General features: G+C 39.4%; 2 protein-coding genes across 4 annotated transcripts; one reads left to right on the forward strand and one right to left on the reverse strand.

Moving 5' to 3' along the window:
• The first annotated feature begins 21,333 nt into the window (after positions 1-21,333).
• Positions 21,334-134,049, forward strand: LAMA1 (laminin subunit alpha 1). The gene is made up of 63 exons (XM_075023034.1): positions 21,334-21,429; positions 43,718-43,888; positions 44,229-44,341; positions 56,548-56,790; positions 60,519-60,698; positions 63,546-63,635; positions 64,110-64,227; positions 65,338-65,516; positions 66,997-67,102; positions 67,604-67,764; positions 71,265-71,405; positions 72,387-72,560; positions 74,134-74,235; positions 74,947-75,158; positions 76,458-76,569; positions 77,475-77,585; positions 78,372-78,499; positions 79,118-79,204; positions 79,439-79,650; positions 80,164-80,270; positions 81,268-81,448; positions 82,776-82,912; positions 85,569-85,805; positions 88,295-88,438; positions 88,818-88,997; positions 89,617-89,802; positions 90,660-90,787; positions 91,818-91,938; positions 92,080-92,217; positions 93,927-94,048; positions 94,957-95,043; positions 95,310-95,503; positions 96,450-96,592; positions 99,491-99,589; positions 100,559-100,670; positions 100,838-101,000; positions 103,340-103,550; positions 103,792-103,908; positions 103,998-104,161; positions 105,291-105,429; positions 106,691-106,784; positions 108,081-108,197; positions 110,163-110,345; positions 110,660-110,814; positions 112,569-112,712; positions 113,533-113,666; positions 113,911-114,061; positions 114,613-114,737; positions 116,307-116,457; positions 118,163-118,307; positions 118,923-119,064; positions 120,196-120,310; positions 120,510-120,680; positions 121,390-121,541; positions 122,053-122,238; positions 122,705-122,867; positions 123,999-124,111; positions 125,185-125,374; positions 127,346-127,504; positions 128,511-128,664; positions 129,281-129,414; positions 131,643-131,865; positions 133,549-134,049. Exons 1-63 carry the CDS (start codon positions 21,336-21,338, stop codon positions 133,707-133,709), a joined length of 9,306 nt encoding a protein of 3,101 aa, XP_074879135.1. The 5' UTR covers positions 21,334-21,335; the 3' UTR covers positions 133,710-134,049.
• Positions 134,050-135,352: 1,303 nt separating this feature from the next.
• Positions 135,353-211,513, reverse strand: ARHGAP28 (Rho GTPase activating protein 28). Of its 3 annotated transcripts, XM_075023032.1 has the most exons (17): positions 211,250-211,384; positions 198,277-198,459; positions 198,097-198,147; positions 169,387-169,589; positions 164,893-165,110; positions 159,309-159,396; positions 157,206-157,363; positions 153,384-153,549; positions 153,178-153,269; positions 151,814-151,891; positions 148,534-148,696; positions 146,952-147,034; positions 144,919-145,116; positions 144,064-144,207; positions 141,805-141,959; positions 141,093-141,157; positions 135,353-139,230 (listed from the first exon to the last, which is right to left on the reverse strand). In XM_075023032.1, exons 4-17 carry the CDS (start codon positions 169,553-169,555, stop codon positions 139,139-139,141), a joined length of 1,869 nt encoding a protein of 622 aa, XP_074879133.1. In that variant the 5' UTR covers positions 169,556-169,589; positions 198,097-198,147; positions 198,277-198,459; positions 211,250-211,384; the 3' UTR covers positions 135,353-139,138. The 3 variants fall into 3 exon arrangements, with proteins under 3 accessions (XP_074879133.1, XP_074879132.1, XP_074879134.1); XM_075023031.1 differs by lacking the exons at positions 198,097-198,147; positions 198,277-198,459 and having other exon boundaries at positions 211,250-211,513; XM_075023033.1 differs by lacking the exons at positions 198,097-198,147; positions 198,277-198,459; positions 211,250-211,384 and adding an exon at positions 185,062-185,301.
• Positions 211,514-288,358: the final 76,845 nt, after the last annotated feature.

The raw sequence follows: 288,358 nt of genomic DNA on the forward strand, positions 1-288,358 counted from the left end.
CACCTATTATCAGACAGCCTAAATGGATTTGAACAAGGCATTCCCTTCTGCAGCAGCAAACATGAAGGGAAGAAAAAACCCTTTTAGAGAGCATTTACAAAGTTAGGCATTTTCCTTCTTTTAATCACACTGCTGGAACGAGGAATCTGTTGCAGCTCTGCCCAGCGGCCCTCCCCGTGGCTGGCCTCACACGCATGCCCACGTCCCCGTGGTCGCTTCAGAGCTCTTCTTTCTGGAGGTCACTTCTAGTAACAAACAAAAACAAAACACAAAGGAAGCACAGTCTCCCTGTAGCCACAGTCTCCCCCCTGGGCTGGCCAGATATTTTTGGATGAGAACATCGTCCCCCTCTCCAAAACGTGTTAGAGTTCACTGCCTGGGCTGGCCTCTCACCACAGAAATCCCCATTTCCTAACAGTGTGAGTCAGCCAAAGTGCTCTGTACCCTTCTCTGGTTTTGCATCACGCCACCGATTTGAAACTAAGCCTGTGATACAGCGCAGTACAGTCTGGAAAGCTTTACTGTCAGAAAGCTTCACCCAGGGCTCTTTATCAAACAAAAATGCTTGCTCTGCTTCAGTCTCGCAGCATCTCCTGCTATTGCACTGCTGTATCTCTATTGCCTGTCAGGCAGCAGCACCAAAGGGGATTTAAAAAAGAAATTCCACATCTGCAGCTTCCATTGTCCAGTTCCCTTCCTGCTTCAGCGAGTACCGTAACCGCTGCAGGAAGAAAAAAAATAACTATTTCCTTTTCTTTGTTCTCCAACAGAAAAACAGGCTATTGAGCACGCTTGCAGTTATGGAGACGGAAACTCTGAGGTAACCAAATCAAATACCTTTCTTGAAATCGGGATAATAAAAGCACAGTGGCCTCATCTGGACATCTCAGGAACTAAATTTCTGAACAAAAATAGTCCTTTATCTGTTGGTGTCCTGGACTGGTTTTGTTCAAACACTTTTCAGTTCCATTTTCTCTGAGTTGCCTGCTGCCCTATCCTGCCCTGTGCTGTGCTGAGAGGACGGAACAATTCCTTTGGGCCGCTCTTAGGTAGACGGTCCAGTGAAACACTGACCTTTGTCGACAGGGCCTGGCAGAAAGCAGAAATGAATTTCATGTATGCAAGTTTGGCAGGGAAAAAAAAACCCAAACAAATCGGTGGGATTTACATGATGCAGTGTAGCTGATAATTGCTTTGTGGATTGAACAAAAATGTTAGTGTGCGGGGGAAAAAAATGACCCCAAATTTGCTGAAGAACTTTTTATACTAACTAATATAATAAGAGAAACTGCACTATTAGCAATGATAAAAAACTGGTACACTGACAAAAATGACAAGCTATATTTTTTGATTTTTTTTGACAATGCAAATGATTAGATGTCTTTTTTTTTTTTTTTTTTTTTTTTGAAAGAAGCAGGATTGTCAGCCCTGAAAAAAACTGTAAAATGCATTCACAAAGACCTGGAATTTAAAAGTCTATTATCTATGGGCTCTTTTATTTGCCTGCAGGTTTGGAGTCTCTAGAAGGCACTTGGGAAACATTTTCAAGCTTTTCTCTGCAGCTGGGCAGGGGGGATGGAAAATTACATTGTTTTTAAATAAAAGTCGAGATCGCCACATAATGACTCTTCCATAGGATTTTAGCTTTTAGTGAAATACCCAATAGCATCAAGCTTTTAATGAAGCCATAGCCATCTTAACCCACTGAATTTAAATTTTTTCTTGCAAAACCAAATTCTGTCATTGTCTTTGAAATCCTTGAGCATACAATAGATACCTATAGTTTCATCAGCATATATCTATAGATTTGTAATTGATTTTGAAGCAAATTTCATGTTCTCTGTGGAGTCAAAATCTTACATAGTTCCTCTGGCTCAGCTTTATTAAAAAATGTATCAATATAACAAGGAATCATTTAAATCTTTAAGAATAGCCTTTTCTAGAATGCTGGGAAGTTCAACCCATACACTTTTGGAAGAAATTTTCATTTTCATTCATTATCTAGGTGCTATAATAACCACCTGGCTAAATGAGGATGCAGAAAATACCTAACCCTTCCTATGACAGGAAGGATGCTTTGGCTAAAAAGGGTTAACTTGTTTCAAGTTCAGCAGAAAGCAACAATCATGCTGGAGAAATGTTCACTACAAATACAACTGCAGCTACTGAACCATCTTCTCTTGTGCTGTTCCTTTCCTCTGAAGTAAATAAAAGGTTTTTAAAGTAGTCAGTGCCATGCAGACTGTCAAAGATATCCTCTGGTCTTAGTGCTAAGGAAGCAAATTCTGTAGGTTTTTAACTACTTTGTAGCGGTTTGTTGATCTTGAGCTATTCTGAAATACTAAGTCAAATTTCAAAGGTAATTTGAGATTTATGAGATGTGACAAGAGACAGGAACAATTCTTAAGGCGATTTCAGATTTCCTGTTAATTTGTTTTTAATTATGGTGCTGTTAACAGCTTTTAATGCCTGTGTGTCTCTGGAGCTTTTCTGGAATGTTTTATTAAGGTCCCATGTGGAGCTGCTGGATCGCCTGACCCATGAAGAATTGGACCCGGAGGTGAATGACTGCCTGTGCAGGGGCTCATTTGACAAGAGTTTTGGCAAAGTTTTTCTGCAGACCTCTTGACAGAAGATAAGCTCAAACTATCCATAGTATGGAAGAAAAAGAAAGAGGTTTGGTTTCATGTGTCTATGTAGACTAGAAATGACAGGCTCGATTCCTCCCCATGACCAGTGGCCAGCAGCAACTCTCAAGTTACATGGAATTACAGGAAGTTTTATTTCTTTTATGCAAACTTGCAGTAGTATTTTGAAATTCCAGAAAATGCATAAATGACTGGTTGGTCAGCTCCTACTTCTGGACAATTTCCCTGTGTATACACAAGCCAAATAGCTGGTCTGTCTGGCTATATCAAATAGACGCAACCCACGATCCTGCACTGTGGTATCACCTGTGTCCTCTGGGGAACTGGTTCATCCTGTGCCCATGATAGTTCTCCCAGGCACCACTAGAAATGGCTTGCCTTAGGTGCTTGCCCACTCCTCTGCAGGGAAAGGAGAGTTTAGCACATGGACATGCCGTAGGGCAAACCACCGTCCTGCAGGAGTACACCAAGGGCCCTGTCCTGTTTTATTTAGTCATATGCACACAGTCTCTGTGTCTCAGCCTTCTCTTCCCCTTATGGCCAGTGTGGTGACAGATTTCACACCATTTATAAACATATTTGAAGTCATTACTTGGAGGATACCATTGCAGTATAGAAAGCATTCACTGTTCTATTATTCATCACTACATTAATGAACAGTCACATCTACATTCATAAACACCCATAAAATAGCCTGTACCTGCCTGTTAGCAATATGGATGTTTGCTAAATGCTACTCGTGTTCTGTGGCTTTCCGAATCAAATTGAAAAAAAAGTTGGAACATTCTCCAAACTGGATGAAGTAGCTCTTAGTGTAACTGCTGCCACATCACCTCTGCCACAGGTACTCTTTTTCACAGAGCTCTTGAAGGTGATTTTGTTACATTTTCAATGCATCATAAGAAAGAAAACAGCAGTTCTTGGAAAGTAGAAGACAGAGCCTGAATTCTCCTTGCCTAAGTCTAATCTGGTCTAAAAAGAGGTGTTTCTTGGCCTGTTTCATAGAAGGAGTCAGATCATCTAAGTGTCCATCACATGTCTACTCGGTTGGCCTTCATGCAGAATGCATCAATACTTCCTTTCTTTCTGTTTTTCTTTTGGACTGCAACTCCTCCCAGACTCATTTCAGTGCCCGGAGCAGATTCAGTTCAGCTGCCTGTGGTGTACAGCCCCCAGCTCTCTGAAGCATCCTGTGACCTCATCCCAGAGGGACTATCCCCACCTCTCCTAAAGCTGTTGCTCAAATTAGCAGGGTTTTCTTAAACATCCGTGGGTGAGAGAGAGTCCAAAAATAAGCATGAATAATATCGTCTGCTGGCAGAACTCCCAGTCCCTCCTCCAAAGACTGTTTAAGCATTTTACATTTAATGGGTCACTGTAGTTACTTTTCTGGAATCTGAAAATCCATGCTCTGTTCTGGAAATAAAAGGCAGAGATGACCCTGAGAGTCCTGAGCAGAGAGAAGCATTTCCATGGGGTCCTAAGTGTAGTACCTGTAGTTTAGAGACAGATGGGATTTAAGCTAGACCATTAATTCAGCATTATCTAGTAAGAGTCTTACAGACTCTCGCTGCTCAATCTGCCAATATGCTGATTTTGATAGAGTGTTTTTAAAATAAGTAATTCTCTCCAGGCATTGTTAATGTCATTGTGTCTGTGTCCTGGCTCCATGGGGTTCTGCATGCCACAGCATAAAGACCAGGCAACTGAACGTTATGTATTACAAAGTTCATTGCTGCTGTGCAAATACCCGTTTCTTTATTCTAATTGTTTAAGTGTGTTTGAAAATGCTGTCACATCATAAAGTCTTAAGGGACAAAGCCAGAGGGAAGTTATAAACTTATTTTAGAAATAAAATCAAACACCAAATGATCCAGTTTTTCATGCCTGATTCTGTGTTTAAAATAAATGCATGCTTCTCCAATTGAAAGCACAAGCCCTTTTTATCTTAGCCCTCATGAAATTTGGCAAATCAGTACTGCAAATCAATGCGACCCAGTGTGAAGGGGTTTAGGTATTTCCATCTAGAGACCATTACAATAATGATTGCAAAAAAGAACTTAGGAAGTAATTCAATCAAAGCTGCTGTGGAGCCTTAATCCAAGATCCATGACTCTTACACAAATTTTACTGATACAAGAAGAAACTCTGCATTTACCTTCATATGCCTGATAAATGATAAAACAGAATCTAATTAAAACTCTCTAAAACACATACCAGTGTCTCAGTTTGGGATTTATCAGAGACATTATCAGAAGAAAGGGCAGACATCCCTCTAGACATTTGAAGACTCAATGCTGACAATTAATAGCTTGACTTTTACATTTCCAAGCTCTAACTTATGGAAACGTATCAAATGCTTAGCTTCAAAGAGCTTGAATGAACAAATAAAACTTCTCAAGCGATGCATCTAGTATTATTAGTATGACAACGATTTTTGAAATCCTATGAAATAATACGAGTCACTGTATGGTCAAACAAAGGCTTGTGAGATTTGAGTCAAGTTGCGGTTAAGGGGAGCTAAAGGTAATTGCACAGATCACAGCCCGGAGGCAGAAGATATAGCCCAGTAGGTGAAAAAAGCACATGAAAAACAACTTGCATTAAAAAATTACCTTAAAAATAATAAAATAGAGAAAATCAAATGGAAAACAAGATCTTTGAGCTCAAGTGCAGGCAAAAGAAAAAAGAAAGGAGAAGAAAGACCCACCCATAATCGTCATCTCTCTTATTTTACAACCTTCTAATGAGCAACTTCCCAATAGAGAGAATCAAACGTGAATCTGTTCTGTACCTGAACATCATAGCACTTATTGGGCTGTGGGAAGACAGGATATTGTAGTTAATGATTCCACCTGAGGTGGAACAACAGCACATTCAGCAGTTGTGGAAGTAAGGGGAAGGTGAGCACTGATGCTCTCGTGTGTGGCCAGGTCAGCTAACAAGATGACAAGCTTTTTTGAAAAAGCGAAAAATGATATGTGGCTCGAAAGTAACGCAAATGGCAATACAGAAATTTAAGAATGACATTAAAAGAGGAGGTTGGATTGGGGTGAGCAGGGCAAGGGTTTGGAGTATTTTATTTTTAATCTTATCTTTCTGGACCAGGGAAGATGACAAGCGATATTTGCAGAGAATTTGAAACAACAGTGCCAGCCTGTGCATTTGTCATGAAAATTTATTACACACAGAGCTCAATAAACTGATGAAAGGCATCCTATGATATGGTTGCCTGTGAGATCTGGAGACTAGACCTGGTGACCCATATTGTCTCTTCCCATGCTGTGGTCTTAAATCTGACCTCCTGTCCTGCTGTCTTAACTCCCCTAAATGTGCAAAATTCAGGAGCCTCGGTTCACAGGCCACTGCATTCACATTATCTTTGGTGCTGATCCACACATTTTCTGCCTCACTGCATTTCACTTTTAGTTTATTGGATTTGAACAAATGTAGGCAATCAGAGGAAAACGCAATTATAACAGAGTTGCAGCCAGTTGTTTTCCAAGTGATAAGAAATCTTATCTGTAGCCAGGACTGGGTGAAGACATAAACTGGGCTGGTGGGCTCAAAGCAACGTGCTGGCAGATGCTAGCAGAGGGTTATAGTCTGTTTCCCTCCCTTATCCATGGAAATGGATTCAAGTTTTCCAAGGCTAATGAACTTTTCTAAGCCATTTCATGAGTCCAGGCTATTTGCATTACAAATGTCTTAATTGAGTCAGTCTGGTAATCGAAAAATGAATAAACATGCACAATCTTCATGAGGTATATTTAACTAGCAGCCTGGAAAACACCAGTGCTCTATGGGTTTAGACAACTAACATTTAAGGAATATAAATTTTGGCAGCTTCACTTTAAAATCCACTGGTGGAATGGAGCAGCAGGAAAAATATTTCTTAGTATGCTGTTTTTACCTTCCCCTCAGATGATGGTGTCACGATACTGGAGTAATACTGGAGTAATATATGGTGACAAAGGACTAGTGATATTCCCCCACTGATAAGGCAGAGCGAACATTTGTCTGCAGCCACCTGTTCTTGAACTTCTCTAACTGCACTTTTTCACTGTCTCACTCTGGAGCAAACTATGTGCAATACAAGCGGAAAAGAGCTAAGTGCTCTTCCTTGGGTGGAAACCAATATGGAAATACCAAACATTGTCTGCTACCTGACATAAATATACCATCTAAAAATATACCATCTTCCCCCCAAACCCTCACTTTACATCATAAATGAAGCATAAGCAGACCCTAGAAAGATTGAAACAGAATGTCTACTGAATTTATGATTAATAAGCATGTCAAGTTTTATAACAGCATCCTTACGTGGACACAGCTAATGGCCTTAACATTGCTTCCAGAATCAAAATTGAATGGTTGAGCAGATTTAGCCTCAGGAAGGCCCACGGTGATAAGGGAACCATCAGAGAAAATAGGTGTACGCATTTTTCAACCTGTCAAGTGAAAAAAATTGCAGATGATGATAAGTCAAGGATATGCCCTCTCATATGTGAGTTGTGCGAATGTTTGTGCTGAACAAGGCTGCCTCCTAAACAAGAGGTGAATGCTAGTAACAGAAAGCTGCATGATTATCCCGTAAATTACACTCACCCAAGAGCAATAATTACTCTGAATCAGCATTTTAACAGGGAGGGAGCTGTTTTGTGCTGCTCAGAGCTGTTGTAAATTGCTAGCCCTGTAAGAAGATCAGGAAGAAAGAAGCACATGGGTAGGCACGGCAAAAAGGGCCCACAAATTTGGATAGACCAACACATAGATTTAAGAATTATGTAGATTTTTTTGGGAGGGTTTCACCCGCCAGTGTTATCAGAGGCTCTAGAAAGGCTCTCAGGCCCCAGGGACTGAGCCAGGCTGTAGGTGCTGAGTATTAGGAAACTGTAAACTGAAAGACAGCCTAAGGACCTGCCAATCTGATGTAAATTTGCCTTCCTCTGAGGCTCCTACTGCTACCCTGCTGCTGAAGACAGGACTGAAGGGAGTGTGCACCAGCCAGGTCTCATACAGAAAGACCCAGATGCCAAACATTTTTTTTTTTGGTCTTTCTAATTAGCAAAACCATGTGTACAAATATGGGTAAAATAGAAAGCACTGGACATGGCATGTTGTCTTTTATAATTGATAACTGCTGATGTTCTCCTGGATCTGTCTTCTGGTAAGGACAATAATCAACTAGTTAGAGATATTACTTATGTCAGCCCAAACTCTCCCCAGTAAACCTCATAAACAAATCTTAGCTATTACTATAATGCTTACATGCTTTATTAGTTTTCAGATAAATGCTTTGAATAAAAAAAAATGCTATAAAGGTAGAAGTAATAAATTAAGGGGAATTCTCCATTAGCAGCGGTATACAACCATAACATGTCCTTGCAGAAGTGGTATCCAGATAACTTATTGAACTATCCGGGCAATCATTGCCTTGATAGCATTGGAAGAGGGACTGTCATTTGAGTTGTCTGTGTGCAGCATAAAACATCTGCTGCAAAAATGATAACTAATTTTGTAAGAGATTCGGTTGCTATGTAGTAAGCACAGCTCTGCACCACTGATTTGTGAGAATATCAGCTGTGATAGACTAACAGTCTCTCTCTCATTTCACAGCCCAGCAAACTTTTTTTCCACTTTGCTCTTGTTAGGAAAGTCTTGCCGGTTCCCTCTGTGTTTTTAACACAGGACCGACCAGAGGCATCCAACAGCGCTACAGAGGCAGTTCTTTCCTAACTAGCTTCTCAAGGGTGGTTGTACTCTTTCATGCAAGCAGGTCTATATTTCTTCCATTATGGTATGTACAGCTTGTAGGAAGTATTAATTTTTACTATTACAGCTAAAAAAAGGAAATGGGATTAGGCAAGACACTGCAGCAATAATCCCCAGGCTCCTCCTGATGTGCTCCACGGTGAGTCCTTCTCAAGCCACCCATGACCATAATTTCCACTGCACAGCTTAGCTGAGGCATAAGCTTTGGAGCACCACATTTGCAATGGCAGACCTCCCGTTCCTGCTCTGTGCTGACTTGAAGGCAAGGGTGGCCCCTGATGAAGACTTACTTCCTGAGGCATCTAGGCAATTTGGGAGGGCTTCCGATACAAGTGCAGACAGATGAGCTTTGTTTCAGACATGAAGGATACAGTGATAGAGTGAAAAAAGTTTTTTTAAAAAATAAATGTAGTGCTAAGTATTACTATGACCTCTGGTTATATTTCTTTGTAGGTGGCCACTATTTTCATAAGGTATAGAGCTACACTGTATATTTCCAGCATGATTATTAAAATTCTTATGTTCTAGAATTAAATAACATTTTTATGCCAACCATTGCATTTAGATAATTTGAGAACACCTGTGACTGTGTGAAGGTATTTCGTATTCAGGGGCATTAACCAGACAAAAATATTTTCTAAACAACTGGCCAAATTCAGAATCAATGTCAGTCAATGTTCTTTATTTTGGAAGTCACACCTGTTAATTCTCACCTAGAATGTGACCCTCTGGCTTTGCATCTTAAACATTCAGACCTATCTCAATGTCAAAAATGGGGGAACTTTCTTACAGACTCTTACATCATTGCATCCCTTCCATACTTCTGACACTAGAAAGACCTCTGTCTACTGATTAATAGAAAACTATGGCTGAACAGCTAATTTCTTTTTATTTTAACTCTGTTGACATTTTAGCAGGAAATAACTGTACAACATCCATTGAATTTGTTCAGTTGTTGTGGCAGTGAAGACAGAAATGTGTGAGTCTACATCTTCATTGAATAGAGATTTGCACACACTGCTGAAGTTATTAAATGTACATGATGTAATTTATTAACTGAAAGCCCATTAGTTCCTGACAAAAGCTAGGAAAAGGAGTCACAGTATAAAAATTTAAAGTATTAATTCAAAGACTTTTAAGGAACATGGAGATGACACTGGAGTATAGGAACCAGGCTTTGTGTAAGGCTTGGCATTGCAAAGTTTATTAGTGAGTTTTCTCCTCTCTAAACCACTGACCATCCTAGTAGAGCATTGTCGTGGCTTAACCCCAGCCAGCCAGCAACTAAGCACCGCACAGCTGCTCGCTTACTTCCCCCCTCAGCAGGATGGGGCAGAGACTCGGAAAAAAAAGTAAAACTCATGGGTTGAGATAAAAACAGTTTAATAGGACAGAAAAGGGAGAATATAATAATAATGGTAATAATAATAGTAGTAATAATAATAAATAAAAGAATTAGAATATACAAAACAAGTGATACACAATGCAATTGCTCACCACTTGCTGACCAATGCCCAGTTAGTTCCCGAGCAGTGATCCCCTCCCAGGCCAATTCCCCCCGGTTTATATACTGGGCATGATGTCACATGGTATGGAATACCTCGCTGGCCAGTTTGGGTCAGCTGTCCTGGCTGTGTCCCCTCCCAACTTCTTGTGCCCTTCCAGGCTTCTTGCTGGCTGGGCATGAGAAGCTGAAAAGTCCTTGACTTAGTCTAAATACTACTTAGCAACAACTAAAAACATCAGTGTGTTATCAACATTCTTCTCATACTAAATCCAAAACATAACACTATACCAGCTACTAGAAAGAAAATTAACTCCACCCCAGCCAAAACCAGGACAAGCATAAGGGAACCATTGAAATACATCATCAATTATATAAGAATAGGTACTTAAATACACCAAAACATATGTACTGTTCAGTAGTTGTGATTTTTTTGATTGCCTCAAATGATGATGTGATTAAAATATGCCAGTGATATTTCAGGAAATATTCAAATTCTGCTTGCATTCAGATTAGAAAAAATAAGACTTGAAGCCAGTTACAATACTGTGGCATGTTGTCACAATCTCTTTTTCTTCAGAGAGCTGTTGAAACTGGGATCTTTAACATCACTAAGTGGCTTACAGCATTGCCCACCATTGGCTTTTAGTGTGTTCTTTGCTCTTCCAGCTGGACTGGGACTGCCTAAGAAGCATGGCCACATGCCTATTTTTGAAAAGCTAAAAAGCCACGATCTGTGCTTACTTTCCTGTTTGCAAAACAGGTGATGCCATTCAGAAACATATGCAGAAATAAAACGTTCATCTCTCTGCAAATGAAAGGTGTTGAGCAGGTGTGCTCTGGCCAGAGAGGGGCATTCAGCTCCACAAGCAGCATCTCACCTGCCTTTAAATCATGTCTCGATTACAGCCACCTCTTCCTCCTCTGCCTCTGGAGGTGAAGAAGGCAAAACCTGGGCAGAGACACAGCAGGCTGCGGAGACGTGCTCTGCCCAGTGGCACAGATGTGGTTGGGAGCCTGGTAGCTGGGAGCAGAGCCATTGGGTATTTGTGACCTAGAGCCTTTATTTCGGAGGCGTTACTTCTGGTTTACTGTGCAGCTCTTGGTTTACATGCCTTGTATCCATGTCACACTGGTGGATCCCATTTTGGTTTTAAACCAGGTGCATTTCTGCATCTCCAGCCTTTCTGCATGAGGAGTTTACTTGGTGTATGGCTACCACTACCCGGTACACTAATCTGCTTATCAAGTCACTGGCCGTTTTCTACCTCTGCCCTGAGAAATTTCGTTCATACAGTAGAAATTTGGGACATTCGCTCTTCAGAGAACAGGGGGAACCATGACAGCAGAAATATAAGTGTTTCGAACCCATTGCCTCACAGTGCCTCAGTCCTGATTCAGAAAGATCACTTTTAGAGATAAAAGGATAATTCAATCATCATTTAGTTTCTCTTCCTCTGAGACTCCCAGCTAGGAATGATTTATTGAAAATTGTCATGATAGCTGTTATGTTTCAGACACTCTTGGAAAGGCTCTTTTATAACATGTAGCCAATTCGCATGGGCACAAAAATGAACTTTATTTTAAAGACAGGTGTTTTAAAATATGTATTCGAGAAAAAAAAGACATCTGCATTTAAACTGAATAGCTATTAGATTCCCTAGTTAGTCTTTTTTAGTAACAATTCCTTATTAATTATTTACTGCTTTGATCTCAAGCAAATTCTTTGGATTTTGTTGGCTTCGCTGCTGCAAAGCCTGGCACATGGTAATTCCAAATTCCAGGCTCAGTTATTCACTTTTTTTCCTGTGGTAAACTTAAAACTGACTTCAGTGAGAGATTTGCTTCAGGAAGGGATGTTGAATTTATTATTTTTTCACTATTACACAATATTACACAAAATATATAAAAGTAAAACCTGTTACCTTGGCAATGCAATTAAACCCATGAACTTTCAAGGCATCCTACTCGTCAAATGCAAATAAGCTAGTTCAATATGGTGCCAGGATGAACTCAATATCAGAAATTTTGAGGGAATAAAAGGCTCCACGAAAGTTGTTTTTTTTTCATTTTTCAAACAGATGAGGCTAATGTGGCATTTTGATGAAGCAAAGATAGATACTCTTTCCTTAAATGCAGTGAAATTCTGTAGCCGAGAAGTACCCATTGTACCCGCATTCATTTTCAATCTTGCCTGTGAGCTCCTGCACCCACCCGCACCTCTGCAACCTTCTCTGGACTATGCTTCTTACAGAAATGCCATCAGGGGAACAGTGTGTGGAATAAGCCTGATGATACTGTCAATCTTCAGGCACTATACGCATGATGAGGACATTCATGCAGACAATAAACATAAGGCAGGTGAAAAATAAGGCATAATACTCATGCTTTATGAAATCAGCTAATTAATGCTAAACTGTTCAGGAGCAGGAAAACTCCCCTACAGACAGCCTGTCTCATCATTTTTTCCATCAGAGTGACTGTTTTGTCTGCCTGAAGCATCCAGAGCTGGCCAGCCTCCCACCGGGTACCGTCAGCCCCAAGCCCCAGTCTGCAGCGACCAGGAGCGGGGTCGATGTACAACTGAACCTGGGTTTTCTGATTTGTTTTGTGAAAGGTGTGAAAAATGCAAAAAGTTACCAGCAAAGAGGAAGCTGGTGGGCTCTGCTTTGAGAATACAGGTTGCATTGATTTCATTAGCACGTTAAAGTGAGTGTTGCTAGGAAAGGAGTTAAACGTTTTGACTTGCAGGTTTACAGTGCCATCAAGTGGCTGTTCTAAATGACTGCAGAATAAAATCAGGAAAACTTGGAGCTTACTGAAGATTTCTAGCAAGGTTTTCAGATTTGAATGGAACAGAACATAGGTCTTAAAAGTGAAATTACATTAAATTGATTAACTGTAGTTTATATTTGTTGTTTTTAATAATTAACTTTTTATTACAAGTATTTACTTTTCAATATGTTTTAAGTACTTCTCTACTTTTAAAACAAATGTATTATTTGTATTAGTATTAAAAAATTGATTAAAAACACGATTAAATATCCTGTAAGAACACAATCCACCAAGGCACAGCTTCATCACAAATAACTTAGCAGTGTCTGGAAATTGAACTGGTGCTAAAGAAAAATCTCATTAGGAAAGTCTTAACCTACACGTTAGCGATCTGGTTTGGGATTTAAGGTTTATTTTTTTCCTGTAGGGTCTTGTGTTTGTGGCTTCACTGTCATGCCAATTAATTGAATTTTATCTGTTGTTTGTGTCATCAGCTTACAGACTTTATAGAGTACTTTGGAAATGTTATAATATAAAGTATTCACCAAAAAAATCACTGCAAACTCTGTGTGCTGACTTGTTTATAATTGGCTTGTTTTCAGTTGCTCTTTGACAAAGCAACTTTCAATCTTCTGTAGTTCCTGATATTTTTATCAAAAATCCTACAGCAATCATAGCTATTTTTCTTGTTCCTTGATAGCATTTATAAAAGAGTCCTTAGGAAAAAAAAAAAAAAAAAAAATTGCTTGCCTGTATTGCACATGTAATCCCAGTCAGGATTTTTTTTTCCCCTACTTTTACAAATGAGAAAAACTGAAAAAAATAGAGAAACCAATGGCTTCGTGGGCAGCTCAATATGAGATACAAACGTTATCTTCAGGCTGATGGTGCCTCTTACCAGAGATGTGCCTATTCCTGGGAGTTTTTGCAGATGGGAAAGAATTTTAATTGCTGCTCGCAGGATAGCACCCCTGCCTGCTCCCTGCAGACGACCAGAAATGTGCAGGGAGGCATCCAGGAATGGTAAATACAGCGCTGCAGTGTCGCTGCAGATAACCATTGACTAAAGCTTGATAATTTCATTTGTTTAAACACAGGCATTTCTTGATTGAAGTCAAAGACGAGCTAGAGAGCTCACCTCCTAAGCTCTCCCCTCATCAAACTGATTGGCTTTCTGTTTCCTTCTCCAAAACAAACCTCTAATTAGCAATGGAGTTCACACAGAAACACTATCTTAGTAAATACAGCCTGACGGTCCATCCATCACATGTATATTTACGTAGACACAGTTGTCTCTTCTTGCTATGCAAGTCAGATTCTAAACATTTCCAGTATCTCATGAATTTTTAATTATAATTCTTTTTAAAGTGGAGCTGATACCTCGCTGGATATTAAAAAATGTTAGACTGCTTCTTCACCTTCAAGATGAACATTTGTTTACATAGCACAAAAGAGACAGCAAATGCTACTGTCAGGCTCAGTAGCGTTTAACACTGACAATGCACTGTGGATAGCTACGTCAGTAGAAACGGAATCAGAAAATAAGTTTTAGTCAGTGCAATTTAACTTGACAGTAATTAAAATAAGTTTGCCCCATAAACTTTGTTCTTTTGCCCATATTTATTTATTTCTGAATTAATAGGGCATCTGATTTCCCCTATTTTCGAAGTCAGGCTATACTTCCAACACAACTTAAAGACTGATTCCATAACTACCGTAGTTAGTTCAATGTTCGTGTATTTAATTCAAAAATCATACACTTCAGATAATGCAGAGCTAATTTTAAAGATAAAATGTAAGTGCAAACTCGGTTTCCATTCTATATATTAATGGTAATGTTTGAGTAGCAGAGGATCTCTCTAAATAGCATGAGAAAGGTGAAGCACATAGATTTCCAGACTACATTGTCATTTTTTTATCCACTTGTGAAAATTCAGTTGAAATATATGTAAAGGTACCCATCAGGTAGTAGGAAGGCACATTCACCTGCTTTTATAGACAGGAAGAGTTAGTGCTGGTTTTGAAATGATGCTCCCTGAACCTCACATTAGGACCCTCCTACTGTTCCTCAAATTAGGAACATGACACAGTTTTTTAGATTATTATTTTTTAAATGGCTTCTGGTTTCAGTCTTAGGCCGGGCTAATTTCTTGAAAATTGGAAGTGATAAATTATTCAGTTTGCTGATAACGGCTTTCCAGATACGTGTAAGGCTCTTTCTTGCAATAGCAGGAATGGCAGTTAAGATTAAAAAATAGCTCGCATTATGCATATATTTCCTCCCACATTAATAAAGTTAAATTGCCTCTTGAATTAGATTCTATGGCAAATTTCTATAACAGAAGCTTAAATCTGACATCAAATTCATGTTTAAATGTATAAATAAATGACTTCATTTTAAAAGCTACAGAAGACAACTGGGACTAAGGTCACATATTTAAGCTCTTGGCTTTCATCTTCTGCTTTCTTGAAGTCTTGTTCCTTGCATTATCTCTAGATAGTTACAAAAAAAAAGGTGATGAAACATTGCTAATCTCACATCAAGATGCCTTCTTTTAACACAGATTTTTGCATACACAGGTATATGTCTCTGGGCAGCAAAATCTCAGCACTTGCTGTTAAAAACTCAACCACAAGAACAACACTGACATCCTATGGATCTTTTCCCAACTACATATCGGACTACATTTGAGAAGAAATGCAAATTCACTGAAGAAAAGATCAGAGGGTATGATTAACTGATTAACTCCTATTTAACATTTTTTGCAAAATAATAAGGAAGCAAAAATTAGTCACAAACTTTAATCTACTCTCACAAATCAATTGTGGTTTAAAAGTATGAGCTAAATTATTTTATAAATTCTCTATCCATTCAGAACTATCTGAGATGTTAGGAGCACAAATTAAATGCCATTCAGGTTGCACATCTCTGTGAGGGCCAAGTTATATTCTCTCCTCTTCCTAATACAAATTTGGAAGCGATGGTTTTGGATCCTTCAAGTCTCACAAATCCTTCCCACAGGTCCAAGATCAGTTTGGACATAATCAGTAAGATCTTTCCTGCTGTTAACACTTGTTCTTCATGTTATAGATGTCTGTCATGAACTTAATTGTGGCTGTTCTTTTGCCTGCATGGGTTGCTGGAACCTTCAAGCTCTTGCAAACAGTTTAATCAAAATGTAAGGAAGACTCCCATGCCCAGACTGGGAACAGCATTATGGAAGGGTTGTTGCTGATTACCAGCAGTGATGGTATTGTATTCCCCATTGCTTATGGGTTCCATTTTTTCAACAAAAGAAAACTTATGTGAGTTCATTGCGATTTTTGGGGAGGAATATATTCACCATAATACCATACACCATCCAATCATTCCTGTTGGACAATAATTGCAATTTCCAGCCTGTGAGCTGTTCACAGAAAACACGCTGAGTCTTGCCTTCAACACCATTGATGCCAATGAGTCAATTCTCATAGGAAAACAGCAGAAACCACTCAACAGAAAAACATCACCACTTATTTTGCAATGTGGAACCAGTGCAGCTCTATTAACCTATTTCCAAACCATGCCACCCTTTGCAGGCATGTCTTCCTGCTGCCAAGTATGTCTTGCTACCTGCATCTCCTGCTTTGGTAGCTATGAAAAGGCAAGAGTTACAATAAGTGTCTTCACAGTCAGGTGCCTAGGCACAGTCCAGGCATGTGATATATTTACCACAATATAATGAGATAGTTCCATATTTAATTTCAAAACAGGGGGTCTGGGGCCACTATGCTGTTTGCATGGGGGCCTATCCAATGCTGCATTTTCAAAGCAGGGTTCCCAGGACGAAGAGACCTAAGAATTACTCACTATCTATATTCCTCTTCTTCTTAGTATCTTATTATTAAAGCACTTTTATTACACTATTTGATGTTGTGCCTTTCTTACTGAGATCGGGGAAGGACCCTGCACATTCCCCATGCAAGAACAGCCAGTGATGATGCTTCTGTGCTCTCCTAACTCCTGTGCACATCTCCTCCTTGGCAGGGTTTTCAGCCTCTTTGCTGCAGCTGCCCAGTGCCTTGTTCCCAGCAGCCTGGCAGGAGGCGGCTGGACCTGCTGCCTTTAGCACTGGGGCTAGATTATGGCTGGTAATAGAAGGTGGTGACTGGGTGTTCACAGTCCCTTGAAAGCCTGGAGGGAAGGGTACAACTAAACCTAGGTGCTGTCAGTGTGAGGGACGTGGAGGTGCATGAAGGTAGGGGCGTGCACCAGGCATAGGTGATAGCCTGAGCATTAAAACCCTCTGCATTATGGGACTTACTGTTCTGGGAGCAGAGTAGGAATTTACACAGTTTCCGGTTTTCTTTTTTCTGCTCCCTCTTTTTTGCATCTGGACTGTTTGCATCTGCTTCTCTCCGAAGCCAGCCCTCCTCTCTGGTGAGCACTTAAATCTGGGCAACTCCTGAGGTCAGTGAAGCTCATACCATGAAGCAGGCAAGCCCTTGAAGGACCTTGCTCACATGGTGCCTTTTCTGGCCGGCCGGGAGGCATTCAATCCACCCATGCCTTTTCCACTGGCCTCTGACAGCTCTGTGTGGCCTCCTGGAGCAGCTGTTTCCCAGGTTTCTCTGAAACAGCAGATTTTCTTTCTTTAATCCTCATGGAAGCCTTTGTCATCTCAGAGCCAAATTATCGTAACATATATTTCAAGTTACAAGAAAGGGCAAAGATTTGTGCTGCCAAAACAGAGTGTCAGGCTACTAGCCAAGGAACAGCAGGAGGAACCTGGGAGATGCCCTGGCCTGAACTTCTGTCCTTGGGTTGCACTTTCAGACCATCAAGCTGCAGAGGTGGTGTCTCTGTTGAGAGGAAGTTGTGGGCAGGCTGTGCTGTGAAGGGCCTTTCGCTTTGAATTTATTCCTCTCTTTGGTCTGTCGCAGGTCAGATTTATTAACCTCTGGATGTACTTCCCCGAGGGAGGGAGAAAAACACTTGAAGGGTTCTGGGGAACAACTGAAGAGTTATCTAAACCAGCTTTTAGTAGTGGCTGAATGCATATTAGAGGCAGACAGGCAGTTTACTGCATTGGTTTTTTTCCTCTGATTATGAGTGATTATTATTTCCAGAATGCTTTTTTAGAACACTTGCGTGGTGCTTATAACAAGGCAGAGAGGCAGAATGGATAACAAGCGTGTGCAAAAAAGCTCAACAATAACCAGCCCGAAATTAGAGACCATTTGTTGTGCAGTACAGCTATTGACAAAAACCTTATTTAGCCATTAAATGTAGTTCTGGGTGGAATTATCGACTGGTTATATCAGTGTACCTCCTTCTGGAAACTATTCCAAATTCCCTACCCCAATTCCAGCAGATACTGCTTCAATGTTGTTCATGGTATAGAAATGCCTTGATAGGTGGTGAGCAGAAAGGATCATTGAGAGCGGGACGGGTGGTGAGGTAGGATGGTGAGACACGCAAGTTATTAAATGCTATGGATGAGGAAAAGCACAGCACAGCTGAGAGCTATGAGTGCCCCCGCTGCCCTCCAGGGTCAGGAGGTGACCATGCTCCTGAGGGGCCTGAAGGGAACCTGCCATTAACACAATAGCTCTGCCTTAAGCACAGCAACACAGACAAAAGCTGAAAAAACATATTTGGTGTTCACTTGGAGTTTACTTAGGTGCAGGATTGCAGAGCGGCTCCATTCAGACTCTGTGTATTTGGGCTTTCTCCAGTTTGAATTCTCCCAAACCTCTGTTTTTGCCAAAGGCAATGTTTTCATCCATAGGTTGTTATCCACAGATGGATAGATTAACATATTCACTTTGTGCTACATCATCCTAAATATTAGGATTTTTCATTCCTTTGCAACTGAAACAGTAGTCCTTAAGGCAATTTTAATTCATGAAAATTGGTGAGAGAGAAAACAAGTTTTTAAGAAGTTTCCTATAACCACATCTCTGAGTATTTTCTGGGTACTTACAGATAACTTTTTTCTTGTCTTACTTAGCAAACTCTTTTTTTGTTTTATTTTGTAGTAAATTTTAATTAGCAAAACAAGTAAGTGTGAGGCATTCAGAAATTACCCTTTCTAAAGTTTGTGCCATCTCTGTCTTTCTTTCAAGTGAAGTTGGAGCAGTAGCAAATTAATTGTTTTACAATATAAAAGTGTCCTGTGCTATTTTAATTTGCAGTGCTACTATGTTAAACATAGATATAGTAGCGCTCAGAGTTTCAGTTTATGCAGATGGTTTTCAGGGACTGCATAAACATGCACAAAAGTGCAGTGCCCTAAAATGCTTTCATTCTCACACGTTTCTTGACTCATTCAAGATCTTACCTGTACCTCAGCATTCCATTTTCTCATCAGATTAGTTTGTCAAAGACTAAGAAATTTCTAATCTTCAACTTGTAATACTTGATGCACTTGCTTGGTGTAAACGTGCAGCAGAGTTACACTTGCTTAAGAAGCTGAGATTCTCATCTAACGTCATAATCATTCAGAGCTCATTAGAAACCAAGGTTAGGAAAGAATTATATTCATAGTGCCATGTCTTGAACTGGGGATCATTCTGATTTCCTGGTCCTTTGTAATACCAGCAATGACCTGTGGAAAAAGGAATGATAGAAAACACAGTAATCCTCTTCTCCAAGAAGGTACTTACTCAAATGAAATTTGAGAAGAGTCAATTTTCCTAGGGAATGATTATAATGGACACTGAACAACGGTGATGTAGTCCTGCAGACTAATTCAATGTATATATTTCAGTTACAAGTCGTATAAAGATGTTCAGTTAAACTATAATAATTGAGTCAGATGATAAATTCCAGAGCTGGATCTCAATATACATTCTTTAGTTCTTGTGGAATATTCTGATGAGGATAAACGCATGTAATAAGAAATTGGCACATATCATTGCCTGGATGTAAGAGAGTACTCTTCAGCTTGCTGTAATTTGAAGAAATGGTTAAACTGATTATAAAGCTGTAAACTGGCAGGATTTTATGTTGCACAGATGCTCCCTCTTTCCCTTTCCTTTGTACTTGGCTCCCAACTGGTACTTGCGATGCTGCACAGAGGATTCCTTAACCCGACCTCTATGGTTTTAGAACAAATGACACTTTGGCTCTTGAAATTTGTTGACTTTTCTCTCCACAGATGTTTTGCTTTCCTCCTCCTCGCCTGTCCTGAAATTTAAGAAGTTCCTGGCGTGAGCAAAGGATGGATCTGTTGGAAGGGACAGATGTGGAGTGTTATTTATTTGCAGGCTTTAAGGCCTTTGATAAGGTTTTATGGCAGAAATTTTCATTTTTTATCTCCTTGACCCACAGATTTTTCCTGTTTATGTTTTGAATATAAACATTGCTATGCCTTCTCAAGTATAACTCATAACTCTGAGTTATATGATAAGAAATAGCTTTATTTTATATAAAATATTTAAATTACTATTCTTTTCCTGAATTTCTTTACCCTTATGAATAAAAACAACCAGCCAACCATGCTGAAGTCTGAACTCCATGAGCAGCTGCCCCCCATTTGAAGAACGCACTTGCAGTCTAGCTCCGCTTATGCCACTCATACACATTATTGTACTTTGAAATATGGTTTTAAATGCAATACCATACAGAGCAGCACAATGTTCTCCTAAAAAATAAGCAGCGTGTGTTGTCAGTGGGGATTCGCATTTGAGAGACAGCATCTTTTGACTGAAATTCCCACACCTCAACCAACTTATTTTGGGCATATGGTTCTTTTCCCAGGTAAATGTCTTTCCTTGCTGCGACTTACTTGAAATATTCATTAAGGAGTACTGTAGCTCTGCGACCTGACAAACATTAAATAGGAAAGCCTAATGTGAATGAACTTTCCTGAAGTACTAACAAAAAGTCTCTGTCTTGAGGAATTTCTACAACCAGTTTGTTGCATTTTATGCTAGTTTCAAGACACAGCTGATCATAAAAAAGTTGCAAAGACTTCCTACGGGACGAAAGTAGTCAAACTCTTAGTTTGCCAACTGAGGAGGGAACTCGTTTCATTTACAAAAATGGCTGATTTGCTGTGTTCACGTGGAGCAGAGGCCCGAAAAATACCAGCAAGGGCATGAAGTTTCAAAGTTGGGGATGACAGATTTACAAGAAAAGCCTCAGCAGCTGAATTATTTTTTTAAACACATGAAAATACCTGCCGGATAGGAAAGCTGCATGTTGAATTAGCTTAGCAAGGCTTTCTCCCCCCTCCCCCCCCGGCACTTCTACCTTGTTATTTCGCATACTCACCTTTCCCTTCCCCCCCCCCCCCCCCTTGCAAAAAGTCCCAGTTGAGTTATTGCAGCTTTCCAGAACTTTTTAGGCACCGGGGCCGGGCTCGCGGCACCCCGCGCGCATCACCCGCACCGCGCGCCCGCGGCTGCAAGTGCTTCGGCGGCGGTTTCGCGGGGACGGACCCGCGGGGCGCGGGGTCCCGGCGCCTGTCAGGGTGAGCGCGTGCGCGTGAAGCGGTGGGTGTCACGGGTGGGTGTGGGTGTGTGTGCGCGAGACCCCGGCGGTGCGGGCGCGGGCGCGGGGCGGGGCGGGCCGGGGACGGCGGGGGAGCATATAAGGCGGGCGCGCACGGCGGGGCGGGTTAGCGTCCCTCCCGGCGGCGGCAGCGATGGGCAGCGGCGGGCAGCGGCGGCTGCTGCTGGTGCTGCTGTTGGCGGCGGCGGCTTCGCCGCTCTGGGTAGCGGGGCAGGGCCAGCCCCGAGGTGAGCGCGGCGGGGGGTGCGCGGCTCTCGGGGCGCGGGGGTGCGCGCTGCGTGCGGGGCAGGGCCATACCGGGCAGGGCAACGCCTGCAGAGTTTGTTTGCAGGAGCCGGCGGCGTCCCGGGGCAGGCTTTGGCTCCCGCGGCGCTCGGGGAGCCTTGGCGGCGTGCCCCCAGGCCCCGCCGGGCAGAGCCGGTGCGGGGGGCCGTGCTGGGCTGCAAGGAGAACCCGCGGAAGCGGGGGGGGGGCGGGCGCGCCGCGGTCCGGCAGTGCTGTCCGCCTCGCTGCCACGCTCTTCCCCGCGCCCCCCCTCCTCTATCTCTCCTCTCCCCCCATCTTCGCGCTTTGCAGCCGCCCTCCCCCCCTTTCCTGGAGCCCTTTCTTCTCCCTCGGCGGCGGGGGCCACTCCGCCCGGCCGCCTCCGGGGCCGCCCACTCCCTTTGTGGGAGCCGAGAGACGCTGCGGAGCGGCAGAAACCCGGGGGAGGGGGCGGCCCCGGCGGCACGGCCGCTGCCCCGCTCCCTGGGGCGGGGGGGGGGAGGGCTGGCGGGCGGCCCGGGCCGTCACGGCGGAGCCCCCAGTGCAGCCCCTGCCCCGGCGGGAGACGGGGCCGGAGCCGGGCAGGGGCCGCAGCCCTGGGGGTCCCGCTCCGTGGGAGGGAGGGGAGCAGGCGGACCCGAGGGATGCCTCACGCTGTCCCTAACGTGAACCGGATGAAGCTCTGTTAGACGGGGCGAGAGGGAAGCAACACCGCTTCCCGGGAGCGAGGCAGAGGTAGCGTGAGGGTGCCGTAGAGATAATGTACGAAAGTTTTCTTCTCTCTTTTTGCACGTGGGGCTGGCCGGTGCATTGCAGCAGGGATGCCGGAACGCCCTGCAGCGAGTTCTTGCTTTGCGAGTAACTTCATCACACGCATCCTCTTTGTTCAAAGTGCAGTAACTTGTGCTTTCCTAGTGAGCCTGAAGTTTGTGAGCGACAGCAGGGCACTCTCTGTTACTGGGTCAACAGCAGTTGACTCTGTGGCATGCTGGGTTATGAGGGAAAGCACTGGTAGACCCCAGATGCGCTCACCTTTGGCTTGATTCAGCTCCTGGTGGCATCAACAGCAGCATTTCTACTGATCCCTACTCCCTGGACATTAGTCCCCAGCCACATTAGGTATCTATTAAGAAACAAAAAATGAGTATGGAAAATGGTTGGAAGGCATATGTTGTGCAGATGCACGACTTAGTTTTCTTTACGGTGAAGTGTGGTGTTCAAGATGGATATAGTGTGGGAGATGAGCATCTGGATGTTTTACATGCTGTAGTAAAAGCAAGTGTGTTTATTAACATCATCATGTATACAAAACTTCATCCTCTAGGTCAGGACAAAATCAAGCCCAAGTAAACTTCTGAGTCCGTATGTTTGTAAATAAATATGCTTCACCTTGGTTATGAAGATACAGTCTTAGAAACAAATGAAAAGCCAGACAAAATGATGCAAAATTTACTTTTCACAATGTTTTTTGTAAGGTACTGTCTTATGCACACCAAATAACTTTAATTCGCTAATAACTCCTATTTGAATGTGTATGTTAGCACAGAGTTTAAAAAGGTAGGAATTTTCATAAAGCTGGTCAAGTACAGGTTGCAAGAGTCCATACTCTTTTTTAATAGAAAATTGCAGTGGTCACAGTGCAGTAATCTGCTGCAGCTTTTACAAATAGTTTAGTGCTGATATTTCAGCTTTTATATAGCAGCTCATGTTGTTAGAGGCATCTTGGTAAAACACATATTTTTGTATCAGTGATCGAAGATACCAGTGTATTTGATTGCTCCTAAGCCACCACATTCTGGGGCTATTTAAATTCAAAATTATATTTTTCTAGTTGAAAGATCAGGTCAGGAGACCATTCTTCCTATTAGATTAAGTTGATAGAATTTTTGTTTCTCAGCATGAGAGCACACATCATCCAAGGAAGCAGTGAGTATCAAACCCCCCTGGTGGATAACTGCCTTGCAAAAACCGGAATTCAAGATAACTGATCCTAAAACAATGTGAAGAATGCAATGGAGATTAGAATAGCCATGTTGCTTTTGCAGAAAGTAAACAAGCTCAAACTTGTAAGCATCATGATGGTGTAAAAATACAGTTTGTGGCAAGGCTAGAAAGATTTCTTGGAGCCATTGCAAGAGCATTGGAGAAGTTTGGGGGAAAAGTATCTTGGCATGCCCATGGAGAGTACCTTAGTAGAATTCTCGGCATTTCTTGGTTTTCTGCTTTTGTCCTGTCAGCAGATGAGGAAACTGTAGCATATGATGGTTGCAAGGGTCTGTCAGAAAGTGCTGAAGTCCAATATAAGAAAAAGCAACACGGAGTAGTAAAGTCATTGTGCTGAACAACTTTGAAGGTTAATGATTGGTTCTTTCAGCCTAAAGATTAATAACTACATACCTATAAATCTAATTGGTATTTTAATTGCAGGTGTTTTGTTAAAGTGTCCCCATCATGTTATAAAGTGGGGTTTGTATTTTCAGTTGAGTCTTTTGTGTCCAATAATGGAGTAACTCTTCATGAAGCACATATCACTAGTGTCTGGATCCACATGAGAGTTGTTTTACAACCTGAGAAGCAAATAGCCATTTTGGAGGCTTGTGTAGCAGCTTTGCTCTGCTGGAATGCATTCTTAAATAATACTGGAGGTAACAGAGATACAGGTCTACAAAGTAGAAAGGGAAATCAGTTAATGGTTTTGCACAGTATTGCCTATATTTCATAAATTTGATTCTGCCAATGTCAGGTGATTTTTCTATAATTAAAAAATAATCCTGCTATTGTAAATGTGCAGTAATGGTAACTTGCAAGGCTGTAGTTGTAAACTAAATGTGTTTTCAAGTGCTGATGCTCAGGGGATTGAATGGCCCCAGGAAGGTGCCTGGGGTGCTTCATCTGGGCAGAGCTGAACACAGGTATTTCTCATGCTTATCATCATTTGGGTTTCAAACCTACCTTGCCTCAAGAATCTGGTTTAGTAAGTATGCTTAGGCTGTGACTAATACACAACTTATTATGGTCAGCAACCACACTTTTTGCTGAAATGTAAATGATATGGTTTGCTTATAAATCAGATTGTTAGAGTGCTTGCCCAGGAAGTGAGAGATTTATGTTAATCTCCTTAGTTTGAGAGGGTTTGAACCCGCATCTCCAATTTCTGAATAGAGTGCCGTATTGCCAAGTTGCTGTGACAGGTAATGCAGGGGAGGGGGAGGCGTGTATGAAATCTCTCCAAACCTCTGTTTGAAACTGAGCTACTGTGCAGCCAAGAATTCAGTTTAATGGGTGCGGAAGGAGAATGGGCAACAAAAAAAGCCGATGCTGTAGTTGGATCATTAGGGCATTCAAAGATGGAAGAAGAATCAAATCGCAAGCCCTTCTCTTTTTATTTACTTGTTGCAAGCAGCAATCGGGCATCCAAATTCAGGAGAAAAACTTTTTTTTATTGTACTTCTGTCTGCTGTTTTGTTTTTTTTAACTGGAGCAGTCAAGCCTGGCACCACTCAGTGGGATGACTGCATCCCACTTAATGGATAAGAACCTTTTGGTGTCTAATTCAGGATGGTGAGTTCTACCTCAGAGGTGACATGCTTTAATTGTAGGTGTGACAGCATTTGGCAGGAAGATACTTCAGTCCCTTTGGTTTTTTTTTTTTAGATCTGGCCTTTAGTCTACAGCCTAGATGGGTAGATGTTAACTCTTAGTTGCCTTGCTACAGCCTCATGCATTCAAAGGTGTTTTGTGCATTGGTATAGTTTCATGTGACACTTTTGAAACTGAGAGCCAGACTTCCAGAATGTACTTGAATGACCATAAAACTTTGAAGAAAGTCTTATACTTTCAAGATGAGCCGGATATTGCATTCCCAAATGCTTTCTGTTGGAGATGAAAAAAAATGTCATAGGTAATTTGCCATATTACATCATAGGTTGGTGATGCTAATGGCTTGAACAGAGCTCATTTCCATCAGTCTTAAATACCAGATTTTTCATGTAATCTGCAACAGAGTTAAGTGATATGGGAAATGGGAAGGTTTCTATCCCCTGCAAAGTTTGTCTTTATTTTTAAATATTTTCCTTTAACATTTTTGCTGTGCTTCCACTGGTATGACTATTGTTTCCTGATAAGAGAACACTAAAAGAAACCTAAAGTCCCTTGAGACTTGTGGAAAACTTAGAGGTGGTGCTGTTTGCAACTTGCAGTGTGAGGCAGGAGACTGATGAGCTAAGAAAATGATAGGAGTCTGAGGCATAATCACTTAACGTTGTGGTAAGCTGAAAACTTTAATTTTTGGCAAAATTGGGCAGAATGGTATACTTGGCTTAAGTTCTCCTTTTTTCCCTGGGTTGGAAACCTCAGTTACAGTGTACCTATACACCCCTTGTGTCTTCATGCAGGTTAGGTAGCAGGGCCACAAGATACTTATTAACTGTCCACGCCCTATTTAACTTGTTAGATTATGTGATAAGTCTCATGTCCACACACAAAGAAGCACAGAGGAACAAGATGGGGCAACCCCAATAACAAGCCCAGAGAAAGGAGCCCCTGCCAGGGCTGTCCCGTGACAGCCATCACTGAGTTATGGGAGCAGATCTCCAGAGCTTATGGGGGGGGGGGGGAGGGAGTGGGTGGGTGGCTGTGTGTGGGTTGTGTGTGTGGGGTTGGTGGTGGCTGTCTACAGGGGTATGGGACTCGTTATGGGATGCAGGAGAAGAACATTCTGGGATTGCACAAGACTTATTTTGTGATGAGCAGAGGAAGGGCCAAAGATGGGGGGGTGGTCAAGGTGGTTCAGGAATGAACAAGTATGGGGGGGCAGGGCTGAGAGGGGTAAGATGTTAAAGGAGGCCAGTTGGCTGTAAGCAGGTTGTAGGCCAGTATGCTCATCCTGTAATGATGTACCTCATGTCCTGACTTTCTGTTAAGCTGTTTCTACCTGTTCTCCTGGGTGAGGGAGTCTGTGCTGTGTGCATGGAGATAAAAGTGCCAGTCAATGGAGAGGGGACCGTGAGTCACAGGGGCCTGCATGTCTCAGGTGCCCATGGCTGGAGAGACCAGAGTGTGTGTGTATTGTGTGTGTCAGTGTGATCGCCAGCAAACGTCAAGCCAGACCAGCCAGCCAGTGGGATGGGAGGTTTGGGAGCCAGGTATCAAATCAGCTGTAATTTTGGGATGGATACTGGAGACACCAGAGGGTCTGCAAGTTGGCTAATGAAGGGAGCAGGAGATCCAAGGCAACTACTGGGTAGACTGTGGGGTCTAGGGGCCAGCCAAGAGACCTGTCTGCATGCATGTGTGTCTGTGTCAGGCAGCTGGTGACGAGAAGATCCAAGGCCAGCTAGGAGGTAAGCTGAGCATCTTGGCCAGTAACTGGAGGGATCCATAGTGGGTGTGTGTTGGGTGTGATGGGGGGTGGTGGTGTGTGTGCAATGCAGTCTGTGGACCAGTGGCTGGAGTGGGGCTTTGGGCCTCAGGGGCTCACGTGCCCAGGTGCCAGCAACGGGGGAGACCTGGGGCCCCGGGGGAAGGGGGTGGTGGCAGTTACTGGATAGACCAAGTGTCAAAGACCAGCTACTGCAGGAATCCACATTGTGTATGTATCTGTATATGAATATGTAGTTTCTACTTAAGGTCTTTCTCCCTGATCAGCTGGAGCAGGGAACAGGATGAGACTATTGGTGGTTGTTGCATTTGTGTGTTTCTGTCTTTGTTGATCTATGTGGCTGGCTGCATATATATGCATATATGTGTTGCATTGTGTGTGTGGCTATGTATGTGCCTGTTGGGAATGTATGCTCAGCTTTACTACTGACTGGACCTGGGAACATGGAGCTGCGGCAGCTGCCTCTTTGTTGGGCTGCAGGACTTGGCACACCCCAGCAAAACTGTAGAAGAGCAGATGTAATTCTGGAGTTCTGGGCTTTTTTTTTCTCTGACGCAGTTTGGCTGTTGTGGCCTTAGTGTAATGGATTTTGTTCTATATAGTACTCTAAAAAAGTCAATTTTAGATGACCTGTCTATGAAGTCATCTCAAACATAGGCCACATTGCATGTCCCCAGGAATGCTGACTTTGTGGGTACTGTTGCGTTAAAATGATAAGGTTCCCTAAATTCATAATAAGCAGCACAAATATATTTTGAAACCTTTATTAAATAGAAATGGGGCTTGGTCATATTAAAAGGAATTTGTAGTGTAAAAGAGTAATGTAAAAGGTAATGGTTCTCAACTAGGTGCAAATTTTGCTGATTGAGGTCTGACTTGAGGATGGGAGAGAGGAAGAAAGAACCATGAGAAATTTCAGTTTTTCTCATGGTCTGCAAAAAACACCTTGGACATTCTGTGGGGAAAACGTTGCGCTTGACCTTGATTAGAAAGTCCTAAATTTAAAATCTGCTTTGTGTTTTTCCCTCACTTATTTTAAAAGAAAGCCAGTACCAACAAGCCACAGGCTATTTCTTATTTTCTCAGAGTACAAAGGTGACAGCAAAATCCCATGAAAGCATTCGAAGTAGACTGAAGATTAAGATAAAAAAATATTTGTCTGTCATAAATATTTTCTCCATTCCCTGAGGGCTTAGAAAATGCATCTCTGGAAATCCAGGACTATCAGTGTGTGTTGATCAGTTGTTGGTATTTACAGCAGTCTCACACAGGATCTTTAGGTGAGGTTTGCTGCTTTCTCCTATGACTATTTTTTTTTGTCCTCCAGGCAACCCTTCCTGACCAAACAGAGGAATAGCGTGTTGAAGTTTTGCAAGATGAAATTGGTTAGCTTGGCTTGCAGGAATTGTGATTTGTTAGTTGGCATAAACTGTAGATGCAGATCAATCAAACTTCCCATTTATATATGTTTTTAGGTACTTAAGTGATATCTCAGAGGCTGTGTACAGTGCCTCTGGGCACTAGGATATGGGTACAGCAGCTCTCTGGCTTTGAGGTTTGAGGTGAGTGCTTCATTTGCTTGTGGGTCAGAGCAAAACAAGGTTAGGTATATCTGTGTTCATTCTTTTTTAGTTACTTCTGCTATTTAGGGACTTTAATGATTTCTCAATCATTCTGTGTTTTTTTTTTTTTTTTTTTTTTGGGGGGGGGAACTGCTTTTGCCCTGAGATGTGATTATTTTATACCCATTTTTGGGTATTAAAAGCTGTATACATCACAATTTTACAGGAAAACTGGAAGATTTAGTTTGTATTTACAGTGGATATAAATAACACTCTAAAAATCAGAAAGCATAGAAGTATAAGACTATAAAAATACTATTGAAGTATAAGCCTTCAATATTGTTATTACAAAGATATATAGATGTGCATAATTTAGACTTCCCCTCCTGATGTGAAACAGCAGTTACGATTCCCAAGAAGTTTTCCCTTGTGTTCCTGGCAGAGCAAAACAAACTTGTAGGATGCTTTGGTTTTACCCAAAACCCTGATTTTTTTAAAGTCTCCCTGGAAAATGACTACTGCTCTGATGGCCATGTGAGCTCAGAGGGCTATTGGAAGGGAGGGGCGATGCGTGGCAGGCAGTCTCACCCACTGCCCTTTCCACAAGTGGTCCAACCTTGCAGGCTGTGTAAAGCAGCTGCTAATGTGGGTTGAAGGACTGAGTTGGTTTGTCTTGTCTTTTCTGGGCTTTTCCTATCAGGCAAGGCTGTGAAGATCCCACTGCTGCTTTGTGTAGGCAGAGTAGATTTCAGCCTTTAGCAATTCCTTCTGTTTTATCATCTTTAACTTGTTAGCTTTTGATTTTTTTTAACTGTCACTTAATACAGTAACGACTCTGTCAGAGATATTCCCTAACCAATTCTTTTCAAGTTTCAGATTGAAAGTTGTTGTGCAAGCATAATATAATTCCTTTCTGTGAGCCTATTTATTGTGCTGTGAGATCCGGCCCTCCTCTTGATTCCCACATGAGAATAAAGGTTAAAAAGCTGTTTAAGAAATGGTTGTCTTGAAGTGGAAACTTTATTTTCGCCTTGGCTCTACCTGCATTTTTACTGCTGTTTTGCTCCAGAATGACCTTGAGGATAGGCCTATGTCCACTGCCTGCTTTATTGTATTTGTATAAGCTTTTATTTGCTGAAAGGCTGAGAGGACAGTGCAGAACCTGTATAGATAATTTGAAACAACTTCTACAGTCTTGATTTGATTATTGGATTAGTATTTTTTTCTTGTGGACTTGATGAAGCAAGAAGCTTTTAACAGCAAAATCCTAGCTCTTTACAAATCAGTGGCATAAGTCATGCTGACTATAATAAACCTTGGAATTCAACCATTGAGCATAAATGCAAACTGGAGCTAGCACTGATGCTTGCTTAGATTAGTATTAATAGTTTTTATTCAGTTTTCTGGAAGCACAACTAGCATTTTGCCTTCTGTCACAAAACTCATCTGATCAAAGTAGTGCATGAAGAAATGTTTGTGTGGGAAGGAGAGGAAAAAACCCAGTAGCGACTGGTACTTCCAGTGCAGTTTGTTTGTGGCCGAATGCCACCCTTCCAGGGAGGACTGGAGCTGGGGTCCAAGTTGTCCCTCATTTTGTTTACATGGGTGCCAGCAGAATGAGCTTTGCAGCCATGGCACAAGGTTGTAGGCAAGCTAGGTGCCTGGGATGATGGCAGACTGGGGACCTTGGCTGCACCTGGTGTTCCTCCACCACTCCCGACCCAGGGCAGAGCTGCTGCCAGGCTGGACGGAGCCTGGCCAGTCTCCACTGACTTCTCAGGGTTATTCCAGATGCATCCAGGAGCATCTAGACAGTGAGTGAACTGATGAGAGTCTAACACAATCAGTAGGCCTGTTTTTGAAAAAACAATCATAGAATGGTTTGGGTTGGAAGGGACCTTAAAGATGATATAGTTCCAACCCCTCTCCTATGGGCAGGGACACCTTCCACCAGATCAGGTTGCTCAAAGCCCCATCTAACCTGGTCTTGAATGCTTCCAGGGAGGGGGCATCCACAACTTCTCTGGGCAACCTGTTCCAGTGTCTCCCCTCCCTCAAATTATGCCTTCCCTGTTTCTGGCTATTGCTTTACAGAAGTGAGAAAACCCAGCTCCTGAAGGTGCTTCACTGTGGAAGAGAGTCCACTGTTTTTTCTATTCTAGTTTTCCCTTACAAACATTTCTCATTCAAATGCATGAATAGCTAATGTGTGTTTTGTTATTCTCCATGCCACACCATTCATATATTTTACTTGCCTTTAGAGTGCTGCCTTTTGTGCTTATCTTGCACTGTTATAAGAGGGGAGTACAAAAAAGGCTTGTAACTGTGTGCCAGTGCCTCTGATTAGGTTGTTTCTACTTTATTGGTTGAGAAGGGCTAGATAACAGAAGTTTGAAGTGAAGGTTCTCTGAATTGTCAGGATCTGTGGAAACCCTGGTTTAAATTAAGGTTGTGAAATATATGCTGTTGAAATTTCTAGGATTCCTTTTATTTGCTTTAGCATGTAGAGTCTCTAAAATGTTTACTCAATGACTTCTACTAGAAAACACCCTTTAAAATATGTTGAAGAGATAAAAATTTTGATGGGAAAACAAAGGATCAAATGAACTCCACTGTCTTGTGGAGAATTGCTGTGAATTTACAGACAATTGTTCGTTTATTCCTTCAATAGTTGCTAACTAATGTGTTAGTTTGGTAAGGCTCTTTTTTAGTTGCTCAAGTAGTCCAATTTGCTTTTATGGGGTAATATATCTCATTTACAGGATTAAGAAAAACATTTTTACAAATAGAAGGCGAATTTGCCACGTATCTAGAACTCCATGATTTGTTAATAAAACTGGGTATTTTTAAGGGTTATTTTTTGTTATTAACAATAAATCTCAATAAAAGTTGTTCAGAATTTTAGAAACCATAAATTTTTTTTGCTAATGCAAAAATCTGAGCTTGTTACTGAAACGGACTTTAGAAGTAAACATGAATTTTAAGCTAAAACTTACAGGAATAAGTCCTTTCAAGCCCTATCCCAATTTATCTTCCTTGAAGTAGGTTTACAGTGTGTCTGCCAATGTCCTCCAGAGCAAGTTTATCATTGGTAAAGGCATGCAGCAAATGCAAATACTAGAGTGAAATGGATGACCACTCTTTACCTGAGAGTGGTTACACAAGGGGCAGCTTAGTTTCTTGCATATTTGATAGTATTGTAATGGAGACATTTCTAAGTGAAGAAATGATTCTGCAAAGTACGGTGCAGGTTTTCTGTGAGGTAGAGGAGGCTGCTCTTTGCAAGTAATGAGAAGTAAGTGGCTGGGCAGGGAACTTCAGGATGAATTGCCCCATGACTAAAGGTGAACAGATCTTTCCATAGTGGTGAGTGATAGTATATGATCTGAAGGCAGCAGTAGGTACAAATCATGACTGCTGGTGGACAGCTGTATTCAGTGTGTATCTTGGCATTTGTTAGAGGTTGCCACACTGATGTTTAGCTCCAGTGATATGTCGGTTGCTCAGAAACCTTTTGCTGTGGGTACTTGGTGTAAGGATGTGCTATTGCTGTGCTGGCGTGGCTAATAGTGGTAATGGACAAATCCAAGTTTAGCTGTCTGGTAGGCTGAAAATCCTGCTGTAGTGTTAGGAAAAGAGGGTAAGAAGGGGCTTCTCAGTGGTGCAGTGGCAGTGATGAGGTCAGGATATTTGCCCCAAAGAAGAAAAACCCTTCTGTATACCACATAGTACTGACTGATGATACAGTCTGTCTCTAAAACTTGAGCAGCCCTCCTCATCTTTTCTGCTCTTAAGGACAATGAGAAATAAGCTGCCCAGTCTGCAGCTCTACCTATAATTGCTGCATTTCCCACAATAATCGGCAAAAACGTTTGGGGTATTTCAGGGTAGGATCCAAAATGTGCCTTGCATTTTTTTTAGTGTCACTGTAGCATTGCTGAATTTTAAATTGAATTACTTGAACTCTCAGTCCTGGTCTTCACGCTGTTAGAATTTTCTTTAAAAATTGCCCTTTGGGCTGCAATACATCATTCTTGTTTTCAGGCCAAAGGCAAAATACTTTCAGGACACTTGATTAAAATTCCATGCAGCTGGCTGAGTTATTGAGCATTGATGGCAATACAGAAGAGAACTTTCTTAAAAGTTTGCAATATTGGTTGGTTTTTTTCCCTCTTTATTTTTGTGTCCTTAAAATTACACTTTTTCAGGAATTTATCCTGTGTAACACAAATGCCTTTGCTTTTTCATGAAGGCATTTACTGTAAAATAATAATGTGAGTGTTTGAAACATAGAAAATATGCAACAGGTGACTTGCTATCAATATTTTTAAAATAGTGGCAATATGTGCCCTGTACATTTGTTAACCTGTGTGCCAGGAGACCAGCACATGTAAGTAAACAAGCATGGTGATTTGCAATTTTACTTTGTTGCCTAGATTAAAATGCCTAGAAGAACAAGTAGCAGCATGTATTTTACTTTTTGCAAAGAGCAGAAAGCCACCTCTATAGCACCTTGAACAATTGGTTACAACTGAAAAAAACCTACAGAGGTTATTTCCCAATTAACCATTTACATCACAACTTGCAAAAATCTTGTCAGTAAGGGAATGATCAAGTTTTGCATGTCTTCAGTGTTACACAGTTGCAAATCCTTTCAGCTTCATTCAAGCTGGAGGAAATGCGCTCCCTTCTCTACCCAGGAAGATCTGGCAGTGATACAGGGCTGTCTGTGCCCTGATAATGGCTTTGTGCCTGCTGGAACGAAACCATTTTTCTTTGTCTGAAAAAAACACATCGTTGTAAAACAGGAAAGTTGGTTGTTCTGAGGTGCCAAAACCTCTTCAACTTGAAATAGCTTTTGTTCATTAATGGAAAAATTCCACTTATTTTAAATAGAAATTTAACTTCATCCAAGGCAGCTGCAATTTGTAAAATTAAGGTAGTACATTCATATTAGGAAAGTGAAATAAATTTTGGTTTTATATATGGCTAGTGAATAACAAACTTAAATGAGCTAAGTGAAAAATACATTTCAGGGTTCCTTTGTAGTGCAGCTATGTGCTGTAAGACTTCATTTATGATCACAAGGAGATGCCAGCTGCCTCAAGGGGTCCTTCTTTATGTTTACATGGGAAAAGAAGTAGTAAAATTTTGTTTGGTTATGATATTGAGTCACAGTACAGAAGTGACTGGGACCACTAAACCTTTAAAATTCTTCTCAAGCTCAGGTCTTTTAGACTTTGCAAGTGATAAATATAAATTTAGAACCAGGAGAGAGCGAATGGATACTTGGGTCATAACTTCCTATTTATTATAATAAATGATTCAGTGCCAAGCCTAAAGCGGCACAGTTATGCATGCAAATTTAATTAGGATTAAACCCAGACAGGATTTTCATTTACAAAGAAGACTGTTGCCTCAGGTTGAAAATTGGTGATAGGAAAGGAGTGTGGGGTGAGCCATTATCTATGGAGGCAGTCATAGTAAAAGGTGTGTGTGTGGAAGGCTAATTTAGATCCAACATCAGTAAGAACAAAAATGTTCTGCCTTGTTGATATTAGGACACATCATAAGTGAAGAATGACTGAGGTCCTAGTCTTTGACATGCCAATCACACTGCCAGTACTACTGTCATACTGATCTAAGCTAATATTGTGTCTTAGGCTGCATATAAGCGAAACTGACAAGAAACTGAATTATAGCTGTGGCTTGTATTTACTTCAGGTTTGAGTGAAAATTGTTCCCAAGATTAAGGTCATTTCAGGAAAAAAAGCTAGTGTAATGATAAAAGAAAGAACAGCCCTCAAACCAACAAACACAATGATGTAGGTTCCTCAACATGTGGAAAAAGCTTTGGGTGAACAAGAAAGAACTAATTTCATGGTCTAGCAGGTTTGTTGTTCCTTGGCAGCCTGCCCATCTGTCAACTTTTGGCTGTCTTGCTTTGGTGTAAATGCTGTGACAACAATTTCTAGGCAGATTTTTGAACAGGCCAATACCATACAAAAAAATCAATACTTGCAAGACATGACTTGATGGAAGAAATATTGATTATACTTTGAAAATAAATGATATAAATAGAGAGTACTCACAAATTACCCACCTTTTATATCAAGTTGTACTGTCTGATGCTGAAAACTAGCATGAAAGCTGGTTTTCTTCTTTTCTTCCTACTGCCCCTTAGCTTGTTCTGATTGAAAGAAAGCAGCAAGTTACTGCCAATATTGAAGGTATTTGAAATTTCTGTGATAAAACTTTTTGCTGCTTTTTTTTTTGTCCCCAAGAACTCGAACTGAAATGTTTTTGCCTCAGATCCCTGAAATTTTTGAAGGACCAAGCCACAATACTAGAAGCCACATTTAGGGCTGTGATACAAGCTATTAAATCTATTGTAGGTACCAGTGTTTTCTGTTATCTCAAAACATTCAGCTGAAGGCTATCAAGGGTGATGTGCACTCCTATGAGAAACAAGGTTGCTCATTTGTAGAAATCTCCGGATGGGACTGAAAATCAGTTGCGCAAACTCCTTCAGTGTTAAGAATTTGCACATTGACCCTTGTGTTTGCATCCTTACCCTCTCTACTTCCAGTCTGAGTACATGTGTTGTGACACTGTAAAGTTTGCATTACCTAACTTGTTAACACTTGGCTTCATAATCTAAAGGATATTGTTTTAGTGTTAGTATTCAGTCTAAACTAGTGTCCAACCCATCTGTGTTGTTAAAAACCTCAATACCTTGTGTAAGAAAATGTTAGTTGCTGTGTAACTAACAGAGGTGACAAGCTTCAGTTTCTTGTGCAGATGTATTAGTACTGCTTGGCCTTCTTTTTTCTAAACATTTAATCTGGAAGTCTGGGCTTTCTTTGTTATAGATGTTTTTCAGTGAGTTTGGTAATTCCCTAATTTTAACTCTCTATCCTTCCAATATGGCATATTGGGAAATTTAACATCTTGCAATTAAGATTTAATTGCAATGCTTTCCTCCCTCTTTCTTTACCTTACTTACTTTTCCACTGCCTTTTATATTTAGCATGCTTTTTACACTTTGAAATCTGAAATTTTATTAGGGTTCAGGTTTTCTGCCCTTTTTTTGGAAAAAAAAAAAATTTTCCTTTTTCCAAATTCTCTGCTACATTCTGGCCATCAGCCTGGCTGTATACTGGTGTTTGAGAATTTTAAGGAAGATGTGGAAGTTATGCCAGACTCATGCTCTTTAATCTTCACAAACTATATGGAGGAAACCAGTGGGGGGAGAATAGTACAGTTGATGTTCATTCTTGAGTGAGCAAACTTTTGCCTTACATGTTTGCAGTCTGAATTTGACAGAATGCATCTTTGTTAATTTTCAGTGTTATACTTCTTTCCAATATATTTCTGAGCACTGAATGCTAATTAGCACATCATCTAGCCCAAGGCAGACCACAGTAGGTAAATGCCTGTTGCTGCAGTATCCTGTCTCCATTAAGGCTCTCATCGATGCTGAATGCCCGTAAGCAACAGCAGAAAATGTTTGGCAGAGAAGCCCTTTGCCATTTGGCCAGAGGAAGGGGCAAGGTTTGGTCTTCTGTAGCTTGTTTGTGCTCTAACAGCTTGCAGGGTTCAAGCTGAATGTTTCTGGTCACAGTAACTGCTGTGATGGATTTTTCCTTGTTCTTTCTTCTGGTGCTCCAGTTGGATTGTTTTAAGTGTGATTTGTAAAAGCTTGACAGAATCGGAGCTGTAAAATAATCAGCAGATTGTTCTGAAAGCAAGTGTTTGAGTGTTCAGCAAATGGCTGCGAAGTAATTTGTTTTACAGATAACCTGATCTCATCCCAGGGCCTGATGTGGAGTATGCATACTTCTTTCATGACTGACCAGGCTGCAGTACAACATAAAAGGATCTTTTATTTACCTTAGACTGCAATGCAAACCAAACTGTAGTGCCTTGAAAAGAAAGCAAAACTTATTCTTGCATGTGTTAATAAAACTGTCAAGAATTTAAGAAATTATTCTACTCCAGTTGGTGATGAGGTCTGAGGAGCCCCACTGTTGGAGAGGTGCAAACTACCAAGAATTCAGGAGGATAACAGGTTTAGAAAATTGACTGTGGGAAGATTGAAAGGATTTTTTATGTAGTCTGGAAAAGAGAAAAGGGGGTGTGGTAACAGCCTTTCAGGTAAGCAAAAGCTGTAATCAAGATCATGAAAGATAATGAATGCAGCAAAGAGGACTAAAGATTTGTAACTTTTAAAGTGATAAAGCGCTAGAGTAGACTTGTCAGAGATGTTGAGGAGTATCCCTCATTGGAAGCTCTTGAACAGACAAACTTGGTATGTTCTTATATTGAAAACTGATTGAATTAAATAAATGTAATCTTCCCCAGCTAGTATTTCTGATTGACACATCAGTCAGCTTTGCTCTACAGTATGAGAAGAAATAGAGAACAGGTTTTAGGAGAAGATAGTGGTCTATTATGGTGGTGAGGTTTTGTTTTAATCTGAAATAGTTTAATCTAAACATTGCAAATTAAATTTTGCAGAGGTTCTGCTAATAAAGCCATACCCCTTCGTTAGCTCCTCTAAACTTTGTGTTGTGCTAGGAGAAATTCTTCTCTCTAGGGCAACAGAAAAATGATCAGTTTTCAGAATAATTTCTTACTAGTGGCTTGCTACCTAAGCCTATTGGGTAACTTGTAGTGAAGCTTTCAGCTTTTCAAATGGGTCGAGGTTGCAGCTAATGCATATTTTTAGGCAACGTCTCCACAAAATGGATTATAAGGCAGGTTGAGTGTTATACCCCAGATTTCTTGCTGACTTTAAGAACAGGGAATTAGTGCCTTAATTCCTGCTGTTAGAAGATAGTGATTTCAGCCTATTTATTTTGGGGAAATCAGCCTGGATTTTCATTGTGATTACAGGATAGGGTTCTGATGAAAGTGTACAGAAAAGGTTAAGCTAGGAACGTTTGCTGGTAAAATATAAAGAGGATAAATCTGAGTGGGCAAGGAATCTGAACCCAAGCCCGATAGTTCCAGGGCTTTTATTTAGTAAACTCATTTAATCCAAAACTTGAATAAGACAGAACAACTAAAACAAATCTGTGCTATTGAAAACTGTCTGAGAATGTTATGAAGAATGTGACCTCAACTTCTGCAATGTAATACTATTACATATTTTATACATTCTAATACTCTGTGACATTTTATTACATTTTGTCTTTAGCCCTTTGTGTTTTCCTGAAGTGCATCAAACTATTATGAACAACTGTCACTGTGTCCTCTGTAAATGTTTTCAGTAAATGGAGAATCTATTGCTTGTGAGCAAACTTCAGCATTGCCTGCTTTTATGAACCGCTGACTGCCTTAACATTTTAAAAAATGCAACTTGCAAATGAGATTAGACCCCTTCAAGTATTTGTGTTCTGAGAAATGACACAGTAAGAAGCTCATTGTTACTGCACACATCAGGTCTTTATGTTTAAGTTGCATCTACTTTGTTCACTTGCGAATTACTGCTGTATTACGCTCAGCACAAAAAAGCCAAAATACTGGGGAAAAATCAGGCTGTTGCTTCACTGAATGCCTCAGTAGAAGTGCTTACTGAAGTCTTAGTTGGGAGTCTTCATTGTATACACTGATGAACAACCCAGAAAACATTGTTACCTTCTGGACTCAGTTCTTAAAACCACCCCCTCTCCCCTCAAACCCCAAACAAAACAGCCCCCCGCCCCAAACCCAACCCAACAGACACATCCCTAATTTATCCAGCTTTCAGGTGATATCAGACAGATTAATGAATCTGGGTTCACAGGGAAGCTGTCTTAAATGTGGCCTTCCTGTAAGAAGTTTTGCCATCCTCACTGTGATGATCAGGATACCAAAAAATGTTACCATACTTATTGTGCTTATTGAACACACTTGCTGACATAGTGAAGCCTATGTAAAGCAGAACTCTGTATCCTTCTGTTTGTACAACTGTGTTTGTAAAAGAAATTAACTCAATCATCAATGCCCCTGCTAGGAAGATTGGTATTCTGGGGAGCGTCTCCTGTTTTCCACTTGCCATCTGTAAAAGGTGAAGAAGTAGTTTCACGCTGTCAGTCACGTTGTGAGAATCCATACAGTCAAACATGGTCTAAACCACAGACAATACATGGATTTTGCCAAAATGCACAAATCTACTTTCCTTCCACCTGAAATAGAACAGTGATGAAATACTATTAATTTTCTGAGTGAAAAAGTAATTAATTGGGAATGGAATTGGGGTTACATTTAGGTCTAGCTGTACAGAATGCAGCCAAGTGTCCTAAACTGAGAATACTTTTTAAAGATAAGGAAGGGAATAAATATGTCTAAAAAGCCTTTGATAAGTGGCACATAACTGCATGTGGGTTCCATATTTCCATTAGTGATGTGTATGCGCTGTGTGGTCTGAGCATGTAGAGTAAGTGTAATGTCTTTGGAGTGCACTGATGCTTCTGTACATGGACAGGCTATCTAAGCTAGACAAAATGTTCAACTAGTCCAGGATATGTCAGATCTACTGTGCAAATGCTATGGAATTGATCATGTGCAATAAATCAGGTGTATTCAGAATGTATCAACAGATGTGCATTGGTCAAAGTTGGAGTTGCCCCAGAACCCTGGAAATATCCCAAATCCTTGGAATTCTTCTTGGTGAAAACTTCAGGGGTGTTTATTAGTCAAAAATCAAAACTTACAAAACCACAAAGAATTAAATTGAGCCTCTAGGGAAGATGATGGTACTTGTATCTCCAAGAAGGAGCTTGTGAAGACTTCTCTAGACCCTGGTTTCAGGTGGAATAATTCCCAAAGAAGTGTAGGCCATACGATCAGCCATAAACTTTACAATAGAGGGATGGCTCTCCTGGTTGCAGACATCTTTTACTTATGCAATGATGTATCTCAATCTGTGATGACTTTGTGTGAATTCTCAGCACTTTGAATCTGCCCCAATAAGCTGCATGCTCCAACTGTCTGCATTCATTCTGAAGGATTAGAGTTGATAGGCACATTGAAGCACATAAAATAGAAGTTGACTGCCTCATCTACCTAAAAGCTCTTTGCCTGTCTTTCTTTTGCCTGGCATACTGCATGCTGACCACCTGTTCATCATTCAAATACATTACAACTGGCTTCATTATGAATGAGCCTTTTCCCTGACTTTTTGGTAAAACATTAATGCTATGTCCTTCACCACAAGGTCTGCCTGCTGAGCTATACATACACCAAATCCATCTAACCTTTGAATTCTTCCTTCTTGTGATTTCTTCAGGAATTGAACACTGTAGAGTGTGAATGTGACAAATTCTGCCATATCCACATTGCAGATCACCTTATTAGGGATTTGATTCCCTCTGCTTTTTGTGAGCTTGGAGCATTTTGCCCCTTAGGAAAGGACTGAATGACATAATTCTGACAGTACCCACTCAGGTTTTCATTTTTCCTGTAGTGAGTTTGTCATGCATCTGGCTAAAACCAAGTCCTTACAAATGAGAGCAACTTGCTTGAACATCTAATGAAAACATTGTGCTCCACTTTTGGGCTGAGCTGTAGTGAATCGGTTGTTATTCTTTTTTAAGGTCAAATTTGCATGTATACACTATTCATTTACTGGTATTGGGTGGTGTGTGAATCTCTGGTTTGGGGCAAATGGGCAGCTGAGTAGCTGGAAAAAATCAAGTTAGAGTTTACCTTACCATGAAAAGAGCTGGCCAGCAGTTAGAAAAATGAGTTAAATTTAAAAATTCTGCTAGCTTTTCTCAGGACCACCACAGTCTCTTGCAAAACACTGAACAGTAGTTCCCAAACAGAGGTGGGTTCAATGGTGGAAAGATGAAGTAGCAAGTACTTATGTGCAAAGTTGGCTGCAAGGTATTTTAACAAACAGAATATAGTCAACCAAACTAGATTAGCGAGCTGAGAAGTCTACTACTGAACTCTGTACAGAGTCATATGGAGATCTCTCAAGCCTCGTTCAAAGCTATGATTGTCTAATGCGATAATGGAACCTGACAGCTGAGCAGTGAAACAGTGAGGATTTTGTATGTAGCACTTGCCTTCCTTTCTAGTGGGAATAAGTATGATAAATCCAATTTAATCGATCATTTGTGCTGGACTTTAGATAGCAAACTGTAAAAGTTACATCAATGTCTTTAAGAATGCAAGTATCATTTGCTAAAACTTCAGTTTAATGATATGTGGTATCTTCTGCCAGAGTTTTATGTCTGTTATGGCCACTTGGATTTTATAGCAGGATATGATGACAGTCACATATTTGTCTGTAAATGGCTCATTTAAGTGATGATTCTGTGGTTGCTAATCTTTGTCATACCTCTTCCTAAGAGAGATAAAAATATATTTTACCAGATGGATTTTATTCTTACCTTTGCAGTTTTTTTGTGTATGTTTTTTTTTGTTGTTTTGGGTTTTTTTTTTGATCAGAGGAGCATCTAAGGGCTCTTGAACTCACAATTCTGAGTACCTAGATTTTCTTAGGAAAAGTTTTTTCTTAAGAACATGCTGAATGACTGAAGAGGAACAATGTTCTGTAAAGATGCAGCTCATTAAATTTACCTCTTTTCTTCCATTTTGTTTATTGCAGATACTTATTGTTTCTTAAAAATCAGCTCCTACACTAATATCAGTCTCCACTGAAATCAGTGGCCACATCTCTGCAGGTTGCCTTAAAATTTGATTGTGTTAGAGAAGTGGAGGCAAATGTAGTCACCTAGGATTTGAAGAGATGCAGTACCTTGCAGGATGACGCTAACAACTTCTTGCTTTTTATTTGGATCCTGGGGCAAAACTCCGGTGCAACTCTGTGGGACCCAGCAAACTCATCATGAGACCTTTATGTTATCATATCATTATTCATTTCATTATCAATCAGCAAATTTACTAGAAATCAGTGAGATGCTCAATGATGAGCAGACAAAAGGGTTGAGTCCAGGGTGAATGCTATGGTGACTTGAGCTTGGGGTTTTGGAACAAAGCTTGGCCAGCACAGCATTTGCCATCCGCACTTTTTCTTCAGACCTTTGCTATTCCTTTGGCACAAGTCTGTTGACTGTATTGTAGGCAAATTATGTCACTAACAACCCTGGAAAGAAATGGTATGACTAGTGTGTAACTTGAGTGAAGGTAACGAATGACCTGGGAAGCTTTTGAAGACCGGCTGACAGATGCCTATGTGAACAGTGATGAATACTGAATACAGAAGACTTTATATCATTGGAGAGGAATGGAAACGAGGATACCCTCTTCCACCACTGAGCTTTCATGTCCAGTAGGAAAATGGAGGGCAGCATTTCTGCTTTGCCTTCAACTTTAGGTCTGGAGTAATACTGCACCCATACTGCATGAGGTGAGAGAAGACTGCAGAAAGCATGTTACTTGCAGAATAGCCTCACCAAAGTGGTCAATAGGATGTCTTCAGCATCCTTGTTGGCATTAGATTTAGTTATAATGAGAACAAGGTGTCTGACCTAGTCTGGATTTAACTTAAATGAAGTCAGGATTGAAAAAAATAAAAAGCTCTGTCTCCTTCCTGTTAAGTTTTGAGTACAGCACAATTGAAAACACAGTTTATTCATACTGTGGTGCAGAGGGTTAGTATTTAGTCACATTTTCAATAGCTGAACTCAAGGTTTAAATAGCACTAGAACTTTTCTTGAGGCTTTCCAGGGTAATGCAATTACTGGACAGACAAAGACACTTTAAAGAATATTTAATGTTGCCTTGTTGAGATGGAGAGCTAAGAAAATATTAATATTATATTAATATTGTAATATTAATATTACAATCCTTCTGATGTATGTTATAGATTAATGAAGTAAAAGGAATTCATATAACTTTACTAGTGAAAAAGGCATGTATTTTCACAAATATGACTGGATTTTTTTGTTGTTTTCAGAATTCCTTATAACAGAAGAAAAATGCGATTTTAATACCTCACTATGGCAGCAGTAGCAATTCTTGAGGCACTGTTAATATGCTATACTAAGGCTCTATCTTAGATTTCAGCCCATTGTGTTTAATCTCTAAAGACAGGATTCTTTCTTCCGAAACGGTTTTTCTTTTTCAGAGTTGTTTCTGAGTGGAAATGGAGTATATCTGTTATACTATAACCATGCAAGAAATAAAAGCTTTATAGCTCAGGAGGGAAGGCTGCAAACTGGTAACAAGGCTCCTGAGGAGCTGTGCCTAACTTCTTTCTGTCCCATGCAGTATTTAAATTTTATTAGTAGCTTTCAAGCCAAAGTAAAACTTTACTCCTTTTAGAAAATACTAAGGATTCCTGGTTCAGTAGCAGTAATCTTGAAATGCTTAGTCTGTTGTTTCATTATTCTAGTGCACAAGAACACCACCATTTAAAAGTACGGTAAAGTGTTTGTGTAAAGATTAATAAGTGGCAAGCAAAATATCCCTTAGACTTTACACAGACTGCAGAAAAGCTTGGAGCAAAGGTCTGAAGTCCTTGAAAGCAGTCCTTAAAACTTGTGAGCTTGGAACATGTTGTCAGGGTGGTGGCATTGCTGCTGCAGGGAGCTCCTGTTAAACGCCATTTTCCACACCAGCCGAGTGCGTGCAGTACAGTTCCTCTTCTCTTTTGGCAGTGGGCCAGTTGTCCTCCTGGTTTTGATCAATTCACAATGTGAAGAGAAGGTTTAGAATCTGGAAGAGTTAGTTTACTAACTCTTGTGTTCCTCAGCAATAAAGCTTCCAAAGGTGGAGCGAAATGACTGGGTTATCGTGGTCAGGGTGCCACAAGGGCCAGGGGCTCCTTGAGGGCCATGGGGGCTCCCTGTGGGGTCTGTCAGGGCAGGTCCTGGCAGCCAGGCCCTGTCCCACTGCCCCAGCCAGGGCCACTGGGGCAGCCCCAGCCCTGGGTATTGGGCACCTCCCTGGGGACAGGCTGAGGTTGGGCCAGGACATGGACCTGTGGGTGGGCCCAGCTTGATGGGCCTCATGGCTGGGTAGGGCAGGGCTGTGGCGAGCTGGAGACTGGCCCTGCTGCGGTGTTGCTTGGGCAGGGGCTGATGGCCCTGTGGGGGCTGAAATGGGGCTGTGGGTAGGGTTGGGGGAGCCCTAGGCAGTGGGCAGGGACAGGCAGGGCTGCGGTGCCCCAGGGCTATGTGCTACTGTCAGTGTGGTATGACAATCTTTTCACAAAATAAATTGTTTTCATTGTATTTTCCTGTATCTTTGACTCTAAGCTAGAAGCTTGTAATGAAACCTTGTATGTTTAGAGACTTGTCTTATACCCACATCTGTGTTTTTCTTGCCTTATGATGTGTTTCTTTCAAGGCCTGTTCCCTGCCATTTTGAACCTGGCTAGCAATGCTCACATCTCCACCAATGCCACCTGTGGGGAGAAGGGACCAGAGATGTTCTGCAAACTGGTGGAGCACGTCCCAGGACGGCCCCTGCGCAATGCCCAATGCCGTGTCTGCGACCACCACAGTGCTAATCCCAAAGGCATGTTTCATGTCGTTTTTTTTGTTTGTTTGTTTCATGGGTTTGCATCATTCTTTTTGACCCTTCCCCATGAATACAGGGTGTATTGGGGTCAAATACTTTTTACTTTTAGTTTCTCGACTACATAAGCGAAACTATCTTTGAGCAAAGGGCTGACACCTTAAATCACCATTAAGCACCACAAAGTCCACTGACAGCCTTTTTGACTGGGGTCAGATTTCAGCTTTTACTTCTTTATGACAGGAAGAAATTGTGCTCAGTGTGAAATAAATGTGCTGGGTCAGAGAAAATGCAAAGCAATATATTTTCAAGAGATATTTAATTTTTTGCTTTAAAACAGAGCAGCACCCAATTTCCAGTGCAATTGATGGTACCAATAACTGGTGGCAAAGTCCCAGCATTCAGAATGGAAGGCAATACCACTGGGTCACCATCACCTTGGATTTAAGGCAGGTGAGTAACATTTAGGCGAGTCATTTATTGTATGTAGGATATAAGCCAATGCAACTGATTTCAGTTCTTCTGTGTTTAGATGGTAGGATATTTAGCAGTTAACTGTTTAGTAGTGCATAGTTAAACATGGATAGTTAAAGCTAATATGAACTGATTTTAAACAGATGTGTTTTTCAATTATTTTTCTAGAGCATCTTGGAGACTTCATTTCTATCAGACTGGAGTGGAAGTGACTTTGTTTGTAAGCATATAGGTCACAGGTTGTTGTAATTCATGGCACAGAAACGATTGTATATGTGTGGATGAGAGTGTTTACACAGGCAGTCCTTCTGTCTTGGTAACCTTCTTCTGCCTGACCCTGCTGTCTTTTCCCCAGCAGTCCTCTGATATTGTTTTCTTCCACCTTTGGTTTCATGCAAGTTACTTGAAGTCTGGGTTATGAAAGACTTATTTTCAAGCAGCAAACAGTGTTTTCAGGGTATTGTCAAAAGTGCAGATTTTATGTGAGGATGCATCTGTTTCTTTTTATTAACTATAGCTATCAGCCTGTCACTTGATCATTGTACAGTTTCTTAGTAAAGGAGTAAATGATTTGGAGTAGGACATGGTAGAAATATTTGACATTTACTGTAAGAAAACAGAGCACAATATACTGCCAAATATGAACTCTTTTGATCCATAGGTATTGTAATTCAGATACTGAGTTTCAGAGGAGGAGAGAAAGGTAAGTGACTGGAGGGTTACTGTATTCACATCAATTATCTCACAGTAGATCTCAAGTTAAACTCTTCTGTTTAAATTTCTCAGTATTTTTGCATATTCACATTAAATATGTAAACCTGTTAATGCAACATAATGGTCAGATTGAAGTGTAAAATGTCAGAAAGTTCACTTGCAGGATCTACAGAATCCTGGAAAAACAGACTTTCCTCAGTTGAGGGATATCCTTCAGGACTAGAAAGCAAAACATGCATAAAATTGGGCAAAGTTAGTGTTGCTGACAGAAAAGTTGATTTGCCACTTTCCATGCTTATCTTCTGACTGATTCTGATCACCATCTTGTTGGAAGGAGCACTGGGAAGAAATATTCTGTATTATATCTTGTATGAACTTTTGCTGTCAGCTGTTCTGAAGAGTTAGGGATTGTATCTCTAAAACAGTGATTTCTGACCCTGGGGAGGCTGGAACTGTCTGGGCAGAAGTTGGTTCCTCTGTTTTGGCACTTTACAGCAAAGCTTGGAGGGATTCATCCTTCTTAGACAGGAGCCTGCTGAACTGTACAGAGCATTTGCTGATTTTTGTCTGCTAGACATGGAAGAATCAGAAATCTCCTACCCTGCTCCAAAAAAAGACAAAATCATTTCTGAAGAAAATCTATTTTTCTTGGCTTTTTCTTGTTGTTTTGCTTTGAACAGATCTATGCGTTGGCCTGTTTAATTGTTTGAAAATCATAGCTCAACAATCCATTACTAATATGGGGATACTTCCAAATTCTGGAAGAAGCTTTGTTGCTAACTAAGAAATGCATAATTGAGGTGTACAGTTGGTAATAAGCTTTTGCAAGATCTCTAGACCCTGCTTGAAAGTTATTTTAAAGATTAAACCAGAAGGTTTAACTTTGGTATTTTAAAATGAAGCATAGGTTAAACAAGTGCCTAGTTTGCTCTTTAATTAGAAAGCAGAACTGTTAGGAACATAATCACAGGGTATCTTTTGTCAGTGACAGAAGGTTTGGATAGGACTTTCTTGTTGTTTGAAGAGTTGACTTTGTGTTTGGTTTGTAAATGGACAAACAGGAAGGAAAAATGGAGGAGGGAATGCTGTAGTTTCTATCATCCTAGAACACTTTCACTTTGGAAACAGACCAGTTGAGCTGCACTCTAAATCTTTTATTCTCCAGCCTTAGTGCTGCTGATGCTTCACCAAATACGTATCTTTCCTCTCCTGACCCACGCTCAGTTTCACTAATTCAATTTGAAGTTTCCCCCAAGGGGCCTTTCTTCTGTGTTTTCCTTAGAGAGTTTGAGAGAAAGAAGGCATCTAGGGCTATGCAAACTGAATGTAAATTACTGCTCTGTGAGAAAGGATTTGGTTAATAGAGATTGCTTGAAGTCAATGACTTATTAGAGCTGACTTGGTGTGCTTACTTCAAGGGAGTCAGCACAAGTGAAGAAAACACAAAAGAAAGCCATATGAAGGACCTTAGTGATTTTAGTAACTGTTTACTTCATAAGTTTCCTTGAGAATGGGTTAAAATACTCTTCAAAGAGTACCTTTAAAAAGTAAACCTTTAAATAAGTAAATAAATAAACCTTTAAAAGTATTCCTGAAAGTAGTTATCTGCAACTGTATGTGTTGCAGTGTATCTCTAGCATTGGTACTTTTTTTCTACATTTCAAGCTTTGTGCATTAAATCTGTCAAGTAGTGTATTAAAGTAAGTATGTCCTTAAACTTTCCTTGCCAGAATATGGAATATATTCACACCCTTTTGTGATGTAAAAAATAACCACCCGGTCATTATTATGTTTTTTGAGTAATTACCAGAACTTCTAGCACTAAGAGGAATGGGTTGTTTCTTGGGATTGTTAGCAATGTACAGTTTAGAGATACAATCCAGCAGTCAGGTTGGTGAGTGCTGGGACATAGCCTTGGTTGGCAAATGTGGGGAAGATTCCTTTAGCTGATGAAAATTGCCTCTACTCCAATTTACCCTAGGTGAATTTCTGGCCACAGTCTTTGTCCTGTGTCCTGTATTTGGCTGTATTCATCTCTTGGCTCAAAGTTAAAGGGAGCAGAGGATATTCTTTCAGCTAATATTCTACCTTGTGCTTAGGTTTACTTAAAGACAGCTGAACCAAAGAGCAGCTTGATGGAATCTCATTAAGGAAAGAGGGCAGGCTAGTAAAATTAGTACTGAAATTGCTGGTTTGATCTTTCTCCTTTGCAGAGTCTGTGCTATTTTTAACTAATGCTAAGCATTTTGTAAGGGTAGCTAGTGGGTACATCACGATTTTTTTTTAGCTCACATGGATCATAACAACTAGGTACATGTATTCTGGTGTGCCTTTCAGCCTTTCTGGGACCCAGATGTATGATAGTCTTCCCCCTCCCTGCCCCTAAATGTATGGCAAAGATTTAGAACTGGGGAAAGAGTAGTTTAGCAACGAGGTGTAGTATTGATGTACAAGATACCAAGATTTGATTTATGACCTTGCACTTCCTACACTGGCAATTCTACAGAAACAAAAAGTGCAGCAGCAGTTTTGGATAAAACCAACATTTTTACCTGAGTTTGACTCCTCTGGACAGCTACTTTGTGAAATTATAATGAATTAAAATAAATGCTGACTATTATAAATGTCAGCAGTGTGCTCAGGCCAACTGTAAAATATTTCTCTGTCACACCATTAAATGAAGAATACTTTTCTCAGTTTTATTACCATGCTTCAATGCTTCAGGCTTTTAAAGGTATTTGAGGGTACTTTGTACTAGGTATAGCAGAAAGGCACGAGTTTGTATATCACAAAGTTCTTGATTTGTAAATGTCGTGGTTTTAGCCCAGCCGGTAACAAAGAACCACGCGGCCGCTCGCTCACTCCTCCCGCCCCCCTCCGGTGGGATGGGGGGAAGACGGAGGAGAGAAAAGAAAAAAAACCTGGAACCTCGAGGGTTGAGATAAAGGCAGTTTACTGGGACAACACAAAGGAATTACAACAACAACAACGGTACTAATGAACGAGTATACAAAAAAGAGTGATGCATAGTGCAACTGCTCACCACCCGGGACCCGACACTCCACCACTTCCCCCACCGAAAGAAGGATCCACCCCCCGGCCAGCTCCCTATATATATACTGAGCATGATGTCACATGGTATGGAATAGCTCCTTGGCTAGTTCAGGTCAGCTGCCCCGGCTATGCCCCCCACCTCCCAGGTTCCTGTAAAAATTAACTCTATCCCAGCTGAACCCAGGACATTATCCACCCCTTATTCTATACCATCTACATCATGCCCAGATCTTACATTTTCCAATCAACCACTACCACTTTCCTTGTCTTATATATATATATAAGTATATGAACTTGTTCTTCTCCCCCCTGCACACACACACACACAAATGGTATTCCTTTAGCCTATGGGCTATTCCTCTAATGTGTCCATCGGTTTATTTAGTCCATGACTTTGGGACTCCATCTGTTGTAACAGTTCTTCAGGATAAGAGAGATGGTGTGAGATGTTGGGTTGTTGCATGGTGCTTCTGGAACTTGTGGCTAGTACATTTGGTGCAACTCATGCCCTTGGTCTGCAGGTCGAAGATGTTGATCTTGAGGAAATTGTTGGGTGCCAGTTCAAGTTCTATTGCTGTTGTACTTGACTCAGTTTCAAAGTCCATGCTGCAGTCATTTGGGTAATTCTTACAGTAATACCCTTGATATGGCATATAGACATTATAGTTACAATGACATGTATTGGCAGGTTATTTAGCAGTTAAATATTATACAGCCCAATTCACTGGCTATTCTCTCCCAAAATCAAATCTCCCTGAGGTACACATCGAACTTCTCCATCCTTCTGCATCACCCACCAGGTGTACCCAGGTCCCTGAGCAAAAACAACTCCTTGAATGGGTTTGCCTCTGCTTGAGGGAGGACTAACCCAGACTGTCTTTCCTAACATACTCCTCATGCGCACTACAGGGACTTTATCCCCTTCTATAGTATGTGGAAGTCTTGGTTGGGCGGGGCCAGCCCGATTGGCGGATCCTCTAGTATTAACTAACCAGGTGGCTTTTGTTAAATGTGTATCCCAATGTTTGAAAGTTCCACCCCCCATCGCTTTCAATGTAGTTTTCAGCAGTCCATTGTATTGTTCAATTTTTCCGGAGGCCGGTGCGTGATAAGGGATGTGATATACCCACTCAATGCCATGTTCTTTGGCCCAGGTGTCTACGAGGTTGTTTCGGAAATGAGTCCCACTGTCCGACTCGATTCTTTCTGGGGTGCCGTGTTGCCATAAAATTTTCTCTTCAAGGCCCAGGATAGTGTTCTGGGCAGTGGCATGGGACACAGGGTATGTTTCCAGCCATCCAGTGGTTGCTTCCACCACTGTAAGCACATGGCACTTGCCTTGGCGTGTTCGTGGGAGTGTGATATAGTCAATCTGCCAGGCCTCCCACTGTTTATATTTAAGCCATTGCCCCCCATGCGACAGAGGTTTTTGTCGCTTGGCTTCCTTACCCTCTAATTCCACACTACTAGCCCCACTATCCCAGCACCGGAGCAGCCAGGTAACAATGTGCTCACCTGGGTGGCGGCTAAAATCTTTTCGCATGTCACGCAACTCACTCATGGATAGAGATCGGGTAATTATTTCAGGTTCTACCTCTTCCTCCTGTTCTCGCGATGACCCTGGTTCACTTTCATCTCTCACTAAGCGAACTGATTTCTTTGTGTTTCTTTTTCTGTACAGGGGCGACTGATACTGGCACAGGTTGGTTTTCTGGTTTAGCCGCAGTATCTGTCACCAGGATAGGGGTAGCCACGGTGCTTGTCGTCGGGGTTGGGGTAGCCACGGTGCTTGTCGTCGGGGTTGGGGTAGCCACGGTGCCTGTTGTCGTATTCTCCATCTTTTCCCCCTTTTCCCCCTGAGGATGCTGCCTAATATCAAGCAGTGTTTGGTAGATACCGGCCAGGGCCCAGCACAGTGTAGTGAGTTGTGTGTCTCTGGGATAGCCACAGCATTTTTCTTTCAAAAATTCTATCACTTCATCAGGGTTCTGTAGTTGTTCGGGAGTGAACTTCCAAGTCACTGGAGGTGAGAAGTTCTCTGGATACCTTCCCACATTCTCTCTCCCACATGCCGTGCCACCCATGCATATCAAGCTTTGGGACAGATCTCTGGGTGGTACTCTTAAAGAGCCTTTTTGTAGCCCTAAACAAGACCTGGAACATAGTCAGGAGGCATAGCACTAACAGCACACTGGCTTGCGCATCCCAAGGATATTCAAAATTCTCGAAAACTGTTGTAATTAGTCGGAAGGAGAAAAGGGAGGGGAATGGACGGAGGGAAGTATCCCCCCCAACTTCCCCATGGATTGGGTGTAATCACCAGTAAAATCCGACAGAAGGTGCCCAAGGTATGGAAATGATATTACTGCCTCATACAGATAGCAGCTTAACCTCATGACCAGTGATGTAATCATTTCACAAGTCGACATTGCCCAGTACAGCAAAATGATAATCCCAATTACTCTCCCAGAGATGAGATACGCAACTACAGGCAATACATAGAGCATATAAGAACTTAAAAAACGCCACCATGTAAACAAATGAATCAACATTGTGACTAACATCTATTTATCTAGTATAAGAAATGCGTATGACAAATTTGTTTCAAACACGCTCTGGCCAGATCTGTCGTTATCTCAACCCTTCGGGCCCCACGTTGGGCGCCAAAAAGGACTGTCGTGGTTTTAGCCCAGCCGGTAACAAAGAACCACGCGGCCGCTCGCTCACTCCTCCCGCCCCCCTCCGGTGGAATGGGGGGAAGACGGAGGAGAGAAAAGAAGAAAAAAACCTGGAACCTCGAGGGTTGAGATAAAGGCAGTTTACTGGGACAACACAAAGGAATTACAACAACAACAACGGTACTAATGAACGAGTATACAAAAAAGAGTGATGCACAGTGCAACTGCTCACCACCCGGGACCCGACACTCCACCACTTCCCCCACCGAAAGAAGGATCCACCCCCCGGCCAGCTCCCTATATATATACTGAGCATGATGTCACATGGTATGGAATAGCTCCTTGGCTAGTTCAGGTCAGCTGCCCCGGCTATGCCCCCCACCTCCCAGGTTCCTGTAAAAATTAACTCTATCCCAGCTGAACCCAGGACAGTAAAGCAAGACCAGTTGTTATTTGAAGACCCATAGCATCAAGTTGAGAAAACATCTCCACTTCTGATTAAGTTGTAGCTCATGAATATTTCATGAGTACTGGCTTAGCACTCAGAGGCTGATGTAAGAGTAATTTGTAATTTCTGCTGTTAGAAAGTAAAAAAGAATGTAAATATTATAGTATGATTTGTACAGAGCTTTTATTTTGAAATCATTTGGCAAGAAGAGATTTCTGTGTGGACAAATGCTTTACTGATGTAAAAGGATGTTATTCTGTTGATTTCACTGGACCAATGCTAATTTATTGTATGTGGCAAGCTTCCTTTAACAGCCTTTTGTAGCTTTGTAGAAGTGATGATGCAAGATTCAGGGTGTTCATCTGTACATTCTTGCAATACACTTCTTGAGTAAAATGAATTTTTCTTCTATTCCACAACAATGGTAGCACATAATGAATCAAAATCTTAAAGAAAAGATAATTCAGGAGACTAGAAATTCTACTGGATTTAGTTTGTTTTGCACTTCTAACAACACAGACTCCTCAAAGCAAAATGTCAGGAGAAATTGCTAGGCCTCACAGTCTAAGAGCCTGAAGCCATCTTTATTCCTTAAAAAGACATTTCTGTGAACAATACAGGCTGATACTCAGAATATCTGTTCATGTAGTCTTCTACTCTTTGAAAGTTTGCACAGATTAATTTTAGACTTTTTGGACAGTAAAACAAAATCTGAGATGCTTTTCTGGTAACCAGGTTTATATGTGTTGACAGCATTGAACAGAGAATGGATTCTGCAGTTTCATTTAAAATGCGGAGTAATGTGAGTTGTAATAAACATTTTCACCACAGAACTTGTCATGCTATTTTGAAAAACATACTTAGCCGTTTTTTTAGATTTCCCCCTCTGTACTCATCCTGAGGGAAAGATATAGCTGAATTTATAAAACTAGGAGGAACCAGTCTACCAAGAGCCTTGCATTCCTCCAGGCTTGTTCATTTTGCTTATATGGTTTACATTATGCCAGTGTGATTTCAGTAAGGTATGCAATAGGACACCAAAAGTGATCCTGAGGTCCTAAAATTATATCTTTCTTTCAGGTATTTTCAAGGTCAGGTAGAGTTTGCATTTGAATTGGGGTGTAGATTTTGAAGTAGGAGTTGGTACGTCTATTCTTAATACGCTAAACATTTCTGAAATTTAGGGGGGAAAAAATGTGTTGGGCCTCATCTTTCCCTTTAATTTTTCACTTTTGGAGCCTGGGGCTTAAATATTCATACATATGAAAAGATAGAATCTTCCCTTATTGTTGTCTCCATTTGTGTAAATTGAAAAGTATAACTGGGAGTCTTTATCCAAAAAGACTACCAGGAAACCTGTGCTTGCCAGGGCATGTATCTGTGTGGGCTGTAGAGCACTGACTATGCCCTTGGAAATGGGGACTTTTGGCTAGCATCTGCTGCGTGGCCACTGCTGGCTGAGTTTATAGTCTTGAGGGGGAAAAAAAAATAAAAAATTCCTGATGAATGGGGAGAAGGGTTCATTTTTATAAATCTGTTTCAGGAATAATGCACTTGGTGTTGCTGGATCTGCATTCAGGGAAACAAGGTTGTTAGGCTAAATAAAGCAAAAGGGACTTGTTACGTTGGTATTGCTGCTGTGAAGATGTTCTTCAGTACAAGTTTATTTCGCTGGTCTTTACAATTGGGATTGAAATGCCTGTAAAATGACACTTTTAATCTATGTCTGCTTGGGAATTGCTAACTTGCTTTGGCTTGCCCTTTTTACCCTTGTAGCTCAATATGGAAATGAGTTCTGGGAAAGCTATACAGTCAAATTACAGTGTACAAATCATTAGCTCTTGCCACACAGCTCAAGTTTATCACGTGGCTGGTTGGGGGACACTGAATGGATGTGGAAAGTGGTAAGAAACTGCCTTCAGTGATGTTCAAACCTGAAGAACTTAAAAAAGTAAAACATCTGTAAAGAAGTGTTCTAAGGATGTTGGAAAATCAGCTTGCATTACATGGAGTTCCTGGTTCAGACCCATTTTGGGTTGCAGAGACTGTGGGATATGAGGTATGCGAAAACCCTACCTGCTGATATTCCTTAAAACATCTTCATCTGCATATGCTGGGAACACCTTTATCCCTTCCTCCAGCCTGATTCCCTTGCTTGGGAACATAATTCCTGAGAATGTAACTCCTACTGATAGCTTGTCTTGTGGCTTCTTAACTGCAGGTACATTTATACAAAATCCTTTCATTTCTGTATTTAACATATATTTCAGGGACTGACAAATTTTCCTGGTGGTGCTGATATTCATTATCGTGTGAATTTATCTATGAAGTATTTTTGGGTTCCTACTGTCTATGTGTGTAAATGGAAGAGAATTGAGAGGATCCAGGGGAAAAGAAGGCAATGGTTTTTTACACTGTGCATACTTAAATGTTTACAGAACCATTCACTGATTTTTTTTTTTTTGAATGCCACTTTTGGGTTCATAGTATCAAATACCTTCACTGCAGCTGTTGGTGAACTGTAGGCATGCAGGAAAAATCAATCTCTAGATGTCTTGAGTACCAAACTTGGCTGCTGTTTTTCTGGAAAAACATTGACTTGGAAAGATTTAATTTATTGAATTGTGCATTGGATATGTGCACAGTTTCTGTGAAAATTTTCTTTTCTTTAACTGGCTTTTCCCTTCACTCCTCCCTCACCCAGAAACTTAATATTTAAAATAAATTTAACTTGCATACTCTTGTGAATATCTTTTATTTCTGCAGCAGTGGCTGCAGTTAGTTTGTGATGAAGGATAGCTCATTGTTACTAGTTGGAACCGGGTTTAAAACTAGCTACATCAGCTGCAGACTATAATGGTTCTTAAAGAATCTTAGTGTAATCAAAAGTAGATCATTTGTTGTTCGGCCAACTGTGTAATAAGTAGGGAAGTAGTTTAGTTGATGGCAGCAAGCAGAGAGGAAAAATAAATAAATAAAAGACATATAATAGTTTTTAAGGAAAATTTTCTACCATGGCATTGCAAAAAAAATTAGGGTTCCAGTCTTGCATCTTTTATGCATTTGAGAGAGATGATTGACTTCAAAGGAACTTGGAGGTGTGTAGCAGTTCCTAAGGTCAGTCAATAAAGCTTCCCTAGTTTTAATAGTTTTCTGCAGTTCTCTTCTGTGGTGGAAAAAATACCCATACAAATGACTCTTGTCACATACAAGTGTCTTCAGGTTAGGGGTACCAAAATGATGATACTCAGATTCTGCTTGTGCATAATCCAGCATGAAACAGGTATATAACTCAACTACTGCTAACTGAATCAATGAAATCCAGGCTGTATGGAGGGAATACAGTTGCTTGACTTGGAGTCTGCCTGAATTCTGTTCTTTTCCCTTTAAAAGCATGTATTTTAGCATTTTTTTTTCAGTTGGAGCTTGTTGGCATGATGTAAATTTTATTTAAAAGGGGCTTTTCTCTTCATGGAAGCCAGATTTATAATTCTTGGTATTCACTTAACTTTGATCAAATCTTAAGGTTGTGCTGAACAACAGAGGATTCACAGACCCCAGAGAAATTTTGTTTCTAAGATGGTAAGCCTGTGACTAAACAGTGAGCTGGCTTCTCTTTTTGTTTACTTCTGCTTGCTGAAATTACTATAAGTCAGTAGGCAAAATACTCTGTGTAAATTTTCATATTTATTGAAACAACTGGAAATATTCTGTTTGTATGTGCTTAATGTTTCAAAGGATAAAACTGGGATGCCTGAAAAGAAAATCAGATCAAGTGAATATCATGGTTTTATGTTATATCTGATTTTAGTCACAACTGAGATTGTTTGACTTTTTTTAAGGTATTAAATCCAGTAAGTCATTTGAAGATAAGTATCACCAATTTTTTTCCTTCTCATGTCTGCAAGATCTCCTAAGCAAAGCTCTGTTCACTTGAATGTTTTGTTTCAAAAGTAGTTTCCTGAATTGCACATGCAATGCCATTACTATTTATCTCTGTGTTTATTTTCCCATTTGACAAAATAAAAATCTACTTCTGTGGCAAGTGCTATTCTTGCTCTGGCTTTAATCTGTATTGCAAAAAACCTGAAAAAAAATTAAATTTAAAATATCTGAAAGAACTGATTGTGACTGAAGTGGAGCTCAACACAGTATTAATACCGCACATTCAGACAGGAATTATGATGATTATACCAGCTGACCAGGCAGTCTGCTCAAGTAAGAATACATACCTCTGAGATGGCTTAATAATACGGCATTTTTCTTTCATATAAATGTGGCTTGATACTATAGTGCATGTAAAACATTAAACTGCTATATAGAAGTCTTACCAATTTGCAAAGACAGCCTTTTTAAGTGAAGTGATGTAATGGGTATTAGGTAAGGAAGAAGATAGTAGCTTTGCAGTAAGTGCACTTCAGTGTTAGCATCTAATGCTGTAGTTGGGGGCCAGTGCAGGTTATCTAGCTGCCATGACAAGGTCAGTTAAAAGGTGATATAAACTTAGTTACTGCCCTGCCTACTCAGAGAAGTGCTGTACAGTGCTGTTGTGTGGATGGGGATTTCACTTTGGACCCAGGATTGTTAAAAAAAATAGTTGATATCTGCATAGTTTAGAGAGTACACATCTTAATAAGTTTATCATGCTTATATTAGTCACATTCATCTTATTTGTCTTTGTGTGTTCTCAGCAGTGTCTGTAAACAGTCTTCTGCTTAAATAAGTTTAACACAGAATGAAAATGGAATGCAGAGATTTTTAATATAGGGTATAAAAAGCTTATCAGAAATGCTATTACTGAGAGGATTAAACTCCCAGCTAAAATGTGAAACAAAGAGTTGTTTGGGCTGCACCTGTTTTGAAAAAAAACCAACCAACCCACTTCTTTGAAACCCTCAGTGGTTCAGAAAAGCTAAATAGCACGTTTCCTATAGAAAGAATGTTATACCCAAGTAATCCTGAAATGTACAGTTTAGATAGAGATTTCAGCTATTACATTAACACAGAATGATGCACTAAATATATTTAGTCTTTTTTTAGTCACATAAGCAAATGTTTTGTTGTAATGTTCAGAGTTTTGACAGAAAAATGATACATATATCTTAGTAAAAGATTAGACTGGCCTTTTGTCAAAAGTTTGTGCAAAAATTGTATCCAGAGTCACTGTACCAAATTTTATCCCCTCCCCAGGCAAACCATATACTGATTTTAAAATTTGAATTGCCCATTTGGCTTCTAGTGGTCTTTTACAGCATAATGAAGTGTTAAAATTTTCTTCTTGCATTTTTTAGGTCTTTCAAGTTGCATATGTCATCATCAAAGCTGCTAATGCTCCACGACCTGGAAACTGGATTTTGGAACGTTCCATAGATGGCACAGAGTTCAGACCATGGCAGTACTATGCAATTAGTGATACCGAATGTTTAACTCGTTATAATATTACGCCAAGAATTGGGCCGCCAACTTACAAGAGAGATGATGAAGTGATCTGCACCTCCTATTATTCCAGACTAGTTCCCCTGGAACATGGAGAGGTATGTTTGGTTTTGCACTTGTGTTTTGTGACTAAGAATATGGACCGATAGCAATTTGAAAACATTTGGATTACAGTTACAGAGTTGGTCTTGCTCAGCACTACCAGATGATCTGTTGTTATTCTTTAGCGATACTATCTTTACATCATGTACCAGTATAGCAAACTTTTAAATGTTGGGATGAAACATGTCTTTGGCTCCATGTATTCCTATTACTAAACTCTTTATTCTCTCTCTCACCACATAATTTGCTGGTAGCTATTAGCTGTGAATTATTAGTTGTTTTATCCTGAAAGACACTAAAGAGTCTCTGTTTTGCCAGGTTTTTCATTTAATAAAGAAAACCCCTGTGTTAGGAACACCTGGTTGTGTGAGATAAAGCTGCAAACACTGTTGAAGTGCTCAGCACAGCTGGAACTCCTAAACAAGCCTTGGCATTGTTTCAGGGATGTAGCATAATTAAAAGAGCTATGAGTTGTACAGACTCACTGTTGATTGTTCTTTCTTTTAACAAACTCTATTCATGGTACTTGTGTAATTTATTACATGGAGGCAGCCACATAATGAAATGATACATTAAAACCAGCGGTTATTCTATTGTGAATGCTATAATGTAAGAGCATGATAATAAATGCAGCATTATTCCATGGAGAATGCTAGTAACTCTTAGCTTAATAGAAGCCAATATGTTTTTATTTCTTGGTTAAAAAAAGACTGAAGTGTATGCAGCTAAGGGCTGAAGTGTGTCAAACTTTCACATAAACTTAAAACTATGTTTCAGCAAGAAGAAAAAAATTCAGTAACATCAAGTCCCATTCACTTTAATCAAATGTTTATTGCAGTGATGTAAGCATAATGGAACAGACAAAGAAAATTAACATGTCTCTACACTATTAACCAGAAGACCCTTAGGTTGACTCTGTACAAACAGTGCCCCTTGTGATGTATATCTGATATCTGATGGGCCATACAACTCCAATCCCAGGAATGCCAGAAATTCAGTTTAGTGATTTTTTTCTCATTTATTTTTCCTGATCTACATGGAATTAATTGGGTGACACTATCCAGAACATTGCTTTTTTTCTGAGTGTAGTAACATAGAAACATAAAAAATGACAGAATTAAATTGCTGTGTACTACATAGAATTATAGAATCACTTAGGTTGGAAAAGACCTTTAAGATCATTGAGTCCAACTGTAAACCTAACACTGCCCCATCCACCACTAAACCATGTCCCTAAGCACCACATCTACATGTTTTTCTAACACCTCCAGGGACGGTGACTCAACCACTTCCCTGGGCAGCCTGTTCCAATGCTTGATAACCCTTTTGGTGAAGAATTTTTTCCTAACATCCAATCTAAACCTTCCCCTGCTGCAACTTGAGGCCATTTCCTCTCATCCTATCACCAGCCACCTGACAGAAGAGACCAGCACCCACCTCACTACAGCCCCCCTCCAGGTAGTTGTAGAGAGCGATAAGGTCTCCCCTCAGCCTCCTCTTCTACAGAGGAAACAACCCCAGTTCCCTCAGCCGCTCCTCATAAGACTTGCGCTCCAGGCCCCTCACCAACCTGGTTGCCCTTCTCTGGACACACTACAGCACCTCCATGTCTTTCCTGTAGTGAGGGGCCCAAAACTGAACACAGGACTTGAGGTGCGGCCTCACCAGTGCTGAGTACAGGGGAACAACCACCTCCCTGCTCCTGCTGGCCACACTATTTCTGATGCAGGCCAGGATGCTGTTGGCCTTCTTGCCCACCTGGGCACAGTGCTGGCTCATATTCAGCCGCCTGTCAGCCACCACCCCCAGGTCCTTTTCTGCCGGCGGGCAGCTTTCCAGCCACTCTTCCCCAAGCCTGTAGTGCTGCATGGGGTTGCTGTGACCCAAGTGCAGGACCCAGCACATGGCCTTGTTGAACCTCATACAATTGGCCTCAGCCCATCGATCCAGCCTGTCCAGATCCCTCTGTAGAGCCTTCCTACCCTCAAGCAGATCAACATTCCCGCATAAAAGCTGTCATTAGTAAAGGACAGGCTGCTCCTTCATAACTGGAATGGCAGGCAGACAGGAATATTCCTTGCACAGAATATTTCACGGCCTGTACTAGTGAATCTTGGCACCCTTTTGAAAATACTTGTATTTAGTGCTTTGAAATTGGTTCTGGCCAACATATTGAACTTAAGTATGGGGCTATAGGAAGTCCTGGAGAACAGCTGATCTCTACAAGCACCTGCCTTGTATCCAGTGTTTATTAGCATCCCAAAGTTCTGCAGTCAGCTTGTAGTGCCCTGATGTGAAAGAACTGATAAGGTAAAAAGACCATGTGTCTAAATGAGGATGTTACTTAATAATAACAATTTTGCCCAATCACACATTTTGCCAATTTGGCTGCTAGATTTTTCACAAGTTTGAAGAGGTATAGCTGCTCTACTGTAAGCTCTGTTTTTTACTTAATATATGCTGTTTGAAGATTTGCTTCCAGAAATTTACGTAATGAAGTCAAGGCTCATGATGAATTCCAAGGCTTAAACTACAGTTGTTTGGAAATGGTCTTGAATTATGGAGGACAAAAATATATAATACAAATATATCAGTGTATGTAAGCCATATATAAGCAATATATTAGCCAAATATAGCAGTGTATATGGAGAATCATTCTTTGATTTTTTTTTTTTTTTTAAATTTTTGTTTAATCTTTGAAATAACACAGTTACTGCCTAGGAAACCCCTAGCTCTACTACAGAATTATTATTTTTTTAATAATAATAAATAATCTTTAATATTTAGAACTATTTTCAGAGGAACAATTTGACAGTACTGGACAAAGTTGAAACTATAAATTCAAGAGTAGTATATGAGACAAAATTACTCTTCATAAATGAGGATATGTCATACACTCTAAAATGTAGCTGACAAGCTGAAAGCATGACCTCTTATTTGTTGTAGACACCAAGTGAAGTGTTTAATATTTGTTTGTGGCCTCCAGGCTCTCATTTTTCAGTTTCTTCCATAAAACAGGGCAGGAACTGCATGGTCATATAAGACTAAATCCTTGCATGTTCCTAAATTGCTTTGGAAAGAAGGAAGAGGCTGTTGCCAGAATAAGTCCTGCAGCTCAATACCAAAAGCCATCTCAGTGGGGCCAACTGGGATTGTGTGAGAGAGATGGAGGCCAGATAGGTTGGTTTGTGGTGGCAGCCCCTTGCTTTCAATTGTCATCTGTTGTGGCTTCCTGCTGTGCTCTCATATCACTGAGTACTCCTGCTGATTGTGCAGCCCTGTCCCAGCAAGGTATAGGATTAATGACCCCAGATTGAGCATGTGCACCATATTATGTTTTGCAATAAGATATTTACAAATTGTGGAGGAGAAAAATGTAAGGACAAAACTGTGCTTATGGTCAGAGTTACATGTTCCATGGGAACTAAGGACTAGCTTGTGGTACTGTTTTTCTCTTTATGCTATCTCCACAAAAGTCCAGGAGACTTGAGACTATGATGATCTGAGAGTGCTGGTTTCAGAACTGCATGAGTCAGGAAGCAGGAACTCTACCTGCAGGTAGAGGATGGGGAAGAAAAAAGAAACCCAGGTAGTTTAGTATCACACCATCCTGAGTTGTTGGAAAACAAGCTTAAGTTCTATGTTTTTAATTCTTACACTAAGATGTTTGTTGTTACAAATGAATCACAGTTATGTTTATGATTAAGCCAGTCCCTCTTTCTAGATTCACACATCACTGATCAACGGTAGGCCTAGTGCTGATGATCCTTCACAAAAGCTTTTGGAATTTACTTCTGCACGATACATTCGCCTACGACTGCAGCGTATTAGAACTCTTAATGCTGACCTTATGACTCTCAGCCATAATGATCCTAAAGAACTAGACCCCATTGTTACCAGAAGGGTAAGCTGATTATTCATAAACAGTATTCAGTATGACTTGATGGGAGAGCCTTTTCTGATCTGTTTGAGGAGGCAGTACTTGATCCTTGCCATTCAGAGTTGTTTTGATAGGTTGTTAAATAATTCTTGCCTTCCCTTTGACATTATTAACAACAATATCTTCTCAGAAACAACTTTGAAAAAACGTTTCTTACAGATTGTTTTTTATTTGTTTGGGTTTTTTTTAATTTGTTTGTGTAAATGATTTATGCTAGGAACAGTGTTTATAATGCTTTATCATCAAAATAAAAAATATGGTTTGGCTGATGGAAATGTCACTTGAGGCTGCTCTTGATGCAACTGCAGTACTTTTTCTGGCGTATCAAGGACTTCAGGACCGAGTGTTCTTGTTCATAATTATTTGGAAACCTTGCCATTGTGAATTTTGTTATCCGATGAGAGTTTTTTCATTTTTTAAAGCTGTTCTGAGAGTATTAACTGATCTTTACACATTTGATATTGAAACTGGGGAAACTGCGGCACCAAGCACTTCAGGCTCCCACAGAAATTCAGTATTGGAGCCCCTAATAACAGTATCTACCATGGCTACTGTTCTGCAGTATTTCTGCTTTGTATTTTGTCATTTTGAGCCTTTTCTTAATTTACCTGAGAACCACAGTTTAGGACATCAGTGGGTTCATTTTTCTATGAAGGTAGGCTTTCTGATGAGGACAGAAAAATATGAAAAGTGTTTCCTCTTCCCCTTCCTTTGTAACTCTTTGCCTTGAAGAACATCTGCAGGCAACTCCTCCTTGCACAGCAACAGGACTTTTGCAATTTGTGGCTTCTCTGATACTGGCAATCCTTGTGCATTGACACTGCTTCTATGAGGTCTGGCTAGATAGCTGGGTACAGAAGGGAGAAAGGAACTTGGATTTGGTCAGGATTTGGTGGGTACTTTCAAGGCAGCCCAACTCTTACCTCGGTCATAGAGATAAGCTGTAGCATTTTTAAAGTGTAAAATCTGGATGTTCTGCTTGTTCTGTCTGCCCCATATAGGAAATATTAGCATGGAGACTGCAAGTGCAGAATATTGGACAGCTGCTCCAGCTGTGGCTTGCTGGCCATAGGGAAATGGTTAATACACAGCCTGAGCAAGTGAGATGTTTCTGTGGAGCAGGCTGATGGACCTTTAGGTCTGTTGATAGTATTGTAATATCAGGAAATACACCCCAAAAAGAAAGGCTTGACAGAGAAGCATACAAACATACAGCTGGGAAACAAGGGTGTTGAGGACAAGCATTCCCATTGCTTTTGTAACACACAGAGTTCTGCAATCCAGGGCTTAGTACTACCCCACCTAGCACTACTTAGTGCAGTTTTGCATGGGAAGCTACACATCTTCATCTTCACAAGATGTGGGTTTTATTGGGCAGGTTTCCCAAATCCTGATGTCTCGCCTTTTGTCTCACTGTGCAACCAGCTACAACCAAGGTAATCACTTCCAGCCTTCTGGATTGTGTTTCTATTGTTTTTGAAGACTTTACATCCAGTTGTTGATACCAATTGTGTTTAGTTTCTTGTACATAGTGTTGTAAAACAACCAATGCAGAACTTTTCTAAGTGTTCAACAGCACCTTTCTGTATCTATTTATTAATTCATTTCTGTCTGTAGCATTTGATTAGCATTGGTTTCTAGCTCAACTTCAGGCTGTACATAGCTGCTATAAGCCATACACTATGAGTTTTCAGAAAACAAGACAAAGGAGATGAAGCAGGCAATGCAGTGAGAAATACAGCTCTGCTTTTGTCCCCCTACTTTTCTCAGTCTGGACCTCCTTCTCTGTAGTTAAGGACTTACTGTTCATTATAAGTCCCTGAGTGTTGTCTGTAATTCAAGCCCATAACATTAAAAAAATACTAAACATAATAAAAAATTTTAGAACATAAAAAATTAAGTATGAAATCAAAGAGGCTAGTTTGCTCCAGCTCCAAGATCCTTCAAAGAAATAACAGTCCAGAAGTCAGCATATCTGACCACCCAGGGCCACCTCTTCTTCCTGAACCAGATGGCTGTAGAGTTGTTAGGTCTGAGAGTCTTGAACTCTTCCCTTAGAAGTATCCTCAAAAAGTGTTTCTTTTTTCATTTCCCTGTAGCACATACTTCCCAGGATTCAAACAGGCCAACTGTGTTGATACTGCAGCTGTAACTGAACCCAGATGGTCATTTCCTGCCTCTTCCTTGCCTTGAAAATTAAATCCTTTCCTTATGTATGTTGCTTTTGCTCACCACCTGGCAGTATTAATGGATTTTACTCTGCTGTATCACCAATTTTTAAGCTAAGAATTTGATTAGAATAATGTACTGCTTACATACTAGTAGCAAAGAGCTAGTCTGGAAGCGAGTGCACAAACTGGTTTTAAGGGAGGACAAAGTTCCTGGTTTAAGAAAACATACTCTTACTCCCCGGACTAAAACTAAAATAGAACGATTTGTTAAGTTTCATGGCTTCTTAAAGGATGAAAAAAGGATTTTGATTTTTATTTTTACAAGTAAATTTTGGCTGAGGTCACATTTTGTGGTCTTTCCTGAAGCTGAGGAATTGTGCATACTTATTTAAAGTTAAAAGTCAGTTATTGTTTTGTACCAGTGAGGAAAAATATGCGGAACAACAACAACAAAAATCACAAAATAGAAGGTTTCCCCAAGTGGCAAAAATTCAAAGCTGCTTTTATTTTCAAGTATATCTTTTATTTTTTCAAGTCATAGAGTAGTTGAATGCTGGTATTTTATTTTCCAGAGTAGAAGGGAGGATGTAAATACACGTAAATGTCTTATTCATCCCTTTTTCAACTTTGTGTTTTGTAGTACTACTACTCAATAAAGGATATCTCTGTTGGTGGCATGTGTATTTGTTATGGCCATGCTCGCAGCTGCCCTCTGGATGAAATCACAAAGGTATTCTTTAATCTCATTAATTTATTTTCACAAAACAACTTTTCTGATTTAAAAAAAAAAAAAAGACTTTGCCTAAGGAGAATGAGAGAGAGGAGGCTGAAAGAGGTCTTACAATATGGTGCACACAAATTATTTTCTATAATTTTCTTCCTTGTCTGTGCAAACATATCTGGGTCTCTGGTAACGTAGCTGTCTTGAAGTAAACTCTTTTTCTTTGGCATTAAATTTAAACAATTCAAGGGGCACAACAAGAAATAGTCTCTCTTGCTACACAGGAGATTTGTCCCTCCTGTTCTAGAAAGGCTATTCCCCAATAGTTGATATAGCATGGTTGAGCAGTCTAATGCTAATTGTGGGGTATTTTGGGGTCTTGACATTTTTTGGAGTAAGTCTGCTATTAGGTAGACTTTTGGCAACATTGATTAAATTATCCATTAAAAATATTTTTAAAAAGTGAATTTTTTTAATTCTTAGAAATTGCAGTGCCAGTGTGAACACAACACATGTGGAGAGAGCTGTAACAAGTGCTGTCCGGGTTACCACCAGAAACCGTGGAGACCAGGAACCATTTCTGCTGGGAACAAATGTGAGAGTAAGTGTGCACAGAGGTTTAGATAGTTTCATAAAGGCTTATTATTTTCTTGTTTGAGGTTGCTTTTCATACATATCTATACTAATTCCCAAGAAAAATCCACAAACTTAACTGTCTTCATGGGATTGTTTAAAGGTAGAGGACCTACTTCTAATCATAACTGTTAAGATCGTTTTAAATGTTCTATCCAATATGACTTCTTGGCTAGTGGAGTTGTCACATAGTGAAGCTTTCAGAATCTCTTTTTCAAAGAGACTTGGGAATTTATCATACTCCTGTAAAAACTAGCAGATTTGCATCAATCATTTTGTTAACTACTTGAAATGTAAATTTCCTACGTTGATCATAAATTTTGTCAGATAAACAACTTTGTTCTGATAACAAATGTTTTGAGAGAAACTCCTTATTGGCCAATTACATTTCAGATTGTCTGATAGATTGACTTAAGCTGTGCCAGTATGGCTGGATGTGTTGTTAGGGCGAGTTAGTGCATTTTCTCTCTTCACAGAGCTAATGCATAGCACAAGCTGCAGACAATTAAGAACCTATTAGATAAAATCTACAGTTGCAAATGGAAAACTAGTCTTTTTAGTTGAAGTCTTTACACAAGTCTTAATGTCACTCTTTGGAAAGTAGATGTTTGTGGCTGTTTGGACTCTTTGGTATCCTCTAACCTAAATCAAATTTATACTTGTGTACTGGCATTGCTGACTTCACAGGCTTTTGTCTATAATATAAATAAGAGAAGAATTAGGCAGATTTTCTTCTGTAATGCAGAGCACAGAAAAATGAAAGAACAGTTATAGCTAATAGCACACATCAGTATCAACATCAGTCCTAACAGGATTGTTTTAGTGGGATCTACAGAATACTGTTAAAACCAGTGCTATTAAAATGGTGACAGTGGTTTTGAAATGTGCTTACTTGCTAAGAAATATAGTTTATCAAGACTGCTGAAGCATATAGCATGGTTAAAGGGAAAAAAGTACACTTTTGAGATGAATTGATATGCTCTTCTACTTACGTTTTCCACTTCGAAAAATGTCAGTGTTATAGGAACTGTTATACAACGTAAATAAAAAAATTGATGTCTCTTCCATTCCTTCTCAGAGTGTAACTGTCATAACAAAGCAGAAGATTGTTATTATAATCAGAGTATTGCAGATCAGAAAAGGAGCATGGATATTCATGGCCAGTACATAGGAGGTGGCGTGTGTTTAAACTGTACTCAACATACTACTGGGATCAACTGTGAAATGTGTGCTGATGGATATTTTAGACCACACAAAGTAAGACTTGGAAAATAACATTCTAATATTTTGGTGAATTACAGCATGATGCAATGATGTGTATTTCAGCTGATTGTAATTAATATATATATTTTTATCAGTTGCACAATAGATAAGAACTATAGAGGTGGGGTTTTTTTGTATAGATGACATACCACCAAAACTTTCAGAGAAAAACAAAATGCTTGTCCAGCTGTGTGGGAGGGCAGGTCAAGCTGTTGGAGAAGAAAAGAATAAGTGAAGATGAAACTTGAAGCCCTAGTGTGGGAATGTAGATGTTCTGATAGGAAACCCATTTCTCCTGTGGTTAAAGCTCTAAAAAGGGCCAGTATTGAAATTTCAACGTCTTCAGAAGTGCCAAAATTGTGTACTGTCGTATATCAGCCCATTTCAACCAGTGTTAAAAGGACCATTACATGGTTCTAGGATCAGATTCTTTGTCTCATGAGATGTTGCAACAAATATTCCTCTTCTTGACATGATTATTGTAGAACATGCGCTCTCTGAGCCTGTGTAATTCCAGTTTATTGACAAGTGCCACTCTTTGGAAAAATGACCTAAACTCCACAAAAGACACTTCTTAAGATGTGACTAACAGAGTTGTATGAACTTCCTGTAATGTTAGAGGTCTCCGTATAATGAGACATACTGAACGAAATTTCTGCTCCACAAGGTCTTGCTTTGGCAGGTTGATGCATATTTTGGAAAACCTATGCTTTAGAAATCCAGTGTAAATTGTTGCAGAGAGGAAGGGTGAGTCTGTAGGAGTATGGTTAGACAGCAGGTACAGCTCTTCCAAAAAAGTAAGCCGGAGTTGGAGATTGTCCGATTCAATTGCTGTAAGAAGCATTCAAGAAAAGTCTTCAATCAGCTCATAGCCAATAAACATGTATCTAGAGGTCATTACTGATTTGCTTTACAACTGAGGCACCTCAAAGGAAAGTTGTCCCTGAAAGAAAATAAAATCCTTGCCATATGAATTGCATTGCCTTATATTTCAAAGATGTATAGATCATGAAGTCAGAACGAATCTTCATGAATAGATAATCTGTCCTCCCATTGAACACAGAGCCAAGGATTTATTTCATTTCCTTCCTCTTTGAACCAGAGTCTTTGCAAAAAGCATCCATTCTTGTCTTAAACATTTTCATAGTCTTTGGCAAACTATCACAGTGGTTAATTGCTGTTACATTAAAAATAAAGTCTATTTATGCTGAATGTGTCAGGCTTCAGCTTCCAGCCACTAGCAGTTACTATACCTTTGTCTGTGCTATTGAAGACCAAATTTTGTTCCTATGTTGAAGTTTTTTCTAGGCTGCAATCCCCTTATCTTCTGTTTGCTAAAATTAAACTAGTCCCTTGATGTATTGCTCCACATTAGCTTTTCCAGTCTTCATTTGTGTTAGTTCTGGTGATCCCAGACAAGTAACTTTTCTCAGTTAATAATTTGAGAATTTGACAGAGAACGTTTGTTTTGTAGGTTTCTCCCTATGATGATCACCCCTGCTATCCCTGTGGCTGTGACCCGTTCGGCTCTCTGAGTTCTGACTGTGTTAAAGATGAGCACCATTCTGACTCACAGCTTGGTAAGGGAGCGAGAAGCACCTTTTCTCTAAACTTCAAATCTGGCTGTATTTCTGGATATTGAAGTTTGAGGGAACACTACCTACTTGTGAATGGCTGCCAGTTAGGTGACACTTCAAAAAAATGGTAAATATTTAGGAAGGAGAGGTGAGGCATAACATACTCTTAAGATTGTAAGGTATGTCAGGTCCCTGAATGTGTTCTTGTGTTGGAATGATGGGCTCTGACTATGTAAACAATGTGAAAGATTGAGATCTAATGCTGTTGTTTATGAATGCGGTTACAGCTGTCGCAAAATCCATTTTGCTGCAATTTCTGTGCCTCTGGTACTCTAAACATGAAAAATAGATGGTGATACTGACATTATGCCAAGTATCTCTGTGGAATATAACATGGAATGTAATAAAGAAGGAATGCCAAAGTACTTGCACTCTCTGAGACATCTTGAATCCAGGCTACTGCTTGCTCTTATTTAATTTTTTTCTCTATTTTTGCTTTCCAAGGGACTTGGCCAGGTCAGTGTCAATGCAGAGAAGGTTACACAGGAAAAAAATGTGATCGTTGTGCATTTGGGTATAGGGGCTATCCAAACTGCCTGCGTTGTAACTGTAGCCTGATTGGTAGCATTAATGAAGATCCATGCACAGAATCTTGTCTTTGCAAAGTGAGTATTAAACTATCATTTTTGTTTAAAATCGAATCTGTGGATTGATTTGTAAACTCCTTTTTAATAAGGGAAATTACTTTATTAACTGGAGAGATGACTTCTTTTATAGGAAGTAACCTGGTGTAACTGTACACCTGACAACCTAAAACTTAAAATTACTAACTATTCTCTGTATGGAAATATATGCTAATTTATGTTGAATAGTTCTGTATGTTACTGATACACCATTTTCTAAAATAATGGGCCAGACTGACATTAAAATCAAATAATAACTACTCATGTGAGTGCTAAGGAGAATCACAGAGAGAATGACAGTATGCCTAACTGGGTTTGGTTTCAGGGATGAGCTGATGTTTCTCCTCAAAGTCACTGATTTCTTGTAAAGAAAGGATGTGTTTATAACATCTGCTTTGTGTGAAGAAACAGCATGCATTTGGAAAGAACTATTGGAAAAATTACATTAGATGTATGTATGAAATATGATTTAATTATTTGATTGCAAAATATAAACCATAAAAACGTTAATAAAGAGAGAAGTTTTGCAGCCTTCTTTTATTTTTTGGTAAATATCCAAACGCCTTGAAATATCTTGCAGCTGTAGATTCTACTGAACTTTATAACAAAGCTGTGTGTTCAATATTTAAAGAAGTTACACTTAATTTTCTGAACCAAATGTTAGCTAGTAGTTTATGTATTTGTTGCCAAGTATGACAGTGAACAGGACCCAAAAAAAAAAGTGGTTTGTTTGACAATTTTTCTGAAACTTCTTAGTCCTTTTGCATAATTTATCTGATCCAAAATATCAAACATACAAATAACTGAAGTCTGAGAGAAAGAAGTAGCTCCAATGGACAATTTAAATATGAAAAAGGAGGTACAACTGTTTTGCCTGCTTTTGAGCTAGAGTAACACTATATCAGCCAATGCAGCTAACTGGTGAAAATTTTGTTATAAACCGGATGAGAAACTGTCCCCTTTCAGTGCTGTTGTAGGCATGAGCGTGGCATACAGAATTTTTGGGTTAGATCACTGAGAGTGTCACCAGTCAGCAGCCCACCTATAGAGGTGGAAGGAAGGAAGAAGAAAAGTTGTGTGCTCCAAATATCAAAGGAAGGAGACAGGATTTCTAAGCCTATGCAGTCTCTCTGAACACAGTAGTGCAAACTATTCCTTTTTATACTCTGAATTTCATAATATTTGATCTTAGTGAAACACAGCTCTTGAGGTCTAGTCATTGGGTAAGATTTTTATTTTTCAATAAGAAATAAGTAATAATAAATGATAAAGTCTAATAATGTTACAGAGATAAAGTGAAATGTTTCATCCAAGTGCACCCTGAAGACTGAGAAATAAAAAAAGCTGAAAAGAGCATACAAATACTATTTCTCTAAAAATCCAAGATTTTAAAATCTCATTATCTGAGGAGGCCCTTTGCCCAAGTTTGGATATTAACAAGTAGAAAGCGGTCATCCTCAGCTTTTGAATCAGAGCTGGGGACCATAAATTTTTCATATGGTTTGTGAAAACAGTTTGTACTTTGCTTCCAAAAGCACATAACCTAGCTGTTTAGAGAGGCCTTATGTAAGCTTGACATGCCGAACACTGGTCCAGAAGAATAGTCAGTTGGTAGTGTTGCCACCAAAGGTCTCAGATTTCTCTCTGGTAGCTTGAAATTTGCTCCATGGGACCAAATCTGATGTAAGTCTGGAATCTGGAGTGATTCTTCTGGCTGAAGTGAAGTTACCCTGGTAACTGCTTCTGAAAGCAGAACTTGGTCCACAGGCTTTGCATTTCAAATTGCAATGCAGAGCTCATACAGGCCTCCTCAAAGTATTGACAGGTATGCCTCGCTGTATGCCCTGGAGTCCTTGTGTCCTAACCATAAGTATTAGGGAACTTTGCGGGGTGCTTCATCAAGTTCCTTTTGCCTTTGTAATGGAGTTTTCCCATAGGGGAAACCAAAGGTTGAAATGGTGGAGTGTTGTGTGATCGGGTCTTGTCCTGATATGAAGCTAGGACACAATCAGAATCTTGTTCCTGGCAGTGGTAAATGTTCTTTATCTTACTGTGTAGAAATACTCATGGAGATCTCCTATTTACACAGCTTTGTGGGTATTTACCAAATATTTTCTCTACTGGTTTGCTTGTCAGCAGCAATTGTCTAAACTTTCTGAATAAATAACAACATATTGTTTGTACAAATTTTACAAGACAAAAATTTGGTGCACTGTTTTGGATTCCCCCACCCCTCAAATTCTACATTGAAAGAGGTATGTAGCAGTATGCTCTGAACTACCCAGTTTGGATGGTAAGGAGGCAGGCAGCAGGCCAGTGAAAGGAGCTAAAGGAGGGGAGCACCTCTTCTTTTGGACTAGGAGTTTCTGGACCTTAGCCCAGAGCATATTAGAATCATAGAATTGTTTAGTTGGAAAAGACCTTTAAGATCATCAGGTCCAACCATCAACCATGCCCACTAAACTATGTCCCTAAGCACCACATCTACATGCCTTTTAAATACCTCCGGGGATGGTGACTCCACCACTTCCCTGGGCAGCCTGTTCCAATGCTTGATAACCCTTTTGGTGATGAATTTTTTCCTAATATCCAATCTAAACCTTCCCCTGCCACAACTTGAGGCCATTTCCTCTCATCCTATCTCCAGCCACCTGACAAGAAGAGACCACCCCCCACCTCACTACAACCCCCCTCCAGGTAGTTGTAGAGAGTGATAACGTCTCCCCTCAGCCTCCTCTTCTCCAGACCAAACAACCCCAGTCCCCTCAGCTGTTTCTCATAAGACTTGTGCTCTGGACTCTTCACCAGCTTTGTTGCCCTTCTCTGGACATGTTCCAGCACCTCAGTGACTTTCTTGTAGTGAGGGGCCCAAAACTGAACACAGTACTTGAGGTGCGGCCTCACCAGTGCTGAGTACAGGGGGACAATCGCTGCCCTGGTCCTGCAGGAGGAAGAGCTGCCAGCTAGCCTAAGTGTATGTGGTGTTCCTCCAGGAAGAGGTGGAAGCAGTGGTAGGGATCACAGTGTAAGTATTAATAGATGGCTGAGGAACTGTTGTCTTGAAGCTGGGTGTGGTAGCTCCAGGAGCCTGGCCTTAAAGGTGAGCTATGCTGTTTATTTATAGACCGTGTGGATTCAGTAAACATTGGATCTTTTCTCCAGAGCAATCTACAAATTCAAGCTATGAGAGAAGTAGACTGGCAAGCTGGCAGAAGCTTTTCAAACCCTGCCTGTGTGCTGAAATTTTACTGCAACAGAGCCCTTGCCAGGGCATGTTTAGCTTTTGATGGACTGGCAAATTCTGCCGAATTTTTCCAATTGGTTTCAGTTTTAAGCTTTGAGTCTTATTCAATAATCCTGCTGTGCTGAAATCTGTTTTCTTTTATAACCTTCTGAATGCTGTTATGCCTAAATCTCATCTAATCCACTGTATTTGTTACCATAATAATGCTGATGTGAAATGTATTATATGCCATTGACAGGAAAATGTAGAAGGTGAAAACTGTGACCTCTGTAAACCAGGATTCTACAATTTGCAAGAAAGAAATCCTCAGGGCTGCACAGAGTGTTTCTGCTTTGGGGTTTCTGATGTCTGTGACAGCCTAACATGGCCTCTAAGTCAGGTATTTATACATTATGTCCATGACCTAATATTCTTTTCTCAGGCAGCTGCAAAACGTACTGTATTTCTTTGGCATGTGCCCAAGTTAACTCCAAATTCTGGCGTGTGTCTTCTTACAGAGGAATGGATTTTCAGTGTCATTCAGCAGCTCTGAGGTATTCAGAATATCATCCCCGTGCAGGCTTTGGCCCCGCTGGCTTGCAGTAATACCAGAAGCATTGGGTAGTGGAGGCTGCAATAATGCTCTGGAAAAATGCATTATTTCTGACCTTGTGCTGTTAAAGTTTTTTTTGCATATTGAAGACATGAGCCCAAATCTGTTTCCTTGCTCTCATACCTAATGGGCAAGGCTAGAGTGACCTCTGGCAATATTGCTAATACTCTTTCTTGGAGAACAGAGTGATTATAAATACCACTGTCTTCTGAATAGACATTTTTTGAGTTAGGGGGCTTTGGAGACACTATCTTTCCACCAAATTCCTTCTGTATCTTTGCAGAGCTAGTCACACTTTAGTCCCCTGTTTTGTGCACCAATAAAAAGACAGGAAAACACATCAAATTAACTGAAATTCTAAGATGCTTGCATAAAACTCTTTCAGTGAGACAAAGTTCTCTCATCTTGCTCCCTCTTCTGGGATTCTGGATTTAACTTTCCTCCAGCTCGGTCTTATTTATAAATGGGGACAATAGACCTCAAAGCCCTTGAAGTTCTGTAATTCTATCTCAGTGAAGTTCATAGGTATAATGATAACTTTATTGGAAGGGTGAAAATCACACTAATTTTTGTTCCTATCTAATAGAGAGGTGGAGACAATCCTAGTATGAAGTGGCATATTTGCATGTATTGGATGTCAGACTGGGGTAATGAAAGTGCTACAGATCCATCAGTTCAAATTAATATCTAGGGAGGGCTTAAGTTTAGTGACTGCTTTCTCAGTGACACAAAGCCTGACTCCATTAACATTACTATTCTTTCTTACAGATATCAGACATGACTGGATGGCTTGTTACTGATCTCTATAATGCAAGGAGCGTGCAACCTCAGCGAAGCCAGTTTGATGGACCCCGTCAAATAAGTATTAACAACACTGAGGCTGTGAAAATACTGAAACATACTTACTACTGGTCAGCACCTGAGACGTATCTAGGAAATAAAGTAAGTTCCCAGCTACAGTCAAAACTCCTTCATAGTTTCTCTATTCTAATCATAACCTATTGCTCTAAATATATAGTTTCTGTAATTAAAAATTACACATAAACCCAAATATTACCAGACTTCTCAATCTATCTCCGCTCTTGAAAACATAGTGTGCCTGGCCAGACATTCCCAGTACCCTCTTCATGCTCTTTAAGCTCATTCATCTCCCCACTTCTTTCTTTGCCTGTCCTTGACACAATATAATCTCTTTTTTTTTCTCGACTTTTACTGACTTACATGTTCACGTTTCTCATACTCTTGGCTTCTATCTCAAAGCTTACACCCTTCACACCTTGTCCAATACAGTAGACAGGACCATTAAATTCCTCTTACCTGCCTCTTGGCCATCTCCCATTTCACATTTATTAGTTTCCAGCCAGCTAGTCTTTAATTTTTGCCCTGGTTACTACCTAAAGCTCTAGGTCTTCCATTTTTTCCAGCAGAATCACAGATTAGTTGAGGTTGGAAGGAACCTCCTGGAGGTCATCTTGCCCAACCTCACTGCTCAAGCAGGGTCACCTGGAGCAGGTTGCCTAGCACCATGTCCAGATAGTTTCTTCCAAGTATCCCAAAGGATGGAGGCTCTACAACCTCCCTGGGCAACCTGTGCCAGTGCTTGGTCATCCTCACAATAAAAAAGTGTTTCCAGATGTTCAGAGGTAACCTCCTGTGTTTGTGCCCATTGCCTCTTGTCCTGTCACTGGGCACCACTGGAAAGAGCCTGGCTCCATCCTCTTTGTACCCTTCCTTCAGGTGTTTGTATACATTGATGAGATCTTCTTGAGCCTTCTCTAGGCTGGACAGTCTCAGTACTCAGTCTTTCCTTATATGAAAGATGCTCCAGGCTCTTAATCATCTTTGTGGCCCTTTTTTGGGCTCTTTCCAGGATGTCCATCTCTCTCTTGTACTGGGAAGCCCAGAGCTGGACTCAGAACTCTAGCTGTGGGCTCGCCAGTGCTGAGTAGAAGGGACCTTGCAACCTCATCTTTAATTATTTTCAGTCCCTTCTCTTTGCCCATGCAGCCCCATTTCTTAGTATGGTGACAAAGTAAATGAAAACAAGTCTCAGAAGTGTAACATTAAGGAGTAGTTTTGCACTCAAATTCTGATCTCTTATTTAATATAGGTCTAACTGTTGGTACCACTCTTTAACTTACTTTGAAGTAGTCAGCAGCAGCTGTGGGGCTAAGGAGCCTGAAAGGTGGAATATGGAATGTGAATAACTCCAACATGCTGTGCTCCTTGGCTAGGATAGTAGCGTAAACCTCTGCTGTTTGTTGAAAGTCTTGTAGGTGATTTAACTGAATGAGGGCATTTACCTGAATCACCTGTAGAGCCTTCAGCGAGCTTTCCCCACCTGTACAACAAGCCAGCACTTGTCCCTGTGCTGATACACACTGCGAGTTAAATTTTCCCTGGAAAGTGGTATTTGTAAGCCATGTAGTCCTATAATTTGGACATTGTACAGTCCCATGTCACTTCTTTGGTTGGAGATACCGTGTTGTTAAGACTTTTCTTTTTGTTATTTCAGCTCACAGCTTTTGGTGGAGACTTGAAGTATACGGTATCTTATGACGTTCCAATGGAGAGTGTGGACAGTGATATAGTATCTAGTGTGGATGTCATCATTCAGGTGGGGTTTATTTCAGCTTGTTACTATTCAGACATTTTTAGATATCTATGAAGGGGTTAAAAAAAGGAATATAAAATAGGATTTCTATAGTAGTTTTGTCAATTTTAAGTCCCTTTTTAAAAGTCACTACCAAGATTTTGTTACTACTCATTTCTCTGATTTTCTGATCCATTTGTCTGAAATTGTAGGTATACAATACTAGTTTTAAATGTGTAAACAGGTGAAGTGTTCATTAGCAAATGTACAAAGCTATGTTTACGAAAGAAACTACAATAAGCTGGAAGGACTTTATGAAACAGATGAGTGTTCTTTTACTTACTTTTCTAGATTTATGTTGCAGTTAAAAAGTAAGGCTCTACATTGAATCCAGGTACCTCCAAAAAACCATTATTTTGTAATACATGCTTAACAATAGAACAAGGGAGAAAAGAGATTCTGTTTTGTAGAGGAGTTTGGTTTTTGAAATTTAATTCTTTTTCCAAAAGAAAAGAAAGTATTTCTGAAGTCTCTGAACCAAAAGAGAATGGGGTGGTAGTATTCCTGAAGCCATAGAAAATACATGCCTTTTACTTACTGTTTTTCTAGTGCAAGAAATCTAATTTGATTGCCTCTTTTCTGTGTTATCTGGATGTATTTCTGACTCCAAATCTAATTGATAAATAAAATTTGCATGCAGATATGGAAAATATTTTCTCTGTCTTTGAATTTCAGGGTAATGGGCAGATTTTGAGTACAAGGGCAGCAGGCTTGTCATTACAGCCATATGAGGAGTACTCTAATGCAGTGAGATTTGTATCGGAGAATTTCATAGACTTCAATACAAAAAAAGCTATAGACCGGGAAAGGTTGATGACTGTTCTGGTAAACGTGACCCATCTTCTGATCAGGGCCAACTACAACATTGCCAAAAAAGCTGTGTACAGGTGAGGGAGAGAAAATATTCAAGTTAGCCTATATACTTATATTATTTTTGTGCATATGAAACACTGTTCATAGTGGCAGTATTCCTAAAGTTTTACATTGATAATTTCTAGGAAAAAACCCCCATTTTTTATTGAATCTTCTCCAGGCTGATCTTGTCCCCAAAACACATTCATGTGAAATGGGTGGAAAAGGCACATTTGGTTGTTTTGAAGATATCTGATAGCAGAAACATTGTTTTCTGCTTTAAAGAAATACTGCATAAAAGCCTTATTACAATGGCTGCTTTGTTAGAGGGAAATACCTCTGAAACTCTCAACAGTATGCTTATTTTGGTATGTGGCAAGTAAATCCATCACTGACTATTGAAAACCTGCCAGTAAAGACATTGGCTGTAATTTCTTTTAATGTCTGTTTGTAGATGTTATGGATGCTCATCTCTAAGGGAGTGCTTAATAGGAAAATTGGGCTGGAATGGATTAACTGGTCATTCCGTAGTCTCCAGTCAGCGTTAGCAGTATCTGTATCAGACCTTACAGGTCTCTGTTTTACCTGTTCTCCAAGATACACATGAATAAAGTCTTGCCACTCTCAAGGGAATCGGTTCCAGTGCTTCATCATTTATTTACTTAATTCCCTTAGCCTCACCAATAGCCTTTCTTCCTCATTCGCTAATTTTGTAGCATTTCCTGTTGATAACATTGGAGTGGATACCAGATTTGCTTTGTGCCCTTGAAGGTGGTGATATTTATGTCTATTTAGGGATAGTGTGTTCCTCTTTCTGGAATGTTTGTAAAGATTTATGTAAATCATTTTACTTCTGACTGAGAAGATTGCTGCAAAATGCATTGTTTGTAGTAAGAGGTTTTGCTTTATCCTGTTGTGTGCAGCATCAATGAACTGGTGCTGTTTCTTACTACTTACCCACCTGTGATATGTGTCTATTTTAGACATGGTGCAGTAATGCTATCTTATTTCAGGGCAGCAGTAGAAGGCTGCCCCACTGATGTACCTCTAATACCATGACAGAAGGGGAAGGTTTTGTTTAAACATCTCCACAGGAGAAGAGATAATGGTAGTAACTAATGATAACAGGAGGAGGGCACATCTACTCCCAGAATTGCAAAAGCAGTGATAAGACTATGATTGTAGTCTTTTTACAGCAGACACTTGTGCCTGTTCCTCAGCTGTCACTGCTAGGGAGCAGCACTCAGCAGTGTTACTCCCCTGGAAGCAAGCTATCCTGTTCAAAATCAAGTTTGGGGAAACAAGTGATGTGATGTTTTCATGCTTGATTTTAGGCTGGACTCTGTGACCCTGGATACTGCAAGTGCAAATGTTATAGATCTTTCTTCAGCACCAGATGTGGAATTCTGTGAATGTCCTCAAGGTTACACAGGAATATCCTGTGAGGTAACATCTTAGTGTTTTATGTATGCAAAATTATCTCCTATATGAAAGGATCTAGGTTTTAAAAGCAGGCTGCCTTTAATTATACTGCCATAAAAGTGTATGTTCTGTGGTGAAATGCTGTCTATTATACTGTACACAATGCTGTAGATATCTTCTTCCAGGTACACTAAATGGGATTTTAAACTTATTTCTTGAATTCTGTTTGGTGGCACAAAAAGATGATGAAACACTTTAGAACATCAGTGTTGCAGAGGGAGCAGCTGTAAAAGCTCTGTGAAGCTCTTTTGAGCTTACCTTACTAATTTTTACGTTTTACAGCACCCTTTCTGGATCTGAATCTTACAGTTTATTTCTGGTTTATGTCATTAAGTTTATGGAGGTAATAAGGAATCTTAGCAGGGAGGAATGCTAGCCTTTGGAAGATCCCACAAGAGTCAAATGTGTCATGCAAGGTGGCGTCTTATATATCTGTGAAAAGATTAGGGAGGCAGAGCACCATCTGCAGAATAGCAGGAATTATTTTGACAAATAATTTCAGTATGAAACCTTGTGCCATAGCTTTGTTAATGATTCTGCAGAGGAGGTAGAACATCTGTTTTTTATTGTCCCATAATAAAGAACTTCACATATTCAACTGCACAAAACGTAACTTATGTGCCTCCAGGGGACAGAGGGCTGAATCAAAGTTTTATGGAGTTAATTCTTATCCCCTTTATCCAGTCCAAATAAAAAACAACCACCAGAAAAGAGCTGCAGTGACATCAATAGAGTTGAAAGAACATTCAGTTACCACAATGTGAATGAGTCAGATGGTGGGTGCTCAGAAGTGGGCTCTTTGAAAATGTTTTGATGTGTACTTTTAACACATGTAATGCTACTGCTTTTTTCCCCTTGTTTCTTTTCAGTCCTGTCTACCTGGGTACTACCGTGTGGATGGAATCCTCTTTGGAGGTATTTGTCAACCCTGCAAATGCAATGGGCATGCAACTGAGTGTGATATTCATGGTGTTTGCTTTGTAAGTCATCCTTCAAAGTGTTTGTGTTTTAAGCATCTATTTAGGAATTAGAGCATTTTGGCTGTGGGAGACAAATTTACAGTGCATGTAAATTTCAAGCTATGGGTACCAAGTGCTTGTTGTTCTTGCTTTTCATTGTTCACTTCAGAATATATTCAGGTGGCTGGCTCCATTAAAGTGTTCTCCAATAAAGGGTTTGTTTCAGTTTGTCATTTCAAGTGGGGAATAATCACAACTAAAATAAAAATGTCACCATATACTGGCTGATAAAAATCTTAACTTTGCTTGCTGCAGGTGACAATAAAACTTTTTCTGAAAGGAACAAAATTAAGCAGTATTTTGGGTGAATGTCTGTTTTTGGATATATGTGCATCTTCCATGACTGACATCAGTGGAAATTACACATTACTTTCTGAAGAGAGAATTTAGCTCTCAGATCTCTTCTGAAATTTAAAGGTCACAGAAATAAAATGGCTAAACACCAGTAAGAAATATACAAGAAGTTTGTTACTGCAAACGTGTGCAATATGCAAAATATGTTTTAAGTTTGTGTGTAAGTAATGTGGCTGGTTTCATGGTGTAAAGCATATCCGAAAATGTAGGAAAGAAACAATTAAGATTTGTTGTTACAACTCAGAAACCCCCCCACTTATTTTCAAAGTTCTACTCTGTTCTTCATGGCTGTCTCCTTGAATGTTATACTGCATGCAGACTCCTGCAGGGATCCCTCAGGGGCTGAAAAACCATCAAGAGTAAATACGAAAAGATTTTTTCTGTGTTTCACAGGCTTGTCAACACAACACAACAGGACCTTTCTGTGATCGGTGCTTGCCTGGCTTCTATGGAACTCCATCCCAAGGAACTTCTGAAGACTGCCAGCCTTGTGCATGTCCTCTGAGTTCTGCTGCAAACAAGTAAGCTGCTTATGTGAGATTTTCTTTTGCGTCTTCAGCAAAATCAGAAAGTGGGATAAAGAAAAAAATGTCATGAAACCTGAAGGAGGGAGAGATAGATTATTTTTTTTCTTCTTCCTCTTCATTTGAGCATATCTCATGGAAACATTGTTTCTCTGGGTAGGCAAATGTATAGACTAAGGTAAGACAGGCTGAGTGAACTGGTGGAATTTGTACTGAAGGCTGAAAGTAGTACTTTGACCTATCCTTGACCTTGGCAGCAAGATCACTGTTATCTTTCATGTTGTTTCAGAAAACAACAGAAGGACAGAAGTGTTGCATGTGAAAGAGGAGCTCGGTACAGAAATTGGACAGATTTGCTAGAAAGAGGGCCGGGTTTTTAGGAAGTTTTAAAATCTTCCTTTCCTTTAAAGGAAAAAAAAACCTCGAGAAGAGTTTTTGAAAATTAACTCTATTTTGACATATTGTAATTTTTAAAGCATTGATGTTAATCTAGAAAAATTTGCAATTACATGGTTATATAGATAGGTGCATGGACCTGAAGGGTGAATATTGAATGTTTGTACAAGTCTTGCGATTCTCTGTATTGATACTGAATGCCATAAATATTGTTGATAGTTTCAGTCCTACTTGCCAGCTGAGTGAAGGAGGTGGAATTGTCTGTGACAAATGTCTTCCAGGCTATACTGGTTCTCAGTGTGAAAGGTAGGTACACTAGCTTTGGGTAAAATACATATCATTGCCATCACTAACTGTTCATCTTCCTACCCGCCTTGAATTGTACAGAACATTTCTATAAAATTTTCCTTCCCATTTTGTCTTTGCTTGTAACACAGAGACACTTTAGATAACAAATTTAATGGGAAATACTCCCTTGGGTGGGGAGAGTGTTTGATGTGACTGCATTCCAGCTGATAAAGTTTTTAATCTCTGGTGCAGGTGTGCTAATGGTTACTATGGAAATCCACTCATGCCTGGACAGTCATGTGCTCCTTGTGAATGCAATGGCAATGTAAACCCTCAAGAGGATGGCCACTGTGATGCCGTCACAGGACAATGCCTGAAATGTCTGGGGAACACAGCAGGTCACCACTGTGAAAAGTGTGCTGATGGGTATTATGGGGATGCAGTGACTGAGAAAAGCTGTCATGGTAAGCTGTTATTACTCTCAAAATTTAAAGAACACAAAAATGTGGTGTACGTGTAGCATAATGGATGAGGAGATACGCACCTTTGCTGAAAGAGTTAACCTTCAAGTTGTGAGTTGGCAAGTGCAGGTTGAAAACTATGGAGTTGGGCTAGCCTGCTGAAGGAATGTATTATGCTAGGGTCTGACACTTTGTTTTCCTGAACTGGCTTGCTTAACACTGACCCTCCACTGACCTGCTGTAGACATTTCCTACTTCTGAATGTTAGACATAGGGCTGGAAAAAACAAACTTCTCAAGTGTATCTATTTGCAGAGGTTTGTTGTTTTGTTTTTTTTTTTTTTTTTAACTTTTAGCCCAAATGTGTAGTACAGGTATTACTGTAGTATATTAACATCTATGGCATATAAACAGGTGAAACACATTATATACCAGATTTGGAATTCTGTATAATAATGAATGCATATAGATAGACATTAATTTTTTTCAATTTGGTTTCTTTTTGTCTAAACGTAAGCCTGTGCGTGCCATGTGAATGGTTCCCTTTCGAGTACTTGTCATCATGAGACAGGCTTCTGTCACTGCAAATTAAATGTGATTGGAGAAAGATGTGATAAGTGCTTGGTAAGCAAATATTTACCTGTTCTTAATACCTACATTTTCTTGAATCTTGGTCTTCCTGTTTATCTATAGATACAGATTAGAGCAGATACAGAGACTAGCAGCAAATATATTCAGGGGAGAGGGGACCTGTTGCTGGAGCGGAGACCAAAGGTTTGTCTGCACAGGCTTTTGCAGTTGCAGATTGCTCTGCCTGTGCTCTTTGCAGATGTGAAGCTATGTAGTTGACTCAGCACCCTTCTGAATAGAGCTGTTCAGGCTAGTGCTGTGCTCACTGACAGCTTGCAGTCATGTTGGCTTACCAAAAAACCAAACCAAACACTGCTAACAGACCTGAAGGGATCTTAGCTTCTGTGCTTCTGCAAAATGAAGTCTGAGTGGGAATATCTGAAGAATGTGGTTGATGATAATAAATACATGATGGCTCAATGCCAAAAAAGGATTCGGCTAAAAGACAGGCCTGTTATAAGAACAAGCAGATATTCACTGGTGATACAAAACAGCAGTTTCCAGCCTTTGCTATGTTTAGAACTGCCTCAGAGACCAGAGCAGGAAATCTGTGCCAGTTACTGCCCTTGTGCCAGCCCAGCTGAATGCCTTTCAATCCACATGTACCATAGGTCGCTGACCTGCTCTGTTCTGGTCTTTCATTCACATTCACAGAAATCTGTGCCTGATCAGCATAGCCTACCCTCACCTCATGGAAGCCTTTAAATTAAAATAAACTCAGACTTTAAAACATAAAGTCTTACTGATGAGATTAGAGGACCACAAAGGCATTTCAGTGGTTACTTTTCCACCCAAATGCATGCTTGCCTATAGCTGGGAACAATGAATAGATAAGGCCAGGGAGCCCTCCCACAGCAGTCACACAGTGCTGACAGTATTTGTGCAGGTCAGACAGAAGGGAAAGTAAAGAAGAGAAAATAAGAGTATACATTGTATTGTTTTCAAAAATTTATGAAAGGTAGCTCAAATGTATTTACTTCCTGTCCAACAGAATGGTTATTATGGCCTGCATACTGGCCTTGGCTGCGTTCCCTGCAACTGCAGTCAATTTGGCTCAGTCTCCAAGGACTGCAATCATCAGGGGCATTGTCACTGTGTACCAGGAGTGGCTGGAGAAAAGTGTGATCGTTGTGCTCATGGCTTCCATGCATTCCAGGATGGTGGCTGCACACGTAAGCTCTAATGCATGATCCTTTCAGGGTTTGTCTGGAATTTCTTTCAGCAATATATTTTATGTTAAACTCTGGCAAAGGTCAGTTGTTTTGATGACTATATGGAAAAATCTGTAGAATGGTCTCCTAATACTTTGATTAAGCAAGGGAACAAAACATTTCTTTGATTGCTTATTATGTGGTTCCTTGTAAAAGGTGGTGATTATGAAATAGTAACTCATAACAACTCATAAAGGTTGCATGAGAGAAATACTACATCCTCAATAGCTCCTTTGTGTGTCTCTTTTTTATTTTTTTTTTTAACAAAACCCTTCAGTCCTTTGGAGAGAATAGAAAATTCTTTTTTTCTGCAATTGTAAAAGAGCTACTACTCTTACAGATTTTTACCTTGATTTTTCATTTAATTCTTAAAAACATGTTTTATACTTTGATAAGGTGTCATTGACTATTTTCCCATCATCACCCGGGTGTGTACAATTTTAAGTCATGATACAGAGAAAATGTTAATCCAAATAAGAAAGTGCTGTCAAAAAACCTAATTTATGTTAATAAGATGCACTTCTCAACACAGTATAGCTAAAGGAATGCCTACCTTTTCTCCAACCTAAAAAACCTGGTTTTTTTCATGCCTCAAATAGTATAGTCGTATGAAATCTGTAGTGAGATTATGTGATAGGATTGTGTTTTGAAACATATATACTGTGTTTTTACTAAGAATCAAAGATCCCTTAGGTACCTTTAACCATTTCAGTCTAGAAAATTTTGTAAGTCTTATTAAAAAAATTAATAAAACCACTTTTCTGAGCTTCTGCGCTTTAGCAAGAATAGTATTGCACTTCTTAAATAGCCAAGTGCTTCTTGCAGCAGTTAGTTATTATAAAAATAGTTATGCATCCCTATTATTCACTAAGCAATTCTTGAAAAGTACTAATTCCTGAGATCAATCCTTTCACCTGCTTGAGAACATTATCATATGTCCTGATGCATTTTGTATCCTCTATAATAGATTTTTTTTTTCCTGCAAATTTACTCTTCTCCACAATAATTTTGTTTGGCTTTGTTGATTCCCCTGTGGAAATACAGCTCTGCTTTTTAAGCCACCAAACAGGCTATGTCAAGAAGCAATTATGGGCTTTCAATAAAAAGATGAAATGTCACTGTGGTCATAATTTGTTTCTCAGTGATTAGGGATGGCAAGGAGTTCCTAGTGGAATGTGTAAACTGTACTGCATAATTAAGAAAAGTAAGACTATCAGTGGTCTTGCGGTTTCTTCTCTGTAGCTAAAGCAAGGTTAAAGTTAATCATTCAGTCCTACTTCTCTTGCAGCCTGTGACTGTGCTCATACTCAGAACAACTGTAATGCTGATTCTGGCCAATGCATTTGTCCCCCTCACACTTGGGGTCCAAAATGTGAACTCTGTGAAGAAAATCACTGGGGACTGTCTCCTAAACTTGGCTGCAAGGTATGGTAGGCTGGCTGAAAAGCCATGGCTGTTAAAAGCAATTCACCTTATACTAATGTCAGAACTGGACTCTTGTTTTGAGAATTTCAATCTTTATTTTCTGTCTCAAAGTGTTAGTCTAACTTGCTCACATTAAAAAAGAAAATTAAAAAAATATCAGACTGTAAAGTGTTTATTTAGGAACCATTTAAGTAAGCTGTCTTTGACAATACTGATCAGAATGCCTATTCTGGATAGGTGCATAGATCATATTAAAATTTTGAAGTGTGTGTTCTAAATTTTAATTGCTTAAATAGTGATACTAAAACAGATTTATAGCAACAATTGCCAACAAGGAACATTAGTTTCTGTGCTGATCAAGAAGTGATGATATTAAGGTTTTAAGAACAATGAAATCTAGCTTATCTTGAAAGTCACTGCATGCTTTTTTTTTCTGAATATTTACAATTAAAATGGCGTAAGGTAGTCAATGTTTCATGAATGGCAAATGGTAACTGCCATTATCTCAGCTTAATATTTATGATTAAACAGTAAAATGCCAACTCAGTGCAAATCGAAGGAGTAGCAACCATTTACCCAATTAGGATCATGCAGTAAATTCCTGACAGATATGGCATTGGGCCAATCTTTATTCTATAAATGTTGAGATTTTAGAAAGCCTCAGAATTACATGAATATAATGTGTAATTTCAATGGAGAAACCACAAAAATAATCAACTTGACAAGGTCTGTCATTATATGCAGTAAATACTTAACAAGTACAAGTATTAGCCGAATTGTTTTTTCTCTCTTTAATTTTTTTAGACTAAGTATGATAAGATAGTCCTATAATATGTCTTGAGAGTTTACTATCTTAGTGGTTTATAGCAACTTACTTGGCAGCTGATCTTTAAACTGTCAGCTTACCAGCTTTGTCAGCTACCAGCAACTGTCATTCTTACCTAATGTTCTGCAAATACAACGTGTTAGTCCCTGTGCCTTTTCCTTGAAGTGTTCCTTTAATAGGGTGATTCCACAGCACTTGCCAATCATCAAGTTTCACTAAATATGCAACTGCTCACTTTTGCTAAGTTGTTTAGCATTCCTTTTGGTTACAGTATCACAGTAATTAACAAGAATCACTCTAAGATTTTTTAGTTACTTTCTTGAGGCAACAAACAATACTGTGATCTGCAGGTAACAGCCCCAGAGAGAGGCTCCCCTGTGCTGAATAGTCAGCTGTGGCAGGTTGAGACCTGGTGCAGTATCTGCTGGCAAACCCTGGAAAGGCTCTTGCATGCACTTTATATGGATGAAATGGGGGAGATGCTATCAGAAACCCAGCTGGTCTAGTTTTGCAACACAAACTGCATTAGTGGGATACTTCATCTGGCTCCATTTCTTGCAGTTTTCTTGGTATTCAGCATCCCTTTCTGGGTGCAGTGATGAAGCAGAGCTGTAGTCATGGTTGGCTTACAATGCTTTTCAAGTGTGCTGCAGCACGGTTAATTGTACCTTAGAGTCCTTGCATATCTTTATCACATATAGATAGACATTGAAGTACATGTAAATTATTTCTATTATTATGATTCTTAAAATAGGGTTTGATGTTAAGAGCTGTAGACCTTTAGTGGTAGCTGGGAGCGAAAGTTGTCAACTTGTTTGGTCATAAAGTGTATTGGACTAGGCAGTGTAGTACCTAGTGCTTGCAACTAGAGTAAAAACTGTTTAATACAAAGAGTACTAATGGTGAGCAGCAACCTTGTGAAGAATGCTAAAGGATAAATAGTGATGCTAATAGATTTTGTGGGTCTTTGTGTAGAGTGCTTTACAAAGTAAGGCTTTTCATCTCAAAGGGAGAAGATGAGGAAAGAAGACTCAGGGAAAATGCTCTCAGTTAGGTGATGATAGATGGAATGTACTTTTTGCCTGCACTGTTAGAAATAACCACAGACCAAAATTGGACTTTAACCACAGATAAGAAATTAAGACTGAAGATTAGATCCAGTCTACTCCAAAAAAGAATGACAAATTAAGTACATCCACTTTGCATATTTGTAATATGGTTCATATTACTGATTACATAATGAAGGATGGGCCCTTCTGGGGAACAGTATTGCTTTGGTACTGAGCTGCAGTGCATGCTGAGCTTCCCACCCTTGGATGCAATGAGATTCTTGGTTCCTCATCAAATAGTAAATGAATCTGGAGCAAGATGTAGACCCTGTTAATACTTCTTGGAATCTTAAAAAAATGTCAGTGTTACAATTTTTCTTTCTATCATATTTATAAAATTACTGTACTTGCAGATTTATTTCATCCAACATTTATATAACATTTTAATTTACTTGCTGCACTCTTTATTTAAAGTCTTTTGGATATTTTCTTTTCTAGAACAAGGTTCCTTCAACTCCTTTGATTCTCAACCTAGATTTGGGAATCAACAAAGCTTCTTACTTTTTGCCAACCACTGTTTACTGGAAATGCAGTTCTTTGTTCAAATACAAACCCAACAACCCCATTTCTATGTGGAAGTTCTTCCCTTTTCTTATTGTATAGTAATTGTTGACAAACACTGAGTTTTAAGGGCCACTCTAAATTTACTGTGCTGTTTCTGTTGTAACAAAATTGTTTTTAATGATCTGCTGTTTATGAACATTTCTTCTTTTCATCTAAGGCTTGCAACTGTAGCAACACTGGTTCAGCCAGTCTCCAGTGTGATGTATTGACAGGTCAATGCCAGTGCAAAGTTGAATTTGGAGGACAAGACTGTTCCAGATGTGCATTAGGCTACAGGGACTACCCAGACTGTGTTGCCTGTGACTGTGATTTGAGTGGAACTGAAGCAGAGATGTGTGATGACACTGAAGGACTTTGTGGTTGTGAAGAAGAAACTGGCATCTGTACCTGCAAGGTACTGAAGTATTCAGACCCTTTTGGGACAGCATTGAGGTTTTCTGGACATTTATTACATAAAGTCATGGAGGGTATAGGGCTGAAAGGACTTCAAAAGGCAGTCTGCATCTGTTTTTTAAGACATTTCCAAGTACACCTAAATCACCCCTAAAGGATTTTCTGTGCTAGCGCTAAACAGGTCTTATTAGTCAGCAGGGTTAAAAACTGTGAGATGGTGTTCCCCAGTGTGGACTGACACAACACAGCTGTAGGCAGAAGAGATGGCAACATTACCAACATGGCATTGTTATTTCTGTTCTCAGAAATTCCTGCCATAATACTAGACAGTTTATCTCTCCTACCTCCCTTTGTTTTGTTTTACGTAGCCAGGCAATTTTATTTCCAGTTTGTGGTCATAAAATTATTGTGGCACAGTACTGTAGTTCTCTTTTAGACAGAATTAATGGAATTTGATGTGGATATGTGTTAAGAAGTCAGGATCAAGACCCATCGTATGCCTAGTCACAAAAAGTCATCTCTACCTGACTAATGCTGACTCCTGGATAAGTTTGCAAAACAGTCACTGTATATCTGATAGAAAAAATGGCTGGTGTCTTTCTAGTCTTGTACAGGATTTGCCATATTTCACAACTATGGTCTCACTGCAGTCCTAAATTCAAATAGATTGCATTTGCTCAATGTAGGATCCATGTGTTTACTCTGTATTAAGTGAATTTCTGTAACAACATCATTCTTGTAATACATTCAGAGTCCTCTTTTTCATTAATTAATATTGTAAGGTAGAAATGAATGAGGATGCATTTATCTTGCTTTTTCTTTTGGTCCTAGATTTCTGCCTGCCTCCTTTTGAATAGGACAAAGTGCTGGCCATGAGTTCTGGGGCAAAATTTTTAAAAATCTTGTTAAATATACAAGAATGGTGCTAGTGACTTCAGTGTCACTATATTTCTCTGTATGATGTAAATGCCTTCTGATGCCAAGAACAATGCTGTATGAACCTTTTTTAATTGTACAATTTTTGTGGTTTTTTTTATCCCAGTGGGTTTTTTTCTACAGTTGCATTTTGCCTTGCAAATAGTTCCAGTAATAATGATTCATAACTCATATGCATTATTTCTTAGTTGCTATTTAAAAGTGTTTTTTTCCTCAGTACACAGAACATTGGAGAAGAACCAACCATAACAGATAAGTACTCTGATGCAATGAGCAATACAGAGAAAATGTTTCTACCTCAAGCTAGGCAAAACTTTCTTCACAGATCTACGAATACTTTGCTGCAACAGTTCCAAGTGCAGGTTACATTAATTGTCTGCTCAGAAACATCAAGATGATATCAATCTCTGATAAAAAGGTTGTTGTTTTTCTTAATTGAAAAGCATAAATTCCCTACATGGTGTTTTGGCAATGAATTATTTCATTCTCTGTGTAGAGATAGATAGACAGCACTTCTACAGCTTCTTCCATCCTAGATGTGAAAGTATTTTAAACAACTAATTAAATGTTAGAAGACTCCAGTGAAAAAGCTATTGTATTCTTATCCTCATTATACAAATGGAAAAAATGAAATAGAGAAGTATTTTCAGCTCATACACACGTTTTTGTTAGGTTTGGGAACAGCACATTGATTCAGATGATATAGCCTGCTCTTTTGAAAATCCAGATGATGGTGATAGTAAGAAACCAATAAATACAAAATGGAGAATCTCAACATTTTTTAAAACGTGGTTATGTTGAAAGTTCAAATTTGTTTCCTATGCTATAACCAAAGGCAGTGCTCAAGAATAAGTCGCGTATATTGCTAGTAGTGAAGTCTGAATTGACATTCTTGTATCAAAAAAAGAAAATATTAAATACAGAGGTTTAGTAGTATAGATTTTTTTCTGAAAAGGTGGGAATCTGTTCCTGAAAGACTGAGTGATAGAAAACAACTTAATTCAAGGCAACAAATGTATGCCTTCATAGGTCTCTCTCCAATCTTCTGGTTAAAGGTGCCAGTGAGCACTGACTGTAGTTTTGGGTGTTTCTTCAAGTAGGACTCCCCAGTTGGGATTAAGTGCAAAACCAGATGCTTGGGAATAGGTCCTCTGATTTGTATTGATACTGAGCAGTTTCTTTGGCTCTGAGAGCCCATTTTCCAGATGGGGAAAAAAAACAACAAAACCCCACCCAAGACTTTTCTGTCTTAAATGGAAATGTATATCTGCTAATTTTTACTAGAATCTCAAATACATGAGTTTAGCTTGAATGTTCTGTGGGTTTTGGTGGTGTTTGTTTTTGGGTTTTGGGTTTTTTTTAAACAAACATCACTAGAAAATAATGAAAAAAAAAGTACTGCATAGTGAAAAAGAATAGATATAATAATTGAATTCCTGTTATGTAGTTTACATAGCAACTAGTTTCTCTTACAAAAAGAACCATCTTTCATTCAGCTAGCAAAGTAACATGACTATGCTGTTATTTTTTTTTATTTTTTTTTATTTCCTCCAGGAAAATGTATTTGGTCTACAATGCAGTGAGTGTAAACCTGGAACTTTTGCTCTGTCTGCTAACAATGCACTAGGTTGTACTCCGTGCTTCTGTTTTGGGGTGTCTACATTTTGTTCGGAACTAGAAGATCATGTGAGAATTCCTGTAAGTGATGTGACATAAATATACAGACGCAGTTTGGTGTTATCCTCATGTTAGGTACCATATTGGTGTGCCTAAGGTTGCATACATTTCAATGAATCACACTGAATGTAATTGGCTAGCTTATGGAGGCAACGGCATATGGCAGAACAAAAAAGAAAGCAAATGGCAAGCAGTCATAGTCTTATTTCTGAAACCTTGTGTTTCACTCTTTGCTTCTTAAAAAAATAAATATCAAACATGTTTCCCAATTTTTTGGTTTGGGCATTTATTACTCAAAGATGTACTATTGACTATCTCAAAGCAGCTAAAACTGTTAACAGTATGTTATACTGAGATAGAATATTTTTGTTGAATGAATCTTTTGCTCTTTGCGTTGCAGATAACCTTAATTCCAGATCAGTCCATTCTGCATGTAGTAACTCAAAGTAATCTGACTGGAACAGTGGAAGGAGTATTTTCGCAATTTCCTGATGTTTTACTGGATGCTGCCATAGTCAGAAAATACTTAAATACAGAAACATTTTACTGGAGGTTACCAGACCAGTTTCAGGGAGACAAGGTAAGATCATTAAATAATTAGAATGTTTTGTAAGTAATTTCTTTATTGTCTAATAGTCACTCCTTTATTGTATAATAGTCACTTTATCTTGATAACTTTTTTCTGTGTTAGTTATACTCTTGTATGTCATACTATTATAAATATTCAGTGACTGCATTTATTTATAGCAAGCACAAACAATATGTTCATTACCCTTTCCTAACAAGATTTTTCTTGACCCTGTAAATTGGTAACACCCATATTTGATTACCATGTTACTCTTTAGAGATCATATGGGGGGGGAAGAGTGATGTGTTCAATTTTACTTTAGATACCTGAAAGAGTTTTCAACCTTGACGCTAGATTCAGTATATAGATCATGGAATCTCTGTTGCTTAGGAATTAAATGAAAATTGAGTGCACACCTTGAAAGGGCCTAAAAGAAGAAACTGAAACTGCTTTTTAGAAATATGCATTTAACCTTGGTGCAAAAACTGCTGAGTTTAAGCCAATTTTCATGTTTTATTGCCAATTCTTCAAAGAACTGGCAGTTTTCAAGTCTTCTGATGATGTTAAAATATTTTCAGCTAGTAGCCCTAACCTTGGAATAAATAGAAGTAATATTTTTTTATCCAAACAGCTCATGGCCTATGGAGGGAAGCTGAGATATACTGTTGCTTTTTATGCTTTGGATGGCTTTGGAACCTTGAATTTTGAGCCACAGATTCTAATGAAAGGAGGTCACACCAGCAAGTTGGTCATCTATGTAGACACCCCTTCTCCAGAAAATGGAGTAAGAACTGACAAGGAAGTAGAAATGAAGGAGGTAAGCCAAAACATTGGTGTGGAAATATTTCCTTTCTTCTATGAGCTTTTACAGAAAAGCTCTATATATTTAATACAAAAAAAAGCGTATCTGATTTCAAATAGGTTAAGTAAATAGAGCGCTTGGATTAAAATGCATCTATTTTAGGGGAAAAAATGGCTGGGAATATTGTGCTATAGCAACAAATAACACTTTAGCACTGTTTCCTCTCTTGGAAGTGCTGAAGGTGTTGCTGCAGCAAGCTTTTCAAACACAGATTTCGGTGATAAATGACAGGCACCCAGGTATTTTCACTCTCAGGCAGTCTCATAATTTTGTAGCATGTATGTTACACTCAGAGCCCAGGAGCGTTATATGGGATGTGAATCAGCCTAACAGGAGCAGTAAGCTGCAGTAGTGCCCACTGGACAATTTCAGAGGAAGTAATGATGACCTCCTTTGGTCTCTGGGACTCTCTGCTGACTGGGGCTGAGGTGAGGTCTATTCTTTCTTCTTGACAGGAGGCAGGACACAACAGCAGCTGTTTCTAACTGCACATATAATGAGTGCTGTGAAGTCCTGGTCTTTTGGCTGTCTAGGTTCTCCAGATCTAGCCAGAAAAAGCTGTGCCATGCAGGCCTGGACTGCTTTTCTGTAGAAACTGGTCATGGAAGTTGAGTGCAGGGAAGGAGAAGAGAAATGATATAAAACCACATCTTGTTCCTAACAGGGAGCAAAATTTTGGATTTTCTGGGACCTAGAGTTTAGACATAGTCACTGTGACTGCATTTCTGAAAGAACATGTAAGGAGGAACAGAGCATTACTTTGAAGTGAGCTTGAACACTCATGGTTTTAATAATGTGTTATGTTTCCTTAGGATTCTTGGAAGTATTTTAACTCTGTGTCTGATGAGCCTGTCTTACGTTCTGACTTCATGTCTGTGCTAAGCAATGTTGAATATGTCCTTATCAAGGCAGCTTATGGCCAAGGATTACAGCAAAGCAGGTAAAGCAATCTCTGATTGCATTTACTTATTATATTGCATTTACTGTAATGTAACCTAGAAATAGTCCTGACTGAGCTATATAGTAAAGATTTAACTGAAATTAAAGAAATTTCCAATTCCCTACTTATAACTTCTGTTCTTCCTCTTATAAGAAAGCATTTATGACCTTTAATGGCAGCAGAATCTCTCTTTAATTCTTTCTGTGAAACACTAAATGTCTCTGTTGCTTTCATAGAAAAGCCCCTAAAGAAGCACAGAGCCTTACAGGCTGATGCAGTGTTCTGCAGGATGGGTGATACAGTTAGATGTTTTCTAAATTATTTCTTGCCCATCTTATTTTTATGTGAATAGAAACTTTAGTTTTTTTCAATTGAAACACATGGTCCCATGATTGGGTTTGTACCAATCAAGGTGTCTACTCTAGCTTTATGCACTCTGAGCAGTGGTAGTAAAATACTCTGACCTCGGAATGGTAGCATTTTACTGCTATTTTGAACAGAACTAAGTTACTAATGAGATGGAGGAGATAGGATATGGTTATTGCATCTGTCAGTTTGGAAACTAGCAAGGCAAGCAGAGATGCATCTAATGAAAACCCAGTATCTGTACATCTTCACAGCTGTGAAGTGTGGTTCCACCTGCAGATTTGGGATTATTTTTGATTCACATGCCCTCAACTCTCTTTGTTAGCTCTGTACAAAAAACTGTGGGACAAAACATGTATTTCTGTCCAGTGTTTCTGCGACAGAAATACATACTCTTACATGGTGGGTTTGTCAAGTTTTGCAGACCAATGGGAATCAACCTGTATTAATTTGAAGTACTTCTGATTTGTTTATTGTACATCCTGAACTCCCGTAAATAAGTAAAGAATCTTCAGATTTTATTGAGATATTTGCATGGCCAAAAGGGGATCATGGGAGATTATGTATTGTAGCCCTCACCTTGAAGCATAAAAATGTTTGGATCTCAGTCTTGGTGCTAGGACTTCTCTAGATGTTCATGGTCTCTTCTGCATATATCTTGTAGAATTGCAAATATCTCAATGGAAATTGCAGTGAAGTTTGAAGAAAGGCATCTAGGCAGAGCTAAAGCTCATCTTGTAGAGCAATGTAGATGTCCTGCTGGTTATGCTGGATTGTCCTGTCAGGTACAGCATCCTTGAACCCTTTTTGTGTGTCTAATAGTGAGATAATAAAAAAGATTACTTAAATGGCTTTTAAATTGTTTGTAACTGTTGATAGCTGTGATCATATATCTTTTTTTTTTATTTTACTCCCCTTACAAATAGAGCTGTGCTCCAGGATACTACAGGGGAGAGCATATAGAACTCAGTGTAAAAGAGCCTCACACTCTCATAGCACCTTGTGTGCCATGTCAGTGCAACAACCATAGTGAAACCTGTGATCCTGAAACTGGAAAGTGCTTGGTATGTACAATTATACATTTTTCTATTGGTTTCACCTGAGCATACAATGGCAGTAACCTATGAAGCGAGTTTTTGTGAGAAGTATATGGCTGTAGTCTTTGGATAAATTATAATTTCCTCCCCCCAACTCCAAAAACTGGAAAATTTGAGTAGTATTTTCCTTAGGGCCCATTCAGTAAAATTATCAAGCTTTTTGGACACTAACATGTTAAAAATCGTTAATTATTTTAGTTTTAATTTTACTTTAAAAATAACTCATGTATCAGTTCAGTTTATCTGGTTTTTGTGAGACTTTTTGGGCTTCTGTCCTTGGTCTGGCCAAGGTCTGCTTAGTCACACAAAAGAAGTAAAGGAAGCAGTAAGCCATACCATGCCACAGACTAGGTCAAAGTAAAATTCTTTGTGTCTCAGGAAGAGTCTCCTCTGGGCAGCTTTAAGTGAGGCTTTTTTAACTCCTGGAGACTCAAGTAGTATAAGGATATGCCTCAACTAAGTTAATTGCTCACTTCTCTCACTTTATATCAAAGGTTGCAAAGAGGGGCCACATCTGACTACCACATTGCCTCTCTCTTGTGGGCTGACAGCCCTGTCAACAGCAAATTCTCAGCTAACCAAATAAGGCACATACCAGTTCTCTGGTATGGCTCAATACTCTTTCCTAAAGATTTTTTCAGTTGCTTTATTTTTCCAATGGTGAAGTTGGTTAGTTCAAAGTCAACTTCTGCTGAATTCATTCTTGAAGTAAGTTTTTAAAGTGAGTTTCCTTAGTCCTTCAGGCTTTTGTAAACCATTCTTTCGCTCTTGGGTTTGTTTTAAAGTATGTGTCTCATGAGGAAGAACTGTGGTTCTCATTTCTACAAGGCCAGAACACATAGATCTTTCACACTAGTGAACACTAATCATTCTTCCTCTCAGCTTCTCGTTGCAGGGGTGGCAAGTCATCTATGTGTTGAGATTACTGCTTAGACATTTCTGGCTGAGTAGTGTAGGCAGCAGAGATAGTTTTCACCTTTGACTTCTGCTCCCATACAATAGGAGGCTTCATTGCTACTGCTTACTGTCTTCAACTAGCGTCTAAAATATACACACTTGCAAGAATATGAATTAAAAGGAAAAAAGAAAAAAGGAGGAAAAAAAGGAGAAACTGAATTTTATTCACTTAGGGGTCTAGTCAGTTAAATTATGTTTATAATACCAATTTAGTGTTTTAATATTAATAGCACTGGCTGTTGATCGGTACTGTTGACAAATTAAATGTAGTGTCTGTGAATCCTAACTGTGGATGGTCCTTGGTTTATAGCATTCAAATGCATTTGCTGAAACATTGAAACTTGTATTTTTCATCCAGGTAGCCTGTTTCATTTTTCCATCAGTTGCTTCTTTTTTTTTTGAGGATTTTTTACTTTGTACTGTGATTTCCTGGACTGAATTGGATTAATAGAAGCAGAAATACATAAACCTTAATGGAAATTTAGAACAGAAATTAGGTCAGCCTGCCTGAGGGGCCATTCACGTAAGAGAAAATATGCTGGTGTTCTGCTTATTTTTGCATAAAAGGTTTCTCCACTCAGAGAATGCTGACCAATGGGTAGTGACATTTAGAGATGATTGTTGGAAACCGTATATGTTTATTGACTTGGGGGGAAAATAGAATTCCTCTTGTTTGTTGTTGTTTTAAACTGTCTGAATTCCTTTTTGTATATCGTCAGAACTGCAGAGATAACACAGTTGGTGATTACTGCAGCGCTTGTGCCCCAGGCTACTATGGGAAAGTAATTGGATCTGTCAATGACTGCTCTCTTTGTGCCTGTCCCAGAGCCAACCCTGTTAGGTAACAGGAATTTATTAAATCCAATATACATTTTAGCATTCCAGATTTCTTGTGCTGTATGTCCCACCTACCTCCCCCCCCCCCCCCCCCCATGACAAAAGGAGTTAATTATCATTACATGTCCTTAATTTTTAGACATTTGAAAGCTACCTATTATAGTAAATGGAGCTTACATTCTGAATTGTTCACAGCTACTGGTAACTCTTTGAGGTTTTAAAATAAAAAGTTTAACTGATAGCTAAGTCAATATTTTCTCTAAGAATAGATCAGCCGCATAGAATGTCTTATAGATAATAGAGTAAGTTGCTCTGACACGTTTTAGTTTCAAATGTGGGTCTCTTTCTTCATTTGAAAAACAATGTTTTTGTATTTACAAAGATTCAGGCCACCTCCAGTCAATGCAGGAACTTTTCATGAGATCAATCCTAGGGGAAGTACAAGTACTCTTCCGTTTGAAATTTATACATCTGTTTGGTAGAGGAACAGTTAACTTCATATTTTGAAAATCAAAATGCTGGGTGGGCTGTTTTTTCTCCAGAAGCTTGAAAATCATCTTTGTTGTTTGCTTTTGGATAACTGAATGAATATGAGAGTCTAGCAACTCTGATGTTCTCATGCAAGTCTTGGTTAGATATATACTGTAGCATACAGCATCCATTTTTCGTTGTCTTAATTTTTAAAAGGAAGGCCATGAGGTGCTTTAGCATGTTATACAGTAATGGAGTCTCATTGGGAAAGCAAACTTCTTAAGAAAGAAATAATTTAAAGTAAAAATTCTAGAGCACTGCATCAGATTGAGCATAGGATGCTGTTGCTTACAATATTTTAACCTGTGGCTTAAAGTGTTCTCTGTCTTTGTATGGTCTTCCATTTATGTGCTAGCAGGTATTTGTTTATCCTTCCTCCAGTTTTAGTCCCACTTGTGTCCTGAAAGGTGTTCAGGATTACCACTGTGATGCTTGTCTCCCAGGATATGAAGGACAGTACTGTGAAAGGTGAGTTACACACGATGTCGCCATTTATCCCCGATTCCTAAGGACAGTTTGATTAATATGAGCCATATTTGTACTCTGAATATATTATTCAGTGTTCATAAATAAATATATGAATGAGTGCTCAAGGACTTAGTGATGTGTTAGTTACTGTTAAGAAGCCATTAATTAAAAAACTAATTAAATCAGTGATTCTCAAAAAGAAATAAACTATCTAATTTCATGATGAATATCCCCTGATATTCAGTGTCCCATTCCTCCCTGTGTAGGTGCTCTCTTGGCTATTATGGTGACCCTCAGCTTCCTGGTGGCAGCTGTCATCCATGTCAGTGCAATCCAATTGGCTCTGTTCACGTTAATTGTGATCATGCAACTGGCCAGTGCCTCTGTAAGCAAGGTGTCACAGGACAACTCTGTGAGGAGTGTGAACCAAGACATCTTCTTGTGGAAGATAAGTGTATTTGTAGGTGTTTTTAAAATTGTTTACTTTCCCAATGGGCTTTCATCTATTTCATTGATATTTACGTGCATGTGATTATTCCTTGAATATTTTTATGCTGCCAGGCCCTATTCTTTCTATGAAAGGAAAGAAATCTTAACAACTTAATAGCTATGTAAAAGCTGGGGGGGGCGGTGCTCGACTAGATAATCTCCAAATGTCCCTTCCAACATAACATCAGAAAAACAGTTAATCTTTAAAATGACTTATTTAGTGTTACAGACAAGTTTAAGGAAAGATAATTTTAATACTTTTTTGCTGTCTGTAGCATACCTTTATTTATTTGAAAATATTGAATTCCTGTGTTGACCCTTTGGATATGAGGTTGCTGTAGTAATACTTTTGGAGTTATCCTGGATGTGTAGGCATTCTCCACCAATAATTAGTCATGTAATTCCTTATGAGAGGGTGGATAGCAGAAAGACACAGCAAGTACAGTAATCTGCTTTTACAATGAATTGGGATTTAGGGCTCAGATTTTGCTTTGTATAAGTAAAAAAACCCAACCAAACAACCAAGGAATAAATGGAATTACACAACTCACTATAAGCTTGAATTTCCTCTCTTTCTAACCTGTTTGAGTGAGTGTCAGTGGCATCACCCTGGATTTATAGCAATATAGCTAAATAGGCTCAATAAGTTTATAATACAGCAAACAGCTCAATAGGCAGCAGGATTAATAAGGCTTGAATGTGTGCTGAGCTAAGGAGAGTATGTTTGAAATAAGTCCAGTCTTGGTGCAGGAAGGGGAGGGCAGTACTACAAATCTGTATGCTTGAAATTATTATACTTAATCACTCTTAACTCAAAAGGTGAAGGCACATACTGTGTAAATCAAAATAAATTTCAGTATTAGATGGCTTCTTTTTAATACTAATATTGCTTCCTTCTCTTAAAATGGTTTATTTAGCTTGTGATGACAATTGCACAGGAGTTCTGTTAAACAGTTTGGATAATCTCAACAAGGCCATACTTTCAATGAACCTCACTGGTGTTGCCCGTGTGCCCTATGGGATATTGTCGGAGTTGGAGAATGCAACAAAACATCTGAAGGTAAAATGAATGCACAAAGAGTAGAAATACTTAGTCATACCTTTAAAGCAAAACTTGTAGCCACTCGTGTGCCAGTAATTTAACAGAAGCCCTCCTGAAATTCATGGCTTGAGTGTGTGTATGTGTAAGTGATACCAGATTAAGACCATTATGTTTGGTATAGAAATATACTTTAAGTTATTTAGCTGCCTGTATTACTTTCTTTTCATTTGTTGTACTAGCATTTAAATAAATGGATGAATATATTTTTCAGTCAGCACTGTGATTATTGAATGTGCTTTTATATATATATTTATATATATATATATATATATGTGGATATGGATTATGTGCATCCTTAAGACTGTCCCAGACCTACTGAAAGCAAGGGGAATAATTTTCAGCAGTGAAATAGAAACATCAGGCCAGGTCTTTTCCCTTTTTGGTCCCTTTGCTAAAGAGCTGCTAAGACATAGATCTTCAGGCTGTTCCCCTAGGGTCCCCTAGTACTCTCCTAGAGTGGTAGGCTGCTTCTGCATTAGCCAGGGTGCCTGGGATGCCGTGGTTTGCTTTCCTTTTGGTTGTGTGGCAATCCAAGTACCTTACTCTATCCTCTGTCTCAGGACATAAAAGCCAGGTAGAATGTTTAAGTGTTGGACACTTTCAGGCTTCTTGTGGTGAACTTTCCTTCTAGCTCGTCTTCCCCTTAACCAAAGCATGAAATACCACATTTTGTGGTTCTAGAAGGTCATTTATTGTTGCTGAGGATTAAGTTCATGTGGTCTCTGCACAAAGCTAGAGATAAACAGAATCCTTCCTACTTAACCACTAAAATACACACATTTATTAAGACTCTGCTCAGCAATAAGTCAAGCAAGACATGTTCTAAGACAGAAACAAAGCCATCTACTTTGTATTTCACCATATCACAACAAAATCAAAATAATGTGAGCCACCTTGTTCTTCTGAATTTGGCAAATTAAGAGTTTGAATTAAAATTTCTTCTATTTAAGATGTTAAGATGTAAGACAGACTGAATTCCAATCAATGTACTTCAAAATGTTAATAATTACAATATCTGAAGGGAAACTTGATTAATTTACTTGTTTATGCTTCAGCAGAGATGGTCTTATCCTTTAGTTTTAGTTGCTGAACCTTTTAGTTATAAAGCTTCAGTTATGCTTCCCTTCCTTTATGTCATAAGGCATAAACATAATGAATTATTGTAATAGTTTAAGGATGCAACTGGCTTGCTTTCTGTAATTGTTTTGTGTTTGTATAGGAGCATCATCTTCTAGGACTATAAAGATTATTCAATAGGTAGCTTTTAGCACTTTATGAAATGAAGTCAAATCTTATGTAAAAATAAAAGCAGTTTAAGTTTCTCCTTTAGTACATATATTTTTTTACATTAAAATCAAAGCCAGCTGTCACTCTCTTGGAAGTGGTATGCTAAAAGTGATATAAAACTCTTGTGACTATGGTGTCATTTCTGCTTATGTAAGGCCACAATGTTCTTTAAACAGCTTAATCTTGAGGGTACGTTGGTAGTCTTGTAATTTTTCTCTGTTTGGAAGCAGGTACTACCCTCTTTCTGGCTAATCAAAGATTACCTTCCCTTTTGCCTTGTACCAAAGTAACTGTAGCTGGGAGCCAGAAAATCCCCAAGTTTGTTGATGTGAATTACAGCTCTTCCGTGAAGCGTTGTCCCCTGCACTGTACTGTGTCCTTGCCTCATGCTGGTCACTCAGGAACTTGAGTATTTCCTCTTTTCTATGCACTAGGTGCAGGCCTTTCAATAATGAGAGTTATCAGATCATCTGCTCCTCATTGCTTCTGCACCTCCAGTCCATCTGAGGACTTCAGTAGTTCTGTTTTTCTAGTTAAAGCCTCCTGCTTTACTCCTCCTGACATACCTAGACATATTTGCTGTCCCATTCTGGGTTTTTTGAACTGGGCTTTTAAAGAAACCTTGCTGTGCTTTATCCCAGGAGACTCAAGGGCTTCAGCTTCTGTCTCTCTTTCACTTGTTCTTTTCCTCATGCTGAGGCAAAGACCTTGAAACTTCCACTTGACACAAGGCTGCTGGATAATCCTGTGTATTATTTATTGTTTCGCCCAACTTTTTAAATACTTACCATGGTATTTACAGTGATTGGCTCTGAAACATCTGCAATCTAAAAAGAACCTTTCCCAGACTTGCTCTCTTTGTAAGAGATGCCTTAAGTTTCTTTGCATCTTTAGAGAAGTAGTATTCTGTTGCAGGCCTTGACTGTATCAAATATGATACACTTGGGGACAATGGCCTATTTATTGCTGTATAGAGCAGTTTTGAGGTGACCTTGAAGCCAAATACAGCCTATTATTCTCTCTTGGTGAGAGGATCCACAGGGCTGCTTATTTTACCTTATCGTGTCTGGAGGGCCAAAATCCTGACCTCCTGCATGCTATGCACTGGGTTTTGACATAGAAACACAGAGCTCTCCAGGGTCACCCTCACAGATACACCCTAGATGCAGCTGTTTCAACAAGACCAGCTGCCGAAACAGTAGCAGCTGTGGGACTGGATGGAAGCATTTAATTTGATGGGCCTTGGAACTTCCCAAAGTAGCTTACTTGGGCAGCTCAGACTGGTAGTGAGATTGAGAATCAGGAAACCAGAAATTATGCTTCCTTCTTATTACTCAATTGAAAGTATAACATGGCTAGATCTTGTTTCCTTATTTAAAGAAATTACAGTTTGTTGCATGAACTGTATGTATGTAATTACTTCATGTCATCTTATGTGCTTTGCAAATCAGTCATTTAAAACATGTAAATAATCCAGATAGTATGCATATTTATTTTCTTCCTAAACTTTTCTGGACACACAACAAAGTCTTCAAATTACAGTGTGCTGTTTCTTCTTGTTTCTTATAGGGGTCTATAGCTCCTAGAGAAGATCCAACTTACTCATTAGCTACAGCAAAAGAAAGCCTTCTGAGTTTATCAGGAGGAATTGATCAGCTGCATGAAGAGGTAGGTGCTGGCTTATTTATTCTTAGCCTTTCTGGAGAAAACCTTTGAGATTTCATAGCATGGTACAAAAATGCCAGAGAGCTGTTTAGAAATTTTTTTAAAACTTTAGAGTTCAATGAAAGAATTCAGTCCATTCTGTAGTCTTTCCAAGGAGGGGAGTTAATTGGTCTGTGGAATTCTTCTGCAAACTACAGTGTTTTATGATATTGTACAGGAGATTCACATGGTTTCTGTTAAAGTTCAGAAGCTTTTTGTACCGTAATCATTTAAGGCCTTAAAACTGCAGAAAGGGAGATACTTCTTACTGGTTGTAACGTTCCAGTTATTCAAAATTAAGTCATAGGTGAATATTCACCAAAAAGTCTTTGATATCTATAGTGTTATGTTTAAAATGATCACAGCATAAATAAATCTGTTGAAAATCCACATGAAACATCTGTATTTTTTATTCAGTTTTAACACAAGAAAAATTGTAGGTAGAAAATTGACAATAGTACTTCAAACATTAAATCTCATTTGCCGACCATAGGTACCTATAATTTTCTGACCATGTAGGTGTAATCTAACTACGTGCTTGCACTAACAATGCTGTTATTACTAATAGTGAAGTATCCAGAAAAGTGATTTTCTGTAGATACATTAGTTGTAGCTAAAAAAAAAAAAAAAGTAATAGTTACGTTGTTAAAGGAATAGCTTTGGTAATTATGATCTTATTGATTATAAAAATGATTGATAACACAATTCTTCACTAGTATCAGAGGCTGGAACTTTCAATATAATTAAGGCATCTGCAAGCATGGAAGCATCAGAAATTAATGAATCAGCTAGGTCTACCTTATCAAAAAACATTGTTTCCTCTCACAAAGTATTCTCAATATTGGGGAAAAAAGTGTAAAAACCACAGACAATATAATGAATTAATCAGTGTTTTAGGAGAACTGTCAAAAGTTATCTCTGATTTTATTCTAGTCGTCTAGATTTTTGAAAAAAGCTTGGCAGCTTAACACAGTGACTCAGGAAACCAGGAATAAAAGTCAAGAACTGGCTGGATTTATTGACACGGTACATACAACTATCAAAGGTATCCTGCTTTTAAGATATTTCCATTTCTTTACAGAATTTAGAAGGGTATTTGCTTTGCAACTCTTCAAGAACTATTTACATGGAAAGTGCTGCAGTTTGTAGAGGGGGTTCACATATATTCCTTTTTTTTAATGGTATGACTAAATTGTTTACTTTCCTACTTAGTACTTGCTGAAGTTGCTATGTCACTAAATGAAACACTGGGCCTGGATCTCCCGCTGTCAAATATTACATCTCAGAGCCTGCAGGATGATATTTCTGCCCTTTTGGATGCATTGCGCAAGAAAGATTTTGTTCAACAGCACCATAATGCTACCAGTGTCCTAAAGTAAGCCTGTTCTACTGAAAACTTTATTTTGCATATGTCTATACTATGCAATACTGCTTTTTGGAGAGGTATCTGGAGAAACGTTGTACCATAATAAGAGGCAGTGTGATGGATAACTAGCCCAGGCAGAGCTATATGAAGTCCGAATTTGGAGTTACAATTTGAAGATATTTGGGCATCCCACGTGATACTAATATAGCCAAAGCCTGTTTATTTGGATGTGATACAAAATTCCTTTTGCAGTAAGTGAAAAGACTCACTTGTTTCAGTTGGTTTCAGATCTGGCCTGAATACATATCTCCTTGTTGTTTTTGGCTAGGAGACATCATAGAACTGTCTCAGTCAATTACAAGCCCAGGACATCAGGCCTGCTGAAGGACATGACAATTTATTGTCACTGGAATATATATCACATTGATTTGTGAATGAAACAAAGGCATTTGTTTCAGCGTTCTGGGCCACTGTTTAGGATTGCATTCCGTTGTCTTGATTTTCTTCCCCAGTTAAAGGCTATTTTAAAATGGCTTTTGTATTCATTATTAGTGCTTATTGCTAGACTTGGCAATATAAAACATTGACTGTCCAACAGTCAGCAAAATTTTTGTTCCAGCTTCAGAAATACCAAGTATTGCCCTAGTCCACCGAATGCTGTAAGATTGTTAACATTGGCTTCAAGGGACGAAGATTTAGGCCAGAGTGGAACATTTCTGAAAATTTGACTTTTCTTTATTAAGTGCTTTGAATTAGGCGGGATAGAATGTTTGTGCTGGTAGCATGTCTGACTTTGTTCAACAGACTTGTGCTTGTCCTTGTGCTGAATATTAAATTGTACAGAAGCTAAATGGATGTGAAAATGGACTAGAAATGTACCATTTATTCTTATATGTATTAGGAACTTCAAATAGCTTTTTTTGCACTTACGGAAATGTCTCAAAATGTCCTGTTTCATAGTAACAGGGTGTTCTGAAATTCAACATCAGCTTTTGAGCTGTTATACAGGGCATTTGTAAATTAACTTTTTCAATTCTCGAGTCTGTTGAAATTTCTGGAAAGTTCTCTGATAAGTGTCGTTTGAGAGATCGAAGACAGTTAAGAAGATTTATAAGATTGTTTCCTCTGCAGAATTTATCATGCAATGGAGCTGTAAATTCAAAACTGATTTAAATAAGCAGCTTGCCAGTCCATTTTTTAGGGAGCAGAAGTTACCACATGGCTCACAGTGCACTGAGCTTGTGATGACATACTGTTAAGCAACATTCGTAACTGAGGTCTCGGCACGTTTGCCACATAAGGCAAAGTTCCTAAACAATTTGAAATAGAACCTTTTTACTCTACACTGAAATAAGACAGTACTGGCTTGTAAAATACTTTCATTCTTGTAGCTTTTTTAAGGCTATGGCTTCTGAGTGTAAGGACTCTGAATAATTAGTTTTAGGAAGTGGATGCAAATGCACATCTGCTGTTCAGTAAGAAAGATGGAATGTGTTTTGCTGTGTATAATTGTGAAGTAAACTAGGTTTCTCTTGCTTTGGCTAAAGATCTATATGATTTGAAATGAGATTAAATGGGACAAACGTTTATGTAAAAGTATCATTACAGGAGTTGCAGTGTGCAATGTATGTGATGAAATGAAGAGAAACAAAGGGATAGACTTTCAGGATAATTTTAAGTTCAATTCCTTCAATACTGGAAAGTGTTCAAATGGAGATCCAAATATTCCCAAATAGAACAGCTGAAGTGATTAACTACTGACAAATTTGGGGTGATTTGATATTTCCCAGATAATGTCTGTTACTGATTAAAAAAGGTTAAGTGCAGAGATTACTCATTTCAGTGTTCATTTTAATGAGGCTATTTATTTTTATTTGATATTTAAACTTTCCAGGACTCGAGTTATATGTCTTTCAGTTCTGGTTACTTGTTTCTTTCCAGTGTCAATCCTCATAACTCATGTTTTGATCCTACATTCAAAATACGAATCACTACTTTTAAGATACAGAGCAGTTCCAGAGGAATGTTTCACAGAGATTTTGATGTGAGGGATGTCCCAAATTAAGTCCAAGCAAATGTGATTTATACTAGCCCCTTTCCCTTCTAGTCACCACATACAAAGTTTATGAACTGTATTACTGCCCTCTCCCCCAGCCAGACATCTTTTTGTGTGGTAAGATGAGTAACTAAGCTACTATGTGTATGTATGGTATTATAGGAAAAAATTGCAGACCTTCTAAGAAGATCCATTTAAATTAATTTCACATGACCCCATTTTCTCCTCAAGAAATCTATGCCTAGGTTTCTCCTTCACTGTTTATTTATTTTCTGATTCCTCTCTTTGTCAGAGCTGCAGAAAATCTGTTGATCCAGGTTCAGAAAGAATATGTTAAACCCCAGCAGGAGCTTGCTGAACTAAAAAAGGATGCAAGCCAGCTCTTATCAAAGCACAACAGCAGACTGGAAGATGCCCAGGACCTGGTGAACGAGGCACTCTCTAATGTTAATGAGACCAATCGCTTGTTTCCTCTTATCTCTAGCAACCTGGCAGAGTTAAATGTAAGACTGGACAATCAGTGTTGTTGCATAAGAAGTATCAAATATGAAATTGTGTTTAAAAGCTGCTTTCTAGACTTTAATAAAATTGTACCTCTTTAAACATGTTCACATATGTGATACCTTAAAAAATCAAAGGAAACCAGACCCCTGTTTGAAAACAAAAAATGATTATGTGTTATGTGAACTCATATGCACTAGCTGACTTTACAGACTACTATAAAACACTTGGTTTATGCTATAGGACAAAAAGCTAAATATAAAGGAAGGTGAAGAAGTCTCAACTATGCTCATTGAAGAAGGGAAGGTCCTAGTGAACGCTGCTGCTGCTCTTACCGAAGATGTAAAGAACTCTACATCTGTAAGTTCTTAAGTTTTAACATCTTCTTTGAAACTATCAAGTGTAGTTTGCTATTGAAAAAAAAAAAAGGAAACCATTTTGTTGTGCAGAACCTGGAGGTCCACCATGATGGGTTAGTCCTATGGAGCACCAAACTGCGACACCACGTGGATGAGCTGGTGATGCAGATGTCTGTGAGAGGAGTGCTTGACCTGGTATACAGAGCCGAGGATCATGCCACCCAATTCCAAAGACTTGCAGATGCACTAGAGAGGTGATAAACTCAAGAAATATGAAATTGGGAGAGATTTACAGTAGTCTCAGATTTAATTTAAATAGGTGGTAGCTTCATCCACTGAAGGAATTCCGTGCCCATGGCAGGGGAGTTGTACTAGATGATCTTAAAGGCCCCTTCCCACCCAAACCATTGTATAATCAATTTCTATTCCCCATTTCAAGTGCTTTTTACTTTTAATGCAGTGTACCTTTATTAAATTATATGGAGGTGGTTGATTAGTCTCCTATTTCATGTGGCTGACTTACACAGTAACTATTGAATTAATAAATGCCAAGTGAGTATATCATGGTATGGCTTGAAAAACTTCTGGTCTGTGTATGAATACTTCTTGACAATATATCTCTGAATCTCATCAAGAAACTATTTGTACTATGCCTCCATTATTGTTGCTTTCAAAGCATCTTGCAGAAATGAGTGGGTTGCAATCTCAAATCCACTCAAATGCACTCTTAGAATTTGAAATTCATTGGGAATTCATTCCAGTTAATTCATTGGATATTAATCTTCTATCCCAGAAATCCTTCTAGGATTCTTACTGTTTTGTCTTTTAAAGTCAGCAGATATATGTTAAAAGTTAAATCATATGATTGGAAAATTTACATGTATTTTGAGTTTGAGAACAGAAAATTTTGCTCTGAGTAACGTTGAGCAATACTGTTGACTTCAATGCAGCCAGATAAACTCAATAAAGCAAAATTTAATACAGAATGGCTTTCAGATGCTTATCATTTCCTCCTAGATTCTGTTATTTGTCTACTTTGCTTATGAGCTCCAGCTGGGAACCTGTTTCTGTTCTGTTCTGTTTAGGTGATGCGATTTGTTTGTTCTAAGTGACTAAGTGGCTTTATAAACCGAAAAACTGACCATAAACAAAAAGGATCAAAATAGAAAAAAGCTAGATTCAAAACTTATTTGAACTGATTTTTTCAGTTCAAAATAATGAACTTAAAGCTCCTTACGTAACATAGGGCAAGATGTGCTCATTTTTTTCAGAATGCATCATGTATTCTAGAAAGATATGCATGTTGTAACTGAAGATGTGGAACTTAGTGCTTGATTAAGACACTCTCATGAAAACAGAATTGCTTGTTAATTCTCTGTTTAGTGGCCTCTCTAAAGTAAGAAATGTGACTCTGAACACAACTGCTGCTGTCTATACACACTCCAGCGTTAAAAGTGTGATTGAAAGAACAGAGAGTTTGGCAGATGATGCATCTAGAGTTGTGAATGGCCCCTTGGATTTAGTAAGTATCAATATTAGTATTTTAATTAATGTCTTTCCCTTTCTCATTTTGGAATATTTGTTCTAATTGTTTTTGCACTTGCTGAAATTTGAGTCATCTTGATGGAGGCATGTGTGGCAGTCTGTCCTAACTAGTATATACTGTATCCTGAATCTGTATGCCAAAGCAGTGATGGTACCAGATTTCATGTTCTGTTTACTTTGCTTTTCTCTCTGCCACAGTACCATTTTACCTTTTTGTTTGTTTGTTTCTTCTTTAATGTTTAATGCATGCTTATCTGGACTGTACTTGATTCTATGAGTTTTGATATCAGTCATCTGACAAGCGTTCCTGTGTAACTTAAGTTCCTAAAAACGTCTGGCACTCCCTTCCACCTTTGGAATTCTTCAACCATCTCTTTATTTGACCTGTCCTTCTTCCATTTCTATCTAGGTATTCCCAACAACAAATATTTCTCTTGGTCGAGGATGTTTTATAACAAACGTATGTTTGTGTCTCATCTGCTATCCTTCTGTCTTGCAAGATTATCAGGTTGTTATTCAAACAGTAGATTAAAAAGACCTGACCAGTTACCAGTCTGACCTTATTACTTTCATACTTTTCTATTTCCCCCCCTCTTATCTCTTTCTGCTTTTTGTGATTGTAAACCCCAGGAAGGAATGGGATATGTTTTACAAGTGTCATGCATATTATGCCTGGAGAAACAAATATGTGACAACACATTCACGTGATAGTGATCAAAATAATTGGCATTGTCTTGTGAGCTTGCATGTTATTTTATAGCAGTTTGTGTTATTAAAGCTTTGTACAGCATGAATCCTTCTAGGTACTTTTCCATATTTTCCAGTTGAAGAAATGGATTAAAAGAACACTTTAAAGACTGTAATTTTGAGATATCTCACTTTAAAGTGTTCAGTGCTGGGAATTTTTATGTAGGCCTGGAACTAGAATTACTGATGTTCCAAAAAGCAACATTGAATCAGTAGCAGTATTCAAGTTAGAATTTGGTAGGTTTTGTTTCACAGGTTTTTTTTTTACTTTTAAATTTTTTTTATTAACTCACAAAGAGATTCAGTGTCACATTCTTGGACAAACGATTGCAACTTTCATTTTTTTTAATTGATGCTTAATAAGGTAATAAATAGAATATCTCATAAATAACGAGAATGTTCAGTAACTTGAAGTAGACATCTGGAGATACTTGAAGTTTTCAGCTGAATTTTTGTTTTTCACCTGTGGCAACTGATACTGTTTTTTTCAGCCAGAGGAGTCCCTCAGTCTTCTTGGAAAAGAAACTCTACTGCTTAGCTCCAAATTTCAGAATGAAGCTAAAAATCTGAAGAAAAAAAGTGATGGTCAGTTCTTTAGAGTTCACATTTCTGCTTTTATTTCTTGTTCTGTATCCTGTTTTGTGGTGTGGGGTTTTTTTTTTTTGTTTTTTTGTTTTGGTTTTTTTTGTTTGTTTGTTTTTAATGAGCATAAGCTAAGGTAAAATACTGCATATAACTATGACTATATACATATTTTCATACAATTAAGATTAACATATTATGGAGTCATGTAGTACTTTACTTTTTGGGGTAAGAATACAGTTTTTCTCTGTAAACATTAAAAAAAATTGGCCTTCACTATACCTCATTTACCTCCAAGCAATGCTTTCTTTAAATGGTTGTTTTTCCAAATTTTATGAATTAAATCATTAGAGATTGTACAGTAGACGAAGAACAAACATAATTCTTGAAGAAATCCATTAATCCAATTTCATCTAATAAATCATGGATTACACAAGTATGTAGGATGATATATTTAAACCATAATAATTTTTACTTGTTCCTTCTACACCGCTGCAATACAGTAACAAGCTGAAAATTTTTTGTCTGTGCAAAGTACCTTTTGGCTCAGTGTCCCTCTATAAATTCCAAAATCCTTTTGGTTTTTTGTTTCTCCAAAGATATCAGCAAGGCATTGAAGTCTGCACTGAAGGCATGGAAGTTCAAAAGTATTTTGAACATAGACTTCGTGTAGGAGCAGAGGTTGGCCCTAAGGGAAATTTTGGGCAGAATTGGACAAAGTGAATGTTTCGCAGAGATAAACTATAACTGTAAAATGGTCTTTGCTTTTAATATCAATGGCTTTACAAATATGTATGCATTTTATGTAATTCAGATGGACAGAATACATACCTTTTTTGTTCCTTCTGTTCTGCATATTTTTATTTCTAGTGAGAGGATTCTGCAAACAGATCACAAATAAATAAAAGAAAAACACTTCTTTGACTCCTGTCATATATCACAAAAAGTGAAGAATGTCATAAAAATAAGCGTTCACAATCACAGAATCACTTTAATTTAGAGCCTTTTCCTGACTATGTTTCTACCAATTCAGTCTGATGGAATTGGCCAAAAAGTGTAACTTTGAATGCGACAGTGCCCACAGGAGCTTATCTGTGCATACTGCATTTATTTTGCATTCCTGCTTGTAAAATACAAATTCTATTGGGGAAAAAAACACCACAAAACCAACAAAAAACCCAAAACAAAAAGTTCCATTTATTAAATAAGTGAATGCTTGTTATCCCTATACATAGGGTTTGTGTGGGTTGTATGGTATTCGTTTATGCATAGAAAAATCACACTTATTTCTTCCAACAGACCTTTTATTTGGATTGAATGGGTTGAACAAAAAGGTAGAAAAGATTCAGGAAAGTACTGATAAAATTGTCAACCAGCTTAATGATTCCCTGTTGACACTAAGAGCATTGCCTAATGGTAAGTGAAATTTATATTGACATTCTCCTTATTAAAGAACCGTCTAGTACAATTGTAATAAAATGCTGTTCATTCTCTGATTGCAGACTTAGCAATAACCTATACTGGAGACTTAGCCTCTTCCCTTACAAGGAATACTTTGCATTTTTTTAGTAAACCCATGAAACATAACTGGGTTATCATAAAAGGTCTGTAGTCTGATTCCCATTTCACACTGCTGTAAATCAGGAGGGGCTCTGAAAGCAATATAATTGCACTGATATGAGAATAGAGTGAAGTCCTAGAATATTTAATCCCACATAGAGAGTGACATATATGGAACTGTGAGGTTTTGCTTTCTTTTGATAGCTTGTTTCAACATTCTTTATACTGTGCTGTGAATCTTATCATCTGCATCTAAATGGTTTCTTGTTGTAAATGCTGACTTCATTTAACCTATTAAAACTTTCTTTCTGTGCTTTTCCAAAACAAAAGAATTCCCTTTAAAAAAAAAAGTCATTATTTTGGATAAAGGCAAGACCTAGAGTTCATGGAAACTAATAGAGAAAATGTCTTTGAAGTTGTGAATAAGAGGGTCTGAAATACTTTGCCAACCTTAATAATGTTTTTTTTAAGGTAGAAAAACACTCATAAAGACCTCCTGCCTGGGTTGTTGGGCTGTACTGTACGTCCAGATTAGAATGCTAAGTCCAAAGCTTTAAAATACCCATTTTATGACTCAGGTTCTTAACTCACACTAAAGGGTGATATTAGTGATAAAGTTACACTGGATATTAATTGCAGGATGCTATCATCTAACCTAAAGCTAAACATTGAAATTAAGGCATTATTAAAATCATAGGACTGTTCCCCTTAACTCACAGATTAACATTGTTTGATTTCAGTTTTGTTGTTACATTTCTTGAAGTCTTGTCTCTTTATTTTTTATTTATTTATTTATTTTAAATTTTTACTATCTGGGCAGAGATTCATGGTGACATTGCCCTCTGTATAGGGTACTGGTGGTGAAGAAGGTTCCCTGCAAACCTAAATCAGGCCTTTTGTGTTAGCTGCAGCATCTTCCCACTTCAGCGCACAGGGGGTGTAAGGGGTAGGCTGAGATTGGGTAGGCTGAGACTGGGAGTGGTGCACTCACTATATAAGTAATCGCAGCCCAAAGCAAAGGGTATAATAGACCTTTTGCCTCACCAGCTTTCTGTAGGATTCAAAATGTAAGTCCCAGACTAGTGACTCTGGGTGCCAACACTTATTTAGGGAACTTAAACACTATGAGCCTGATGTATTCATATAATCTTCCTGCTGAGATAGGCAGAATCAAGTTCCCCATCACTGCCTTCTATGTCTGTATTGTATTCAGAGCTGGTCATGAAAAATAAAACATTTTTCCTAGAATTTGAAACTTGGATTAATCAAGTCTTTTGATCAAAAGACTTGAAAATCTAAACTGATCAGCCTTAACTAAAATTGCTGCACATTCTATTATTTATATATGTGTGTAATATATTTTGTTATTATATACCTCTGTGTGTGTGTGTATGAATAAACATCACTACATCTATAGCTAGATCCATATCTGTATCACCAGCTTGGGAACATTTATCCTGTGTTTTGTCCAGGGCCATAGCCATGGCCATTTTCCAACTTAGTAACTGGGCAAGAGGCATTGCACCAGCCTCCTGGCACTCCAGTTTCACAGAAAGTAAACTTCCCACTCTGTAAGCCATGGCACATTCAACAGTTAAGCAAAGTTAGATCACAGTAGGTCTTGGTTTGGAGCTCCCCTCACAGACTGAAAAAATACAAACGAACAAACATATAACTCTTACTATGAAAGGAATGTAACTGTCAGCATTTCTAGTGTGTTGACTATGTTTGTAATGGTGTTGTTATGAAGTCAGGCCTTTATTACTCCCAGGTATGTATGAAAGCTGTGAATTTTTTTTTAACCTGGGAACTGTGTTTCAGATACAAGGAAATACATGCTTGAAGTGAAAAAGCTGGCTGTGTCTGCAAACACCAGTGCTGTGGTAGGTTTAAGTCACTTTGGGGATTTCAGTCAAAAGCTGCTGAATACTTCCTCTACATTGTCCCGAGTTAATGACACATTGAGGAAAACTAGTGAACTTATAACTGATTCATCAAAAGCTGGTAAGTTTGCTGCTTCATTGCTCTTTAGAAATGTCACTGCTTGCAGAAGCAGTACTAATATTCAGTTTTAATAGGCATTAAATGTGAGTCTGGTGGACTGAAAGTTTCTTCCTAATTCAATAAAGATGTGCTAACTTTTAAAAAGACCTCTAAAGCTGTCACATGGGATACCCTTAAGTATGGATATTCCTTACTGATGTTCAAAATTGCTGAAAACAAAATGATCAGAAACAGGCCACCTTGGCTAAGTATTTTAGCAATAAACAAGTACATTTCTCTTTCAACCTGCCTCAATTTCATTTATGTTTTGGCAGCAATCATAGCTGAAAAACAAGTTAAAGAAGTTGAAGCACAAGCAAGTCTTTTATTGGATAGGCTGAAGCCTTTGAAAATGCTAGAGGAGAACCTGAACAGAAACTTGTCTGAAATTAAAGAGCTCATCAGCCAGGCCCGCAAGCAGGCAGCATCTGTAAGTTCCATCATCCCAGACTTAAACGGCTTCACTTTCACTTTTTAGCAGGGAAGTTCTTCAAGATAAAGAGCCTAAAACTTACTGTCAAAGTACCTGGTTGTTCTGGGATCTCACTGAAGTCCAAGAGTACTAACTGATGTTAAAAGCATACTGGCAGGGCTGTTGGTACACTTTATAGTTTTAGCTTCAAGTTTCTTACTGCATTTGTGAGTTTGTCAGAACAGCGAGGCAGTAATTTATTTACTATTTCCTTTTGTTTCCTGTAAAAATAATGAAATACAGTATGTCAGAAAGCAATCACAGAGGTATTTTGGTGAGAAAGAGACAAGTGAGGGGATGGTGCTGCCATTCTTTTTAGGACAAGATGTTCATTTCTAAACTTACTTTAGAGATTAATGGGGGACGCCTCCATGTAACATCAAATATCATTACAAATTTTTTAACAGGACTGTTGATTCTATCAATAAATTTGCTATCTACGCCCTGCCATGTCCATATGTTCTTCTTTGCAAGAAGCTGCCGTGCACCCAGAATACTTTTAAGACAAATAATATACTTGTTTTTGAATCTCTGCCCCCACTTAAAGACAATAGAAGTGAATCAACTGTATTATGGACCTCATTAAACTGTGAGGGGAATATGAAAATGACTTTGCACTCAGTAATATTTGGTATGCCTCTGGCTTTAGTGTAGGTATGTTATTGTAAAGTTTAGGGAGGTTTTGTTTTAAAAAGTAAGAGGGTTTCAGTTCTTTCTGCAAATATCTTTCATTATATGGTTATTGCTTCTCTGTCACAGTCTACTGAAACTTAATGAATCTACTGCAGAAAAGAGGGAGTAGTATTTTCTGAAGTGTCATAAACTACAGACGTTCTTGGCGGGGTGAAAAGAAGTAAAAGCAAAATCCCGTTTTCCAAATCTGAGTTTGTTCTGTTTTTTTGGTAAACTTTTACTACATGAGAGAAACTTTCTATATGTATCCATATGCATATGCTCACGTGTGCTTTATGTGTTTAGTTGTTGCAGGCATATTCAATGAAGTTGATGAAGTTGAGGTTTTTTTGTTGTTAAAATGGGTTTTCTGTCATTATGCTACAAGCTCCTTGTAGTTTGGCTGCATTTAGCTTGAATTGCTGTCCTATCAGTATACTAGACAGTGTTCAAAGGAGTTAGTGGTATGACAATGGGAATATGAATTTCTCTACTTAATCTTAAAATAGTTTAACTTGTAATATATGCATAAATGTATCTTTTGAATAGTCATGCAAACTGTGTTGTAAAACGTTGAAATAACAAGAATTATTGCAGACTGTCTGCCTTTTAAATTTAAAAACAAAACAAATTTCTCTCAACATAGACTAGAAATTGTTTCCTTTTTTTTAAGGTTTTTAATTTTAATCTTTATTTTCTGATATTATTACAGTGGCTTTTACTAATATATATACTTCTGACCCAAGATTTATTGTTATTTTCTGAGGTATTTGAATAGTTAAATTTACTGGCTTCAAATCTCCTAATTGAATGTGTGAATTATGACAGAATTTGTTCTTTTCTATTTGTGAACCTGTTTGTCAAGTGATTCCTAGGAGATTGCTACGATCTAACCCAGGTAGCAATACTTAGATTGCATGAAAGTATCTCAGTAAATAGGTTGTATTTGTTGGTCAGAAGCTAAGTACATATTTCAGAAATATGTGCTGTGTACAGAGTCTTGTTTAGATTCCATTTCCTCCTTCCCCCCTCCACCCCAGATTAAAGTTGCAGTGTCAGCAGACAGAGATTGCATTCGTGCCTACAAACCCCAAATTTCATCTACAAATTACAACACCTTAACGCTCAATGTGAAGACTGCTGAACCAGATAACCTCCTTTTCTACCTGGGTAGCAATGGAAAGGTAAGTTTCTGGCATACATTTACTGAAGGTGATGGTAGTAAAATGTTTTAAATGACCATATATATGTTTTTTCCTACTTGACTTCAAACTATGTATCCAGGTGAGGCCCCTGGCAGACAAATGTGTTCACTAGGGGTGGAAATATTTTTGTGCCTTAGGTGATTCCAGAGATCCTCAAAGGTAGGGAATAAAACCACCTGATTTCTCAGCATTGCCTCTTGGCCATGTCATGAAACTCCCCCTTTCTCTTCCCATGCTATGCATTAAGTTCATGGAGTGTAACACTCTGTGATGCTTTCATGTAGCATGCTGGAGTATATTAAGCAATTTCTCTGGTATTGCAGAGAAAGTACTTGAATTTGGCTCTCGTGAGCATGGTGCATCCACTCACTTGAAACGGAGCATGATGGCTCACTGTCACGTTGCCTTCCTCTTCCTTCCCTCTGTAATCCTAATAAACTTAGACCTATTAGCTCCTTGTGGCATGCTATAATGTGATAGTACTTTTTCATAGACTGGAAGGTCACTTTACATACACTCAAAAGTGCGTATTTCTGTATGGCTACATGTATGTACATCACATTTTTATATATCTATAAAGAAAACATTCACCTACTTGTGTATAAGCTGAGTTTTTTTGTTTCATTAGAAGAAAAAATGAGTAAAAACTGGGCCTGATTTTGCTAAAAGTCAACTCCCATAATATGGGAAGTAGGGACAGGAGTCTGGAAAGACTTTCTCAGTGTTACATATTAAAAGACACAAAGCAGAAACTACATGTTCGATGTCCTGTATTAGAATAAGCCCTGTTGTTTTTCAGGCAGACTTCCTTGCGGTGGAGATGCGACGTGGTAAGGTAGCTCTTCTTTGGGATTTAGGCTCTGGATCAACAAGAGTGGAATACCCTGATTTTCAAATTGACAACAACAAATGGCACAGAATACATGCAACCAGGTAGTTAAAATGAGAATGGCATAAATATAGGATAGGAAAATTGATTATTATTAATTTTAATGAGATGGCTGTATTGTAGAAATGTCCAGCGACTTAGTGAGTGAACTTGGCATAAAAAACACAAATCATCTTCTGAGTTTTCCAGTGACAAGATTTTTATTGTCCTTAAAAAGAGCAGCCAATAGCATGTGTTGATTAAGCCTGGTGATTTCTAAGACTATTTATTAGTATTTGTACTTGGCAGGTTTGGAAAAACAGGTACACTCAGCATAGAGGAAATGAACTCCAATCAGAAGCCTTCATCTAAAACTGCAACCTCTCCGGGGACAGCCAGCATACTGGATGTTAACAAATCAACCCTAATGTTTATTGGAGGACTTGGAGGGCAAATCAAGGTTAAATTCTGAGATTAGCAGTCTGTAAAATGTTTTTATCATGTTTGAGAGATACTTTTGACTTAGAAATAATTGCATCAATTTGTAACTTCATCAAGAAATGCCAGGTACTCTGAACATAAAGCAAAGATGCTATAAGGATATTCTAGTATCCTGAAGTTAATTTTCCCTGGAAATTTTCGCATAAATTGTTAACCAGGACAGGCTCTGTGTGCATGCATGATACTTAGATATTACACAATGAATTTGTTTTTCTTTTCCTTCTTCCATGGCTTCTTTTAGTTTGCCATTGTTATTCATGCCATGAGGCATGTAAATAGGTCAAGGACATAGGTCAAGGACATAGTTATTTTACTTTTTTACTTGCTGCAAATTTACGTATTATGATTTAAATCATAATTTTTATTAGTTATGCTAAAAAGTGTTCTTTTATTATGATTTATATCTAACAAAGTTAGAGTTTACGGAAAACAACCGAGCAAAAATTTGGCTGCATAATTTTCAGAGTACTTAACATTAATTTTATTCATGAAGTATTTTTTGTCTTACAGAAATCACCTGCTGTTAAGGTGACCCATTTTAAAGGGTGCATGGGAGAGGCATCCCTGAACGGCAAATCTATTGGTCTTTGGAACTACATGGAAAGAGAGGGCAAGTGCAATGGCTGTTTTGGAAGGTATTTTGTCTCACTCTTTTTTGTAATAGATTCAGAGTAATTTACATCTGTAATATATATTTCTGTGCTAGCTAAAGATAATGAACTCGGACAAATTGTAGTGTTTCACTGATCGTTAACTTACAGTTCTGAATGCACTAATCTGAATGTGCCAGTGGTGTCAAATGATTTCATTGTATGGAATTTTATTACTTATTAATCACCTTTTTAGAGGAGTTCTATTGCTGTGGTCTATTTTGTGTATTGGAAGTAGGGACTGCCAGTGAATCAAACTATTTTGGAATGTTTGCTTTCCAGTAATTTCCAGCAAGACAAATTTATTCTTTCCTAGGATAAGAAACAGTGTAAAGCACTCCTATAAAAAAATCCATAGCAAAACTGTAGCCACTGAACTAACTTGCTACTGTTATTGTAATTGTTGTGAAAGGGGATTGCAGACCGTACTATTTTTATGCTTAAGGAATTGAAAAGAAATATGCTTGACTATATTGCCTTTTGCAGAATGTTTCGTGTAGAAACAGCAGAGGGTGCTGCTTGATTGTATGAGATTTTTTAGAAGTATTATATTGCAGGGAAAGGGTCTAATAGAACACAACGTGTTGTAAGTGCAATTACGCAAAGCATTTTGATAATGTCGTGGTTTAACCCCAGCCAGCAACTAAGCACCACACAGCTGCTCACTCACTCCCCCTCCACCCAGCGGGATGGGGGAGAAAATCGGGAAAAGAAGTAAAACTTGTGGGTTGAGATAAGAACAGTTTAATAGAACAGAAAAGAAGAAACTAATAATTATAACGATAACACTAATAAAATGACAACAGCAATAATAAAAGGATTGGAATGTACAAATGATGCGCAGTGCAATTGCTCACCACCCACTGATCGACACCCAGTTAGTCCCCGAGCGATGATCCACCTGTCCCCACTCCCCCCAGTTTGTACACAAGATGTGACGTCACATGGTATGGAATACCCCTTTGGCCAGTTTGGGGCAGCTGTCCTGGCTGTGTCCTGTGCCAACTTCTTGTGCCCCTCCAGCTTTCTCGCTGGTTGGGGATGGGAAGCTGAAAAATCCTTGACTTTAGACTAAACACTACTTAGCAACACCTGAAAACATCAGCGTTATCAACATTCTTCTCATACTGAACTCAAAACATAGCACTGTACCAGCTACTAGGAAGACAATTAACTCTATCCCAGCTCAAACCAGGACAGATAAGTAGATAACATGTTTTAAATCAGAGGGTGTATGTTGTAACAATTATTTTTTTCCTTAAGGAATCGATGGGGTTTTTTTTTCATATATTAGGGAAGAACATTTTTTATCTTGTACACATCCTTCCCCATGGCTAAATCCTGTATTGTAAGATTCTATAATGAAAGTGGCCTTTGGCTGGAAACCTTCAGTTATTCATAACATCAAGATTCAAGTCTCTTTCCACACTTTCTAATCATACTGCCTGGGGGCTGCACCAACTGATATAATTTTTCTTGTATTTTATATAAAAATGACTGGAAAACCACAAATCTTCAGTTAACATTTTAAACTCTTGTTTTCTGCTTCCGTAGCCCACAGGATGAGGACACTTCATTCCACTTTGATGGCAGTGGATACTCAGTTGTGGAGAAGGCACTTCGCTCAACTGTGACTCAGATAATAATATTTTTCAGTACCTTTTCACCTAATGGGCTGATTCTGTATCTTGCTTCAAATGGCACTGTAAGAAAATGGATCAGATTCTTAAGCTGTCAAAAACTGTGTTTAGATCACTTGATGGTTCTTGCTTTCTTCTTTGTTACTTTTTAGCTTATGTATATTAAACCAAGTTATTATCTTTGTATAGATTATCACCTGTGATTAACATCATAAGCCAAAGGAGTAAAGACAGGAACCCTAGAGATAACACCTTGGAGCAAATATTCACATATACTAAGGCCAAAATTAAGTAATGAAAACAATTCTCCATAATTTGTTTTAATTCTAGACTAAAATTAATGATTATTTAACTAAAGGCAAGAAAAGGAAACAGTAGGGCAACAAACTAGTTCTGTTCATTTGGAGGAACCTTTGCAGGATGTAAAATCTTTTGGAACTGAGCTTGCAGAAGGACAATATTGAATGGGCATATTGAATTAAATCCTTAAGATGAGAATTCAGTAAACTGAAATAAATTAAATAAAACTCCCTGCAACAGCAATGTAACCTAGACCTAGCTCCAGACCTTCACTGTCGTGTCATGCAGTTTACCACATACTTAGCTGGTGGTTTTCTTTTCCTGAAGGAGGACAAAGCTTTGTTTAGACACAGATTGTTTCAGAGTCACTGCTATTCATTTGCTTTGTTATGTACTCGCTGCCTGAATATATTGCACAATGATATCTGACTTAAGTTTTACAGTGCAGAGGGCGCACTTTTAATACAATTCAGAAAGTCTTTTTTACTGCGTGAAGAAGCACTTTGCTTCTTGCAGAAAGAACATTGTAGTGTTTGATCATTATGCTAACAGTCAAATCAAATTACTCTTAACTTCATCCAAAAAAAACCAAATGTGACATTTGTTATTTAAACCTTACTCTGCTGAGTAATCAAGACTGATGATGCATTTAAGCAAGAATAACAACAAAACAAAACAAAAAGACATCCTTGTAAGGTACATGTAACTTAATTTTCCTAAACATAGCAAAGAACTGTCTTGGGCCTATGTCATGATTTAACCCCAGCCAGCAACTAAGCACCACGCAGCCACTTGCTCACTCCCTCCCAACCCAGTGGGATGGGGGAGAGAATCGGAAAAAAACCCAAAAGAAGGTAGAACTCAAGGGTTGAGATAAGAATGGTTTAATAGAACAGAAAGGAAGAAACTAACAATGACAACAATAACAATAATAAAATGACAATAATAATAATAAAAGAATCGGAATATACAAAACAAGTGGTGCACAATGCAATTGCTCACCACTTGCTGACCAATGCCCAGTTAGCTGCCGAGCAGCAGCCCCCATCCAGCTTTCCCCCCAGTTTATATACTGTGATGTGACATGGTATGGAACATTCCTCTGGCCAGTTTGCGTCAGCTGTCCTGGCTATGTCCCCTCCCAACTTCTTGCGCCCCTCCAGCCTTCCTGCTGGCTGGACATGAGAAGCTGAAAAATCCTTGACTTAGTCTAAACACTACTTAGCAACAACTGAAAATATCAGTGTGTTATCAACATTCTTCTCATACTGAACCCAAAACATAACACTATACCAGCTACTAGAAAGAAAATTAACTCTATCCCAGCTGAAACCAGGATAGCCTAACAAATAGTCTAGGTACAACAGTTACCAAACCTTTGGTACAACAGTAGCCCAAACTTGCCAAGGATGCATCCTTTTGGAAGATTTTAATCTGTTGCTTGCTTGTTTGTTTGCTTTTTCCTCCTAGAGAGACTTCCTGTCCCTTGAGCTTGTTGATGGCAAAGTGAGACTGACTGTTGATCTAGGTTCAGGACCTCTTGCTCTTACAACAGAAAATCGTTATAACAATGGAACGTGGTATAAAATTTCCTTCAGTCGGAACAAGAAACAAGGTAGGCTGCAGACTGAAAAAAACAGGTCTCTGCACATTTACAAATAGAAATATCTAAGATAGCCACAGGGAACATCATTGCAACCAAATTTGGTCACTTCCAATGCCATTTCTTTAGCAGTCAAACCTATGTTACTCTGTTTTTAGAAGGACAGCAGTGTAAATCTTGTGCTCGGTTTGGCACATCTTATAAAGAGCAGGTAGTGCAGAAGCTGCTAGACAAAAACATATTAATAGTCTTTAAAGAGTAAAAGATCTTTGTCCAAGTATGTGTATCAGGGATCATGTTTTCTGTTCTTCATTTTAATAGCACCTACTACAACAGTATTTTGGGGCCTATGTTTGGGAAGTAATGCATTAGAAATAATATGTGTTAATAGCTATAACATATATATATTTTCCCATAGACTTCCCCAGGTTTGGTTTTGGCAGAGAAGAATGAATGACATTAACAGAATAGCTGGAAGTACAATAAATTACTCATTCTAAAATAAGAAGATTGTCCATACAAGTTTGAATCAATGAATACATTTTCCTTTATTAGACACAGGATTGCCAAAATGGAAGAATGTGTATTCGTTTCCTTCTCCAGATCTTTACTGTCTTTTCTTTGCAGGGATTTTGGCAGTCATGGATGCATATAACCTCAATTATAAAGAAACCAAGCAAGGAGAATCTCCTGGGGTTGCCTCAGACCTGAACCGCTCTGATAAGGACCCAATCTTCATTGGTGGGCTGCCAAGATCAAGGACTGTGAGGTAAACTGTCCTTTTGCTTTCCCCACTTTGCTGAAAGAGTTGTAAGTAGAGGAAAAGACTAACAAATTCTGCTGTCTCCACTGAAATTAGTGAAAATCAGTGTAGTCTGAAGTCTTGTTTATGGCCAGGCCTTCAAACTCCTAGTATGGTGCTTTTCACTGGTAGGTTTGACACTGCAGTTCAGATCGCAGACAAGCTTCTGTTTTTCCCCTCCATGGGTGATTTCCACGACAGCAGCTGCCACAGTAGCCACCTGCTCTTGGTGTCAGACTGCAGCAAGCATTCAGCACTGCTGCCTGGGACAATGTTCCTTTGATCTCTACCTGTGTAAGCCTTGTGTTTTCCAGCTGGTATTTATGCGCTTCAGGATAAAAGTTCTATTTCAGAACGTAATTCTTGTAATTCAGTTTTGAAACTTGGAACAGAGGAGAAACAGTTGTGAACAGAGCAACAAAAAACGTTGCAAATATATATTTTATAGCATGTCTCTAGTTTATACTTTTTGTATTGCACATCCCTGCTGAACTTGTGAAGTCACATTTCTTCCAGTGGCTTCACTTTGAAAGGATAAACATGGCAAAATAAAATCTAATTAAACTATCTGCATGCTGTTGACAATAAGGTAAATTCCAGGACAATATTGATCTCTGTGCAGTTATTGCAGAGGTGCAGACTTGTTAATCTTAACTGGCATAGCAACCTGTAAGGGATTATGGCAGGACAGCCTTAGATTTCTCTGAGTTAAATCTGGAACCAAATTAGGCATCCTCCAGACTTAAGAAATGAAAAAGAATTGCTAGGTAGTAGAGAGCTACAGTTACCCTCTGTCACACAAGCCATTACATTTCAGCTGAAGATTCACCTCAAAGTTTTGGAAAATGACCTGGCCTGGCAACACAGCACTACACAATTGTATGTTTCCATTTGGGGACAATGTTATCTGACTCTTTTTAAGATCAGAATTAATATCTGCTAAGAGTAAAAACCCAAATTACTGCTGTTTTCACTTTTACTGGGGTGACTGCATTCTTTAAAACAGATCTCTTTTTCTTATTGAAGAAAACTTAATCTTTTCTCCTAGGAGATTCCAAATACTACTCCTTGGAAAAAAACCCTTGTTTTGTGTTTCAGGAAAGGTCTTAATAGTAGAATGTACATGGGATGTATCAAGAATCTAGAAATATCCCGTTCAACCTTTGACTTGCTTAGAAATTCATATGGAGTAAGAAAAGGCTGTGTATTGGAGGTAGGAGACTTTTAGGTTTTGTGACATGATCTTTATTGTTATTGAACAATGAATAGTAATGTTTGTGAAAGAATATAGTGAGTTAAAATGGGTTTATCTTGAAAAATTCTAAGATAATCTAATCTATACTTTTTTTTTTTTCTCACTGGGTGCCATGTAGGGGCAAACTCAGTAATTATTTCTCTTCCTCATAAAATAGCCTATTAGTAGTGTGAACATCTTGAACAATGGATATATTGAGTTGGTACCTAAGTCCTTAAGCCCAGAATCGGAACTGATGGCAACTTTTGCTACAAAGAACAGCAATGGCATCATCCTTGCTGGACTCAGCAGGGGACTGGAAAAGCGACGACGTAGACAAGCACATTTGGCAAGTACTGAAAACAAAGACTTTTTTGGTTTTGTTTTTGCCATTTTTATTTTGTAATGTCAAGTCAGGTTTTTATGACTGTAACTTGCAAAGAATGAGAAAGTAAAATTTATTCAGCTTAGGAAGGCCCAAATACAGAGGCTAGGTGGGGAACAGAGGATATTCATTGTAGCAGAGGAGAAGTGAAGGATCAGTTAGCGGAGACCTGTTATGGTTACTAGGACCTTGAATGCTTTTGCAACAAGGAGGAAAACTGCACATGAAATGCACACAGTATGTTACTTTCCACTTCTGTTAGAAGTAGTTACTGCTGAAGGATTTGAGATGAACAGCTATCTTATATCTGGTGGACTGTTTCGGAGCTCCTGAAATCCAAGGACAAAGTCTTAGTAGGAATACCTGCCCCTTCTTATTTCTTTCCTCTAAGGGGAGGAGCAGTGGGTTGGTGGTGGTATAAAAAAAACCTCCTGCATATTAACCTGAATTTTTGTCATGACCAGAGAAATTTCCAGCTTTCACATTTTCTGTTAGAAGGTTTTGCACTCTGAGAGGTACCAATACATGCCTACTAGTCTCTGAGTTTCATTAAAAATTTTGTTTACAAGAAAGTTGGAGGTAAATTTTTCCAAAGCTTATTCTGTTTAAACACTGAATGAGTGACAGGAAATTGAGTTATAGTTAAAAATTAATCTTCTGATTAAATCCACAGCCCTTCTTTTCCATCACACTGATCGACGGTCATCTTGCAGTGCACGTTAATGCTGGAGACAGAGCAAGTACTAGAAAAGTAATTCTTCGGTCTGCTAATGCAACATACAGTGATGGACAAGAACACTCTGTCATCCTAATCAGGAATAAGAGGTATATGTGACTGCGAACAGTACTACCTGTTTAATTATTGTGTGCTGTTGTCAGTTCGCTGTGCTCTCTGAGGAACTGCCTTTCTAGCTCATTAGGTGGAACAATCAAAGCTGTGTTTTTCTGCTGTTAAGGGAGGTGTTCCAATTTACATGGTAATTGTATACAGCATACAGCCACTGATGAAGTTGTAGTTAAAAGCTCTCAAAAGCTCTAGACAGCTTGGGCCACTTGAGTAAAGTATACTAAAATAGTATTAGAAAAAATATAGCTATCAAAATCATCTGGAAAGATAGCTATCAATAGTTTAGAAAGATACTTGACAAAACTCTACATGTTAAAAATTATCTAAAGAAGAAGGTCTTCTAGTTTCCAGACATTGAAAGGATTATCAAACTGATGGAATCTTTATTTCTTAGAACAGGACATTGTTGAGGCTGAAAGGAATGCCTCTAATTTGAAAAGGAATGTCTAAGGCCCTTGTTGAATGTTTTCCCTACTTTATCTTTTTCAGGATCATAACAGTACAGGTGGATGAAAGTAACCCGGCAGAACTGAGACTTGGGTCATCAGCAGAAATGAGCCCCATGAATATTTCCAACTTCTACGCTGGTGGCATTCCAGCAGGAGAGGGCATCTTGGGGCTAAAAATAGCTGGCTCCTTTCATGGCTGTATCAGCAATCTTATTTTTAACAAGGAGTAAGTCAGAGGGGTAACTGCCCTGTTTTGGAAAACTGTGTATAGTAATTATTAATTGTAGTTTGTAATCTCTTTCATGACATTGTCCATTTGCCTGTCTTTTAATATAACATAAGCATGATGCTGATGATTGGGATATAACAGGCAGAAGATGGATATTACAAGCTACATTTCAAAATAGCACTAAAAATGTCTTTAATGTGTATAGAGATGCTGCACAAAATGCAACTTTTTCTACTATAGTTTCATCTGCATTCACAGACAGAATGGTTTTCCAAGAGTATTGTCTATTAATAGTTACATGGACAGCTTATTTGCCACTTCTCAGTCTTTTTGTCCCAGCATGCCACTTCTTTCCCTTTCTCCTGTTACTAGTGAAAGACCCTTTAAAATACACTCCTTGTGCTTGGGATATGTAGGGATTTGTGATTTAACCTCTTAAAATGTACGTTTTTTTAAAACACAGGCTTTTGTATTTCACCACTTCCATGAAGTATGAACATGTGGATATGGACAGCTGTTTTTTGTCAGAGAAGCCTAAACCAGCCATACAGCCAGAAGACATTGAGATTCAACCTGAACTTCAGGCTTTACCAGTTCCCCTGAGGCCTTTTACGGATACAAAAAAAGTACGTGTTACAGCAAAGCACTGTTGCCTCTTCTAGGAAAGCATTCAACAGCAAGATGTATTTTAGCTTTGTGGTGAATTTTCAAAGTATGGACTGTGTATATTTGGTTCCTCTATGGCACGGCATGGTTCAATGAGTGTGGATTTGAAATTATTATTTCATATAGAAAAATGGTGATATAAACCTTTGTAGCAGCCTGTTGGCCTTTTGGAAGGGTAGTGTAGTTAGGTTTATCATTGTTCAGGCAGCAACACTAAAAAAGAAAAGAAAAAGCAGAGTGATAATCTCCCAGCAGAAAGACTTGACAGTAACTATTATCTTTTAGTGTATTCCTGCCAAAGTAGCTCTGTGCTGAGATTTGCATTAGCTGTGCAATTCAGCATTCACATTTTCCTCGTCACACACATGCAGTCTCTGCTCTGTATCAAAGAGGAAGCACAAACCATTCCAGGGACACACAGTGTCTGAATGCAGCTTGCTTGGCACCTGTTTCCTCTCACACAGTCCCTGTTCCCAAGAGAGAAGGCAGCATTACTTCTCCCCTTCTGCAGCTGCACATCTTTATAATGAAGTGTTTCCAAAGCATCCTGAAATCATTTTTCTGTGGCAACAGCAAGCAGGATTTTATACATTTCATACAACTGTGGCTATAAAAAGAAATAAGCTGTCCTTCTTAGAGCTAAAGTATAGCTTTGGCTTATACTCTGGTACTCAGCTCTCCATCCTCCAAATCATAACAAAAATGTGTGTCCTCACTAAATAGGAAGATATTTCTACCAAGTCCATAAGATTTTCGCACTGAAATTGTACTGTCTTCCAGCATTTGTAATCGAAAGGGCTATCAATTAAGACAAATGGTGAATGAATACTTCTCAAAACTACAAATATTTCTCAGTAGAAAAGACCAGTGCTGTCCATGAGACATAGCTTAATTGTTAGAACTAGTTCATTTTGAGCCTAAAGATAGCTCAGAATGATTGGGAGTTTAGCTATTGATGTTGCTGTACACTTTGTGGTTATCATGTGGCTCGGTTTTGCTCCTTACAAAGTTCTGCATAGGCACATTGCCATTTAGCACTTGCTGGTCAGCACCTGACACTATTCTTCTTAATAAAGTCCTTTCATTAACAGGTAGTTTGTGCAAAAGATGAGCTACCTGATCATGTTCAAGGTGCCTATCAGTTTGGACTTGCCAAAGGCAGCCACTTGACACTGCTCTTCAATCAGTCTACTGTCAGGAAGAAGTGAGTATGTCCTGAATCACACATGCACACAGTGTGTTTTGTATTGAGCTAAAAGAAGCACAGTGATGGTTTTCATGAATGATCACTGCATTACCAGCTTTGAACATGGCCCTCACTTCAGGTTTCTATGGGTTCCTCATGGAAGAAGGCATCATGATCACTGCAATGTAATCAATCTATCTTTCCCAGGTTTGTGGTCATGAGTTTAACTCATGGTCAGAGTTTTGCATTTTTTTCCCCTCAGACTTAAGAACCCCACTGTACCTTCTGTAAGTATTTTGATTTCCCTTTTCTACATACAGAGATCAGCTGGTCCCTGCTCCTTTGACTGATGCAGGTAACATCTCACCCTCTCCTGGATTCTCTGCATGTCTGCTTCACTCCCCAGATCACTGAAGGAGCTAAGACTACTGAGAAGAATCATTCTATTGAGACTTAATGTGTGATAGACTCTCTGCCACTCTTATTTATTTGAGAGGCTCCCAACAAAGTCCCCCAAAACAGCCTGCAAGCCACTTGCATATGCTTCTTTCAACTTGGGAAGCCTCTGCAGTCATTGAGAAAAGAGCCTTTTTTTGCTTCTATCCCTTCTGTTGTAACTATTGAACATAAGGACATCGCTGCTGTGTAGTCTGAACCTAGTGTCTCCATAATAAATGGCTCAATCAGCTCCTCTACCTTTTAAGCCTCCCGCTGTTCTCAGTCTGCCCATTATATCCTAGCAAGCCTGGCTAATAGTAATGGATACCATCATATTATCCTGGAATTTGTTCCTTTCTTGGGGCAATAGGCAAGACTGCAGTTGCAAACAGATGAGCTTGTCCCTCTTAAAGCCCGGTTTGCTCCATGACAAGCACTTTTTCTGTCTCTGACTGGTACAGTACAGAGTTCAGTTTTTAAATACATTATAGGTCATGCTTTCTTAAAATCAATGCAAATTCTACTTTTCTGGCCTTTGTAATAATAAATTTCATTTAATAATAATTTGGTTGAGGCTGTTCTCTGCCTCCAGAGAAGATTTTTATCAATGCAGAAGAAATGTCATTCAGTAACACTGAATTTTTATTGTCTAGACTTTCTGTCCAGCTGAATCTCAGAACCTTTGCCTCCAGTGGCCTGATTTACTACACGGCTCACCAGAACCAGGTTGATTATGCAGCCCTACAGCTTCATGGGGGACAGCTCTATTTCTCCTTTGATCTAGGCAAAGGAAAAACAGTAGCTTTTCACCCTGCTGTTATCAGTGATGGAAAATGGCATACGGTAGGTAGTTGCCAATCTTGTACTCCATTTTCTCTTCCCTGGAGTTACTGGGGTGGTTTTTCCCTGCCTTTACTGTACACTTTCTGTGTTGCAAAGGCAAACAAGTTTTAACCCAATCATAAAACCATTCAGATAATTTGAGTATAATTATTTCCTTTTAAATTGTGATTAATTATGCATCGATTCCAGCATCCAACTACTGTCAAGTATCTCAGATTATTTAGAAATAAAATAGTTTGCCAACTATGTAATAATGGTCATTTTCACCAGAGAAGAACCCAGCAGAGAGGTCTAGAAACTGACTTTTTCCACAGAGAGCTTTCCATGCACTATGTCACCAAAGATCTGCAACTGAGTGTGTGACAGGGTGAAAGAGATTTGTGGGTGCACAGTTTCTCCGTTCTCCCACTTACTGCTTAATATGTGTCATACCATAATCCATGTCAGCAGCTAGTGCTAATAGGGAGGCATTCCCTTTCCTTGGTTGATGCAACACGAGAAAGGTAGACAATTGAAATGAAAGGCTGGAGGAGGACTTGGCATAAGGAGAGTTTGAGGAGAAATTATGGCTACAGCTTTCAGGTGTCCTGTAGCATTCAGGGCCTTCTGTACAAAGACTTTGTCAGCCTCTATTTGCCCAGTTCCTCTAGGCAACCTACCTGCTACTGGCTCTGCCTTGCTTTCCTTGTGAGAAATAACTGTGATGTCTGCATGAGTTTTAAAAGCAATTCTGACCACCTTAGTTTTTCTTAAGGCAGGTGAGGATGACGGTATTCATCCTGCTAAGCTTCCCTTCCCTTGTCCATATGTGATCCCTTTACTCCAGGAAGTGGCTTCTGTGGGACTAAGTGATTGATGACACAAAGCTGCCACCTCTCCTAGGTGCCTTGGGAATCAGCAGAGTGTTATTTTTGCTTTTCATATATAATCAGCTGAAGAAAAAACTAAAATAAAAAAAAAGCAAATGTGAACTTCTGTCAGAGAGATCACAGTTAAGCTCTCCTGCCTACCCTGAAAGGAAGAACACTCCAGGATTTATAGCTGCATGTTTAAAATTAAATATACTGATGTAAAACTCATACTCACACTATCCACTTTTTAGGCGGTGAACAGATTCCATATGAGAGCTGATATACCTTTACTACCCAGGACATAAAAACATGAGCTTGAACCTTTTTTTGGAGATTAAGGCTGTCACACCACTTCACAGCTGGGGGTGATTATTGCAGTAGCTCTACAGTCAATTTAAGCTAATGCATTGCTGCTGAAAGAAGCACTTCTTCCCATTCTCTGCCATCTGCTCATATCACCCTGCTGTACCACTTTGTCACTTTAGGAACCCAAATGTTCATGAAACCTCATGTTGAACCTGGTCAGGATTCTGAGTGAGGCTAAAAGTAACCAAGGAAGAATAAATGGCTAGCTGACTTCAAGTAAAGACCCTCATCTGCATGTGACTAATTTCTTTAGTGCAAGGAAGGCATAGGGACATGAATGAACAAGATGGACAGAACTGGAAGGCTTTTTGGTCATAGCAAATTCAGCACTGCCCATCATAAAATTACAGTGTAGGAGTGTGCTCTTCAGAAAGCTAAGATGGCTCAGCTGGTAGGCAGCACAATAATTGAAGAAGACCAGCACAGTACTCCCATCTTCAAACTCAGTGTTGTACTCATATCCTAAGACAATAAACTAGTGGTTTTAAATAATGATTGTTAAGACACTGAAAAACTTATGCAGGGCAACATGCAATCATTGTGAGCCCTTGGGGAGGCAAGGAAGCAGTTTAGCTGCTCAGTTGCATTCTGAAATGGCCTTAGCCTCACAATGAATTTCAAGAGGATGCTTCAGTACAGTATGTCAAAGCAATGTAAACACTAAAAATTTGTCTTGCTTATTTCTGTGGCAAATGACGACTAGATAACTGATTCAGCTTACTGATTCATGTTTGCATGCTCTCATTATTTCCAGATAAAGACAGAATATGTTAAAAGAAAAGGTATAATCATTGTGGACGGACAGGAATTGGTAGCAGTCAGTGCTCTGGGAGATGGCAGTTCTTTGGATGTGGAGGGGAAGCTCTACGTGGGAGGACTCCCCTTAGACTATGTGCCGAAGAATCTTGGGAATGTAAGAAGGTTGGGGTGGTGGAGCGTCTCTGACATTTTGCAATACTAGAATGAGTATACTGCATCAAACCAATCTAATTCAGTATCCTGTCTCTGACAGGGGCAAAAAAGAAGTACTTAGGGAAGGAAACAACAAAGAAAGTAATGACCCTTTACCAGATAAATCTTGCCAGCTTTCTATGGCTTAGCAACTCTAGCTACAGCTTGTATACTTGTGGTTTAGCCCTTAATAGATTTTTTTCCTTCTATCAATCTCTGTTAAAAATAGATAATGAATATAAATTTCTGTGTTTCGTAGTATATGATAAAAATATGACCTAGAATCTCAGACATTTTGGTACCGAAGAACTATTGCATTCAAATAGGAATTAGGTGCTTTAAATATCTCTGAAAGGCTAGCTTTAGCTGTCTGAAATTAAAACATACTTTTTACACATACTTTTAGAGGGCAGGTTTTTGTTGCCTTCCTCCTTGTGCAGCCCATTATCTCAGGGAGGATTCTGGTTCTGATAACAATGTTTCTCAATTCCTGGGCATGCTTTCTTCACCCATGCTTTTTAATTGGATAATGGGGCTAAAAAATATTTTAATACTTTGAATCTGCAATTGCTGGAAATAGTAATAGTGAGTAATCTTTTTGCTGGATAGAAATCGGGTGATCTGTACTTCCAAAATGTCTTAAAAAATCTTGATTTACTTGTTAATTTGCTGAAGCATGTTTGGAATGTCCTTAATTGTTGGGGGTATCCCTGTTTACATTCAGGCAAATACAATTCTTTCTTTATGCTAGAGAGTGAATACTGTGTTTCTAAACAATATTTATTTTGACTCCAAGACATTATGTACATTTGTAACCTTGTATATGTAATAAATAGAAATGTAATTACGTAAATATTTTAGATCCTGCTGTGTGTTGTTCAGAGAATTTTTTATTTACAAGTCAATTACTAAGAGAGCATGGCAGCAGTTTGTATTACATGTTAACTCTTATATTTCAATGTGCTTAGGTGACTCACAGTATTCCTGCCTGCATTGGTAGCGTGACAATTAACAGCAAGCAACTGGACAACGAGAGCCCTGTCTCCATCTTTGCTGTGAATAAATGCTATGTAACTGTGCAGGAAGGTACTTTCTTTGATGGGAGTGGCTTTGCTGCTCTTGGTAAGTGTCATTAAATGAAAGCAGTACCATACTGAATTAATGTTAATGAAAACATACTCTTTTTAGGTCTTGCTGGAACTCTGTGTAATTAATTGACTCCTCACACAAAGAGTGCATGCCCTGCATATGTATTTCTGAGTTCCTTTACTACGTACATCCAAAAGTGGCCATTTCTGCAAAGGGCTATCTTCCACAAATTAAGGAGCTAGTGATTCTAGTACTGGGAAAGAAACGAACTACCTCTTTCTTCAAGCTAAGAGTATCCATGTTCATGATGTTAAGTTAAGGTCTATTAAAGGGTATGGAGACAAAAGATGTAGGGTGCTTGTGAAGTAACATGAAGGATTACATTAGTATGTGCTTTTTACAGTTTCTTACAAATAAGATAGAATGTATTAAATCTAAATTAATGAAAGAAAAATTATTTGGGCATTTGCCTTTTCTAGTATAAAATGTGAATTATGACTTTGGAAAACTTACTTTTCAGAGGTTCTGCAAGGTCCTATCCTGGCAGAGTAATTAACAAGCTTTTTAGGCCTTCTAATGACAATGTATGCGTTCTACTTTGTACTGTGGGTTACAAGTCTTCTGTTAGAAGCTTATAACTTCTTTTCAGTCAGAGAAGGTTACAAAGTCCGATCCGATCTGAACATCACAATGGAGTTTCGTACAACAGCAATGCATGGTGTTCTCCTCGGGGTCAGCAGTGCTAAGGTTGATGCCATTGGACTGGAGATTGTAAATGGCAAGGTAGGCTGCCCTGTGCTGTCACACTCATTTCATGAGGCTTGCTTAAAACTAGGAGGCTAGAACTGTTGGGTAGCACTAAATAGACACCAGTGAAATGGGATGGAGGCAAAATGTCTGAACTAAATTCCCACAGAACTAGTATGGGACAGACTTTCAGTCTCAAGACTTCTCATCATCATACAATAAAATGTGAGATTAGCAGAAGTGACTGGAACTTTTTGCCTTCTTAATTAGTGTTATTTATGTTAGTCTGCAGCCACTGTGACCTCCTGTACAACATACCTTGTATGTTAGACCAAATATATACCTTTCTTGTAGCTTAATACCTGTTCTGCTATAAAGCTACACTTGTCCTTGATAAACATATTATTGCATGTACAAAGCACCCTGTTTTGTAATCTCTTCTTCAATATCCTGGTGGGCTGACCCTGGCTGGATGCCAGGTGTGCAAGAAAGCCACTCTATCACTGCCCCCCTCAGCTGGACAGGGGAGAGAAAATGTAATGAAAGGCTCATGAGTCAAGATAAGGACAGGGAGAGATCGATCAACCAATTACCACCACGGGCAAAACAGACTCAACTTGGGGAAAATTAACTTAATTTATTACCAATCAACCAGAGCAGGGTAATAAGAAATAAAACCAAATCTTAAAACACCTTCCCCCCACCCCTCCCTTCTTCCTGGGCTTAACTTTACTCCCAATTTCCTCTACCTTCTCCCTGCCAGCAGTTCAGGGGGACAGGGAATGGGAGTTGGGGTCAGTTCATCACATGCTGTCTCTGCCACTCCTTCCTCCTCAGGGGCAGGACTCCTCACTCTTCCCCTGCTCCGGCATTGGGTCCCTCCCATGGGAGACAGTCCTCCATGAACTTCTCCAGTGTGGGTCCTTCCCATGGGCTGCAGTTCTTCACGAACTGCTCCAGTGTGGGCTCCTTCCCTGGGGTGCTGTCCTTCAGGCACAGACTGCTCCAGTATGGGTCCCCCATGGGGTCACAAGTCCTGCCAGAAAACCTGCTCCAGTGTGGGCTCCTCTCTTCATGGGTCCACAGGTCCTGCCAGGAGCCTGCTCCAGTGCAGACTTTCCCATGGAGTCATGGCCATCTTTGGGGGCATCTACCTGCTCTGGCGTGAGGTCCTCCATGGGCTGCAGGTGTATATCTGCTCCACTGTGGACCTCCCTGGGCTGCAGAGGGACAGCCTGCCTCACCATGGTCTTCATCACGGGCTACAGGGGAATCTCTGCTCCGGTGCCTGGAGCACCTCCTCCTCCTTCACTGACCTGGGGGTCTGCAGGGTTGTTTCTCTCACATATTCTCACTCCTCTCTCTGGCTGCAGTTTCTGTTCCACAGCAACTTTTTTTTCCCTTCTTAAATCTATTAACCCAGAGGTGCTACCAGTGTCGCTGATGGGCTTGCCCTTGGCCAGCGGCTGGTCCATCTTGGAGCCAGCTGGCTTTGGCTCTGTTGGACATAGGGGAGGCTTCTAGCAGCTTCTCACAGAAGCCACTCCTGTAGCCACCCCCCCACCCCCAAAACCTTGCCTCGCAAACACAGTACAAATATTAATGAGCAATTAAATCACTCTCTGCTTCTACTGGCAGTTTTGCTCCGTAAACCTTTTAACAATGAATACATAGTTCTCCACTCATCTCGTGCACAAAAAATATATACTTGATTGCTCTTAAGTATTTGCTTTTCTCAGAAATAGCTCATTTTTTTATTCAAAACTTCTTAGCTAGAGACAGTGTTAGATATCACTGTTTCCGAGAGACATACTTTCTCAGTTAATATTTACATATTAATCCTCACCACAGAGTTGAGGAAATGTCTACTGCTTTGAAAAATAAATACATGAAATAAATCAATACATGTGTTGGCAATGACAAGTGCTTTCAGTCCATTCTCTTTCTCTTCATTGGATCTTCTTTCAGGTCTGAAGTCTCACCTTCTGTGAGAAAATTACTTGATTTATATTTGTTAAAAGCATTGAAATCCTAAGTGAAGTATACCAAGCTATGGATGCATGGATGGATCCAAGTCTTTCAGATTTTAAAGATACTTCAATAAGGACACACTCTATCTATCAAAGTAAAAATTAGCTTTGCATAATTACCAAACATTTATTAAAACGGAAATCTCTGCACCAGCATGATTGTGCTTTTATCTAGGCAAATAAGTTCATGTATTCTTACTTTATATCTTTATTTGCATCTGGCTGTTTATACAGGTTTTATTCCATGTCAACAATGGAGCTGGCAGAATAACAGCTACATATGAACCAAGAGGCACAAATAGTTTGTGTGATGGAAAATGGCACAAGCTTCAAGCAAACAAAAGCAAAAATAGTATTGTGCTGATAGTTGATGGGAATTTGGTTCAAACTGATAATCCTTACATACAGTCAACATCTGCAGATACAAACAATCCCATTTATGTTGGAGGCTATCCCGGTAGGTACAATAATATTTCTGTTCCCTTCTCTCCCTCCTGCCTTTACTCTTTCTCATAAGAATTAGTCTTAACATATGTGCCCTCCTTCCCTCTCCCTTGTCCCCTGACCTCTCTCTCTGATTCATGAAGTTCATGTTTGTGTTATAAATCATAGTTACCATTTTCCACGGTTGCTGAGATCACAACATATTAATATTTGTGTATACTGTCTTTGTGAAGGACTGCATTTAGCTGTTGAGTGTGTTGGTAAGATCAACTGAACTCGTATCACTTTCCTACACAAATCCCTAGTTTCTGTGAAGGATTTCCTCCACGTGGTTTGCCTTTTGCTGTCTCTCTCTGACTTCACAATGTCCCTACCTGTGTATGTTAAGGTGTCGTTCTTTCGCAGTCAATTTGATATTAAGGCTTTCCTTCACATTCATCTGAGTAAGGTTTCTATAGTGCTTTTCCCTGCTTTATTTTTGCTAATGTTCCATATCAGGGGCTGTGCAGGCAGAAGTCAAGCTGCTGCAGATGAACATGTATTTCCCTTGTTCTGTGCAAATTCCCTTCTGAAGTAACTGTGTCAATCAGACTATGATGATAATATTAAAAGATAGTAACACAAAAAATATGTAATTGAATTAATTTTCAATTAAGTTGTGCAACTAATTAGTTGATAGTTTGAGTCAAGACTGTATTCATTAAGAGGATTGAATTTTGATTATCATGAGTTTGGCCTTTTTGCAGGCATACCTTTCAATGAACACATCAGTACTGAGAGTGAGTAGGCTTTGTATGGTTTTGAATATCTTATGCTTTTAAACATAGCATAAAATGCCCATATCTATTTGTCTCTGAAACAGCTGTTACAGTTTATCAGTTCAGATGTTTCCATTTGTGTGAAAACAGAGTGGTCATGTCTGAAGGGCATACTCAGCTTTTAAATATTTGGAAAGCTTTAGGGATAATAGCTTGAAATGTTACAGAGCCTTCTGTTGGACAAGGTTTTAGTGCTTTATAAAAAATGAATTAATGCTAATTAACCAGATCTTGATTAATATTTGGTCTTCCTCGAATACCAAAGCAGCATTATCAGCATCTTGTGAACCCCTCTTTTTTTTTTTCTTTTTTTTTTCTTTTTTTTTTTAAATAGGGTAATGTGATACTAAATTGTTCTTTGTGCTCCATCTGTAAAGATTAGGGTTCATAGAGAACAGAGAAATCCTTTAGTTTAGTTGAGTACTGCAAAGGTGGAATGAACTGTTTCACAGGTGGTATGGAAAAAGAGTTGGACTCTCTACCAAACTCATGGTTTGGTTTGCCAATGGAGTCCATGACTTACAGCTCAGCTGTTGCTTCATATTCTGCCAGTTTCAATTTTAACTTGGAAGACACCTATGTGGAGTGGCTTTCCCATTCTTTTCCCCTCTCTTTATCTCACATTGTCCCCTGGGGCAAACTATTTCTGCAAACTGCACAACTTGTCTCAGTGCATGGTTTATGCTTGAAAGCAGCAGTGACTGTCCATGGTGGGATGTCTCAGATCATCCAAACATGAAAGGAACTTGGTGCTCCTTTGGTGTTGGTTTTATCATTTGTTTGGGAGGGAGGGGAAGCAGTTGAATAATAACCTGGATCTTTGTATTGTTTCAGTTCACTGGAAATAGATTCTACGTATTTCACATTTGTTTTTTCAGCTGATGTGAAGCAAAACTGCCTCACAAGCAAGAGCTCATTCCATGGCTGTTTGAGGAACCTTGTGTTGACCAAGGGCCAACAGGCAGAATTGTTTGACTTCAGCAGAGCTTTTGACCTGCGTGGAGTCTTTCCTCATTCCTGCCCTGGGGCTGAGCACTGAACTGCAGCAAAGCCTGTCTGGACTGAGAGGTTTTTTTTTTTGTTGATCTGTTATTTTTCATTCTCATTTTGTAATGAAAAGAAGAATTGGTAAGAGCCTCCATCTCCTTGATTTTCTGGTTGTTTTCCAACTCAGGTCATTTATTTTTTTTTTTTAGGCAGAAGCTCTATGTCTGCATTTTAACTAAATGGTTTTAAACAACAAATACCTCTGCTACAATGTTAATGGCATTAATTGGGTATTTTTCTTTTGGGAATTTTTATTAATCAGTGTTTACAGTATGTTTTCTTTTGATTACTTGACAGTATTTCATTTTATTGTGTGTTGGTCATTTTATAAAAAGGTAATAATTTTGGACCACATAATAAAACTACAATAAACTGTGCATTTCATGTAGTTCAGTTGTCCATACATTTCAGTTAGAAGAAAAAGAGCTAGAAGGCTAAGAAGTGAAAAGTATAAGTGGATAGAGTCCACCAGAGGGAGCAGGAGACTAAAGGCGTAATTTTGAAGGTCTCAGATTCAGAGTCTAATGAATAGAATTTTCTTATTTATACTTTGTATGGTAGCTCCAATCCCTTTTCCTTCTGCCATAATATCCAGTGCTTCTGACCCCCATTATAGTCACATTGTCTAGGAGGATTATGTTCCTGTTTATGTTTTCATCTAATCAGCTGCAGGACAAGCAGCAACTCCACAGCATAGAGATGCATATGAAATGTTTTGTTAGTGAAGAAACCTTTTGGGTCTGGTTTGGGAACAGCTTTGTATCTTGGCAATGAGAACTAATGCATCTTTCTTGGGAAAACAGTATTTCTTACAGGACACAGGGAAGCACCTTTGGTGCTCTGTGATTCCTAATTCACAGGCCAGTCAGCAGTTCTGTCTTTACCTTTTCCTACTGTGCCTGCCTCTGTTTCTAAAATGAGTCTTCCAGTATTTTCGCTTGAGCCAGGCTTGGGGGACACGCACTTGATCCTGACTCAAGTAAGACCATCCATTCATCAGCTGGCCTGACCACTGAGTAGTGACAAACATGTTTCGTACTTGAAGATGCATCTGTAATAAACATAGTTCTTTACAAGTCACTTCCCTCTCCTTTTTTCTCTTTGAACTAGCAGCATTTTTGTTTGCTTCTTACAATTTTGTTTGGCTTTTACTATGCATTTTTACAATTTGTTCTAAAGTCAGTTTTGCTCTATGTATTTCATACTAGTTTAAAAAATACTGGCTCAAATGAAACCCCAAAGCAGTTTGTCATGGATTTCAGTGAGGCAGGATTCCTCCAAGCAGTGTCCTTTTGTACCGTGCATCAAGGCAGTGCAAGAGCAAAGAACTGTTCCACTTGAGGAAGGATGGCAGAATGTGGTTCATTGTGTAGCTAGCTGTTCAGGTGCTATAACAGAGTTGCTTTTAAGACAGATTCACCACTGCTTTTTGCAATTTCTGTCAGCTGCTTCTATCTGAAAACCACATGTTTAGATTTGAAGAGCTTGCTTTGTTGGTATTGGGTTTATTTTTGACATGGATACAATAGAATGGACACATTCTCCTGTACAAATACACTTACGTGCAGGGTTACTTCAACAAAACACATAACATAATAAGGATTGCAAGGGAAACGTACATACAAACATTTTGCTTTGTTTAGTGTCATTGTATTATTTTCCAGAGAAGATGCGCATTAATGGAAAGCCATTGAAAAATAAAAACTGAAACACAGTATGGTTGTATTTGTTGTCTATTAACCCCAAGATCTGATCTCATAAGGTTTATATTACAAGCAGTAATGGAGGCAACACAGTTTGGATAAAATTTCATCCATATCCTGAAATATGTCTTTTAATATATATTTTTTGGTAATTTCCAAATCTTGGCTCTTAGAAGGAGAAACATTTTATCAATGTTAAAGACTAGTGGAGAGGTGAGATTAATAATAGAAAGTTTTGGAATAGTAAACCTTTAAGCCAAAATATTTTTCCTGGAAAATGCAGAGTGAGGTAGTTAATATTATACATAGACACATTTGCACACACACGCACGCGCGCACACACACGTATTCTAATGACGTCAGCTGCATAAACAGGTTAGAACATTCCAGTCTGTTTCCAATACCTACTTCTTGCAATACACTCTCTCTGTCTATGTCTTGATATGCAAAATGCCGTCTTTGTAGAACCATGGAATACATAAATGCTTGAGGCATCTTCGGAGTTTGCTGAGTAAGTTTCTCCCTGCTTGCTACCACTTCCTTCTTAATAGCTTTCCACATGTTGCTTTTTGTTAGGTGATGATCTTATCATAACTTGAATTCAACTGCTCTTAGGAGGAACAAAATTCCCAGTCCCTCCACCAGCATTTTGAAATACAAGGCCTAAAGTTGAGACCTTATATTCAAAAATGTCATAGATATTGTTCAGTTTGCTGCATATTAAATCAAGTTAGTGTACCACAACAACACAAAACAACTTAATGTGTAACAGTATTAACCACAGTACACATGGGTCATTAGGTCCATTTGTATCAAAAAAGAATTTTGCCATTCTGTTTCAGAGACAGCAGGTATTTGGCTGTGCTGTAGTAGTCTGGGCACTGTACATAGAATCTAGTTCATCTGCTAATATGCATGTCTTCTAAAGTCATAGGCAATTTTAGTATAAAACAAGTGTTCACAGGATGCATTTCATTACATGAGATTTGGCTTTCCTAAGTTGCAAAGTGGTAAAAGGTGAAAGTCTTCCAAAAACCCCTTGTATCCTGTATGGAATACAGTGAGATGTATTTCAGAAATAATTCTGATGAAGTCCTTGTTTCAGAGTCCAGAACATGCTGAGCAAGTTACCACGTGAACACATGGGTGCTCTGTACTTTTCCTTGCACGGCCATTGAGAACACAGAGTGAAGTGAGTGGGCAAGACAGAGGAGGTCAATGTATTTGTCTGAAAGTACTGTAGAAAGTTCTCATTTGCTACATGTCAAATTCTTTAGTTAATGTTTCGGCTTTCTGTATAGTTGTAAAAGCTCTTTCTTTGGCTATAAATACAATGATGCTTAGCATTTATATGATGTTCTGCGTCTTCAAAGCACTTTCCACATAAAATCCCTTTGCTGAGTTTGTCCTTCCTAGGTGGATGTTTATAGCTCCTGTTCTGCTCAGGGAATTGTTTAGCTGCATCTGAGAGCAGAATTTAACTCAACTAATTCTCATGTTACCTTTATAAGGAAAGTACTAGCCCTATTTTACAGCTAAAACAAAAGGGCAGCATAGTAGAAAGAGTTGTCCATTGCCACAGAGAGAACTAAAGGGAATCAGGAGCAAAGCACTTGACAAAATGTTTATACTTAGTCCTATGAACAAACCACAGATCTACTATCTCTCATATATTTAAAATAAATAGTTGTCAAAATAAGCCTCATATTTTATAATACAACTGTCCCAGTCTTTTGCTGGCTGCAACTATGCATCCCTTAGTGTTAAGAAGAAAAAAAGGCAAGTTTAAAATGTTTTAAAGAAAATGAAAGGATAATGTTGCTAAATTTTATCATTTTTTATCTCAAGAAGGTAAGAAAGAAAGATGGGCTCTGCCCTCTGTAGACATTATTGTTGCTGGTAAAATTACTGATTCAACATTGATTTTTTCACTGAACACTAACAATGAAAGTTAACTACTGGAGAACACGATTAACTGAGAACCGGAAGTAGGGTTTCTAGAATGTGCAAATCTTCATCACACAGCTTCAGCAGAGCATCACAAGTTACAGGCTTTCTCTGCAGGACAGTGCATTTTATGTTCACCTGGAAGACTTTGTTCAGAACATTTTTACATTGCTACCTGGTAAACAGGGCACTAGCTTCTGCCTCATCTGTGTGTCCAGATCAGGAACAAAACCCACTGCTCAGACTGTGGGTGAATTCATTGTGCAATATCATCATCCAACGATGGAGACATTGCAGTGCAGTTGAAGGCATTAGTTCCCATTTTTTGCATAAGACTGAAGATTAAAAAAAAAACCCAAAACTTGCTGTTTTCTAGAGTCTTGTGATTTCCCTACTCAACAAACATGCTTTAGTTCTGTAAAGTACAGCCCAAAACGAGAGGATTAGGTGAAGAATGGTACTCGCTGTTGTGACTGGCTAAAAACTAGACATAGGTCCATTTGCTGTGCTGCATTCCCAATGCAGTTGCAGCCCCCAGTTCTGTTGTCAGCCTGTGTGTTTTCTCAGACTGCATGCCATCTGTAAAAGGAGTTGCTACGTATTTGCTATGTATGTGTAAAACCCTCAGCACAACAGGGCCTAGTTTGGCTATGGTTTTAAGGCCTTAATGTGTAAATGTTAAATAAGAGTATTAAATCCCTCTGCTCATTGGAAGCTCTTTTTCTTCTCCATGCTGTATTATACAAGATCTGGACAAAGATCTCTCTCCTCAATGCAGCTGAATAGTATAAAAGTTGCTTACGTATTAAAGCTAAAATAAACAAAAAGAATCAGGTTACAAATTAAGAAACTATAATATTTAACAGAAAAGATGATGGCTGTAAGTGGCACCATTAACACATATCTCATATTATGGCATTACACAGACTTAAATCTGAGAGTGTCAAGTAAAAAATAGAGCCAGCGGAATATGCCCCTTCTCACCTAGCATTTATCTCCTGAAGCTTGTGTGTGTGACGGGAAGGAAGGAGAAAATGGTTTGTGGTGCTACAATTGCACACAGTAATGTGATCTGGACAGATGATTTGGAAGACTGGTAGTAATATATACAGTGGTACGTACATAAAGCAATATAGCTGTCTATACAGTAGTTCTTCCTCCTGCCTCCCTCCCTTCCCCAGCATCAGATACTCATGAGGAGCGATGGAGAGATGTAAATATTGCAGTAATGCACGCTGTACAGGTTTACTTTCAGCAGAAAGGTTTGATTTTGTCACACAGCTATGTCTTCACACTGCTGCAGGTCAAGCTCCTCTCTTCCATGCATGACAAATACTTTCTCTTCTTGAATGTCTCTGTGATTTTTCTGTGTTACACTGTGGTTGGTTGTTTCATGTATCCTTGGATGCCACTAGATCCTTTCCAAAAATTCATGTTCTAACGCCAGATCAGGAAACAAACAACTCTGTATGCAACAGGTTGTTTTCTGTGCACCGTACCTTGGTTCGTCATCCTTAACTCCTGGGCCAACTGGCACAAGTGTAATCCATATGAAAGCATAATTGATGTGATATTTTCCGATGGTCTAGAACCTGGAGTGATAATGCTTATACCAAAAGTAGTACATGATGAACATCAGTTGGGCAGTACAGTAGGAAGGAATGATGTCCTGTAGCTACCATTTTGTTTCGTCTCTGGTAAGAGCTTCTTAAAACAACAGGCATCACTGTTGTCAATTTGGCTTTTGTCCAGTACACCGCAGCCTTCTGCTTCAGGTTGCTTTTGGTTTTATCACCCATTCTGCCTGAGGATTTGCACGGTAAACATCTAACATGTATGCATCTGGATCCAAACAGTGCTGACCTGAAATGGAAATCAGCAGCCATGATTCATAGGATGTTTTGAGCACATTAGTAAATGGGACAGAGCTATGTTAAAATGCTCTGGAATGTATCTCCAACTTGCACGTAGCAAGCCTGATTTGGTGTGTCCAGCTTACATCTTGGCTGGATACAGACAGGGGCTTTGGTAAATTTGCCAGTGGTTTTACTCAGTGAAAGTCATGAATTCACTTTCACTTCCAGGCAGGTTGCCCTGCATTATGCCGAGTTATGGACAAGGCATTTAGTCAAATGGTGAAGAAATATTATGGTTTCTTTAGAAGTATTAACAACACTGTTACTGTAAGTGTCACAGTATGTTTTTTTTTAATTTCTTTGGATTTACTGGGCTGGAATTACAACTCTGTGACTTTGTTTCTACACTATTTTTAAACGCTGAGAAGGTAGCTCTGTAAAACATGTGTTCCCATCCAGCTAGGATCTTGCAAAGAAATATAGGGATATCAAGGGTTTTGGCAGTTGCTGTTTTGCTGGTTTAAAAAAAAAATAAAAAAGAAATTAAAAAAAAAGAGTCCTCTGAAGTCTGGCCATTTGAGTGTTTTGTTAGGTGGTGACTGGGAATAGGAGTTGGGTGGTTGGGGAGTCCCTGCTGCCTTTGCCACAGAAAGAGGCATTTGCTGCCTCTTAATTGAGTAACAAGGCAATAAATTCTTGAGTTTAGTTGATTTGTTGGACTATATTGCATTTACACTGGGTGATGAAGCTATTTAACTGGTGAGGTTATATTGCTGTGACACAAAGAATTATGGTAGAATTTTTATACAGTTACTTATAAGGTCACTGGGATCCTAATGATTTTATTCAAGCGAAAGCAATATAAATGAATTAATGAATAATCAGTGGACTAAGGTACCCTGAAAGATCTGGGACTATAAAAATAATTTTAAATGAAGATGCAATTTAAACGTCCAGATTTTTGAAGGAGCATGGTGGGAATACTTGGGATTGTTTCATAAGACCTTTAGGATCTTCTCCTGTTTTAGCATTGGTTGGTCACCCTGTTTAGCCAGGCAAAACAAATTGCTAATCAAATTTAGCTTTGTGTATCTAATACTTTGCTTCTTAACTGCTGCTGAAGCAAGTCTGTAATGTTTTGTAGTAACTTTATAGAAACTGTTTAGAGCTGAATCTAGAAGAATTAAGGAATAATCTATCAGACAGTTGACAAAAGATTCAACAGAGCATCCAGAATTTTAGTAAGAACAGAGAAAGGAGAGGGTCAGGACTGTGCAATATCAAATTAAAAGGTGGCTTTTGACCTTTAGGCCAGGAACTTGCGTTATTCCACTGTTGTTATTACAAAACTGTCACTGCATGAAACACGGAAGAAGACAAAATCCCTACTGCAAGGAATTTACAATCTAAATAAATCCCATGGATTAGTATGAGTATAGTATACCCATGCATGCAGGGACTGAATTCTCAGTTCTGTGTTTTTTATTTGGGGGAGGTTAACAATTAAACACAGCAAGGAAGAAATAGGTCTTGGGAAAAGGCTTGACTGTGAGGTGGAATGTGCTCATGAGAGGAAGACTAAGGATCTCTTAACCATAGAAAAATGCTCAATTATGAGAGGTAAGAGAAAGGTCAGATGAATTTGGCAAGACTGTAAGGAGTCCAGCTGAGATCCAGCCATAGGGTGACTGTCTCCTCCCTCCAGTCACACTGGAGTCAGAAGGAATCATTACAGCTTTTGGGTCAGGCTCCTTTCCTGCAGATGGACTGGAGTGTAGGAGAGACCCAGCTGTGTGAAAACAGCACTGCCCTGAGGTGTTTTCGGAGGCTAAGGACATTCAGAATTGAATTTTCAAAAATGAGACCTACCTATATTTCCTCCAATTTCATGTAAACTTTGGATCTGGCCTCTCATGTTCTGTGATGGTCCGCGGCTAGGATGGAAAAAAATCTTCAGTTTGCCTTTCTGTTATAACCACTGTCTTAACAACCACCATCTATATTAAGCTAAAAATTGATATTTTTGCCCCTGTGAACTTACTTATCAAAAGCGAGGACTTCTACTGAATGAAGGACTGCAGAATACTGAATCTGCTAGAGAGGTAGATTACTGTGTCATGGTTAACAAAACCTTCTATTATTTATTTTTTATTATTTATTTCAAGAACAGCATTATGTGGTAACATGGGAAGACTTTGCAGAAGAGACTTTCAGATACAATTTACCATTTCCTGTAACTGTTAATAATTATTACTTTACAGAAATAAAACCACTAATGTTTTATGGGCAGATGTAAGATAATCCCTCTGGGTTCTCTATGCAGCAAGTCTATAAAACGCATGTTTTCAGTAGTGGCATAAAAGAGGGCAGATTGATTCTGTATAGAAGCCAATTATTAAGTAAAATATAAAGAATAAAATCAGTGCTTAAAATTTCTTTGACCGACATAACCATAAATTAACAATTTTAGATTAGAAAAAGAGTTCTTGTAACACAATGAGTCTTTGAAAAGGGAACAATCTATTCATTAATGGTTCTGACATTATTGTTCAGGAAAAACAAAATGTTCTGATTTACCCACCTGTTTTCACAGTGGAATCGAGCCAGGATGTCTTTGGCTTTTGTTTGGCTGTTGAGTTGAATTGCCATAGAGACTTTTGAATGCAGTGGAGCATAAACTCTTATCACCCCCTCGGGTATGTCAGACTGCAGGTATGGGGGAAAAGTGACAGCTCCCTAAAATCAATATTCAGTAGAGTAAGTCTAAGGCAAATATTGCTCTAGCTCCATTCAGAAGCAGTTCTGCAACTCTTTTGAGGTTGCTTGCAAAAATCACTTTCCTGGATTCACTTGGTTATTCAAAAACCATATTTACAGTTAAACATGCAAATTTGTAGATACAGTCTAATGAGATACAAAACAAAGACAAAAACTCCTTGGTAAGTACTACAAATATTCACACGGAATAAAGTCAAGTCCTTGAATTTTAACTGCTTGCTGTTAACATTGGTCAGTGAACCAACTGCTTATTTAAAAATACATAAAAATGATTAGGAATATCTGCTCTTCCTTTTAAAGATTAAATTCTCCTGCGGCACGAAGATCCAGTTTTCTGTTTCCACTTCCTATAGCTTCAACTAGATCAAAGCATATGTACAATAAAATATCAGAAGTACCATATGGTTTCTGTTAATTTGAAATTTGACCTTGTGTAGGGTTCAAATGATCATCTATGAAGTTTATGCACTCTTCCATGATTAATGGCAGATAAATCAATTAGCAAAGCTTGCATTCCAGTTCTAATCCAGTTAATACCATGCTGAGCTGAGTACAATAGTCTCTCCAGTCTCTGTCCCTGTGTAATTTAGAACATCTGAGACCTGGGGATTGTGTTAAGTGCTCTCAAAATTCAACTCGGTTATCCAAACAGAGTTTGCCTCCAATTTACCATTTATATTTCAGCTACCTGCCATGGCTAGTCTCATTTTTATTAGATGCAAAGCCAATTACTACGATCAATGAACTTGTCTTCCCGAAGGTGCAATGACTGCAGTAATTGACTCTCCTCAGAAGCTCTCACTGTATTCGTTCCAGGGTGAATACAGTTTTGCAACACAATAGTCTACACTGCCATTTTAAGCAAACATCTCTGTCTCCATCCGCAGCACAAATGTGTGTCCTTCCTACCCACAATATATTTCAGTCAGTGCTGGCAAATGATTTCTCCAAAAAGCTGAATTAGCATGGATTCACAATTCATACATATCATTTCTCTTTTTTCCCAGATGTTCCCTTCTGCATTTTCTCTGTTGTCTGTATTAGGTGGCTTATTCTCCTTTTCTTGTAACCTCAATATCACTTCTTCCTAATTTGTCTTTTCCTTTGCTCTTCAAGACTATTCTTCAATAACTGTAGAGTACTTCATCAGTTCCTTGATTATGCCTTTTACAATTCACCAATCTCCATTCTTTTAAACCTCCATGGAAGACTCTAAAGACTTTCTCTCCAGGTTATTAAAGGTAGTTACTACATGGAAATACTACATATAAGCTGCTATAGGGGCTGTATACATTATGCATGTATACACAACATGCTTTGTTGCCCAAATTGTATGTTACACCTAATACCTAAGTTAATTTTAGGTATCTATTGAGGTAGCATACCTCAAGTAAGTTCCTAAACTCCATATTTAGGCAGTGGAGAAAATCTGGTGGCTTTAAGACCTCCAAAGGAAGATTTTTTGTATCAGACTTTCCTAAGTCTGAACTGCACCTGGAGCTCTGGAAATCCTCTGAAGTATCCACCTCTCTCCTCTGACTATATGGGGAATAACAACACAAACTACTTCATTAGGTGCTTAAAATTTAGACCCAGTTTTGGTGTCTATGTTAGGCAAACTGGTTTTTCTCTCTGCTTAGAAAGTTAATGTAAAGCTGTAAAATTAAAGCTTGCAAGCAGAATATCAAGTAGCCTGGACTAGGGCACAGGTAAGTGCAATTAATCCTAATATGGACCATCCTACTATGCAGCTATGGATCTATGCATTTGTTGAATATCTACAGATCATTGCTGTCAAGGACAGTCCACATATAACCATTTTCTTATAAAACAGGTACAAAACCAGCATGTGTTTGTAAAAGCTAATAGGCTGCTAGAAATCATTCTGCCTTCCTCACCTTTTCTCAATCAATCCCCAAAGCTTTGTCTTATCAGGATGTTGGACTGGGAAGCACATCTTTTGTATGGCAAAATTTCCTCCCTACCCTGAGAAGTTTTATGAGGTAAGAAAGAAGGGAGGCTGGTTAAAGCTGCCCTTGAAAATGATATGTTTTTATCATACCTCTGGTCTTTCAGGTCTGTCCCGTTCCATGGTCTTTCTCCTCAGAAGTTTTCTCACTCCTTTGTCAAACATCAGCTGCCTCTTGCTGTTGTTCATTGCTGCCTCATTCATTTTTCTCACTTGGGAAATCAGGAACGATGGGACCTAAAGGGAGGAAACCAGAGCTAAGAATATACAGTAATTTTTTCCCCCATAAAATTGGCCCTGGGACTTCAGAAAGGCACCAAATTTTAGGCAGCAGAAGCTCTATTTATTCCCAGAAGATACAAGTGATTAGTACCTCCCTCTAACAACCCACAGTTACTCCTTTGGTGAAACTGTAGATCATCTTTCATACCACGTGAAACTTTTTAGTGATGTTTGCATTTGTAGGAACTTTATTAGGAGGTAGTTTTTGTAATTCCCATGATATCCTCTCTCTGTTACGAGGAAATGAGCCGAGACTGTCGTCATCTTAATGCCAACCTTCGGAAGTCCAGCAAGTAGTCACACTTTTGGGCCCTGTTATTAGGGCTAGACTTCTAACAGTCATTTAATCTCATTCAAGTTTAAATATCTTACCTAGGCACCTAGATTAAATCACTCTCCTTTGCATTATTCTGTATAAACAATAGTGTGGGATAGGTACCTCCAGAGGGCAATTTGTGCTAAAATGGATGTCTTAGGTGAGGTAAATCTCCATCCAGAGGTCTCTGTCACCCTATCTCATTCTAGATATAAAAGACTCCAGCCAGTTTCCAAAGAATAGCTTTTTCTTCCAGGAAGGTCAGTTTACTCTGATTTCTCCAGAGCTGCTGCATATGGCAAAATACTTCTCTGTACCAGAGCCATAAAGAGGGAACCAGCATTACTCACTGTCCACAGGATGTCCTGGTACCGAATTAAAAGCCGCACAATGTGTGCTGTGGTGGCGGCTGCTTGCATTTCTTGTTGGTTTGCACGTTTCCCTTTGTAGATGAAAAGGTTTGGTGCAACAATCATAGAAACATTCCACAGATTCATTTTATTTTTCCCTTCATTAGCAACCACCTTCTTCAGGAACTGAAGAAAGGCCTGGAAAAACAAGACTTGTTATGCTGAGTCTCACAAAATAGTTTACTTCTTAAATGCAGTGTCATATGCACAACACGTCTGGCTCGAAAGCTGCTATATTTGTACTTGGAGCTGAAATTTAGGGTTTTTTGCATTCTAATTTGGATTACTCTGATATTTTCTGGCACAACCACCTGTGTCAATCACAGAGGAATAGTTAATGTTATCAAGACACACATTAATAAATTATCTATCACTTAAAGCATAATGCCAAACTGTAAGTCAAGTACAGCGTCTGCACTAAGGCTCTGAATCCTGTAGTAGAGGAAAGATATACAGGTGTTGCAATGGAATAGTTAATTTCTTCCATAGATTTTGAGGTGTCTATTTTGATGTATCTGGCCAAGGCTTTTTATATTGCAGTCACCAGGGTGATCAACCTCTCTTCAAATTTACACCAGTCCCATATGTGATATAATCTGAGGTATTTTTGCCAGCAACCCCCAAACTTTTATTCTGGGATATGAAAGCAAGAAGAGCTCAGTGGTTGTTCATTGAGATCACTTCTGCACATGCATGGCAGAGTCAAAGGAAACTCATTTCACTTTTGGGCAGTTTATTCAAAAGTTTTCTTGAGTGACTGAATAGGATGGATTGCAGCTGTGGCTGGAGTTGGGGTCTGCCAGTGAGTGCTTTTGCAACACCATACCATTAAAACCACTGTCTTTATACCCTGACATTGCAATTAAAACATTTTTACAAACCCAGAAATTACAAAACACAAACTGTTGGAGAAATTTCTACAATCTCATTATAGATAGCAAATAGAGATGCATTCAGTTTTGTCATCACTTCTATTTTTGTATAAAAGCCTAGTAATATTTAAGACTACTCATCTAGTATGTGTTTTACGTATACAGCTCTATATTGATATGGACTATGATAGAAGAAATAACTGCCATTCTTCACAGAGAACTAGTAGGCCTGCAAATGCTTTAAAGAGGGTTGTTGTTATTGTCTCTTGTTATAGTATAAATAAATACATAAAGAAGGCACCTGGACTCATAAAGCTGTATCTAAACTGACCAGTGGGACACTTTCAGAGGTTGGGGACCTGCAAGGTCCTGATGAGCAGGGAACCTGACGAAATGTCTGGGGGCTCCCACGCAGCTCGTTCACCCAGGTTTCCTTTATGTGGAAACAGGTCCAAAGACACAACCAGTGTCTCTTAGGGTCAGGACATATCTGCAGCCAGATCTGGGAGCTCCCAAGCACCCAAAATGCTTGTAGCCACTGTGTCGGTATCAGGAAGTAATACAGGAGTGTGGGCATGGGTTTGTAAGGCAAATCAGCTGAAGCTGAGGTCCTGACATCTGTGCTACAGATGTGTTTCAGGGGTTTTTACATTGGACTACCCCCTCCAGGCTGGTCCAGTGCCCTGGAAGCCCTTCAGCACTGGGTGTACACTAGGGAAGCTCCTGGGGGGCAGCTTCTTGTTTAACTTCATCCTGGAGAGTTCCAGTTATACAGAAAACCCAGGAACTGGACCTTTTTTTTCCAAACTATGTGAGGAACATGCCTCTTTGAAATAGATGCTCCAGAATAAATGATGCCTGGGAGCCATTTACGAACACCAGCAGTTGGATACCTCCAGCAACTATTTCTTAATTGCTTGTAAAATAAATGACAGCCAGGGAATTGGAACAGCTTTTCATGGAAATGATAAAAACCACAGATGAATACTTTCACGGTGTAGTATCTGATAACTGACTGTTAGGAAAGAAAAAATAAAAATAGGTCTCATTTAAAAGTCAAAAGCACTACAGATGGCAGGTGATAGCACATGAAGAACTTACCTTGGCTGTGTCTCTGTTGGCTTCAGGCAGCAGCATGATCAACAGATGCAAAGCTTGTAGCTGTAACTTGATCTTGGAGATTTCTAAGAATATGAATAATTAATATTTTTGAAATCCCAGTTGTAATTGGCTTGTTCTAAAAACCCTGTTGGTCAGCAGTTCTAGAAACACAGCAACCACTGCCTGGTTGAGACTAGCAAGTTTAGGTGTTGATTAACCATAACCTTTTTCCAAATATAAAATCAATTTAAGAGTGGGTTTTTCCTCATCATGTTGGGTCTTTGTCACAGGGGGAGACAAGGCTCTATAAAATTGTCTGGATAGCAAGAAGCCAATATTTTTCAGTGCTAGGCAGTTTCTCTTCAATGTCATGGTCAGAATGTATTGTGAATATGGATCAAGTATTTTCCTCCTTTCAAACTGAAATGGATTATTTGTTTTCAGAAAATTTTCAAACTAATATTATTGAGTAATTTGCTGAATGCTTGTGCCATTGGAGTGGAGATTGATTGCTTATAACTTTAAAAGTATTTGTCCCAAATCTAGCACTCTAGATAAATGTAGAGCCCCTTGTCAGTTCCAAAATACCATCATGTTTTCAGCAACTGGTATATACATACTAACACTGTGCAATGCTCACTGGAAGAGCTGGGGTGGAGAAGATGGGAAGAATAACTCTCATTTGCTTCCACTCAAGGTGGATCAGAGAGATTTGGAGAAAAAAAGTCGTGTGAGTTGTGGACAGTGTATCTGTTGTAGGGAATAAGGTTACTTTATTCTGTGCAGACACCTCCTGCTCAGTCTTCTCCAAATGCTAAGCGATTGTAACTGCATGCAGTCTGGGACTCACAAGGAGCACACTCAGGTACGTGAAGGTTACAAGAAGGGGTCACCTCCTCGTGCCCTTTAAACTACCTCATGGAGACACTGAAAACTTGGCTGCAACCTTACGTAAAGGTCGTAAGTTTTCTGTACCAATTTGCCTAATAAATTCACCATCCTGATAGTTTCACTCTGTCCTAGCTCAAGTGAATTTACAATGATGAAGTCAATAGGTATGGCAAAGTACTACTGCATTCTTCCTGGAAGAGAAATGAACAAAATGTACTGAGAATGAGAGGGTGTATGTACACTGAAAACAAAACCTGACTGCCTGAAGCTTTCTGTGATCATGCATAACTTTGTATGCATATTCTGATCTCAGCATAAACCTTAAGAGAAAATAGATCCAATAGAGTATCAGCTAAAAGGCAGTCACTTGAGTTTCCCTTGCAGAAATTTTCGTTTGTGAAATCTATAGTCTGTGTGAATCAGAGTCTATATATGAAAGTAATTGCTCAGCCATCATTTGCTCACGGGTTTCAAATCTTACATTAAACAGTTGTGTCATTCACACAAGGAGTCTATGCTATTAGCTAAATGCAGAGACTTTTATCCATTTGAAAAGGAAAGGTTGCAGAAAATGTAAATGTTTAGGCAATGCCCTGGGCCTTTTTTTCTCTATACTTCAGAAAGAAAAAAATGTAGTGTCTACTATTCCATTTCATCTAGATCAGTCCATACTAACTGCATTTCCACATACTTTCCACTAGCGTGATGAAAGCAGGCAGGTATTCTACTGTGAAGAGTGGGCTTGGGAGTTCTCTTACAAACATTTTCAGCAGTCCTGCTGCATCATTATTTCGTACTTGGTCCCAGTCAAAAGTGTCTTCATAAAATTTTGCCTCAAGTTCTTGATGGAGATTCTGAAAGATAAAAGGAACATCTGACCTTTAATCATTACTTCTGACCCGGCAGTTTGAGATCACTTCAGAAATCCCATTACAAACAACAGGCAGGTTTACACCGCAGTTGAATTAAAGTAGCCCTAAACCAGTAGTGGTCTAGGTACAGCCGCGCGAAGTTCAGAGCAGGTTAACAAATCAGGTTCCTGGGGATATTTTGCAACCCAGGCTAAATTTGGTTTGCTATAGCTAGATTTCTGCCAGTGACACATTTGAACCATTTTGAAGCAAGACAAGAGCTGTTCTCTTTGTTTAAAACACTCTCAAGAGCTTTTGATCCTTAAGTCACAAAGGAGTGACATCTCTTCCTCACTGCCAGTGAACTTGCTAGTCTGTTGGCATCCGAGCTCATGGGCCTTGAGCAAATGGCTTTAACTTCAGGTCTTCTTGTCTTTAGAAGGATGTTTTCTTTTAGGATAGCTAGAATTAGATTCGAACACTTCATAGAAAAATAAAAGTATGAAACCATTACTGTCAGAAAACCTCTACTTCATGCATGCACCCCCCCCACCCTGCCTCAAAAACACAAGAGAGATCTAAGACAGAATTGTTTATACCATTTTGGGTGCCCATTTAATCATCTTGTTCTCCAGTGTCAGCATCTTGCTGACAGAGGTCTATTTAGTTCTGTAGGGTAACTAATCAATGTTTCACACACATATGTGAATCGGAAATATTCAGTAAGGTTCCTAGTAGGAACAGAATTTGGCTTCAAACCCAGATCACTGTTTGGAAAATGCAAGCGCCTCAAAAATTTGTTGGATTAATAAGCTTGAAGGACACTATTGTAAGAAAGGATATTCATAAATAATGCAGCTTTCACAATTACTACTGGCCAAACACTGCCTTATCCATAGGAAGTTTGTTGCTGTTTTTTGTGAGACCATCTGTGAGAAAATCTATCTGTAGCTAACTTTCAGGTTTCAGATCACATTTTTGTCAAATGTACTTTAATATACGCAAAAAAGCTTAGTCCATTCAGACAGAAAAGCTTTTAAAAATGAATTCTGTTTACCATGTCTCACATGAATGGAAGGAAATTACATATCAAATATGGTCACACATAATGAATTGGAATGGTTGGCACAAAAGGAAATAGAAAGTCATTCAGGATTTGGTATATAATGTTACAATCTCATTTTTACTAGTGTATTTTACTGGTTGTAATCTGGGCTATCTCAGCTTCCTCTGTATTCACATCCTTTGCACATAATCCATACAAACACCTGGATTAAATTCTTTCCTGGTAACTGACTGGGAAATGCGGAACAGAAATCCTCACCTCATCAAAAGCACAAGAGGACAGAAAAACTACTACACATTTTTCTGCTGATTGGAAAAAGCCTTAGAGAAATAGAAAGCAAGATTTTTGAAACATAAACATTTAATATATATATCCACACAGGCAAGCATATATGTGTATTTTATGCACTCCCCCCCCATATACATATATGTATGCACCTAAGTACTTTTAAAAAAACATTTTTGCAATAATTTTTTTTTAAATGTGACTGATCCTACAGTAGACTATCATACATTTTTGGTTCACTGGAGCTTTTGTTACAAACCAGATTACAGAGGAAAACTTGTATTTATTTCTTCTATTCTTTGTTTTATAGAAGAGTAACTTTAATCACTTCCATATGCCTTTTCTTTCTCCAAACAAGACTGAAATAAATTTGGAATGCCCTCAAATCCTAATGTCATAATAACATATGTAGGCTTTGAAGGATGAAATCTGGATCTGCTTTGAAAAAAATCTCTTTCTTGCTGGTTGGCTTGTTGGACTCACTTAAATGAAGTCAAAACTCAAATAATTTAAAACTTTCATATGGGCATCACCCAGTATGGGAGAGTTATGTATAAAGTCATATCTCATAGTAGCTCCCTGGATATAGGTTGTGAATAAGAAGTGAACAAGGCACAGTACAGTATATGCAAAGAATATGAAAGTAATCTAGTTAGAGCACAGCCTTGCTGTGTAATCTCCCCAGAGAGGTTGGAAAAAATTGAGATTGTGTAAAATAATACTTTAAGTATTTGTATGAAAAAATGAGGAAGCTAAAAAGCACAAGCCAAATTAGGAGCTCCCTTCTGCAAAATGTGGCACTTTGTAAGGTGCTGAGTGCTTTTATCAGTCCACAGGGTCAAAAGGAGCTGGGATACTACTGCCTGTCTTTGGTGTGTTTCATGTCACGCTGCTTTTTCTTGTACAGTCATTTTTGATAATCCCCAGCCCATCAATGTTTAGCAATCCCCAACACTTGTGTGGCTGCCACAGTGTTGAGACTTCCTGCTTCAGAAAGCAAGAGTAGCTTTCTTGAGGATGATTAAGTGGGAGTAGAATGCACTATAAGAAGTTGCTTGAACCAGACCAAAAAAAACCTAGAAAAAACAAAAATCTGGGAAAGAGGTAGACGCTAATAAGCCCAGAAAAAACTTGTTTTCCTAATTTGCTTCTGCCAAAAGCTTCCAGGTGCTGGAATCAAGTTAGTCTGGAGAAACAACTTAAAGCATTACTGCACCACGATGTCAGGTTATTGAGTACCAACTATCCTGTGTCCATAGCCTGCAAATAGCCTGTGAAAATGTAGTACTTGAGCCTGCCAAACAGTGAACACAGGCCAAATTTCTCTCACTTGGAACATGAAATTGTAAGATCACAGAAGACAAACGAGAAATAAAATGACACAAATGTTAAAATGACATAGAATAAGATCTTTATCTGAAGTTTGCTCAGTTTAGCAACTCTGGATTTCTGAAATAAATTAAACCAGAGATAAGATCACAGCAATTTTGGGCAACAGAGATAAACTGAAAGACTCCCTCAATGTTTAGTGGAGAAAACTGCATCCAACTTCAAGTCTGTGCTTTATATAGAACATTAACTAATGCAAAGCAATAGACCACATGTTCTGTGATTTACTGGTTCCCAGGAACCAATCTGACCTTTCACTGGTAGGAATAGAAATGCTGAGCTACACACATCAGTATTTATGTGCAGTGTGAATTTGTGTATGCTGTATTATTTTACAGAGTCTGTGGTCCAGGAGACAGAAAACTGGCACGAACGTGTACCTTGACTCTGGAGGCAGATCCAGGCACTCGTAGAATTCCTTCAGTTTCTAAACCTGTTTCCTCAAGCTTGAGCAGCAACTGAAAAAAAACCAGCAAAACCCAGGAAAATACTCAGAAGCACTTAAAAATGCTATTAAATTTTAAAATCTAGGTATCCTTGAAACTAATTTGAAAAAGATACTTTTCTATGTAATTTGCTAATGAAAACAAGCCAGCTCATGTAAATAAACCTTCCTAATTTGTTCTCCATATTCCTGACCCTGAAATACAGAGTATGCAGAGTACGGAAAACTGATAATGCAATAGGCCCCTCTGTCCTTGATTTGAGACTTGGCACTGTGATAGAACAATTAACACATAAACATATTAATAAAAGGGCAGATACACTGGGTAAAACACAATGGTGTTTTGAGGGAAAATTAACCTCTGAGAAATGTTTAAGTCTTTCCCCAGGGAGCACAATGGAAAGGTCTATAGATAACATACCTTTCTGGGAACTGAGAACTCAGATTAGAAAATGATCCCAGGATATTTTATTTTGAAATTTCTGTGAATAGAGGAATAGGCTTTCCACTGTAATTCTTTATAAAAAATAAATGTTTTGATTTAACATTTATTCATACAGATCTGGATTTTCACCACCAGCTCTGCTTCTTCCTTCTAACTGTTGGATCCTTCTAATTTCCCATGGTATCTGTGGAGATGATTGCAAAGTCATGTAGATATTCAAGTCATGTCAGTCTTTCCCCTGACACTCCACACCACTTCTCCTTTTGTCAGGGAATTTACAGGGAAATTTGTTGTAGCTTAGAGTCCATGTAAACCTGTGTAATTGCATGTGTGCTTGTGTCTGTGTACGTGTCACCAAGATATCTGCTGGATGTCATTGTACTGTCAAATTACTTATATAAATGACGTCTTGTCATACAAACCTCAGTGAGAAGATACCACTTCCATTCTGGAAATAATAGCTAAGTAATACCTACAGTTTGAATTTATGTGACATTAAAACTCCTGAGACAACTCATCTTTGCCACTGCTGCACACACACAATTTTGCATGGCTCTCTAATTTAATGAGAAAGGGAAACAGAAAACCAGACATTTGTTTCCCAAAGTTTCCTGCATGGTATCACATCATTACAAAAATCAAAAGAGGTCCCCACCACAGATAAAACACATAAAAGCAGCAAATTTTGTCTCCTTGTCACAAGGTTTTCAAACCACAACATACAGACAGACAACCTGTTGACACCTTCAAGTCTGTAAAGTCTGCATCTTTTTTTAGTTGATGACTCTTTTGAGTGTCAATGCAAATGATGGAAAAGCAAATCTTAGTGGCCGAGCAGGCTTAGTTATACTCACTTTTTGGAAGATGAGGGGAACTTTTATTCCAGGAACCTTCCTTTGATCATTCTCCAGCAGTATGGTGAGAGGCACTCCAAACAGACCATTTTCTTAAAAATAATAACAACAAATGTGAAAAAGAGGAAACACAGTGCTGTACGCGCCTTCTTCGCAACACTGAGTGGTGCCCAGGTGGCCACCATGGGGATGACACAGCACGGTACCTCGTCCCCGCACCCTCTCTGCACGGTTCCTCTTCAGCTCCACCCCCAGTGCATCGTAGAAGGCCGTTAGCTCAATTAGGGAGAGGTAGCGGATCTTCTTCATGTCTTCAGCAGAGAGGTCTCCAACCTCTGTCAGTCCAAACCGGCTTTTCCGAACAATGAATTTCTACAGTAGAGATGGGTCACATCTTTATTTGCACAAAAATTACAGGAAGTGAATTTTTGTTTTGAAAGAGATGCCCGCATGTGATTGATAGAAAGTCATATTTGGGTGGATGGATAACACCAAAGAGCTGAACTACAACCCTATATATTGGCCTGGTATGTTGACATAACTTGCATCTATCTGAAACATAAAATAAAGCTTCTTGCTCATCATGTTCCCTTGCAGTTTGACTGGTAAGCGGTGCTGGAGCAGAGGTATTAACCTCAGTACCTGTACTACAGCTGGGACAAATGAGCTACCTGCTACTTACTTAAACTTTTGCCCAGTTTCAGCAGAATGTAACATTTTCCTCTGCTTCTGCCCCTCCCAGAGCATCTTTGAATGCTGTCGAAGTAGCTGACATTTCATCATGGATATGGTTGTATATCGTGTGTGTGTGTGTGTGTGTGTGTGTGTGTGTGTGTGTGTGTAATGAATCCATGCCTGCTTTGCATATCACTATTTATTTGTGAGGTCTTATAGGAGAGTTCAAACTAAAGATCTGAGGAAAAGCCCAGAAGCAAAATCACTTAGTCCTGATGCCAACCTGCCAATTTACTGGTACTTTTTATTACTCAAGAAGCATTTAGGCTTAGAAACAGGACTCCCAGCAGCTAATAAATTACTTATTCAAGTAGGCTTGAACTAAATGATACTTAATAATTTGGAGGCATGTGAAGATGTCTACATATTTTGGAAACTGCAGTGTCATGGACCAGAGCCAAGAATGTTGCATCATGACAGAAGCATTTGTACAAATGTCAAAAAGAACAAATAGCCATCAGTTTTTTACATAATTGTTAGACATAATAACAAAGTTACAGTAAAAACCATACTTTTCAAAGAACCATGGATCTTTGGTATTGTATGTTATTTTAATTTAATTGTAATTTAAACCAGTAATTGTTAGTCAGAGGTATAAATAAATAGCATTACAAATCATCTCCTCCCTTCAGGGAACTGAGTGGAAACCCAGCCTTTAATAATGTTTTCCTTCTGGAGATTTCAGCCCAGTCCTCCCTTTTTTAAAAAAATTTGGATGCAATAGGTTTAACCCATCTTTAGATGAAGCCAGTCAAACAGGTTAAGAAAAAAGCAAACAAAAAAAGAATTATACTTACACCAGATTTCAAAAGAGTAAGAGAGGACAAAGGACATCTAGATCATGTAGGTTAGGACTTTCTAAATCACACTGTACATGTGATTTAGGGGTTAATCATAACTGGGGGAGACAGAGTGCAGGGAATGGAGTAACTAATTTACATGCTGTCTGGGGCATTTTAAGCCAGAATCTTCCCTCCCCAGAATGCAGCAATTCCACTGTTACTCTTAACACTGAGACTTAATAATGTAACAAAAGCTGCACGGAGGTTAGTCTTCTGAAGAGACATAAAATACTAAAGAATATTTACGCATTTTGGTTCCAGTGATGCAAAAAGTCCAAAAGCAGTCAAAGCAAAATAAATGATCTTGGAAATAAGAAGAAATCACACAGTATACATATATTTTCTGAAGGGAAAGAGAAAAAGTATGTTTGCCAAGGAAAAATGACAAACACTCCAAAACTGGTTACAAAGGGTGGCTACAATGAGTTTCCATGGTGGATGGTTCACTCCTAGGGTCACTATGATGTGATGCAGTGTTAACACAAGGTTTGGGGCTGGGCCTCTTTTTTCTGTCTTGTGTCACAATTTTCCAGTGATTTTTCTTACAAACAGTGGAGTCATAATATGCAGCACCAAAGGAAGCTGTGCTATCGTGAAATTAGGTTACTAGCATTTTGGCTAAGGATTGTGTCTGATATTGTGTGACATGTTTCTATGTGGAACTATACAGTGTATTAAGATGGGTCTGAAATGCTTACTGACTCTTAGTTCTGTAATATCTTCAACTAAGTCATATTGATCATGGTCCTATACTGGGGTAATTGCATGTAACCCTATGCAGACAGTGATGCTGAGCTGGCTTTCCTGGGACCTGCAGGGGACACACTATTTTATGATATAAAATCTCTCTGCACTGCTCAGTATATGCCATTCATGAAGTTGGTTATATTAACGTGTCAGACCTGCCCTGGAGCAAGTACGATGTTGTGTAGACTTCAGTCTGGCCCTGTCGGCCCACCTTGAGGAAGGAGGGACAGTCCTTCAGAGTGTAGGTGGCTGGTTTCTTTGTGTAACAGAGCAAGAGGTGACTTTTTTGATGGGGCCCATTACAGTCTGAGCCATTATGGGGAAAAAAAAATACTGTGAGCGGCAGCATATGAAGTAAGAGAAATGCCAACGTCAATAGCTACGATTGTTGACTTTATTCAGAAACTCCCTGAATGTGATGACCTGGCATATTCCTTGTATACTCTTCCAAGCACACAAAATGATGTCCTGCAGGCAGAATAGTTCATCTCCAGCACAATAATGGCCTTTTCTAATACTAATCAATTATGCACCCACATGTCCACGATATTCAATATGGCATCTTCTCTTCCCTGTTTGTCACCAGTTTCCCTGCTCTATCAACTGTTGCAGCTGTTGCAATGTGTATGTGTGTTGTAGTGAAGGTTGGGGTCCTAGGTTTGCTATTACAAGGAGAAAGGATGAACCTTTGGTTTGCCAAAATCATGATGAATGCAGAGATATCCTTACTCTCCACGGGACACCAAGTTATGCCCACCACAAAAAAACCCCAGACACACTAAAGCACAGGGATTTCACACCAGTTGTAATCTACTTGGTGTCTTATCCCTCCTTTCAACACGGAAGCTTACTTCTGCATCTCAGGTTCTTCTTCCTTGGTGGTGCCTGAGATGGACAAAGGGATAATTCTCAGAGAATTCAATGTCTGTGTGGATAGTAACAATTTTGGATTAGTTCAGGACCTCAGGACATCATAACATTCAGGAAATGCTTCCAAATACTTTACAGCTATTTCATACATTTCACTAAAAAGGTGGTATCTGAAGCACAAACCTAATGCTCCAGTTTTCAGTAATGGAAGTTGTGAGGGCTGATGGAAATAGAAAACTGACTTCCTTGACTTCAAGAAATAATCCCGGATAATGACACAACTGCTCAGTGTGTGTCTTGTTGGATGATATGATATGATAAACTTTCCTTTAACCATTCATGTAGTATCTCCTATAGCATAATTGCACTGAATACTGATTGGAGATAATCAGTACTGCTGCAGGACTAAGGCTTGCTTTCCTCCCTTCATCTGCGAAGCAATTTTAAACCCATGTGTTAACAAAGGCAGATAATCCTTTGGGGAATAAAGTAGGAAAGCAGAGCAATAATGAAATAATGAAAATGATTGCTAGTTTTAGTGCCAGTAACTGGTCTTTCTACGTGAAAAATGTGTGGATGATGCAATAGTTGTGGACTGAGTTACACATATTCATCTGTGATGGGTACACATAAAAACCAGGCTTGGATACCCAGATTAGCTTTGGTGCCTCTCTGGGAATCAGTTACAAGCGGTAGGCAGGCACAGCGGGTGGTGTCTATAAAGCACACATAGCAAAGGACAGCTAATGTACTCTAACAGACTCCAACGTGCTGGGGATATAAACAAAATCACTGTGTTAAACAATTGATGAAATATGTCGAGAACAAACTTACAGGCAAGGCAGAGTCTTCCTTTTTGAACCTCTGGTTTTTCGGCCATTCTTGGGTTTTGGGAAGGACCGTAATGGATTCTGAGAAAGAGACCTCATAGGAGAGCTCTTCTGTTACGGATGGGCTGCCTTTATTTAGTCCACAGTCTAGACAGCTGTTAGCTGAAAATAAGGGAAATTATATATGAATGCTGAATGTATGCTTGCACTTACTACAGAGACATTAAAAGATTGAACCAAGATGACAAAAATCTCAAGAAAGTAATAAAGGAAGTGCTTCAAAGAGGAATTTCAGTGTAAACCACAGCATGTTCCTGTTTTGTCTGGAGGAAATAACCCCTTAGAAATAAAATCCCTACTTTCATTTTAGATTATTTAACTTGTTGCTTTTCGTGAGAAAGATAGTCAAGCTGGAACTTCCTGTTTATCAGGAATTATCAAGTTTTTGTACTTCGTCTTTGTCTACCCAGGCCAGCAAACTGTGGTGGCACTTGTCTAATGACCAATTAAAAAGAAAAGTTCCTGACAGAAAAATGCTGTTGACACAGTTTCTCAGGTTGCTGTTGACTTATTTACAATCATAAGACATTGTATATATATTTTATATGCTCACATACATGTATTTCTCACAGTTGCTGGTTTAGGTGTGTAGCACCAAAACAGGACACAGTGTACGATCTTCCAGTTTGAAAAACACTATATCTACTGTAATTTCTGGTAGATATTGTGAAATGACTTATTGCTCTACTCTAAAATTTAGTCACCTCCTGAAATTATTGGATGCCAGAGGAAAATTTTTTAAATCAATACAATCAAGTACAGAAATATCCTATTGTCATGGAGTCCAAAGTGTGATAACATACATGAGTTCCAGTGCTGCAGACTTTCATAACTGATCTCTCACATCTCAGGACAATTTGTAGGTTTCCCTTAAGGTCCAGCTCCTAGACTCACGCAATTGGAACAGAATCGTAATTTTCATTGGAAGTGAAGTAAAATTTCAGCCCCCAGGACTGCAGAGAAGAGTTTACTAACATGACCCAAGTGCATTCAAAAGCCATGGAAATCAGAAAGTGAATTAAAAAGCATTACATGTTTTATAAACATGTGCATGCCCCATGATTTTTGAATCATTGCATTTACAGATACAGGGACTTAAACATTTTTTGCAATACCCTTTGTTTTGCAAGTCTGGTATGAAAAGCCTGTGTGTGTTATTAAGTGGCTTCTGGCTTCTAAAGTGTGGCCTTAGATGTTACACAATGGCCAAGCCATTTAGGATGTTTTCCATCTCTCTTTCCACTCTTGGACTTGGGACCGCAGACTGTCCATGGTACCCCTGTCCATTTGGTTCCCCATCTGTTCTAGTACAACTGCTTATAGAGCAGAGGTATCAGCAGAGCAGCTTTTGCAACCAAGGAAAATGTCTGTGGCACTATATCCAGAGGTAAACATCTAAGGGGCTAATTTAGAAACTTGGGTATTAATATCCCTTTACTTAAGCCCTGAACAATTGTGATGGGAAGAGCTTTCAAAATAAAAGATGGACATTCCCATGGAAGGCTGCTGACAGGTATCCAGACACTGAGTAGAGCAGAGCTATCATTTTCATTGGTGCTGCCAGTCACTGTCAGGGAAAAGTGTTTAAGGGATGGCCAAAACAACACCATTAGTAGATCAGAATAATAGGGCAGAACCAGAAAAATGATAAATTTCTAATACTAGAGTTTCTGCAGTACTGGAGAAGAAATGTGAAGGAAATATGCATCTTTCTTGTCATGATTTGCAACAAGAAAATACACTGCTGACATATTTTGGACAAATTCTGCACCGTATTGTTTAGAAGTTATTTTTACATTCCCAGCCTTGCAACGATCAGTACTTTTTAGATACTGATGCCTCAAGGGCAGCAGTCTGTGTCTGTACAACACCAGTCTTGAATGGGAAACTTTGGTTCCTGCATGACAATAAGCTGACAATGATTTTAAGGAAATATATGCAGCATGGCCCCAACATGAAAGAGGGGACTAACCTCTGAACCACAAAAGGATCTGTCTATCATTTTCCTAGGAGGAAGTGAACACTGGTTACATGTTGGCATACTCACAGCTAACTGATTTCCAAACTGGCTTCTGCCCAGGAAGCTGGATGCCATTAGAAGGAACTGGTGACACTGGAACTGTCTCAAATGTGGGCTGATAGGCAAGGAAAAATGATCAGACTGCAGTGAAGGTAAAGTCTATGGACAGAAACTGCTACAGTTCAAGCAACAGCGTATCATTCTCTGCTTACACTCTTTTGCCAAGTTTAAACAACCTGTTGTGATTTGCTAAAGTACATTTTTCATAGCCAAGACTGAGAATTAATCTCCCCCAGGCTGCACAGATTTGGATCATGTCGAGGTCAGTAATATTGCAGCTCACTGTAGCTAATGAGTCCTGTCCCCTATGATGACTGAAATTAGCTAAGTAAATTGCTACACATAATTGTACTAAGCAAAAGGTCTTCGTCAAATTGTAATCCACCCTGCTTTTAATCATTTTGGCCACAAATCTTTCTGAGGACTCTCTGACACATGTTGAATATCCACAGCTCCCAAGCCCCTGTCAGAAATCAGGCTGTTCATTGCCTTTCAGGATTTGGGCACCAGCAAATTATTAATGGACAGATGTCCTCCCATAGGTTATACACTAACACTTTATCTGAACTGCAAAAACAGTTTTAGGGAAAAAAAGACCTTTTCTATATTCAGATTCAATTCTTTCTGCTCCAGAAATCATTCTGAACTGTGTAAAAATGGGGGAAGTGTGTGTACAGCAGAGAAGGGCCTTGGAAACCCAGGGGGTGACTTTCAAGCACTGTCGCCTCTTCTTGGCAGTGGAGTTTTGCCCCTGTTCTCAGCAGTTTTGGGACTCATAAAGACAAATCTGAGTGTTTGTGTGTACACAGGGCAGTAGCAGCTCATCTGCATGTTCTTGGGTAAGAAAACAGTCAGGAATTTAAAAAATGCTCTGAAGGGTACTCAGCGAAAATAACTACAATGTCCCAAACCAGTCTGGCATTTTTTCTGCTTTCCTTTTCACCCTGCTGAGAGCCCTTGGAGCCCCCCCCTTTCTCAAACCTGTTGTGTCACCCCCCTTGAGCCTGATGGAGCAGCCCTAGCTTTCCAGCTGAACCTGCAGCTGAGGGCCCCGATGATCCTACAACAGCAGCTCTTTAAGTTACTAAATCAGTTATTTATCATCAACAGGCAGCAATGCCTCAGGGCAGAAATTTTATCTTCCCCATTTGTAGCCAATGCACAGGAGCAGCACTCAGACTGCTAAAAAATGTCAGATATTTAAAAGAGAGGCAGCTCTTCCAACTGGAAGCCTGAAATAATCTTGCAGTTGTTTTATTCAGTCTTATGCTCTGAGAAATTTGGGTAACAAAGTCAAATGTAACATGAATTAAAATCTCTCCTGAGAGAGTCCACTCAATGGCCCGCAAACTTGGTAGCAAACAGGATTTGAGTCACATGGACTTCCTTTGCCAGAAGACTGTAAGGACCATTGATTTTTTCTAAAAGGAGAACTGTAGGATGCTTTTATGATAAAATCCCATAACATTTACACAAAAGGTGTTAGGCCATAAAAAAGCGTTATAAATTTCAGGTGGGAGAATGGAAGTGGAGAGGATAGTTAAATTTGCCTCAGCAATTTGGGAAAATCAAACATAAAGTAGTTACTCTGCTGCTTAAGATCCAGATGGAGAAATTAATGGTAAACATTATCAAATGGCTCATCTACTTTCACTGCTCAAAATGTCTGACCCTGAGAACAGTATTCAGAATAGACTTACAGTGAATCAAGTTTATTAAGAAAAAAAAATCCTTCCAGCCTTATTACATAGGTGAAATCAATAGTGAAGCAGCTGCAGTAACCAGGTTTGGCTAAGCACAGTGGAGCTAGCAGAGGGAAGCTGACACCACAACTCTGCTTCGCACCCAGCAGTGCTTGCAACAGCCTGCAGGCTGCTGTAGCTTGTGGCAACTGAATAACGTGAGGTGTACAATATCAGGGCTACCCAAAAATGTCATATTCTTGGTCTCATTTCCCAGCCTCCACAGTGAGAGTGTATAAAGAAGCCAAATCTATGTCTCTTTTGTGAAAGTCTCTTCTAAACAGGACGAACACCCCCCCCCTTTTTTTTAAAAAATCTTAGGATAATATGAAAAAAAAGAAAGGGAAGACTGGGAATAAAACCTTTTTAATGCATGAATTTTAAAGATCCAGATTATTTCTTTAGTAAATGGCTGGTGCTCCAGCGAAGGCAAGACTTCTCATATCCTGATTTCTGACTGAAAGTGATTCATTAGATGGTTCTCATTATTCGATACTAAAAATGAGCCCAGTGGTTACTGGCACAAGGTACACAGGAGTTTCCAATAGGAAGAGGAAACCAGAAAAGCAAGGAAAAGATAGAGATGAGGTAGATGATAGTTCTTTAGCAGCTACCCGCATTGTGGAAGATGTAAAAACAAATTACTGGAGCACCAAAGCGAACAAAATCTATTGTCAGCCCTGCAGCCGAGGGAAATAAAGGCAAAGGAGGATAGCCTTATATCTCTTCCCAGGACACAAGTTGCCCATGCTTTGGATATATTAATATTTCCAAGCACTGTCATCACAAGTGCCTTTTCATGCAAATAGCTGTAGGTTAGTTAGTGATTCTTCTTTAATTAGGACATGATTTTCTCATGCATTAAAAATGCTCCTAAGTAAAATGCTCCTAAAACTCTTGTGGAGTTTTAGCTGATCACAACATACAGGGTTGGGCTGTTAATGAGCATGATACTTCATTTCCTCCCTCCAATAACAAAATCAATGTTCCCCCCCCTCATTTGTATTCTGCTGTTGATTTTTCTAGGCTTTGAGCACTAGCAGAGCCAATAGCTTCTGATGGAAGCAGCAGGGTACCAGCAGTAAGGAAAATCAGGCCACTGTGATTAATAAACCATCCAATTTAAATCTTGGTAGCGTGGCTATCAGTTGAGCCTGTCTGAAGCAGAGCAGAGATACCTCAGCTGGGGCAGGCTGCTCCACCAAGGCATCACTCTCAGAGGGGCGAGGTACTGCACATGCTGCATTTTGCCCCCAGGGATCATAGCACCTTTCCAAGGTGGGCAACAGGAAAAAAAACCCAACAAACACCACCAAATAAAAAAAAGGAAATATGGCTTAATTTCCTTTTATTTCAGTCTACTTGAGCTGTTGAGGGAACACTCCTGCAGTGAGGGGGATGGACCCCAAGGCAGAGTAAGGGAAAAAGCACCATTGACTCTATGTTGACCCACAGAGAGGCTGGTCAGCAGGCAGTAATAGCGAAACATCTATCAAGCAGGTTTTTTTCAGAACAGAGAGAAGAAACTAGGGCAAATCTCTCTTCCCCCCATCTCAGATCACAACTATTTATGCCTCTTCAGTGTCCCCTAAATCTCATCTCAGGTGACCCTAGTGAGCTAATCACCTTTTCTGTCATCATTAGCCACAGAAGAGAGTAATCCATCCTGTGACCCATCCCTCTAGGCTCTTGCAATGCCTAGGTTGTTGTGAAGAAGGGTAAATCCATCCTGCTAATGGGGAGGATTATAGACTTATGTGAAACAATTAGAGCTGTTTTGCTGTTTGCAACATGTTTACTTCTTCCCTTCCCAACTAAATAGCAGGGTGGGAAAGCAAAACTCCTGCATATCATTTCAAGCAGTCTTTTCACCAGCCTCTCCAGCAGCTGTGCTGAAAAGATTTGCCCTTCCCTGTCCCCTGTTGATCTTCTTTTTTGGCTGGGTTGTTTTTAATGCAGATCACTTTGCCAAACTGATTCATCACAAAGATTCATCGACAGCTGTAGTGCCATGCCCCAAAAGGCAGCTGAGTGTGATGGACTGCTTCAGCTGATACCCCCTTACAAATGACTGCTAGGGAAACCCTCAGGTCAGGGCACAAGTCCCCCTGCAGTATGTTTAGCCCTGAGAAGCTGGTAATTAGAATAAAGTTTCTAAATCCCATAATAAGCAGCAGAGATAGGAGCAATGGTCAATGGGAATGCCAAAAGGGTGTTGGGAATCTTGCAGGCTTTTAGAAATACAATCTCTTTCACAGTCCATTGGAGGGATGTGATGGTGTGCTCTGCAGCTGTATTTGTGCATCTGAGATTAACATTTAGGTAAGCACCCTGCAGAACTGCATATTTTTGTGGGAAGAAGAATTAGAGGTCCTAATTACCTATTTGGTCTTATCTTTCAGAATTTCACCATGCAGAACTAGTAAGTGAGCTGAATTTTAGTGGAGGTAAAACAGTGATTTGAAGGGTAATGGCTCTGAAGTTCCTGATTCCTTTAGCAAGTGAGAAACAGGGGTGAAAAATAAGCAGGTCAAAACCAGATCAATAATGTGCCCATCTGAGAGACTGGGTACAACATTTTTTGGCTGATTTAAATTTATTAGGAAACTTAAGCTTTATCATAATTTTTTAAGATTTCAAACACATAAAGGTTTACAGACACTTGAATCAGGGGAAGTGTGCTAATCTAGTAAGAAGTGCCATAAGAATTTTTAATGTTTGTGTAAGTATGTCCGATGATTTCTCATGCAAGAAAGTCTGCCCACAGGAAACTACTGGATGCTTCTGGATATATTTGTGGGGTATGTGCAGGAGGCTCAAAAGAGCCCAGATACTTAAACTGGAGAAAAGCTAACTCCTCAACCATTACATCTTTGTAATTTTAATATAACTATGCAGCTACAATTTTGTTTCCCAATTTTTTGTTTTAAATTCATCCAGGATGCCAAGCCTTAAGGAAAAGGTAGGACAAATAGAAAAGGACAAAGCAATTTCGTAATGAAAAATAGTTTCTTGGAGTTTTGTAATGGCAAGGACTTTAATATTAATTTCAAAGGTAAGCTTTTGAGCTTATTGGCAACTCCCATTTAAGATATCACAAGTGACATATGTAAAGTCATGCATGTTGCTTTGAGCATTAGACTAAACTCACACAGTTGACTGCATTCACCACAATCAAAATGTGTAGGGATAGGAATTGGGGCATTCAGAGCTATCCTCAGGGAACAGTGGATGAAACCACCAGATGTAATGCTCATTGCTGAAGCCATGAAGCAAATGAACAGTTAATAGATTTTCATTTGCTGTGTAAGTGAAATGTAACTGCCAGTGTACCAGTTGCAATCATGCTGGCAGGTGTTTAACTGCTTATGCATATTTGAACCCCAGTTGCTTCATTAGAGAAGTTTTACTTCACCGCTGAGACTGCTGTGTAAATAGCAAGTGTCCCCAGAAGCCAGCAAAAATCTGAATAGCTGCCAAGAGTAACTCACCAATTTCCCAAAAAATAAAGGAGTGAATGTTAGTCTTGATAGGAGATTGCAGGAGCAAGGCTGGCAACAGATATGACATTATGTTATAGGTTAGTTGCAACACTGTGCACCATCTATTTTATTTTGTTTCTTCCTTTTCTCTCAAAATGTAGTAAATACAGCATAAAAAGTCTGAGCTTAGTGTCAGGAACTGCTACTGGCTGGCTGTACATTGTCAGCAAAAAGGGGTTCCTGTCTGGTAGAAGCTTTGATGAGTTACTTGCAAAATGCATAAAAATTAAGCTCAAAAGCATTCTCTAGGATGCATTGGCTACTTACAGCAGAGTCATTGGTGCCAAAGATGTCTCGCACATCCCGGACTGTGTGCTTGTTCTTCTTCCTCAGGGTCTGAGTGTAGGTGTTGTACCTCTTCTGTACGGCGGCAGCTTGAGTTCGTGTCAGAGTGGACAGCAGGGCTTGGCCATCCTCCTCTTCAGCTCCGGAGATCAACGTAGATAAGCCTACATCTTGCAGCCATTCTGCCTCCAGCTCGCCTTCTGCAGAGGAAGAGAGCATGTTACCAGGCCTGGCAAGGGAGGGAGAGGGACCTGAAGGACGGGAGGTGGCATGGTGGACCGCTGCCTTAGCCTTTACCTGGAGAAGACTTCACTTCCAATCTAGATAATCAGACACCTAGTGAAGATGCCATACTGAGAGAAGCATGATGTGCACCTAGTCCAATAGCCTGTTTTGAACAAAAAATTAAGAGCCAGAGCTGCTCACTAAAGAGCAAGGGTCAGGTAGGAGTAGGTATCAAGGAAGTCAGGTAGGGGTGGAAGATGCAAAAATAGCTATCCTTGCATGCTAGGTATCATCTTGATTTCTAATAATTAAAGGCTGGCTAGTACTCTACACACCACCGTTTCTTGATATCTTGATCAGTGACTAACATCTTCTTGAATCCTGTTCAATATCTGTTTCTCAACTCATTCAACACTGCAGCTGGTTCCATAGTGAGATTATGCACTGTGTGAAAAAGCATTTTCTTTCCTGGTTCTGTCAGACACGGGGGAAGGTTCTGGCATCTTCTCACAGAGCCACACCTGCAGCACTCCCCCCCAAAAAAAAACCTTGCCATGCAAAGTCAATAGAGGGTTTCAGCTTGCTACCTGTTACATTAAACGAATATCCCCTGTCACTGCAGGACAGGGAGAAGCTCCCAAACTACCTTCTCTAAATAATTTAGTAATTTTAAATTTTGCTGTCATCGTTTTTCTGCCTGCTTTTTAAAGTAAACAGTCATAATCTTTTAAAATCTCTCTTCACATAGGAGATTTTGAGGGCCTTCATTTTAGTTCTGTGAACAATCCTAGCTCAGCAATATGCTGCTTGAGACAAGAGAGTATTGCACTCCAGCTTTGACTGAAGAAGAGGTGTTTAAAATAAACATGTCAAACAGGAAATGGATTAATTTGCAGCATGTTCTATAAAACAACTAGTCAATGCACTTATTGTTCTCCCAGCACTGGTCTTAATGGCAGGTTGGTATTTCCACTCTCCATTTATTGCCTCTTCTTGACATCAGAATGCAGGCAGATTAATAGATACTGGTTTGCTGCACTTTGGCAGTTAGATACACAAAAAAGAAAATTACAGGACTGGACCAGAGGGACAAGTGAAAGCATCTTACACATGCGCCATCACTGACTTCATTGTTAACTGCCTTGTCTCTTTACAAAGTTCTACAAGAATACTTGCTTCTAAAGCCCCTGCTCTGTGTTAGACAGGGGTGTGACCAGCCCTGCATCCCATGAAACAGCTGGTCCCCGCTCCGATCCTTTCTGTATCCATGGATAGGATGACAGGCTGTTCCTTTCCCTTCTTTGTAAGCTTTGAACCAATGGTTCTTCTGCTGTCCTCACTCTTCTTTCTAGCAAGGTCTCTTTTCATTTCCGTTTGCTGCTGTTCTAGCCACATCCATTCACATTTCAGTTTCTTAATTATATTAATTTTGGCTTTTGTCCTGACATATTCTTTCCAAGAATTTAGTTTTTAATCAAATTTGGCTTTCATGATGCTATGAAAAATAGTAAAGCAGACATGAAATTCTGCCTGCTTACCAGCCACCCCTGTGACTTGTTTTCTCTGGCTTTTGCTCTTTTCCTGTTCCAACCACTCACAAACAATAGACTAAAAAATAATGACCACAACCGGAGGAGTAAAACTTTTAAAGAGAAGGAATTTCTGCATTAAAAAACCCTCAAAATTTTATGACACATAGGTTTAAAAAAGGGCTAAAAGAAAAACATGTTGTTCTACAAAACATTTTTATAGTGGTAGCTATTTATACAGCAGGGTCTTGATACTGTGTTTGATTCTGCTCTACCAGAAGACAGATAATCGAGAGGGTTCCCTCTGGCTGGTAATTCTCTTTTTTTCATAGAGATTGCTAGAAGAGAGGTTTGCCTTTCTTTGGATTTCAGATATAACTTCAAATAACTCACAGCATACACGCCTTGTAACACCAAGCTTTAAAGTAGTTCTGCACATCACTGCCATCTTAAATAGCCCATGACTTCCTCTTCCCCTACATTTTCCTCCCTTGTATCACTTGATATGATCTTCTGTTCTTTCTTGACCATAGTTACTAACATCAACAGAGTAAATGTGCTGATCTATTCCCCTTGCACATGTAGTCTGGTAAAAAATAGTATTGTGGCTTCAACAGTATCAGTGCCTGGCTGCTGTCACCCTTTGGCTTCCTTCTTAAGGATTCTGCATCTCTTCCTCCCAAAGACATCTCAAAAGGGTGATGAATATTTGTTTTTATTTTGCTGTGAGGACTTCCACATTGATTTTCAATGTTTTGATCCTTGTCAAGGAGTATTATCCTATTAGGAGCTTAATAGAACTCACTATTATTTCCAAGATTTATAATCCCAGACTGAATATATTCCTGAAGTTAATAACTAGGACAAGCACTGCCTGGTTTTGTGTGGGTGTATGCAATATATATGTGTTTAAAACAACAGTATGAAGGTAAATGAAGTGTGGAGATGTATTGCATTTTACCTTGCAGTCTCATTTTTAATTCAGGACTGAGGCAAGAAATCAATGGAATGTAATGAGGTGTAATCAGACAAAGGGTAACACGGGACTGCAGCAGAGTTTGCGCTGTTGTGATGATTTAGCTCAGCAGTGGTGAAACTGATGGAAAAGTTTCTGAGAACATGGAAAATGGGGTCCTGTATTCCCTTGTCCTACTAACTTACCCAGCTTGGTAACTCACAGATATGTGACATTTCTCTGACCATGCAGACAAGTCAGGGACACCCAGTTCATGCTGACAATTGCATGGAGACACCGAGAGGTTCAAAATCTCTTTCTGGGGTCTCCAAGCTAGACAGCATAATCAGACAGGAATTTTCCCTATAAGGTCAAACTGATTGAGGCAGATGATTGCTTTTCTGCCTTCCCATAACAATAAGCATAAAGTGCTACATCCTGATCTATTTTTATTTGAGACCACAGGCCAGTACAAAGAAGTGCAGTTGGTGTTTAAGCTTCCAGACCATAACCCTCATAGAAGACCGAGACTTCTGGTGAACAGAGGTCTTCTCCTTTTGCTTCCAGGAGAGCCCTACTGGGAACTAGTGAGTGGGAGATGATCCCCATGGAAACGGTACATGATTGGAGCTAGATACTTCTGTGTGGGATACTTAACATGACTGATTACATATTTGGTTGCTTAATAACGTAGTACTTTTTCACCCTTTTCCCCCTTTTTCCTGGTAGCAAAATTAATGATATCCCATTGCAATGGCAAGGTAAGAAAAATACATACTCACTCATGTTAATAATTGTATGGAAAGAACACACCATTGTTTCAAAATCTATCCCTAGATCAGTAGTTACCAGACTAGTGGCCATGATCCACAAAAGGGTTGCAGCAGTTATCAGTGGGTCATGAGCTCAAAAGAAATTTGGTGTGATTCTATAGTAACACCTGGTATTTTGTGTTGCACAATTTAATGCATTTCTAAGTGGGGTCATAACTGGAAAAAAATGAGGACTGCTGTTCTAGGTGTTATTAAATCATCTAACACAAAGCTGCATTGCATCAAGCTAGTGCAGGCTACTACATGTTTTTCCAAATACATTATGAAAAAGGAGAGGGGAAAACATAAGAGAATGAGGTATTAATACCTGCAGCATAACTTGTAGAAGTGATGAATGAATTTTGTCAACTGACGAGTCTGAATGATGTAGGCATCTTATATAGTCAGACTTATCTCTAGTGTCTCCTTGAATTATATCTGAATCAGGCAATCTCAGAGAAACAGGCAGTTATCAAATTTCTGACAGCACCAAATGATATCTACATAAAAACTGATTCAAGACGTTCATAATGTCTGTGTTATATCCTGTCAAAAGCCAGAAAATTGAAAATTCCAGTATACTAAATGAACTTTTTGGTTCTTTTATATGTTTTGGTTTAGTTTGTTTAATGCTGGAGATGAAGTTTTCATTTAGTGCCTCTCTCTTCTGAATTACACCATATCTGTCCTCCTGAAGCACAAATAAAATCAATGCAAAAAAAATTACTTCAGAAGTAAATTACCAGCCCCAGTGCATAAATCAGACTGAATGATTGTTTCTTCCCAGTGATGTCTCGTACATTGACTGTGATGTTCAGAATTGGAGCTACAATGATCATAGACCCAGCCTAGTACTTTCACTCATACTGAGTGACACGAGGAGGGAGATCAGGGCATGACTAAAGAGCTGAGGCAAAGCCAAAGTGTGAGGAAGAAGTGGTGTTTGTGTGCTCACCGTCAGCAGGTTTGAACTCCAGGAGCGTTGCTTCTTCAGATCCATCTTCACTGCTCTCCTTGATGCTCTCCACTTCGCACCAGAAGTCTTCCATGGAGGTGCTGTCCATGGAGGCCTGCGAGTTGGAGCGACTGAATGCAGGAGGAGCTGCCGACTCATTGGAAAGCATCCTGTTAATTCTTCGACAACGAGGGAGAGACTTTCTGAAAAGAGATAGTGATGAAAAAAAAAAAATTTCTTTCTATCATGCTAACTTGTACCATGCAGACAGAGCACACAACTAGGGCTTCACCTGTGACTGTACCAGGGAGCAGGGAACAAGATGTTGGAGGCAAAATGTACAGTTGTGGTGGTCTTCATAACAGTTATGGCTGGAAATTTATTTTGCATCTACTATTTTCTCTCTTTAATGTCTTTAGTGTTTTACACCCTAGAGGGGACCTCAGGAGATGCAATTTCTATTTCTAACACTGATATCCATCTAATGAGACACTGGAAAAGTACTTTAACTTCTTTGTGCCTCAGTTTCTCTTTCTATCCCTTCCTGTTTTGCTTACTGGCTGAAAAGCTTCAGTGCAAACCTCTTAGGGGAAAAATAATCAGACTTGGGAACTTTGAAATATTTTACAAGCTCATCTTGGCTCCAGAAAATAATGAAAAACTTGAAATATTTTAATTCAGAAGTATAATTACCTTTTTATTTGAAAACCCTTTTAAAAATAATTCATTTTTTCTTAAATTAAATTAAAATAGAAGAAATCTTAACGAAATTTGTCTTTCAAATGAAATAGTATGTTTTAGGCCAACCAGAAGGTTTTGATCACAGGCTCAAAAAAAATTATGATTCACTAAAAATCAAATTTCAAGTGATGATTCAATACAGTGATTGAATCAAAACCAAGGAGTTTGTCCCTTAGTCCTTTGTTCTTGTCTTTTCCCACTGTAAATTCTTGCAACTGAAGACAGTTATACAAGTCCATTCAAAATCTTATAAAACACCCACCATGAAAGTCTTGTCTGACTTTGCTCTTTTGCATTATTATGGCTGCAATACTGTAAGCAGCTTTTGTAAGTGTAATTACAGTAGTTACAGTAAACACTAATAATAACCACAACAATATTTGTTCAAAGGAGTCAGGAGGTAACACAGTTATGTCAGAGAGCTAGACTACAGGAATGAATGGAAAATTCTATCATAAGGTCTTCTGGCCTTCAGTTATCTGAATTAATTTAAACGCAGTTTCCCCTTCTCTTCCTTTTCTTTATGGCATCATCCTGCCAACAGGCCTTTGTTTAAAACCCCAAGCATCACTTTTATTCCACTAAAAAAAAAGATACTTCCTTTTCAGTATTTCCCTCCTTGTCAAAGTTTTCGTAATGGATGTATAAAAAATATATTGTTTAATAAAGCCAACTGGACATGCTTCTCCCCCTTTGTGCTGCTGCCTCTGCTGCATCCTCCCTCACCAGCAAAGGGCTGGCTCCTTCCTTGAGGCTCCTGGAGCCTCCTCGCTTCATCTGGGTGGTCCCAGGCAATTCCTCCTGGGTTAGGTCTGAGCCCCAGGTTGTGGAGCTGTGGTGGAAACAATGGAGTACAACAAATCCAGCTGTGGACATTATCAGTGCTTTAAAAAGGCAAAGCTCGGGCCTTTGCCTCTTTTTGAATGCAGGGAGGTGTAATACGGATGATTCAGCTGCCAAACTTGCCCATGTGCTCTTGGCCAGCTGCTGGGAAGCAAAGCTTTCTGATGGGTGACAATATTTCAGCAGAAGAAAATGTACTACGGTGCTGTGGAGACACATGTCCTCCAGGAAAAGAAGTGCTATCTTCAAGTGTTTCTATCCTTTTTTTCCTCATAAACAGCAAATAATTGTTCGTGTTTAAACATAGCTCTGAAGCTGTTATTGTTTTAATTAGAACAAGCCACAGTCACCAAATCTGAGCAGAATTTGTGACACAAGTGTGGTTAAAGCTATTTGAGTGGTTTCCATGTAGCTCTCCCTCTAGGGAGACATGAGCCTTTCAGCTGGCTTTTGTTTGCAAAGCCTCAGATGATTGGGGTACCTGATAAATCATAATTACTGGAATTATGTATCCGGACGTGTCAGCTTCTGTTGTTTTATGGATTCACTTACCTCTCTTCCCAGCATCAGCAAGGAAAAAAAGAAGCAAGTCTCACAGGACTTCAATATCATGAGTTAATACTGTACCAAGTGTCTCTGAGCAGAGGTTTTAACCAGCAGAAGCAGCCAGAAAACCTCATTTCTTCAGCTGGGAGCTGGTGGGGATGGGGAAACAGCTCCCGCCGGCCAATTGCTTACTGCTGTGAAAAGCTGTGCTTTTTTGTCTAAAAGGCGATAGTTAACACAAATGAGGAAAAAGGCAAAACTTCCTGGTGCTCTAAAGGCATTTGGGGCCCCTTTTCACCGGGCACTGTACAAGCGGAGAGAGACACCAAGGCTTGGTGTCAGGTGTGCAGTGGGTGTCCGTCCTCCTGCCGCAGCCTGTCCATCACCAGCCTCCTCTTTAGCTCGGCGGTCTGCCTGAGACCACCATGCTGCTGCCCACTGAGCAATTGATATCCCTGCTTAGTACACACTTCTGTGAAAAATAAGTCCTTAAATCTGCTATATAGCACAGCCAGAGCTCCCACACTAGCAATCATAGGAAGGAATGCTCTCGCCGGTCTGGAATCAAACACATGCTGGGATGAGAAGAGGACTTTTTCCCTGATAGCATCACCAGCTCCCATCATTTAGTCATGGTCAGGGAATTTAAACATTTCCTGCCCTCCCAGTGTGAATCTTGACCATGACCCTTGTGCTCTTCGTGCACCACACCAGAATGATCCTTGAGCTTTGACTCCATCAGCACTTCAGCTAGCTCAAACCAAGGCTTTTTATTTCACCATATTAGGAAGAAAGAGGCTTGCCGGGTTGTTTCTTTTGTCCCCACAGTGAGTATGCGATTTTGTAATATTACCATACCAAAAAGCTAAATGCAAAACAGACCACGTAGCATGGCAACAACTGCTGTGACAACCAGCTTTAACAAATACATATAAGGTTCCTAGGTAATTAATGTACATTTACAACAATATTAAAAGTACAGACCTCATTTGGAAAATCAGCTGAATGAAGTCTCCTGAGAACCTCATATATGAGGCTTGTTATCTCAGCCCGGATTAAATCAAGCTGTGTAAAATTCCTGTAACAAGAAAGGTTAGGCAGAGGTGCTTTATCCTTACTGGTAAACAGCTGAAGCTTGCTTCCAGGTGGTCTGGTACAAACCTTCTGCAATTATTCTGAGTCTGCCCATTAAAAGCTCACATGTTTGAAAAGACTTCCAGCTGCTGTTTTGACCCATATACCTGTGGCTTTTGTCCTGGAGGAAGTGGTCTTGCTTTTATGTGATAATGACAGTTGTCTCCATTTCCTCTAGCCAAAGCGGCTCAAAACAGTTTTGGGAAAAAAACCACAAAACACCAAAATCCTACTGAGGAAGCAAAGCATATTCTTCATGGCTTTTAATTCATTCTTGAAGGACACTGAATGAGCACTGACTCAGCAAGCTGCCTGCCTGTCTCAGAAATATCTCAACAAGCCCAGGTTGCCTGTCACCTAAAAACTCTCCTAACAGAAAATCTATGTTCCTGACACATTTTCCCCCAAGGCTTTCTGGCTTGTTTGCTCTTTTTCTCAGTGTCTGTAGAGAAGTTTATGAGAATAAAATGTTTTCACTGAGCCTGATCTGTTGTTCTTAAGGAAGATTTGAAAACCAGTCTTGTTAGGTAAGTAGTAATCATGAAACTCATGCTCATTTTCATTTGCTCCCCCCCCCACAGGCAGTGGTGAGCTAATCAGAAAGGCTGACTAAATGAAACACAGGAGGGATCTCATATCCTAGCTTCCTAGATGGAAAATGCTGGGAGAGAAGGACGAACCTTAAAGCACTGAGCAAAAATTACAGTGACTCCACTGAATGAGCTGAAATTGTTTTCAGGGTGGATTTAAAAAAAACAACAACAACAACAACAAAAAACCCTCACACAGACACAAACCCAAACCCTTGAAAAACAGAAGAAAAAGAAAGAAGGGAAAAGTATACTACAATGGCCAATGTTATCAAAGAATACCTCTATTACTGGATATTGGTCACAGAAGAAAGGGTTAAATAGTGCCAGTAAGGAGAAATATGATGGTATCACGTAGAAAGCTTTCTGTGGAAAGATTTTGCAAAGAAGTAAGGTATTTCCATGGGGCGCAAAGAGGCTGATTCAACTGTGTTTGGCTTTGCCCTGGTGTACGTTTATAATGTTGATGAGATGCAATAGCAAACCAGGCCTACTAAACCTATATTTTATGTTCCATATATCGTGCAGAAGTGTGCTGTTCAGAGTCTGACAGCACACATCAATTTCAGGATAGCCAAGCCAAATCCAATAATCAATTCTTATCCTATCCCCCAAGTGAAGGTTTGTCAAACCATATGAAGAGCTGGTTTGGTGACACCTAAAGACTGCTCACAGGCTGACTAATGATGAAGCCAGGCTTGTGTTTTCAGTTTAATTAAGTAATGAATCCATAAAACAAACAGGAGCAATAAAGCCATCTTGTAGTTAAAACCAGCATTTAATCCTTGTTTATACAGAGAGGCAGGTCATCTTACTCTTGTGGCTCATTATGCTTCATTTCATCCAGCAGGTCCTGAACCTGCTTCACCACAATTAGTCACATTTATAAGTATGGGGAAGATGAAGGAAGCAATTCTTTTGGTCATTTTAGGACTGAGATCCACCTTTTCATATTGCAATCATTCTATCAGTACAGCCACCTAGTCCAGTGAAGTCAGTAGTGCCTGAAAAAGAACAGTGGCAGAGTACAGTGTTGTTTCCTGTACCCAGATCTTTCTATCCTTCAGTTTATCACAACAATTCACCAACTTCTGACAAAAAATAATTACCCTCTCTCTGCTCAGCTTTTCTCAAATGTAAAACAGAGGGTGGTAGCTTGCATTGATAAAGAAAAAAAAATAAAATTCCTCTTTATTAAGAACTATATTTTTCTCTGTTCTAAACTGTTAGGAATCAGTCATGTGCCCGTCTTTATCTTTTTTTTTTTTTTTTTTGTAAAATGTGTACAAATTCCAGGCAAAGGAAGTGTCCAGCAATTAGAAATAGTTATTTTTGTGGACAGCTCACTCTTGCCCCAAATCTCTCATCTTCTGGTTCCTTCCTGGCCACCCTGTTCCAGCACTGTTTGCTGGCTGCTTGTTTCCTTCTCTCCATGCTTGGTGGCTTCTGCTCACAGAGAGGGGTATATCTCAGACAATATCCCCCCAACTCCATCTGCACACTGCTGTTCCTGATTATCTTGTAGATGTTAGGTAAGTCATAGGCAGTGAATTCTAAAGTTTCCCTGTTCTTTCTCTAACATCTAGCATAGCAAATATTTAACCTATCATGCTCATTGATTTCACAGAGGTGTCACCCAGACTCCCTTGTAACAGAGTATTTGAGTGAGAAGCAGAATAGGATTTTATTTCATTAATAATTTTCTCAGCTTGTTGCTTAGCAGAACTCCAAAATCATATGAATCTCATTGCTCTTTGTTAGAAAGCTGGGTTTGAAAATAAGCTGTTATCACCTTACTGTGTCGGCTAGACTTGAAAACACAGGAATTCAGTACTTTGCATGTCTCTCTATTCTACAAAACATGCTTCTGTCAACTGCTAATTTCACTTCTAAAGATGCTTTTCTGTCTCCACAAACATTTTTTGGACTAAAAGGACTTGTTTAATGAGCCTTAAGATTTAAAGACTTAAAAAAAAAACCCCTTATAATATTTAAAGGAATTAAAAGAGTTTCATTTATTTATTTATTTATAACTAGTCTGCAATTCATCAAGGTACTAACAGGAGTCAGGAGATTCAGCTGTAGAGTTTGTATGCCAGTGTTACCTGCCAGCATTTAAAAATGCATTTCACCTTGGGTTCTTCATCTCTCTCTCATGCAACTTTTTCATAATTGGTACAGAAGCCCCCCATCTGTAACAAGGGCCACTTTGTGACTGCTCTGTGGCTGAGCATGGAGATTGCAGAAGAATCTCTCTCTGTTTGTGTGTTTCAGTGTGAGGGCTGTCACAATCAAACCCTTTGAGCTAGGGGAGTGCAGGGCATATACGCTCTAGGTATTGCCTGCTGGCAACAGTGACCTCTGGGGACATGACCCAGACCTCTCCTCCACACTGGCAATCACATCACTTCAGCGCTGGCCCGATGCAACAGAGACAGTGCACTACATGCCTTCAATGCGTCTGTCAAAATCTGAAAGGGACTCTATTTTGTCTTCATTCTCCTAACAAGGCTGTTCCTAAAGGGCAGCAGGGATTCCCAAATGATTAACACTAACAAGAGTATGTTCTGTTAACCCTTTTTTTTTAAGAGAATTGGAAAAGAATTCTTTTCATATACATTAAGAGGAAGCAGGATAAGCTAGTTTTGAATGCTGAAGACTTAAGGACTTGAGCAGATCATGACAGAGTATGTTAGATGTAATTTTCAATGGGTATGGCTAAGATAAAAAGCATCTGGACATGGCCCACAGCAGGCAAAAGCTAGTTGTGAGCAGCCAGTTTAACCATCTTAAACATTTCCAACACATTTTTATTGTTAGAGGTGACAGATTCTTTTGTTGTGTTGGTGCTTGCTTAAGTCCAATTGCTTTTATATGAAAAAAATCCACATATCTAGGGCAGACCGAAGTTTTCCAGGAAGAAACATAGGCACATGGGCCATATACTGTGGGCTTAGGAAATCCCATGCTTCCAGGAAATGTTTCATCTATTGTGCATGTACAATACAAATGATTTGTGTCTGAGCATTGAACCCACTGGATGTGACAGTTCACTGTACATATGCCTCAGAGCTGATGATGGCCTTCAGGAGCACTGGGCTCACTGTGCATGCACCATACAATTTATCCACTCATGTTGAGTAGATGCCTCCAAAAATTCCAGCTGTCTGCCACTCACCCAGAGACATCACTAGGTAGCTGAGCACCCCAAAATCCAAATAAAGTGCTTCAGATTCCACCTGGACTGAATTTGAAATCAAGATGTATAGCAGCCCTGGATTTACTACTATGACATTATCAGTCCTTGGCATGAATTACTTAGTTAAGCCACACAGTAAGCATGAGGCAGACACGTTTCATTGTGCAGCTTGGTGCAAGCAGCTACCTAGCGTCTTACCCAAAGTAGCAAGCAAAGGTCAAGCAGAGTCACATGAATGAAAAGGAGATGAGGAAGCACAAATGCATTAGATCCTGTCTAAAATCTGGTACTGCACGAAGTTTAATGCTATTCACTAGTCCCTCCTCAGAAAGCTATCTGTAGTAGTGAGGAAGGTCTCACAAAAGGCAGTGGAAATGCTGTATTTCTCTTTTGCTGCCTACTGCTCTGGCAGTGTCACTTCTAAGGTAAGCATCAGCCCTGTAAGCACTCCCTGGGGACAGCATTGTCTCAAGCCAACTGGAGTACATCAGGCCACTATGCATGCACGCGTGTGCAACTACAAATACCAAGGGGGTTAGGAGAAAGAGAGTAATGTGCAGACTAATCCAGAATCTTCTCCCACAATAAAATTGATAAGCCTTTTCCAGCAACTCACACTTAGCCAGGCTCATTATTTATAACACAACAAGATACAGTTAAAACTGCAGGAAATGCACAGGTTCGAGAGCTCTGATGAGGCTTGAATCATCCAACGAGCAAAGGAGCAAACCACGTAAAATCCACAGGGGATGTAAACTGGACAGTGTTAAAAGACTTTTGGCTCTAGAAGCACAAACTAGATTTTCTAAAGAAAAAGAAATATTAAAATACTCATCAGGCATGATGAAACACTGAAACATAAGAGGTGCAACTTTCCACAGCTTTCAGTACAGCCTCTAACATTTCCTGCATTTATATGGCAAATGTGGAAGAACATATATTTATTTTAGATCATTCTAGAGGAGATATCCTTTCAACCAGCATGATTATTATCATTAAGAAACTCACAATATTTGTAGGACTTTCTCTCTCTGAAGCACATAAAAAGACAAATTCAGTCGTTTTGGTTGAATTAAGGTAACAACATAAAGAAGTGGACCATGCTGTCGACTGGAAGGCATCTAATGCAATGAGATATATTGCAAGTGTAATCTCTTTAAGCTTCTGACGTAATCAATGAAGGGAGGCAGATACTTCTAGAGTGTGAACATGTAAAGTAACCAACCATCTAGGAGGAGGAACAAATCAGATATTAATGAAAGTCATGTACATCACCATCAGATTTACATAAAGGCATATTCAATTATTTTATAGCACAGATTTTAATCACTTCTTATTTTCTATTAACTTTTATTCAAACTTCTACTTAATCAGGTTTTATTTTTCCACCAGAGCTCGAAGTCATGCAATATGTCTTTGAAGCTTTCTTTGTGCTTAGTTTGAGGTGAAGTCTAGCTGTTACTTTCTCCCTTCCTGTAATTAATGCACCCTTTTAAGTAAATGTCACCACGCCACTCATTACACTTTTTTCAAAGGCTTCAGGACCTAAGCAAACAAGCAGTACTTATTTTTGTGAGTTATTGGGTTTTCCTTTAAATGTTTTTTAATGTATATCGAAGGCAACGGTTGAGCTACAAAATATGAATATGTAAACTCTCTAATTAGTCATGAATGGTATTGGTTACCTTGCAGTTCATGAGAAGACATTTTGAACGTTGTGCTTAATAGTATTCACAGGACTGGACTGAAGTAATGTAAAGCAACACATTGAACTATAAAGCTAAGCTACACACAACTTTTAAAGCTATTTTATTGAAAAAATTGCTTATGTGGTGAAGATACTCTTAAATCTTTTGACAGAGCTGGGAGCAACTTTCACTTTGTCACTGTAAAAATCCTGGATCAGATTCTCAGATAGTAATAAATTGTTACAACCCCATAGGCTTTATTTATCCCTTATGTTTAAATTCAGAACATCCTTCTTTGTGGTACTGCTAATGTTGAAGTTATTACAAATCACAAAAATTTCATGAGCAAATGTACTTCTGACCATTTAGATTTTTCTCAGCATCTCTGGGTTGGCTGTCAGGCAACCCTGAACACTCAGCTTGTATTTTCCATGGTGCATTGTACTTTGTGGCATACTGAATCAGTCAGAAGGAATGAAAAATTTGTTGGAAAATGTTGTAGCAAATAAAAATCAAGATGTGCACAGAATTCTATTTTTTGCCACTCAAGCACATTGGTAAAGACTGTGTGAGTTAGTTATTTTGGAAAGAGTCCCAAATTTGCTGAATAGACTGTTCTTTTGTTAATGAGACTGCTTAATAAAGCAGTGTAAAGAATGTGCAATGAATAAAGCAATGTAGATGAATCTTGGAGAATATCTCAAAGCACTACGTTCCTGTTTTTACCTGAAGAAAAATGGTTACAAATCAGCTAGAAATTGATGGAAAGTACAGCAACATGGAAACTCTTGTCAATCTCCTGGACAGTCTGCAACTTTATCCTGGATGACTTAAGGCAACGTGAGGCCTCATCTCTGCCTCTATTTCCCTTTCCATCCCTCTGTCTGCAGCCATCCCTGAACCCTGCCTCTTTCCCTTCGTTTTCATTTTCCAGAAAGCAAGTGCTGCTGGGCTGGGTGAGAACCTCGTACAGAGGTGGAGCAAGCAGGGAAGCTGATAAGGGCTCTCTGTGCAGGGAGGAGGTGATAACAGTACAGCACAGGGAGCCCTAACACACAGGGCAAGGGATGGGGATTGCAGCTGATGGGTGTGTTCCCATGTTTCTCCGACAGCATTTGACCGTCATATTTCCATATTAGAAGAAGTCACACACCAGCCCCTCTCTCCATCCAGTTCTAAATATTTATAAAAAGCTCAGAGTCAAAGCAACCAGGGCACTTTACATTCTAAAAAAATAAATTACTAAAAAATCCCAAACAGCTAGGCAATATTAACAGATGTAAATCCTCCTGGTTCTGCTGAATGGAAGTTTTGCTATGCGGTGCACATTTCACCTTCAAGCTTTAAAAAGCAAGCTATATTAGAATAGGCTTTTGACCTACATTTTTTTGAGGGAAAAAATTAACAACTAATTTCTTGCTGATTCACTCATCTTCTTTTTGGTCAAAATTATTGGATGTTTCACTCACTTTAAAATTAAATAGCAATATATTATTTGGTAACCTCTCCCACTCAGGACACCAATAACCATACAAGCATAACTGTGTAAGCATAAAGCTGTCTTTAAAGCAAAAGCTGGTAGAAGGCTCATATTGGAGATTGGTCTAGAGAATTTTCATTTATAATATAGGTACAGAATTGTGTTGGCAAGAACCTTTTGAGTTGCCAGATGACTCTAGTAGCATTACTGGTACTATGAAAGGTCATGTTGAGACGATGGGAGATGTAACCATAAAAAAGGACAGAGCAGAGCTGAAGATGAAGAGTAGAAGCTAAAATTTGGTGGAGACAAACACAACAGACAGGGAACACCAAGTAGAAGATCACAGGTCTCAACAGAGCAGACATTCCCATTTTCAGAGGCAACAATGGACCACAAAATCACATTTAGTTTATTGTATTCTCAGGTCTTCAACAGGGGAATGAAGAGGGAAAGGAAAAAAAAAAAACCCCAATGCATTTTCTTATACTTTGTCTATACAATTCCATTCAATGGAGTATAAAAGGTTTTCTATGATCTTAAAGTGATCTCTAAGCTTATGCTAAAGAGATAGAGGGAACATCTTCATGGATATTGTCAAGGCAACACCCTAAATTTCAAGTGGTATTTTTCTAATTTGTGTTCAAATGTTTGCACATGTGCCTGTGAAAAACATGACCTTTCTATGTAAGGAGGCAAATGAATCAGTGATGCTTCCAAACCACTTGGACTCCAGCGAGAGCTGGAAATGTTTGACTTAGTTACACTTCTTTACAATGCCCATAAAAAAGGCAAATATCAGAATAAGAAAAATCACCTCTTAAATGGGAATACTAGTACATGATGCACAGCAGCTTTCCAGTTTCCTTCAACTACCTTTTTTTCTCCTGCTTATATTATTTTTGAGGTTTATCTCAAATATTTCATCCATGAGCACTCTGAGGGAAGCTGCAGCATGCCAGGTATTTCAAAGCTAGCTTTTCAAATATACTGCAGCTCCTGAAGCTCTTAGATCTACAGAGACCACTAATACTTACAAAACATGGTGCCTTTGTCTGCAGTTCCTCAGTGTTGTGAGTAAATCTGAATCCTACAAGCAGCCCTGCTAAAGCCAGCCAAAGGACTCTTGTGCATAAGGTTTGGAAGTTTAAATGTCTTAATATTGATGCTGGAGAAGTAAGATGTAGCTCTTGGAAATCTCTGAGGAAAATGAGCTCTTGTTGGAAGGAAGTCTTCAAGACTCAGAAGACATAGAAGGACAGTATTATCTTAGCTTCAAGCATCTTAACATAGGTACAAAATGCCCATTCCTGTTCTCCTGGGAAACAGAAATCTTAGATGGCTGAGAAACATGCTAGGAAGTTCTACAGCACCTTTTGTAGACATCACATATTACAGGAAGAGATTATTCCTGGCTATTTTGACATTTACGGGTTTGTTCTGGCTTGTTCTAAGCTCTTCTGGGTTTGCACCAGGTTGCATTGGGAGAATGGATAGAAGACTTCGGAGAATTGCCTCTTTAAGCTGTATTGAGTTCTCCTCAGTCACAGCTGAGAGTCTGAACCCAGATATCAAATCATCATCCAGTGGATAATAACAGAAGGACCAAGCATTTGGTAACTACTAAGACACCCTAACCACTCCCTGTAGTGTTTAATTAAATATATGGGCAAGAGCTAATTCATCATAACAGGACCACAGAGACATCAAATAAGAATTACAGGGGAAGGTAAGGTGACATCTCTAAAATCACACAGATGTTTCACCATGGAAGAGGGTTAAAAATACAAGAGCTAGTTTGTGACTTAAAGCTATCTTACACCATGAGTAATACAACTGCTAATCTTCTGTAAGTCCTACAGAGCTTGGCTGAATTTTCTAACTGAGCTTTGTCAACCCTCTATATACTCTTGGCCGGATAGCCTCTAAAAAGTAATTACTATTGCTATTCAATATGCATAGTAAATCATGTTTGAAAGCTCACATACTCATGTCAAGTGAGTACAACTAAGCTGCTGTGCCCTCTGTCATTGTGAGTACATGCTCCTCTTCCCGCTCCTGACTAGATAAGAGCCATGATCCATGATAGGAGGTGAAGATTCACCGGGCATTCATCCATCTTTTAATGATTGTGTTAGATCTTTCACTGTGCAGGCACTTTATGAATGTTGTGAAGCTGTAATGCTATCCTTCCCATGAGGACACTGAATTACTTATCCATGCTTTTGATATAACGCATCTTGGCTGAACCATTGCAGCTTTCTTGCTCTGGAAGATTTCCAGTCAAGGGCTATATTTACGTCAGTTACAATTGATTCAAAATGCTTCCACAGGATCTTGAACAGGCTAACACATCTTCATGAGTTTAATCCAAAACAGAGACAATGTATGGCTTTCCAGTAAAACAAGGGAATAATCATGCTTGTACTTCTAGTTCTTCGGTTTGAGTTGGTATCCCTGGTTGGTATTCAGCCACTGCTTGGACCAGTATCCTTTCTGGACTTCTAGGTGACTACAGATTATGCTTCCAAAAGGGACTAAGGTGGGCAGTCACCTGATTCCCATTTTCAGAAAAGACTGAAGGATTCAGGAGCACAAACCCTATGGACTTCCAGGGAGAGTAAATGCTCCTGCATGCAAAGTCAATTTTTACTTAGGCTTTTAAGTCACAGAAGCACTTTTGAAAATTTGCCTTCAACTTAATCGTATACCATTATACTCTTCATCCTCGGAGTTCTTCTTTTTCTGTGAGCATTAAGCTTGCCCAGTTTTCTGGGATGTTGACCACCTAAATTCAAGACTTATCTTTTAATTTTGGCTTTGATTAACACAGCTGTTATTTATTCTTTTGCTTGGCAGGAGTTTCTGTAAGACTGCCATAAAGTCAGCCTGTTTGTATTGTATTGTACAGTTAATCTCCTTTTCCTTTATGACAGACGTACGCAATATCCTAAGGGGAAGATTACTATACATATATACAGATTCATATTCATACATAAATATATGTATGAATACACAGCAAAGATGGGAACAAAGGGAGGGAATATTTTAGTAATCTCCTAAGAGCCTTTGTAAAAAGTCTAGATAACACATAAAATGGAATGTTTTGTACGGCACGAACCAGGGGATCAACATTAATTGGTTGCTTAATGGAAGCATAATTCAAGATAAGAATGGAACAGATTTTATTCAAAGTAGTTGGAATCATTTGGGTGGGAAAAAAGATCTGTCAAATTAAGAGGCTGCTATATTATTATGATCACTTATGCATAGCTCACACCTAAGGTTTTCCAAAGTGATGCATTTGAAGAGACTTTCTAATAAGAAGTAATTAAAAGAGTTGAAGAACATACAATGTTGCTTAGAGTTGCCAGGTTAATTTTCATCAGAATTTGGTCATCTTAAAACAGGATCAACAGCAGAAAATGTCTAGCTATCTAGAAACAGCTATATTTCTGTGTCATACAGAGACTTTCTAAATTAGCAATCACTTTTCAATTGCAGTGCAAAGCTCTGCCTGAAAAAACCCTAACAGCCAAGAGTGAGCTGCCTTTTCATTGCATGGACAGGATCATCTTCACTAAGAACAAACAGGAGCAAACCTGGTGATGGGAGTTCCCTCAGAATTCTTCCATTCATATGAAAAAGGAGTCAAAAAATCACAAAAAGCAGTTTGGACAATCATTTATGCTAGTAAGCCCTATCTCCCACCCTGACAGAACACTGCTGGGACGTGTAGTGACACTGTATTTGCTGAAGAAACTCTATTTGTGTTAGGAGTATAACTGTCCAGTAGAAATTTCACAATAATCCTGCTGATCTGACTCTCTTTTCTAAACAAATCAATCAAAAATCTAGGTAGCAAAAGTTAAATCTCCAGGGATATTAGCTGCCTGGATTTCCTTTCAGTGAGACTTCATGTTTGACACGGGAAAAAGAAAGTACTTGCTCTTTCATCCTGATCAAAGTCAATTTAAATCTATTATGTACTCATCATATTGGACCATGATCATCATATTGTGCTGCTCTGCAGCATCTGATGCCATTTCAGACATCCCTTTGATCCCCTGTATAGGCCTCATGCTGACCCTATAGAGGGAATAAGAGGGGAACAAATCCTTGAAAAGTTTTCCCGAAGGCAAGGAGTATTATTTCTGCTGTTGGTCATGACCCTGGCTCATGATATTTTGCTGCAGGGGGACTTTGGAACTGGAAAGGTTGCGCTGGCCATTTCAGTGTGTGCAAACTGCCATGGAGCAAGAACTGCTAAAAGAAACTCCTCAAACACTCCTGATGTTTGCTTTGGAGGTGCAGAGCTGTGAGTGTCACGCCAGCCAGCCAGTGGGAAAGAAATCCCCCGGAATCCCTCCATGAGGGATGAGAGAGCCTGTCCGTGAGTGCTGGATTGATGGTCTATTGTTTGCATTTTTTTAGACTACATACACAAGTTTCCAGTTTCCTCAAAACAATGTGGACAAGTCCTAGTTTCCAGCTCCCTTAAATTTCTCTGATCTCCATTACTAGGTAAATAGTTTTAGTTGCTCTTCACAACCAGTCCCCTACTGCCCCAGATTTTTACCTGTTTACCAGACATAAGCACCTTCAAACTGAAAGTAGCCATTAGAAAGAGCCTGTGCTACCTGCAAATCCCTGCCTACCAAGTGTACAGAACCAAACCAGATTTGAGCACAATTTGAAAAATGTGGATTAGGATAATGTATTTGTGAATGTAGAAGAACTTTAGCTCATTTAGTCATGTAATCTGTATGAACGCATCATTTAAATTATCAAATCTGGCTTTCCTCCCGTGGAATGGTATAAGTTTCTTCTTTCCTTATAGCCAGGTTTGTATAAAGCTCTACTTGTGCAAGTTAGAGTCTGGTCATGACACTGAGCTGAAATACACCTAATTATCATAAACATCTACATGACATCAGAAAGCAACAGTTGAAAAAGGCAAAATTCTGACCCCAAATCAAATGAAAGCGAAAATGGGAAAAACTGCAATTAATCCAATTTGAAGTAAAGATTCTGCTGCCTCTGGAACATTATTCCAGTGGAACATATTTTTAAACAGACTAAATAGTGAGAAAAAACTGTATTATAACAGAATATAATTTTCTAGAAGCACACCTTGTTAATAAAACCTTAAATAGGTTCATGTTAATAGATTCTTGAGGCGTATTGTCATACAGCTTGAGTCAATGCAAAGCATGCATGCATATGCCCATCCTGCAGTTGCTTTCACTTGCACGGTGTCCAGTTGTTTTTCTACAGTGGATCATTTTATTTTGTCCCCCCCTTTCCTGCCTGGTAAAGCTGGAAAATTCCACTAGTGATAACTCTGACAACTTGCTCCCCCTCCTCTCGCTCCTCGTTTAAGAAAACAAGAGGGAGGGAACAGGATCTGGAAGGCTGAGAAGTTACTGATTTAGTAAATTCTGCAAGTCTTACCTTGGAGCAGAATAAAGTCTTGGTGTTATCCTTAAAGGAGCAGAGCAGAGTTCTTCTGAAACCCAACTTCTTCATGCTCCTAGTGGCAGTGAGTCCCTCCTCAGCCTATGATCACCAAGTCGCATATTCTGGGAGCTATCTGACAGCCTGTGATAGGATATTCTGCCTCTAGTCATGCAAGGGCTGCAGGAACAAAGAGTGCTGGAGCTTCTGGCCCTTGTGGGAAGCGGAATGACACTGCGCCATCACTATTTAAAGAGTAGATGCCTTCAGGATAAATCCTCTTAGTGTGTTTTCCTGTTTGTGTCAGAACTTAAACCTTTTATCCATTTCCTAAGAGGAGAAATAAAAAAGTAATCAGCACTAAGCTGTGCTGTAATTCAGGAGAGTCCCTGTGGGGTGGCTCAGAAAAAGACAGAGCCAATTTATGTGTTTTCTGCTAAAGGGATATGAGACACTACCATTAGCATAACGCAAAAACCCATAAATGACCAGATGCAAATTAATGAGGAGCTCTCTCTGCACGGAGATGGCTGCTCCACCCAGAGCAGAAGCATAGTGAACAATGCCAGCAAGGAAGGAGAAGCAAGCCAGAGTACAGCTGTTAAGAAATCAAATATTTATGGGGAAGCCTTTCTTGCTTTTCCTACAGTGGGATGATCAGTGGGAGGCCTAGATGAATGCTGAAAAAGCATGCACCAGGTTTCTTATGAACAGTGGCCCAGAATTGGGTTTTGGCCACAAGATAGATAAAGTCTTCAAATTTGGGGATGATTTTGAGCTGCAGCTGGGGATGAGGAAACACACTGTGCAGAAAGTTCCCTACCACAGGCTGTTAATACTGTCAAATGAGCCCTAAGAAATAATTCTGAAGCATGGAAAGCATATAAGATGGTGAAACTTTACTCCCTCTACCAAACCTTTGTTTATCCATTGAAATGCTTAAACTGGTCTGTCAAATTTACAGCATTCCTGTCATCATTCCTCCAGCCTGAAATACAGGAGGAAAAGCTGACTTTCTGGTTATAAGCTTTTTGATATCCTTCACTTCCTCCAAAGACATGGCTAGAGCCCTTCAGCAGAATAAAGGGAAAAGAAAGTGTTATTTAATCAGAGAAACAAACAAACAAAAAGGCTGAAACAAAGGAAAGAGAAGGGAAAGGACTTCCTAAAACAGACACAGATTTCCTAAGGGGACAGAAAAGAGCAAAACCAGAAGTGGTTTGGTTTTACAGTTCATCTTGAAGTTAAATTTGCTTTATGTTTTAAACTGGACTTAATGGCACCTTTCTATTTCTTCTGGTGAACTTTTAGGATTACATAAATCCTTGGAAATTTTGAAAACTTCCAGTCATTTACCACTGTCTGTAGGTCTGTTTAGGGACTGGTACGTCATGCTTTAAAGAATTTGGTAGTGGACTGTGGGGCTGTTCATGCTACAAATCCAGCTGATGGTGGTGGTGACCAGAAACTGCTTGGCAGCTACTGCTGCTTTGCCTGAAATGATTTAGTGATGCTAGTCCATATAATCCCGACTAAATACCTCTGCAGTGTTACCTCCTACAGGCATTCAGAGGCAACCTCTAGGCTGAATAGTCATAAGACTGCCATCCCCGCTGCCTCCAAGAATGTCATCTCTCTCTTTTTAGTTGTGATACATTCTTGCCACTATTACTGTCCTTGAGCTGTTGCTGTATGAAGAAATTAAAGTCATTTTTTTACCTAATTCTAGGCTTTGTCTGAACAGTCAGATAAACCTAGTTTTAGGATTGCCTTTTCCCAAAGTTGCTCTCTGATGGAATTTAAACAAGCCTTGGTAACAGTGACTTTTAGGTTTTCCTAGGAATTAAGGTGAGATTTGGCTGCATTTGGTAAATATGAAAGTGGGTTCCCATTTGCAGCCCAAGGCCCTTGCAGTTCGCTGCCTGTGCGGTACACAAAAATGCTGTTGGGGAGGGAGGGGAGGAAGCGAGGTCGGCTGGCTTGCAGCAATTCACAGTAAGCGTATCTTCCCTCTGGCTGCTGTCTGCATTTAAAACACTCCCTGTGTTTCAATAAGTGCTGGATCCTCACATCTAACATTAGATGTTGAACTGGGACGTGTGAGTTAGGACCCTGCTTGCCACAAGCTCCTGATTACAGCCAGTGGAAAGAAAGTCACCTTCAAAGAGCAATTCAGCTCACCTATAGATGAGATGTCTCTTTAGCTGTCCAAAAAGGGAGAAGACAGTGAGGGACTCACCAAAGAGCTATTAAATACTGGAAGTAGGTAAGTGCTCACTGAGCATTAGGGACACTTAAAATTAAGGAAACTGTGACCCTCTCCCTGCAGTGTCCTTGCACTTAACATTTTACCTCCAAAATACAGTACTTTCTTTAACTAAATTTTAAACAAACCTTTAGGTTAAAAGTCTTGTCATGAAACTACGTAAATATGTTTAAACATCAGGGCTTTTGCCTTCTCTCCTTCTGAACCAGCACTATGGTGAGCCCTAATCACAGCCGTCCTATAAAAAATAAACAGCGGTGAGGTCGTATACACAGGTGTCCCACCAAAGCCAGTGGGGATTTGCATGACACAGACATCTGCCTGCACTGGTGTCTTTATTCATATTTGAGTATTCTGTTTCATGGTTTGTACAAAAGTAGCTCTGAACTAATTCTATATATGGGACATAATGATTAATTATTTCTGCAGATACACTGAATGTCATACAACTGATAAATACTGACCTGTAGTTTCATGCTATTCTTTTTCTAAAGTTAAATGCTGAGACAAAATAGGTCTGCTGTTGACTCCATTTTATGACTGCAGAAATACCTAGATTGTCCTTATAATGAGATAAATGTTTAAGCTTTTTGCTGCATCTGGATGTAAGAAACAGTCATAATCAATTAGCTATGTAAATAACTGATTTTTCAGGGCTTTAGCCAAATAAGTAATTGAACAAAATCTTCATTTAAAGTTGATCAGAAACAAAGCCATTCTCTTTTCCTGTAGAAATTCAGAAGAACAATAAACAGTGTGATCTCAGAGATTTGTTTTACTTTTCTGTTGATAGTTAAATCCGCATAAATTTGAAACAAAACAGTTCATTTAGAAGATGTCGCAATGAAATGTTTCAACTTTTTCTGATTTCTGCCTATTTTTTTCTTGGCTCAGAAAAATTCTCTGTAGATTATTCTGATCACCCCAAACATATTTTTTTTTCCCCTGAAAAAGAAATGTTCCTTTTTTTCAGACCCACTTCTAAATACAGTCTCCTGTTTTAACAGGGCACTGCTGCTGGGGAATAGCTTTAAAGACTTGTCTAACTGATGTCATATGGCAAGCATGAAAATAAGACTACAAGGAAGGAACTGGAAGAATTATCATTGGATTAATTATTCTACAGAAATTAAACTGGCATAATCATAATCATGTAGTGGTTTCTTCTGAAACATGACTGCTATTTCCAGGGTCTCTATATATTGATCTATTCCAGCTGTTAGTGAGCAAAAATCAGATACTCTTCTGCAAGCTGGATTTTACATTAATACTGGGATATATTAAGCACACATGCTCCAAACCTGGCTTGTTTTTCATGGTAGAAAAATGGCAATATCTTAAAACTTAATAAGTGATGTATTTGAAAACAACTATGTAGATAGGAAGAAGATAGTCATTCACGGCCAAGCAGTCCAGACTTGATATCAGCTCCTCAGATGCCATGAAAGATTAAACCTTCTCTTAGGAGATCACTGAAGATCTGCTTCTTCTGTCTGGGCTTTGGCAAGGGATCTGTGAAATTTCCTACCTCCATTCATGATTGAAAAAGATTTAATTGTGGTCTTAGCTGTACCTAGGAGACCATTAATTTACAGAGTAGGGATTTTTCAAAAGCAACTACTTAACCTCAAGACCATTTAGACATAAAACCAGTCAGGCAAGAGAAGAGGGTTTACAGAGCATGACAAAAGAAGGATTGCAAAACGTGCAGTGCCAACATACAAAAACTGTGGAACAGAGAAACCCTCACAGTGCCTGTAGGAAGGGTTTTGTTTTACAACGCCCCTGTGCCTCACAGGAGGCCCATGGCTGGCTGCTGAGCTAGGTTTCACAAACATGCTGAGACGGCATTCTTTATCTGCAGAAACGCGTGGTGTCGGCCGCGAAGGTCACCTTTACAAATGAACTTGCCTGGTGGAAAAAAACCTCCTCCACTAGTAAATTAGCAGGAAGGGACTGAGCTTGTTTTCCAGAGCCCATTGTGATAGCCACAAACCAGGGCCATATGTACACTGGAAACAGTATGCGGAGCCATGTGACAGGGGAGCCATTTTTTGTGTTGAATTTACAAACACAGAGGTTTTTCTCAGGTGGCTCTTTGATCTTTGGAGAAACACTATTTCTCGCCTTAATTTTCAGTCATGTGGTGACTTTTGACAATATTAGTTTATTAGATCCCTCCAACAAAAGCCCATCTTAACTTCTTGCATTAAACTATATCATAGAGAAGCTGTTAGTTATCCTAATCCCAAGGATTTACAGTATCATACCCTACGGAAGGCACTTACTGTCCCTTAGCTCCATAATTTCTTTCAAAGCTAAACGAAGAAGGCCAAGAATAAAAAGATGAAAGTCTGGTGGAAGAGTCACTGAGCGAGAAGGACATGGGTAACAAACCCTATCAGTCACCTGGCAAGAAGATGAAGAAAATAATTACTTGCTAGTATCTCTGAATTTCAGTGTATTTTCACTTGGAAAGAAGGACCTGAGCTCATAATCTGTAACACTACCATTTCCTACATTCGCCAGGACCAATTTCTGGCTTTTGCTCCTCTGCAGCAACAGCTTGACCATGTTCACACCCTGAACCAGGTGTGGCCCTGAAGAAGCTTTTCTAGGTACAGTCTGAATCACCCCTCAAGAGCAGTGAAATTCTGAGCCTTAAAAGTAATCTTTTACACTGATCCTTCCCTATTTTGCTTTTTCTCATCCCAAACCATCTTTCCAAACTGGTCTTTCCGCTACTTCTTCTCCCTGATGCTGCTCCATGTCTTTGACGCACAGGGAAATGTTAGGGGAAGGGTTCCTGCAGTCTAAAATGATTGCCTGCCTCTCTTCTCCAAAACAAGAATATTCATAACATATGATGTGGGCTGAGGGTTCAAAGATTATTGTAAAGAGTATAGAAAACCCAGAATGCATGACATCAAGGGCTGAAGGATTACTGCAGCTTGAGCAAAAACAGAGGAACATTGTCTAAACCCAAACAAAGCCATGCAATGGGTAAAAGCCCTGGCTTACTGATTGCCAAATGTATGACATGTATTCCCCCTCCTCCCTTAGAAGTTAACCAAGCACTGCTAAACTAACTACAGCTAAACCACTGTAATGTATCAGAGATATTTTTATATTAACAGATGTTCTTCACTAATGTGACTTTAAAAGTAACTGCCAAATTCATATTTGGCTGGTAACCTTTATTTTAAGAACTGGGGTGAGTTTCTGCCGAGTTTCTAATGGGCTATCGACCAATTCACTTCTCCTTAAAGGTGAGGATTTAATTTGAGCAAAATATCTTACTAGTTTCACCCATTAGGTAATGCTAATTTAATCAGCAATATTACTTGAAGGGGACTGTAAATCATGAAATGTGTTCCAGTAAAAGGACTTTAAAAAAATCCCTAACTAAATAGGCATTACATCTGAAAATTCTGTTGGACACAAATAGACAAAGGAAAAAAGAAGTTTTTACTTTCTCTAGATAATTATGGCTCTGAATATGGTCAATCAATTACAAATGTCCAATCTCCAAACTTCATTCCTTTAAACAGAAACATACATAAGTCAAAGACATATCTAAAACTACCATGTATAAAATAAATATTAGGTTAGTCTAAAATTTTCTTAATTATTTGACATGAAAGCAGAACTGGGCTTGGCAGTCAGGCAGAATTCGAGATGCTTGTCTTGTACAATGCAGCAAAAAAAGAGGGTAGGAGAAAAGAAACTTTTATTAGCAAGTTTGAAAGGAGGAATCCATGTTAACCACTCCACTGTGAACCATCACAGACATTTCAACATAATGAATAAAAGATGAGAAATTTGAAAATATTAGCATGAGACAAAAAAGAGAAAAAAAGCAGCAGCCCCCCTCAAAAGTAAATGCAATACTATTGTTTACCATTGCCACAAATGTCATTAAGAGAGTAACAGTAGCTGAGGCCACAGGTATCCCTTGCCTGGCTTCAACCCAGAGACCTAGAGCCCACCATGTTCAGCACTTGGCGTACCCAGTGTGGCCAAAATCATGTCCATGCCACCTGAGGAACCAAGGCCATCACTAGCACTGCTGAAAGTGGTGGTTTGCCCTTACTTGTGCAGGTCTGAATGGCTACGGCAGGTGCAAAGTATGGAGACTCAGGTCCCCAAAGGCACTTTTATCTGCTTGGGAAATGGGCATACTCCTTTTCAAATGCAAATACCTTCACAAGCCTGAATGAGGTTCCTGCTTGCCTTCAAGATCAAGATTTTTATCAAGGTTTAGGAATCTCTGGCTTCAACAGCACTATCCAAACAAGATATACCCAGACCCATGGTTTTCATGAATGGCAATATATGGAAGAGCACTTCTTCAGCACCAGCCATCACCTGCCTTTTCCAGCTCTTCTTTCTCAGTCCCTCTCACACTTGCACAAATCCAGCTGAGAGGCCCAAGGACACTAGCCATGTGACAGTGTCACAGGCTTCATGTAGTCCTGCGAGATGATTATCTGACAGTTATTTCCTCTTGCAACACTCTCTCTTGCATCAAAGCACTTCAGCTCCCTGTCGTTCATGTAACAACTGGTACTGACCCCAGTGCCAGTGGTTTCACTGGCAGCACTTTTTTGGGATTGGCAAGACAGAAGAAAGATGCTGATTATGACTAATAAAAAGTGCTGGATTGGAGAGAGGGAAAATGCAAGATATTTGATAAGAGATGGTGTTTCGAAAAGGCTCTCCTGGCAACACTGTCAAAACTGCAGTAACAGGCTCCTTTGCCAGCTGTTGCAACTGCAGGCAGTGCTCTTCCGATGCTTTGATGGATAAATGTTTCACATGGTTCCAGTTCGTGTTTTACTGCAGATTCATATGAGCCGAGAGGGCAACTTATGTCTTATAGGCTGTGCATTATTAACTTAGTGGTTGATTATGGCAGATGGGAAAAACCATGTGTTTTAAAGGGGAGGCAGTGAAAAGTGACAATGTCACCCACACAGGATGCATGCAAGTGCTATCTAGTGAAGACGCCCCTTACCCCCTGCCTCACCAACATCTGTGTAGGGGGTTTGGGTGCAAAAGACCTCCCAGAAAACCCCATGGGGCCATGTCTTGGTAGGCCTGTAGTGCTGTGTCTAGTATTCGGGCCCAATTCCAGTGTACATCGAGGCCTGTTTACAGTACTCGTGAAATTTCAGTCTGCTGCTTACGCCACCTCTACTCATTGCATTTGTTTCTGTGTGCTGTGAAAATGATGTTGTTGTTGTTGTTATTATTATTATTATTATGATGATGAAGATGCACTGGAAGTGTGAGTCAGGAGCAAAAGCCTCCTGGGTGCTGTGCTTTGTACCAGCTACACTGAAAAATGCTGTTTACTATCAAGATCCTGCAGCCTACCTCTGCCCATGCAGAGCACTGTGCTCCCTGGCCATGTCCTGATTGCAGTTCAGGAAGAAAATATCATTTTATACCCCTAAGATAGCTACATTTCAGAGGTGGAATTGCTTCTTACTACATAAACTCGGAAGGTTGGGGATATAAGAAAAGCATAACAATAACAACAAAAAGTCAGACTCTTTCCCATATTCAATGACATGGCAATTTTAAAGCTGCCATCTTGGGTCCTACAAGGCATAGCGCTCTGGTCCAGTGAAAAATTATTTCTAGCCTCAGAGGCTATGGACATATGTGCGGACATACAAGGCCTTAATGTGATCAGTGATCCAGGACTATACTTTGTCTTTTTTCAGGCTCTAGGCCAATTTTATAACTGAGGAAAAGAGGTAAACATTTCCTTTATTTTTGTTTTCCTTTCTGGCATGCTGCTTAGAGAATATAGCAACTATTTGAAGATGGCTGGAGGTTTGCAATGCCAATAAAATTTTCTTGTGGGAGAAGTGGAGAGTTAGCAGGGGGCAGATAAGGGGTGTTCCTGGGGAGTTTGATTTTCCACATGGCTAAAATGCTGGGTGTCTGCACTTGGGCACCACAGCTGATGCACATAAGTGACTAGCACCCCCCCACACACACACATACATGTACGGATGCACAAATGGGTATGGAGCATGGGAGAGATGATACCATGGTGAATGTATACACCTCAAGGATTTTTAAAGCATTGAGTAATAATCAGTTGATAGGGGAATTATGCAGCTTGACCCTGAAACTAAAACCTTGAGCAGATTTGTCATGACAGCAAAAAGTGTCTCTGCTTGCTTCATCATCCCTTTCTCATTATAGTCTTCAGACTGGTTACAGATCTGGCTATAAAATTTGAAAATTTGCTTAGGAATCATAATTTACAGCAACTCTTCACAAAGATTCACTGTTATTGGAAAGAGATGAAAGTTGAGCTCACGGAAGGTGCACATTGTGGTGACAGCTGTGTTTAGAGTTATCGACTTGAAGTATTTCATGCAGTGTATGCTGTCAGGCACACCACGAGTCCTGGTTTTCTAGGGATTTCTTTGATTTGATTTAACAGCCCATTGCCCCTTTAGAATATATGCTGACAATGCATGAGAATTTATTACACAGTCTCCCTTCTGCTCTATAGCTGAAGTTTTTCTTTTTCACAGGTTGAGCAAAAGGAATTTTGAATAACTCCAGGGAGGACCTCAGTTCAGGCTGAAATATTGTCCCATGGAGTTTCCTCAGAGGCCAGTGGTCTATATTGGAGTTTCCACAGTGGGCAACCAGTGGCCTAACCCTGCTTGACATTGATTATTCAGAATAAAAAAGAAAAAAATATGGGAGTTGGAGTGGGGTGGGGAAGGAAAAACATTGGTCAGAAGTGCCAGGGCTCAGAGCTGCAAAGAGTTTTTTTCTACAAACCAGAAAAATTAAGCAAGAGCTGATCTCTTTGAGGTGCTCAGCACATTGGCCGTGATCCAGTAAATCACTTAACATTAAGCGTGGTCTGGAGAGTGCCATAGGGAACAACCTGAGCACTAAGTACCCAGCAGGATCAAGCTCCAAATAGGACAAGACATAAACCAGATGGCATTATGCTAGCTTTGCCATATTAATAAGCTCTTTGGTTTGCATTTTAATCTCTCTCTCTCTCTTATTTTCCCCTTTCTTGCTTTGCCTTTTCTATAAAACAATCCATATGTGCACTGGGAGAGAAGGGCAATGTACTGAAATTGCCCCTTACCACCTTTTCAGCAGCATGGAGTTAAAGCAAGAGCTGGGAAAACTGCTGCTTGTTTTTAACTTAAACTTAAATCAGCAGTGCTTGGACAAGGACCATCAAGAGTTTGGAGCTGCTGAAGGAAGGAAAACGCTGATTCTGTCCTCTAATGAGCTCTCCAAATGTGTGTGGTGAGTGTGCCATTGCATTTGAGAGCGTTGATGCCTGCATCAGAGGTTATTCCAATATCTTGGGAATTTTGGGGGGGATGGGGGCAGGTAGGATGGCTGAGCAGGGACAATGGGAGACAGCTCTCTGTCTGTTCATAAACCAGGTTCAAACTGAGCTGAAGTGAGACTGCTGCCGTGTAGTGCTCAGCATTCATGCATCCACTGCGGTCACCTGCCAGAAGGCAGTGGGAAGAAAATAAAACCCTCGTTGCGGCTTTGTTTTTTTAAACAGGCTCCCGGCTTTCCACTTCTTCCTTTCCAGCACAGTTACAACTATCTGCAGCACTTCCTCAGGCCTGTGATTTGTGCAGGTGCCAGCTTTTACGTGGATGTTTTTGAAACTGAGCGCTGCCCAACTGGAAGCCATCCTAGCTGGAGCTGCTTTCTTGCAGGGAGGGCACGGTGACCAGTTGAGGTGGGACATGTGCCTCTGCCTCTGCACTGCTGGCACTTCTGACTCGCAAGACAGAGCAGCCTGGGCTCAAGTCTGAGCCTTGGAGCCTGAATTAGGGCAAGCCAGCTGGCTGGCAGGCAAGTTAGGGGTATTTCTCCTGCACAGGCTGCAGCCATCACTTGTGCTGGAGCTGTGCATGCACGTGGGTTGTGCAGTGAGACTGAAGAGGAAATTTCTGTGACCATTTTAGCATTCAAGCAACTGGAAAAGGAGCTGACAGAGGCACCAGGCCTTTGCTTTCATGACTGCATTAATCTTCTCCTGGCCTTGGAAAGAAATTTTAGATGAACTTAGCACATGTTCTCAAGGAGCTTTCTTTCTCCAAGTTATTTGTACTCTGGATCCTGCACTGATGAATGATAATGCCAGTGAAATGGCCAATATAAATCAAATTTTGCTCGATAATCGTTTTAGTGAGGATGCCTGATGCTGTGTTGCTATTTAAGAAGTTGACAGTTAACTACCATGGCCCAGAATTTTTGATATCCATGGATAAAAAAATGTTTTTTTCCTGTCCATGAAGGTGGTGGTGGGAACAGAGGAAGCATTAATGCCCCTTTTTTCATATCTATGTATCACCCAAGAAGATTTCTTTCTTAGGTGGAGTTATGGAGTTCTTTTGGTCCAGGGGAAAGATTTTCAGATGCATATCATTTTAAGAACTAAGACAAATAATGTTATTGCTACTGCTGGAAATGTTCCTGGTTGGCAACTGAGCTATATTAACTATCATGTGAAAGTTTACTCCATGGCAAATGTGGCATAATTCAGTTATTCTGTCATGAAAGATGTAAAAGCCTAGCTAAGTTACTCTTTATTTACCCCGTGCTAAGAGCAGGTCCCTGGACAGTCACAAAAGCTCACAGTGTAAGTGGCAGCTTATTAAGTCATCACAACTTGCTTGTGTTTCTGAGTCCTAATAGACTAGGAGGGAATGAGTAGTTTGGAGATAGCTGACTACCAGACAGCACCTATGGCCTTGGTGGGAATTTGAGAATAACTTTTGATCAAACAAGGAACAAACTGAAACTAAGCCATTTTGTATTTGTGAACTGCCTATTCCTCTAAAGTTTCCTCCAGAAAATGCTCACATAGATGCAGTTGTCACAGCTCCAGGAGGTATGTGTGTCTGTGGGCAGCTATTTTGTTTGTTTTTCCTACACTTTCTGTCTATACATCTGCCATAGGCAGAGCTACAGTCCTGAAAACTGACAGGGAAAGTTTTCTGGCCTCACTGTAACACTTTAAGGCAAGGATCTGAGCTACGAGATGGGTCAGGACAACCCCAGAGCATGCCCTGGCACATCCCACAGTCAAGCTTAGAAGTTGCCTGAGTCTGTCCTTCATGAGCAACTGGACAACACAATTAATTCCCCCCAGGTGTCCATCTGTGACAAAAGTACCATTCAACAATTTTATATACAATATTTCTGTATGAAACAGAATATGAATAATAATAATGTGTGAATCACACCCAGCAAACACTGCAGGAAACACAGGGAAAGTACCACTAAGAATAGTTTATGATAAAAATTTTGTCCAATGAAAATTAGACAACTACAGCAACTCAAAGGAGCCACAGAGTTGCTCTTGTTATTTATCTTGTCATTGGGGTTAAAATCAGCCCATCCACCAAAAGGTGTTCAAAGTGCTTAGATATAAAGCAAATCAGAAAACAGTATGGTACAGACAGTAGAAGTGTATAAGTCAAGAATTTCCAATCCAGATATTATCTGGTTGGTTTCTTTATGCAAAATAAACAAATTTCATTTTCATTAGGCAAATATTGGATCATAGCATGAGGTCACAGCTAACCAAGAAGCTACTCTCTTATCATAATTTCCAGGGAAGCAGTACTTTCCTATTTACATATTGTATAAGAGAATAGTCAGAACTTAAATACAGTGTAATAAATAATTTGACCTTAGGCATTTCAAGGGTTGCATCAAATAAATGTACAGACTTGACCTTTCAAAAAAAGTTCTGCCATCATATCTGGTATAAATGTGTATTTTCTTAAGCTTTCTTTGTTCAAATGCCTAGTGACATCAGTGTGTTTCAGTTACTTGTTTAGACTTCTGAGTAACTATTTTGATTTCAACAATCAGTATTTAATATTCTAGTCACAAACTTTTTTTTGCACATAATGCAGTTACAGAACTTTTCAGCAGCTTTGATTTCAACAACTGCCTGATTAAATCAGTAATTTTAATAAAGCACCACATCAAAACTAAATGTGGAAGTTGAGATTCATTTAAAATAACCTTCAACTAAAGAATTTTGCCTGATCTTTCGTCATGATTTTGGTCTGTCCTTCACTTCACTACTTAGTAATGGAAGAGTGTATCTACTCAGCAAGATCTCTTCCAATGCTTTCAAACATGTCTCATTTTCAAAGACTGACTAGCCAGGCTTTGTCTGATGACAAGACAAATGCAAAAAACCCCCCTTGTCTGTGTAGCAAAAGCATTCATATGAAAGCATGGTTGTTATAAAAGTAGATTTTAGATGTTTTCTTTTTTACTTCTGCACTTCCTATTTCCTTAACTAACTGCCACTTCATTCTTAAATTTTGAGTTTTCTCTCAAGTTCCTTTAGATTCTTTTAATGATTGGAAGATTCCTTGGTTAGGTTTCTGATTGGTTGTTGTATTATTTTATTTTATCTTTACATAGGCTACACATTCTGAAAATACATATAGTATGACATAAATGTCAACCAATCTTTTTATCTTAGGCACCTAAAAATTATATTTATATTTATTTAAACTGATGTCTATGATCAAAATCAATTCAATGATTCATCCCTAAAAGGCACAACATCAACTGCAAAAACCAACACACCTTCCCTGTTCTCAAAATCTACAGGAATTATTGCAAAACCACAGAAGAGCAACTCATCAAAAGTAATATCAAAAGCATAGAGAATGTCACAGGTAGAGGAAAAAATCCCACAGCTTAATACTTACAGAATTTACTAAAATCTAGTTGCTTCTTTCCAGCCACCGGCCAGAGGACAGCTGTGGATGAGGCAGAGACACAAACAGTGCATCCTTTGTTACCTGTCCACACAGCTATTTGAAGTCTGCTAAAGAGCAAACTTCTGAGCAGTTACATAATGACAAAATAACACAAAGGAAAACACATACATGATTTTGCGTCAGCTCTTTTCCTTTCTGCACAGCAATTCCCGTGAAGATTGCAATGTAGAATATTTTTTTCCTGTTAGTATTGCTCACTTTGAGTTTTCATAACTGCTTGGAGATCTGCATCAACGTATTTGATTTCAGCTAATCAAGCATACAAATGAACAGGAATGCAGACACACAGCACTGTAAAAAACACAGAAGGAAGTTTTTTCAAACAAAATCCCTCTATTAGGCAGTGGTTCCAGTGGTGCAATCAGAATAGGAAGGAAAGTCTGTGTTGCTTCATTGTTTTGTTTGGATTTTGGGGTCCAGTGCTAACTTGTGATAATATTTCCATTTGTAAGTATATTTCTCTGAGGGCAATCCAAAAAAGTGACTATGATGAATTTAATAGGAAAAATATCCCATTGAACTTGCTAAGTTTTTCCATCATGAGTGACCATTACAGAACTACCCCACTCAATTATCTTTCCTGTGTAGTTCAGCAGCTTTTGGCTAAGTTTATTGTTTTTTATCAAAGTCCAATAAATGCACAAAGTGGATTCAATAGGTATGCAATTACAGAGAAATTCAATAACTGAATTAAGAGTTTTTAAATAAGAGAATGGATTGAACAGCATAAATGACCAAAAAGAATCTAGTATATAAACTGGGGGGAGTGGGGGTGGGGGGATTGCCACTTGGGGACTAATGGGGCATCGATTAGTGGGTAGTGAGCAATTGCTTTGTGCATCACTTGTATATTCCAATCCTTTTATTATTACTATTGTCATCTTATTAGTGTTATCATTATCATTATTAGCTTCCTCTTTTCTGTTCTATTAAACCATTCTTATCTCAACCCACAAGTTTTACTTTTCCTGATTTTCTACCCTGTCCCACTGTGTGTGGGGGGGAGCGAGTGAGCAGCTGTGTGGTGCTTAGTTGCTGATTGAAGTTAAATGACAGCAGTCCATTTTGGCACCCAACATGGGGCACGAAGGGTTGAGATAACGACAAACCTGACCAGAGCTAGTTAAAACAAATTTGTTACAAGCATTCATTATATTGGTCCAATAGTCTGTGGTCACTATGTTGATTTTTGTGTTCTTAACATTGTTGCTCTCGTTTTTAAGCACTGCAACCTATATCAAGGATATAGAGTTGGTTGCAGGGACATCTAGATCTTTAGAGACAAGCCCAAAGCCTACTGCTGCCAAGAGGAGTTTTGGATTTGACCTTAAATGTTGTGACACGTCAACTACATTTGTAATTCAAAGATTCAACTCTCTATAACCTCCACAGTTCAACAGTTAAACATGTCCTCTCTACAGACACAACTTATCTGATCGTCCCATCACACTGTGTAATTCTAAACAGGATTTTCCAGGTAGCATGTACAGAGCACTGTATCATCTCTCTGGCTTTTGGCAGCATCATTTAAATGTGAGAAAGGCCAATGGTGGCAGAAGTGTTAACTTAAGCAAACAGGACTTTTCCTTACGTCTCTCAAACATAAAATGCATAGCAGCAGTTTTGCAAAGTGAGCAAATTCTTTTCATCAAATGTAAAATTGATATTGAAGATTAAGAAGTTTCCTTCCCTTCTGGAAGAATATGTCACTCCTCTCACCATATGTAAGTGTATGTTGTTCATTGTTTATCCCCGAGACCTACTCACCACTTTCAAGTGATCTTCAGAAGATGCTAAATTTGGTCTGCTGTACCCACATTATAGGGCATTACTCATTTTATAGATTGTCACAAATGATCCAAAAGTGGTATTAAGTTTTAAAATAAATATAGATCACAGAAAAGCACAGAAAAATAAATACTGAGCTTATTATCTTCAGCTATACAAGTTGCTTGAGTGTATTGATGTCAGTGAATGTTGTAAGACCCTAAGAAGATGGCCAAGGCCATAAATATGCATTTTCTGTAAAGATATCAGGAGAACTCTTCCTGCTAGCTATTATTTTCCTGGCACCTGATGCCAACTGCTTTACTGAATTTCAAAGATGAATCCAATACTAAGTTTAAATTTATTCAAAAGTCTTCAGAGATTGCCTATCAAATGTTATTGCTACTGCTATGTCCAGTGAATTCATGGGTTGTGGCTATCTGAGGGCTTTAGGGTAGCCCCACAAATGCATATCATTTCAATTTTTGGTTCATTTCTATTGAGGCACAGCCTGAGGTCCCCTTTGGTTTGGATGAAATATAAAATCTATCCCAGTGATGGAAACTCATCACCAATATTCTCAAAGAAGGTAACTTAATCTAGCTGTCCACTCCACTGATATAATTAGGAATGCCCTTTGTCAGCCTTTGAGGGTTTAACTACAGCTGGCTGGGTTCAAGGCAGTCTTAGAAACCAATCTGTTTTTAGTAACACCATCTCCTTCACAGAATTACAGCCATACTTTCAGCAGATATACCCAGCTAACTGCTGAATGATGTTTTTCCACCCACTTATGCAGTGGTCAATGTCTTTTTCAGCACAACTGAAGCCCTGGATCAATGCCATGAAATGATTCAGAAACCAAAGGCTGGACTGACAGCTCAAGAATAAAGGTCATGAACCGTACTTACAGTGTTTGAATGTGGCTCAAATCAGCCTCTGAACATCATCATATTCCTGATCCAGCTGATGAGATTTAACTAGAAAAAAGATTCTAATGGGTATTGAGATGCTTACTGGCCTATCTATTGTTTAAGAAATGAAGATATTTTAGGTTCTGTTCTCTAGGAAAATCAGAACTCTACTCTTTACATGGATTAGCTAAGTTAGGGGGAAAAAATCTAACCTAATAAAAATTTAAAATCTTCTTTAAATTTATTCATCAAGACTAGTTCTGGATCTCTGCTGTACCCTTGACTCTTCTGCTGGAGTCTGCAGGGATTCAGATGATGGATACCTTCATAGTATTGTCAATAAGCTTTTCTAACTGAATATCACAAGCACCACTCCTTTTTCATATGCTTTGCTCTGGTAGGAATCTGATTTGCACAAATGAATGAGATACTCTGTTATAGTTCAAGTAAGTTGGATAAAGCTTCACCTCCAGCTTGCAAAATATTTGAGAAAAATGCACTATATCTTTATACTATTTACTTTGCACAGTTAGACCTGAAAATACCCAGCCTAACCTATTCATCAGCAAAGTGGCCTGAACTGTTCAGAAAAAATGTACCCTTTTTTTTCTTATCAGTCCTGAAGCATTTGTCTAAACACTTTGGATTCCAGCCTTCAAGTTTCTACCTACAGCCATGTCAGCGGGCTGGACACTGGCTCCCCCAGGCCAGAAGCGCTATAGCTGTGGTACTGCGGCACTGCGTCTGCTTATTGGCTTCGGCAAAATGCTGTGCTAACGTCACTGTACAGCTCCTGGACACAGGCAAAGGGAGGTTGGATTTGCTTGGAGCCACCCCATAAAAAGATACCCTGAATTCCTGTGTTGTAATTATGTAGTAATCATGAAATCCACTAAAGCCATGGATTTATTACCTTGCTGTTAAACCTTATGGTGTCAGACTGAACTTTTAAAAAATTTTTTCCTTGCTTTATTTGGTTCCTTTTTGCCTGTAATACAGATTTTCTGTAGTTGTCAGAATACAGGCATTACAACTGGGCCTTAAACACCGATAGTACATAAATTTCAGTGTCCTGCGTCTGAGAGAAAAAAAAAAAGGACTGTGAATTAAAGAAAAAAGCAATACACCTCCTTCTTGCTTCCGTAAGTCTCCATATACACAGGAGAAGGTTAACTCTGAAAATTGTGACTTACTGTATCTTTTAGAATTCTTGATAGCACTAACTGTTAATTATAGACATCTTCATTAGCCACATGAATATCATACCCCATGTTTGTATCTGGAAAGAGAAAATGAGCCTCCAAGGACATCCTATGACAATAAACTCCCCTTACAAATGGGTGATTACTTAAAACTACAGTGACTCATTGTTGCATGGCACATAATGTAATTAACTGCAGATTTCCCTGTGTTCAGTACAGACTGAAGCAAGCTGGTTTGGTTTGCATGGTCTTACTGCATTGCTGAGTGTGGCACAGTTAACTTCATGTCTGGGTTAGCTAAATCTTTTAAAAAAAATTCAGTAGTTAAAAAAAGCCATAAAAGATGGAGTCCATTAAGGATGAAATGCCTCTTGACCACACAAAACAGCTGCAGAGTCAATGTCCCTCCCAAAAATCTGTGGTGGGCTTCCTAAATACAGAACATGGAGGTCCTGTATAATGAAGAAGGCTTGTCAAAAATTGACATAGTAGGTTCCTTTGTTTATTTGTAATTGCCACTCTTTGTCAGAGGCAACAGAGGACTTGAAGAAATATGCTTGAAAAAGATTCCAGTTAATATCTGACTTGTGGGATATGTAATTCTGGCGTTTCCCATATACTCTGTGAATTGCCAGTGACACATGGGTAGCCTTAAGCTTCATGCTCCATCTATGGGCTTGTATGTATTGTACACACACACACGTAAGCAAGAATAAATGAATACTTCCAGAAACCTCACATTTCCAATAATGTTATCTTTGAATTCTCATGGTTTAATTGCCTTTGCTAATTGTAAGAGAGAGGGAGGGAAGCAAGCAAGCAAGCAAGGCAGCACCAAAGGATTGCAGCAGATCACTGGGGATTATGGGGAAATGCATCCTCTGAGTGGAAGATGTAAGAAGGATCTTACACAGGGCAGACACAATTATTTCAGCAGGAGACTAAAGATTGCCACATATTTAAAAGACCCCTCGCCTGTGCTTGGCCAGCTGTCTCTGCTTCCTTCTGTCCATCCTCTCTCCAAAAGTAAGTACTTTCAAAGTGAAATCCTGCTGCAGCCTAAGTACAAAGGCTTCCCTTGTCTCTGTTCATTGGGATAAGCTCGCTGTTTCCTTTCGCTTCCTTGCACATGCATGATATGGGCACCATCTGGCCCAGAAATGGCCAAGGACAGCCAAGCTTGCAAAACATCTTCAGAGAATGCCCTAGGCTCCCCTGCTCCATGTTTCACCTGTAACTACAGCAAAGATTTTATATTCATCTCTGATACATCCAGAAATATATTTAGAACTCAAGTTTACAAAGTATTTGAATAATGGGGGGGGGGGGAGAAGGATTGCAAAAGGAATACAGGCCTAGTCACCATTGTATTTTAATTGTCTAAGACTTCATACTGATGTCTTATTCTGCAAGAATCCTATCAAATAGGAAGTCAGCCAGACCTGAGACAAGAGATAGCATAATCAGATCATGCCCTGTAAGCAAAGTTATTGACAAAAAGATCTGAGTTCTGATGGCTTGATCCCGTTTCCACTGAATTTAGAGGTAAAACCTCCATTACTGCACCTAAGTATCCATTAACTCACTCCATGTGTATAAACAAGGCTCATATCCCACTTGATGTTCCACTGCAGGATTTATTATTGACCTTTTATTAGACTAGAATATAAAAGACAGCATTTCGTGTTAGATTGAATGCTACATCTATCCAGTTCTTGCTCTCATACTAATGTTAGCATTAAAAAGGATCTGACATTCTCACTTTTAGATTCTCTCTTGACCACTAGGTATGATCATCACTGGGCTAGAAAATAAGCTTGGATGATATTTTATTCTTAGCTTTTATTAGCCAGAGAAAGAGAAACTGATGGGAAGGCTCTCCATCACCATACCTAGAGTTTGCATAGGCTAACCCAGAGTCTGGGTAACTGCAGACTCCCTGATGTCTGCAGGGGCATAGTTAGCAAGGAACATACTACTCAGTGAGTCAAATTCAGGCCTTGTATAAATTTGCTATTCACTGCCCAAATCTGTCCATTGGGAAGCTAGGATTTTTCTGATTAGCTGTAGTAAAATATGAGGACTTACAGCTCTAGAGCTTCATCTATCTCTGGTAGCAAACTGTGAGAGTGACCTGATATCTAATGTCCTGAGGTTTCACCCACAGCTGTTTAAAACACAGTTCCCCAGCTTGCGTCTTGCTTTTCTTGTCTTTCAGCTGGTAAATTATGTCAACCCAGCTGGACTTTTACATCTGATATAGGTCTTCAATATATACTCCCCTCTGTCTCTCTGCACTAGCGGGGCTCTTCCACCCTCCACAAAAAGACTTACTGTCATTATTTTGCTCGCTATATGCTCAGAGCAACTTTTGCACAAAGAGATGTTATAAAAGGCTTCTATAGTCCTCAGGTGGAGATTCAATAATGACAGCACTTAGTAGCAGAGATTACCTTCTCTCCTTTGTTCAGCTGCCTTCTGTCTAAACATCCAGCATAAGTCCATCCTAAACTGGGTTATTTTGCACATTTGAAAATCCCACAGGCTTACAGTAGCCAAGTATTACACATAGCATCTTAAATAAGAAAACATAACCGTCTTCAAAAGAACAAGCTGATAATAGGGTCCCTGCTCCAGTGTTTGTTCCACTCTCCTCAGAGGCTCTGGCAGCGTCTAGAAAGTTAACAGACGCAGGCAGGGGAAAAAATGAATTACAGAGATGAGGGATCCCTCACAGACCATCAGTCTTTTCCTTGCATTGATTACAAGGGGTGCCAACTAAAGCATTTCTGCTGACCTCTGCTAGAATTCTTCAGGGTAATAAGGGCTCATTTTCAAACAACCTGTCTTTTAAACCATTTCAGCTTTTGACTTCAAAATCACCACCTAAATGCCATTCCAAACCCCATTGCCGCGTGTGTCTGGTGGGACTTGGAGATCAGCTGTAAATGACCCCACCACACAACATTCTTTGGGAGACATTTCTTTTCTCACTCCAACTCCTTTTATTTGCACACAAGGAGAGTCATGTCACATACCTGTAAAGGTGGTTCTTCTCCTGTCCTCCTCTGCTCCCCCCTTCCTCCCACCTCCTCGCAATCTCTTTTTGTCTCCCTCTTCCAAGTCCCTGGCACATACAACAGGGCTTGGAAGAACACGATGGGGACTGCTTTCACCAAGAGAGAAAGAAGGAGGCAGGCAAAGGGGCAAAAATGCTAGAAAGGATGCCTGGTTTCAGTCACCAGCTTGGGACGTGACTATGGGCACTCTTCTCCCTCCCATGCTGTTTTAATGCACCCACCACGGTGGTACCTGAAGGCTGCACAGAGCATGGTCCCACCTTGATGGCAGTCGTGCTGCCTGCCAGCCTTACTCTGCTGTGCTGCTTGGCCAGCTGGAGCAAAGCACTGCAGTGGGCCAAGTGGCTGCTAGTACTGTGGTTAGCCAAAATCCAGGATGTTAACTTGATTGTTTGCTATGGATACTCCTCACTATTTCAGGATGTGATTCTATATTTGTACAGCGCTAACCAGATGCTTTTCAAATACTGTTCTAGCTAGGACTTTTACCAGTATTCCATCCTTGTGTCTTGCAGTTCCCATCACTGCACATTTTCCACACATTTACATTGAATTATTTTGATCTCCTGTGCAAAAACAACACTTTACAGTTCTTGATTCTTGGTGATTTGTTATGCCAGTGCTGTCAGTCTGCCAGATGCAATCTGAAGGTGTCTGTGTAGGGCACACAGGGCTCTCAAGTCCTACATTTTTTTTTGTGGGCAGCTCCAACCCTCATGTAATCAGAGATAAGTGACTGACTTAGTTAAAAATGAGTGGGGCAGCTGGCTAAATGCTCAACCAAACAAAATGATCAAAGGGACAGTGCCAGATGTTTTCCATCAGCTCTACATATGGAGGTACCAGGGAGAGCAGCAGGAGCACCAAACTAAAAAGAAACCAGAGAAGCCAACTCTAGTTTCAACCATAACATGAGGAACTGGCTATAAATACTACATTCCTCAGTGAGGCTCCCAGAGGACATTCTGTAGGTATTTCTAAAACCTACAGGAAAAGCGTGTCTACTATTGTCTGACTTATTTATATGCATCCTCCTGGTAAATGTTGTATTAAGAATTATCATTCTTAGCATCTGTAAAAAATATACTTTAAAAATCATATTTTAGAAAGCTGCTAGAAATTATAAAAAGTGTTTTTTCCACAAAATTTATTTTTTGCCCAACCTGTGCCAATACAGTCTTTTCCTAGACTACTGTTTTGTGGGATTTTTCTTTTACCACTTTTAGTACATATTAAAATTTCAATTATTTCATACGTTTTTGAGTCCAAGTTACTGCAAGAGGCCCAAGTCATTTCAAGATTTACTGTGGAAAAGGAGCCAGCTTTTTATTTTTGTCTTCTGGGGAAGTTTATGGTAGAGTGAGATAAACATCCAAAATAGTTAAGGTTGTTTATCCTGCATCACTTAGAAGACATTCTTGACATCACTTGTATACAACTGAGCAGGGGAGCTGCTCAATCAGTGCTGACAGAAATTAAACCCAGATCACCCAGCCTCAGGGCATAGAGGCCTTACTTCAGTGTGATAAAATCTGCTTCTGTTGGGATAAAAACAATCCAAATTTTGGTGCATAAGGGCTCCTTTTCCAGTTTTGTTTCGGTCATTATTTTGGGACACTTTATCTCACCGTGACATATCTCTGTAGTATCTTGGGGCTCACAAGTGGGGAAGAAGATTGCAAAAGGCTCTGGTGCCATGCTTGTCCAGTGTAATGACTTTACTATTGGCCTCATATCTGCAAGTTGTAGATTTGGAGAGCAGGGATCCTGGAAGCTACCAGTAGGTAATGCAAGGCAACACAGAAACTTCAGAAATTTTTCCTGTTCTTTTTTGACGCTATAGTTTAGTGATGCCTGTCTGAAAGTCACCCCCTGACAGCAGGAGAAGGGAGACATGCTGAACATTAAAAGATTGGAAAGGCATTTCCCTGAAACAACTGGAAGTGCCAGACTTGCCCTGGGCTAGAAGAGATGCTAAGAAGGGGTCTTGGCTGTGTTGTTCAGTGGTGCTGAAATCCACTTTGACCTTTACCTATGTAGCATGGTCCTAGGTTTGGTAGTATATATGCTGCTCTTTGCATGATTATTGATTATAAAGATGTTTATTCCACGTATAAACAGCTTGATGTGCCCTTTAAAAGCCGCTCTAAACCCATTCTGCAGGAGCAAAGCCTGTGAACATGCTTTTTTTTCCTCTGATTCTTATCTCATGCACATGTAAGCCTAAGCCACTAATTGCAGTGGAAATATCTGTGATTTGCAGTGCAGGATGAGTTCTTTGCTGGTAGGTATGCTAGTAACAAACGGGCTGAGGAACTCACTAACTCTCATACTTGAGTCTAGGAAAGCTTAAGCATGACTCACTTAGGAATGCTTTGTACTCCCCTAATTGCATAATTACCTTAGAGAGCTCACTGGCCATTTGGCATAGAGGTCATGCCTGTTTCCTCTGAGCATAGGGTAACTCCTCCTAGCTTCTTCTAGCAGGATAAAAAGGAGTTGTGAGGAAGACATATGGCCATGGTCTCACTTTTCCTCTATATAATCCAGGACCAATATTTGTGCATGGCTACGAAGTCTGCAGTTGTGTGAAGTGAGGATGGAAAAGCTGACCATTACTTAAATAAATCAGCACTTTCACTTTTGCACTGAGACAGTATCTGTATTGAAAGGGATAGTGTGATATTCTGGGGTGTTTGGTACTGGTGCTTGTGACATCTGAGTTCTAAGAAATGGGATTAAAAAAAACTGAGGGGGCTGCCGCAAGCATAGGAACCTTCCCCGCTATATTCATATGCCATGGAGTTAGTCTAACTGCCAGGCAAAGAAAACAGAGATGTCTCCAACACCTTGTTCTCAAAAGCAATAAGTAAAAAGAAGATATGAATAATACAAATACTATCAACAATTGCAGTCATGCGAAACAGATGACAAGCAAAGTGAAGGGACCTGAATGCCCCATAAGAAATATGGAAAATGAACTCGCTAGTTGCATTAACGAAATTAAAGGAAGATTTGTCTGGATATTTCTCCTGGACCTCTAGCAAGCTCAACAGTGCAGTTTTCAGGGCTCACCCTTTGTGTGGAACTGGTAAAGTAAGTAAGCCCGCAAGATGGAACAAAAGGAGAAAGATAGAAATTAATTATATAGATAGCTGAGGAGAAGATATTTAAGTATAGCTATCTTTAGTCCCCCTGATGCTCTCTTGTTCTGGAGAATGGCTGGAATTTGTGGTCCCTCTTCTTAACCTTTTTATTAATGTAATCTAACAGCAAATTTGGAAGCTCGAATTCTCCTTTGCAGATTGGTGATGGCTATGATTGACTATGTAGTCAAACTTTCATCCCGCTCTCCCCTTCATTACACCTATGAATTTACCATCCTTCACTGTACACTGATGCATCTTCCATTTGAAGCAGCTAAAGCATATCTTCTCCTGTCCCCCTTACAGCCCACCAGCTAATATCCCCTAACATATAATGGAGTATATACACTCTCCTCCCACTGGGCTTATGAATGAAAATACTCATGGCTGCTATACTTCATGCTGATGCTAATGCTGCCAGTGTATGTTGTAGACATGCGCACAGGATGCCTGTCTGATTGGCCCTTCAAGATTTGTAGATTGATGTGAATCCAAGTGGTCTGATGTATCTAAGTTACTTTATTAGTGTAAACTTTGGTGTCCATGCACTTCTCGGCTGTGTACTTGGATTGGCAAGAGTGTGTATGATTACTCATTTGTTTAGAGGTTCATGATGGCTACTTAAATCTTTCCTTCTTTTTTATCAGCGTCTTTTTAAATAGTGTGAAGTTGAGCAGTGTAATGCTGACTGAGTATGCATTAGCTTCCCCTTTCTGTGAGAAACCTCTGCTTACAAAGTTCCCAAAGTGAAAGTGTTTGCAAGAGAAAACATAGCTGGGAGACACATCCAAGCCTGGCTCTGGTGAGTGGAGCTGTTGTTCTCATATAAAGGGAGCATCGCTCCAAAGCAAGAAAAAAGTTTTAGGGAGAGGAAAGAAAGTGAAAGATCTTGATTCCTGAACTGAGAGAGAACTGGTCAGCAGTTGATCAAACTGAGGGCTAATAACCAAGACCGATTCTGTTCTCACAGATATATATCTGAAGTATGGACTTCATTAGAGCTACATGTAAGTAAACCCAACCAAATTCAGAGGAAAGTCAGGCTCTGCGTCCCAACTACTTTTGTTATCAAACAAAAAATAGACATGTTTGTTTGTTGCATGCTTTTTTAAATCATTCTCCTGGAGGGTCAAGGAGGTAGCATGCTGTAGTGTGGGTGGCTGCCCTAGGGATCAAGAAACACCAGACAGAGTCTATAGTAAAGCTTCTTGCATTAGGATGGCGGCAGAGGAAACTATACAGAAAATGCAGTCCAGGAAAGTTCTTAGAAGATGAAGTAGGGATTAAGCCAGAGCCTATTTTACCATTTGCTAAAACACTCAGTGCATTTCCCTTCATGGATTCTGCATTCCAGAGGACTGCATGCTGGGTTAATAAAATCCCTCTCTTGAACAGGCTTTGGAAACTCAGATGGTCACTGACTGCCCATATGGCAGAATTTGGCTATTGCTATTAGACAGCTGCAGGAAGTTGAGGACATGAAAGGGGAGACAGCACCAGAATCTTATGGACATGCAGACATATAGAGAGATACATGGCTTTGCCTCATGGCAGGAGCTTCCAAAATATGTTCCTCATCAAAATGCCAGGATCCTCTTTTCTTTTTTTTTTTCAGGAACTGCAATTTGCACTTCTGCTTTTCATTGGTGATATGTATGTGATTTAAACCCTCATACACCCTGAGCTTAAGTTTCAAGAGCATTTTAAAACAATTAGCACACTACAAGAAAAATAGCAAAACACCACATTTCCATTGCTCACAGACTCAAAGGGAGATTGAGTTTAGCATTCTTCCTTGGGGAAGAAATGACATGCTCCCCAGTAACCCATTGCCAAACCACTGCTCTCTGTTTTGAGTAGCAAATGCCATTCTTACTGCGTCTAAAAGCCCAGACTGTGTTTCTTTTCTTAACATGAAATTGTGTATTTTGGTACTGCTCTCAAACAACAGTTTAACAGAACAAAGGAGTTATCTTTATGAGACAGCTAGGGAAATACACAAAGAACAGGAAGAAGCAGCTAACCTAAATAATGACATTGAAAACAAAATAGCTATCGGGCTATAAATAAACAATATGAAGTAAATATAATTATTTTTATTAAAAGAAGCCACAGACTTAATTCCTGAGGATAATGACATCTACTGTTTCCTCAGACGTTAGTTCTCTTTTTTTTCAGTCAAGCCACAGAATAACATTTCCTACTTTCTTCAACTTTTTACAGTGTGAACTTTCATACCACTTCTTTTGGAGAAAACTGCAAAACCCAGACACGTACATTTAGGAGAAAGGTCAGATTTTCTAAAACAATAAAATTGCCCAAACTGCTGTTTTTGAACTGTGCAAATACATGCATTCTTACAGAGCAGGGAAGTAAACATACACATGACTGCGTTAATTAAGACAATGCTTAGTTTCCTGCAACCTAAAGGAATTTTCTTATTTAGACTGTCTTTAACGATGCAGTCTCCCATTGTGTGTATGTGAGTGTGCAAAGCAGCAATTGTAATTTCAGAAAAAGGCAAGGTCTGCTCCTAACCTGGTGGGTGAATGGGGAAGGTATTAAATAATACTCTAAACCAAAGCCAGACTCAACTTTCTGAGCGCCAGACTCAGTCACTCCAGTCTTCTCACTTTCTGTAATAGTCCTAAACGACCTGAGAAGCAGCCTGATTCACGTGCTTTTTTTTCCTTGAGATTGTCTTGTTGAGTATCTCAGGCAGGAAACTGGCCTGATCTGTTGACTTACAAGATTTCAAATAAGCATTCCTGTTTCCCCCTCCCAATCCCGACCAGCAGCACTCGGCTGAATCACTTCCCTGGCGGAGGCAAGAAACGGGCAAGAGCAAAGCGCTCATGAAGTGTCTGAGCAATTGGGAAATGCTCTCGGGCTGACACACAGTCAGCAAAACCCACGACCAACACCAGCAATGTGTCGGGGCATGTCACCGGTCCCCAACCCTCAGGCTTTACCTGCTGGTGGGCGAATGGCCGGTGGGGATGTCCTGCACGAAGCTCTGCTCCATGCCCGGGATCCTGGCCGGGCTGTGGGGATGGTAGGCTGTCAGAACCACGCTGCCCGAGTCCTTCATCTCCATGGTCATAGGCACATGTCGGCCCCGCTGCCAGCGACCAAGGTGACCGAGGGGTGCCGACGGGCCGGCGAGCGGTCCTGTCACAAGCGTGAGCACATGGCCTGGCTCTGTAGCAGCCTCTCCCCACCGTTTGCTGTCAGGAGAGCTGTGTAACTGAGACACTGCTCCTCTCCCTGTCAGGAAAGCTGAATTAGCATATATTCAAAAACACCGCCCACAAAACAACCCACGGGGAAGTTACTATGTTCCTAGGAAACTAGAAACCTGAGATAATCCTGCATGGCACCACGCTACCGCAGGGAAGACGTCTTGCTTGCTTTCTTTTTGTTTCCTTTTAAGAGCCAATTTCTTAACAGTCCTCCTGCTCTTGAAATAGGCTTGACTAAGTGAAATCATTTGCCAGTTAAGCAGCAGGACAAGTGGAGAGCGCTAGTCAAACACAAAACGTGGTTTGGCAGAGCAAGGAGTGACATTTAAGCTGCTTACACGGGAGATTCAGAAACCAAGTGGGCTCCGCTCTGTTTAAATTATCAAGGAGCAGGAAGCCTGATTTCCCCCATGTCGGATCATTTCTGTGGCAGGGAATTGCACTTTCTTTCTCCTGAAAACAGATTAAGCTTTCATTTTGCCTGATATGGCTGTGTACATAATTACAAGGTCACTAGGAAATGAGTGAATTATTTTTACAATAGTGTGCATTCATCTGGAGTAATGCCATAAATAAATACACCCCGAGATGCTTGATATTTTTTCATGCTTGTGCTTGATCTTTCTGTGCTAATTGAATGTTTTTCACTGAAAAGGAAACTAGCAAGCAAAAATATCAGGATCCAGTTCTGGAGTAACACCAAGAGAAAACTGTAGACAAAATGAGAAACCTCACACATCCCTTTATTTTCCTCTCCCACTTCTTCAGTGTTCGGTGTTTTTTTGAAAAGAAATATTTCTGATAAATGCCTGTTCCTGAAAACTATTGTCCTGCCTATGGAATCATGGGAAGGATGTCCCTAATTTTACTCTGAGAGCTACAGCTCTCTGAGCACCTTCTGAGCAAGTGGGTGAAACATCAGCCTCTGTGCACCTTTGTCACAGCTATGGATGGTGTTCCCAGTGCAGGAACTGTGCAAAATGCCTGTCAGAATCCTCTTTCACATCCCCCTGGAGTGAAGGTGCTATCTCTAGTGCTGCTATATGGTTGCCTAAATTACACTGTTGGTCTCTCCAGCTGGCAAAGTAGCTCAGGCTTTGAATGGCACAAAAATGATTCACCTCATCTCCACCTTCCCCCAAGCTCCATATCCTGCCTGGAGGGGCAGGACAGTTTCAGCCAAAAATGTTGCCGCAACTCATGTAGGCAGTGCCCAAGTTAATTTTAAATTAGCCAGCACAGGACACTGATAACAGTACACTTGACAGCACTTCTTGCCAGGCTCACCCAGGAAGCATAAATATTTGAACATGCAGAGCCTCTAGGCTTGCTCTTGCTACGCTGTTAATATGTCCTGGATCAAATATTTTAAAGCCAGGTTGCCCAGCATAAAATCATAGTTGCTTCCATGGCAGCGTGGAGGGCCTCTGGGAGCTGCTGTAAAGCCCCGTACATATATGTTAGAAATGAAGGAGAAGGCTCTAAGCTAACTCTGGAAGCACTGCCTACTGCCCACAGCATCAGGACAGTATCTCATGGTGCCACCAGTGAGGACTGGGGTGAATGCAATAACCAGTGAAGACCTCATTGAGCTCTGTGATTACTGTGGTATTCAGGAGAGGGATAGGGTCTGAAAAATTAGGATAGATGCCATCATGGATCTCATATCCTAACTCTGTGGAGCTCTGACTGAATGCTAAGCTGATGTGTGGCAGCTGGATGACAAAGGATGCTGCTGCCAATGTCTTTTTTTCCCTTCCTACCCCAGCTTTACATTTCCTTCTTGGACCAGAAGGTGGGTACCCCACTTCTCTGATGGGGGGGAGTAAATTATAAACATAACTTTATATTTGGCACAAGTGCCAATAGATATTTTGAAAATTAATCAGCCAAAATACATATATCAAATGGAGAGCTGAAAATTTCCAAAATAAATTATAAAATATCTGTTGACACCCTTTAAAGGCATTCTCCACAATTTACTTCTAGACACTAAACACCTGAAGAAACACACATAGTGAAAGGCACCAAACACCGTCAGAAACAGAGTAGGTGTCCTTTAGGAGATGAGGGTGCGGACAAAGTATTGGCTGCAACTCCAGATAAGTCTTTTTTCTTCCTTCCTAGCATCATAGTACTAGGCTTTCTCCAGTACCATCAGACAACAAAATGATGGTTATGCGCTTTAAGCTATGTGTAGATAAAGCCCACAGAAGAAAGACCATATATTTTTAGTATTATTTTTTTTTCCTCTCTTCCCATAATAAAAAACCCAAACACCAATATGACTTAGAAAAGAATAAAGGTACCCTCTCAATAGTAAAATGCTTATAAAGAAAAGAGGCCCACACTTATTAAATGGGATTTTCTCTCGAAGAAAAATAAACATGGAAGATTTCATGTGGAGATTTATAAAGTGCTGGTGCATAAACTGGAGTCTCGTATGGAAATGTCAGACTGTTTGGCAGAAGTACAAATAGATATTTTGAAAATTAATCAGCCAAAATACATATGTCAAACTGAGAGCTAAAAATGTTTATATGTGTAATGGCTCTTGGGGTTAGACATCTGCATATTATTGAAAACTAAAAATGGGGCTAAATCAACTAGAGATACACATCAGCCATTAAATAAGGTTTTAACTGGACTAGTGATGAAGCCATAAGAAAGTGTACAAGGCAACATGGGCCAGATTTCTCCTTCAGTTCTATCTGTGCAATTCTGTTAGTTAAAGGAGAATTTATTCTAGTTTCTAAAGAAGCAAGTAGGAAAATATTTTAATCCAGCATGCTTGTGTTTCTACAGCATCCTCTTCAATACTAAATTGTGGAGTACTCAGGACAATGACATTTCTAATTGTTTTTTTCAGGTAGTTGATAAGTCCGTAGACCTTTCAAATACTCTGGAAATGCCATTTTGGTAAGAAATAATATTGTCAGAATGCTTTTGGTGGCAACCAGTGAAGTGAAGGTACAGCAAGAGAAGAGTCTGTGGGGAGTCTGTAGCCAGTGAACCCATGAGCAGCTCCCTCAGGTTTGGTAGGCAAGGACCTTGTGCTTTCAAATTTTACATTGTGCTTGTGCCAAGGGGAGTGCTTTTCACTTTCACAAATATGGCAAAAGAATTATTTATATATGGATCAGTGGGGCCAGACTTTGAGAACTGGAATGAAAAACCTTTATTAACCTATTGCTTCAGAAACATAAATGGCTACATAGTTGTTATGATCAAGCCTTTAGCTCTTCTGTTGAATATCTGTGACAGCGATATATAAGAAGTATAAACACACAGAAAGTCACTAATTAAAGCTTACTGAGATGAAAAAGAAATTGGCATTGTTATTAATATTTATGTATTTACATAATATTAATTAGTAATCATTGTGGCAGTAACATGATGGGCAACCTTTGTGTAGCAAATTTAATGTCTATTGCTTGGAAAGGAAATAATAATGTTTCACACAGATTTTAAACAGCCTTTTCTGGTTAAGTCCAAGGGGGGCTGTCACCAAGAGGAATAGGATTTGTGGGCTAGGTGTTCTTGGCGTGAGATGGCAGGGGGTATGCACCATTATATCATAAAAGTAGACCCACAGAGCCCTGGGAAGTGCAAAATTCCCCTTTGAAGTGCAAATCACACAAAAATCTCTGGTATTGAATTTCATTGCTCGCTTCCATCTTAAATTAGCCAGGCCAAAGTTGGACAGAATTTGCAAAACTTTGAAGTTAATTTTGGACCAGTTTAATGTGAACATGGGTTAGATTAAGTTTTAAAAGGAAGCTGTGTAAAACACAGCATTTTTCACTGATTAAATCAAAGGAAATTAAGTGGAGCAATACACAGAAAAATGTCATCCTAGCACTGCATCTAAATTTCTCTTGCAATAAATTTTGTATCTATCTATGTGAAAGAAACCAAAACCAGAACCACTGTATTTCTCCCTCCTTTGGGAAAAAAAAAAAAAAAAAAAAAAGTATCTATTACTTGTCTCTAATTTGTCATTTGGATGGAAAGATGCTTGAGGGGTGGGGGGCAGAAAGATTCACCATACCAAAGAGTTGGTGTGGGCAAAAGCCACCCAGACACTGAAAACAAGGAGTGCCACAACATAACATAAAAGTCAAGGACTGTGGTGTGTGACTCTCCTACTCCTCAGTACCAATGCCTCCCATGAAAAAGGTGTCCGAGAAGGGGCTGACTCTTGTGTCAGGAAAGTTGTCACTGTGGCTTGAGGTCTATTTCCTTTAAGAGGATTTTATACATCAGGAAGTATAGTTTCTAATGCTTGATTTAGTCTCTGTGCATTCTATTCCTGTGATGCCAGAAGGATTACAGTCTTTATTTTTCTGCTGCTAAGGTGAGGTGTTTGCATGCCTCGGTGTGGGCAGCTGGGAATGTGAGTGAATGGGTGAGATTCATTGGTAGCATCACAACGCACCCACTACTTTTAGAACATTGAAAAATTCATAAGCGAAAAAATTAACAACATTGGAAGAAAATCTTTGTTATTCTGCTTTCTTTGTCTTTTCAAACTGAGATTAAAGACAACATTGAGAAAACTGTTTGTCCTTTACAACAGGTTAAATAACAAGGCTTTTTAGGCAAAGAGAATAGAAATCAGGTTTCGTGGCAATTGGTGTTTTTTCAAAGGTTTTTAATTAGAGCATGAAACAAAACATTCATCTTTGTTAAATATAACCTCACATTTTTCAGTCCCAGGCCCAATTTAAATATGCATCACACTTTGGTGAAGTTTAAGATGGTAATTTTTTTATTGAGTGGATTCTTTTATCTTAAAAAAGACACAAAAGCATAGAAAAAAATTCTTTAGGCAACTTTGTGTAGCTGCTCGCTTAGCAATGACCCTCATTTATTTTCAGGAGTTCAAAAGCTGGTTCTCCTTAGCCCAGATTAGACTACCCATATATTATTCCCATGTTAATTATGTACAGAAAAGGAAACTTTGTTAATCTGCCTGCCACAATAGGGCTTTCGGGAGGTTTACTTTAAGAAAAAGCTCATATCCTTTCATTCATCCATCAGGTTCATGCTCTTTCATGACATGTTGATCTAACCACTTCAGCTGGGACAGCTGACATCCACAGCTGAATGCTGTGGTCTGTTTTTTTGTTCTGAGGCAGTAAGTTAAAATTACATGAAGGAGTGGTAATGTGGTTGTTAGGAAAAGTAGCATTGGGAGAGGCTGGCTGCTTCTCTGAAATGTTTCTGTAAGCACAAGCTGAAAATGGGAATTGGTCTCTGCAGCATGGAAGGGGAAAAATGGTCAGAGATAGACAACAATGAGCATTTTCAATACACGTGTATCCATCCAGATGCATCTGAAACAGCAGAATTGGGTTAGGCATTTGCATTGGGTACAGGGAAAATGAGTCCTCATATGAAAATTTTATATATATATTTATAAATATTTATATATTCCGCATCATACAATTAGGGTTGTAATGAAAAAAAATGTAAAAAGATACTTTCTTGTGTAAAAAGCCAACCAGACAGAGCTTTATAACATTAACCTTGTAAAAACTCCTGTTTTCAAGGGGCCAGTCAAATACTGAAGCAGCTGTATATATATGTATATATACACATATATACATATTTGCTTCGGATATATGTACATACACACATAACCCCCTGTCTACCTTTAGCTACTGTTTTAAGATTTAAGAAAGGTATTCCTTTTTTTAAATGCTATGAACAGCAAAATGCAGTTTTCTGAAGGTGGTAATGACTTGTGCATCTACTTTGCCATTACAGCGTCATTTTGGTAGGATATCTAAGACAACAGTATTAAGAAAGTGATTGTAGCCCCTTTCTTGTTACAATCACAAGCGATTGCACATTCAGCATTTTTGTAACGTTTTTAACCTGTAAATCACTCCATTTCTAGTGAAGACTATGTAAGGCATAGTCTATTTTTCCGTAACTATTCCAATGATTTCTTTCATTGTGCTGTTTCGTAACCAAGTCTGTTTCCCAGGGAACAGCAGTAGACCATAGCTCTGCTGGTGTATTGGAAAGTTGTACCATGTGAGACAGTCACCAGAGCACCATTCTCTTGACTGAACCAGACTTCAAACTCTATTCTTAGGGATACGTGTAAAAATTGATGAAGCAAGGTAGAGAGGTGTTAGCACTAACCATTGATGTTTCTCAGGAACATAACTGGAGACATGTCAATATCAGTTATCTTGTATTGATTGCATTCTACTCCTTTTAAAATCAAGAGCTGTGGTTTTAAAATTAGAGTCCAACAGCATCATTAACTGGTTTTCCCACATCTGCACCCCAGAGGAGAAGCCTCAAATTCTCCTTCACATCTAGAGAAGAGCAGTGTATTTCAACAAAGCATATCTTACATCTTCATCCTGCTTTGGCATTCTGTGGCTTGATGACTTGAATTCCTGAAGTTACTAAATTTACTTTTGCCTTTCCTATGCAAAAATGAAGAAACTTTTCTTATCTGCTGATTTTTTCATAGTACTACCATATCACCACTAAAGTAATAGTTGAAGTCATTAGATGAGTCTTATTCTTGTATTGGTCATGCAAACTTGATATCTCAGAACTTCCTTGAAATATCTGTGTGCATAATGAAGAGAGGTGAGGATAAAAATTAGCTTTGTGATCTTTGCATGAAAAGATGCAGAATGATGCAGGTATTCAAGTAGTGGGTCTGGACTGTATACAGTGGATCTATCCACCTACTCTGCATAGTACCCACTTCTGGAAGTGGTGTGAGCATGCTGCCATCACCATATAGCCAAGCAAGCTCAAGGTGACCAGAAAACTTCATGCAACACTCATTTCTCAATTTTGAATAAACTCAAAAGTTGCCATAGTCATGAATGGGAATCTGTGAACTTCTGCATTCTGAGTTCTGGTTACTCCTTTTAAAAATCTAACTTATTACAGAATGAAGTGAATTCTACTCAAAAGTGATTTTCCTATTTTGATAGAAACATTTTTATAAGTTAGTAACTTCAAACTTAGATCTGGTGCAAAAGTAAATAGATGTTTATTGATTTACACCAGCATTAAAGATTTTCAGTAAGAGGAGGCACAAATAAACTTAATTAAAATCTCTATAAGTGAATTTAATGCTATAATTTATATGACAAGTTTTTTATAAATTTAAATCCTAATTCTAAGGCCTCTATAGTTTATGAAGAGTAAGAAGAGAATGCTTTCAAATTAAAAATAAAACAGTTTGAATATACCTAAACAATTTAATATGCAGCAGAAAAGCAGTGGAAGGTACAATTATTACTGGCCATTTGCATTTTGAAATCACATTATCAAAGGTATGCATTTACTTTATAGTATTGCTAAGTTAAACATACCTGTGGGATTGGCATATTAAGCTGCCATTATTCACATTCTCATTCACAATTGACGTTAATCTCTGTATGAACAGTCTGTGTTTTAGGAACAGAGATACTGAACTGACTTTTCCAGGAAAATGCAGGATGCTTGTGGCATAAGCATAGAGGGAACCTACGCTGCCTGACTCACAGTCCTGTGCCCTAATCACATGTGAGGTTGCAGCTTAACTAATCAACAGTTTGGAAAGTACTTTTATAAAGAATGGGTGAAAAAGATAATACATTTAATCAGCCACAGAAAGAGAACCACAACAGGAGATACAGAGAATGTACTATGTGAGCCACAGAAATGATTCATCTTCTCTGCAAGTGGCTAGTTAGCAATTTATTCTCTGCGGAGGGTATGTGCTAATTTTGGTGGGGTGTCTAGGGACACTAAAGGGCATTCCACAAAGGGCATTCCACCTGATGATTATTAAATCATACAAATTAGTCCTAAGCAGAAACACATAAATGAACATAACTTCGCTAAGCACATTAACAGACATGTTTCTAGGCTTCTTTTATGGCACAGTATTGAAGACCATGAACTTAAATATGTTTTAGAAGCACTAGAAATAAATTTTGCCACTGCTCCAAGTGGGTGGTTGCATCACCATGGTGAGCTAAATGAGCAATGATAATCAGAGGGTGACGGAAGGGAATTTTGCAATATAAAGCATCCAGGAATTACTGGCTTGGGAGGTTGCAAAGAACATTTCCAATTTTTTGCTTAACAAGGTCAAGCATGAGCCTTTCCTTCTGTGATACTGGCACCAGGAATTTTGTTTCATAGTTGAAAGACATATCTGAGTTTGAGGACATGGAAATTTAGCATCAGATTTTGTTATTGTAGGTTCATAGAAAAATAAGGATTCCCAGGGTCATTGTGCCAATTTTGTTAGTGTAAATTGCTAGCCTTCTCAACACAACAAAAGAAAAATTGCAGCTATCCCAAAGGCATTTCTGTTAGAGGAAAAAAAATAACATGTAGTTATTATTTATTTGTTTCATTTGGGTTTTGTTTTTATTCACATGTAATATATTGGTGGCTTCAGTGGGCTACAATCCATGGTATGCAACCCTATTAAAACAAAACAAAGTCCCACCAGGGATGAAATGGATCCATTTTCTCCAGATTAATTTAATAGATGAATGTTTCACACAATGAGGAAGCCAAGACTGCAGATGACCTGTTTTTGGTTTGGAACTTCAGGGAACAGATGGGAAAGCAGCAGCATTAATGTGCTTTAATAGATCCACAGGACTGCGTTTATTAGTTGACTTTAGTTCAGATATTTTTTTTTTCAGTGACTGTGCCTTGCTGAATCACCTCAGGTCTTTTCAGAAACTTTTTCCTTCATTTCTCTACCATACTTTTTTCCCACTTTTGATCCTACCTTTGTTGTCATGCTGATTACAGGTTTCAGTTTCGAAAAAGCACAGGCAGTCTCTAGCTGTTTTTGCAAAGCAACTGTCATACAGGAAGATGCTTGAAGGACGGAAGGGAATTGGCAGGAATGTGCCTTCTCGGCCCCTGTTCGAGGGACTGTGGGTACTGGGGAGTACGAGAAGGGCCTGCAGAGAGTGGCTCAGCTCATGTGCTTTTCCTAACCAGCATCTCCTATTGCCACTGTTGGAGACAGAGTTCTGGGCTAGAGGGACCACAGAACTGACCTTATAGGGCATTTCTTGTGGTCTGCTGTTCTCAGAATGAATCTGTAATAATTACTGTAGAGTATGACGGGCACAAAGCTGGCCAGAATACAGGTTATCCATATAGGATAAGGTTTTGTTTCCAGTACAATTCTGGTCTCCCAAAGAGATACAGACAACAAACACAGATCCTGATTATCATAATTTAAATACTTTCATCTGGGGGGATTGTGATATAAGAAGCCAAGAAAAACCAGCAGTATATTGTTTATTAAAAACCTGTTTATATCCAGTTCCTGATGGTGATTTTGTGCAGTTATAACAGAACTAAGGCGTGGGTCAGAGTCAGAGAAATGAAGTTCCAAAGATTTTGTTTGGAACTTTATTTTTTGAAACTTGAATTTACCTTCCTGTACTTTTGGAACTGGAGGATAAACTCAGGGAAGAGTTTATCCTGGAGATGAGATGCAACTTAGAAATAAAAAAGAAAACTTATGATGGTGGTTCTGCTTATTTTTGCTTTTACCATACTTGTCTGAGCCAAGCAGGTTCCTGTTATTAAGTAGAAAGGTGTCATGAGCTTGCCTCTAAGTGGAGGCAAAGCACATTCACATATTCACCTTTGAAATTTAGTCCACCAATGATCAGTGATGACACCCCATGGAGGACGTCAAATTCAGTTTGTGGCTCTTCTTGCCATTTTGTTTGGGCAGGTATTGGATAAACGTGTATCTTGTCCATGAAAACAGCTTGCCTTCTAAATCTATGAAATCTTAGATTTGCTTCTAGCTTTACCAAAAGACAGCATGAGTGCAGTACCCCGCAGGGATCTACCTTGGCCCAATCAAATGTGCTTTTATAGCACTACTGAACTGCAGTGCTCCTGTGCAGAGGACTCTTGTCTGCTATTAGTCCACATGGTGCACAGTAAGGCTTAGCTTGCTTACTTTTAAACACAGCATCAAAAATCTCTGGACTGCTACTAATAGTGCTGTCTCTTTGCATATGTCTTCTGCATATTATATGCAACATAACTTTCTTTTATTTCTTGCAAACAGCAATTTCATTATATGTCTCCAGTTGTACTGCTCTCTGACATTTCAATCTGTTTTGCCTTCTACTGAACTGGAAAACAATACCATTAAGTGAAACTTGAAAAGAAAGAGAGAAACTAGCAAACTCATAATTTATTAAGCATAGTTCAGCATGACTCAAATAAGGACAAAGAAGCATGTGAAAAAAAAGAAAAAGATTAGATACTGGTAAATAGGGAGTGTTTTGTCCTCCTCAAAATCTCATCACTTGAGAATGAGATACTGCAGGTCTGTTACTACACTGAAAACTCATTTCTTGTGTAATCACGCTAAGCATGCATGTCTCAGCAAAGATATAATGACAAAGATATGTGGATAAAACTGAATTACAGCAAGCATAGGATTTTATTTAATTGTCCAAGTTTTTACTCAGCAACCAAACTGGCATGTCAAACCTGGCATTTGCTTGCATAAAATAGATAACCGAAACTCAGAGTAAGCCCCATTTTCCTGGGAAATTACTGGTATTGCAACAAACAAATAAAAAGGCTTTCACATGTAGAATGCAAGGCTATGCATTTTCCTGGGTGAGCCATTGTATCTCGTGCCCAAAGTGTGCCTCACTCTTTCTCAAAACAAGAGCTATAAACAGGCAGGCACTTTGTGCCATTTTAAAGCTGAGTATTACACATTCCAGCAACGTCAGTTTTTCAGCTGGTTATTTTTATTTTCCTTTGTTGTGACTGAGCAAGTGAGCCCAGCTTACTGAAAAGCCACCCGCTCATTGGAAGAAAAATCTAGGAATAAACTCACAGATTAGGAAAGGGCTCTGCCTAGAAATACTCCTGAAACAAGGAGAGAATGAAGAAAACTAAATGAGAAGCCTGATCTGAATGCAGGGAATATTTTGTTTGCAAACAGGAATGAACTTTTGTCTGAACCCCCCTGCCTTTTCTGGTGTTATTTTAAATCCCAGTCGCTAACGAGGAACTTCACTAGACTGAGGAGGGATGAAGGAAATTTTTTATGGCACGTCAGAAAGCTGTCTGAAAAATATTACTTTTTTTGTTTGTTTTTAAATATGGCCCCCCATTGTTTCCATACCCTGGGATCTGGCACTCAGAGAGCCAGTAATTTCCTCTGAACACTTTTAGAAAACACCAGGAATTATATGGAACATTAATGTCCCTTACAAATAGTTTCAGTTTGTGGGGGAACTACTACAGCATGAAAACATGTTTATAATGCATCACAGGGACTTCCTCATCCTATTATCTTTAGCAATACAGCCCTCAAACTTGCAGTCACCATCCTGCTAGCAAAAAATTCCTAAATCTGCATTCATGTCAGCAACAGTTTCCTGGATGCCCTTTGTGTTAACAGATCTCGGTGCAATGCCAAGTCTTTGCCCAGCTGCTGAAACCTGTGCTGGACCTGCACTCTGGTGTCAACCTGGGCCTTGTGTTGCCTTTATAGGCAACCTGGACTCTGGCTGCTTGGAAATCCCACGTGCCTTGGTGGCACAACTCTTCCAGGGATAACCATGGGTGGACCCATCTGCTTAATTTTAGGCACTGCATTAAGGGCAGATGTGATAGAAACAGAAAGTCAGAAGATCTGCATCATGCTGGGGCTGTTCATTGTGAATGCAACCATGAAACTGTGTGTTTTGGAAAACCCAGGGTGTACACAATGTTTTTCTGGTAGATTTACCAGCTGATTTGCCCAACCTGGTCTGTGAGAGTACTCTAGAAGATAAACACTTAGCAAATCTGACCTTCAACTAACAATGAATTGAATAGCTTTACTGTCCCTCTTCTGAGGATTTGAAAGTTTAATAATGAATTATGCAAAACTGCTGTTCCTAGGAAACATTGTCTGTGTGGGATCATAACTGTTCTGTATACTGTCAGACTGTGATCGTTGTGGTCTCATATTGATGTCACTGCAGTTTTATTCTGGGCTAAACTTCTCTGACAAAAATAGAATTACTCCTTACTTATGCCACTGCAAACAAGGTTAGTACAAATGGTTGATCAAAGCAACTGCTCCATCTTCTAATGGCTGGGCTAGGACGAGTGCTGGGAGCTGCGACTCCATGGTTTCGCACTGCTCAGGAGGAGGCACGTTTGCACAAAGCTTCGATACCCTAAATTTCTGCTACAGTTTTGGTCCTTTGCTAGATCACCCTCCTAGACTCTTGGCCTTCTTCCATCTCTTCAGTAATTTTCCCAGCCCCATAGACAAGGTTGCAGATTTGTTATGTTGTTTTAGTTCTTAATTTTCTTTCTGTGGTGAATTTTGTTCAGGGCGATTCTCTTCCAGTGAATAGAAAAAGGCCAGCTTGGTGACCCCCAAAGAACATCAAAGTGTTTACAATTGGTAGTGAGTATACAGCAAACACTACAGGCCACTGGACATCTGGACTTAAACACAGGAAAAGGCTTGAATATGACTGCATTTCCTGTGCTGCAACCCGCACTCTAGCAACTGGTGTCTCTGGGCGCCAACTTTTCCTTCATAAGCTGATGAAAATGGGTATTTGTGCTTGCAGCAGCCAGAAGGGCAACCATCCAAATGTCATCTGCTGTATAACACATACAGGGCTTTCTCTGCACTGACAGCAACTCTTGGTGCTGCAGATCCTTTGATAAATTTCCCTTTACTGAATAATCAAACTCCTACTCTTGTTATGTGTCTGAGAACTGTGTCCTCATTCAGATTGCAAAATTATTACAGCCTATGTGCTGAAAATCAATTAGAACAAGTTAAAGGAAATAATTTAAAAAAAATTCTTTGTGATTCTGAATAATCATCGAGAATGTCTTGCTTTTCAATTACTCCACCAGCTAAGAGAGATTGTGTCCAGCAAATCACTCAATAAAATGCCTTTCTGTCAGAGAAGCTTGCTCATCCGACTTGCTTCATTTGTAGAGAAGATTAAAGAGATTTCTTATTGCAAATAGTGTGCTGATTCTATTGGAAGACAGTGTAATTATGGTAGGTATACACCATTTAAAATTGCAGTAATCCCCTAAATGGCTTTAAAAAAATCTGCTTCACAGTGCACCAAAGGTGCAAAATTGATACATGGCACCCACCTTTAGCTCTCTGCTGTGAATGACAATGTTTGTGCTATTGCTTTTGGGTCAGATACTGCTAACTTACTTTTTAGGAAAGGCTTAGAGCAGTAGCAGTTATCATATGTATGGAAAGAAAAACACAAAAGCGAAGTATGCCCTTTCACCTGGTGTATATGATTAGAAAACAGAGAAGGCAACATAAATGTTCAGCACAAGGACAGGAAGAGCCTGTCCAACTCAATATGCCCAGTCTTTTCATTGTGCCCTTGTTATCTGAAACTAACTTCCCTTCTTTTTTCACTCTGCTCCTCTAACTCATTCTCAACTTGTCTTTAGCTTCCAGCACTTTTTTCCACTAGCACGATGTAAAATCTTGGCATAGAGTAGTTGTGATGGAAACATTTCCCAGTTTCTTCTAAGTTTTGAACTTGGGGGAAGCTCTAATCTATTTGCCTGTAGTTTTAAAGGGCAGCACAGACAGTGAGCACACAGCTTTAGTCTGCTAGCTGTCTGTGTATTACAACTTAGCTGAGTTTAAAATTCTTGTGCCAAATTAGATTAGCCTGAAAGCTGCTCTAATAAACTTTTAAATAACAACAGTTGCTTGTGGCCATACTTTTTGACCAGCAGGGCACGGACCTGTCCCATCAGTCTTCCTTTGCCTATTTAAGCACTGTCAGGACAAGGGAATATTGTAAGAAATCCATAATTTTCCCTATGCCACCAGATTTTAGTCAACTTGGAAAATCCTGTCTCATTTCATGAGGAAGGTAAATTTGTGATAGTTGTGAGGGACAAAGTGAATATAGTCTATCAGAAACCATGCCCCTTGATTTTCAAATTGCTCACACCTCAATATTTTTAGAATGTTTAAAGTAAATTCTTCAACTAACCCTGCCATAAGCTGTAACCTCTTTTTCTTTTAACAATAGCTGCGCATCATTGTCTTTTGTTCTTTACTTTAGGAGACAATTTTTATCCTACACTTGCTCTTAGCCTTTGTTCTATACCTTTTATCCAGCAATCTTTGATGTGGAGCAGTGCTAACTGTCTTCTGAAAACCTAATTAAATTAGAATTCTCCTTATCTATCACAGCAGTAATATCTTCAAAGAATTCCAACAAGTTAGTTAAGGGTTGAATTCCTTTGTTTCAATTTAGTCCAAGTGTCTTGAGATGTTATTCCCCTAACAGAGAGCTCTTTAAAATAGCTTTCAATAAATCCTTAAAACAGTCTTCAAAAATCACTGGATCACCATCTCCTCCTACCTCTCCCATGTAACCTTTTTGATGATTGACCTTAAATTGTCTATCTTTGTTGTTTTATACAAGGATCTCACTGTAAGTTAGTGAACTTCATATAAAAATTAAAATAAAATAAAATGTATGTTCAAAGGTTCTCTTTCTACTCTTACCCACTAATGCTCATGGACATAGCTTTGATTAAATGAAATTCTACTAACCAATTACCTTATCTACCTAAGAGAATATATTCTTTCCTCTTTGACTTTGAAGACTGATTCCTAGTTGAGAGCGGTTTGCTTTGTATTTCCTCTACAAGGAATGGAAACATAATAAAGATTTAAGAATTCTATTCTTTTTAATCCCATAGTAACCTCCTAATTTTCTTTTTTCAAAATTCCAGTCAAATTGCAAATGTATTATATAGATGGAACGAGAGCATTTGGATTCATATAAGGTCTTAGTATTGAGAGCTATCCTATCACTTAAGGTTGATTAAATTTTGCTTTAATTTAATTTTAAAAATAATTTATAGGTTTGCTTTTGTTTTGTTTTCCATAACATTCTGAAGTCTCGGTTTCCCAACTCCTTTTTCACTTGCATAACCATAAGCATACCCTAAGTTTACACTGTCCTGGAATAATTTCATTTTTCTTAGTAATTTCACCTGTGCGCACGTAGAACCTACCCAGCACTTGGCTCTCCTAAGATAAAGGGCCAGCTGCGCTGACTCCATTTCTGCTGCCGCCTGGTGCCTCCCAGTGCGTAGTGACCTTTCAGTTCCTTTTCTATACCTTCCGCATTTACAGTAAGGCTCTGTGCCTCCACTAGCAATGAGTTAGCCAGACGCTTGTGCAGCCCTGCAAAGCTTGGGTAACAGGCACAAGGCACGGGTCGGCTGGGCTTGTAGGGGCCTCTGTGCCCGATGGCTGCCATGGCGTGGATGATGTAACCGTTTCTGTTTAAGCATCCCATAGGAACTTTAATTATGGTCTTGTTTAATTTAATGGTACTCTCTAGTCATTTGCATGAACCAAGCAACAGTTAAGAAAAAATCACGGTTATCTTGAACTGAAAACCCACTTTTGAACCTAATGTCTGTTGTGTTTAAGTAGGATATCCTTTTTGGCAGGTTTACAAGCATGTGTCAGACAAATGTTTTACAACAAAAACATTTTACTACAATCATGGACTGATAGAATGACTGATTATCATTTAAGAGACCCTTTGTTCTGACTCCTCAGAGGTCTCTTCATGTGCTGACAGTCTGAGATCCATTTTTCTCCGAAATTGAATTCATATGTGCTGCAGAAAAAAATCCATCCCCTCGTTCTTCTACTGTGAGGTCTTTTTCTTTCCCCCCATGACTGATTTTCATAGTCCTGTAACTGATTTTCATAGTCTGAAATTATAATTCTATAACTACAGCGAATGTAGCTCACAGAGTGCAGAAGAAGTGGAACTCAGCCCCAGGAAGCAGGGAATTGCCTAGACTACCTGTGGAGTGCTGTATGGAGACACCCATATCAGCTTTGAAAGAGGTGCCTTGGACACAGAAAGCAACCCAGCTGCTGCTTCACAGAGGGGACTCCCTGGGTCTCATCCCTTCTAACACCGACCTCAGGCACAGAGATTAATTAATAGCAGCCTGCTGAGGTAGTGAAATACTATACCTGTAAGAGCTGCCTGCAGTCACAAGCTGCAGCAAAGCCAGGAGCTTAACCTAGCCTGGAGTTCCAGTCTGGTGCCTTTTACCACTTCCTTCTCTCACATGACTATTTACATTACTGACCTTTGGAAAAAACCCCATATATTTATATATGCTCATATTTGCACACAGGGTTCTTGCTTTTGAAACATCTTTTAAACCTCTGCAGTCCAAAGGTCTCTGTAAACCCCAGTGTCTCCAAGGGAAATCACATACTAAAAATTTGAATTTGAATTCTCTGAACATTTCAATAGAGAAATAACCAGCCTGGTAAATCCTGTTTTGCCACATTATTTCCTTTGGCACAGAATAAAGGAATCTAGGGATAGCTGCTGTGTGGCTTCTAGGAAAAGTAAGAGCAGCAAAGCGTTAAGGTGGCAACAGGGGCTTAGCTCTTACAGGGATTTCAGGAGCACAGTCTTGATTGCTCTCTACTGCAGACCTCAAGGTAACCAGTCTTGAGAGGAGAGCACTTTCAAAGCTTAACAGTGGTCTCAGCTGCCTCAAACAATTTCAGTTAACCATATTGTGAACAAAGTAATTACTTTATGGAATTGAAAACACTATTACTTGGTTGTCCTCTTCATGCGAATTTGTAAAATGTTGAATTTGTTGATTTTATTGGCTTAAAATTGAAATTTTTAATTCACTCTACTGATGTTAATGCCCCTCTTTGGCTATTGCAGTGTGTAAAACTGTTCAGCTAGACTCTACCATCAGGGTAGATGCCTGGTCCTCTGCAGAAGGCATGCTGTCCCCCTTTGCCAAGCAACTACTACCTGTTTTAGCCTAGGTCTGCTGAGCCCAGTCCTAGATCACCAGCCTCGACCACTAAATAAAGAATTTTGGCTTGGAGGGGGCACCATGAAGGCAATGAACAAATGCAGCACAGCAGTCCTTCAGTTTCTAGACAACCTTAGGTTCATTAGAAGCCACTGTACTTTAGAGGAGTCCTTATGTCCTTTTGGAAAGTGAAACTGCTGTAAAAGCAGAAGAGTGACGTATAAATGCTCAAATTAAAAATACAGATAAACAAGAATAAGAATGATTTATAAGTTTGGGTTTTCAGACCTAATACATCTAGAAGTATTGTTTCATGACATCAGTAGGATATGTCGTTGCCCTTTTACAGTGTCATCTACCATAAATTAAACTGGAAAAAAAAATTGACTAAATATGAAGTTAAGGGAGAGTTGCAGTTACCTGCCTTCAGAAAGCTTTCTCAGGGAATTCCATACATGGCTATGTTATCAGTTCACATGCAACATGAACTGACAGAGGAATATATGTAAAATACAAATACTGTACCTTAGGTCTTGTATTTTACAGAAGCCCAAATGCACAAATGATCCCTCTGTTCGTACATACACAGCGAAATCAAAACACAGCTGTAAGGTCTAATTTTAGGGACAGCTAACCTGGATCATGCTCTTTTAATAATCTTCCTATTTGGGAATTCAAAGGTGCAAGGAGGGCATAACCTTGAGAGTTTTAACCAGTCCTTGAAACTAGTGCTCACAACGTGTCATCTGATTTTAGAGACAATATTATCAGATTGTGCTCGTAAATAGTGGCTTGACCGTGATCTCTTTCTCTGGTGTAGGTACAAAATTAGGATGTTGTGGAAGCTGAAATGTCATCTTAAATATAAACGATAAAGAGGGTTCCACAAGGATGTTTCAGCTGAAAGAAATGTGTTAGGAGTCTAACATCACATTCCTGTGTCAATCATAACGCAGATAAAAAGCAGAAGTAAAAATCATCCATCCTTCAAATCTCCTGCCAAGCTACCTCTCTTAACATTTCATCCCTCTGAAGAGGAAATTTGTTAGGGTTTTCTGGTAAATAAATGACAAGTTACTGAAAATGTCCTAAAATGGACATTATGCTTGAATCTTCTTTCTTTTCCTTCAGCATTCCCAGCTGAATCTCACAAAATTAAAGCTTTTATACATTTTGGACTAGCTGCTGGTTTTACAAAATGGCAGAATTTGCTACTTTCAAATGTACTATTAATTTGAACCCTTCTTATGTGACAGCTGACTCACAGTAAGCAGACAAAAAGTGTAATTAAACAGTAACTCTTCACGTAATTTTATTCATTTAGAGAAACCTGTGATATATAAAAGAATGAAATAAATGAAGTGTATGCATCTATTAAAACATGAAGCAGGGAGGTCTTAGTCCTGTCTTGCAGTGACACAGTGGCTCCATGGCAGCATTGGAATGATACCCTGCACAACAAATTTGACAATGCTAGAAGGACAATCCCAATGTATGGCATTTCTGCAGTAGGGAATAGAACTAAGCTGCGCCTGCGATGAGTTAAACCTTAACCCATCATATACAGTATTCTTGGTTACTGTTAAGAATCTGTCACCTGAGCATCACCTGCAGATTTTAGGTTTGCTTGTGATGGCATACATAAATAATATTTCGGGATGGTGTTAAAGGAAAGTTCCACAGCAAAATCCACTCCCTATCATTTTTCTACCTTATAACCACAAGTCTGTACAATCCCTCCCACATAACTGCTCAGTTGTATGTCAAATTCAGAATGGTTCCCTACATTCCTGGTTAGCACATTCAGAGGTTAAACATAAACCAGAAACAAACACTGACTATCATTAAGCATTCCTGCGCCAAATACCTTGCTGAAGCAAAATGATAAAAGCTCAGCATGTCATTCTTGGCAGGTATGACTGATTTTTTTTTTTTTTATGCTTCTATTAATATTCTTGTTTTACTATTGCCTCAGAATTACTTTTATTGATCTATATAATTCCACTTTGTTTAGTCTTGTGAGCTGTTATTTCTGATTCAGTCCTGTGTCACATACCAAAAAAAGGCTGCAGGAGTTCATGGCTCATTATTATATATTGTAATGTACTGCTGTGGAGCTAACGTGATATCACGTGAGTTGTCAAAATCCTATTTGAAATCTAGCTCTAAAAGGCAACCACAGAAAACGGGCACCTATTTACTCATATATTTTTCCCACTTAACCAGAACGTGCACCCAGAACGTGCACAGGCTCTATGTAATGGACTATAGTTTGGTTTCTGCTTCCTACCCAGATTTATATCTATTAGCATAGATTGTTCCCATCCAACTGTCAAACACATTTCCAGTGATTGCTTTCTTCAGTATGTAGGGATGGTTTTTCCTTGCTACTCTCTTCCAGGAGCTCCAGGCACTCCAGAAAAGGGTGGAAAGGAACGAGCAGTTCGCAGGCCCTGGTAGATGCCGCTACAGGTCATGGAGCTGAACTGGCTTTCAATCAGTGCATCACCCATACAGTATTTTAAACCCTGTTATTATCAAAACCCACTTGTTCCTGAGGGTGCAAATTCATGAGGTTTCCCAAACTTAGTTGAAACTGGTATCTGAGATAAAACCACAAAAGTAAAAAATATTAACTAAAGCCTATGGGAATAGTATAGACACATATGGAATGACATACCATCAGTCTTATATGTTATACTTTGCTGTTTATGGTCTTCTCCATACTCTGATGCATTCATGTAGATTACAGGCTTGACAATGAGAAGGAGTATCTGTCTCTGGAACATTAACATGTTTGATTATGCCTCTCCAGTACTCAGAAGTGACATACATTACTAGGATCTTTCCCAACCCCATTCCTTCCCTTCTGAAATTTGATAAAAATTAAAACAGTGTCAGTACATAAAGTACTTGGCGGTGCAATCCATTCTTTTTCTCTCCTTTGATAAGTACAGTATTACTATAGATTCATAACACAATGGGTTCTGCTTATGCGATAAACCCACCACCTTATCTGTCCATTTTGAGTCCAGCAAGGATTGGTAGCTATAACTTCCAAGAAAAGCTGCCAGACACAGGCAGAAAAAGTCATGGAAAAAGGTGGAATTCCTCTGGTTTTCTCTTCAAGTGGAAGAATTGAGAGACTTGGGATTGTCTTTGTGTTTCCTGACAATTAAACAAATTTTCCTTATCTTCTTTATAAAGGTCACTTAATATAGCAAGAGGGGAAACATTAAAAAAATGCACAATAGTGTGTAATTAAAGTTATGGTGGAATCTTCTTGAATATTTGAAATAGCTTTAAAAATGTTGACTAGAATCCCTCAGATCTGATTGTCTGTAACAGGGGATCACTGTTACACAGGAGATCCTATTTAAAAACAATAATGTTGTGATAAAAATGAGACTTGTTTAGCTTTTTCTGTATTAGGTCAAAGAGGTTGCAAAGGTGTGAAAGACTGGCAAACAGAAGAGTTTACATAAATACAGTTTCTTTAAACCATTGATTTCACCTCTGATTTTCAAGCTCCTTATGAAAATAACCAGTCAAAAAAAAAACAAAACAAAAACCAACTGTGCCCAAATAGTGCCTTTATAAGCAAGAACAAATGAATCTTGGCGTAAGGGATTTTTCATCTCACCTTTCTGATAAAAGTAATTCTGGTTAAATAACTTAGTTTAAGCATTTAAAAGCAAAGATAATCTCTCTTCTCCTCCCCAAGATCTCTTTTTCTTTTTTTCTACTCTTCAAACCACAGACACTCTCTTTATCTCCCCAGAAGATCAAACAATACTATCAAAATTAGAAAAACTTTTCTTCAAAGGTTTTGTGTGGTTCTTCTCCCTGATGATGTTTTCAAACACCCCAAATAAAAGCAGAATTTCCTTGCCACAGAAAACATCCCCCAGAACACCACTGGGAAAAGCTAAAACTGAGATAAAAACTCCCTTTTAAGTTCGTGTTTTGGTTTTTTTTCTTGCTAAACTCTCTACTATAAGTCAGCCAAAATAGTTCACTCTGCTTCTAAAAGATATCTCAGCATTAGTTGGTTCTTTCATTGACTATTTTTCCCTTAGAAGAAGGAAAATTCCTGTATACTTTGCTCTTTCTTATATGTGTTTTGCTGTGATTGTCTAAAGCTCCCATCAATCTTATCAGAGTTAGTTGCAGAATTTCGGTAGTTTAGAAATTAGTTCATGGAGAAACAACCCCAAAACAATACTTTGTAATCTGGAGTTCTTATTTTATGCACCCCTGTTACATATCCAAGAACTTTTGAGACCAGTAGCACTGATTTTGGTAACTTTTCTGACTACCTTTAAAAAGCAAAATGAAGGGAAAAACATTTGGCCATGGACCATAGCTTTAGAAAATAGTTATCTTTTGAGATAAGGTCGATATTTTCTGTCTATATATCCTGATTTACATTAGCTTTTTGCTTTGTTCAGGAATGTTTTCTGTCCTCCTCTGCTTGTTCATTGCTTGCTGTAGTGTGAAAAATTAATCTCTAATCACTGTTTATGGACTGTCATGCACAGACATAATTTTCTCTTGTTTATTATTCTTCCTATTGAAATCATTATTCTGAACAACAATAATGAAGAAAGATGTTTTGACCTCTATTTAAAGATATCTATATTTACCTAACTATTTAGGTCCTGTTCTCATTTAGCTGCTATTAACCAGAATAACTCAGTTGATGCATCATGCAGTGTGATGCATTGACTGCATGGTGCATGAAAAAAATGCTAAAGAATTTGATCAAGAAAAAGCATATTAACTTAGAAAGTAGTTGAGTTTCAAATGTAACTAGTGGGACATAAAAAGAGTATGTAGCTCTAATACTGATTTTGTCCTAGAGGAGCAGCTATTAGGCAGTTGGTAGACACTACCCTCTTCCTGTGAAGCAGATGTGGGTTTTCTGCAAAACACCTGTCTGGCTACTGCTGGCTGCAGGCCAAAATACCTGTGACAAATATAAGCATCTGTTTATGAACAACTGCTAATCCTCTGTTGCATAGGATACGACATGTAATTGGTAGAAATTAATCCTGTAGCAGAAAATTCCAATATTACAAGATAGCTTATTGAACACAGAATATGTTCTTAAACTTTTCTTATCCCTACTTAGAAAAAAATAGAAATAGATTCTTGCTAAAAAGTTCTAATTATTCTTCTTCAAATAAAAGTTGATGTTGCTTACATTTTTTGCTATGGTATTCATGACCCCTTTATTTAATTTTTTTTCCTACCTCTAAATGACCTTATTAGGACTACGTAATTTAATCTAGGTAAGTCTAGTTCTAATTTAATCTAATTCAGCTCACAAGAGCAGAATTCCATCTGTTCACCTACTTTACATGTGAAACCATTACATAACCTAGTTTTGCATGAAATATTAATCTTAATATACTTTTCAACATCCCTGGGCTGAAAAGAACCCTGAGCTTGTAACAAAATATGGAAATATTTAATCTGAATGTAATGACTACTGAACAGTAGTCCAATCTGTTGCGTTTTGTAGAGGACAGAAGTATACATGTAACGTGTAAGGACATCATGAAAGCATAATATTTTCCATTTGTAATACTAACAAATGGTCAAGTTATCCTATCCTGCTGCTTATAACAATGTGGGCAGATGGATCTCAATGTAGGAGAGATCAAACAACTTTGTCAAACTGAACAGAAGTTGTGATATGAATAACCTATAAAATGAGACCAATTAAATATAGTGACTAAGATGAAAATATAATTTAATGTAAAAATATTACTCTTCTGTAATAAGTGATCTGGTATTTAACAGGATCCATATTTTTTACTTAGCTTACCCATCCTATAAAAGAATTAGTAATAAGAAACCTTTGCAGCCTTTATTCTTTCCTACTGTAATGAATCTTATTTCATAATCTTCAGACCATTCTGAAAGAATTAAGATTCAAGTTGCTCTGAGACCAGAATTGATTTCTTACATTGCTAACTTGCATGAAATGATCTTTGTTGGTTTTAAGAATAGTTTTCTGAATGGATCTTCAGCAAGTATAGTTTTTTATCAAACTTTGTGGAATGAAGTACCAGAATGACAACCTTTTCCAAATGTGATGAGAGGACCAGAAAGCCATAGCAAACCCAAATTTGCTAGATGAGAAGCCCTTGTCACTGAGAGGGAAAAACTCAAATGCAAAGCATTTCAATTCTTTAACCCATATTGCTATTTTAAGTATTGTTATCTCTGGAGTGGAGAAGGTCATTTTAGAAAGGGAATAGCAGCTGTTAATATGAGAGCTAGAAAGACAACCAAAGGTATTTATGTAGTTGTAACAGTATGAAGTATGACCTCCACAAAATCTCAAGAATCTGCAGGGAAGCACTCCAGAATGGACTACTCTAATTATTAACAAAGCTTCAATTACAACCCACACCACATGCCAACAGCTGTCATTGGCTACCATTTCAAAGATACTTAGTGAGCTTACAAGGATGTGGTATAAGCCTAGTTCCCTGTACCCTAATTGTCAGAACTTCTTTATTGTTAATATTCCTATGATATCACTATAAGTATCTCAAACATAAAAGAAAGTTTTTTTGCTAAACATGAACAATGATAGATCTACTTGATCAAATCAGAAAGGTAGTGAACTGTCCAGGAAGGCAGAGGAAAGTATAGTGTTTTGGTGAACGTAATGAGTGAATTTTGAACTCCAAGTTAAATTCAATATTTTAATCTGGACTTGCTTCTCTGACATCTACAGTCTCCTAAATGCCTCTACACCCATATAGAGAAACCACTTCTGAAAAAATAGTTTGCCTTGTTCACAGGTTGGATATAATAATCAGATATCACATTTTAATTTGTGGTTGCTGAAATGACAAAATCTTGAAAATTGGATAGCCCCGTCCTATGCAAACCAGAATGGCCAGCTAGTCTGTAGGGGCTACTGAAGCCATCAAACATTGAACAAAGAAGCCAAGAGGTAAAGCATGAATTTAAATAAGGATTCATAAGAGGTAAACCTCATGCAGACATGGAAAACTTTGGACAGGAGGAGAGTGGAAGCAAATGGACTGGCTTTCACAGTAGAAGTCCAGTTTAACTGTTGGCTGATATCAGTCAAGACAACATGAGTCTTCTTCCTGAATATAGTTGCTGTACCCTCAAAGATTCCCTTGAGGAAGAGCGAGTTACATTTTCAGGATGCCTGTTGTTTTTTTTTAAATTATCTGTGCACTTTTGGATTCTGTTTTTAGGCAAAAGAAAGTGTTACAGTTAGAGATTTGTAAATAGCATGCATGTAAAGCAGAGACTCAAAACTGCATGAGGATCCTGAGAAGGATGGGTAAAGGGTCTCCCTGAGAAGTCTGTGCTGGACTCAGTGTCAGGTAGTCGTATCTCAAAGGCCTAATTGTCAGAGGAGATTGTAGGCAAGGGTCCACACTTGAACAAGAAGGCCCACAAAAAGGAATTGCCTCATGCTTGTTGGCTTAAGCTGAAGTGGAGATTTTCAGTGAGTGAATTTTGATGAGAAATCAACCCTGGTCCCAACTTAGTGTTAATTCATTATGTTAAATGGGCAACATAATGTCTGCCTGCATTCACTTTCGTGTTGCATTCATGTTTACTTTGCACTTCTATAGGTTCTTCCAATGCTGCAAAGCCTTTTTCTAACAAGAACGAATGACCACACTATAACCTGTAAAGTAAGCATTTTATCCCTTTTTTATGTGAATCTGATGTACTGGCTGATTAGATGACTGACCTAGTATTACACCCAAAAGAGCTGTGGCAGAACTGAAAGCAGAATATTGATCTTTTCCTATGCCTTACTATCCTATGCCTTTTTGTGGCAGAAAGTCAAATTACTTAGTTTGCTTTCACATCAGTTCATGTCCTTTGCACCTGTACCTCAGCTTCAGAAATCTGCCTACTGATTCCCCCAATGTCTTCAGATTCATCCCCCTGCATCTTTTCTGAGGATTCTCAGAATTTCTCAGCAATTCTAGCTGCCCTTTTTTCTCCATCGGTGGTCTGTGAGGTACATGCCATAGCTTGGCCAGCAGCTTATGTGCCAATTGGCTTATCAGTAGGCAAAACACAAGAGATGACTAATTAACTTACACTTTTGCTCAGAAAGACCACTAGCTGGGTTTCTCTTCTCTACTCAGGTGACAGTTTTCATGAAACTTGTATGAATTTAACTATCTTTAAGATTTTAATTCTTCCATCATACCTGTTTAAATTGGCCAATTAGGTCAAATTGATTGGAGGGGGGTTGACATAAAAGATTTGACTGCAATACACTTTGCCCCCACAGAAATCAGGTAAAACCAAACTGAATCTAAATGTTGTATAAACTCCATACACTGAGGAATAAATTACACTGAAAAAGTAGAAATAAACTTTTGTGGGTTCCTTCTTAAAACAACCAAATACTGAATTTCTTTCACTTTCCTTTGAAACTTCTGGTAGTTGTGAATATCTGAGGCAAGGAGTGAGACTTCAAAAGTCAAGGCACAAATCCTTAGTTCTAATTTTTTCCAGTCAGGAAAGAAACTGTTGTGAGAAATAGATTCCATACAGTGATTGATCTATGAAGCTGAGCTAGATCGTTCAGTCTTTCACCCCTAATTGTCCGATAGATACATTACACATCAGGATTTTTCCTAGCCAGTTTTTGACTAAGGAAAAGGCCACTGCTTGACAAATGGTCCTTCTGTTCCTGTTCTGTCTGAGCCTCCTGATCCCCCTTTGTTTCCCTGTCTGGCATGAGCCTTCTGTTTAGCTGATGTGCAGGTGGGTAGTGTTATTACACCGGGAGTGCTTGGCTTGTGTAGCTACATTTCTGTCAGTATTTATCATAACAAACACTTTTTCCCTTCCAGTGGATTCCTAATTAGAGTCTGAAAGCTGGCTGAAGGCTGTTTTAATATTTCAAGGGCCAAATTCTTCTTTCAGTTACATAAAAGTAAGTCCAGGGCAGTTAATAGTATTGATATAGATTTATGCCAGTGACATCAGAGTCTAATCCAAGTTTCTGCTAAGGAATACATTTTCAGCCACTTTTGGGAAATAAATGACTTGATGTATTTGTTGTGTTAGTAGCTTGATGAGAAAATGGCAGTTTCCTTGATGAAGATGATTTTCCCTCTGCTTTATTGCCACAGAGCATGTCTGGTTGTGAAGAACACCTGCAGGTGAGAAGGCTGCAGGCAGCGTTACTGGATGTAGGGTCCACCTTAGCTGTCTGTAGCTAGCATGGGTTAAACACCTTTGAAGAGCTACAGTGACGAAAACCGGTGAGGACAGGCTCACTCCACAGCTGGTGACAGGATTGTCCAGAGGCACAAGGTATTTTAGGGCCTCTATTGCCCGTGGCACAGATAATGTCAAGCACAGAAGATTGATAAGCACATTTCTTGCAGGAGTGTAATGTCTCCTATCTCAGAAACAGAGAGTTAAACTGAAGATCTATTCACACTTGAGCAAGCACACTGGAGTGAGCACACTGGCACTCAGGGGCTTGCTTTAGAAGAATGTAATACCACAAAAATACCAACAGAACTTCTAGTGGCCTCCCCCAAAAAGAATCTGGCATGCAGATAATGTAGTTGGGGGATATTTTTATTCACTAGGAGACACTTCATATTTACAGATGCACTGTGAATGAGTCCACTGAGGGTTGGAGATACTCACATAATCTACTATAAACACACAGCACAAATGAAGAGCCTGGTCCTTTTAGTCTTAACAGGAGACACAGGCTTGTCCAGCACTATCATGCTTATTCTTAAAGCAGTCTGAGCTGGTTTTCTTTAGCTGATTCAGAACAATCATAGGTGATTTTGATTATTTTCAGTAAAAAATGAAGAAGTCATACTATATTATGCAAACAATCTTAGGAACTTTGCCTGGTAAAGTCTCATAAAGAAATAGATTCTGAATACGACAATCCTTCTTTAGATCAGTGTGAGTGGAGCTATTAATTCCCAGGACTTTGCTATTTTTCTGTTGCTTAATTTGATACTTCAGTTTTAATTCCCAATTTAGTTTGCATATACCAGTTTATTTTAGTTACAGGACATCTGAAGTTAATAGTAGTTTTGTCACTGAATTCAACATACAGACATAGAATTAGGGCGGTAGAGCAGGAAGCAGATGTCCAGAAGTTTGCTGCCAAACCAAGGTTTAACTATGTTAAGTCCAATAGAAATGCTTAGCTCTCTTTGATTTTCTTTGATCCCGGGTCTGTCTGCTGACCAAAAGGATCAGATTTAGACCAACACTGTGTTTATTCTGACTTGATAGCTAGAAAGATCATAACAAAGGAATCATTTGTTGATAAAGGATGAGAAGGTAGGAAGACAACCAATGTGTTTACAGTCTTGGTCGATGTTTTCTTTGAGGAACCTATGAAATAGCTGTTGCTTCACACAGGGTAGGTATTTTTATTCCCAGAGCCTCAGAACTAATTAGCGTGTGTGTAATTCTGGTTTGTACCTCACTTTACCACCTTAGGGCAATTACTTATGGCTGCTGTAAAAAAACATGTTGTTGTGGAATCTCACAGCTGTATCTGTATCAATTAAATTTGAATATGGCATTAGCAACCCCAGGCACATGAAAAACACAGAATCTTGAGATCTCCAAATTGCTAGAGTGTTTTTCAGAAGTACTGTATCTTGATTAAGTGATTCATACTCTAATTTACAGGAACCAGTTGATCCTAGACTATAAAATGCTGAACAGCACATTCCTGAAAGGAGTTTGGTGATCTATTAACAAATGGTGATCCCACTCTGTCCTGCTTTAAAGTCGATCAAGCACTTGATAGCCTAGCCACATTTAAAAGGGAGGCTGAGTCCTGAGAAGAAAATGAGTGCAATCATTTGTGGAAGAGCAGTGGCATCTTTATGAAGGAAGCCAGCTGATGTGGCAGGGTGTTTTCAAAACTTTTCTTGTAGACAGATGTTCAATTGAAAAAGATCTGATTTTTCTGCAAACTTGCAGGAGGAGGCATAGGCACTTTAGGAAGTAGTTTTGTTGACAAAATCACTTCCGTTTGATGTTATCCCTTCACACATGGATAACAACCAACATAATGAAGCAAATGATCATGGCTGTTAAAAAACAACTGTGTCAGGAAGAAAAGCATGTGCTAGAAATTTCCCACAGAGATGTTTTGAAGAATACAGTTACATTTCTGTCTGTCATGTAGATGCTTTTTCTCTTTTGCCCAAATTCTATACACAATATAAAGCTATTTCACATAAAATCTACATGTAAAGAATACTTTAGGTTTTTAGATTATTTACAAACAGTTATATAAAATTCAGCACCTTTCCATCACAAAGTGGTAACAGAAGACTAGTTTTAATAAGATTTTACAGAAAGCTACAAGCTTTCTATAAAAAGGTAGAGGTAGTTAATAGTATTGATATAGATTTATGCCAGTGAGATCAAAGTCTCACAGACAGTGTCAGGCTGATATTTGAGATTAAAATGTATAGCTGTGCATTAATTTTAAACTGTTAGGATGACAAATTTCCAGAAGTCACAACTTTAGGATGATTTCCAACAGCTATGTGCCCATATGACTTAGTTGAATGCTCAGCTTCTTCGAGAAACTGGTATTAATTGCAGAATTTTTCAGCTAAGATTCCTTCTTCTTTACGTGTCATTATAGGATGGTGAAACAGAGAGCTTCTGTTTTCTTTTCCTGTTTTTCTGTATTTACACTTTCATTCATTTTGGAAGTGAGATGTCAATGTTCCTTTACCCAGAATTAGAAAAGGGACTTCGGCATGTAGTTTTAAAATGCATTGAAAAACTAAAGTATCAACTAATTTCCTCAAAACATGAATGAAAACATAAAGCTTCACAAGTTTCAGAAAGGGACACCCATATGAAAAGCACTGATGTTCTTATGGTAATAAAATTTTTCCAGAAATGTCTGGTGTCTGGCAATAAATTGATTGTGGTCCATAAAAAATTCCAACTAATCTGGTGTCTCAGTGTTTCTAACAGGTTTGTACCCTGGAGTTAGATTTTCTTATTGTTCAGAATTTGTTGAACTTTAAGGCATCTTAAACTTTAAGTCTTATTTGAACTTCAAGGCCATTGCCTTTCTTAGGACTCTACCTAAAGATGTGGGGGAAAAGATCTTCCTGATTTTCATAGGTCAAATCTTTATCTTTGGTTAATTAGTTTAATCAAACTTATTTGGTACTTTCAAAGTCATTGCATTCATTTAGGTAATTATGGTGCACATAGCATCATAATTTAATCAGGTAAATATTTCACCTCTTCAGTGAGGAAATGGCTGATCCTGTTTTAGTAAAACAATGTTGGATAGATTTCAAAATGCTTTTTAATGATCTGTGATGGAGCTAGATCCAGCTAAATGGAGCTAAACGGAGCTAAAGGAAGAAGGAAAATTCTACAGTTGATAGTGTTTCTGGAGTTTCTGCTCCAGAACTAAAAGAAATACATTTCTTAAGACTAAACTGGCTGTAGATTGCAGCTATTTCTGGCCACCCAACACATTTAGTTCATCTTTCCTTGCAGCCATTTGGTACATGGAATTTGGTTTAAATTTTATCCAAAAACTAAGCACATCTGGGAGTGTGTCTGAGGTCCTATGTAGGGATGCACATCCATGAGATCCTGCCTGAATGTTTGGATGGCAGCATTTGGGTGAGATGTGAACCTACTGCTTTCCATCCTAGGTTGAACTGGAGCCTGGGCACACATACACGGTCCATATGGTCACTGAAGCAGGATTGCATATTTGCTGGGGAGCATACCTACTTGTGCAGTATAAATACGATTTTTGGGACTTCAGTCCTTGAAACAAGTACACCTTCCAGTATAGGACCACTTATATTTAGAATTGGGCTTTTAAAAAGCTGAATTGATTAAAAATGCAGATAAAAATGACATAGAAACATAAATAAATGGTCTGTGTGATATTTATAGCATTAAACAATAAATCACCTGGGATAGCTACCTTCTTTGAAGCAAAAGAATGTGCTGTGAGAGAAACCATACAAACAGAAGTGCACACACTTAGGTAAGTATTGGAGCTGAAGCTGCACAGACATCCAGATCAGTGCTGAACATTGGCATATATTAAAAATATTATCTGGCTTAGATAGGAGTAGAGGTAATGATGCCTGAAACATACTATATATAATGTTTGTAATGAAACACGACATAACTAATGGTATACTAGGCAATTGTGCTTCCAGTAAAGGACAAGTTTACAACATATTGAAAAATGGCAATCTTTTTGCTAAAAATGTTGCCCTTTTTCTCCTTTTAGAAAGGAGAAAAGATTAAGCTGCGTTTGTTTACAGAGTGTGATTACACTCAGCTGAGTGCTGTTAAAAGGAAGCTTGTTTAACCTTAACTCAGGCCCATGGAATCCACAGAAATAAGAAACCATCATTTGAAAACACAAAATCTATGAAATGCTACCTGAGTTCTCCAGGTAGGACATATTAGGATGTATGTTACCTTATTTTAGTGCTCTAAAACAATGCAGCTGCTTTAAGTTGTCTGTGCTGTCTATTGCTTCGAATCAATGACAAGACAGAGTTACATCCAAAGGGGCAATTTTTCCCAGCTGAAAAAAAGATTTCTGAATTGACAAAATTTCCATTAGACAGGTCAGGAAATGAGCCACAGGATCACCCTACATTTGTTCAGAAGGGTAGAAGATGAAATTTTCCAGACATTAAGTCTTACAATCAATGCTGAAGGAACAGTGCAGTGATGATTCAGATCTGTCAAGTGTAATGCAAAATGAAGCAAATATTAATTGCAGAACCATATGATTTACAGTGGATACAAAAGTACAACATAATAATATTCTAAGGAAATTATGTTTTATTTTAACTATGCAAACAATAGAGAAGTTTAAAGCAAAATTCGTTTCATGTTCCAGATATACAAGCAGTAAGATTATGTGTAACAACTCCAATATATATTTTTAAGTAGTATCACTTTCTAAATAGGAGATACAGGGGCATTCCTGCTCTTAAGCTGTTAACCTTCTGTTCTAGTAAGACAGTTAAGACTGAGTTTACTGTAAATGCCAAAGAACCATGTTCATTGTGCACAGACCATATTCTACATATCCTGATATTTTCTAAATCCTAAAATGTAATTTATTGCAGTGATTCTTATCCAACAAGAATTTAGTTTCCTCCAATCATCAGAGTAAAGGTTAATTGTGATAAAAGGGGAAAGCAAAGACCTTTATGATTGAGAGATAGAAGAGCCTGCACCTTGAGTTAGTTGCTGATTGTATTTGTAAAGACAAAATGAGGCTGAGTGATGCACACAGACTTTAATAAAACTTTATAGTTAAAACTTTATCTCAGAAGATTTCCTATGACAGTACAGAACTCCCAGAAAGAGAATTCTCTTCAGTAAATCTAAGTACAATGTAGGATTTGTGTTTAGAAAGACAGGCTTCACATTCTAGTTTGTTTCATATATTATTCAAGTACTCTACATTTAAATCAAGTTCATTTGCTATTATTATTAGACCTAAAATATATTAAAAAGCAATCATGCAGATCTTGAAGTGCTAGCAGACAATGAAATTACAACAAAAAAGGTACAATATGGGTTAGGAACCATAAAGACAGACTGAAGGATTGAGGCAGATTTTCAGTGAGCAAGAGAAAAGCAAGCAGTTAAAAATCAGTCTAACAAATCAGTCTACCATACTCTTATCTATTAGAGACATATTTTGAGCAATGAGAGCTTAAGTGGAGATAAAAGTACAAGCAATAGGTGATATATCTGAGAAATCTCAGGCAACTGCTGATGGAAGCAGAAAAGGTAAAACTGCAGTTCTGCGAGGCACAGATAAGGCAATAACAGAACACAGTCCCTGCCAGGAAAATCATTGCAGGCATCAGCATTGCCATGGCCCTTAGGTACAGAATTATTCAAGAGACCAAAATCACCAGTATCTCCAAGTCTTCGTAAGCGTGGTGGAAACTAAACGCTCATCAGTTTACTTAGTGTGATAGCAAATGTATTGGTGCATCTTTAATCAGATGAGTGTAGGTAAACACCTATAAAATTAACTATATTTGATACAAATAAACTATGTGGCTCCAGAAATCTGAGCTTAGACTCAACTGACTGATCCAGTTGTAGTGCTTGAACGGTTCATAAAAGTGAAAAAGCACCACTGCTGACAAATCTGATTACTAAGTGCCTACCTCCTGATTCCCAAGGGCTTATTGAACATGACATGTTCTACATGTAAAAATATTTTGCTGCATCTGGTATAGCACAGACAGACTTCAGAAAGCATGGTACAACTTGTTAGCTGTCTGTATATGTATTACGTTGGCCAGACAGATTTCCCAGTAGCACACAAAATAGTTCCTATGTTCCAATAATAATAGTAATAATAATAATAGTAGTAGTACTAACAGATCTAAAAGGAACTTTGATGACCTAGTTCATATCTTTGCTGAAGTATTTCACCTAAGACTTTTCTCATATAGAAGAGAGTGAAAGGATAGCTCCCTCTATCTTGTAGAGAATAATCTCTTTTATGGTTTGGCATTTCCCACCCCTGTGTTAGTTTCAAGAGTATAAGACTGCTAATTTGGGTTCAGTTTGTGTTCCACACTAGCCACATGGCCCTTTTTTCTTGAATTCCTTTCTGTGTCTCTATTTGTTTAACTAAGCAGTCCTACTGCAATGGGATTTCCTTATTGAAAGTTATAACGAGAACATTTTGAATTCAAATTTTGTCTTCTAGTTTGCTTGAAATCCCTTATAGGCTTAATTTGAAAAATAGCTTTCTCTAGTGTCCAGACCATTAATTTAAATGTGTAATAGTGCCAAATCCAAGACAAATTATGGAACCTTTTTGATTGCTATGGTATTTATCCTAATTTGTACAGAATTATCCTTTTTGAACTTTAATCATAAGATCTCAAAAAAGAAAGCTTGTTCACAGAAAGACCTGATACAGTTTGAGCACCTTCAGAATAAACCTCTTGCATTACGTCAATAAATCCACATCCATCTGTGGATAAAACTGGACCATGTAAGAACTCATGAAAATTAAAAGGGAGACACCCAGAGGACAAAAATAAGGAGTGAAATCTTCTGAACTGTTAAACAAACCCAATTGTGTTCCAAGTACTGGTTAAGATTCTAGGTGGGGTTCTAGTGGTTTTTTTTGTTTTCTGGGTGGTTTTTTTTGTTTGTTTTTAATGTACACTAGCTCTGTCCCATTTTACAGTAGCATAGCTCATAATTTTTTATATAATTTTCTTTTTGGGGGGTAAAAGCCTCGATGCTATCATTTGTGTTGATGAGCTTAGCTGGTGCAAGAAAGCTTAGAAGATTTGCAAAGACAATACTTAGTGCAGCAATGCTGAATTGTATGAATAAGGATTATAAAAATAAAATTTGGAAAAATTCCTGATGAAGGCATATGACAATTTCTTCAGCAAGGAATCACTTGCTCTTTGAGCAGACTACTCCATAAATTCCCAACTCCAGAGTTCAGAAAGGTAGAATAAGTAACATCTAATCCAAGTTAAAGACAGAATATAAGATAAGATAGAATGCTAGTATAATGTGGACTGATAAATACAATATCTTTGTGTATAATCTGATTAAAAATTAAATGAAAAATTGATTTTTAAAGCTGCTGAAATGTATGTTCCTTCTGGCTTTGCAAGAAAATGTGTCTTTTAGCTTCCAGTTCTGTGTCCCTTTTAGTAATTGCTGCTGATACACATCTGCAACACAAATCAAAATATTTTAATAACATTTCATTTGCTAGATAGATGGGATCCCTGTTACTTTCTTCATTTCTGTGTAAGTAAATAATAGCAATAAAAAGCTTTATTTGCCATGAGTGCAAAAGTTTCCAGAATAAGCTTCTTCATGTAACTGTATAGGGGTGCATAGTGTTTTGTGCAATTACAGACTTAAGAATACAGTGAAATAAAACAAGTTACATTTAGTGTTCACACTTAGAGGAATCCAATCTGCTGTTTAGTTATCCTAGGAAAATATCTAACACATACTATATAATGTAAATAAGAAAAAGTCAGTTGCTATTGTTACGTGGTATTCAGTTCTTTGGATCCAATACAGGATTTATTTGTGACAGCAACATTATTATTCTCAATATAAAACTAATAATTCAGATAATACTAAAAAATTGAGAAAATCTTCAACATCTGTTCAGATACAATTCCTGACTGATTCCAGAGAGCAGCAGCATCAACACTCAGTTGAAACTGAGACATTTGGCTTTTTAACTGTGATTGGTATCTGGCAAATCCCAGACATATACAAAAACTCCAGCCATATTTCTCCATAGAAAGTAGATTTCTCCTTATGGGAGTGGATTCCACTGAGTACATTGATTTGCCAATAGTCACAAGCCAAAGTATGATTCACTCTAAGTCCTATCAAAGTGGACATGCAAAATACAGAACATAGCCCAAAAGGCAGTGCCCTTACAAGAAAGCTCATGCCATATCTCCATCTGTGGTTATACAGTCACTGCTGGAGATACTTAGATGGCTGAACGGCCATAAATTAATGGTTTTACACAAGCATATATGTATGGGGTATTAAAGTAAGAAAAAAATGGCCATTCATAATAGTCAGGAATATCCCTGGTAAAAATGAATCAGATTGCAAAAAAGAAACAAACCAACAACCACCTGCCCTCCTGCTATGGAATTGCTGGAAACATCTAGAACACATGAAAGTAAATTAACGTGATTGAATAGATGCCTCAAGGTGATTTGCCATGATTTACCAGGGTAATCACCTCAAGGTGATTTACCAGGGGCAACTGTGGGAGATTTAACTGCGGCTTAACCATCAGCAGCAATCAGTCAGTGGCAAGGCCAGCAGTGGTTACAGTAAGTCGGCGGCTAAGCGCTAGATTGAGTTGGACAGAGAGGTCCCCGAGGCCCTGGAGCCCCGGGGAAGAGCAGAGAGACCCGTCCGGAGCCAGCAGCTCTCGTGACAGAGGCTGACACGGCGTCGGCGTCAGCAGGGGCAAGGCCCTGAGGAATGCCAGCGACCAGGGCGCGTGGCGTCAGAAAGGGCGGCAGTTGGGGCAGGTAGGGCGCGGACCCTCTTCCCAGCTCGAGAAGGCTAATCGAGCGGAGGGCATCGGCCCAGAGGAGACCCAGGTACGGTTGCCACTCGGGTGAAAGCCATTGCTAGGAAAAACGTGGCGACGCAGACAGAGCTGCCACGCAAACATGCAGGTGTCCAGGTCTCCGGCCGCAGGGAGTGCCCGAGTCTGTCACTGGGGACAGCTCCTGAGTGCGGTGTGACCTGGGGGGTGATCTGCTCAGCCTGGTGGCTGAGCTGAAGGAGGGAGGGGAAGGGTTGAGGAGAATCAGGGAGTGTGAGAGGGAGATAGATTGGTGGACCCGCACCCTACCATCCCTGAGGCAGAGGCAGCAGATGGAGGCTCCGCAAGAAGAGGAGGACCCCCTGCCCTCTTGCCACCAGGCAGGAGGGGACCTAAGAGGTGGAGGGGAATGGATACAGGTTCCTGCTCGGGGAGGTAGGAGAATCCCGCCCAGGTCTCCCTCACCTTCCCAGTTGCCCCTATACAACAGGTATGGGGCTCTGGAACTTGAGGACCAGGTCAACGAAGATCAGGGTGTAGATGAAGACCTATCCAGGGGGGTGCCTAGGCTCAGTCAGGCAGCCCCACGCATTATCACAGCCTCTGAAAAAAGAAAAAAGAGGGTAATTGTCGTAGGCAATTCCCTTCAGAGGGGGACAGAGAGCCCAGTACGCAGACCTGACCCATCCCACAGGGAAGTCTGCTGCCTGCCTGGGGCCCAAGTAAAAGACATTACCAGGAAACTCCCTGGTCTGGTTCAGCCCTCTGATTATTACCCGCTATTGGTTGTGCAGGTTGGCAGTGATGAGATTGCAGGGAGAAACCCAAAAGCAATCAAAAGGGACTTCAGGGCACTGGGGCAATTAGCGGAAGGATCGGGAACACAGGTAGTGTTTTCCTCAATCCCTTCAGTGGCAGGGAAATATACTGAAAGGAACAGGAAAACACACCTGATTAATATGTGGCTCAGAGGCTGGTGCCATCGGTGGAACTTTGGGGTTTTTTGACCACGGGGAGGTTTACATGGCACTGGGCTTTGCTGGCGACAGATGGAGTCCAGTTATCTCAAAGGGGGAAAAGGATTCTCACTCATGAGATGGCGAGGCTCATAAAGAGGGCTTTAAACTAGGTTTGAAGGGGGAATGGGATAAACCTAGGTGCACCAGAGACGAGCCCGGGGGCAGCAAGCCAATGTTGGGGGTGGATTCGATAGCCCAGCTCAAGTGCATCTATGCCAATGCATGCAGCATGGGCAATAAACAGGAGGAACTGGAAGCCATTGTGCAGCAGGATAGATATGACTTAGTCACCATCACAAAAACATGGTGGGATGACTCCCATGACTGGAGTGCTGCAATGGATGGCTATAAGCTCTTCAGAAGGGATAGGCGAGGTAGAAGAGGTGGTGGGGTGGTTCTCTATGTTAGGGAGTGTTTTGGTTGTACAGATCTACACGATTGTGATGACAAGGTTGAGTGCTTATGGATAAGGATGAGAGGGAAGGCCAACAAGGCAGATATTGTGCTCGGATTCTGTTATAGACCACCCAAACAGGTTGAAGAGATGGATGAATCATTCTACAAGCGGCTGGCAGTAGTCTCAGAATCGTGTGCCCTTGTTCTCGTGGGGGACTTCAACTTTCCAGACATCTGCTGGAAATACAACATGGCAGAGAGGAAGCAGTCTAGGAGGTTCCTGGAGCGTGTGGAAGATAACTTCCTGACACAGCTGGTAGGTGAGCCTACCAGGGAGGAGCCTTGCTAGATCTACTGTTTGCAAACAGGGAAGGACTGGTGGGGGGGTGTGATGGTCAGAGGCTGTCTCGGGCGTAGCGACCATGAAATGGTAGAATTCTCAATTTTTGGTGAGGCAAGGAAGGTGGTCACCAAAGCCACCACTACAGACTTCCAGAGGGCAAACTTTGGCCTTTTCAGGACACTGGTTGAGAGTCCCTTGGGAGACAGTCCTGAAAGGCAAAGGGATCCAGGAAGGCTGGACATTCTTCAGGAAGGAAATCTTAATGGCTCAGGACCAGGCTATTCCCATGTGCTGCAAGATGAACCGCTGAGGAAGACGACCAGACTGGCTGAACAAGGAGCTTTTGCTAGGACTCAAGAAAAAAAGGAGACTTTACCATCTTTGGAATAAAGGGCAGGCAACTCAGGAAGAGTACAGGGACCTTGTTAGGTCATGCAGAGAGGAAATTAGAAAGGCAAAAACTCAGCTAGAACTCAATCTGGCCACTGTCATAACAAACAACAAAAAAATGTTTTTACAAACATATTAACAATAAAAAAAGAACCAAGGAGAATATCTATCCTTTATTGGATACAAAGAGGAACATTGCCACTAGAAATGAGGAAAAGGCTGAGGTACTTAATGCCTTCTTTGCCTCAGTCTTTAATAGAGAGACCAGTTATCTTCAGAGTACTCTGCCCCCTGAGCTGGAAGGCAGGACAAAGAGCAGAATATACCTCCCTTGATCCAGGAGGAAATAGTAACCTACTATGCCGTCTGGACACTCACAAATCTATGGGACCAGATGGGATCCATCCAAGAGTATGGAAGGAGCTGGCAGAGATGCTTTCCCAGCCACTCTCCATCATTTATCAGCAATCCTGGTCAACGGGGGAGGTCCCAGATGACTGGAGGCTTGCCAACATGACACCCATTTACAAGAAGGGTTGGAGGGAGGATCCGGGGAATTACAGGCCTGTCAGCTTGACCTCAATAGTGGGGAAGATGATTATGGAACAGTTCATCTTGAGTGTGCTCACATGGCATGTGCAGGACAAACAGGGGATCAGGCCCAGTCAGCATGGGTTTATGAAAGGCAGGTCCTGCTTGACCAACCTGATCTCCTTCTATGACTGGGTGACCTGCCTAGTGGATGAGGGAAAGGCTGTGGATGTTGTCTACCTAGACTTCAGTAAGGCCTTTGACACTGTCTCTCATGGCATACTCCTTGAGAAGCTGGCAGCTCATGGCTTAGACAGGTGTACTCTTCGCTGGGTAAAAAAACTGGCTGGATGGACAAGTCCAAAGGGTTGTGGTGAATGGAGTTAAAAACAGTTGGCAGTCACAAATGGTGTTCCCCAGGGCTTGGTATTGGAGCCAGTTCTGTTTAATATCTTTATTAGTGATCTGGACCAGGGGTTCGAGTGTACCCTCACTAAGTTTGCAGATGACACCAAGTTGGGAGGGAGGGTTGATCTGCTCGAGGGTAGGAACCTGGACAGGCTGGATAGATGGGCCAAGGCCAATTGTATGAAGTTCAACAAGGCCAAGTGCCAGATCCTGCACTTCAGTCACAACAACCCCATGCAGCGCTACAGGCTTGGGGAAGAGTGGCTGGAAAGCTGCCTGGCAGAAAAAGACCTGGGGAGGCTGGTTGACAGCCGGCTGAATATGAGCCAGCAGTGTGCCCAGGTGGCCAAGAAGGCCAACGGCATCCTGGCCTGTATCAGAAATAGTGTGGCCAGCAGGAGCAGGGGAGTGATTGTTCCCCTGTATTCGGCACTGGTGAGGCCGCACCTCAAGTACTGTGTTCAGTTTTGAGCCCCTCACTACAGGAAAGACATGGAGGTGCTGTAGCGTGTCCAGAGAAGGGCAACCAAGTTGGTGAGGGACCTGGAGCACAAGTCTTATGAGGAGTGGCTGAGGGACCTGGGGTTGTTTAGTCTGGAGAAAAGGAGGCTGAGGGGAGACCTTATCGCTCTCTACAACTACCTGCAGGGGTGTTGTAGTGAGGTGGGTGCTGGTCTCTTCTGTCAGGTGGCTGGTGATAGGATGAGAGGAATTGGCCTCAAGTTGCGGCAAGGGATGTTTAGATTGGATATTAGGAAAAATTTATTTACTGAAAGGGTTGTCAGGCTTTGGAACAGGCTGCCCAGGGAAGTGGTTGAGTCACCATCCCTGGAGGTATTCAAAAAGTGTGTAGACAAGGCACTTCAGGACATGGTTTAGTGGGCATGCTTGATGGTTGGACTTGATGATCTTAAAGGTCTTTTCCAGCCTAAATCATTCTATGATTCTATAAAATGTAATTTTAAAACTCATAGATATTAAACTTTAATTTATACTCTGTGCTGGTTTTGGCTGGGATAGAGTTAATTTTCTTCATAGTAGCTAGTATGGGGCTGTGTTTTGGATTTGTGCTGGAAATAGCATTGGTAATTCAGGGATGTGTTAGTTACTGCTAAGCAGTGCTTACACAGAGTCAAGGCCTTTTCTGCTTCTCACCCCACCCCACCAGTGGTCAGGTTGGGGAGGCACAAGAAGTTGGGAAGGGACACAGCTGGGACAGCTGACCCCAAGTGACCAAAGGGATTTTCCAGACCATATGATGTCATGCTTAGCGTATAAAGCTGGGGGAAGAAGGGAGGGGGGATGTTAGGACTGATGGCATTTGTCTTCCCAAGTAACCATTATGTGTGATGGAGCCCTGCTTTCCTGGAGATGGCTGAACACCTGCCTGCCCATGCGAAGTGATGAATGAATTCCTTGTTTTGCTTTGCTTGAGTGTGTGGCTTTTGCTCTGCTTATTAAGCTGTCTTTATCTCAACCCATGAGTTTTCTCTCTTTTAACCTTCTGATTCTGTCCCCCATCCCACCTGGGGGGGAGTGAGTGAGCGGCTGTGTGGTGCTTAGCTGCCAGCTGGGGTTAAACCATGACATACTCTTATGAAGTGTAAGACCTGATGCATCTTCATGGAGGACTTGGAGATGCATTAACTGATAATCCTCTCACTGCTATATCAACTACTGGGCATACCAACAATCAGATCTTCTTAGGTGGAACCTACAAGATCTTACAAAGAAGTAATTACTGCTCTGTCCATTATTAGAAGCCAAGAACATATCTTTTGGAAAAAGAAAAAAAAATTTCCTAAGATGTCCCTACTCACTAATTGGAATAAAATACTTCTGAAATTTTTTATTCTACCATTTTTTATAGCTTACAAACATAGACATGTCCATTATTGACTTTTTCTGGTTATTTTCAAGGAATGTATCAATAACTAAGGAATTTATACTTTTTCTGGCTCATACCTCTCAGGCTGTCTTTTATTTTCAATGTAACGATATACGTCAAGCCTCAAATTTCCAAATCTCTCTAAAATTCAGATATAAGAGATCAGAAGGTGCACTAGATCTGGAGCATGGATGAGCTAATCACTTTTCATTATGTTACCCCCTAAAACCCAGGGAAGGGAAAAGAGGCTGCTAATGTTACTTATGCCCTGAAGTTTGGCAAGGCTGCTCTGGTTGTGATGTGGTGCTGTTCTGTGGATACTGAATTGACATGCCATGCAGACATGAGAGTAAGTGTGGGCCAAAGACTTGGGGCCAATAAAATTTTGAAGTTCTCTTGTGAAGTGCTTTTGTGCTCAAAGGAGGAGCTAAGGACATTGTTATGACTGTATGAAGTAACAATGGCTGTTGAACAACTGAATTATCTCCTGGTCTCATATATGAGTGTGGGGGCAGTCAAGTCATGGTGCTCCTTGTTGGGGAAACAACCAGGCAACTGCTTTATTAGGAAAGGTTTTACAGTTGGCAAAACCAAAAGACAAGCACAAAATTCACAAATGCAGTAATGACTGAGTAATTTTTTATATGCTCAGTATTTGTCTCACAAGGCTGATCCTACTTAATCCATTGTACAGCTCTTCCAGCATTATTCTATGTTTAGAATAGAGCACAGACTCATTTAAGAAAAATAAGAAAGACATAAGTATAGTAAGTAGAGGTAAGTGAAGAATAGACTTTTTTTTTCTCAATGAAAAGTGGTAAGTCATCTGTAAAATCTAAATTCTTCCTCAAGGAAAAAAGATATTAAAGATCCCAAAGTGGATAATTACCTAATGAGCTATGAAGTGTTATCAAATTAGATACTTCAATATTAATCTTCAATATAGGAAGGAAAAACTGCCTAAAAAGAAGAAGAAAAAAGATTTAGAAATGCTCCATTGTCTAAACCTTTGGAGCTAGAAACAATATTTTTTCTTATAATGTTTAACATAATATTTATTTACTCTAAAGTTTCTAAAATCAAAGATTCTCCTTCAAATATTCTAAAGATTTGGGGGAAGATTGATTTTGGAATCTATAAACAAATTATTGCTAGGTATAGTAGTCAACTTTTATCTTGGTTGATATAAGCGAACCTTGACTTCAGAGGTCTACAAAAGAGATTAACTAAAGCAAGCCTATTAAAGGGTCTATAGAAGATTTTTAGATATCTGCAAATATAAGTTCTTTCAGATGAACAATATTAAAATATGTAAATCTGCCCAGCTATCTTCAACAGACTTACCTGCAGACAAGTCATTGTAGCTTGCACAACAAAATATCCCTCTTTATATCTGCTCATGTCCTTCTGCACTGAACCTGTCACTTCTTCACATTAGTTTTCTGTAAAGTTTGATGCAGATATGACAATGTTCTAAAAGTTGATGCTGCAAGTTTGTGCTATGGCTGCTGTTTAACAGTTTCTACTTAATAAGGCAAATAAGCCAACTTTTCTGGTTTTTTTAGACAAAGTCACTGAAGTTGCCTGCAGCAGAAATTCCATATGTAAATCCACTGATAGCTGCTTTGGAGCAGAACAATAATAGGACAAAACTAAGTCTGCTTACATCCTTATGCAAACACAATAGTCGATCATACAAATGCAACTTTGGAGAATCATTTATAAACATCTTTTCCTTGCTTTCGGCACAACTACTATTGAATCCCATTACTATAATCTGTCTTCTAATGTTCAAAAATGATGATCTGGTTCACTTTACCCTCTAACCAAATTAGTCCCTTTAATTAAAAAACCTGAGGATTAGCATCCACAATTCTAATTTAGTTGGTAGTTTTAATCTGCAACTTTTTGGTAGTTCTTCACACTTACTGATTTTGCATTTTATGGTTCTGCTATTCAGGCTGGAGTTTTCACTTGTGATTAATTGCACACCATTTATCAGGCATACAGTGCAGAATTTTTAAACTTTAATTATATTGAAATGGTTTTGGAATCCCTATGGAATCCACATGATTATTTTATGAAGATCTTAATGCTTAACAACTACTACAGGAAATTTCAGTTAAATGAAGTTATGCTGGTGAAGGATAACAGAAGGGCAAAACAAAGCTGTTTTAGCAGTTTGTGTTGTATGAGAAACAGAGGTAAGGGAGAAACTGCCCACATGTTCCAGGGTGACAGAAGCAGTAAGAGAGTATGCTCCGTTTGAGCTTTTGAGTGCTATGATAATCAACAGAGCTAAATAAAATGCAGAATTCCATGAGCTTTTGGCAATGTGAGCCTTCAGAAGGACATAAAATTATCACCAAAAAAGATCTTAAAATCTTGGTTTTAAAAAAAAATCCTGCCTGCTTTCTTTAGCAGCACTAAATTGTCCCTGAAATTGGCTGTGTAATCTGTCTGATCTCTCCTTTTCAGGATTAGATGACGGAAATGAGGTTACTGTATCATTGATCAAAACAACTGTATGAATGGCCTCCTTTTGGATTAGGCCAGAGTCTCTACATTTGATATGCTAAAGTTGAGGGAAAGCCTACAGTGTTTGTCAAGTCCAGGGCCAGTATGCTGGGTATGAATGTGTGAAACAGAGTCAGCAGTAACATGCTGACTACTGCAAATAACAGATGGTAATATTCAGTGTGAAGTGGTAAGGTTAGTCAGCCCAATACAGCAGCCAAAATCTTTGCCAAGATCCTCTTCCTCTCTGAATATGCCCCCAGCCATTGAGAAAAAGGCTCGCTCTCTCACATGCTATTGCTCAAAATGCTGAATTTATGAGATCCTCTAATATAAACCCTTCACATTTTCTTGCTTTTCCTCCCAAGGAGCTACTCCATTCATTACCCAGACTCAATCTGCTCCCACTGCAGACTGAGCAGGCAACTAACTTGTTTGCCAAAACAAATGATTGCCAGGTCCAGCACAGGGCTTCTCTAAACTGTGGCATTCAGCTATTGTAAGGCATGCACAGATTTTACTTGTGTAAAAAAAATGTTTTGAAGAGAGGAAAGAGATTTTATAAAAAAGAAAATTCCTTGCACTTACAGTTCTCTAAAGAGAATGGTAATGTTTAATGATTGACAACGCCAGTTGATAGAAAGAGAGCATCTTAATAGTAAGCATCATGGTATTATTAAGCTTTTGGGCCAGGGATCAATGAATCTTTACAGGACTCTGTCCACCTCAATATCCTACTATTTCTTAGAGGGAAATCTTGTAGAAAAGCTGCAGAAACCCTATATAAAATTCTCCTCTTTCTTGCTTCCCCATGATCTGGGGATATTACTCCTCAGCCTGGCTCCCTACCTGATGTACCTGTCAGGTCCTGGGGTCTGATGACCCTTTACAGCTGCTCTGTTCTGCTGCAGATCTTTGCTGCTGCTTTTTATTGCTGGAACTTGCTCCAGATAACACCTATGAAGAAGAAAGGGGTTTGGACAGCAAAGTACAGCCAGCTCCAGCCTTAGCCAAGGCACGGAGAGGTACAAGACTCTTCCAAATAAAGCAACAGGATCCAGGTGTGAAGTTTCAAAACCATGGTTCTAGAATTGCAAGAAGGCTGTTTCTGAAAAGAGAGCTTTAAATAAGCTAGAAACAAAACATTTTATTAATCAGCCAAACAGATCCTATTTATGAATTCTTTCAAGCTATTTCCTCTTGGCCAGCCTAGTTCAGCTGGAGGGCTGCTGCAGACTGGAGGCAGCATAGCTATTGCAGCTCACTCCAGCTGAATGCTTCAGGAAAGCAGAAATGCAGAATAGTTATTCTGTATTCTTAAAGATGAGGTAATTAAACTGTAAGGTGGAGTTGCAACAGCTCAAGTCCTATTCCTGGATAAAACCAACCAACCAAACAAACAAAAAACCCAAAAGCTGGCACCTAGAGTTGCCTTTCTCTGTAAATTAGTTTTAAAAAAGTCAGATAAACATATAGATTGGCTATTTAAATGAAGGAACTGTGAATGTAAGTAATAAGTACATAATGGCAGATTGATCAGAGAGAAGGAGCAGACTGGTACAATTGTAGGGTAATAGCATAAACTTTCCATGTTTTAAACTCATGCACTGCCAGTTTTCCCCTGCAAATTCGGTCTGACAGGAAACAACTGAGTATAGAGAAGTAGGGAAAAAATATGTGAATATGTGTGACCTGTGCAACACATATACAGTTAGGAGCCCTCAAAAACAAGAATCCTAACTTTTAATGGAGAAAAAGTGCAAGGAAAATGGTAAGGAATTGCTTACCCCCCAAAATTGGGAAGGGTCTCCTCATGGTCCCAGCTGTGAGTCTGAGGTATCTCAGCACAAGTGAAGCCAGGATAGCTCTGCTTGTGCTGGCCAGGATGGGGAAAAAACAATGAGTAGAGAAGGTAAAGGGAGAGAGAAAGCAATGCCAGTCCAAAGCTTGCCTGGCAGTCTTCAGGGTGGAGTTGTTTCTCATAATGGTTCAAAAGTAGACTGGCCCTGAAGCTATACCAATTTAGCCAGGGCTGGGGCAGTTTGTGGATTGGGAAGGTTATCAGCTCTCTGTGTCTTCTCCATTCTCCTTTTATTCTCGCATTAAGGATATCACAGAATCATAAAATGGCTGAGGTTGGAAGGGATCTCTGGAGGTCATCTGGTCCAACCCATCTTCTCAAGCAGGGCAACCTAGAGCCTGTTGCCCAAGACCATATCTAGATGGCTTTTGAATAACTCCAAGGATGGAGACTCCACAATCTCTCTGGGCAACCCGTGCCAGTGCTTGGTCACCCTCACAGTAGAACAGTGTTTCCTGATGCTCAGGGGCAACCTCCTGTGTTTCAGGTTGTGCCCATTTCCTCTAGTCCTATCACTGGGCACCACTGGAAAGAGCCTGGCTCCCTCCTGACGGGGGTGACTTAATCTCTCTTAGAAGGACTCCTAGTGAGTTTCAACTGATAAGGAAGGATGTGCTAGACCTTGTAAGCCGAGAGTTGCACAAGATATGAACAACTCAGCGTGAAAGGCTCTGTACTGATAAGGAGCAAGGCCAGCGAGCCCTTGTCAGTCGCACAATAGCGGGATGCAGTGGCCAAGGGATACGCGGAGGGGGCCGGGAGAAAGGAGAAGTAATAATGAATTTTGTTGCTTAATTGCTAACCAATCACGAGCTCAGCTTTTGTAATATGTATTAGGTGATTAGCTGTTGTACCAATCAACTTAAGGCACATACTGCTCATTGTTTGTCTAAAGATATAAAAATGACTGTTGTAATCAATAAAGTAGATCCTGACTTGCATCAAGCCAGGTCTCCGTCTCTCAATCGTGGCACCCTCCTCTTTGCACCCTCCCTTCAGGTATTTCTAGACATAGATAAAATCCCCCCGAGCATTCTCTTCTCCAGGCTGAGCAGTCCTAACCCTCTCAGCCTTTCCTGACATATGAGGTGCTTGACAGCCTTAATCATCTTCATGACCCTTTGCTGGACTCCCTCCAGTATGTCCATGTGTGTCTTGTACTGAGGAGCCCAGAACTGGAGACAGCACTTTAGGTAAGGACCTCACCCATGCCGAGCAGAGGGGAAGGATCACCTCCCTTGACCTGCTAGCAACACTCTGTCTAATGCAATCCAGGATACCATTGGCCTTTTTTTCAGCAAGGGCACATTGCTGGCTCATGGTCAACCTGGTGTCCACCAGGACCCCCAGGTTCTTTTCTGCAAAGCTGCTCTCCAGCTGGGCAGACCCCAGCCTGTACTGGTGCATGGGGTTGTTCCTTCCCAGGTGCAGGACTTTGCACTTCCCCTTGTTGAACTTCATGAGGTTGTATACTGGGATAGAAAAGAATCTGACATTTTATTTTTCCTACTACTGGAAACTTTACTTTTCTAAGAGCTTTGACAAAAGACCTTGCATTAAAATAGACAAATATATAAAAATATATAATATATTTTATGAGGGGAAAGATTTTTTTTTCTAATTCTTAGATGCCAAAAATGTATTTAAATTTATTTTGTTTGTGTCTATTTTCTTCTAGTGTGGTTTTTTTAGGATAAAAACAAATGAGAATTGTAGTTTTGCTGTGTATGAATACTGATGAACCAATTGGTAAGTATTGACCTTACTGAAGCCATGCTAACTTTTCCCAGGCAGGCCATATTTCTCAAGGTATCCACTAATTCTACACTTGGTTTGCACTTGTACTAATTTCCCCAGTAAAGAAGTCAGACTTACAGGTGTCTTGGTCCCACTGGAGCTTTTTTTTAAAATGTCTTTTTTTGTAAATGTCTGATACCACATTTGCTACACTCCAGTCCTCAGGCACCATGGGAGTCTTAAGCCAGAAGTTAGCACTGTTATTAATTTAGCTGTTTCATCCTTGAGATCTCTTAGAGCTCTTGGGGGCACACGATCCAGGCCTGGTGGTGTTTTTAGTGTTCATTTTGTTGGTTTGTTCCACAGCCCTTCCTACAATTGCTTTGGTTTCAGACAGTACCTTTGCTGAGCCTACTCCAAGAAGAAGGTTACAGAGGGGGAATTTCTCTTATTTCCACAGTGAATGTCAAGGCAAAGAATTTGTGTAGTATTAAATCCTGATCATCAGCTGTCCCTACTAAAAGTGTGTGAGTTTCTTCTCCTGATGTGTTTGAGGGATTTAGTATTAGTCTATATTTTATTTTTAGTTATTAGCTTCAAATTGTGGTTTAGTCTGCCTTATTTTTCTTTTCATTTGATATGCCTGAGTTTCTGTTATCCCCTTTATTATATTAATTTGAATATGCACGATTTCAGTAATTTGAAAGATGTTTTCCTGTTTCTAGAAAACTCCTTTTCTTGCCATTCTGTCTTGTTTTCATACTTATTTAAGCCTTTCTTATTGCAATGCTATATGCACATCACCTGTAAGAATTTAAGTTTCTTAGCTCCTCCTTTCAGCCCTCCTTTTCACAGGCTCCTTTGTTTTTATATAATTCTGTTTCTTCATGAGTTCATAAAATAGTGCATGAACTGGAAGTATTTGTTTTGCATGTGGAATCTTTTTCTTGTTAGTAGAAAGTATATGAGGCCACAAAGTATTATTGGTGCCATAGCACCAATTCCTGTATGCTAAAAACAACACGTTTCAACAGAAAAGGACTGGACTACTTCTTGAGTGGTAGTTGTATCAGTCATGATGGATAATGATGGTCCAGATGTGATCTCCAGCTCAGGAAGTCATTACTTAATTGCTGGAAACTGAGATGGTATACCAAGGGAAATATTACCCTTTATGCATTGTCCATCTCATATATACTTCCCTAAGCATAACAATCACTATCCAAGACGGGATATTGAGGCAAATGGCTTTTTTGATATAACTCCATATGCTTGTTTTCATAAAAAGTAAATCTGTTAAGAAGGAAATACTTCATGGAGTAAGCAGATTTCCCCAGAACTTTATTTCATAGGAAAACAGTGGAAAAAGTTCTGACTTTTTAAATTATTCATTCTAAACCTACTTTAAATTTAAAAGTATCTATTAATTAAAAAAAACCCAAACAAAAATGAAGTGAAACAAATTTGTTGTAACATAAATTTTCTCCTGATCCAAAAATATTTTCCTCACAGTATCTTAAAGTATATTCCTTTCAGAAATGTGTCACAATGGTCAGTGTTGATCCCTTCAGAGAATCACAGACCTTGCAACCTTGAAAAACTTTCACAAATTAAAAAATCCAAAGCCTTGAAAACATAAACCATCTCAAGAATGCACAAAATATGAAGTCCTTCCTGGCATATGAGAAGAGATTTAGTTATATTGAAATGAAAGGTTACTGCCTTTGGTGTTTTCTTGCAGTTTCTATTGTAAAAAGCATTAGGGCAAAAAAAAAAGAAATGCAAATTTAAAAGTAAGCTACAACCAGGGTGTAAGTTGAATTGTTTTTGTCCTCTATTACGTGCTTCCCAGTCACACTCTACTAAGCTTCATCATAGCTTGATTTCACCTTTGTATCTGAGTTATGGTTCTTCCCTTGAACGAGCCTGGTTACCTCACCCAGCTTTCATCCTGTTAGCAACGGACATAGACGTTTTTCTTCTTTCTTTGGAAAAGCATTTGATTATAAATGTGAAGTGACCTTGAAGCTATTTGATGGTGATCAGTTTGGAGGAACACACACAGTTTGCTGTGATTGTGGGCTGTTTCTGATGGTCTGCCCATACAACCTTCTCCACTGGTCATTCCAGTGAATTTGGGATGGCCTGTTTATTCAACCTACTGTGGAATGTAAAAATTCTGAATTACATAGTAAATTTTAACTACTGATATGTTTATCAATGCATTCCTAACTGCTTCAGAAGACATCTTGTTCTCCTTGCTGTTTTATTAACCAGAGTTATACTGACTTTAATAAATGTAAGTAAATACTATAATTTTAATAAATAACTTCATATTTCACAACATTCATATGTATATCCTAATTACAAATGTATTAAATCTTATGAAAAGAAGCAGAAATTTTATCGTTCTTAAAAAGCGTTACCTGACTTCAAACAGAGTAGCATAACAGAGACAAAAACTGAGTTTAAATTAAAATACAATGCTATGCAGTGAAAGTTTGAAACTGAATCAATTTTATTATGTCCAGTGAACACTTAAGTTGCAGGAAAGGCTCGGTACTTTTACTGAAAGAGCTCTCATCTTAAACTACTGGGAAACAAATAAATATTCATATTTATGCTTGGCCTGTACTGGGGGACTTGCACATATCCCTGCTAGGAAAATTACTGTGTAGTTTTAATTTGTATGAGGCTTTCACTGCAAGAGAAGGGATAACATTGGTAATTTTATAACCAGGCCTGTAGTAATAACTTGAGTGCAGATACCCAAAGCAACATGCATATTTTAGAATCCACAGTGCTGAGTTATTTTTCCTTCTGGGGTCCAGCCTTGCTTAAAAGGAAGGCTTTTTTCAAAGAAATCAATTTACTTTGGTAAAAATTCTCAGTAGTACTGGGTTTTTCCCTCACTTTTTGTCAGGATGTGAAGCCTGCCTTTATATCTTTCTACATTTTCTGTGAAGCCTTCAGCCAGCTCTGCTGGTTTGGCTGTAAAGCTGTTACCCAGCTGTCATCTTGTACAGTGATTTTTTAAATAGATCTGATATCTCATGTTAAGTCTGCTTAGGCTTGCAGGAAATACGTGTTCTGCCTTGGATGTGCTCAAGTGCACAGGGGAGTTGTTAGAGCAGTCACTCCATACTAGCTATCATCATACCTGTTAAATTGATGGTTTCCCTTGCAGTCATGAGAGAAAAAAGTGCAACATTTAAAGCGCCACCTCTGTTTATTGACTCCTAAGTCCTGCAACTTGCCTAGTTCTTAATCCTTCTTTCTTTTTCCTTTTTCTCTACTGTTTCTGCTTGGGCCCACCTCCTTCCTCTGCCCTTGCTCAAGCATGCACATTGCTGCACAGGAGGCCACACTGTTACCTCCATAGCATAGGCCCAAAGAAACAAAGATTCTCCTTGTTGTCTCCCTTTTTCTGGACTTAAAATTAGTGCTCCCAAGATTTTCCCTCTCATGGCAAGGAATGAATCATAGGTTTAAAAAAACCAAAGACTCACATTCTCACATAACTGCAGTAACAAAGGCTTTAAGAAAAGATAAAAAAAGAAATAGTGAAATACTCATATTAAACTGAAAACACAGCTGCAATATGACAATAGCATTTTTCTTGCTGAAAGGAAAAAAAAATTTTAAAGAAAATATAAAAAATGATGTTAAAATGGGACCTTTCCTATAAAGAAAAATCTATTACATTGTAATGGCCATTTCTAATTTTGGGAATCTTTGTTTAGAAATATTGTTTACTTCTAGTTTCTTACTCCTTCTACACAAGGTCAAGTTTTTTTATGTCCCCAAAATACAATAATTTCTAAATGTAATAATTTTAACATGTACATAATGCCTTAAAAGACACTGACAAAACATATTTAGGTATACATGGATTCAATTTCATACCAAATTTCAAATGCAGAATCTGGTTCAGCCAACTCATTAAGCACACACTTTGCTTGAAGCCAGGGATAACTCCACTGACCTTAACAATCCTATTAGCAGGTTTACCTCGATTTTAAACCCACAAATATCTCATTAAAATAAATGACATGACTATATAGACTTTTAACTCACAGCCCAGGCAGATATACATGATTAATCTTTGCTGGGTCAAGGTCACAGTATTCACTGTCTGAAAACTTTATCACTTATGTGTGATAAGGTATACAATTAAATAAAATTGTACAGCTTCTCACGTCTGGACCAATTTTAAAAAAAAATTCTTGCTTTGGAGAAGTTTTGAAATTATCTATTTAGCTTGAACAAAGAATATGGTTTCTTTTCTCATCCTGCACCCAGCAAAAAATCCTCCCTTCATCAGACATTGACCTGGATTCTTCCCCTCTCCTATTTCCCTTCTCAGAGATTAATAGATCTTTTATAGTTGCAACAGCTAGCAATTTAAAAATTGGAAGAAAGATATTGTAATGATTTTAGAGAAAATATTCATTTATGTTTCAGAACTTCCAGAACATATATTCCATACCTTGTAGTGGGAGTGTATTCACAGATTTGAAATCTACAGCCTTTTAATGACTCTTGCTAGTCACTTATTGCAGTCATAAATTTTGTAACATCAGATAAAATATTTCTAGGTGGGTTCTCAAAGAGGAACTCACTAGTTTAATGTTCTGTGCAGCTTATATAAAGCACTGTGCTAACAAACTGACAGAATTTCCTAATTAAATGTAGTACAAGTTGTTTAATGCAGTAGTTAGTAAATCTATGTTACTGACTCAGGAGCAAGGCACACTAAATTATACATGATGATCACCGAAAATTAAGACAGAATATATGTAAGTTTAACAATCAAACAACAGATGATTAAACGTATGCTTAATTCACATTTTGAACCCACAGATTGTTTAAAAGCCCTTTTTAAAAATATGAAAATGTAGGTAGGAAGTGCAGTATTGTTTTTAGCAGAATATGTGCTTTTTAATGTAATGCTTCTGAGGTGAGCTTAGTCATTAAAAAAGCCCTGTAAAGCTCCAATCACAGGAACTGTGAATGAAATGCAGTCCACAGCTCAGGAGACTGCAGTCAAGAGGGAACTGTCATCTGCTCTATATGACAGACAGGTGCCACGGATTGTTACTCAGCTATTTATTCCTTTACTAAGAAGCTCCTTTAACATAGAAACAATCAGGTAGAAAACTTCTGAGTATTAGAGCTGCAAGAGAGATGGTTATTTGGTCTAGAGGTGTCCAAATAATTAATAGGAGAGGTGGGAATTCTTAGTAGTTATTGTTACTTTGTGGACAATTGTCAGTAATAAATGATAACAATTCAATGGATTATCGATTCAATTACAGTATTGAAAGAATGCACATCTTAAATAGCATTCAAAACCAATCATTTTAGAAAGACTACATAACAAAGCAAAGGTCTATTACATTTTAACAATGCAGCATACCATTTAACCCTATGTAACTGAAAGTTAGTCAGGTTTTCTGCTGGATAGGAGAAGTGTGGTCTACAGAAGGTCATACTAATGGAAATGGTTATCTTGATTTTTTTAATCAATGTGCATTAAAATAATGAAATAGAGTATGAATTTTAATGTGAACATATCTGGAGCAATAGTATGCATAACACAAATCTAGTCATAAAAGCTTAGGTTAGATGACTCTAATAACAAGACTGTTTCAAAGACCTTTTTGTCTGCAGAGGTTAGAGGTGTTTATAGTGACAGAGAAAGAAGCAAAGCAGGAGATTCTTCTGATGGATCAATTACTAATATTCTTTTCCTTATCCAAGGATGTTCAATAACCAACAAAGTTTGCACTATAACAACCCTGTGGTATGCCAAAACACCGAAGACACAGTAATGGATTGTGTATGTATATGAGTTTATACATGTTTATCTGTATGCTTAGGTGTGTTGACTGACATTTAACTCCCTTGCACTATCTGAAAAGAAATATTTGAAAAGTAAGGGTTTACTGAATAAGCTTAAAGGCAGAATAACATCTACTCACAGATGGATAAACATTAGATTTACATGATATAAATGCAATCTAATAGCAAGAGTTAACTGATTTTTTTTTTTTACTTGATCTGTTAACCAAAGTAATTGTTTATGTAATTAAATATTTTGAATGTTCTAGGTTGACTCCCAAAGACTCTGGTGAGCTTTGGATCAGGTCTTCAAAAAATCCAGCATGTGAAATGACATTGACCTGTCCATTCATGGCATTTTTTATGCTATACTGTTGGAAAAAGTGTGTTCAAAAAAAAAGCTATGGACAGTGTATAGTGCAAGGTTCTTTCAATAACCTTTGAATTATTTATATAGCTTTAAAAATCCAAGATGCTTATAATTAAATATTAAATATTAAGGTGCAATATTTTAGACTACAAGGAAATGGTAAAGATACATTAGTAGCTGAGATGATACCATCTCGTCACTGTTGCTAAATGTCCATTCTTATCTGAACAACTTACATGTGCACTTGACAGTAGGTTTTTCTCCTATAGAAACACTTTAATTTCTTAAGAAGCACCTCTGAACTATTGTACCGTTACTTTTTAAATGTCTACATAAGGCTAAACTTGCTGTTATTGAAACTTTGAATAGAAGCTATTCTGTAAGACAGGATAAGCTTTAAAAAACAGCTACTGCTATTAGTATGCTGACAGCGTTTGTACTATTTCTTGTACAGGCTAATCCGCAATTTTTAAACATCAGCACAGAAAAGGTAAGAAACCATGACAGCTATCCTTCACAAAGGGGTAGATTTATTTTCCACAGATAAAATGTATTTAATTAATGAAGGAATGTAGAGTAAGGAATAATTAAGAATTAATATTATGAAAAAATACTGAACAATAATTCATGGCATATTAAACATATCTATAATTAAATATTTCAGTTTAATGTGATATGTTATAGGAAAGAACATTAGTTATAACACAGTCTTGGCCATGTACTGTGAAAAACTAATATTCTGAGACCAGGAAAATTATTGTTGCTAATCTATTTGCAAAAGCAAATGTGAACTGTCCCCAGATTTCTTTTCACATGAGTATTCTCTATATTCTTTTGAGAAAAACGACTGTGAGGCTAAATGCTGTGTAAGTGTTTTGCCTGTGCTATGCCAGTAGTAGATGATAACCCCCACTTCTATTAAGTGAAGGTACACAGAAAGATAGATGAATATCCTGGTTTTATGCTGTACCAATCAGAATGACACAAATCTACTTGTGCTTGGATCAATCTCACTTTTGGTCAAATAATTGATTTTAAGTAACATTACTTGAAAGCTCATCTCCTGCTGAGTGACATGACCTCATGAGTCTTGAGCAGGTTATTATGCAGACAGTTAATGAATAAACAAGCAGAGAAGTTCCTTGAGACAGGACTTCTGCTGGACCCCAGGTGTTTCAAAGGAGGTTAAACACACCTTCTCGATGCAGACTCTGCCTTCAAAATCGAGTGCTGCTGGCTAGAAGCTGAATGGAGGCAGATCTTGCTGTGCATGCCTTGCCTTTCTACTTTTCCCCAACTGTATCCTCTGGATGGCTCTTTGCTCTCATTCAGCTCAGTATTTCTTCAGTTTTTATGTATTTGCTTAGTCATGTGTAAGTGGGTAAGACTTTTTCATGCACATAACAAGGGGGCAAGATTTCTGTAACAAAGAGGACAGCTACAGAAACAGGAATTGACCTCAGATAAGTTTTCATCAGTCAGTTGTGCCAGGGTTTTCTATGCAGAATGACTTAGATCCTGTGTGAGTGTCACCAAGCATGCACATTTCTGTCCAGGCAGCTTAGGATAAGTTCCCTTCATCTGAGAAAGTGGAAAGAAGAAAACATTGGATGATACCAGATGAAAGAAATTTCTTGAACAGTTCATCACCAGAAAGCCTTGGAAGGTCTTGAAATTTTTTTGCTACAAAAGGTCCATGAGGCAAATGGCTGATTTGAGTCTCTCGTGGAAGGAAATCCTGGGTAAGGTGGAGCTGGAACAATACAAAAGATTCAGCTGGTTTTGTAGTCTAGTGTTTCAGAGGAGGTGATAACTGGTGAAGGTGTCATGTTGAAACCACTTGTTAATGTAGTAACACAGCTTAAAATAGTCTCCGCAATCACAGTAAACTCAAGAAGTCCTTTGGCACAATCTTCTTACTGGAAATTGTTGGCAAATAGCATTGAGCAATGATAAGATGATGAAGGGGTAATACTGAGGCAGTCTTGATAAATCATGTGACTTGATTGCTTCAGTCTCTTGCTCACCAAAGTAAAAGAATAGCCTTTCCTTGTATTAACTGATAGTTGGTTCATTTCTGAAATGAAACACTTGAAAAATAATTGCAGAATAGTCCCATAAAGAATTTAATAGCTTCTGTTAAAAGCAGAAATTTTACCCTGTGTTCAGGGTAAAACACTGTTATACTGCAAAGACCTCTGCAATAACAGAATGTGAAATGAAAGCTGAAACTAGCATTTATAAGCTATAAAACTTACACTGTTTGTAATATATGAATTGCCTTGTAATTCCATGAAAATAATGTATATTAATTTGCTAGGAAATACTGGGACAATCTTCTACATATGCTTTTACATGATAATATTTCTACCAAACTTATTTAGTCATTACCATTATATGATCCATCTTGCAGTTAATCATTTTAATTATATGTGGATACATGGTCATTTCATGTAAAATAGTTTTAACAGCAAGCAGTTCTTTAGCTCAGAAGTGTTTCAGTCTCTGCATTTAACAGCAAGCTTTTCTATGAAGCATAAAGATGCTCTTAGGGAGAATGGTCGATATGTAAGGTTTAGTTTCTGTTCAGCACAGTCCTGTAACATCCCCACTCTTCTTTCCTGGGCCCAGACACAACATGAGACAATCCTGCTCTCTCTCAGGGTGAAACTGCAGATTTCCTTCCTGGTTTAATTTCGGAAGTTACACAGAGCGACCTTCGCCTCCTGAGTGCTGCTGAACTCACCATGCCAAATTTGTAATTTAAGCAATGTTTTACAAGTTTTATATTGAAAATCTAAAATCTCTATTTTTAATAAAAAAGTCACACTGCAAGCAAAACAACATTTAAGACACGGTATCCAGAGACTTGCATCATGGCATATTTATTCCAGCAAGTAATCTTTAGCAGAAGTTAGTGGTTTTTGGTTTAGATTCAACAAAGATTTTGCAGGGAGCGTTACCCAGATTTCAGACTGGGACTGAGGAAAGCAGCACGGTTCTGGGATGGCTTCAACAAGAGACCTAACCAGAGTTGCAACCTGACACTTTAAAGAACATAATTTGCCTTTTGTTATTCCAGCTTCCCTGAGCTTCAGAAGGTAAGATATAGAGGCACTCCCTTCTGCCAGGGAGTTCTTGCAGCAGCATCTTAAAATCAGGATATCCCTGTGTTCTGCATGGGCTGCAGAAATAATTCTGAATGCCTCATTACCTTCCAGGAGAATAGAATCATAGAATCATTTAGGTCGGAAAAGAGTTTCAAGATCATCGAGTCCAACCGTTGACCATGTCCACTAAACCATTTACTAAACCACGTTATGGAGTACCCTGTCTACGCACTTTTTGAATACCTCCAGGGATGGTGACTCAACCACTTCCCTGGGCAGCCTTTTCCAATACTTGACAACCCTTTTGGTGAAGAAAGTTTTCCTAACATCCAATCTAAACCTTCCCCTGCCACAGCTTGAGGCCATTTCCTCTCATTCCATCTCCAGGCACCTGACAGAAGAGACCAGTACCCACCTCACCACAACCCTCCTTCAGGTAGTTGTAGAGAGCGATAAGGTCTCCCCTCAGCCTCCTTTTCTCCAGACTAAACAACCCCAGGTCCCTCAGCCGCTCCTCATAAGACTTGTGCTCCAGGCCCCTCACCAGCTTGGTTGCCCTTCTCTGGACATGCTACAGCACCTCCATGTCTTTCCTGTAGTGAGGGGCCCAAAACTGAACACAGTACTCGAGGTACAGCCTCACCAGTGCTGAGTACAAAGGGACAATCACCTCCCTGCTCCTGCTGGCCACACTTTTTCTGATACAGGCCAGGATGCCGTTGGCCTTCTTGGCCACCTGGGCACACTGCTGGTTCATATTCAGCTGGCTGTCAACCAGCCTCCCCAGGTCTTTTTCTGGTGGGCAGCTTTCCAGCTCACTCTTCCCCAAGCCTGTAGTGCTGCATGGGGTTGCTGTGACCCCAGTGCAGGACCCGACACTTGGCCTTGTTGAACTTCATACGATTGGCCTCAGCCCATCGATCCAGCCTGTCCAGATCTCTGTGTAGAGCCTCCTTACCCTCAAGCAGATAGACCCTCCCTCCCAACTTGGTGTCATCTGCAAACTTGCTGAGGGTGCACTCAATCTCCTTATCCAAATCATTGATAAAGATATTAAACAGAACGGGGCCCAACACCGAGCCCTGGGGAACACCACTCGTGACCTGCCACCAACTGGCTTTCACCCCATTCACCACGACCCTCTGGGCTCCTCCATCCATCCAGTTTTTCACCCAGCAAAGAGTACACTTGTCCAAGCTATGTCCTCTATTAACAGAGCTCAGACAAAATCTATGCTGCCAAAAATTATCGCTTGCTTGTGGCAAATCCTCTGTGCTCCTCATTCTTCCACCACCTGTAAATCATGGGTACACAAGCCCTGTAAATATGAGCTATGCTAAATAATAGGGGTACTTTGGGTCCCAGAGAGGCAGTGGCTCAGGTTTATTCTCATCTGTGAGTAGCTGGTTGACTTGGCTCTTTTACTAGTGAATCAGTTCAAACATTGGCTAAATAAGGTCTGACCTCTTGCCCTCCCTCTCCCCTCTACCTTGGCTGCTGTGGTGGATGCTCCCTCCTCACATGAATCATCTGTGGTCGTAGAACCACTGAGGTCAGTCCTGCCTCCGGCCTTGCACTAAGCTCTTCTGGTACTGACACAGCTTGCACTGGCAGTGTGGGTTTTGCCAGGATAGCCTGTAGGGACTTCCCTGAATGAGGTAAGCTGAGTGAGAATTTAAGATTTTGAGAATTTAAGTGGTGGATGCAATACCAGTAGGTTGAAATAATATACCAGTAAAGATGTTTTACGCATAGACATGACCAATGTGAACCTTGCAGAAACAAGCAGAAGAGTACTAAAAGAAGAGGCTATGTATGGGTAACATGTTTTGTCATTAATGCTGTAAGATAAAACCCAGGACACGTCTAAAGCCTACTCTTCCTCCTCCTTTCTACAATCAATCCTTTTCTTGCTGCCTGTGCACTTAACAGCCCACATATTTAATGGCCTTGGACATAACACTAATGCTTTTTCCACCTGCCTTCCTGCTAGCCTGCTTTGCCCACGCTTGCATCCACAGCCCCGCAGCAGTGCAACTGCTATGATTGTTGTCTGTGTCCAAAGCCACCAACGCTCATTGGAGTCAAGGAGGGAGACAAAAAAGGGTGAGAAACACTCTGAGTCCTGTTAAAGATGAGTTAGGATTGAGTTTCTGTTGAGCAATGTAAGCATTACAAAATAGCTCTGTGATTAGCTATTTTAGCTTAATAGGACTTTGTGTTGCAAAATATCCTGCAGAGATCTCTTTCATTGCTATTTGCGTGTGTGTGTGGACTTACGGTCTCAGAGAAACATGTTAACACACACTTATACTCACATATAAGTACCTATATTTGGAAAACTTCTGACCTTTAATTTGGTACTTCTTTTGCTTTTTGCTTTTACCAAGGATCTTTCATGATGCTACAGTTAACTGAACACAGGACTAATTCAATCACCACTTTATTAACAAGAGTAATCATGAAAAAGTAGGCTGGCATTCTCAGTGAGCAACAATGAATTTCCTGATTTAACTTGCCATGCACTGTTTTATGACAAAGCTGATTGACATTATTCTGGTTAACTATTTACTTAAATACTAGCTTTCTATCAGAGACTAAACAATGTATAATCCCTACAGAAACCTGAGCTGCTTATATTAAAGTCAGATGTGATGTAAAATGGAGAGTTTCTGTTATTCTTGGCTCAGTAATATGCAATTATGGTAATTTCCACCAGCATACTCAGTGCCTGTGCTTTTGTGACAAAACAGAAGAGGCCTTTGCTTGGCTGTTTCTCTTCCATTAGTGACAGAATGACTTAACCACATTAATGCAGGCTAGAGACTTTCTGTCTCAGAGATGGCTTCGCCTGCACTTGAGAGAGAGAGGAAATGTATGGAGGGGTTTTATAAGCAAAGTGCTTTATTATGCACTGAGGCACATAGGTATGTGAACACAGAGGTTGTTATTCCTCCCAAGTGGCCAACATCTTCCTCACTTTAATGGCTAGCTCCAAGAAAGAGGTTGCTAAAATCCTGCTAATAGCTGCAGGTTCAGCTAAGTTTAGCTGTTCCTAATAGAGGCTCAGAAAGCACTGGCAGGAGCAACACACAGAAGGGTAGCATACTCTGTTGCCCCCTAGTTCGTTAAAAATTCCTATGAATGTCAGGAATGGGTGAAGGAGACAAAAAGGCTTTTACCAGAAACTCCAAAACTCTACTAAGAACAACGATGATTTGAAAAGTAATTAACAAAGATAATAACTGATTATAAAAATAATTTAAGTAACTTCTCCATTTCAAGTACATGACTAGATCTGTAGAAATAATGCTCTAGAATGAAAGCTAAGGGATTTTTTTTTTTAATATTTCTATTCTTTACTATCAGCTTGGCAAGGAGAAAGAGTGAGAAATAAAGAAAAAAACTTTGCTTTGCATGCTGGTGGAGAGGATGTTGGACTCCTACTCATGCTACAAACGTGTGAAGTAGGAGATGGAATACCATGTTCACAGGAAAAAACAGGTCTTGCAATTTATATTTCCACTTAGCACAGAAAGTGAGAGCAAACAAAATTAGAACAGAATTAAGATTTTTTTCTTCACCTAAAAAGAAACAATATAAGCAACACAAGATGTGTAATTTCTTTTCCAGGCATGAGATTCTTATTACATTTGCCAGAACTATCTAAGTAATAAAATTGTTTCTATTGTTGTAGGCATCATTAAACAGAGAACCCACAGTTTGCCTGGAATACACATTTCCTGAGTCATAATCACCATTAACTTGAATTATAACTATCCATATCTCAGAGACTTCATTCATTATTACTGTTAATATTTTCTAGCACCTACTAATGATTTGCAACATAAATATTGTAGAAAGATGTTGTTTGTTCCTCTAAACAGTCAAGAACAAAAATTGAATACTGGAATATACATAAGGCTAGAATTCACATTTACTAAGAAACTGACATCTATTTCAGAAGACAATAATTAGTTTAAGACACATAATCAAGTAGTTTACAACACTAATACACCATCCAGATGAGGGTGTAGTAAGTTCTGTACTCCCCAAAACAGCTGGTCACCCATGCCGAGATAGAAAATACAAGGCTCAAGATGAACTGTTTGCGATGTCTGAATATTGACCACCCTTGGGGCCTTGCAATATTTTCAAGTTCATGAAAATTATGTGATTGACAAACTGGCAAGTGTTACTGGTTATTGCAAATGACCAAATCCTTGCTCTAAAGTAGGGTAGTTACATAGATAGTGGTGAAACATTAACCACATTACCAATGTACAATTTATAGATAATACGAATACTATTTAATTGCTTTGTGCATTTTAAAGAGCAGTGCTGCATACTGTTTCTTGGTATTGTCACTGTGTGGAGTTGAGTGTAACCACACTGCAACTTTATGTTAAAAATAGCTGCTATTTATATTTCCCATCTCTAAGCACTGCCCTCTCAGAAAGCCTCCTATTCACAGTGGATGTTTCTGATCATGACTCATCAGTTGGCTGAATAAAATCTAAACAGATAAAAGAAAAAATACTTTTATACAATTTACTGTCTATGAGAACCCACTAATTCTGTATATTTCTGCAAAGTTTGTGTAAGGCCTTTATTATTAGGTTGATTCAGCTCAGAGGGATGCAATATTTTGCTTTTACAACTGGTATAATCCTTTGCCCTGCAATTGAAGATGCATTGTCCCCTGACTCACAACAAGTGATGAATTACAAGGTAGCACTGCCAATTTTCCAATACACACAAGATGAGAGATATACAATCATTTCCTCACAACAGTAACATGAACTAAGCTGGGCTTAACAAAACCGAAGTAAAACCTGCACATTAACAAAATTATTTTTTCTTACAGACTGTGATTCAATATTGCCTTTGGGTTCCATATTTGAAATTTTGGGTATAAAAATTGCAGAATTCATTTCTATAAGCCACCAACCAACTGAGGCCAAGTCTGGATAGCATTAATCTATACATATGCACATGTACATACCCATATACATGAACATGGACACATGCATAAGTTGTCGGTTTTATTAATGCTCCACATAGGATGATAACTCAGAGCCATAATTTCTTAAGTCCTTGTGTACCTTCTCACAGTGATTTGTTTTTTTTAATTGTAGGTTTAAAAGTCAACAGCTCTGTACCTTTAATCAGGAAGGCCTTCTCTTCCTTTTGCCCTGAGTTCGACTTATGCTAAAAACTCTAAGAAAGCTTAGAAATATTTCCCTTTTCCTCAGAGCCTTATTTCTGTATTATATTTCAAATATTGTTACAACAAAACTATCACTTAGCCATATATTTTGTGTGTCTTAGGGCTTTATTTTAATTACCATGATAGTCAGAGGCTTCAGGACTGCTTTGTAAACCTTCTGTCTTCACCACTGTTTCCTTCAACACCTGCAGAGCTTCATGGTTTGTGGGACCAAAAATTCAAATTACCCTGTAAACTGAGACACACGTAAAAAAAGGACACCTTGTAGTTCGTTCGGGGAAGAGCTACAGATATGTACAAATATAGCTATATGCAAAAATGCAGAAATCCTGATGCCTGCACACGCAAACCTTGGAAAAATTCCACCCCATTCATGTCTTCCTCTCTCTGCCTTCACTGTATGTTTTTTGTAATAGCAAATGCCACCTTTTTTTGCTGTGTTTGACCCTGAATTATCTCTGTGAGTATCTATGAAAGGGTGTAATCCTTCTTCATTATTATTCATAGGCATCTCCATGTTATCCAAGGCTTCTTTTCCCAGCTTAACAACGCTGAAATCTCCATGAAGAATAGGGTTTCTCACAAGGAGAAGAGCAGAAAACTGACTCACATGTCAGAGTGAAGGTGAGCTTTGAAAGTGACCTAAAGAACAAGACCGAAACTAGTAAGGAGATTTGAAAAACAAGCCATACCATTGCAGGCTAGTAGGAAGCAAGGATTTTTGGCTATGATGTTTTGGTTTGTGTGAAAAGAAGACTACAGAATAAGGAACTGAAAGAACAGATTACAGCAGGTGTGAGAAGAAGTGATTAACGGTGTAGGAGAGCAGTGACAACAAAGGGGAGACTGATGGGATCTGGTGAAAAGGGCATTTTAGAGGAGGTGAAGAGAGAAGAGTTGGAAAAAATCCACAAAATCAGGCAATCTAATAACAAAGAAGCAATAATAGTGTAAGGGGATAAAGAAAAGAAGGGAAAAGAGGTAATTATTTAAGCCATCTTTCCATTTTAAGCAGGCCATGATGATAAAATCTACTAAAACCCTTGCAAAATACAAAATTGATTCAAATCTGGGAGTTTGGAAGTATTCTATTCCCTTCACACTTACAAAATAAGCAACATCACACAGTGGGAAGATAGGTAGGCAATGTCGGAACAGACTACCCAGGCAAAAAGTGACATGAAAGCTGTATGTCTTCTGAACCATGAAGCAGATGAGCAGCAGGAAATTCATATGCCAGTGCACAGTGGGGTGTCTTACAGAAAAGATCTTTTCATAGCTCACCGTGCATGCAAAATTGAGGAGGAAGAGACAAGATATCGTATGTGCCAGTGACTTATTGAGTAAATGCTGATAGGAAGTTGGGATTTGAACATGTTTGCCTTCTGTACATGCAAATTGCCATAGCACCAGCAGATGTCTGGGTCAGCTTTTTTAGTGACTCTCATTATCAGGCTAATTTTCATGAAGCAACAATTTTTGGCTAGGATGTTCTTGCTAAGGTGAAAAGAAGAGAGCAGAATAAGGGGCTGAAAGCAACCATCTGAGAGATGAAAAGGATACTGCTAGGAGATTTGTGTTTCGGAAGGCTTCCCCTTCCAGCAAAGATGTTTTACCTAAATCTTGTTTGCAAGCTGTCTGCAGGCTCAAACTGAGATCTAGAAGCTGTTATTCATGCCAGAGAGGCGATGAACGAAAACCACCACCATTCTGAAATTCTGAATGTGCAAGATAACAAATGATAACAAAGCATTAAGAGTTGATGCTATCACTGTACCCTGTAATATCCAGTAAAGTTGGCTGCACATGTGCTGATAAGGTAAGCAGGAGCAAAGTATGGGTGCAAGCATTGTCCCACAGTCATCTGTACGTATAGACTGCCAGTGCCAAGCTGCCTTCATCCTGGACATAATTTATGAGTAGCCTGGGCCAGGGACTTTTCTGAACAAGCATTCTGGATGAGGTCATGGGAGCTCTGTGGAGGGTGATGGTTCACTGTTGCGCTCCACAACTCTTCAGGGCCGAGGTCTGCCTTTGCTGCTCCAGCTGTGGGAGAAAGGACAAAGAGAGAGTGGAAACATCCCTCTCCTCCTGAATCTGTTTAAACAAGTATGATTCATTTACTCTTGGAAATGAAGTTTTCTCTTAAACTAGAGCTGCAAACAACTGCTTCCCTAAACTGAAACCTCTAAGTTGTAAAATGCTTACATTTAGGCGTTTGCAAAATTACTAAATTCACAACATTAATGCTAATATCTGAGTGGGTACAAAAGTTTATTCTTTATAGAGGTAAGACAAAATGGGTATGATGATTGATGCATTTCAACATTTTACTTGTTCATGATGAATACCCTTCCTAGTCAACAAAAAATGCTAATAACTGCATCAGTAAAGCTAAAGTTGGAGGCAGTATTGTGCATAATTTTCTAGATATTCTCAATTTTTACCTAGAAAAAGTTTTTAAGTTTTCCATTTAACTCCAACACTCGTTAAACAAAAGTTATTTCAGTAAATGGCATCTGTAAAATCTTCCAAGTAAAAATGATCAAGGTAACAATACTGTTTGAAATTCACATACATTCACTTTTCCCGTCTCAGGTAAACAGCCAGAGAAAAGAGCCTTTGTTTATAGTCAGCAATGACATTTGAACTAATTATAACTACCTTTATGTACTTTTTTCACCCAAACTTCCACAGATCCAAGGGACTTTTGCATAAGAAGAAAAAGAAGATATTTCTCAGAAGCTGAGTTCTGTAACTACTTCCACCCATGACTTCAACATAATACTACCAACAAACAAAGTCGTAATCAGCCAGGATCCTTCCTCAATTCTCTGCAAAAACACTATCATGTTTGTTTACATGTTCAGGCAGTTTTGGTGCATGTCTTGTTTTATTGGCAGTTCTGAAAAGGGCACATTCTTTAGTGATGACACATTCTTGGATTCCTCCCTGAAAGTGCATCAGACTGCACAGGATGTGTTGTTCTCTGCTCTGTAACACATAGACAGTAAATTAACTACTATCAGCCAGATGACAGACAACTAAATTGAACATTTACATATAGTCTTCTTTAATTGGTTATATTTCTTGATACCTATCTTTTCTGATATTGCTCCCATATCAGATGTGAGAAGATTAAGCCTGTCAGAACAATGGGGGAAATTATTATAGATAGCAAAGACACTCCATCAGTGGCAGGCACTTTTCAAACTAATGCCCTGTAGTGTGTATTACACACATCCACAAGCCCTCATTTCATGGTTCTACAAGTGTAATTTATTGTATTAAAAAAAAAGATTCACAGCTTTCTCAAGCATGCCAGCAATTGCTCTGAGTCCTTGAGGAGCCTAAAACAATTGTATCTTGAAGTGTAATATTTTTATTAATGCACAGAAAATTTGAGAGCACATTTAGGGGGGCTGTGTATGTGTTTTTAGAAGGATTTTATGACTTTTCAATTCAGTACAATTGGATTCCTTATAAAAAATGAATTTCAATATGTACCTCAAGCTGAAAATCCTAAATGCACAGAGTATAATTTAGGAAAATTATCCTTTCAATCAAATTAATAAGTAAGGAAATCCAATAGTCAGAAAAATGCCAAATTCAGTCATTCACTGAAGACTGAATGATATTTTCAGTGCATGTCTCCCAGCTATTAGCTTACTGAAAAAAATCATGTGCTCCAGTAATATGCACTAGACTTTTACATAGATGTCTGTCTAAGAATTTACAAATTTCACTGGAAGTTTCTTATTACTACTGTAATTCAAGATGTAGCTATGTCACCTGTCATGAAAAGCACAATGCTGGAGCAGAATCCTATGTCATGAATATGTGTTAATATATAAAAGTCTCTGTCCTGCTCTTTCAGAACATATCGGTGTTAAGTTTTATAGCAATACTAATACATGCTGTCTACATGGCTGAAAGATAAAAAAAAAAAAAATTGCGATTCATTACCACATCAGAAATGGGATCTGCTGCAAAATCCAAGTAAGTAGAGATGTTATGGCAATTAATTAGACTAAGGGGTCCTATTATTGTTACAAGCAATTATTTCTGGGTGAAAAGGAGTTTGTTGAATTACCGCATATGATGGTAGTTTACTACTTGGTTTACAAAGGCGCTTTATCTGCAGGATAGGTAGCAATAGTTTGTGGTAGAAGATAACTGTATCATGAAAAAGTTTGTACCTTATGTAATATATTTTTGGGTTGTCTGAGATATGCCCAGGAATCACATGAAGTTTTGGAGGGGCCAGTCCTTGTACCGATAAGAGCTGGTAGGAAAGCATCACAGAGTCTAAGGCAAGGACTCCATAGACCAGAAAGTTGCATTTTTACATAATGAATATTTAAGACAACTTTATACAAGGTCATTTAACATAGCATATATTAGATCAAAAGTATACAGACTTTCTATCTCCATGTTGTGATCTCCATCTCTTATTAAAATACTTGCTTTCTCATTTCTGCACCCTCTTGTTTTATTTTATGTTCATGACAACATAAAAGGGTAACTTTCATCAAATTATCTTTGCCTATAGTTTATGGTATTTGTGTCCAACATGGCCAAGTATATATATGCCTGCTTGATGGGTGAGTCTTGACTTTCTGTCTTTTTTTTCTTCTTCCCCACTGACATTTGAAAAACCTCCAATCTGCTTTCCAATTGGTTACATCTTGCATCATACTTTTTGTAGGGGGAAAAAAAAAGTTCCCTTGCCCTGTGTGTCCCCTAAATTGTGAATTATTCAGCCACTATACTTAAAAACATTATCTGTGTTTTTTGTTCACAGTACATTAAATGCTGCAGTGTCATCAGTCAATTGACTTTATCATGCCATCCTCAGAACTGTAAATGAACCAATTTCAGATGCACAGACCTGCAACCTTGAGTATGCTCTTTCTGTACAGTAATGCAAAAGAAGGCTATTACAAAGTAAATTTTTGTAGAACATAATCAACAATCAGATAGAGTAACAGTTTCATAAAAAAATGTGACATTTGTAGTTTGATGTAAAAATCCCTTAAGCCTATGTATTGATCATCATTAGCCTTGACAAGTTCATTGGGCTACATTAGATAACTTCATTAGCCAAGCACAGTTTGCCTCAAGTCACAGATGCTTTTTGGAAGGTTGAAACTGATAATCACTTTTTGATTGTAAGATTGATGTTAAGAATAAAGGTATGCAATTTTCCTTAGATCAAAAGCTGAGGGTTTCTTGTATGTTTTATAATATTTTTGCTTCGTTCTTCTGGAAGTAAAAAGATAAATGTTGGCAAGGAATGTGGGAATTTAAAATTAATAATGTCTCTTCTTCTCAAAATACTTCTGTTGATTTTGTAGCCAGGTATTTGATAGCTCATAAAAACAATAATAATTCCAGTGCCAAAGTACAAAGAAGGAAAAACAACCCAAGGTAATGGTTTTCCAAAGCTACAGATACTATGGATACTGAAATATGTGGGGAAAAAAAAAGGATTGCTGCTGGCATGTGAGGGCACATGGAGCACAGTGATTAATCTCAGCAAGAAAGGGGCAGATGTCAGACATTCACCAGCATGCAACACAGGTGAACAACAATTAGAAAAACAAGATGCTTATGTTGCCCTAGGATAGCTCATCTTTCAAGAAAACATGGTAAGTATGACCAAATCAGCAATTATCTTCAAAATGTCTTCAGTGATGGATGGCAAATTTTTCTTTATTTCACTCCTTTTCACACTTCTTAGGACATTGATTTTCTGAAATGAAAGGAAGAACATTTGAATACAATCTCTCGTATATGGATTGCACAATAGGAAAGGGAAAAGAATCTTATTCGTGCAGATATCTTTGTGATTTCTTTTTCTAGTCCTTGGTACATATTCATTAGATAGACTTAATTGGCTTTACTTCTGCTGAATTATGAAAGCATCCTCACAGATCCACTGCAAGTGTCTCCACATAATATTGCTTCCTGCATTTGTGCTTTAAATTTCAAGTATCTTGGGGTAGAATCTGGAGTCACATCTGTGTCATGATAAATGTCCACAAGTTTATGGGTGTGCTGCACACCAGTCTGGAAGGGAACTTAACTTTCATACTGAGATGAAGAGTTGTTTGCGCAATGAGGTTGGTTCCCAGTGCTCTAAAGGCTGTTAACGAGCATTTATACGCAAGAGACACAAGAGTGGCTGCTGTTTTTTTATTCCTGTGCAATGAATGTTTCATCACTGCATATTACAAAAGGTGAAATGTTTACAGTCCTGTTTGGTGTTGGTAAGATAAGGTTTTTAAGTTATGGGAGGAATTAACCCAAGTTTTAATTATAACACTCCGTATGTTTAGCTGAAGAATACCCAGTTCTGGGCAAGTATAAGACAAACTGAGTCTAAATTTTCCTTGCCTATAGTTAAGTGGTGCCAGGGAACACTATTGGTAATCTGTGCTAGTGAACAGTTAAAGTGGTCCCTGGCTTGAGGACCAGCATCAACAATTCACAGCACAGCTAGGAGGTTAGTGTGAGCCAGGGCACCATCCCCCAATCACAGTTTGGATGCTGCCAACCACTTCTGAAATGTAAAAGAGTTTAAAATACACATGGCCTGCACTGTGCCAGCTGCAGGGTCCGTACTGTGCATGTTAAATTTACTAGTATGAACTGTGCTTTTCTGTTTGCTATTGCTTGCAGAGGAAAACAAGAGACTGCGGAAACAGGGGGCATGCCACCATCACTTGTGTCTGGGCCAGCTGCGGCAGTCTGGCATCAACCTTTGCAGCACCATTGCCTGCCAAGGCTAAAGTGGGGATGGCCTTGGTCAGGAATGGCCTTGGTGCTGTGGGCCATGACAACAGATGGGGTATGAAGACATCCTGAACGTGGTTATTGTCACCACAGCAGGGACAGAGGCAACTGAGCTACACTTCGCACATCCCAGCAACATAGATGTCTGGAGCTGATCCAGGCACCATTCTGGGCCTTACCTTTGACATCTCTTCCTTTCACTCTATTCCCTTTGGCTATAAAGTTAGCCACTGGCTTTTGCAGGGATTTGTGGGTCCAAGCTGCTAGACATGCAAACAAGTTTCATATGAGCATGTCTGAGCTTCAGTGGTGTACAGCAGTAATATCTTTTTCAGAGAAAGAATCATAAAATCATTCAGGTTGGAAAGGACATTTAAGAACGTTGACTCTAACCATTAACCTAACACGCAAAGTCCACCACTAAACCATGTCCCTAAGCACCACATCTACACATCTTTTAAATACCTCCAGGGGTGGTGACTCAACCACTTCCCTGGGCAGCCTTTTCCAATACTTGACAACCCTTTTGGTGAAGAAAGTTTTCCTAACATCCAATCTAAACCTTCCCCTGCCACAGCTTGAGGCCATTTCCTCTCGTTCCATCTCCAGGCACCTGACAGAAGAGACCAGTACCCACCTCACCACAACCCTCCTTTCAGGTAGTTGTAGAGAGCGATAAGGTCTCCCCTCAGCCTCCTTTTCTCCAGACTAAACAACCCCAGGTCCCTCAGCCGCTCCTCATAAGACTTGTGCTCCAGGCCCCTCACCAGCTTGGTTGCCCTTCTCTGGACATGCTACAGCACCTCCATGTCTTTCCTGTAGTGAGGGGCCCAAAACTGAACACAGTACTCGAGGTACAGCCTCACCAGTGCTGAGTACAAAGGGACAGTCACCTCCCTGCTCCTGCTGGCCACACTATTTCTGATGCAGGCCAGGGTGCCATTGATTAAGTGATACAGGCTACAGGACACCAGAGGATTGACTTGGCTGAAATATTGTCAAATGCCTTCTGAAAGGCATATAGTTGAGATAATCTCTCTGGTTGGGAACAAACAATTCACAGTAAATAAAATCACTTTCTAAGCAGTTGTGATTCATTGCTAGCAGGCACACTATAAAAACTGCATCTCTTTGAGCTTTTTTTTTTTCCACACAGGGCTTAACACTCCTGTAGTTAAAGAACAGAGCATTTACTGCAGTGCTTTTTTGCCACATATTCCATGTTTCCTGCATCAGGCAGATATCAAGCTTCACACATGATGGTGCAAATAACACACATCTGGCAATCCAGAAATAAATGCATATGTCATGTAACACTTACTGATTACTGAAAGCCTTCACTGTAGAGCTATAAGGAGTCACACCAAGACCCTACAAAATCCAACTGCTCTTCCTTCCATGTCTCTCCCACCTCATTTGCACACTCTGGCAAGTTTTGGCACCTGGAGTCATCCGGCCTTAGTGTTCTATCCATCCAACCTATCCACTTATCCCATGTGCTTGTAATCTGTAGTAAATTTAGCTTTCGTTATAGGCAGAATGTATGAGCTGGGATTAGTCTATCTTTGTAGTAGAGACTAGGTGGATGCTTCTGTGGCAACATACTATCAACAGTTTTCTGAGGGAATAAAACCCTAAAAGTCACCCTAGCCATTTTGGAAGATGACATCAAAATTCCTTGGAAACAATCCCATAAAACTACTGGAACTAATGCTGTTTTTAGGGTCTAGTTTTGTAAAGACCTTTGAGTAGTGCACTACCAAGCTCTGCATAGCCTATGTCCATTTTCGAACTTGATTTAGGCACTAAAGATAAAAGCGTGTATTGGGTTTGCATGGCAAGATTTTGGTAGTGGGGGGGGGCTAGAGGAGTGGCTTCTGTGAGAAGCTGCTAGAAGCTTCCCCTATGTCCGACAGAGCCAATGGCAGCCAGCTCCAAGACAGACCAGCTGCTGGCCAAGGCTGAGCCCATCAGTGATGGTGGTAGCGCCTCTGGGAGAACAGATTTAAGAAGGGGAATAAAAAACCCCTGCTGCGGAACAGAAACTACAGCCGGAGAGAGGAGTGAAAATATGTGACAGAAACAACCCTGCAGACCCCCAGGTCAGTGATGAAGGAGGGGGAAGAGATGCTCCAGGTACTGGAGCAGATATTCCGCTGCAGCCTGTGATGAAGACCATGGTGAGGCAGGCTGTCCCCCTGCAGCCCATGGAGGTCCACGGTGGAGCAGATATCCACCTGCAGCCCATGGAGGACCCCACACCAGAGAAGGTGGATGTCTGAAGGAGGCTGTCACCCCATGGGAAGCCCGTGCTGGAGCAGGCTCCTGGCAGGACCTGTGCCTCCGTGGAGAGAAGAGCCCACTCTGGAGCAGGTTTCCTGGCAGGACTTGTGACCCTGCGGAGGACTCACGCTGGAGAAGTTCGTGAAGAACTGCAGCCCGTGGGAATGGCTTACGTTGGAGAAGTTCATGGAGGACTGTCTGCTGTGTGAGGGACCCCATGCTGGAGCAGGGGAAGAGTGAGGAGTCCTGCCCCTGAGGAGGAAGGAGCAGCAGAGACAAGGTGTGATGAACTGACCCCAACCCCTATTCCCCGTCCCCCTATGCCACTGGCGGGGAGGAGGTAGAGAAAATTGGGGGTAAAGTTAAGCCCAGGAAGAAGGGAGGGGTGAGGGGAAGGTGTTTTAAGATTTTATTTCTCATTATCATACTCTTATTTGATTGGTAATAAAGTAAATTAATTTTCCCCATCTCAAGTCTGGTTTGCTTGTGACAATAATTGGTTGGCTGATCTCTCCATGTCCTTATCTTGACCCATGAGCCTTTTGTTATATTTTTCTCTTCCCTGTCCAGCTGAGGAGGGCAATGATAGAGCGGCTTTGGCGGGCACCTGGCATCCAGCCAGGGTCAACCCACAAAAGAGATGTGATGGTGCAGTGGTAACTTGGGGCCTTCTGCAGGGAAATGAGGGATGAAGTCCTTGCAAAGAGAAAAATGACCTGAAACCAAATCTTTCCTATTACAGGACAGCACTCTAACTTCCTTACAGTTCACAGGATACAGGTGTTTATCTGCTCTGACTTCAGCCTCCTACACCCCAAGTTTTCTTTAGGACCAAATCTGGTAAGTGAGGTCTGAGAAAGACAAACCAGTTTGGGCCCTCCAGGTCTTTTTTTGAAATCTAATGTAGTCTAAATATGAGATAGCTACCTTGCCCCGCAGCATTACCAATGTTTTAGGACATTCTTGGCTTGTCAAGAAACAATCTGGGAAGTGTGCAGGGAAGAATATGCATGGCAGTTTGAGATCATGGGGAACTCTGGCAGGGCTTTGTGTGATACAGACTTGGAGGTGCTGACTAGGCATGTTTGTTCTTTTGTGGACCTATTTCTTAGTCTCATTGAATGCCAGAGCAACTTTGTCTTCTGCATGACCAAATTATGACTAAAAGTGAGTGTGACTCATCTAAATCGCTTTGATCTTGTGATCGCTTTGTGAACAAGCAAATGTCTTCACATTTGCTCTCAGGTGTTCAGGCAGAGCCTGGTCATAAGCCAGATGAATCATTTCTTCTGCTAGCTGAAAAGGAGGGGTTTGGGTGAGAGGAATAGGCCGGAAGCTCTTGAACTCATAGTGGGAGGTGGAAGAGAAGATTTCCTTAGTGGGAGCTACCTGCAGGCTCTGCTTCCCAACTCTTATCCAGTCTCATTCCCCAAGGCTGCAGCAGCCATCACAAACCTTATCACGTTTCCTTTCCCCACAGCCTCCCACTCCCCTGCCAGCTCTGAGTGGAGCAGAGGACAAGGAAATTCCTCTGTGTCCTGGGTTCAGCTGGGATAGAGTTAATTTTTACAGGAACCTGGGAGGTGGGGGGCATAGCCGGGGCAGCTGACCTGAACTAGCCAAGGAGCTATTCCATACCATGTGACATCATGCTCAGTATATATATAGGGAGCGGGCCGGGGGGTGGTGTCGACTTTCGGTGGGGGAAGTGGTGGAGCGTCGGGTCCCGGGTGGTGAGCAGTTGCACTGTGCATCACTCTTTTGGTATACTCGTTCATTAGTACCGTTGTTGTAACCTTTTTTTTTTTGTGTTGTCCCAGTAAACTGCCTTTATCTCAACCCTCGAGGTTCCAGTTTTTTTTTTTTCTTTTCTCTCCTCCGTCTTCCCCCCATCCCACCGGAGGGGGGCGGGAGGAGCGAGCGAGCGGCCGCGTGGTTCTTTGTTACCGGCTGGGCTGAAACCACGACACTCTGCTCTGCCCACAGCTCCCCTTCTTTCTCTTGCGATGTGCAGTGTTGCTGGTCGTCAGCAACATTTTCCCTGGCCGACCATTCAGACCTAGCCCTGTCTGGTGTTCCCGAGGTTGCTGATACAGCACATCCCAGTGCACAGGAAAGGACAAAAGAAGGCATAGAAGTATGAGAGGGCAGAGTCACAGTAACCATGGATGGTAGATTGAGTTGTGCCATGCGCACACGTGTGTGGTTACTTGGCATGCTCATGCCTTCAGCAGTGAAGGTCCAAATAGCATTCTGAACATGAGTGCCATCCTGATAGGGTGCCTGCCTGGTCCTTGCTGCCCCAGTCCCACACAGAGGAACAAAACCTCAAGGTGGCTGTGCAGGGCACACCAAGGATCTGAAATTCAGAGGATGTGGGGAGTATCTGTGTCCAGTCAGTCACATAAGCACTATCACCTTGTAGGAAGGTCTGCCTTCACAGGGCATCCTCCCAGGGGTGGCAGCTACACAGGTCACAGGTCAGGCAACAGTAAGGAGAGGGTCAGTATTCCCTTTCCCATTACCCCCCACCAAGGTGTGTTTAGTTGGTAAAATACCAAACATGAAGCCAGGAAAGGTGCAGGCAGCAGGCACTGTGGTTTCACTCCTTAAACAGCAGACAGAGAATGAGAAAGAACAGAAATAATTTCTTGTTCATGTCAGAGGTCATACAGCAGACAGCAGTAGGAGCTGATACAACCTCCCAGCATATCAGTGGGAAAGACAGAAAAGACTGGGATTAAATCCCCAGTTCTGGCTCCTTGTCTAGAGAGAGAGGAGTCTCCTCCAGCCCATGAAAAGTAATTCTACAGTGACTGAGGTAGCTGCTGGTTGTGAAAATCTGAGGTTCACTGAGACAGCCAGAGCAGCAGCTCTTGGAATTATTGATGCTGAAACAACACACCACCAACCTCCTGCAGTTGCTGACAAAGTTCGCCTCATGCTGTGCTGGGTTTTGGTATAGACCCTGATATTCTCAGAGGTTCCCCAGACTCTGCAGGGAGGCAGCGGTGATTGAATAGCATCAGAATGAAAATTTTCTCTGACATCCGTCTTTAAAAATATATCCACCTCAGCAATGATGCTATTTGACAATGCATACCAATGATACACTATGATATATATAGAAAGAAGAAAGTGTTGTAGGATGGATAGTGTACACTTAAAGGGAAATGAAGAACAATGTTTATGAGTGCTTTTAATATTAAAGCTGTCACTGACATGAGGTTTAATCATGGTAAGGCTGAAGGCTGTTTCTAAGTTTGGATGCTGAATCAATGCCATCTAGTGGTGCTAGGGTTGGGTTTTTCTTTTTTCGTTTTTTTTGGTTTTGTGTTCATGAAGTTCACAGCCAGTTTAATATCATCACTTAATAAGTAGAGAAAATTATTGATGTCTTTCATACCCTTGTGAAAATTGTCTAAATATTGCTCCAAGCTGAGCAACTAAAAGTCATTGATATGTAATGATCAAGATATGCACAAAATCATAAGTGCTAAAATTTCCATTAGTTCAAATAACTGTGTCCATCACAGACTAAGACCCTTTTCTATTGAAGGCAGCATTGCATCACAGCTTATCCAACACTCCCAATTTTAAAATAACATCTTTGCTTCACTATGGCCTAAGTAGGTAGGAACATCAGACTGACTAGCGCTAACAACCTTATATCAGTTTGTCTAACAAAAAGTATTTCCTCTGATAACAGGCCTTACAATGAGCTTCATTTTCTTAGCTTTTAATTATGAGCATCAAGTTCCCAGGTGTTTGCCATCACAGCTGGCCTCTTAGCAATAAATTCTTCTATGTCAACAAGAGTTGACAGGAACAGGAGTTAACAAGCAGGATTCATTACAAAGCTTCGCAAGAAAACAAAGTTCTGAGCCCCGTGCAGTTGTATCTATGAAAAATGAGCTACTTTGGTGGTCTGTTGTTTGCAGAGTAGTGGCAAAAGAAAAATGTCAGAAACAAATGTCTTATCTCATTACCCCTACAGGTTGACTGTGGTAGTCAGTTTACATTAGAAGACACAGTTGTGAGCGTTGTACTTTATACTCATAAGGCGGGAGTGCTGAAAGTGCATCTTATGTATCAACTGATAATTTCCTTAAATATATTCTCACTCCAGGATTTATAGCAGAGTAGATACATTCATAAATGTTTGGTATTCTCTTCAGTGCTATGCAGCTCTTGGATGAACTGTTGGTTTAATTTGTTCCTAGTATCACTGCTGATCTACAGCTGACCTGGCAACAGGGACAGCGGAGATGAGGGTTGTACTCAAATGTGAAATGGTAGTGTGCTGAGTACCAAAACTCTGTAAAGACTGAGTGCCTGAGACACAACTGAAGGTGACAAAAGCAAAGACTTTGTGGGCAGGAGCCTAAAGCAGCCCTGGAAAAATTACAGTGAGAGGATTCTTTGCTTTTTTTGTTACATTGTCCTCTTTTTCTGTTTACCGTCTTTTTATTTTTCCTTTATGGGTTCCATAAGGCTCTTCAAATTTGTCCTTTTACAGAGGCAAATCCAACCTGATCTTGTAAACAATACTGGTAAAGGAGATTGGGCTTTGAAAAATTGATTGCTGCTACAGACTTTTTCCCTCTTGTGAAAAAGCCCTCTGGGACTTTATTAAAAAAATCCAACAACACTGGAGCTACAGGTCCTTACACCTACAATGCTATAATACATTTTCACAAACATAAATGAATGAATCTGAAATCTAAGAATTTTGTAAAAGTGAAGTTTCTTTACTTATGTAGTACATGAAAAATCTATACATGTACATGAACATCTGCAACTGATGCACATATAGACAGTAACTGAAAGAATTAAAAGCTGCTGTGGTCTGCCCTTGCAAACAGGAGAAAACCAGCAACAAATGAAGGAAAACACTGTCAGTGACACACTGCTTTAATTTATTTCTATCAGAGGCAACACACTTGGTAACTAGAATTGTTGTTAACTTTCAGCAAAGTCAATTTTTCGATGGGAATTGATAGCTGAACTGTATGAACAGTACAAACCTGCAGAAATGACAAAAAATGCCTACACCACTCGGCCTGTTACATCTTCTTTGCATATCTTCTCAGTTGCATCAGCTGGGGCTTCAAAAGCTTATAGGCTAGTATTATTATCAAGCCCTTTGCTTTTCCCAAGCATAAAGTCATAGATTTCCTGGCTGAACTGGATGCTTTGAAGTTACTTCAGAGGAGGTTTTGAGCTTTGGGAATGAGTCTCCTGAAGTGTGTTTGTAAGAATGTGGTATGAACACAGTAGCTGGTGGCAGCATGAATGGACTGTAGTTCTTGGTACTCATCCTTTCCTGTATAGTCCTTCCAGCATTTATTTTAATAATTTACAATAACAGCTTCTGCTTTTAAAATCTTGAGAGCTTAAGAAATTAAAAAAACTTCTTTTCACCTCTTTAAAGCTATGTAGGCATTATGCCTGAAGTTTAGACTGGGCTCAGTGTTGAACTTGCCAGATGTCTGGTTTAAACCCAAGAGGCTACCTGATGAAAAGCTATGGGTAAGCCAGGTAGCATGGGCTTGGCCATCCTCTGCCATGCCCTCTGCCTCACAGTGACTTCCAGTGCCCAACAATGGGTAGAGAAGATGGACCCTGACTTTACTTGCAGCAAGTATGAAATATCACAGATGAGGCCTAACGGTCAAGAGAATGAAAAACACTCACTGGTGGAAATTTTTATCTTGTTGCCAGAAGCCTCTAGTCTTGTCACCGTCACATTTGCACTCCCACTAAGCCACTGGAGTTGAAACTGTCTTGGCCTGTGCCCAGCTCTCACCACATTAAATCCTGACATTAAACTGAAATTGTAGAGTCTGTCTATCCAACTGTAAATTAGACTATCCTGTTTGGTTTCGGCAGCTGTAGCACTCACTGTCATGAAGCCAAGCTTGGTCAGGTCTGGGAGGCAGCTCTGACATTATCGGTCACACAACAGCCAGGGCTGTGTGAGGCTATTCTGTACATCTTTGTTTTTATAGATGGGGGCTGCATAAGAGTTAGGCAGCTTAAAAGTGGAAGAAAAAAAAAGGGAAAAAAAAAAGTTTTGTCCTTGCCAAGGTCTCATGTGATAGCAGACAGCTGAAAGTTTTTGGACTTTTTTGAAAAAGAGTTCCCCTCTCTCCTTCTTCTCACAGCCTCACGCTGACTTTGTTTGCAATTTCAGCAGAGAAGCGAGGGATGCTGTGAGAAATAACCCTGCTGCTGGTGATGGTTATTATGATCTAATTGGTTAAATAGCACTGGCCTCTTTTGAATATGTTTGAAGATACTTTTAATTATAAAATCCAATGAAATATCCTTCATGCTTTATTAAGAAGCCAGAACTAGCAGTCGCTATTATGAAGAATTTTTTACTGATGAAAGAAAATGAATGTCAAATAAAAGGATAATGAAGTGACACTTACTCTTTTCCTCCTGTGAGCGAATATGGTATTAGGGTTTTACTTCTACAGAGCTTCCAAGCACTCCTGGTATGTCTTTGCACTGCAGAAAGCTCATGGCAATTCCTCAGAGAGTTACATCATGAGGATATTATAGGGCTGCAGATGTGCCCTACTTATACACAGGGTACCCAGAGTTGTTTTCTTGTTCCTCTTCTAATTTCCTTGTGCTTAATATTTGATGGATTATGGAAAGTCCAAAGAAAAATGTCTAATTCCTGCATCTTTGGGTGATTAAACACCTTTGAGACTCTCAACAGAGGACAAATTTGGTCAGATGCATTCTTATATCAGTATCAATTGCAATGACTAGTGCTGTGATGCCATCTTTCTACTAAAGAATCCACTTTTGCTGATGGAACAAAAATCAATCAATCACCTGAACGCAATATTGCCTTTCTGTTTTCAGTCATTGCCCCAACACCTGCCTTTTCTCACCAGATGTTTTGTAAGAAATGTCTTCCTCCAAAATACCATGTAACTTTAAGCAACTGGTGGCCAATCAGGCATTACCAAGACAGAATAGCGTTATATATGTGCAATAGTGTTCCATTCTTCTCTCTCAAGTATTAATTTTCATGTGGAAGACAACTTATCAAGTGCAAT

The sequence above is a fragment of the Buteo buteo genome, chromosome 3 (assembly GCF_964188355.1).
Source record: "Buteo buteo chromosome 3, bButBut1.hap1.1, whole genome shotgun sequence".
Lineage (NCBI taxonomy): Eukaryota > Metazoa > Chordata > Aves > Accipitriformes > Accipitridae > Buteo > Buteo buteo.

What these genes read in the sequence shown, in the direction of transcription:
- ARHGAP28 (XM_075023031.1), bottom strand. Translation starts at nt 211,380, where the DNA reads ATGACCATGGAGATGAAGGACTCGGGCAGCGTGGTTCTGACAGCCTAC. An exon ending in CGATTCCACTGTGAAAACAG is followed by an intron (nt 141,158 to 141,804) that starts GTGGGTAAATCA and finishes TTTCCATCCTAG; the next exon opens with CCGCGGACCATCACAGAACA. An exon ending in TGAAATTGGAGGAAATATAG is followed by an intron (nt 139,231 to 141,092) that starts GTAGGTCTCATT and finishes TTTCCATTTCAG; the next exon opens with GTCAGCACTGTTTGGATCCA.
- LAMA1 (XM_075023034.1), top strand. Translation starts at nt 21,336, where the DNA reads ATGGGCAGCGGCGGGCAGCGGCGGCTGCTGCTGGTGCTGCTGTTGGCG. An exon ending in CTTGCAGATGCACTAGAGAG is followed by an intron (nt 104,162 to 105,290) that starts GTGATAAACTCA and finishes TTCTCTGTTTAG; the next exon opens with TGGCCTCTCTAAAGTAAGAA. An exon ending in ACTAAGAGCATTGCCTAATG is followed by an intron (nt 108,198 to 110,162) that starts GTAAGTGAAATT and finishes ACTGTGTTTCAG; the next exon opens with ATACAAGGAAATACATGCTT.